Genomic DNA, 288358 nt, shown 5'->3' with positions numbered 1-288358 from the left:
TAATTTGCAGGGTCCCTCCGGGCACGGATACAACAGATTTATCCAGGGAAAATAAAACCGATTTATCCCAGTTAATTACAAAACCCGAGAATGTACCAAAAGTTTGTATGAGATTCATCAGGGCAGTTAAAGATTTATCTGTATCTCCAAGAAACAGCAAAGCATCATCCGCATACAGAGAAATGTTGTCGTTCCTTGCTCCCCTGATAAAACCGCAAATGTTATTAGACCTCCGCACTGTTTCAGCCAATGGCTCAATGCCCAACGCAAACAATCATGTTGACAAGGGGCATCCCTGTCTGGTGCCTCTAGATAACAAGAAAAAGTCCGACACCATACCATTTATCTGCATGCAGGCCCTTGGAGCAGAATATAATAACTTAATCCATCGTATAAATTTATCACCAATACCAAATTGATCCAAAACTTCCCATAAATATGTCCATTTGACGCTGTTGAATGCTTTTGCAGCGTCGAGTGACAAAATTGCTCTCTTTCCCGAATTATCTGATGGTAGCTGAATGTTTAAAAAAAAAATCTCAGATTAGTCGAGGTACATCTCCCGCAAATAAAGCAAGACTGGTCTGGATGAACCAAATTCTCCATGACCTTGCTCAATCTTGAAGCCAAGACTCTAGCCAGAATCGTAACGTCCTAGTTCAAATATGAGGTGGTACCATTCTGGAAACAACAGGTCTTTTCCCGCTTTCGGTATCACTATTATACGGGCATCATTCATAGATTCCGGTAATTTAAAAGATTCCAAAGCCAGATTTGGCAGCTTCAACAATTCTGGCAGCAAAACCTCACCATATTGTTCATACACTTCTAATGGCAATCCGCCCAAACCTGGAACCTTAGCATTTGGAGATTCTGCCACTGCCTTGGCCAGATCTTCTAGAGTCAATGGGGCATCAAGCTTCTCTCTAGCTATTTCAGAAAGAGAGGGCAGGCTTAGAGGGTCCAGAAATTCCCTAAGGTCTGTCATAGGAAAATCAGCTCTACTCTGATAAAGGTTGCTATAATATAATCTCAACAAATTAACAATTTCCTCTTGGTCATGGGAAACAGTATCTCTCATAGTACAAATAGATGCGATAAAATTAGGGCTTTCTTAGGACTTTGATATCACCGCTAACATATGGCCTGGTCTCTCACCCTCCTCAAAACCACGACACCTTGAAAGAAAATAAGACCAATCGGCCTTATCCAAAATCATACGTCTGTACCACCATTGTGCTTCCTTCCAGACGGAGTGGTTAGAGGGGGTGGGATCCTAGATATACTGAGTTTCTTTTTGCTGAACCTCCTCTGCCAGCCTTAAAACCTATTTTTGATTAGATTTTTTTATGGGTGTTAATAGCTTTCAGCAAAATCCCCCTTCATTGTGTCTCCTATACCAGTGGTCCTCAACCCTGGCCTACAGGGCCCACTAACAGGCCAGATTTTAGGTATTACCTTGGGGAGATGCAGACTAGAGTACTGCAATCACTGAGCAGCAAATGATATCACCTGGGATGTATTTCAGTTATCTTGAAAATCTGGCCTGTTAGTGGGCCCTGTAGGCTAGGATTGAGGACCACTGTCCTATACCACCTGGGGTGTCGCAGAATTGTTAATAATGTGAAAAAATTCTACCAAGGCCTGATTCAATAATCCTAGCTGTGGTAATGCCTTTATCCAGAAGGCAGAAGCTCAGGCAGTTAGGCATGATCCTTGGTTTAATTCTTTCAAGAGTAATTAAAATAGGGGAGTGATCTGATAAACCCCTAGGCATATAGTTTACTTCAGAAACCCATGGGAGAACTGAATCTGTACCCAATACTAAATCTATCCTAGATAGAGTCTGATAAGTACTGGAGCAATAAGAGTAAGCTTTCAACAATGGATTATTTAAGTGCCATATGACGAGTAGACCCAATTCCCTACAATATCTCTAAAAAGGGGTGTCCGTCTGTAAACCTACTAGATATCTATCCATACTGGGACTGGATACACTAAAAAAAATCCCCCATAAACAGCAATGGTGTCCCTTGATTATCTGCAAGAAATGAACCTATCTGACATATTACTTTGCTATTATATGGGGGAGGTATGTACACTGAACCCAAAATACATTTTGTTGTGAACAGAGTACATACCAATAGCACGAATCTTCCCTGTGGATCCGTCAAGGCCTGCCCACAAGAAAATTGAATTTTTGGTGATATTAATATACTAGTACCTCTGGCATAAGAGGAATAAACCGCATGATACTGAATAGGGTACATTTTATTCTGCAGTAAGTCAACTGTATCACGAGTTAAATGCGTTTCCTGCAGGCAAACAATCGACTGAGCTTTTCGAGACATAATATCAAACATAGCCTGTTTCTTAATAGGATCCTTAATTCCTCTAATGTTCCAAGACAATATTACAATTTCAGTACACATCTTTTACTTGTAAATATATAATCAAATGCTAATAATAATGTAATGACCCCTATAATTTGACTAGTGAGCCAAAAATAAATAAATAAATAAATAAAAAAACATAGCACACTGTGTAAGAAACATGTCGCAGAGCAATATATAACCATAGAAAGAAAGAAAAAAAAAAAAAACAGAACAAAAATAAACCTGTTCAGCTGTCTGCAATCAGACGTGTGGAGACGGCGTGAAGTGGTGGATCAGCTGTTCCATCTCGCGAGGCAGTAGGACTATTGATTTTATATTTTATCCATGGTGTTTTCCACATGAGCCAGCTACAGTTCTGGCTGTCTCCACCTGCTGGATTTTCAGGCATTTTTTGCCTACAACTAATTTTAATTCATATCTTGGATCCTGAGGAAACCCCCAGTTCTGGGTGAAACGCGTAGTGATGGAATTACCCACATGTGCTCCAACTACTACTTTTTTGCCCAGCGAGGCACACCATGTATTCCTTTTGCACTTATATATGTTAATGACTTTTAATGATGACATATTAATAAATTGTATTGTTTTTTTAATTATTGTCTACATGTGTATTTATGCCGGGGCACCTCTTAAATTCCTCTTAGTGTTTCCATCCCTCTTTCTCCCCAAAGGGAGAGAAAAGGGGTTGGAATCTCCTCCCCTTTTTCCAAAAAAACACACCACCAGAGACAAACCCCAATCGCGCATCCCAAAACCTAGAATGCCGAACAGATTCCCGCAGGTGTTTTCCACATGAGCCAGCTACAGTTCTGGCTGTCTCCACCTGCTGGATTTTCAGGCATTTTTTGCCTACAACTGATTTTTTTTTTTCCAAAACATTTTATTAAGGAATAAAGCATACATAGCACAAAAGAACAAAGCAGTAACGGGCAGGTTACAAAGCCCATAAAAAAAAAAAGTACAAAAGTGATACACATATACTCAGTACAATGCATGAAAGGAGCAACAAGAGATCACAGGCAAACCCACAGAGTGTCACGTAGCATCATGGTGCAAAAACAGAGGGCCAGTGGGAGTACCAAGTGGAAGTAGGGCCATTGGAGGGGTTCGCTGGGTAGAGCGCCCACCCACCTGGTGAGAACCGAAGCAAGAGAGTTACCTATGATAAAGCATAGTGGTTCCCCCAAACCCGACACCCCTTAAAGGGAACTATCTGTGTCAAGGAGTGGGGGACCCACCGCATAAAAGTGGGGGGTCCGGTATGCACATCTCTGAACGTGGGCGCCATAGCTGTTGTCGGCGGAGGCCAAGCCACCACCGAGTGTGAAATAGAGAACCCTGAGTAATTTGTCGAAAGGCATAAAAGGGAGGGAATGAGGAAGGGGGGGGGGGTAAGGGAGGAGGATGGGGAAGGAGACGGGTAGGGTAAATAAGGGAAACACAAAAGGAAGAAGGGAAGGATGACGCGTGGAAAGGGGCAGTACACTCTGGCACAATACAAGCGTCAGAAAAGGCAGAACGAACTGAACATCCAGGAAAGCACCCCAGAACAAGGGGTTCATCCTCAGTACAAGATCCAAAGAGCCACAGAGTAGCCTACGAGTTTCAGGTGCTCAATCGTTGAAAATCTGGCAAGGATTGAAAGTGGGTCCAGGGTGCCCAAGTTGTACGATACTGGTGGTGAGTGTCCTTGGCCTGAGCTTACGATGTCCTCCATCTCCGCCACCTGCCGAACCCTGCGAAGCCAGTCAGTAACCAACGGGGGTGTGGTGGACAGCCAATGGCACGGTACGCGCATCCGGGCTGCATTGATCAGATGCAAGGCCAGGGACTTTTTGTAGCTGGCGTAGGAGAGGGAGGTGTGGTGTAAAAGGTATTGCGCCGGTGAATAGTCAGGTGTGTACGTGGTAATACGACAGATTAAGGTGTGAACCTCTTTCCAGAACGGTTGCAGAACTGGGCAATCCCACCATATATGCAGCAGAGTCCCCTTATGTTGCAGACATCTCCAACACTGTGGGGAATTCGAGGCGGAAAATTTGTGCATAAGGTCTGGAGTCCTATACCACCTAGAGTAAAGCTTATAACCGGTTTCTTGGGTCAACACGTCTAAGGAACCCTTGTGCATGTGAAAAAGCACCCGAGACCAGTCCTCCTCCGTGAGGTCCACACCCAACTCCCGCACCCATCGTGCTCGAAGAGCTTCCGTGGGGGCGTGAGAGGGGGGGAACAGCATGGAATATAAAATCGAAACCATGTGCCGGTGCGGGCCAGGGGCATCACAAATACGTTCCAGAGAGGTCAGGGGACGGCCCCATTCCGGCAGTGGCTGCGTGTGAGTCAGGAAATGGCGAATTTGGAGATAGCAATAGAAGGGAATAGAAGCCTTCGGAAACCGCTGACAGAGATCCTGGTAGGAGAGTAGTCTAGAGCCGTCAAGAAAGTGACGAGCCTGAAAGGGTACATCCGAGGAAGGGCCCTCGGCAGGCACAAATGGGAGGCCAGAGGAGAAATCGGGGGAGGAATGTAAGGGAGTTAAAGGGCTGCGCTGCGGCGAGAGATCCAACTGCTCACGAAGGGCATGAAATACCCTTACAGTAGCTCCAGTCAGGGGATTGGCTAAGGTGGGGCGTGGAATCTTGGAAAGAGCCGACCAAGGCAAGTGGTGGGCTGGGAACGATGCCAAGGCCCCCTCAAGAGACACCCAATCCTTAGACATCAAGTGGGCATGCCAATCCACCACTCTGGATAGATGGCATGCCTGGTAGTATTTGAGTAAATGTGGGAATCCTAATCCGCCCTCCTGTTTAGGACGGGTAAGCAAATCCCAACTAAGCCTGGGTTTCCTAGAGGACCACAGAAATCTAGAGCACATAAGCCTGAAAGATTTAAAAAAGGCGGGCGGTATACGTATGGGCAGAGCTTGAAGGATGTAGAGCAAGCGAGGTAGGACATTCATTTTGACAATGGCGACCCTGCCAAACCAGGAAAAACGACCCTGCATCCAGGAGTGCAAGTCTCTTTCCACTGTGTTCAAGATCGCCAAGTGATTCTTGGAATGAAGGTCGGACAGAGAACTGGGTAACTGAACGCCGAGATACGTGATGGAGTGGGGGTCCCATTCAAATGGAAAATTGGATTGGCAGAGTTGCAAGAGAGAGGAAGGGAGGGAAATGTTGAGGGCCCGAGATTTGGAGTAATTGATTTTTAAATTGGAGAGATCTTGGAAACGTGCAAGAACGGATAAAAGGTTGGGGACTGAGAGCAGAGGATCGGTGAGGAAGAGCAATATATCATCAGCGTATGCCGCCAATTTATATGTTTTGCCTTTCAAAGACACCCCCTTGATATCTGAACTAGCTTGGATCTGACGCAGGAGGGGTTCCAAAGTGAGGATATAAATCAGGGGGGACAGCGGGCAACCCTGCCTGGTACCGTTCGATACGGAGAAGGCGTCCGACAGGGACCCATTCACCTTGACCCTGGCAGAGCCTACAACTGATTTTAATTCATATCTCGGATCCTGAGGAAGCCCCTAGTTCTGGGTGAAACGCGTAGATAAGGAATTACCCACATGTGCTCCAACTAATACTTTTTTCCCAGCGAGGCACACCATGTATTGCTATTGCACTTATATATGTTTATGACTTTTAATGATGACATATTAATAAATTGTATTGTTTTTATAATTAATGTCTACATGTGTATTTATGCTGGGCACCTCTTAAATCCCTCTTAGTGTTTCCATTCCTCTTTCTCTCCAAAGGGAGAGAAAGGGGGTTGGAATCTCCTCCCCTTTTTCCAAAAAAGCCCACCACCAGAGACAAACCCCAACCGCGCATCCCAAAACGTAGGATGCCGAACAGATTCCCGCAGGAAGTTGTTTTGGGGAGGGGGAGAAAAAAAAGAAAAGGAAAACAAGTTCCATCCAGGCCTGCACTTGGGCAGGAAAAAAAAAAGTCCCGCCGTGAGAGTGTTCCATATTACACATTTTATACTTTGAGCCCCCTTCAACACCGCCTTTAGCTATATAAACTGGGAAAGAAAAAAAAAATAGAAAAAATGTTTAGAAACCACAAAACAATTGCAAAGCTAGCACCCCTCTTCCTCATCCCTATCTCCACATTAAGTCTTGCTGCTCTGTGGAGAAATTCGCAGATGTTGCTCATTTTTATCTAGCCAGTTTACAGCAGCTTTTGGATTATCAAAAAACACAGTTTCTTCTCTAGCGACAATCCGAAGCTTGGCCAAGTAAAGTATAACATAGCTAATTTGAAGATTGCGGAGACACTTTTTAACTTCTGTCCATTGTGCTCTCAGTTTTTGAACCTCCCCAGAATAGTCCAGAAAAAAAATGAAACCTTAGAGCCATTGGCATCAATATTGCTCTTTGTACGTGACAAGAAAATAATTTTGTCTCTTTCGCTATAATGTAGCAATTTTAGAATCAATAGGCAGGGAAAGTTACCCAGGGGTAAAGATCTCACTGGGATCCGATGCACCGGTTCCACTGAAAAAAAAGGAGTAACATTTTGCTTTCCAAAAACTTCCAGCAGCCAACGTTCGATAAACTCTATTGGGTTGGACCCTTCCATATGCTCTGGTAGGCCGAGAATGCGTATGTTATTCCGTCTTAGTCTATTTTCCAGTTTATCAATGCGGCTCGCATGATGACAAGATAGCAGCCCCATTGCTTTAATATCTTGCAGCGTAGGGCACATTACATCCTCTATAATAGATACCCGCTTTTCTACGGCAGATGTGCACTCTTGTACTTTCTGTATATCTTTGCGAATTAAAGTGGCATCCTCCCTGAGATGATAAAAATAGGTACTCAGAGAGGCTAAGGTTGAGTTGCAATTTTTTACAGCCATAAAAAACACCTTTAACAGTTGGTTCCCCCATTGAAGCAGGTATACAGCTTTGAGAATTTTGAGCAGTATACTGAACAGTAGCACCTAGAGTCTCCCCCAGGAATACGCTAATTTCTCTCTCTTCTTCACCAGTCACCAACCTCCCTGCCTGCACCCCTCCATCTCCAACCTCTCCAGAAGCAGCTGTTCTCTGTACCCACTGTGTCCTTGGTTTTTCCCAGCTTCTCGTGCCCATCCAAATCCCATGCTACTGAAGGTGTAGCAGAGGCATCTGAAGCTGCTCCCCAGGCAAAGTGCTCCAGCCTCGCCACTGCTTCTCTCCCCTCGTCCTTAGTTGGACTTGCAGTGAGTCCTCTCCGTCCTGGGAACTAGGCTCCTTCCCCCCTCCTCCTCTTCCAACACCCGCTCCAGTGTCTATTAGCCGCCTCACCATAACTCCACTGGCGGGCTAGATCGTGTGGAGGTCCGAGTGATCACCAGTAATCCCTCCAGCCCCACAGCAGAGTACAGTGATCCCTCTGATCGCACAGCAGTGTAGCAATGTGCAGCGAAAGGCCTGCCTTTGTGCTTCACATTGGCACCTAAAGCACTTTGCCACTTCTCTTCCCCCACCTTTTTGTTTGTGTGTGTTTTCTTTGGCGTGTGTCACTTCACTATCACCTTTTTTTTCCATGCATGACAAGTACGGTGTGGGTCCTCTGGCCTGCCTTGAACGTCTTGGGAGGGGGTGGATATGGCCTTCTGGTTTAGTTCGCCCTCTCTCATGGGGTCTCCCTTCGGGGGAGCCCCACCTAGTACTTAGGGTGGGATGCTTCAGCAGTCCCCCTGGAGAACGGGGTTTGCCCGGTTTCGGCCAGGCAAACCATTGGAAGTATCTCAGTCCCTATCAGGAGTCTTGCGCCTCGGGGGATTAAGGTCAGGGTCCAACCTCTTCGGAGGTAGGACCCTTTCGCACACCCTGTGCATTTTTTGTGTTTCCCACGTTTGCGTGTGTGCACTTTTTTATGCACCTGGTGTTAGTCTTTGAGTGTGTTCACACACCACGGGCTTTAAAAAAAAAAAAGCAGTGTAGCAATGTGTAGTGATGTAGAAGTGTAGCAATAACGTAGCAATAAAGGAGCAGTATTGGAGCTGGGGCTATTCCGGGCTGTATCAAAAAAGTCAGATGGAAATTATCAATGAAGCAGCAATAGAAGAAGCGAGGCGGCAGGAGATGTAAAAAAATCACAGTCCTCCCTCCCTGTTTCAACAGCTGATCATTAGCAGATCCTTGGCAGGAACACGGGAATCAACTTCCTCTCACATGCAGCACCTAGATCCTCCCTCCTCTCACATGCAGCACCTGTTATCAAATCTTGCTAATCCTAAATCATTTGTGGGAAATTCTGTTGGGTACAGGGTAGCGAGAGGGACAAATCTTGACACAGGGAAATGTTTCACAGAAGTTAGGGGCACAAGCAACTGTAACGCTAACTTTGAAAGGGCAGCTGTGTTTGTCCCAGGTTCTTTCCCACTAGTGTGATGGAAGCCAGGCACACGGCAGCATTCACTCTTTTGGCTCAGTAAGCAGTGTAGGGGTTGCCTTTTTTTTTTCTCAGCGTAGCTTTTGATGGGGTTAAGGGAAGCTGTATAAAACACTGAACAAGAATGTGAGGACACTTCTCTTTGCAGCTACTTTTTATAACAGCTCCTTAAGCAGTAGGACGTGATGTAAACAGCTGTAAGGAAGGGCATTGCAATAGACCAGATGGCTTCCCAAGATGAACTTCTGTGCACAGGCTAATACATATGCCTTTTTTGCTTACAGAAATTAGGCACTTGCTAATGCACGCATTTGTGCCAGCATGCGCATACCTGTGCGTTCTGGCGCTCACGTGCAATTGTGACAGATGTTGGTGCAAAACAGGCTATTTAAACTGGACCAGTGCTCAGGATCAGTACTGCTTTGTCTTCAGCCTACTGTATATCCTGTGTTTCTGTGATTCTATATCCAGATTCCAGTTGGTGACCCGGCTTGTCTTGACTACTCTCTGAACTCTGCCTGCACTGAGCTTGGCTGTCCCCTGACCTCCACTTCTGTCTGCTCCATTGGCTCCTGGTTTACTGATTGGTTCCAGACCTGGCATGTTTCCTGACTACACTCCTGCCTGTGCCCTGTGCCTGATCCATCCTGTCTGTGTATGACCCAGCCTGCCTGACTCCCCTACTCTGCCTGATGTCACTGGTACCCACCTACCACTCAGCTGTTCCAGCTGACCTACAGTCTGCTTCCAGCAACTGTCACACCTGCCCGCTGTCACCAGTTGCCAGCTTACTGGAGCCTTCTGACAACTTCACCTGCCCTGCGTTGACACTTGTTCTGCTGCTAGCAAGACTTACAGGCACTCGTGCCACTCTGTACCCCTGCTCCTCCATTTTACATCAGTCAGAGGTGTAAGAGAGATCTCATCGTATTAGGCTCTGCTACCAGGTATGTGATAACAGTACTGGGATTCTACAAGTAATGTTCCAGGTGTTCCAGGCCAAGCATGCACTAGGGGTTAGCAGTAACAGTCACTAGGATCCCTCTATCAGGTCTGTACTTACAGAGTCCCTGGGTACTTGGATGCCTTCCTCCAGACTCAGGGAGACAGTCTACTTGATGAAACTTCCAGCCTGGATTTCCAGTGAGACTCCTCTCTTAGATTCAAAAGAATTTACAGAGGGATACCCCCCCCCTTCCCCCCCAGCTAGGCCCAGCTTGGACCTCAATAATACTAACAGAATCTTCAGCTGCACTGCCTGGAAGGGCAGCAGTTCCTCTGGCTGGAAATCTTTGCTCCTGGGGAAGAACACTGCTCCCTGAGGTTCCAAACTATTTATGCATTCCCCCAGCCACCATCTGGGCACACCTCCCCAGGGATTGGCTGCTGCCACATAAATATTCAGGCTGTTCATTTGACACTCCCACCCACTACATTCTGGAAGCCTCCAGAAGACGGGGGGAAAGCAATCAAATATGCCGACTGCAGAGCTCGGAGCAGCTCAAAGCAATCACATGCTGGTCTGCTAATTACAGAAGAAGAGCCACAGAAAAAACAAAATTTATCTAATCATACTAGTATGGAAGGGTACTACAGAACTATAAGGCAAACATGTAAGAAATCCATATCCATAACGTCATCCACATAATGGTCAAATTTCATACTTTGGCCACTGTCTTCTAAAACCCCAAAATGCTCATACCTTTAAAAAAAAAAAAGTTACCATTCAGCTTGAGCCTCTAAATAATTATTTGACATTTCATGTACAGGAATTAGCATAAACATTTTAAAAATAAATTGGGCTTTTAGGTTAAAGGAGTTTGGGACATCACCAGAACAGCAGCAGGAAGGAGTCTTCTAAAAAAAAGTTTGTGAAATGTACCCCGAGAGGAAGGGTGTGTGTTTAAAACAAAGTTGGAGGTTGACTTTAAGGAAGCAGAAGAGTTCTCATCATCTGCGGAGACCTAGAACCTCTGAGGAAACCTACAACAACAAGCTATGAGGTTTTTTGGTCAATGCTTCCCGAAATCCTTCATCTCAAATTCACCCACACAAAGTTGATAGCGTATTTACGTCCGGCTAAGATAAAACTAAAAAAAAAAGGCCACATTTCTCCAACTTGGTTTGGCGCGAATAACAAAAGGTGTTGTCATGAACTAAGTTGTGGCCAACATCTTCTCAGTGCTGCTTGGCGTCTTATCATACTCTGTTCTGGTTTAAATTTAGACCTCGAACAGACTACCCCGGGGTCTAGTAAGGCTTTCCTGTAAAGTGAGGTTGGGCAGCCTATCAAACTGAGTCTGCTGCAGAGAGCGGATGGGGCTGGTTCGAATCCCAACAACACCATATAGAACGCTGAGAAAACATTGATCTTATTTTTCAGTGGTCTGGACATGCTGATGTGTTTAAACTATTAAGAAATCTGTTTATTATTTATAAACCCCTCGAGCTCAGAAACGTAACCTCGAAAAGACACTTTTACGACTCAAAGACTTTCCGTTAGATAAATGCGGTGGAGAATTTTGGCTTTAATCTTACAGAAATGAAAAGGGAAATAAATTTAGCTTTGGCTACAATAAATAGATCATTAAGCAAACTATAGCTATTGTAAAACATCGACAGGAAAATTTATGTAGTACTGTGCAATGGCAGCGAAATACTGTAGTATTACTTCTATTAAAACACTAATTTCTAATGATAGGCAAATCTGCCAAAGTTGGCTTTGCCAAGGGTTCAACGAATCTTGTTCAAAGATTGGCTAACCGGAACTTAGAGGCAAATCTCACTGGCATCTATGGGTGGCAGGAGGAATCTTGTTACACTGAACAGTGGGGAGAATTCCTTTTTTCTTTTCAAGGAAATCCTTGCAACAAAATAAACAGTTTAAACTAAAATAAAGCCCCTAACAACATGAAGTAAACTATGTACCCCCAAAATAAATGAAAATCCCCAAAATACCACCCCCTGATGTCCCACAATGTTATCAGTTGAAAGTGGTTGTAAAGGCAGAAGTTTTTTTTATCTTAACCACTTGCCAACCGCCGCACGACTATTTACTGCGGCGGTCAGCCCCCTCACAGGTAGAGTGACGTAGGTCTACGTCGCTAGCCTGTGAGGGTCTAGGGAGCGAGCGCGCGCCCCCGGAGGCGCGCTCCCAAATGGTCACGGACCCCCCCCCGCGCGTGTGACCGGCGGACCCGATCGTCCGCCGGTCACTCGCGATCGTCGGTGGAGAGGGAGAAAGGCAGGCGGCTATTGTAAACAAGCCGCCTGTCATTCTCCCTGATGTATGAATGATGATCATACGGTTCTACTATGTAGAACCGTTGATCACTGTTCATACATCTGAAGCCACAGCCAATCACAGTTAGAATCACGCCCCTAGGAACACACATAGCCCCTCCCTCTCAAAAAAAGTTAACCCCTTCACTGCCAGTGTAATTTTACAGTAACAGTGTATATACAGTATATAGCACTGATTAATGTAGAAATTTCACTGGTAACCCCAAAAGTGTCAAAAATGTCAGTCAAGGGTCCGATCTGTCCGCCGCAATGTCGCAGTACCTCAAAAAAAATCGCAGATCGCCGCCATTACGCGTTAAAAAAAAAACAGCAAAAATGACAAAAATCTTTCCCTTTGTTAGTAAACGCGATAACTTTTGCGCAAACCAATCAAAATACGCTTTTTGCGATTTTTTTTTACCAAACATATGTAGCATAAAACAAATTGGCCGAAAATGTTAAAAAACTTTTTGATTTTTACATTTTTTTGGGGGGGAATTTCATATAAAAAAATTTGAAAAATATTGTTATTTTTGCAAAATTGTCGCTCTTTTTTTGTTTATAGCGCATGATCAAAAAATCGCACAGGTGATCAAATACCACCAAAAGAAAGCTCTGTTTGTGGGAAAAAAAAGACGTCAAAGTTGTTTGGGTACAGCGTCGCACGTCCGCGCAATTGTCCGTTAAAGTCACGCAGTGCCGAATCGCAAAATACCCCCTGGTCAGGAAGGGGGTAAAATCTTCCGGGGCTTAAGTGGTTAATGCATTCTATTAATTAGGATCAAAAGCCTTATGTGTGCAGAAGCCCCCCTCAGCCCCCCTAATACTTACCTAAGGTCCATCTAGATCCAGCGATTCTGCAAGAGTGTCTCAGCTTCCCGGGACTCCCCTCCTCATTGGTTGAGATAGCAGCGTGGTGCCATTGGCTCCCACTGCCATCAATCAAAGTCAGTCAGCCAATCAGTAGAGAAAGGAGGCAGGGCCGGGCTGCGGCTCCGTGTCTGAATGGACACAGGGAGCTGCGGCTCAGCTGCTTGCTGTGGGGGCACTCAACAGGAGGGAGGGGCCAGGAGCACCGAAGAGAGACCAGAGAAGAGGAAGATCTGGGCTGCTCTGTGCAAAACCACTGCACAGAGCAGGTAAGTATAACATGTTTGTTATTTTTAACTAAAAAAAATGAGACTTTATTATCACTATAAGGCTAATGTCTTGTGGGCCATTGAGAGGTTTTCACCTTTCTGCTCTCATGGGAGAAAAAAAAAAAACAGGCAGTCATGTTCAAGGAGCCCATCAAAGGCCGCAAGTAAATAGGGAGAGGTTTGGGACTTTAAATGAGGTGAGGAATCACCTCCATCCCGGTTCAATAGACAAAGGGGAAGAAGAGTTGAGACTTTAAATGAGACGTGTGACAAGGCCATTGGAGTGAAACCATAATAATGAATTTATTATATGAATGCAAATACATGGCAAACGTTGAAATATAAAAAAAAATAAAAAAAATTGGGGTATATAATGGAACAGTATGAACATGATAAACATCAAAGCTGTGTAATGGAACACATAGCATTGGACAAGTATGATACACAGCAGTAACCCATGGTAACAATGATGATCGACATGAAAAAGCTTGACGCGTTTCCGTGGACTCTGTTCCACTTCATCAAGAGCAAAAGTACACTGTGAATCTGCAAAAAAAAGTATGTAAGGAAATATCCCAAAATATATATATATATATATATATATATATATATATATATATATATATATATATATATATATATATAAAATTATAAAATGGTAAGAGAAAAAGAAAAAAATAGGGAAGACCAGTAAAGGTCTACTCACAATATAGCCAATATACAATTTGGGCAATGTTGGGACTTTAGATGAGACACTGGTGAGCATTGCTCAGCGTCTCCATCCCTGTGTATAACAAATGTGAAGAGAAAAGGGGGATTATAGAAGGTGTGTGTGTGTGTGGAAACCAACCGGCCCCTAGTTTGCTATACTTACCCACCAGTCTGCTAACAAGCCAAATGTACCTGTATAACATAATAGGTAAAAACAGGGGTTTAAGTTAACACACATTTGCAAACGCATGTATAAGCTGCAGGCCACTCCACGGCACCCTGTGTATCCTGCAGTCCTAACACTTCCTAACACTACTTGGCCTGAGTATCTCCAACATGGAAGTACATGAATGTTGATGGATGGATGGGAGACAGCTGAGCATGGAGATGGCCCAATCCTCCCCCAACCTGCTCCCATCCATGACTGGTATTGAAAAACGAATGGCCATGTGATGGCCATAGGGTACAAACTAAAAATTGGCCAGCTGGAAAACACTCACTCCCATCCCAGTAGTAAAGCCAAATTGGGACTTTATATGAGACACCAGTGTTTTCCAGCTGGTCAATTTTTAGTTTGCACGGATGTGCCACTCAACTGAAGATGTTCTTTGTTTGCAACTACATCCACAGGTCTTTGATTGGTTGGACAATTGACTCTGGTTGCAACTTTAGGTTCTGTTTTTTCCTCCTGCCTCTTTGGAGAAACCTTGGATGGGACAAAAGAGACAGTTCCATAACTGGGATACTCCTTGGTTTAGGGTCTGGAAAGAGTTAAGCCCAAATTGTGGAAACCAAAGACTGCCTACAAGATTTCCGTTCTGGACCTAGCTTCAACAATTTGCAATGTTGTCTGGAGACCCAGCAAGAGGCACAAAGATGGCCAGTGAAGAAAACGGCCGTGGGCAGAAGTGAAGGAAAATAATTCTGAAAGGACTGTAGCAAGGATATGGGTTAAAGGAGACTGTTCAGGCTGTACAGTATGCCTTTATAAAGAAGGATCACAGATAGCGAGAGAAGTCTCTCTCTCTCTCTCCAGTCCCCCTCTCTCTCACACCCCCACTCTCTCTTTCCCCCTCTCTTTATCTCTCATTACCCTTCTCTCACCCCCTCCCTTTCTCACTCCCCTCTCTCTCACCCCCCATCTCTCTCTCACCCCCCCCTCTCTCTCCTAACCCCTCTCTCTCACCCCTCTCTCTCTCTTAACCCCCATCTCTATCACCATTGTTGGGGGGAGGGCGACACCATGTTTTACCGCACCAGGTGACACCAACCTGAGCGACGCCACTGGCAATAATGAGTCATGAACTGTGGTAGGCAGATGTTGAACTTGCAAAGTTTCAAAATAATAATAGAAAACTCATAAAGAAGTGATTAAAGTTAAAGTTGAGTTTGCTTTTTTTGGCTGTTTAGGGCATGCACAAAAATAAGTTGTGATATTTGCCACTAATCTCTTGGTGGTATAGAGTTTCATGTTAGGAACAATTTCACAAATGCAAACTGTTTTTCCTGATAAAATTCTTGTGCTTACTGGATGCACATAGTACAGTGCCCAATAATACGTAAACACGTTATCCAATTCAGGGGATACACATTGTATGTGATTTTTAAAATATAATAAAATAGCAAAATATTCTGCCACAAAAAAAACACATTTGATCAATTTCTATGGTGGAATCAGCGAGTTATGGGGATCGCTTTGTTAAATTTTAATGCGGCTTTGAAGAAATGAGCAAAGACAATCATGTTAAGTGTCTACACAAAGGCCTTAGACTTTTGGAACTGAAAACAAGTCTTCCGTTAAAAGAACGGCTATTCCCTGAGCAGAAAGTAACCAAGCAAGAAGTTAAGCTGAAGGAAACAATAAAACCTTGCAGGAGAAGATAGAAGAAGCTGCTTCTTAAGCTGGTATACACAGATATTTGTTCCAATGTTCATAGACAAATCATCTGTCTGAACATTATTTTTTGCCATTAATTTAATTGAAAAGCCCTTCAAATTGTGGGCTCCCAGATGTACAATATTAAACAGTCTCAATATATGTAGGATAATTCCTGAATAAAAAAAACACATTCACAGTTAGAAATTAGTTTGTTCCAAAAAAAAAAATTCCATCTTGTGCCTTCAAATTTTTTTTTTTATACTTAGATTGCCTTCAAATTTTCTCATCAATGCAGTCAAAAAACGAATCTTGTATGACCCCCAATAACCATTACGCCCCTGACGACGTCAATACGTGTGACGAAACACATTGGGTGGATCCCATAGACGGACGGTCTGACGCATGCGCGATTGAGGAGGACGGCGGCCATCTTCTTGTTTGGAAATGGAACCACGCCAGTGACATTATTCACAAACATGCTGCTGCCACTCTGATAAAATTTGAGTCTCTCTCTTTTACCTCAATAAACGATTGTTTAAATATTACACTATGAGAGGCATTTCTTGTTTTGTTTTCTGTGAGATCACTAAGGCAGACCAGTGGCTTGAGATGGAATGCAGGATGTGAAGGAAATGGTGCTTCAGATCGATGCTTTACAGATATACAGTATATCATCTGCTGTTTATGACCTTTGGGTCTATTGATCCGGTAAGGATCTATCTTATATGGACTTTATTTGTTTATTTTCCTGATTAGCGCTACATCCCCTATTACATTAAAAAGTCAAACAAAACTTCCAAAAACTACAATTTTTGCATTAAATTGTACTGGTCTATGGCTTAATTCCAAAATTTCCTCTCAACTTCAAGAACAGCTCTAGCAATGCCCCTGTTTTAGAAGAACATTTTGAGGATCCAAAGTCTTCCTGGCCTGTCCCTTTATATAAGGTACCATCGCACAGCTAGGAAAGGCTGTCTCCGCTCTACTGATGCTTTCTTCATTGAAACCTACAATATAAATTATGTAATGCTGCTTCTATCACTGGGATCTATATGAAATCTAGATTAAGCAAATTAGACCCAAAATCACATGTATTGTCTACACCAGTGGACTTTGTTTGCCTTTATCTGTCCCTTGGTGCACTTTTCCTCCCACTGACACCCATTGTTGGTGGGCATAATTCTTGCTACCGACATCAACAGCGGGGCACTATTTCTCTCAATTACAAGAACAATGGGGCACTATTCAACCCACTGATGCCAATGTTTGGGCATTATTTCTCCCACTGATACTAATGATGGGGAATTATTTCTCCCACCGATACCAATAATGGGGCATTTATCCTCCCACTGGCACCAATGATGGGGCACTATTCCTCCCACTGAAACCAATCATAGGGCACTGTTCCTCCCACTGACACCAATGATAGGGCACTATTCCTCCCACTGATACCAATGATGGGGCACTATTACTCCCACTGATACCAATGATGGGGCACTATTCTTCCCACTGGCACTAATGATGGGGCACTATTTCTCCCACTGAAACCAATCATAGGGCACTGTTCCTCCCACTGACACCAATGATAGGGCACTATTCCTCCCACTGATACCAATGATGGGGCACTATTCCTCCCACTGATACCAATGATGGAGCACTATTCTTTCTACTGATACCAAAGAAGCATTGTTTACTCACACTGATGCAGGGACAATTTCTACTCCCAATGGCCACAGTCTGGCCCCCCTAAAGTCTGATGGACAGTAAACTGGCCCTTTGTTTAGAAAGTTTGGAAACCCACGGTGTACACAAAGGCCTTAGAACTTTGTAAATTAACACAAGCCTTTCATAAATTGGTTGTTAAAAAAAGGCCATTCTCTGAGCAGAAAGCAACCTTATAAGAAAAAGGTAACCTCAAGAAATCAAAAAAACCTTATAGATGAGAATAGTAGAAGTTGCTTCCTATTCTCAGATATAAGAGTCGGTTTACACTGAGGCGGCACGACTCCTTACTACTTCGGGGGCGACTTGTGCATTACATTGCACCACGACTTTGGAGCGACTTGCAGGGACTTCACATAATGGAAGTCTATGCAAGTCGCTCCAAGGTCGCCCCAAAATAGTACAGGACCCTTTTTCTAAGTCGGAGCGTCTTGTGTCACTCCTATTAGAACGGGTCCTGTAGCGGTCAATGGACCGCGAGGGAGCGCGACTTGTCAGGCTGACAAGTCGCCTGACAAGTCGCGCTAATGTGAACCGGCTCTAAACCTAACTATGGCGATATCTCTAGAGAGGACCTTGCTCTAGAAGGGTATTTTGAGGAACCAGATCCTTCCTGTCCTATCCTTCCACATAAGGTGTCATTGCATAGCCAGGAAAGTGTGACTCTACTTTACTGATGTTTGCTTCATAGAAACCTTAACTATAAATAGTGTAATGCTGCTTCTATCACTGAGATCTATATTAGATCTTAAATAAGGAAAATAGACCTGAAATAACATTTATTATCTACACAAAGACCTTAGAACAGGGTTCCTCAATCAGGGTTCCATGGAACCCTAAGGTTCCTCCAGAGGTTGCTAGGGGTTCTTTGAACAATGAGCAATGTCTGCCTCTCAGATAAGTTCCCACTGACACCATTGATATTTTTAACTATCTGTGAGTGGGAATTCTTCCCAATGGCCACAAGTGTAAGGAGCATCCTTACCACTGACCATCACACTAATGTATCGTGAGTTGTAGATATAGTAATTTTTAGCTGGGGTTCCCTGAGACTGGAAAGTTATTTCAAAGGTGTTGAAAAGGTTGAGAAAGACTGCCTTAGAACTTTGTAAGTGAAAACAAGACTTCTGTAAGAAGCAAGAATAAAGTGAATCCTATGGAAACAATAAAACCTTACCAGAAAAGAGAGATGGAGCTGCTTCCTATTCTCAGATATGATATCCTCCCATCTATGAGAACAGCCCTAGGAATGCCCAAGTTCTAGAAGGGTATCCTGAGGAACCAAATCCTTCCTGCCCCATCCTTCTATACAAGGTGGCATCGCATAGCCAGAAAAGTGGGATTCTGCTCTACTGATGCCAGGGGCTGACTGGCAACTTTCGGCCCAAGGGGCAAGTACAAACCGGAGGCCCATGGTGTAGCAATTTGGCCCCTCTTCCACTCTCCCTTTTCCTGACCCCCATTCCAGGCTGAAGCTCTCCTCCAGGTACTCTACTCACCGGCCGAATCTGGGTTTCCTACCTGGCCAGCAGGGGGCGGTTGGGGGAGCTGGGACAGCTCGGTTGGGGCTGGAGGAAAGTCTCCAGTGGGGCATGGAACTGGCCTCTGCTCAGACAGTTTTCATCATCCATGCTGGAGGGTGGGAGAGGCCTGTGCTCTGTCCTTGTCTTCAACCCCCCACTCAGTAGGTCAGCAGGGATTTTTTACTTATTTTCACCAGAAAACTTTAAGCATGTCTAGCAGAAGTGGTGCAGCCTTTTTATGGGGCATCAGAGCGGCCAAGGGGGAAATTGCTCCCCTTCCCCCTGGCCCAGTCCTCCCCTGGCTGATGCTTGCTTTATTGAAACCTGCAATATAGAGTAATGCTGCTTCTATCACTGAGATCTATGTTAGATCTATAATAAGGGAAATAGACCTGAAATCTCATTTACTGTCTACACAAAGGCCTTAGAACTTTGTAACTGCAAACAAGCCTTCCATCAAGTGGTTGTTAAAAAAAGAATAGCTATTTCCTGAGCAGAGAATAACAAAGCAAGAAAAAATTAATTTTAAGGAAACAATAAAACCTTACAGAAGATTATAGAAAAGGCTGCCTCTTATTCTCAGATATCCTCCCATCTATAAGAACAGCCCTAGAGATGCCCCAGTTCTAGAAGGGTATCCTGAGGAACCAAAGCTTTCCTGCCCCATCCTTCTACATAGGGTGCCATTGCATAGCCAGGAAAGTGTGACTTTGTTCTGCTGATGCTTGCTTCATTGAAACTTGCAATATCAATAGTGTAATGCTGCTTCCATCACTGAGATCTATGTTAAATATATAATAAGGAAAAGAGAGCTGAAATAACATTTATTCTCTATACAAAGGTCTTAGAACTTTGTAACTGCAAGCAAGTCCTCCATAAAGCGGTTGTTAAAAAGAGTAGCTGTTCCCTGAGCAGACAGTAACTAAGCAAGAAAAACATCATCTTAAAGCGGAGTTCCACCTCCCCTTCCACCCCCTCCACCCACTCCAAAAATTAAAAGTCAGCAGCTACATATACTATAGCTGCTGACTATTAATATTAGGACACTTACCTGTCCTGGAGTCCAGCGATGTCGGCACCACAGCCGATGTTTCCATTGGCTATTGGGTGCTGCCGCCACCACTGCCAGTAAGGGAACCCAGCAGTGAAGTCTTGCGGCTTCACAGGCGGGTCCTTACTGCGCATGCGCAAAGCACACTGCGCATTCCTATTGCCTCAGCGGCAGGGGGAAGGAGGAGGGGGCCAAACTTCTGAAGGACGGCGCCACAGTGCCGTATCCTGGAAGTGGGGAAGGGTACCTGTCAAAAACAGGTACCCGTTCCCCCCTCCCCCCTGAAAGGTGCCAATTGTGGCACCGGAGGGGGGGGAGAAAGCAAAAGCGCAGAAGTTCCACTTTTGGGTGGAACTCCGCTTTAAAGAGTATGTAAACCCCACATATTAAACAAGCAATATATGATAAGAGTACAGGTGTGTGTGGGGGGTGGGGTTAGAGAGGCTGGATTCACCCCTTTTTTATGGATAGTGTAGGACCCACTGATAATGGGGTACTTTGACGCAGTGGTGGGCTTGAGCACGATATGGCCATATGGTGGGACTAAATCCCCATTTTTATTCATGGATTGTCTCCATATTTGATAGTCATTTCTTTTGCATGTGTGCGCTATTCTTTTTTAATAAACCCCACATATTCCTGATCTGTGCCTGCTGTACCATGTACTTGTATGAAAAAGTACCATCTTCTCTTTGTATTGCTTCCTTTGTGTTTAATCCCTGGTGTTCCTGTCAGTTTCTCTGCTTTCCCAATATAAACTGACCACGCTTAGCATGGGAGCACAGCGTGGCTAGTTCTCGAGCTATGCTGGGAACTCAGTGTGCTCTTCTCTAATGCAGCCTTTTCAACCAGGGTGCCCAGGCACACTGGGGTGCCTCGAGGTTTCTTCAGGGGTGCCTTGGCAAAATGCCTCAAAATTACCCCAAAATTGTAAACAAGCCAGTGTGTGGCTAAAGCTGCCTTTTAGTAACACAAAGCCAAAGGTTTCTATTGGGCACCATTTCAAACTTCTTAAGAGCACTTTAGCTGAGTGATAGAGAACAATTGAGGGAGAAGAGGAATAGAAGTGGAATACTAGGCAGAAGGGATCGACCGATTATTGGCAATGCCGATATATCGGGGGCCAACATGCACTTTCCTCGATATATCGGAATCGGCCCCTGAGGTTACTGATATTGCCGATATTCCAGGAAAGTGCTGTACTGGAGTGATGCCTGCAGCTAGAGGCATCACCCCGGTACCGGCGTCCATAGCCGACAGTCGGCTGTCTTGTAATGACAACCGATGCGTTCGGCTGTCATTACAAGGAGCGGGAGGGGACGTTCCCCCCCTCCCGCCGCCTTCCGCGGCTCGCCCGGGGCTCCCATCCCACCGGGAGAGCCGAGCATCCTAACTCCACTGCCGCCGAAGCATTCGGCTCTGATTGGGTCTCCATGTAAAAACCCGAAGTGATGTCATGACATCACTTCCGGGTATTCGGCGCCAGATTAAAAAAAAATGACAGCATTTAATACAGCCAAACTTGGCTGTTTTGAATGCTTTTAAGTGCAGAAGAGGGGTTTGGGGTCTCCCTCCACAACTGTACCTGTGGAAAAAAAAAAAATTATTTTTAAATGTCCGAAAATACCAGCCAGTATCGGCTGATACCGATATCCGATGATCAAAATATCGGTATCGGTACTAAAAAAACAATATCGGTCGATCACTACTAGGCAGTACCAGTTTGCAAAAGTGTATTTGCTATGGAAGAATTACTGTATTTATCGGCCTATAACACGCGCCGGCGTATAACACGCACCTCAATATTAGGAATGAAATTTCAGGAAAAAAGCTTACATTTAAAATAAACAGCTTTGAACATTTTTTTTTTAAATCAAATTACATCTCACCAGTGTCCAGCAATGTAGCCTCATCAGCAGTGTCCAACAATGCAACCTCATCAGCAGTGTCCAGCAATGCAACCTCATCAGCAGTGTCCAGCAATGCAACCTCATCAGCAGTGTCCAGCAATGCAGTCTCCAGCAATGCAGCCTCTAGCAATGCAGCCTTTAGTAATGCCGCCTTTAGCAATGCAGCCTGTGCAATGCAGCCTCTAGCAATGCAGCCTTTAGTAATGCCGCCTTTAGCAATGCAGCCTTGCCAGCGCAGTCTCCACTAATGCAGCCTCGCAAGCGCAATTGACACAATCAGTTTTTAAAAAGGCCGGGAAGCAGCGCTGAGAGAAGAAGGGGGCGGGCTGGGCCAAGGAGAAGGGAGAACGAGCGCTCGTCATCGGAAGTCCCGCCTATGATAGACGTCACACGTCTCGGCAGAGGAGGTGGGACTTCCTATCACAGCTCGTCCTTCCTTCTCCTCTGCGCAGCCCGCCCCCTTCTGCTCTCGGCGCTGCTTCCTGGTCTTTTTTTTAAATATCGGCGTATAACACGCACTATTGCTTTTTCCTCCATTTTTAGGAGGAAAAAGTGCGTGTTATACGCCAATAAATACGGTAATTATCTCTACCGTGGGGTTTCCTACTTGTGTGGATGTTGCTGTGTTATGCAAAACTATTAATATTTTTTACATTTTAGAATGGGGTGCCTCAAGTCTGTCCATCGTTTTTAAGACTGCCTTGAGACTGTCCATAATTTTTTAAGGGTGCCTCGAGGCTGTCCATAATTTTTTAAGGGTGCCTTGACTGGAAAAAAAGGTTGAGAAACACTGCTTTAATGAAGAGACTTCTGCTCACATGCCACATTCCCCCCATGCACAGCTTATCACGTGGAAGACCAGCATGCTGCTGTTTCTTCTCCCTCATTTCTTTGTGCTGCTGAGAACAGAGGGAATGTGATCACTTATAAAAATTGGAAAAAAGGTATTTAAACTGTTTTTAATATCTATAAAACCAATGTTTATTGAGGCCTTTAGGAGAGAATAGATGAAAGGGTGGCATGACTAGGGGAGGAACAGGGGAACAGGGTCAAGGAAGGGTCAGCTAGGTCAGTGTAGTGTGAAGGGGAGTAGGCCTTACCTGATTGGAGGCAGAAGTTGTGTGGGCAGGGTTCAGATGTGTAGGGGTCTGCGTAGGTAGGTCCATCCAGTCAATCTGAAGATTTTCAGGAGAAGAGGTGACTTCCCACCCTTGGGTTAGCGGTTATTGAAGTATATGGGTGGTGGTAATGTTTTTTCTTTTGTTTGGTGTCAGGAACGTGGATGTTGTTTAAAAAAAAAAAAAAAAAAACGAGAAAAATTGAATAAATCAATTACTAAATAAAAAATAAATAAATAAATAAAAATAAAATAAAATATATAAAATAAAATGGAATAAGTAAATCCATAATGAAAAAAAAAAAAAAATTTACAGCTGATAAGATATTGTTATCTTATTTTGCCTTATAATGCTTTAATCTCTATTTTTAAATTATTGTTTACTTACCATCTGTATACAAGATACTGTTGTTCTTTTTGTCAATCTCTGTACTTTATTGTTGATTGATTGATATTTTTTTTTTTATTGTTATATGCTTGAACTTCATTAATAAAGCACCTTTTTGTGAAAAAAAAAAAACATTTATTTGTTGGATTTGTTTGATTAAATGATGCCGTTTTTTACACACTTTGTCACAGCAGCGGCAGCTCAAGGGGTCTTTGGGGGTTCAGTAAGCAAATACATTGTTAAAAGAATTGTGGGGCCCATCCAAGGTATGGTGCTTTCATTTGGTTAGTGGTGGTCCTCCCAGGAGCTAGGTCCCCTGGGGGGGAAAAATGGAAGTATGTGTGGTGTCGTAACGTCTTCGAGCCAGTTAGGGTGCATCTGAGGACATGGACGATTACAGTTACATTCATGTCTAAGGACACCCAAAGACCCCTTCTGGTTTAAGCATTGTTAGAATTATATTGTTGAGTTTGCACTTATTGGTATGTTTTATTGTTATGTTATTTATTCTTTGGTTAATAAAAATGGCTGCTGTGGGCATATTAAAGCCATGTCACGCAGTCTGTGTCGTTATTTTGTAGTATTAAGGACCCAGGTTGACGAATCCTTTAGTCATGCCTTTCATTTCTATTTTAAACAGAATGGCTTGTTTTACAAAGTGGGGGTTTACATACAGTATGCTTCAGCGAAACAATAAAACCTTACAGGAGAAGATAGAAGAAGCTGCTTCTTTTTTTCAGATATCCTCCCATCTACGACAACAGCCCTAGAGATGCCCCAGTTCTAGAATGATATCCTGAGAAACCAAAGCTTTCCTTCCCTTTTCTTCTATACAAGGTGCCATCGCATAGCCAGGAAAGCGTGACCCTACTCTACTGACGTGTGCTTTATTGAAACCTGCAATATAAATAGAGTAATGCTGCTTTTATCACTGAGATCTATATTAGATCTATAATAAGAGAAAAAGACTTGAAATCACATTTATTGTCTACACAAAGGCCTTAGAACTTTGTAACTGCAAACAAGTCTTCCATCAAGCGGTTGTTAAAAAAGAATGGCTTTTCGCTGAGCAGAGAGTAACAAAGCAAGAAAAAATTAATCTTAAGGAAACAATAAAACCTTACAGGAGATTATAGAAAAAGCTGCTTCTTATTCTCAGATATCCACCCAGCAGAGAATAGCTCTAAAGATACTCCTGCTCTGAAAGAGCATCTTGAGGGACCAAAGCCTTTCTGCCTTGTCCCTCCATTCAAGGTGCCATCACACAGCCAGGAAAGTTTTACTCTGCTCCACTAATGCTTGCTTCATTGGAACCTGAAATATATGTAATGGTCTAATGCTGCTTCTATCACTGAGATCTCTATGAGATCTGGAATGAGGGAAATAGCCCTGAAATCATGTTTATTGTCTACACAAAGGTCTTAGAACTTTGTAACTGAAAGATAGTCTTCTGTAAAGTGGTTGTTAAAACAATGACTATTTCCTGAGAAGTAACCACCAAGGAAAAGGTTAGCTTCAAAGAAACAAGAAAACCTTACATGAGAGGATAGAAGAAGCTGCTTCTTATTCTTAGATATCATCCTAGCTACAAGAACAGCTCTAGAGATGCTCTTGTTCTACAGTTATAGAATGGCATTGTCACTTACCTGGTTATAGAGTCTGACGCGAAGATGAAGACCTCTCTTACAGCTCTGGCTCAGGGACCACTGGGAGTGGAATTGTGGCCGTGAGCGTATGATGAGTGCCTGTAGTAAGTCCAACAGATTGCATGGGTAGGTAGCTGGGGTTTCACCCGGGATGAGCCAGTTGACAGAGACAGTTGGCAGCGGAGTGATGCAGCAGACCAGTACTGGCAGGCAGCAGACTGGCAGATACTTGGCTGGCAGATGACATGTTACAGGGCAGGCTGACTGGAACCAGGCGAGTAGCAGACTGGTCAGGAAGCAAGGTCAGGCACTAAAGGTCGGTAACAGACGGTCAGATCAGGCACAAACGGCAGGCAGAAGAATAGTCAGGTCACAGATCGAGGTCAGCAATCGTGAAGAAGATCAGGCAAAACCGAAGGCAAAAGGCGGATACCAGGTACAAGCCAAGGTCAGGGCAGGTAGCTTTCAGGCATGAACAAAGACAAACAGAGGCGCCTCTAAATGTAGACTTTATGCAACAGGTTTAATTAATAAAATTATGCACTCACGTTAGTAAGCATATATTCATGCCCATAAAACAAGGTTCCAGTGTGGAGAAGTGTACATCATCCGGTGATGGACATCTGTCCTGCTGGAGCCGAAATCCTTTCGCCGTGGCCAGCTTGTACGGCAAGGTTAGAACCAGGAAGTAGGCTCGGTGCATTTGCTTGACAGCGAAGCTTGGTGGATAGTCGAACCTGGATGATGTCATCTGCATGCGACGCGTTTTCGAGCGTGCTTGCTGCCTGGGGGAGGGCAGCTGCGCTCCTTCTTCACTGCAAGTATCTCCCCCCAGGCAGCAAGCACGCTCGGAAACGCGCCGCATGCAGATGACATCATCCAGGTTCGACTATCCACCAAGCCTCGCGATCAAGCAAATACACCGCGCCTACTTCCTGGTTCTAACCTTGCCGTACAAGCCGGCCAAGGCGAAAGGATTTCGGCTCCAGCAGGACGGATGTCCATGACCGGATGATGTACACTTCTCCACACTGGAACCTTGTTTTATGGGCATGAATATATGCTTACTAACGTGAGTGCATGATTTTATTCATTAAACCTGTTGCATAAAGTCTACACTTAGAGGCGCCTCTGTTTGTCTTTGTTTTAGCCCTGTGGAACCCCTGGCTTTGGTTTCTGGATGGCTGCCCTACATGGTGGACTTTTCTCCCCCTGTGCCATTAATGACTTTTAACTCTATGGACTTTTGGTTCGATATGTGATCAAGCGCCTGTTAACATTGTGCAGCTTTCAGGCATGGTCAGAAGCAAGGTCGGTAACAGGAGTCAAGCATGGGAACAGGTAGCAAAATACACGGAACACTGTAGATCAAACAGCAGTGAGCCAGTGCAACAGTCCTTTTTAACTAGTCCATTTGGCACCAGCATTAGCCACAGGCATGCACACCTAAGCGTGGTGCACTCCTGTGCACACGTATGCGCACTTCCCAGTCTGCATTTGCGCATACTTGCGCACCTAGGAACATTAACTGAACTATGAGCAAGCCTTTCCTGACATGCACCTTGAGATACCAAGGCCTTCCTGCCCTATTCTTCCATACAAGGTGCCATCACACAGCCAGGAAGGTGGGACTCTACTCACTGGCGTATCATCCATGCACCTTCACCTGTGTATAGGGATACCCTGCACACCAGACCAACGGCAACAGCACAGCGAGCAGGGGGGAGGCTAGTCCCAGAGAGACATGTGAAGTGAAATCACATGTCTCTCGAGTGGGGGGGTCACCAGGGTGAAAGAAAATCTAGCTTTGCCATTTAAAGCTGCAATATAGATATATTGCAATAAGGAAAACAGACCTGAAATAACATTTATTGTCTGACATGGGCCTTAGACCTTTAATCTGAAAAAGTATTCCCTGATCAGAAAGTAACCAAGCTAGAAAAGGTTAAGACCAAGAAAACCATAAAAGCATACAAGATAAGAAGCTCCTATATGGCTTTATCTATATCTACCTATGATCACAGCTCTAGAAAGGCTTTTGCTTTAGAAGGACATCTTGAGGAACAAGCCCCATCCTTTCATACAAGACAATATTCCCAATGCATATGTTCCGGAAAATGGCTAAAGTGTCAATGGGTGCTGTAATGACCACTGGCTGCAGACTGGGAGGACTTTAAAATAAGGGTGGGCTCGGGGCGCAGTGCTCTGTTGTGTGACAATAGCAAATGAATATTCGCTATTGTCACACGGATCCTCCTCCTGGTAAATCAGGAAGCGGGTCCTGAGACCCGTTTCCCGATTGGCCAAAAAGAGAAGCCATGCCATTGGCCAAGGAGGAGGAGGGAGGAGATGCAGAAGACTGAGGGGGAAGCCGCCGCATATGTTCCGGAAAATGGTTAAAGTATCAATGGGTGCTGTAATGACCACTGGCTGCAGACTGGAGGAACTTTAAAAAAAAGGGTGGGCTCGGGGCACAGTGCTCTGTTGTGTGACAATAGCGAATGAATATTCACTATTTTCACGCGGATCATCCTCCTGGCCAATCAGGAAGCGGTTCCTGAGACCCGTTTCCCAATTGGCCAAAAAGAGAAGCCGTGCCATTGGCCAAGGAGGAGGAGGGAGGAGACGCAGAAGACTGAGGGGGAAGCCGCCACCGACGGGTGTGCGGGCTGGTGTGGTCCGGAGGGGGTATGGTGTGTGGGCTGGTGTGATCCGGGGGTTGGGGGGTATGGTGTGCAGCCTGGTGTGGTCCGGGGGGTATGGTGTGGTCCGTCTGCGGCCCCCCCCCCGGCCCATAGTGCACCAGCTGCCACTGTTTGAAATCCTTCCATACGAGGTGCCATGGCACAGGCAGGAAAGTGTGAGACCGCTTCTACTGAAGCTTCATTGTAATCGGCATAATAAATGGTGCGATGCTGCTTTTATCCCTGGGATCTATAAAATAATCCCATTTCTAATAACAGCTATTACCATCTTTGAATAGACAGCGTTCCCATTGCCGTCCATCGAGGACAGATCTAGCAGCGGTGAGCCCCCGGCACGCGGTGCAGATTGTGGCCCCTTTTCAGAGCTCATTGTCTCATTGTCATTGTAGCAGCTGAAAATACCTTTTATCTCATTCCTGCCAAAAGTGCCTTTCAAGTGCCAAGCTCTCTGGCTCCTCCACTTCCACTGCAGGCTTTCAGGCTGAGAGCCATTCAATTAGCACTTGTTATTTAATTATACATGTTTCAATATGCGGTCACATTTTTTTTTCCTGATGAAAAGCGCAAATTGCAGCAATGGAACGGCTTCTGGGAAATTTAAACCTCACCTCATTTTTCCCCCCTTATTTTTTGACAATTGCTTTTATTTTCGAAATTCATAGTTCTGCAAAAGGCACCATTAAACTGCCCACGCAATAAAAACGAAAATGACTTAGATTATTGCGATATTGTTTAGATAAGGAGAAAATGCATTTAACATTGCCGTAAAAGCAAAGAAGAATTCTGAAAATTGGGAAAAACAAATAAAACATGTATTTTATGGCATCGTGAGTCTTTGTGCTCGAGAGCAGCAGGTGCTGCAGCCACTAAATACAGCAAATAAAGAGAGAAGGCAGCCAATTAGCTGGCAGGAGGAACCTCTGGAACTTATTAAAGGAGCCCCATGTGGAATATGTACACCAACCAATCCAATGCGTGGAGCACAGCCGTTAAAGGGGACCTGCTTCAAAATAAGATGCCCAACTTCCCTGCCTACCATGCTTCCTGGATGAAGAACGCAAAAGCTTTATTGATCTCTAGATTAGGATGAGGTATGAAATTACCTGCACCATACGCTCCCAATTTTGCAATGGCAGCCCGTCCATTGGGGGCGCAGGGGTGCCACCCCCCCTATCCATGCATCTGGCCCCCTAATCTACATGCAGGGCCCTAGGCGCATGGATTCCAATGTTTTTTTTTTTTAAGCATGTGATTAGAGCCAGAGGCTCTAATTGGCTTCAAAAAAGGGTGGGCTCGGGCGCAGAGCACTACGCCCTGAGCTCATCCAGATGTGTGACAATAGCGAATGAATATTTTCGCTATTGTCACACTGATTCTCCACCTGGCCAATCAGGAAGCGGGTCCTGAGACCCGTTTCCCAATTGGCCGAAAGGAGAAACCATGCAATTGGCCAAGGAGGAGGAGGAGGTAGGAGACAGACGCAGGGGAAGCCCAACCCGCGCAGGAGACTGAGAGGAAAGCGGCTGCCACTGAAAGAAAAACACATAATGAGCTAGTATGCATCGCACACTAGCTCATTATGAAATACTTACCTAAGAACGAAGCCCCGCAGTGCCGACCGCTTACCTGTCTCGTGGGGGACATGTTCTGTCGCCCGCCTTCCGGGTTTTCGGCATCCGGCCATCTGATTGGCTGGAGCAGCGTTGACGTCACTCCCGCGCGTGCGCGCTGGAGCCGACGGTAACGGCACGGGGCTCTGAAGGAACGGCACGAGCGGCCGTTCCTTCAGAGCGCATGCGCCAGTGATGTCACTGGCTGCATGTAAGGTAAATATCTCCTAAACGGTACATGTTTAGGAGATATTTACAGTACCTATAGGTAAGCCTAAGGCTCCATGTACACGGGACGTTAGAAAAAACGTGCTGCAAAGCTATTTCTGACGCTGGGAAAAAGCAGCTGTTAAACGTGCTTTCAGTAGCTTTTTCCATGTGCGTTAGTGCACGTTTGGCCAGGTTGCCTGGGACCTGGGGGGGGGGGGGGGCACGCAGTTTTTTTCTCATTTTTGGCGTGGAGTTCCTCCTCAAGATTCTCACAGCGCAAGTCGGATCATCCTGATCCGACTTGCGGTGCGACTTCCATTCAAATCAATAGACTCCCATAGGGAACCATTGATTTTGAATGGAATAAAAAAAACTTATAACGTGGCTGAACGTACGTTCATCATGTTCGGTCACGTTTGGTCACGTTCGACCGCGTTTCTGCGTTTGAAACCCCGTGAAACACACGTTCGAACGCAAATAATTGCGTTCCAAAAAACGTCCCTGAACTCAACTGCCTGCAAATGACTGTAAACGACCCTGTGTACATGGACAGATAAGATAACATGTAGGTGGGTTCAGGGGCTTCTGAAAAAAACACCCAACTGCTCCTAAACGGCCATTTACAACGTCCCGTGTACATGGAGCCTTAATATAGGCTTACCTATAGGTACAAGTTGTAGAGGAGGGTTTACTTCCTCTTTAATGTCCAGACCATTGTTTGCAATTCTGCACTGCATTACTTTAATGGAAAATTGCATGGTCGTGCGATGCTGTACCGAATTGTCCTTTATGTCCTTCCCCCCCCCCCATAAATAGAGCTTTCTTGTGGTGGTATTTGATCACCTCTGCGATTTTTTTTTTTTTTGCGCTATAAACAAAAAAAGAGCAACAATTCTGCAACAAAAAAAAAAAAAAAAATATTTTTCACATTCTGCTACAGTATCTCAGTTTAAAAATGATGGGGTAGATACAGTATCTCACAAAAGTGAGTACACCCTTCACATTTTTGTAAATATTTTATTCTATCTTTCCATGTGACAACACTGAAGAAATGACACTTTGCTACAATGTAAAGTAGTGAGTGTACAGCTTGTATAACAGTGTAAATTTGCTGTCCCCTTAAAATAACTCAACACACAGCCATTAATGTCTAAACCGCTGGCAACAAAAGTGAGTACACCCCTAAGTGAAAATGTCCAAACTTTGCCCAATTAGCCATTTTCCCTCCCCGGTGTCATGTGACTCGTTAGTGTTACAAGTTCTCAGGTGTGAATGAGGAGCGAGTGTGTTAAATTTGGTGTTATCGCTCTCACTCTCTCATACTGGTCACTGGAAGTTCAACATGTCATTTAATGGCAAAGAACTCTCTGAAGATCTGAAAAAAAAGAATTGTTGCTCTACATAAAGATGGCCCAGGCTACAAGAAGATTGCCAAGACCCTGAAACTGAACTGGAGCACGGTGGCCAAGACCATACAGCAGTTTAACAGGACAGGTTCCACTCAGAATAGGCCTCGCTATGGTCAACCAAGGAAGTTGAGTGAACATGCTCGGCGTCATATCCAGAGGTTGTCTTTGGGAAATAGATGTATGAGTGCTGCCAGCATTGCTGCAGAGGTTGAAGGGGTGGGGGGTCAGCCTGTCAGTGCTCAGTCCATACGCCGCACACTGCATCAAATTGGTCTGCATGGCTGGCAGAAAGCCTCTTCTAAAGATAATGCACAAGAAAGTCCACAAACAGTTGGCTGAAGATAAGCAGACTAAGGACATGGATTACTGGAACCAAGTCCTGTGGTCTGATGAGACCAAGATAAACTTATTTGGTTTAGATGGTGTCAACCATGTGTGGCGGCAACCAGGTGAGGAGTGCAAAGACAAGTGTGTCTTTCCTAGAGTCAAGCATGGTGTTGGAAGTGTCATGGTCTGGGGCTGCATGAGTGCTGCCGGCACTGGGTACAGTTCATTAAAGGGAACCATGAATGCCAGCAGGTCTGGTAAGCGGGTAAAATGACCGAGAAGCAGAGGGGGGCACCTCTCCTGCCGCCCATAAGGATGATCCTGCGGCAAATTCGCCACTTGGACCACCCTTATCTTACAGCGTACCACCCCCAGTTTAAAAAATGACTGGGAATATGGCAGCTATATCCATCCATAACCCCAGTATTTAACGTCAAAGTACCAACTTAAAACTGCTGCAGACGGTCCGGGAGTGGGTAATACATTTTTAATTAAAATTTTTTTTTTTTCTCTCTGACTCAACAGGAGATGTTCTGGACTTCTGCAGAGAGTTGACTGCTTCCCCTATAGAGAGAAAGGATTCCTATATGCGGCTGCTGGCAAGGGACAGGCTTCTCCAAAACTTTACAATCAGCAAAGCAGCTATTGATTGGAGAAGGCTGCCTCTAACTCAACAGGAGGAGTGCTGGACCTTTGTAGAGAGCCACCTGCTTCCACCATAGAGAGAAAGGATCCCTCCAATGTGCTACTGGCAAAGGATAGGCTTTTCTATGTAGACTGTGGATACTTTAGAAGGGAAAATAGCTGTAAAACAGTCAATTCTTGAAGTTACTTTTCTTGCTAAGTCAGCCCCAGCCCGAGTAGAAAAACCTACCCCTTGCCAGCAACTGCAGAGCAGGACCTTGCTCTCTCAGTGGGGAAGCAGAGATCTCTCTGCAGAGGTCCAAACGCACCCTAGAGAGTCCAACCAAAACTCTGAAACCAGCAAAGCCCATGCTGCCCGTTGATTGGAGAGGTCTAGCTTTAACTTAACAGGTGTGAGAGAAGGATCCCTCCAATGTGTTGCTTGCAAAGGACAGACTTTTCTATTTAGATTATGGATACTTGAGAAAGAAAACTAGCTGTAAGATGTTAAAAATCTTATTTTGATGCTCCTGGAATGTATTTAGTTGAAGTAGTTAGGTATTAAGAAAACTGGATACAGTAAGGCATGATACCAAACATACCGCAAAATAGATGTAGCACCCTCCTTGGTAGGTGCTAGTGAGAGAGTATAGTTTTTGGCTCTGTCTGCCTATCAGAGGAGCTGCATCTTTGTTGCTCTCTGCCCACTAGAGAGCAGGATCTGTTGATGAGGTCTGCTCATTGTGCTCAGTTTGTGATTCATTATGTCTAGAGACACATAGGGAGGCATGTTGGTTAGTGGGAGGAAACCTGACCAATGGATGCATAGGCTTTGATACAGTCCTGGTGATTGGCAGAGGGCAAGTCGCCTCGGTGCATTCTGGGATACTGTATAAAAGCCAGGAGCACATGTGCTGCGGGGACTTTGGCTGGAGAGCAGAGTCCCGGAGGGAAGGTGGCGGCTACCTCCTTCTCTGTAGCAGTGGCACGTGGGCTCAGGAGGTCGTCCTGAGGGCCAGAGGAATGGAGCTGAACCCAGAGGTCCAGGAGAGCTGACTGAGGGGGAGACCCTAGAAAAACAGTATAGTGAGTACAGGGGCTCGTGTCTAGGGGCCTGACCCGAGGGGGCCATCCCAAGAGTAGGATAGTCAGCGAAGGGGTTTCAGCAGTCAAGAAAGAGGATACTGAGTAGAGTGTCCTGAAGATAACCTTTATTTTTAACAATCAAGGAGTGCTTTATTGAAAAGAAAAACAAATGGTACAGAATCACAGGAACAAAGGGTAAAATCGATCATCAGGTACACAAAAAAAAGTAATGTAACAACATATAAACATTAATCAACTCAGAGTACAGAGCATAAAGAAGGTACAACAGTGAGACATCTTCATCCATAAACCCCAACTGCAGAGCCAGGTCCAGCTCCCATCCAATAAGGAAGGGATACAGCCCAGCGCCACAACAGACCTTAGAAGACATGGGGAGAAAAAAAAAAAGATAAAAAGGGGGGAGAGAAGAAGAAGAAGGGGGGAGAAACTGGAGCGGAGGAGGGAGGGGGGGGGGAGAGGAGAAGATAGATGGAAAGAACAAGAAGATAAGAGAAGAAGGCAGTTGTAGTATGGTAAGCAACGGGTTAAGTTGCTGTCTGCAAAATGTTACAATTATGTATATGTCTGGGAGCTGGGTGTGGCTGAAGTTAGTTGCATGCTGATGTGCAGTGAATAAAGAAGCAACCTGTACAGCTTGTCTGTGTTAATACACTACATTTTGGCAACGAGGATGGCTAGCTTTCTGGATTTACCGGCTATCGGACTGTTTGATGTGTCTGGAGACCACACTAGTCTCTCACAGCGCTGGGACAAGTGGAAGAAGGGATTTCAGCTCTATGTTATAGCCACAGGAGTGACTGCACCTGCTCAGAAGAGAGCCATGCTGCTGCATCTAGCTGGACCTCAAGTTCAGGACATTTTTGAAACCCTGGGAGCAACAGGGGAAGATTCAGACTATGAGACAGCCATGAATAGACTGAGTGAGTACTTTGAGCCAAAGAAAAATATTCCCTATGAAAGATATAAGTTTAGACAGGCTGTGCAAGAACTGGGAGAAACCACAGACAGTTATGTGACTAGGCTGAAATACCTGGCAAAGTCTTGTGATTTTGGGACTGTAACTGAGGAGATAATCAGAGATCAGGTCATAGAGAAATGCACATCTGTGCACCTCAGGAGGAGATTATTGAGAGAACCTAGTCTCACACTTACTAGTCTGCAGGAGATTGCAAGAGCCATTGAACTGTCTGAGCTCCAGGCTCTGCATATTGAAACCAAGAACACTGCATCTGTCAATACAGTCTCCAAACCTACCTATAATAATAGGAATATCTGGAGTAGGAAAGAGAGTTTTCCAAAGAGGACTTTACATATCACCTGCAATAAATGTGGCAGGGCGGGACACACAAGTCAGGACTGCACTGTGGTACAGAATAAAATGTGCTATGCTTGTGGAAAGACAGGTCATTTTGCAGCTGTGTGTAGAAGTACAACCAGAGATAACAAAACCAAAGGACAATCTGCACAAGTAAATGTTATAGCTGAGGATAAAGAGAGTGCTCCTGACTGTGAATTTATATTCTCCCTGTGTTCTCTGCAAGCTGGGACATTACCCATTAAGATTGGAAATACAGATGTTTCAGTGTTGATTGACTCTGGAGCTACATGCAATGTTATGGACTTGGCTTCTTGGCACAGTCTTAATGGCAGAGAAAATCACCTTAAATTGTGGAACACCACCAAACAGATTTATACTTATGGCTCCAGTACACCACTGCAACTTAAAGGAAAATTTTATACCTCTGTTCAAACACATGAGACTGGTCCTCCATTGCAGACCGAATTCTATGTTGTAGATGGCACAGGGTCGCCTCTGCTTGGTCGTCAAACCGCAATGGCACTAGGGGTGTTACAGATTGGCCATGATGTAGGCAGCGCAAGAGTGAATATGGTGTCTCCTGCTATTTCTGCATTGAAAGAGGAATTTAAAGATTGCTTCTCTGGGTTTGGAAAATTAAAGGATTTTCAGTTGGAGCTTCACATTGATCCACATGTAAAGCCTATTGCACAGCCAGTACGCAGACTTCCTTATAGCCTGAGATCACCTGTTGAGCACAAACTGGCAGAGCTGCTAGACCTTGACATTATTGAACCTGTGGAAGGGCCCACTCCGTGGGTATCGCCGTTAGTTGTTGTACCAAAGGGCACAGATATTCGGATTTGTGTGGACATGAGATGTGCTAACCAAGCTGTGCAGAGAGAGAGACATCCAATTCCCACTATTGAAGATGTTCTGCATGCAATGAATGGGGCAAGTGTCTTCAGTAAACTGGATTTGAAATGGGGTTATCATCAGATTGAATTGACCCCAGCATCTAGAGTCATCACTACATTTGCAAGCCATAAAGGTCTTTTTTAGATACAAGAGGTTGATGTTTGGCGTATCGTCCGCACCGGAGGCCTATCAACATGTGATTCAGCAAGTGCTACATGGTTGTGAAGGCACGCATAACATTTCTGATGATATAATTGTGTGGGGAACAAACACACAGGAGCACGACGAACGTCTCCGTGCAGTGCTAAATCGCTTGAAGGAGAAAGGGTTAACATTAAATGAGAAGAAATGCACATTTCAAATGAATAAAATGACTTTTATGGGCCATGTGCTGTCTGACAGGGGCATTGGTCCGGAGGACTGTAAAATTAAAGCTGTGTCTGATGCCAGAAATCCTGAAAACCCTGCAGAAGTACGCAGTTTTCTTGGGCTAGTGAATTACTGTGCCAAGTTTATTCCAGATATGGCGACTGTCAGTGAACCTTTGAGAGTGTTGACTCGCAAAGCAGTCCCGTGGAAGTGGGGCTTTTTGGAACAAGGTGCATTTGATGAACTTAAGAGACAGCTGACTTGCGCCACAACTTTGGCTTATTTCAATCCTACTGCACACACCCAAGTTATTGTCGATGCTAGCCCTGTGGGGTTAGGCGCCATCTTGGTTCAGAGACAATGCACAGGCGATTACAGGCCTATTCAGTATGCAAGCAGATCCCTCACTGATGTAGAGAGACGTTATTCTCAGACCGAGAAAGAAGCTTTGGCTGTTGTTTGGGGATGTGAAAGGTTTCACACCTGTCTCTACGGCCTTGATTTTGAAATCATCACAGACCACAAGCCTCTGGAAGTGATATATTCGCCACGCTCAAAACCATCCGCCAGAATTGAGAGATGGGTTCTCAGATTGTTACCATATCGCTTTACAGTGCGGTACAGACCTGGACCGTCTAATGCGGCAGATGCACTTTCCAGATTGCCTCAGTCTTCTGCACCTGTTCATAACCTGGCAGAAGAGTACATTAGTTTTGTGGCTACTAACGCCATGCCTCAGGCATTGACACCGCGGGAGGTTGAAGAATTGTCATCCGTGGATCCGGAAATTGCTTGGTTGAGAAAATGTGTAAGACAAGGGGTTTGGGTGGATTGTGACCCAAGCTATCACAGAATCAAACAAGAGCTGAGTATTGCAGGACAACTAGTTCTACGTGGCAATCGTATTGTGATGCCTAAAGATTTACGGAAACGTACATTACATTTAGCCCATGAGGGCCATCAAGGCATTGTACGCACCAAACAAAGATTACGTGAGAAAGTCTGGTGGCCAGGAATTGACAAGGATGTGGAACGTTTGGTTTCTTCATGTCGAGCATGTCAGTTGGTGGGCAGCAAACCTAAACCAGAACCAGTAACTCACACTGTTCTACCTGAGGGACCATGGGAAGATTTAGCCATTGATCTGTGCGACATTCCATCTGGACACCATCTTTTAGTTGTTGTGGACTATTATTCAAGGTGGCAAGAGGTGGTAGTTCTCACTAAAGCTACATCATCAACTGTAATTGAGGGGTTGGAGAGCATTTTTGCATCTCATGGGTTGCCTAAACGGATTGTGAGTGATAATGGTGCCCAATTTACTTCTCAGGAATTTCAGGATTATCTGAAATCAAATGCTATTGAACATCATCGTACAACTCCATACTGGCCACAGGCTAACGGGGAAGTGGAACGCCAGAATCGAACCTTGCTGAAAGCTTTGCGGATTGCTCATTTAGAGAGAAGAGACTGGAAAAAGGAACTGTGGCGTTTTCTTTTGGCTTATCGCACAACTCCGCATACTGTCACTGGCGTTAGTCCTGCGGAACTTCTTTGTGGTCGCAAATTCAGGACAAAATTGCCAGACATTGGGGGTCCTCCTACAAGTCAGAAACCTTTTCGGCATATTGATGAGGAAAGGAAGATCCGGGCTGAACAGTATGCAAACCACCGCCGCCATTGTCAACCTAGTGGCCTTCAACAGGGTGATAAGGTGTTGCTTCAAAGTGATCGGTTTAACAAACTGGCTCCGTCCTTTGAACCTGAGCCTTATGTTGTAAAGGAGAAAAGAGGTACTCAAGTGGTTTTAGAGGATTTAGATGGACACACAAAAGTGCGTAATTCCTCATTTGTGAAGAAATTTATTGAGTCAGAAGGTCAAGTATCGGAAGATGGCGAACAGGCAAAGAGTAGTGATGATACTGCCAGTGATCCAGACTTCAATCCACAACCATCCACATCGGAATGGCCAAGAGAAAAACGAGCAACAAATCCACCAGCCTACCTTAAGGACTATGTGTATAGTCAGGAGTTTATAGGTTAAATTTTTAGTTGTTCATCCATGCATTTTGTTAATCTTATTAATACGTTGTGCATGTTATGTTTTATTCAAAGAGAGGAGGGAATGTAGTATGGTAAGCAACGGGTTAAGTTGCTGTCTGCAAAATGTTACAATTATGTATATGTCTGGGAGCTGGGTGTGGCTGAAGTTAGTTGCATGCTGATGTGCAGTGAATAAAGAAGCAACCTGTACAGCTTGTCTGTGTTAATACACTACAGCAGTGCATGGTATTAGTCAGCTGTCCAGGGGGACCAGACCTTATCATACTTCCAGGGACAGCCCCGAGTCATATATGTAAATTTATACATGGGTAGATCCGCATCAATCAGCCTCACCCAAGAAGACTCGGAGGGGAGGGTGAAGACCATTTTAGCAGAATCTCCTTCTTGGCGTAATTAAATATAACAAACAGGAGATCAATAATTTCGAGTGGTGGGATCGTTGTTCGTCATCATGTATACCTAGTAGTGCCAAGGTAGGGGAGACCGGGAGAGAAAGCTGCAGATGGGCATTGATTTCCGCAAAATCTCCAGCCCAATAACTGCCAATTATCAAACAGTCCCAAAACATATGCAGGTATGTACCCTTTTGCATATGACAGCGAGGACAGCTAGGGTCACGGGCATGATATATATGGTGCAGCCGTACAGGGGTGTAGTATGCCCTATGCGGAAATTTGACTTGTATCAGTTTGTTTAGGACTAAGTTTGAGATAGCCCTCCCAATCCTCCCTGTCCAAGGATGGAAGATCCGCCTTCCATAAGCTCCATAAGTGTTCGATCCTGATGGAGTCAGTCCCCAGGAGCCACACATAGAGGGATGACAGTGGCTTCCTCAAGTCCCCTGGGGCCAGGAGTTCCTCTATTGGATCAGGTTGGAGGAGAGGGGGCTGAGGGAATTGGGCCCTAATGGCATGTCATAATTGAAAATATCTAAATTGCGTCCAAGTGGGTAAATGGAATTTACTCAGGAGCTGTGAGAATGGCAACAGTGCACCCGAAGGCATCTGAAGATGAAGACTCTTGGACGTACATCTCAAGGATCAAAACATTCAGGGGTATGGGAAATGAATACGTCCACTCCACATACACCTACACAGGTTTAACTGGATGGACTATTGTCTTTATTCAACCTCAACTACTATGTAACTATACTGTATGTAAGACAACCTTAGTTCATCAAGTCATTCTAGGGAAGAAACTTAAAGCTAATTTCACCTCAGTGGCAAGGTGGATCAATAGCCTGGCTGTACCAAGAGATAGAAGTCCCCCAATATTGTGCATAGTTAATTCGGGGGGAATGCCAGTATTTCCTTCTCCCAACCCTAATTTATAATAAAACCCAAAAACAACTACATACCCCTGGACTGATTATTGGACGAGCCAAAAGAGATAAAGTGAGAGACTGTGCATGTCAAGGTTGCTAATGGTAACTCAGGGGGACCCATAAGTGGGAAATCCGGCAGTCCTCAAGGGGGCAGTGCTACATAGATTTGAGGGTTAGATACACTATAATTGTATGGGAGGGTGGGGATTAGCATGTACTAAGCACATAGTGGGTGATGAAGCCTTCCTGCACCCCTCTAGACAAAGCCCTCCTCTCCATTACTCTCCATTTGGGTGATGTGACAGGCTACATGGTGGGGTGAAGAGCTGGAGCAGAGGTGACGTGGCCAGACATGAACATTTTGCCAGTTGAGTAGAGATGACACGATAACAAACAGGACCTTCGGAATATTTAGGCCGAACAGACACAGCCGCGACGTTCACTGCCGGAGCTTTCCATACTTTTCCGGGGGAACAACAAGTTAAACCTGACAGGGAACTAATTACATTCCCCTATCTGCCATTGATCTTCCGCGCAGCAATTAAATCATCTGTCGTTTTCGCAGTCTGGGAGAAGAAATATGTTTATTGAAATGTTTGCAGAGACATACGTCTCCGTTTGCCTCTGCCGCAATATATATACGGCCAGCGGATGCGTGACTATGGATTATTTACTGACAAATTTTCTTTCTGTCTATCTCTTTATTTGGCTTTTTTTATTTCACTTCTCATATTTATCGCGGTATAACTTTCAGTCTCGTTAAATCTCCCTCTGCTTTACGCCGTCACTTTCTTGTAAAAACAAAAAATAATAAATAAAATAAAAAAAAGTTTAGAGCACTGAGAACTAAATTCAACAAATGCCACTTGGATGGAAGATGTAAAATAAATAAATAAATAAATAAATAAATAATAATTTTATTCACTTTACAGATGAAAGTCTCAGAAAACAAATATTAAGAACTCAGCAAAATAATACTAAACATAAAACAAATGAAATTACTAATGCGCTTTTTTTTTTTTCAAGCAAGGAATACAAGTGTAGTGCTCACCCCTAAAAGGGCCAGCTGATTTGCCACAGGTTCCTCTCCCAGGACAGTGCAGTGGCAGCCAGGCACACAGTAGCAGTCACTCTTTATGGCTCAATGAACAGTCTAGGGCACATGTGTCAAACACAAGGCCGTGGGCTGAATCAGGCCCTCCAGGCCATTTCATGTGATCCTCGCACCTCTCCTGCAGCTGCGGCAACACCCTAGTTTCTGCTCCCTCCTTGTCTCCGAATTAGGTAGCAGAGAGGAGGATAGCACTCCTCCGCCAGATCCTGCTCTCCATGTAGCTGTAGAGGCTCATCTCTGTCCTGCCCCCCCTTCTTAGATTCAGCAGTCAGCAACAGAGTGGAGAACAGAACTCCTCCTACAAATCCTGCTCCTCTCTGTGTAACCACAGCAACTCCCCTGGTCTCAGCATTCAGCAGAGTCCAGCAGCTGACTCCAGGCCTCCTCTGATCCTCATACAGACTCTTCACTTTCTTCTTTGCACCTCCACCCCAGCTTCTGCTTGACAGCAGCACAAGTTAAGAGGAGTACACTGTGATGTAAAGGAGGGTGGGGGGCTCTTGACTTCTGATGGTGGGGGGGGGCTCTTTACATCTGATGTAAGGGGGTGGGGTGCTCTGGACATCTAGTCATTTAAGTCATGCCTTTGCACTTCCTGTTTGCCAGATTATTGTGCTCTCTCCAGTCAGTATTTTGCTTTTGTCACTCCTGCTGCAGTCCTATCTCTGCTACCACTTGTTACTAACCTTTGACTTGTTCCTTGACTACGCCTCTGCTTGATCCTAACCTGCAACCACATGTTTCCGACCTTTGGCTTGTTTACTGACTACGCTTCTGCTTGATCTCAAACTGCTATATCTGCTATTGGACCTTAGCTGCCTCCCCTCCTGGTGGTGCAATCCTGAGGACAGTGACCTGGTACTAACACACAGCAAAACCCATCTTCACCATCAGGAGCTCTGGTGAACACCGGTTAGTGCTTAGACCCCGCACCTCAGATGAGCCCACCTCATCAACCAGGGTGACCTGCTTGTTTACTTATCCAGTTGGTTGGTGGGAGCCTCCCTACTGCTATACTTACTGGTCCCCGAGCCTGACCCCTGACTGTGACACTGTAACTTGGCGGCATAGGTTTAGTGCCGATAGTTTTGTCTACCAGTTTCTTTAGCCTTCTGGGTCCCAGAAGGCTAAAATAACCCAGGGGAGATGTCCTATCACTTCCAGTCCTGGAGATACAACAGGAAGTAAGAGTAAGTCTTAGTAAATGCAACATGTATACCTGGTGTGCCCAGTGCCATCTTAAGAGCCTTATAGGCCCCTGGGCAATGCAGTGCACTGGGGCCCCGCCTACACAATCACCCACGAAAGGGGACCTCATATCTGTTTTTGATTCCTAAACTACAGGTGGAAAAAAACCCTGAAAAATAAATAGTGTGACACCACAAAGTGCCAGTATATGCCGAAACAGTTCCACAACTGCCTTCATGATTTCCCTGTGAGCCTCCAAATTCGATTACCCATAGGGACTTACCTCATAATACTTACCTCAAAGGGAGTCAAATTAGGCTATCCTGAAGGGATGCAGGCTTCAGCAGTACTCGGGGACTTCAATCATGCAGTGATCTGGGTCCCAGGGAGATGCCCAGGGAGATCAGCTCTTCAAGAATCAAGCTCTTGTGATCCCTGCGGGTGGGGGTGATTCAGCTGGTGGTCAGCAGAATCTGGAATCTAAGAGTTGGGATCTGTGTATTCCTGGTTGGTGTCTAGATCTAAAAACTGTCAACTGCCCTACTAACACCAACCACTGCCCTGCCACTGCCCTACAGAACCAGTCAACTGCCTTACTGACACCTGCCACTGCCCCACTGACACAGTCAACTGCCCTACTGACACCAGCCACTGCCCTACTGACACAGTCCACTGCCCTACTGATACCAGCCACTGCCCTATGGACACCAGCTACTGCCCTACTGACACTGTCAACTGCCTTACTGACACCAGCCACTGCCCTATTGACACTGTCAACCACCCTACTGACACCGTCCACTGCCCTCCTGATACCAGCCACTGCCCTACTGACACCAGATACTGCTCTACTGACACCAGCTACTGCCCTACTGACACTGTCAACTGCTTGACTGACACCGTTCACTGCTCTATTGACACTGTCCACTGGTCTCCTGACACCTTCCACTGGCCCATTGACAATCTCTGCCCTACTGACACCATCCACTGCCCTACTGACACCATCCACTGCCCTACTGACACCTTCCACTGGCACATTGACACTGTCCACTACTCTACTGCCATCGTGTGGGGGGGGGGGGGGGGGGTGGTGAACTGAATCTTTGCCCCTGGTGAAAGAATGTCTAGCATCGCCACTGCTGGAGGCGATAGTATTACTTCTTGTAAACCGGTTGTCAACTGCGGTCTACCATTGTGGTAAAGTTCGCTGAATGTGTGAATGGAGCCTAACAGTGGGCAGTTCAGACCAAGAGTCTGAGACTCCCGGGTCTGCCTACTACGGCGAACAGGGACATAATTGTGTCACCACTCACTAAACACAGAGCTACAGCGGGGAAGTTACAAGACCGGTAGCCGGGGGGAAGTGAGCATAGCGGGCACCAGTCTTAAAGGGACAGATGCCCCTCCATGAGGAAACAAAGTATGGATTTTTCAATGCATTTAAAGATAAATATATAAAAAAAATTAAAATGTTTTTTTTTTCCAATAAATGTTTTTAATATATTTTCTTTTACTGTATATAATTATTTTTTTTAAATATGTAAATGTATTTATAATATATTAAATACAACTTAAATTTGAAATGTAATTACAAATTTAAACAAGTAAGAAAGAAACTTTATTTAACTAAATGAAAATAAAATTCTGCCCTGGAGTTCAACTTTAAAGCATTAGAGCTATGAAGAGCGCGGTGCAATCATGAGTGTAAAGGGAATGACAGAGTGGACTAGGGACACCGGTATTAGGAGTGATGGCGGAAGAGATATAATTTGTTCTTTAACGCACAGTAAAACATACAGAACTAGGCATCTAATCATAGCGATATCAAGATTAACTCAACTTGACAGTAACAAGTACATTTCCCCCCTGAACTCAGCAATTTTTTTAAAAACCTGTCACCGGTGTACTATCAAAAGGGTAAACAACTCAGGAAAGAATTAGCAGATTAGCAAACAAAACGCAGCACAGCAAATCGCTGAAACAGGTTCCCGGAAAGGTTTTTGCAGATAGTGTTTTACATTTTTTTTTATTTATACTGGTATTTTTTAAGTATATATTTTATGCAACTTATTATGAAAGTAATGGAGAAAAAAATTATAGAACATATTCTGTACAATTGCTATAAAGTAGGGATCGACCGATATCGGTTTTTCGTTCCTGATACCGATACCGATATTTTAGTCATTGCATATCGGTATCGGCCGATATGGGCCAATATTTTGAACATTTAAAGTTTTGCAAAATAAACACAATTTTCGACACAAATCTGTTACTGAACATGTTTGTTCGGTGGGTGGCTGGCTGGCTGGCACCCTTTGGTGGATGGATGGCTGGCTAGCTGGCTGGCTGGCACCCTGTGGTGGGTGGCTGGCTGGCACCCATTGGTGGGTGACTGGCTGTCTGGCACCCTGTGGTGGGTGGCTGGCTGGCACCCTATGGTGAGTGGCTGGCTGGCACCCTTTGGTGGGTGACTGGCTGGCTGGCACCCTGTGGTGGGTGGCTGGCTGGCAACCTTTGGTGGGTGGCTGGCACCCTGTGGTGGGTGGCTGGCACCCTGTGGTGGGTGGCTGGTTGGCACCCTTTGGGGGGCGGATGGCTGGCACCCTGTGTGGTGGGTGGCTGGCTGGTACCGGCCCAGGGCCTGTGGGTGGCTGGCTGGTACCGACCCAGGGCCTGTGGCTGGCTAGCTGGTACATCCAGGGCCTGTGGCTGGCTGGTACAGGCCTGTGGGTGTGTGGGTGGCTGGCTGGCACCGGGCAGCTGTGGGTGGGTGTATGTATGCGGCGGCTGTGTTAAACACACTGTGTGCACTGTATTCTCTATCCCGAGACTCCCCGACTCCAGACGAGGCTGAGGGAAGCGGCCTAAGAAGGCAGAAGCTGTCCCAGTGTGTGGAGGCGCAATGGCGCAACATACGCAATGACGTCATGACAATATCGGCAATATCGGTAACCTCCGGGCCGATTGCGATATATCGGGGAAAGTGCATATCGGCCCTTGATTTATCGCCCTTGAATGTTATTAAATTAGATGGTAAGCTCCTTGAGGGCAGGGACTGATGTGAATGTGCAATATACATTATGTAACAAAAGTATTGGGATGCCTGCCTTTACACACCAATGAACTTTAATGGCATCCCAGTCTTAGTCCGTAGGGTTCAATATTGAGTTGACCCACCCTTTGCAGCTATAACAGCTTCAACTCTTCTGGGAAGGCTGTCCAGAAGGTTTAGGAGTGTGTCTATGGGAGTGTTTGACCATTCTTCCATAAGCGCAGGTGGGGCGACTGCCCTGGGGTATCACGTGAGTTGGGGAGGGGACTCTTTGGGAATTTTGGGGATGGAAGAGGGTAAGTATTGTTCTAAGAGGGGCAATTTGGGGGGAGGGTGCTAAGTGTGATGATTTAGGGGAATTCCTGTTGGGAGGTGAGATGGGGGGAAGAAGATTTGTGCTAGGAGGGGGGATTTGTGGGGAATTTGTGCTGGGAGGGGGGATTTGACATGGGGGACAGAAGATGTGTACTAGGGGAGGAAATTTTAGGGATAGAAGATTTGTGCTAGGCGGGGTACCTTTCTTTTGAGTGGGGGTGTTTGAGCCAGGGGGGATTTGGGGATGAGGGGGCAAAGATTTGTATTGGGAGGAGGGGGGATTTATGCTCAGTAGGTAAGAATGCAGATTAGTGCTCAGTGTTTTTGTGGGGGTATTTTTGCTCGTACATCTTGCGGGGGGAGTTCACAGTTTGGCATGTTCATCCTGGGCTCTAGGTGACCTTCTCCCGTCACTGAGGGCTGTCTTTAACACAAGGCAAAAGGGCAAAACTCTGGGCTGCCCCAGTCCCAGTCATTTCTGTGGGGCCCAAAGTAGTTGCCTCTTGAGCCTACACTGCCCGCAAACAGTTGATATGTGGATTTGGGAGGGCCCAAGAAAATGTTTGCCCAGGGTCCAATTGATATTAAAGATGGTCCTGCCATCAATGGCAGCAGTTACTGGTTGCTAAGCAGTCACTGACTATGGGGCTACTGGCTAAAGTTCTCCTTTAAGGTAGTCTGTCTACAGAAAATCATATTTAATGGAAGCACAATTTTACCAAACCCACAACCCACATGCTGCCTAATTATAATCTGCATGCCCAAGGTTAAACCTACACCAGGAAAAAAATTATCTGCTTGCACACATTATGGAGACATCTGTTTGGATGTGGAACTTCACCTGTTATGGAGACATCTGTTTGAATGTGGACTTGTACCCATTCTAGTGAGCTCTGTTGGGTTATTGACTTGCACCCATTATAGTGACCGCTGTTAGGGTGTGGACTTGCCCATACAAATGCCAGGGTGAGAGGAGCCTAGAGAGTTGGGGCATGGGAGCCAAACACCCCAGAGCTATTTGGATGTAGTCAGCTACTGCCAAAAGGCTGAAGCCATGGGTGATCTAGTACAACACCCAGAAGAACCAGCTGTAGTCACTGACTCATTTACAGTTGTTGGTGGACCATGATCAGGATGCAAAAGGCCTTTAAGGCCAGGCCAGTGTACTCTGACATGAGTACTAGTATGTCTGGGAACAAGCATGACACCTGGGAGTGTTGCCAGCTATGCAGAGCTATAGAATGGGACATACAGAGAAAGAGATGGGTATATTAAGGAGAAGCACCTTGATAGTGGCAGAAGCTGCATGCTATGGACTTAGTATACATGGGGAAATTGTCCCATCTCTGTGGTGCTCGGAAATGGTCCCATCTCTGTGGTGCTCCCAAGGATAAAGGAGGTTCAAAGGGAAGATGGCTTACAAATTATGTTCTGGCATTCTGCACCCAAATGACAGCTACAGAATGGTTGTTCCTGTGTATGGCTTTCTGCCCCGAAGATTTCTGTCAGTATGTTATTGTCAGAAGTGTCGTTAGAAGTCTCGCCCATCTTTGAAAGCAACACATATCATGCCCTGACATTTTTTATTTCTATCTTTTGTTTTTAAATATTAAGGCATATGGCTAGGGATGTCCTGAGCGGGCTTATGGCCAAGAGTTCGACATGATATGGTAAAGGAATACAACTACCAGCAGGTGGAAGCAGTGCTGTATTTTGGCCTAGGCCAACAAGGCCCAGGCCTAGGGCAGCATTTTGCAGGGGGGCAGCAAAATAAGTGCCCCCACCTCCACCTGAGAGTCTATTGGCCACTGTTTGCTAGCAACCAGTGACGTCACGGCCGTGACTCCCTGGCTCTGGCCATGATTCAAAGTGGAGGAGGATTTAACTTCCTCCTCCTCCGCACCTAGTGTTCGTGGGGCCCAAAGAGTCCTGTCGGTCCGGTGACAGTGTGGTGCAGTGCAACAAAGCAAAACCGCCGACAGCAGCTGCTGCTGAGCTGCGAGATCTTCACCCAGCGAGCGGGCAGCCCTGGAAGCTGGCTAAAACTGTGAGCCTGCGAGGGAGAAGACCTCCACTGACACGGCGTCACCCTGTCCTAAGCAGCAGCGGGTGGAGCATCCCTGGCGCCTCCCAGAGCCCATTCCTTCTCAAACCTCCTCTCTGCTCTCAGCTGGGACATCAACAGGCTGACTGAGGGCCCAAAAGACTAGGATGGGCGGGAGGTAGGTGCATCACACACACCTACCCACAGACAGGGGGAACAGGAGGGACTGCCACCCCCTCTATGTCTCACTCCCCCCACTCTTTCTCACCCCCTCTCTGTCTCTCTCCCCTGTCTCTCTCTCTCCCCCGCTCTCTCTCACCCCCCCCCCTCTCTCCCCCCCTCTTTCTCACCCCCCCTCTCTCTCTCTCATCCCTCCTCTCTCACATCCTCCCTCACCCATCCCCCCTCTCTCCCACCCTCTCTCTCTCTCTTTCTCTCTCTCACCCCCCCTTTCATGAGATCTCAGTGGTTCTTTCTGGGACTTGTAGTCCTTCAATTTTGGAGGGCGTCGCATTCATTAAACAGGAAGGGGTGGGCAAATTTAAATAGAAGGGGGGCGCCCAATTTTAGTCTTGCCTAAGGCAGCACAATACCAAAATACACCACTGGGTGGAAGCTGGCCTATCCAAGAAGAAGCGGGGTGGGGAATAGGGCAGTTTGGCACCAACACACAGCCAATCATAGTCCCCTATACAGATCTCTGGGTGTGGACCTGTACCCATTTTGGAGACTTTTTTGCTGTGTATTTGCACTTATTATGGAGATTCTTGTTTGGGTGCAAACCTGCACCTATTATGAAGAAATGTTTTTAGATGTGGAGCTGCACCTATTATGGAGACATCTGTTTGGATGTGGACCTGTACCCATTCTGAGGAGCCATCTTTGGACCCATTCCGGTGACCACTGTTAGATGACCATTGTTGAGGTACTGACCTGCATGCGCTCCATTTACCCCTGGTTTGCTGTGGATCTGCACCTACTTTAGTGACCTACTTTTGGATGGGTATCTACAATTGGGAAGGGAGCCTCCAGAACTAAGCTCAAGCTGTAGGAGGAAACTGAGAATTTTTTTATTACTTGAAGTCAGTTACCCTATTTTTTTTTTTACCTCTACTGCGTCCTTTAGCCCCGGTTCACACTTATGCGATGCGGGAAGGCTGCGAATCCGCAGCCTGTTCCCGCATCGCAAACGCACCCCCGGCAGTTCACACTGACATATGCGATACGCTGGGGGTGTCAATGTAATCTTAACGACACCCCCAGTTTGATCGCATATCGCAGTGCGATCTTGCAGTTCGCACAGGATCGGATCGCACAAGTGTGAACCGCTGTGCAATCCGATCCTGATGCGGCTGCAAAAAAGGGTCCTGTGCGTGTTTGCTGCGGGTGCGGTGCGAATTTAGCCATACAAAGTGTATGGCTAAACTCCGCACCGCACAGCCGATCGCATGTAATGAAGGAGCAGTGCGCTCCGACTTTAGATGCAAACGCCGCAGCCGCACAAATGTGAACCGGCTCTAAGAGGTTATACATGATAGACATCAGTCTTTTTCGACCTTATTAACTGTGCAACTACAGTAATAGGTTTGCGGAAGATATTGAGACCTATAAATTGGATTACAGGTTTGGATTAGCCAGATCACAAGTGCAACAAAGTAGAGAAGACAAAAAAAGAAAAAAGAGGGGCGCACCGACCTAGTGCATTACCATAAAAACTTTTATTAAAATATTAAAAGGTGTACAATATACTCACAAGACTGGTGTGGTACAACACACATCAAGAATAGCATATACAGTCTCCAAGGTAGCCAGGTCCCAATAGTGACAAATGGGCATACAGATAGTCGCATGGGGCTGCTGTGGCTAGGCTGACGCGTTTCAGGGGCGAGCCCCCTTCCTCAGAGCCAGAAAAGATGCTCCTAGCAGCATCTTTTCTGGCTCTGAGGAAGGGGGCTCGCCCCTGAAACGCGTCAGCCTAGCCACAGCAGCCCCATGCGACTATCTGTATGCCCATTTGTCACTATTGGGACCTGGCTACCTTGGAGACTGTATATGCTATTCTTGATGTGTGTTGTACCACACCAGTCTTGTGAGTATATTGTACACCTTTTAATATTTTAATAAAAGTGTTTATGGTAATGCACTAGGTCGGTGCGCCCCTCTTTTTTCTTTTTTTGTCTTCTCTACCAGTGGTTCTGGATACCCTTGATCCTGAAGGGGGCAGCAAGACCAAACAGCTCTCTTTACATCTGAGTTTGTAGTGCACCTCTTTCTACTCCATCAGACAGCACTTAAGCGCAGGAGGTTTTGTTTTTTCACAAGTGCAACAAAGCCAGGCGGAGTCCCATATCACCGAACACCATTATTAAAGATCTGCTTTGTGACCTAACTGATCTTTGTTTCCCCTATCTCAAAAATGAAAAGCACTTACAATTTGATCTACCAAAGATTAACCCCAAAGAGTTGATTTTTCTCAGTGGAGGAATGCTCAATGGTTGTTTCCGGTTTCAAATGGTCTTTTCTTCTGTTTTACAGGAAAACGTAAAAATATTTAACCACTTAAGGACCAGGCCTATTCTTTTTTTTTTTTTTTTTTGGACCAGGGCTATTCTGACATTTTTTTTTTTAAAGTAAAAATCTGTATTTTGTTGCTAGAAAATTTCTTAGAACCTCAAAACATTGTATATATTTTTTTTTTTTTTTAGCAGAGCCCCTACAGAATAAAATGGCGGTCGTTGCAATTTTTATGTCACGCGGTATTTGCACAGCGGTTTTTCAAAGGCAATCTTTTTGGAAGAAACACAATATATAACCCAATTTCTTTGTAAAATATGAAAGATGATGTTGCGCATGCTCGTGGAATGAGCCAATTACGAAATGCCAATGGGGCTTCCCAGGCTGGGGGGAAGGATGGGTTGTGCAGAAATGAAAGCAGGGGGTTGTGGGGGGATTGGAGCTGAAACTTAAATTTAAGGGTATCCCAAAGACGCAGGGAATGACATAGGATAGGATTCGAAACAGACCGACGGTCCGACGGTGTCAGCCACAATAAATTAGCAACAGAGAGGGGATCGCATTCGACCGCTTCGAGGGGCACCCAAAGGGGGATTTCATGAGCAGCATGCCACTTGGTCAGCTGGGCTAATTGGGCCGCCTGATAGTACTTGGCGTATTGTGGGAGACCCAAACCACCTTGGAGTTTGTGAAGATGGAGGATTTGGTGTGTAACTCTGGGTCTGGTCTTACCCCAGACATAGGAGAAAGTTCTTCGTTGGAGTTGACGGAGGTAGTAAGGGGGGACACAAATAGATAGCACTCGAAATAGATACAAGATTTTAGGCAGGATAGCCATTTTGGTAACGGTGATGCGTCCCATCTAGGCAAGAGGCAGGGAAGACCAGGTGTTCATCAGTTTCGTTAGGTGAAGTAGCATGGGTGGATAGTTGGCTGTAAAAAGCTCCCGGGGGTCTGCTGTCAACTTAATTCCTAGATAGGGCAGATAGCTGGTCGCCCAGGAAAAGGGGAGTACCGTTCGTAAGTGGGAGAGGAGAGGGGGGGGGGGGAAGGAGACATTGAGCGCTTTCGATTTTGTGGGGTTAACAACTAGGCCTGAGATTTTCACGAACTGTGTCAGGGTAAGAAGAAGATTAGGGGCAGAGGTGAAAGAGGTCGTGAGGAACAAGAGGATATCATCTGCGAACAGACATAGTTTGTGGTGATGACCACCCAGTTCAAAGCCTTTGATATCAGGATTGGCGCGGATTTTGAGGGCTAGTGGTTCAATTGCGAGTGCAAAGAGGAGAGGGGATAGGGGGCAGCCTTGCCTGGTACCAGATTTGATAGAGAAAGTAGAAGATTGAAAACCAGCATAACGGACAAATGCTGACGGGGAAGAATACACCGAGGAGATCCAGGAAAGAAAGTGAGGACCAAAACCCCATCTGTGCAGTACAGTTTGTAAGTAAGACCAAGACAGAATGTCAAATGCCTTTCTGATATCGAGGGAGACAAAGCAAGCAGGGATGTGACGACGACGGGCAAGATAGGTAAGATGTATGGCCCTGCGCACATTGTCTCCAGCTTGCCGGCAAGGGATGAAGCCTGTTTGGTCTTTATGGATCAGCGATCCTATGATCAGGTTAAGGCGTGTAGACAGTATTTTGGTCATCACTTTTATGTCAATGTTGAGAAGAGAGATTGGGCGGTAATTGGACCAGGAGGAGTCATCAGCTTGTGGTTTAGGTATCATGGAGATGGCTGCTGTGAGGGAATCCAGGCCGAAGGAGTGGCCTTTAAGTATAGAATTCTAAGCCTTAGAGAGCATGGGGGTTAGGAGGTCAGAAAAATGTTTGTAGTAGGATGCGGTGAAACCATCACGATGCAGAGCGTCTGCGCTGCTGAAGGGGTGCAGGAGTGGATAGTGGTGATGGTGAAAGCAGGTGCATCTCCTGAAGAAGACACCGTAGCTCAGCAGTAGTTTTGCAGGTATGCTTGCGATCCTGATGGGTAACTCGTACCGAGAACGGAAAACCCCAAGAATATATGATGCAATTCTGCTGAAGGATTTGTAGCAGGGGTTTAAATTCTCTGCGTTTAGAGATCGTGGCTTTGCAGAGATCCGTGAAAAGTTGGTAGTCATAGCCTTGAAATTAAAGGGCGCCCTTGTGTCTGGCGGCCTGCATGAGCTGCTCCTTGGTTCTATAGAAGTGTAATTTTGCTATAATGTCCCTGGGTGGACCCTCGGGTTTGCGTGGGGCCAGGGCTCGGTGAACACGATCCATTTCCAGGAGTTCAATGGGGATAGAGGGTGAGAGCTCCTGGAAGAGTGCTGTGATGGTGGACTGCAGATCCACCACGGTTTCGGATATCCCCCGGATCCTGATGTTGGAGCGTCTGGCCCTATTTTCTTGATCCTCCAATTGGGCCTGCAGGGCCTGATTTTCCTCTCTTAGGGCTTCCAGGTCTTCAGAGTGATTAGAGATGCATACTTCAAGTTTGTCGGCTTTAATTTCTAGATCTAAGGTGCGTTGGCCTAGCTCCCTGATCTCCCTCGTGAGCTAATCTGTGATCTGTTCTGAGGTGTGCTTCAGTGCCTTCTGAAGAATGTGCTCAAAGTGTTGGAGGAGTTCAGACTGTGGGGGACCATAGGTACTGACCCCCCTGGTGTTGTGGTGGTCACAAGAGCAATTCAGGATGGCCGAGGGCCGGATGGGACCCCCGCCCGCCAGATGCGGCCTACGAGAGCCTGGGGATCCAGGGGCGGCGGTTCGTGGGTAGGCCGCGGGTCCCGCCGGTCGGCAATCCGGCCTGTCTTCCCTGCCTAAGGTCAACGGGCAGTTGAAAGGGCTGCAGGAGACCCGGAGGGGGTAGCCCTGGGAAGGATGGGTAGCTTTTGTACCGGGGCTCCGATGCGCGGATCGCGGCCTCCCGCAGGAAAGACCGAGGCTTTACCTGGCGGGTAGGCCGCAGTGTATCAGAGGTAGGCAGCGGGCCCCCCGGGTTTCAATATTAGGCTGGGCAGGTGAGGACAAGTACAGGAAGCCACCTCAGTATGTTCAGAGCCGGATGTGAGGTGTTAAATAGCCGGATGGAGTTTGATAGAGGGCTCTGTCACGGAGCTCTCTATTCCTGCGTCCTCCTCGCTTGGCTGCCGGACACCTCTCAAGGACATCAATTTTATTTAGGTACAGCGTCGCACGACCGCGCAATTGTCAGTTAGAGTAATGCAGTGCCAAATTGCAAAAAATGGCCTGGTCTCTAAGGGGGCAAATCCTTCCGGTCCAGAAGTGGTTAAGCATTTAGCTTAAATGTATTGGATGATATACAATAGAAAGCCTGAAAAGTAAAAAACAAAACAAAACAAAAAATAAAAAACCTCTAGGGCCAGTTCAATAAGTCAGTAAGTCGTTTCATTAATTAAGAAGTGGACAGGTCCGTGCGCCCGTGCGGTGATTAGTGATCTGTTAGCGGTGTTGCGTTATTGTCAAGCGAGCGGCAAAATGAAACAATTTGTGGAGATGATCTGAAGAGAATTAAAAATCTTGTCAAGTGGAGCCGAAGAGAAATGACCCGCATGAATCACGCCTGCCTGAGATTTACGACCTGCCCATGCAAACAGTGTCGCAGCAGCCCCAGCCGCCCCAGCCGCGGTTCGGCCCGACGGCCCGCACATATCATCTATAACAATTCTGACGCAGGCTTTGCGGAAAAATAAAACCAAAAAAAAAAAAACCGTGGTTGGTTTATGAATTACGGCCACTAAATTACGCCCGGTTTGGCACTCCCCACAATTTACTGGAGGCATAAATTTTCCCGCTAAATGAAAGTTCGGGGAAAGTGGCTACTGAAGTGTGAAAGACAGACGCGATGGATGGATATTTTTACTGTGGAAATAAACTCTAATTCTACTGTTCCTATGGAGGCAACGGGAACGGCGGGCCGGGGTGGACTTTATCTACGCCCTGGATGGAGCCCAAAACCAACAGGAATGGTTTTCACAGCTTTTAACTGTTTTGTTGCCATCACTAAACTAGCATGAGCCAGGTTTATAAGGGGTCCGTTTACACTTCTCAAGGCGTCAATGCGCTCTACATGCATTAGCGCATTGGAGCGCATTTTTTTGATTGGCACCCCATTATGAATCACACCTAAATTAACCTTTGATGGACATGCTTTGCAGTAGTGATCGACCGATATCGGTTTTTCGTTGCCGATACCGATATTTTGGCCAATGCATATCGGTATCGGCCGATATTGGCCAATATTTTTGTACATTTAGAGTCGGTTCACACTGGGGCGACACGACTCTGTACTACTTTGGGGGCCACTTGTGCATTCCCATGCACCATGACTTCGGAGCGACTTGCAGGGACTTTACATAATGGAAGTCTATGCAAGTCGCTCCGAGGTCGCCCCGAAGTAGTACAGGACCCTTTTTCTAAGTCGGAGCGACTTGTGTCGCTCCTATTAGAACGGGTCCTGTAGCAGTCAATGGACCGCGAGGGAGCGCGACTTGCCAGGCTGACAAGTCGCCTGACAAGTCGCGCTAGTGTGAATCGAAACTTAACCAGTTGACGACTGTACTGTGGCAGGCAGCCTCTCCCAGGCAAATCGGCGTATATGTACGGCGCTCGCTCTTGGGAGTCTAGGGGGCGATGCGCTCCCACCCCCGATCGTTAACAGGGAAGCTGATGCGTGTGTCAGGTGGTTCCGATTAAAACCGGGCACCCTGCGATCGCTCCCCGCTGAGAGGGAAGGACGGTCGACTGTTGTAAACACAGCTGACCGTTCTTCTCCCTGGGATGATCACAGAGCATCTGTGATCCTTCTATATAGGATCACAGGTCTCTATGATCATCTCAGAAGCCACGCCCCACCACAGTTAGAATCACTCCCCTAGGCTTACATTTAACCCCTTGATCACACACAGGGTTAACCCCTTCCCTGCCAATGTAATTTTTACAGTAACAGTGCACATTGTTAGCACTGATTACTGTAGTTATGTCACTGGTCCCCCCAAAAGTGTCAAAAATGTCAGTTAGGGGTCCAATCTGTCTGCCGCAATGTCGCAGTCCCGCGAAAAATCACAGATCGCCGCCATTACTAGTAAAGGTTTATATTGTCATTATGATTTAACCTCTTAAGCCCCGGAAGATTTGGCTGCTCAAAGACCAGGCCATATTTCCTGTAGTTAGTAGATGCGATAACGTTTGTGCAAACCAATCAAAATACGCTTATTGTGATTTTTTTTTACCAAAAATATGTAGCAGAAAACAAATTTGCCTAAAATGTAAAATTTGATTTTACATTTTTTTTTTTGGGAATGTTATATAGCAGAATGTGAAAAATAATGTTTTTTTTTTTTTTTTTTTAATTGTCACTTTTTTTTGTTTATAGCGCAAAAAAATAAAAATCTCACAGGTGATGAAATGCCACCAAAAGAAAGCTCTATTTGTGGGGAAAAAAGGAAGTAAATTTAGTTTGGGTACAGAGTCGCACGACCGCGCAATTGTCCGTTAAATTGACGCAGTGCCGAATCGCAAAATAGGGCCTGGTCAGGAAGGGGCAAAGCCTTCCGGTCTTAAAGTGGTTAATAATTTTATTTATTTTTTTACAGGTACTCTTGAGGAGGGATCTGGGGGTCTAAAAGACCCCAAACCCCTCCGTTGCACTTAAAAGCATTCAAAATGCCCAGTTTGGCTGTTTTGAATGCTGTCATTTTTTTTCAATCTGGTGCCATACTGTACCCAGAAGTGATGTCACTCATGACAAGGGGGGACACTGATGTAAGGTGGGGCATTGATGTAGGATGGGGCATAGATGTAAGGGGGACACTGATGTAAGGTGGGGCATTGATGTAAGGGGGACACTGATGTAAGGTGGGGCATAGATGTAAGGGGGATACTGATGTAAGGTGGGGCATAGGTGTAAGGGGGATACTGATGTAAGGTGAGGCATAGATGTAAGGGGGGACACTGATGTAAGGTGGGGCATAGATGTAAGGGGAACACTGATGTAAGGTGGGGCATAGATGTAAGTGGGACACTGATGTAAGGTGGGGCATAGACGTAAGGGGACACTGGTGTAAGGTGAGGCATAGATGTAGGGGGGGGGGGCGCTTATGTAAGGTGGGGCATAGATATAAGGGGGACACTGATGTAAGGTGAGGCATAGATGTAAGAGGGATACTGATGTAAGGTGGGGCATAGATGTAAGAGGGATACTGATGTAAGGTGGGGCATAGATGTAAGAGGGATACTGATGTAAGGTGGGGCATAGATGTAAGGGGGACACTGATGTAAGGTGAGGCATAGATGTAAGAGGAATACTGATGTAAGGTGGGGCATAGATGTAAGAGGGATACTGATGTAAGGTGAGGCATAGATGTAGGGGGGACGCTTATGTAAGGTGGGGCATTGATGTAAAGGGGACACTGATGTAAGGTAGGGCATAGATGTAAGGGGACACTGATGTAAGGTAGGGCATTAATATAAGGGGACACTGATGTAAGGTAGGGCATAGATATAAGGGGACACTGATGTAAGGTAGGGCATAGATATAAGGGGACACTGATGTAAGGTGGGGCATATATGTAAGGGGACACTGATGTAAGGTAGGGCATTAATGTAAGGGAACACTGATGTAAGGTAGGGCATAGATGTAAGGGGACACTGATGTAAGGTGGGGCATAAATGTAAGGGGGACAGTGATGTAAGGTTGGGCATTGATGTAAGGGGGATACTGATGTAAGGTGGGGCATAGATGTAAGGGGGGCACTGATGTAAGGTGGGCCATTGATGTAAGGGGGATACCGATGTGATGTAAGGTGGGGCATAGATGTAAGGGGGGCATTGATGTAAGGTGGAGCATAGATGTAAGGGGGGCATTGATGTAAGGTGGGACATAGATGTAAGTGAGACGCTTATGTAAGATGGGACATAGATGTAAGGGGGACAATAATGTAAGATGGGGCATAGATGTAAGGAGAACACTGATGTAAGCTGGGATATTGATGTAAGGGGGATACTGATGTAAGGTGGGGCATAGATGTAGGTGGGACGCTTATGTAAGGTGGGGCATATATGTAAGTGAGACACGTATGTAAGGTGGAGCATAGATGTAAGAGGGGCACTAATGTAAGGTTGGGAAGGTTGGGCGTTGATGTAAGGGGGATGCTGATGTAAGGTGGGGTGTTGATGTAAGGGGGGCACTGATGTAAGGTGGGGCATAGATGTAAGGGGAAAACTAATGTAAGGTGGGGCATAGATGTAAGGGGGGACACTGATGTAAGGTGGGGCATAGATGTAAGGGGGACACTGATGTAAGGTGGGGCATAGATGTAAGGGGGGCACTGATGTAAGGTGGGGCATAGATGTAAGGGGGACACTGATGTAAGGTGGGACATAGATATAAGGGGCACACTGATGTAAGAGGGACTGAGTCATTACCCAATGAACGGGGCGGCACAGTGGTGTAGTGGTTAGCACATTCACCTAGCAGCAAGAGGGTCGCTGGTTCAAATCCCAACCACAACACTACCTGCCTGGAGTTTGCATGTTCTCCCTGTGCATGTGTGGGTTTCCTCCGGGTACTCCGGTTTCCTCCCACACTCCAAAGGCATGCTGGTAGGTTAATTGGATCCTGTATAAAAAATTGACCCTACTGTGTATGTATGTGAGTTAGGGACCTTAGATTGTAAGTTCCTTGAGGGCAGGGACTGATGTGAATGTGCAATGTATATGTAAAAGCGCTGCGTAAATTGGCAGCGCTATATAAGTACCTGAAATAAATAAATGTTTAGCTTCACCACTGCATCTGGGTAAGGAACACATAGACCACTGTATGCAGGAATGCTGGGGGTCGCACAGTAAGTGCCAAAGTGCCACAAGTTGGGCACCAAGAGAAGAAAATTCAGCATCTAAATTTATGACCTCACAGAAATACACCTCAATCAGAAAAGTCTCAAATTTTCATAGCAACTGATGCTCTTGTATTCTGTCCATAAATCCTCAATGTTATACCTAGTACAAGAGACTGCAAGGAAAAAAAAAATAATTTACATTATGACAAAGTGCAATTTAATCCCTTATTTCTGGCACGTCTGAGAGGGTCATTCTCTTGGAAGCCCTTTTAAATATGAGATGGCTGCGCTCTACAAGGGGGACGTATTAATTCAGCTATTCTGGCAGACTCAAATGACACCGCAGAGTTTGTGCTGTTTTTTAATTTATAAAGAAATAAAATAACTGTTTGTACACTGGAGGAAGTTTGAAGCGGGCATTCATCTAGGATTTATTTTTCCAGATTAATTGTAACATATGAATGTAATCTGCACCTTCCCTGAGGGGGTGCCGGTCCGCAGACCGCGTCCGTCTTTAGGCATTAGGATTTTGCTAAACGTCTGACTGTAATCCTCCAGTGGAATCTGTCACACACAAAGCAATAATGCAGTAATGTGGAGAAGGTTGTGACAAACACAGAATTTCCTTAACCACTTAAGCCCCGGAAAGATTTTACCCCCTTCCTGACCAGGGGGTATTTTGCGATTCGGCACTGCGTGACTTTAACGGACAATTGCGCGGTCGTGCGACGCTGTACCCAAACGAATTTGGCATCCTTTTTTTCCCACAAACAGAGCTTTCTTTTGGTGGTATTTGATCACCTGTGCGATTTTTTGATCATGCGCTATAAACAAAAAAAGAGCGGCAATTTTGCAAAAATAACAATATTTTTCACATTTTTTTATATGAAATTCCCCCCCCAAAAAAATGTAAAAATCAATTTTTTTTTTACATTTTTGGCCAATTTGTTTTCTGCTACCTATGTTTGGTAAAAAAAATCACAATAAGCGTATTTTGATTGGTTTGTGCAAAAGTTATTGCGTTTACTAACTAAGGGAAAGATTTATGTCATTTTTGTTGTTTTTTTTTAACGCGTAATGGCGGCGATCTGCGATTTTTTTTGCGGTACTGCGACATTGCGGCGGACAGATCGGACCCTTGGCTGACATTTTTGACACTTTTGAGGGTACCAGTGACATTACTGCAGTAATCAGTGCTATACATATGCACTGTTACTGTAAAAATGACACTGGGAGGGAAGGGGTTAACTTTATTGGAGAGGGAGGGGTTAAGTGTGTCCCTAGGGGCGTGTTTCTAAGTGTCATTGGATGTGGCTTGTGATGTAAAAGCACAGATCAACGGTCCTACATAGCAAGACCGAGTGATCTGTGCTTTTACACAGGGGAGAATGACAGGCGGCTTTGTTTACATTAGCCGCCTGCCTTTCTCCCTCTCTACCCGACGATCGCGAGTGACCGGCGGACATTGGTTTCGCCGGTCACACGCGCCGGCTTCGTCGGGTACGAGCGGGGGCGGGAGTGCGCCTCCGGCGGCGCGCGCTCGCCCCCTATTCGCTCCCAGGCTAGTGACGTAACGGTACGTCACTTTGCCTGGGAGGGGCTGACCACCGCCATGTATAGTCGGGCAGGGGTCGGCAAGTGGTTAACGTGGACCTAAAAGCTATTTTTTTTTTTTTTGCTTCTCAATCAGCACACCGATAGTGACATTGACACTGGATTACCTGAAGGAACAACAGGTAATTTCTGTACTTGCAGAAAATGTTCTTATCCTGAAAAAAGACAACAAATGCAGCCGTCACATCTAAGTACTGGTAATCTACAATATATTACATTTTTGTTCTTTCATTTAGGTATCTCCTAATTGTTCCTAATCTCCTATTGTTGCATTTTTGTTTTATTGCCAAATAGGGATGAGGTTAAGCATAGTCCAATTTCGAGAAAGCCTGCCTGGAAGCCGTCACCTGTACCGGGCCGATCATCCGCAGCCAGGACATTCGCCGCCATGCAGCCGAACAAATACAAAGGGCGTGTATACACACATGAGCTCATTCCCACTGCCGAGTAACAAACCATAAAATATAGTTTGCTACTTCTTTAGTGAAACTAAGATAAAAAATATTTTTTTCATATTTTTTTACTTTCATTTTTTATTTTATTTTATTTTAGATGTATTAATTTTGAATTATTTATTTTATTTAATTTTTTTTTTGTAATTTTTTTTTTTTTTCATTTGTCAATATGAACATAGGGGTTTGGTAGCTGCATGTCATCTCATTCTGGTTGATTTACTAAAGGCAAATAGACTGTGCACTTTCCAAAGTGCAGTTGCACCAGAGCTTAGTAAATGAGATGAAGAATAGGGATGATCGAATGGTTCGGGTTGACCATCGGCTCAACCCGAACATTGACTGTTCGAGGTTCGGCCGATTTCCGAACTTTTTGCTGAAAAAGTTCGGAATTCGTCAACCAGAACCAACCAAAATGCAATGGGACAGGAACTGGGCTTTAAAAGCCAGTGATTGGACCAGAACCATCAGTAAAAGCCAATTGAGGGGGCAGGAGAATACTAGGAATGTGATTGGAGTGACTAGGGGGTCCAGAGGCCAATCATTAGTGAATACGCCCCCCAGTATATAAGATAGCCCTGCCAAATCTCTACCATTTTAATACAGGGCTGTGGAAGAGAGTGGAAGCAGTTCTGTTACTTCTGCTTCAAAGTGTCATTTAGCAATTATTAGTGTGAGGAAAGGGATATCTAGTGTAGTTAGGGTACTATTTTCCACTATAGTTAGATTTAATAATCTAGTTTCTGTAGGGAAAGTGTTAAGTGTAAGGGGACCGTAGTGTAGTGTAGGGTTAACTGACTCTGACTGCTATGGCAGGGTGACAAAACCCTTCCATGTCAGGGTGACCGCTATAGAGAAAAGATTGTTTCTCTTAGAACACTTATAGAACCGGATAGTGGCTTCGCCCCTGTCACCCTGCTTTTTGCTGCAGGCATTTATAGGGCTTTTTTGAGGACATGTTTGGAGTCAGGCATGACATCTGAACTTCTGTGTAGGGGTATATATACACACACACATGTATGTATATATACACTTACACATATATAGGTGTGAAAGTAGCAGAAACCTATGCTTGCGCTAATGAAATAATTAACACCCATATGGCTTCTCTGCTATAACACCTATATGTGTGTATGTGTATAAATACATATAAGTGTGTGTGTGTATATATACCCCTATACAGAATTTCAGATGTTTTGCCTGCCTCCAAAGACCCCCAAAAAATGCCCCAAAAAAACGCCTGCTGCAAAAACACACCTGGGCGTTTTTGTAGCTAGCGTTTTTTTGGGCATTTTTTGGGCGTCTTTGGAGGCAGGCATTACATCTGTACTTCTGTGTAGGGGTATATATACACACACACACATGTATGTATGTATACACATACACATATATAGGTGTGAAAGTAGCAGAAACCTATGCTTGCGCTAATGAAATAATTAACACCCATATGGCTTCTCTGCTATAACACCTATATGTGTGTATGTGTATAAATACATATAAGTGTGTGTGTATATATACCCCTATACAGAAATTCAGATGTTTTGCCTGCCTCCAAAGACCCCCAAAAAATGCCCCAAAAAAAACGCCTGCAACAACACACCTGGGCATTTTTTTTTTGGCGCAGGCGTTTTTTTGGGCATTTTTTGGGGGTCTTTGGAGGCAGGCAAAACATCTGAAATTCTGTATAGGGATATATATATATACACACACACTTATATGTATTTATACACATACACACATATAGGTGTTATAACAGAGAAGCCATATGGGTGTTAATTATTTCATTAGCGCAAGCATAGGTTTCTGCTACTTTCACACCTATATATGTGTATGTGTATATATACATACATGTGTATGTATATATATACCCCTACACAGAAGTTCTGACGTTATGCCTGCCTCCAAAGACCCCCAAAAAATGCCCAAAAAAACGCCTGCTACAAAACCGGCAAGGTGTGAAAATAGCGGAGCCACTATCCTGTTCTATATTAATTCTAATACAAACAAACTTTTTTTTTTCTGGTTCTGGACATGCTACAGAGCTGAAACTTCACAGGTACACTTTTTAGACCCCCCCAGACACTAAATCCAAAGAAATCTAATTTTATTTTTCAATAATTGGCTCTCTATCAAAAATGACAATTTTTAAGAACTTTTTTTTGTGTGATTAATAGTCCCTGGGGCATGACCCAGAACCCTAGGCACTTTTTAGGGGCATTTATTGGGTTTTAGGGCTTCAAAATGGTGTTTTTTGATTACCGAAGTTCGGGTCCCATTGATTTCAATGGGGTTCTGAAATCCGGGCCGAACTTTCGGGAAGTTCGGGTGTTCTGGTCGAACTGAACTTTTGAAAAGTTTGATCATCCCTAATGAAGAACACCTAATCATGTGCAAGCAAAATTTAAAAAAAAAAAAAAAAACAGCATTTTTGATGGCACATGATTGTATGATGATTGGATGGTTGAAGTCAGTAGAAGTCCACCTTGTTTGCTAAGCCCTGGAGCAACTGTACTTGCAAAATGCACAATAAATTTTCCTTAAGTGAATGAACCCCATTATGTTTTAGAAACTGTAAGGTGTGTGCATAGCATACATTCATTCCCAGTTACAGACAAATCAGTGAAGGGAGGGAAAAGAAGTAGGTATGGAGCACCGAGAGACTGGGGGTTGATGGTAAGATACTCAGAGCCAAGAAAAAGTGATGTGAAATCTCTACAAAAGGGAGGCAGATGGTGGTGAAACCCAGATGAGGTCCCAACCCTTCCATAACTTGTTCAGCAAAATTGTTGTTCCACTTGAACAGAATTTCTTGTTCTGATCTTTGGAGTTATGATGGGCATCAGTGGAGCAGAAAGATGGAGGGAGATCATTGTTACTCCTCTCGTAGCCAACATCTCCAACTCCCTTCGTTGCATCTCCATTTTTTACTTTGATTGCCTGCCAAGGATTAGGCCATCCAGTTCTCTACCAAACGAACCCCTGGAACGAGGTTATGTACCACCAACCTGTCCAGAGGATGTTACTGTACATGTAAAATATCGGCACAGGCACAAAACGGTCATTGGGGTGTGAGATCGCATCGGCAGTGATTTACTACAGCTCCTTAATACCTCATCACTTATGAAGAGATACAGACCTCTGGAAAGATAGTTTATTAAACAGATGCTGCAGCCAAAATAAATATACAGAGACCTTTCTTAAAATTGCATTATGGTTTGTTTTTCTACAACGTCAGTTGTAATGTCAGACAGTTAATGTGTTCGTCTGAGACCTCTGTTTTAATTATGGTGTTAGGCTGAGCTCACACTTGAGTATCTCTTTTTTGAGTATTTTTTCATGCGTTTTTGCACAATTTTTACAGTGTTTTTAAAGCGTTTTTGAACTTTGACATTCAAAAAGGGGGGAATGGCGGGACTTTAAATGAGGCGCCTGGTAGGATTTGCCGTGTGCCTCCATCCCTAAATTCAATTGAGAAATAGAAAGAGTTTGGGACTTTGAATGAGAGACATGACATGACAAGGCTGATAAAGTAAAAAATATCACATTTATTGATACATGCAAACAAAGGAATGTACATGATATAAAATACAAACATATTGCATAGATGGTATACAATGGAATGGTAAAAAAGACATATGACATTTATTTATTAGCCAATAGAGAAAAATATATCCTGTCATCATTTGTTTCTATGTTTTTCAGCTTTTTTTCCCCCTCTTTTATTTTTTATTTATTAATTATTATTATTATTATTGTTTTTTTTTTTTTTTTGCCAGGGTTAGGGGTTACTTTTATTATTAATACTATTATTATTATTTTCTATTAATTTATTATTATTATTTTTATTTTTATTATTACTATTTTTTATTTTCCTTTTATTATTTTTTTTTCATTTGTTAGAATTAGGGTTAGGGGTTAGAGATAGGGTTAGGGGTTAATTTATGTATTCTATTTATTTGTTTTTATTTATTATTATTATTATTATTAATAATATTATTATTATTACTATTATTTATTTTCCTTTTATTATTTTTTTTTCATTTGTTAGGGTTAGGGGTTAGAATTAGGGTTAGGGGTTTGGGCTAGGGTTAGGGGTTAATTTATTTATTCTATTTATTTGTTATTATTAATTATTATTATTATTATTATTACTATTATTTATTTTCCTTTTGTTATTATTTTTTTTCATTTGTTAGGGTTAGGGGTTAGAATTAGGGTTAGGGGTTGGAGATAGGGTTGGGGGTTAATTTATGTATTCTATTCATTTGTTTTTATTTATTATTATTATTATTATTATTATTATTCGTTTTCTTTATAATTTATGGGTATTGTTTACTTATTTTTTTTTATTATTTTGTTTTATTTAATCATTGCCTTTGAGCATAAAATCACTTAAAAATGTGCAACATAACACACAAAAATGTGCAAATCCTGTGTTTCAATGCATTTCTATGGAGGAAAAAATGCACCAATCTGCCCAAATCAAGCTACAAAAGAAGCTTCAAAAATTTTTTTGAGCGTCGGGCGTTTGGCTTCAGGTGACTTGGAGGGGAGCTGTGAACCATCCCCATAGAGAGAACAAATTTTTTCTCCTCCGGCGTTTTGAAGTTTTGAGCTTCGAACTACAAAGCCAACTTGTAAGGCCCAATGGTGGCCTTACAAGTAGGCTACAATCAGGCCACAATTGCTGGCTGAAATGAACTGAACGTTATATAACGTTTTGACGGCTCACAGAGATCACAGTACTGCCTCTGACAATGTCTCCGTGTTTCTCTTCAGAAAAATAACACCAACTTTATTCAGGCATCACCCAGAGCCATGATCTACATCCCATCTCTGGAACAGTGAGGAGTCTTGGCAGTCACTTCTTCTCCGATCCAGTGCCAGGTCTCCTGTACAAAAGGTGCCAGGACTTCCAGATTTCAACAAAAATATTGGCACTGTGGCAAATCAAGAGGCAGATCCCCTGATCAATGCTACCACTAATCAGGAGACAGCTCTCCTGACTGGAAAGGCTTTGAATTTTGAGGTGATGTATGGCTCTGAGTTCTCTGCCAAGTCTACTTACCTGAACCCGTTGTGCCTCCTCTTTCCTCTATGCCAACCTTCCAGTCTTTGGTTACCCAGTGATGTTAGAAGCATCATGTGACATCCAATGATTCCTGAGCTTCCCATGTTATCTAGTGCCCCCTGTGACGTCATAGACCGGGACATGCTGGGCTGATGACGTCACATGGGCCGGGGTCACCCAATGATGTCATCGGGTGACTTTGGGCCTTAGTTATTTAAGAAATGCAAGACGGTGGAGCAGGAAGATCGCGGGAGCCTATGACGAGACCGGAGATTTTCCTTTTTATTTTTTCAGGAATGGCAGTGCGGCGGGCACCGTGCTTGACGATAGATCTAAACCGGTGGGACATTTTATTTAAAATAATGTATTTTTTAATGAAGGACTTGTCAAAAACTCGTGTTGTGTCTTTACTCACTTTTTACACTTTTTTGGTGAATCGGTAGTGGTACTATGAACCTCATACTCATTCACATGGTGGCGGCGGGATCTGGGGGTGCTTGCCGGGTGAAAATCCCCTAAAAGGTGCATGTTTAGGAGAAAATAATTTTACCTACAGTTAAGCCTTATCATAGGCTTACCTGTAGGTAAAAATAACAAAGCCGGCTTTACTGCCGCTTTAAAGTGTTACTAAACCCACAACAGTAAAACAAGTGTGTATATGCAGTAAAGCACGCTTGTTATACTCACTGTGGAACCTAAGAGTTAATCCTCTGCATTATGTAAACAGGCTGTTTTATCCTGTCTCCTCTGATCCTCCCCTTCTTCCACAGTCCCCAATCCATCTCCTGAGACAGAGCTTTCGGAGTCACTCTGCACACAGGGCCGGCGCTACCTCTAAAGCACAACTTAGCAGGGGGGCTGGCATCCTGCACCCGGAATCAGTAATGGACCGCCAGCTGGTGCGGCACTCCTCATGCTGTGCCGCCTGAGCGCTACTGCAAGCTACGTTATGTGAGGGCTCCAGCGTTGCCGAAATCCCCATAGGAAAGCATTGAAAAATGTGGAGGTCTAATGCGCGTGCGCGGCCATTGCTGCACATGCCCATTAGGTCTACCCTGCCAACATCAGCCAGTGGGGGAGATCTAATGCGTGGCAAAGGACCTGACCCAGTGCCGAGGAAAGTCACTGAAGGGGTTTTAACCCCTTCAGCAACTTGGAATGGGGGGGTGGAAGGGAGAGAGGGGCACTTAATTAAACGTACAATTTGAACTATGTTTTATCAGGTTCATTTAGAAAAGTGTGAATTTTTGGAAATCAAAGTGAACGTCACAATAGCCAAATGGGGGAAAAAACGCATATGGGGGAGGCAGCAATTTTTTTTTTTTGACTAGGGTGGCAAAAATCTTTGCACCGGCCCTGTCTGCTCATGCTCAGTTTGGTGTGCATTGCTAGAGAATTTTTTTTTTTCTTGGGAGGGTGCATGTGATCAACACAGGGCCAATCAGCACTGTCCATACAGAGGGTCGGGGTCCTGCAGCCTCACAGGACAGTCAGAGGAGAATGAAAATTCCTCCTACAAGCTTTAACCAGACACTGATAGAAGTCACAAGACTGCAATATACTGCTGATGAGAAAAGGTATTTATCAGTTTATATTTACTAAAATAATTGCATTTCCATGCTCTGTGCACTGTGGGAGACCAGATATAGTGACTGCAGACTCCTGGGGAGACCAGATATAGTGAATGCAAGCTCCTGGGGAGACCAGATATAGTGAGTGCAGGCTTCTGGGGATACCAAATATAGTGAATGCAGGCTTCGGGGGAGACCACATATAGTAAGTTCAGGCTCCTGTGGAGACCACATATAGTGAATGCAGGCTCCTAGGGAGACCACATATAGTGAATGCAGGCTCCTGGGGATACCAGATATAGTGAGTGCAGGCTCCTGGGGAGACCAGATATAGTGAATGCAGGCTCCTGGGGAGACCAGATATAGTGAGTGCAGGCTCCTGGGGAGACCAGATATAGTGAATGCAGGCTCCTGGGGAGACCAGATATAGTGAATGCAGGCTTCTGGGGAGACCAGATATAGTGAGTGCAGGCTCCTGGGGAGACCAGATATAGTGACTGCAGGCTCTTGGGTTTAGAAACACATTAAGACAAGCAGAATTAGTTGTATACAATTAACAATCGCAGACAGCCAGAGATGGAGGGGGGTGACGAAACTGTAAATGGAACGGCACTGCAGACTGAACAGATATTTCCGGGTTCAGGTTTCCATCTATGATCCATACTTCTCACCCGCAGCCAGATTGTATCACGTCTGCTCAGCTCATTTGACCTCCTTGTAAACCCAGAAATGTAATAAGTTTTGAGTTTTGAGCCTTTGTTTCGATTTTAAACAATGTGACAACTGACAGATCTTTGTTTTCCTCGCTGTCGGTTTTGGGATATCGCAGTTGTGTTGGCCGGAGACTTTCTTCCTCTGGTTACTCATATAACAAATCAGTCTAAAATGACCTGATTAGGTTATACGGCAAAATAATTTTCCATGGATCCCGATGTCTGAGCTGTTTGGCTGATGGCTCAGAGTGCTTCTTGTCAGGGGCAGCAGGGAAGAAATGTGTAGAAATGGTTCTTTGTTGCTACAAGGCAGCAAACCATTCGACACCAGGGCCAGGGCAAAGGGGAGGGCAAGAGGGACACAGCCGCCCCGTGAAGTGCTGTCACTGCATGCTCCAGATCAGTGACTGGCAACCAGCAGGCCACGGCTTCATGTCTGCTTTGATAGCTACACCTGCCACTCTGTGTTCCAACATGCCCATTCACAGCCCCAGCCTCCCACAGCCAATACAGAAAGTACACCGCACATCCATACAGTGGCGGCTGGTGCTCCATGGGGGGGGGGGGGGGCTGCAGCTGGACCACACCATACCCTCCCCCCCCCCCCCTGACCACACCAGCTTGACACAATACCCCCAAACCCCCCAAAAGCCCCCCCCCGGTCGCTGACACTAAACAAGCAGCCTGATGAGTCCTCCATGTTCACTCTGGTTTTCAACACCATCCAACAAGTTGCCATCATAAGTTCTGCTCAGCCACTTCTCCCCTGGTGGGAGTCATGACATCAGGTCAATAGTAATAACCACTGGCTGTGGTGGCAGTATAGTTTCGTCATCCTTGCAGTAGAGAACCACAGGGGCATTAAAACAAATGTTGGCCTACACCAGTGGTCTCCAAACTGTAGCCTGTTGCTTTTGTTTGCCTTTATCTGGCCCTTGGGACACTATTCCTCCCTCTAACACTAACAATGGCAGGGCCGCTGATAGGGGGGGGGACCACCAGCCCTCTTGTAGGGCCCCCGAGCACACAGGGGGGCCCACACAGAGAGGGGGATTAGTGATGGACAACAAATACAGAAATCTTCCTCCAGCACCTGAATCTGATCTGTCCCTCTCCCTGCGATCAGCTTTTATCTGTTGAGAAAGAGACAGTCGTCCCTCACTAATCCCCCTCCCTGTGTGACCCCCCCCTCCCAGCACTTATCTCTGCTCAGGAGTTTATTTGTAAATTGTAACTTTGTTTCTCTCTCTCTGTCTCTCTGATCACTGAGCTCCAACTGCCCAGCCTGTATATTTTTCTCATCTCATCTTTTTTATTTAACATAGTTTTTTTTTTTTAGATTTAGCAGGAATTATGTGAGTTATGTTATGTTTGTGTTTGCTAATAGTGATTTTGTTGTAATTTTAGCTAAATCTTTAATATATTCTTGGGGGGGGGGGGGCCTGCCAGGTAGTCTGTACGGGGCCCCGCGATTTCTAACAGCAGCCCTGAAAAATGGGGTATTATTCCTCCTACTAACATCAATGATAGAGCATTAGTTCTTCCTCTGACACCATCGATGGGACACTTTATCTTCCGCTGACACCAAAGATTACTAAACAAACACATACATAGAAAAGTAGGACTTTGAAGGCCACAAAGGAGGGATGATCACAATTGTATAAAAAGATTCCAATTTATTACAGCCATATAGTTAAAAACTGATTACACAAAGCATAATTAGACATATAAAATATTTCTATTGGGAATATTATAGATACAGAATACAGAAATGTCCCTGATAGCAGAATGTGCAGGTCCTCCGAGCCGACACGTTTTGCCACAAGCTTCTTCAGGGCCACAGAGACCTTATAAACATTCTCCAATCACCAGATGCACCGGACAAATATATCCTTCGGGACAGGCACCGGGACTATGTGAGCAGGAACCACCATTCGTGTTCTTAAGGGAGTGTTCCTTCCCGAGGGAACAACAATTACTGCATATGGGTGGATGTGTTTGGGCACCCACACACGAACTGTACAGTGACCATCTCCTCAATCCACTTGTTCACATCCACCCATATGCAGGAATTGTTGTTTCCTCGGTAAGGAGGGCCCCCTCATTCAGGAACACTCCCCTAAGAACACCAATGGTCGTTCCTGCTTACATAGTCCCAGCGCCTGTCCCGGAGGATATATTTGTCCAGTGCATCTGGTGATTGGAGAATGTTTGTAAGGTCTCTGTGGCCTTGAAGAAGCTTGTGGAAAAACGCATTGGATCTGAGGACCTGCACATTCTGCTATCAGGGACCATAGGTGTGCACAGCCTATTGCTTTAGGGTGTGCACCTCAAATCTTAAACACACATGCATGTGTGTGTCTACATGTATATGGCCCCGGTGCATTCATCTCCCTGCTGGCACAATTAAAGAGAAGTGCTTTAGCACCTCTCTTATGGCTGAGCTGGTAAGACTGAGATCTTTCCCATCTACTTGCCCGCACACAGAGCGATAATGCTAATGTGCACTAGGTGATTAGGGTGTGCCCAGGCACACCCAGCACACCCTGTGCGCACGCCTATGTCAGGGACATTTCTGTATTCTGTATCTATGATATTCCCAATAGGAATATTTTGTATGTCTAATTATGCTTTGTGTAATCAGTTTTTAACTATAAACTATGTAATAAATTGGAATCGTTTTATACAATTGGGATCATCCCTCCTTTGTGGCCTTCAAAGTCCTACTTTCTATGTATGTGTTTGTTTAGTACTCAATTTGGATGATGGCCAAAAGTCCACGGTATCTTGTATGACTATGACACAAAAGATGGGGCACTATTTCTCCCACTGACACCACCGATGGGGTACTATTCCTCCCACTGACTTCATTGATGGGGCACTACCCACTGATGTCAATGATGGGGCACTATTCCTCCCACTAATACCAATGGTGGGGCACTATTTCTCCCGCTGATACCAACAATGGGGCACTTTTCTCCCTACTGTCAACAACAATGAGGGAATTGTTCTTCTCACTGACACCCATGATGGGTAACTATTTCTCCCTACTGACACCAACAATGGGGCACTATTCTCCCCACTGACACTAAATATGGGGCACTGTTTCCCCCCAATGACACCAACGACAGGACACTAATCCTCCCACTTACACAACAATGGACTCTATTCTCCCCGCTGTTAACAATGAGGGAATTATTCTTCTCACTGACAACCATGATGGGGCACTATTTCTCCCACTGACACCAACAATGGGGCACTATTTCTCCCACTGACACCAATGATGGGGCACGATTTCTCCCACTTACACCAACAATGGGGCACTATTTCTCCCACTTACACCAACAATGGGGCACTATTTCTCCCACTGACACCAACAATGGGGCACGATTTCTCCCACTTACACCAACAATGGGGCACTATTTCTCCCACTGACACCAACAATGGGGCACGATTTCTCCCACTTACACCAACAATGGGGCACTATTTCTCCCACTTACACCAATGATGGGTCACTAGTCTCCCCACTGACACCAACAAAGAGGGCATTGTTCTTCCCACTATAACCAATGATGGGGCACTATTCCTCCTCCTAACCACAAACAGAAGGCTGTGTATTTTTTTTTTACTCCCACTAACCACCCAGCCTGAGGCATTATCCACTCCCACTGACCACAGTCTGGCCCCTCTGAAGTCAGCAGGAGAGTAAATTGGCTCTTTGTTTAGAAAGTTTGAAAAACCCTGACCTGGATGGTAAGGGGCTGCTGGGGCTTAATGTTGCACAACTGGAAGCTTCCACAATGGTACATAAAGTGCCCCTGCATGCAGAACATGGAGCTGTAATGGAGTTCTCCTTTAAGGATCATCCACTAACCAAGGCTGTAATGAACAAGCGCATGACTGATTCAGAAGACCTATCACAGATGTGATTTGTAGACACCTGAGAGATGAATTCTAGGGAGGAGCAGGTTTCCTACACAGATTAGAATTTTAATTATCTCAAACAGCCTTTCCACCCCATTGGACATGCAGGGAAAATAGCCATGCAAAACGCAACAAATCTGCTTTTGTCTTGACTTGGCAAGCTCGGTACAAGCTTGTCCCGTGTTCCGATATCCTCTGGGAAGAGGGGAAAAGGGCAACCCAGTCATTTTCCCAGAACTAATCTAGTGTGTCCATGACAATGGATGTGCATGGAGGTGAGCCTCACCTAATCTATGGAACCATCATCTACATCAGCACAATGTCTCCACCTGACCTGAGATGGACTAGAAGAAGATTCATTGGTCTTTCATTGCTTTCCTCATGTGCCCCCGTCTCCACAACAAACAATAGACAGACACAACAAAGTAGACAATTAGAACCGTCCTCCAGAAAAATATTTACTGCTCTGATATCAGCAGACCAGGCTGGGTCATCCGAGCCAGAACAATGGAGAAGCTTTGATAGGCTGAAAGCCGTGGGAGTTTGGCAGAACAAATTGCTAGATTGCATTGATCAGTTACTTTGGCTTAAGCATTAAAATTTTCACATGACGCACAGCTGTAGAGAATTGTTTTTTTTTTATATTTTGCAGTGAAACCAAGAAACACACAAGGAGAAAAATAAAATAATTCAGCTGGTATTTTTCGTCCATTAAAGCAGGGGTCTCCAAACTTCCTAAACAAAGGGCCAGTTTAGGGTCCTTCAGATTTTAGGGGGTCCGGACTGTGGTCAGCGGAAGTAGAAATGTCCTAGCATCAGTGGGAGTAAAAAGTGCACCTTTGGCATTAGGGGGAAGAATAGTGCCCCATTGTTGGTGTCAGTGGGAGGAATAGTGCCCCATCATTGGTGTCAATGGGAAAAATAGTGCTCCATTGTTGGTGTCAGTGGGAGGAATAGTGCCCCATCATTGGTTTCAATGGGAGAAATAGTGCTCCGTTGTTGGTGTCAGTGGAAGGAACAGTGCCCCAATATTGGTGTCATTGGAGGAATAGTGCCTCATCATTGGTGTCAGTTGGAAGAAACAGTGCCCCGTAGTTAGTGTCAGTGGGAGGAGAAATAGTGCCTAGTTGTTGGTGTCAGTGGGAGGAATAGTGCTCCATTGTTGGTGTCAGTGGGAGGAATAGTGCCCCATTATTGGTGTCAATAGAAGAAATAGTGCCCCATTGATGAGGTCTGTAACAGGAATTTTGTCACATTGATTGGTTGTCAGAATGTGGAAACCTTACAAGCGGACCTGAACAAAATAATGGGGTGGGGCAACTACATGGCAGATGAGGTTTAATGTTGAAAAATGTAAAGTAATGCACTTGGGGGCCAGAAACCAGAAAGCAAACTACTCACTAGGGGGGGAACCTCTGGGTGAGTCTAGGATGGAAAAGGACCCGGGGGTACTGGTGGACAACAGGCTTGGCAGTGGCATTCAATGCCAAGCCGCTGCAAGCAAAGCCAACAGAATACTGGGATGTATAAAAAAGGGGATTCACTCCAGAAATAAAGAGATTATTCTCCCACTCTACAAGACTCTGGTCCAGCCACATCTGGAGTATGCTGTCCAGTTCTGGGCACCGGTCCTCAGGAAGGATGTGCTGGAACTGGAGAAAGTCCAGAGAAGGGCAACAAAAATAATTAGGGGAATGGAGGACATCAGCTATGAGGAAAGACTACAAGCACTGAACTTATTCTCTCTGGAAAATAGACGATTGAGGGGGGATATGATATCAATGTACGAATACTGTACTGGTGACCCTAGCATAAGGAACAAACTATTCAGAGAAAGGGAATACAATAAGACACATGGCCACTCACTAAAACTAGAGGAAAGGCGGTTTAACCTTAAAGTACGTAGGGGGTTCTTCACTGTCAGAGCAGTAAGGATGTGGAATTCTCTTCCGCAAACAGTGGTATCAGCGGGGAGCATTGATAGTTTCAAAAAAATATTAGATGGGCACCTTAAAGACCACAACATAGAGGGGTATACAATGTGCGGTTAACAGCAAACACACGCACACATCATAGGTTGAACTGGATGGACTGATGTCTTTTTTCAACCTCACTAACTATGTAACTATGTCAGTGGGAGAAAAGTGCCCCAAGGGTCGGATAAAGGCAAGCAAAGGGCCACATCCAAACCATGGGCCAAAGTTTGGAGATCACTTCATTAAAGCATATCTAAACTCGAAAACTAAAATGTAGTATACTGGCGATTATCAGTCCTTAGATGAGGTGGCTGCATTACTTTTCTTTTTTCCCCTTTATTTTCACCCTTCATTTTAAACCTGTGAATAACACACATTTTGGCCTCTCCAAAAAGGGGTAATTTGGGGGAATTAGTACTGTCCTGGAATTTTAGGGGCTCAAGAAATGAGATAGGCAGTCAGTTTTGATCGATTTTCAGATATACTATATATATATATAAAAGAAATGTAGGAGCATACATTTTGGCTTAAATTTACAGAGAAAGATTATTTATTTGCAAAATTCTATAACAGAAATTTAAAAAACGCACGTTTTTTTTTGCGCAAAACTTTTTGTCTTTTTTGTTTGTTTTGCAAAACATTTAAAAAAAAAAAAAAAAAAACAGCAGTGAAAAAATACCACCAAAAGAAAGCTCTATTTGTGTGAAAAAAAAATGATAAAAATGTAATATGGGTACAGTGTTGCATGACCGCGTATTTGTCATTCAAAGTGTGACAGCACTGAAAGCTGAAAATTGGTCTAGGCAGGAAGGGGGTGAAAGTGTCTGGTATTGAAGTGGTTAAATACCACCAAAAGAAAGCTTTGTCTGTTTAGAAAAAAATTTCATTTGTGTACAGTGTAATTGGTATTCAACGCGCGACAGCACTGAAAATTGGCAGTGCACCAATGGGATGGAGGCAGTGACTATTTAGCTCTATGGAAAAATGGTGGCAACTGGATTTCCTAACGGCAAAATGCATTGAGGTCTGGTTGCTGCTTCTTAGAAGTGTTATACATCAGTGGATCAAAAGCATTGTGGTCCCTCAGGAGTGCATTGTGTTTGCACATGGTGGAGCACTGGATCTATTTACAGGGACCACAAACACTTATAATAATAAGGAGGTGTGGAGGTGTTTGGACTATATATTCATTCAAGGTCCACCGGATCTTCAGAGCGCTTGCGCCGCTAGCGTCAGCGGCTGCATGCAGAGCAAATAACTCCTAAACCGTGCAGGTTTAGGAGGTATTAATTGTACCTACAGGTAAGCCTTATTATAGGCTTACCTGTAGGTAAAAGAAAAAAAAAAGGAGTATACTACCGCTTTAAGGATTCACAATATATGGTTTGTGCTGTTTTTAATACTCATGGGACTGCATGCATATGCATGTGTGGATTAGAGTGTGGAACCCCATATAATTATTACCAATGGTTTTTTATCACTATGTATTGGTTTACATGTCATTTTATATTTTAATCATTTTTGGCACCGTTTTTAGTTTTTCCGGGCATACTAGTAGACACAGACAGGGCCAGATTAACGTAGGGGCTATTGGAGCTGCAGCTCCAGGCCCCTACCTTTATATAGGCCCCGGGTTGGCCATATTCACTGTTACCGCTCTTCTGTCACTTGTAAACACAGAAGTCTGGCTTCTATGCTCGCTTCCCCAGGCAGCTCCCTCAGAACCTCCCCACACAGCACGAAGGCCGGACAAGGAGGGACAGTTGGCGATGCATGGATGTGTATATGGGCTTCAGAGACAGCATCCCATGTTGAATTAGGCATGCATGGCTGCACCCTTCCTCCTCTGGGTGCATGCCAAGGCACGGCCCTTAAAGCCCTTCAAAATCCTCAGCACCAAGACCATGATGCTCTTAATCCGGCCCTGGACACAGAGATTATATCTTACCTATTGTAATTGGATAGGGATAATTATCCCCCATCCCCATAGGTGTGACAGCTCCTTCTCCCTAACATTTACACATATTTATTCTGGCCCGCCAGAGGGCTAGAGGCTGCAGTCACTAGAATAGATTTGGAGGGGCTGGCGCTGTCTAAAAGTTCTTAGCGCTGAAAACTGACCTGGGCCTGGGCTGGAAGGGGGTGAAATTGTCCGGAAGTGGTTAAGCAATGGCAAAAAAAAAAAATGTTTTTTTATATACAGGTGTTTATCACACACATATATACACATATATACACACATATATATATATATATATATATATATATATATATATATATATATATATATATATATATATATATATATATATATATATATATATTTATGTTATATATATATATAAATATTTATATTATATATATATATATATATAGATATATATATATATATATATATATAGATATATAGATAGATAGATAGATAGATAGATAGATAGATAGATAGATAGATAGATAGATAGATAGATAGATAGATAGATAGATAGATAGATATAAAAATATGTGATAAATAATATCTGTATATATATCTGTATACCTGTATATATAAAAAAAAAATAGTAAACTTTATACACAATAATAACACAATACACACACTAATGCCCCGTACACACGTGCAGATTGTCTGAAGACTTTTGTCTTCAGATTTACCTTTTCTATGTAGTGCAAGGACCTGCCGGATTACATACAAATTGAAAGTGTTTAGGTTTGACCTCATATTAAATGGTTTTGGTAAGTCTGCAGACAAAAGTTTTCAGATAATCTGCACGTGTGTACGGGGCATAATCCAAAAAATCAAAGTATGGTATAACATACATAAGAAAGAAAAAAAAAAAAATATATATATATATATATATATATATATATATATATATATATTTTTTTTTTTTTTTTTTCCCTTATATATGTTATAACATACTTTGATTCTTTGAACTATTGTGTGTGTTTGGATATTTTGGTGTGTTATTTAATACACAAATATGGATCTATTCTATTCTAAAGTATTTTTACATATATCCTTTTTTACAACTTCTCCAATTATTTTTTTTTTATTTATATGTTTTTATTAAATTTTTTTCGACAATACATGAAATGAAAAAAAAAAAAAAAGAAACAACAAATAACAAGTAAAATTAGGTTTATACCTCTATACATCTGTGTCAAATACCAGCTTTACTGCACCTTAATAGTTCCTAAACCAAAGGGAAGAAAAAAAAAAAAAAAAAGAAAAAAGGGGGTAAGGAGGTCTCTCATTGTGGTATTAATATCAAAACATGCACTTCTCCAATTATTGGTTTCATGCATATATTTACGTTTATATATATTTTTCTATTTCATTATTGTGCTATCGTTCTTTTTCCTATTTTTTTCTTGTTTTCCCACCCTGTGTTTGCGCTAGGAGTGTAGACAACCCGATTGGTCGAATTTGTCTTTCAGGTGTCTATACATCTCCACATACGTTATTGTGGTCATTATACAAGTATCTAATTCTCTTAACTTTATAATTTATTTTCCGTATTGTGTGTAAATGTTTGAATATATTTAGTATTTATTGTGCTTATTTGTATGTTCTGTCTTGATTTGATACTTTGTATTATGTCTTGCATTGGGGCAAATTTTTTTAGTGCTTGATAGTTCGCATCTGATCTTAGGCTATTTAAGAGTCAAACACTTCAAGCAACTATAGGTTATGACTAAGCGATTGCGTTTATGAAACCCGTCAATCTTGCTCCTTTCCATGCGTGTCATGAAGTTAATATGATTTCATTACTCAATGTTGGATGATTTTATGAAATAAAGATTCCCTTGCATCTTGAAGTGCGGTCACCTTTTTCTTTGGTTGCAGATTCCTACCTTTTGTTATTCTGAAGAAATCATTGTTTATTCCTCTGTGCTGAGTGGGTCTAATGGGAGCGGTTTCATAATTATCTATCAGCTGTGGCAGCTGCAGGGCTCTAATGAGTTAATCTGCTGGGCCTGCATCCCTTTAGACGTGTTCCTATTGGGAGTATCTCACCAAAAATGACATTTTTGTTGCAGGGGATTCCAGAAATCTGACTTGTATCTTAGTGCAGACATCTGGGAAAATCAGTGAGCCAATCACACAAGCAGAAAATGATGTTTCTGGGGGTGTGGTCAGTATACATTCTGTGTACAGAACAGATCCATATTGAATTGCATTTTCAGACCATTACAATAGCTGCAGATTGAAAAGGAAAGGTCATTTTCTAAAGTGGTTGTAAACCCACTTTAATGACTTTTACCTATAGGTAAGCCTATAATAAGGCTTACCTATAGGTGTTGTAAATCTCTTTTAAACTTGCACCGTTTAGGAGATATTTACAGTGCATGCAGCCGATGACGCCATCATGCGCTCTGAAGAAACGGCCGCCCGTGCCATTTCTTCAGAGCCCTGTGCTGTGACTGGCGGCTCCTGCGTGCATGCACGGGAGTGACGTCACGTGGCTCCGGCCAGTAAAACAGCCAGAGTCCGCAGACCCGGAAGGAAGACGGGTGAAGATGGATGCGGCTGGCAGCAGGGACAACGCGGGCTGCGTTGCAGGTAAGTGTCACATAATGTGCTAGTATGCGATGCACACTAGCACATTATGCATTTACTTTGCAGGGGGGGAAAAAAGCTAAGAGTTTACTTCCTCTTTAATAACATTCGATGACAACATGATTTGTATTGCAATTGTATACACTATATTGTTTTTTCTTTATTTCCTATTTTTTTTCCCCACGAAAGTGGAGTTACCCTTCAAGGCACCTATCAGCTTTACTGTATATTTCTTTGTTGTTAATTGAATCTTTTTTATTCCTTTTTTTTTTTTTTTTTTTTAGAAATTTCTATGATGAAAATGTAATTAAAAATATACATATATAAAAAAAAAAAAAAAAATTAACTACCCACTTGCCGACCACCGCAAGTACATTTACTGCGGCGGTCAGCCCCTCCTGGGCAAAGTGACGTAGTACTACGTCGCTCGCCCAGGAGCCTTTAGGGGGCGAGCGCGCACCGCCGGAGGCGCGCTCCCGCCCCCGCTTGTTCCCTGGCATGAGTGACCGGCGGCTCCGATGTCCACCGGTCACTCGCGATCTCCCGCAGGAGAGGGAGAAAGGCAGGCGGCTGATGTAAACAAAGCCGCCTGTCATTCTCCCTGATGTAAAGGCAGAGACTGTACGATCCTGCTATGTAGGATCGTTTGTCTCTGTGGTTACATCACAAGCCACGCCCCCCACAGTTAGAATCACGCCCCTAGGGATACATTTAACCCACTGATCACCAATAAAGTTAACCTCTTCCCTGCCAGTGTCATTTTTACAGTAACAGTGCATATTTATAGCACTGAATACTGTAGTAATGTCACTGGTACCCCCAAAAGTGTCAAAAATGTCAGTCAGGGGTCCGATCTTTCCGCCGCAATGTCGCAGTCCTGCAAAAAAAAAAAATCGCAGATCACCGCCATTACTCGTTAAAAAAAATAAATAAAAATAACAAATCTTTCCCGTAGTTATTAATTGCAATAACTTTTGCGTAAACCAATCAAAATACGCTTATTGCGATTTTTTTTTTTTTACCAAAAATATGTAGCAGAAAACAAATTGGCCTAAAATTTAATTTTTACCTTTTTTTTTTTAGAATTTCATATTAAAAAAATGTGAAAAATATTATTTTTTCAAAATTGTCGCTCTTTTTTGGTTTATAGCACAAAAAATAAAAATCGCACAGGTGATCAAATACCACCAAAAGAAAGCTCTGTTTGTGGGAAAAAAAGGACATCAATTTTCGTTTGGGTACAGCGTCGCACGAGTCCGTTAAAGTTACGCAGTGCCGAATCGCAAAATAGCGCCTGGTCAGGAAGGGGGTAAAATCTTCCAGGGCTTAATGGTTAATCTCATTTATTCCTTTTTTATTTATTTATTTATTTATTTTAAATTTCTTTGATGAAAATTTTAATAAAAATATATATATATATAAAAAAAAAAAATAATTAAAAAATTGCCAAATAAACATGCACACAGCGTAAATGTAAAAATTGCTCCGGTCTATACGGGGTATACCGGTACAAGAGCTGAAGTGGTTAAGAAGCAGAGGTGCTGTCCAGAATACCCCTACTATGTGTCTTGGATGCTTTAGCCGTGTCTCTGATGCATTTATTAATTTCTGGTGTCAGATTTATCTTTAAACACGGAATTCTATTAGAAAGGGAAAAGGGATCCGTGCAACGTGTCCATACAAGATTCAAGAGTTTTACTTTAGGGAAGAACAAGCCGGTCCTTTCTTAGAATCCAGCCACTGTGACTTGCCATTCCCTCTGAACGCCTGAGGAATGCGGAGGGTGAATGTTAACATCCCGACCAAAGACAACTTTGCAGCACAAGCCCCGCCATTCATGCAGAGTGCGAGTTTTGTCGCGGACCAGCCGCAGAGCCCCCCGTGTCCGAAAACAGACGGGCCATTCACACAGCACTTGGCTGGGACTCGGAAACATAATATTGACGACTCGCGTGCAACCCTATACGGCTGATTAGGTGAACATATTTCCCCGTCACCCAATCACCTTTGCCGAGCGAAGCTCTGGCTGTTCTTGAAGTCGGAATTATATAAGCTGAGAGACCATTAACCTGACTGTAGTTTAATAATGTACGAGTGACTCCTCTCAGTATGAGTATTTACACTTTGCAAAGAGACCCGGGACGATTCTGTGCCGAACGAAACGCAGGAGCGCGGGAAACTGAGTGCACCTTCCATGGACGCACACACCCTTCTCTGCACTCATCCTCCTTCCCAATGGCTTAGTTTACATTTAGAATAAAAATTAAATACTTTTAACAAACAGTGTCATTATTTTTTGCATTAACCTCCCTGGTGGTATGATTCTTTCCGATTTTAGGTGCTGAAAGCGGTACCATTATTTTACATGTAATTCTTAAGAATGAGCAGCCCAAACCAACTGTTTACATATGATTTTTCTTTTACTGTGCGTTCTTCTTTATAACATCCCGGGTATGATAAAGTTTGAAACACAAAATCATAAATTATAATATAATAAATAACTATAAATAAGTTAAAGTATGTATGTATATATACTATATATATATATATATATATATATATACATACATATACATACATACATATACACACATATATACATGTACACATATATATATATATATATATATATATATATATATATATATAATTTCATACATACATATACACACATATATATATATATATATATATATATATATATATACACACATATATATATGTACAGTGGGTACGGAAAGTATTCAGACCCCCTTAAATTTTTCACTCTTTGTTATATTGCAGCCATTTGCTAAAATCATTTAGGTTCATTCTTCTTCCTCATGAATGTACACATAGCACCCCATACTGACAGAAAAACACAGAATTGTTGACATTGTTGCAGATTTATTAAAAAAGAAAAACTGAAATATCACATGGTCCAAAGTATTCAGACCCTTTGCTGTGACACTCATATATTTAACTCAGGTGCTTTCCATTTCTTCTGATCATCCTTGAGATGGTTCTACACCTTCATTTGAGTCCAGCTGTGTTTGATTATACTGATTGGACTTGATTAGGAAAGCCACACACCTGTCTATATAAGACCTTCCAGATCACAATGCATGTCAGAGCAAATGAGAATCATGAGGTCAAAGGAACTGCCTGAAGAGCTCAGAGACAGAATTGTGGCAAGGCACAGATCTGGCCAAGGTTACAAAAAGATTTCTGCTGCACTTAAGGTTCCTAAGAGCACAGTGGCCTCCATAATCCTCAAATGGAAGACGTTTGGGACGACCAGAACCCTTCCTAGAGCTGGCCGTCCGGCCAAACTGAGCTATCGGGGGAGAAGAGCCTTGGTGAGAGAGGTAAAGAAGAACCCAAAGATCACTGTGGCTGAGCTCCAGAGATGCAGTCAGGAGATGGGAGAAAGTTGTAGAAAGTCAACCATCACTGCAGCCCTCCACCAGTCGGGGCTTTATGGCAGAGTGGCCCGACGGAAGCCTCTCCTCAGGGTAAGACACATGAAAGCCCGCATGGAGTTTGCTAAAAAACACCTGAAGGACTCCAAGATGGTGAGAAATAAGATTCTCTGGGCTGATGAGACCAAAATAGAACTTTTTGGCCTTAATTCTAAGCGGTATGTGTGGAGAAAACCAGGCACTGCTCATCACCTGTCCAATACAGTCCCAACAGTGAAGCATGGTGGTGGCAGCATCATGCTGTGGGGGTGTTTTTCAGCTGCAGGGACAGAACGACTGGTTGCAATCCAGGGAAAGATGAATGCGGCCAAGTACAGGGATATCCTGGACAAAAACCTTCTCCAGAGTGCTCTGGACCTCAGATTGGGCCGAAGGTTTACCTTCCAACAAGACAGTGACCCTAAGCACACAGCTAAAATAACGAAGGAGTGGCTTCACAACGTCTCCGTGACTGTTCTTGAATGGCCCAGCCAGAGCCCTGACTTAAACCCAATTGAGCATCTCTGGAGAGACCTAAAAATGGCTGTCCACCAACGTTTACCATCCAACCTGACAGAACTGGAGAGGATCTGCAAGGAGGAATGGCAGAGGATCCCCAAATCCAGGTGTGAAAGACTTGTTGCATCTTTCCCAAAAAGACTCCTGGCTGTATTAGATCAAAAGGGGGCTTCTACTAAATACTGAGCAAAGGGTCTGAATACTTAGGACCATGTGATATTTCAGTTTTTCTTTTTTAATAAATCTGCAACAATGTCAACAATTCTGTGTTTTTCTGTCAGTATGGGGTGCTATGTGTACATTCATGAGGAAGAAGAATGAACCTAAATGATTTTAGCAAATGGCTGCAATATAACAAAGAGTGAAAAATTTAAGGGGGTCTGAATACTTTCCGTACCCACTGTATATATACACACCAGTCACATCAGTCTCTGCACCAGAGGAGCTTACACTCTAACATGCCTTCCAACTTTTTGAGATGGAAATGATGGACACCTAGTAGAAAAAGTATGTAGGCATGAGACACGCCTCCTGCCCCACCCCCTTTAGAATTGTACAAAATTGTTTTTTTTTATTATTTATTTTATTTTTTTTTTTACCACTACTATTTCTTTATACTGGCTTTTGAAATTTACAAATGCAACAAGTTATAAATTGGGCAAAAGATTTAGCACTGAATTTTTTTTTTTTCATTTAATAATTTTTTATTGCTATTTCATGTATTATATATCAAAGCTCATAAATAAGATAAAAATAAACCATTAAATCACATCTTCCTATTGCTAGATAAATTATTCTTTGCATCAAATGGGGTTAACTCAGATTGTCTTTAAACGCAAACCTTTAATATTTAATTGCCACCCTTTTTGCTTCAAGGAAAAATAAAGGAAGGAGCCTCCCTCCTTCCTTTATTTTTCCTTGAAGCAAAAAGGGTGGCAATTAAATATTTAAAAAAATAAAAATTAAAAAAAAAATAACAAAAAAAAAAAAAAGTTCAAATAAGAAGAAAGGAAAGAAAAAAAAAAGGAAAATGGGGGGGGGGGGTGAGAAAAACCTATGACAAATAATGATTTACGTTAACTGGTATGTCATATTCTGACTCACTTTACTCAGAAGTCTGAGATTATTTCTTTTTTTTTTTTTTTTCTCCAGAAGTGAGAATATTTTTATAGTATAACATAGTAGTCTTAACTTCAAACCAACATGTCCATGTCTTATGATATCAAAAGATAAATTTTATATACAACTATATAGATCAGACCACAATGAGGGACAAATAAAGACGAAAGAGGTACAGAGGGACTTTGTTCCAAATCAGGGACAGTTGAGAGCTATGCTCTAATGTTCCACCACAATTAAATACTATTATTATTATAATACATTTATATAGCTCTAACATATACCATAGTGCTGTAAAGAGAACACTGAGCCAGTTACATCAGTCTCTGCACCAAAGGAGCTTACACTCTAATGTCTAACCACACTCAAACAATATTATTATACATTTATATACAGCAGCTGTGAAATTATTTACAGTGCCGTACAGAGGAAAATTAAACTGCCCCAGCTTTTCTAAAGGCCCTATATGCTTGGCGCATGTAAACTGTTCTACACGCATTTAGGCGCTTCAAGCACTTGGGCGTTAATTTATTTCATTGGTCAGAATAATAATTTTTTCTGGCCAATAAAATGAATTAACACTCAAGCACTTGATGCGCCTAGCATTAACCACTTGCCGACCGCCGCAAGTACATATGCTGCGGCGGTCAGCCCCAGCCAGGCAAAGTGACGTACCGGTACGTCACTAGCCTGTCACCGGCTTGTGAGCCAATAGCAGGCGAGCGTGCGCCTGCTGAGGCGCGCGCCCGCCCCGGCTCGTTCTCTAACAGGTCAGTGCGTGTGACCGGCGTGTCACTCGGCGATCGTCGGTGCAGAGGGAGAAAGGCAGGCGGCTAATGTAAACAAGCCGCCTGTCATTCTCCCCTGTGTAAGAATGGAGATCAGACGGTTCTACTATGTAGGACCGTTGATCTCTGTTTTTACACCAGTAGCCATGTCCCATCACAGTTAGAAACACGCCCCTAGGACACACTTAACCCCTCCCTCTCCAATACAGTTAACCCTTTCCCTGCCAGTGTCATTTTTACAGTAACAGTGCATATGTATAGCACTGATTACTGCAGTAATGTCACTGGTAACCCCAAAAGTGTCAAAAATGTCAGTCAAGGGTCCGATCTGCCCGCCGCAAAAAAGTGTATTAGTCGCAATAACTAAAACATATGAACCACTGGGGGCTGCAAGAGGAGCAACAATTCTGCTCACAGGATCCTAAAGCAGAACTCCATCCATTAATGAACCCACACCCTGCTTGCCTACTTATAGATTATAGATTATATATTTATTTTATATTATAGATTTATTATAGTTCTTTATAATACAGCTTACAACTATTTTATAGAATCTACCCAAAATCTATTTCACAGCAGAAATCAAAGGCAGGAGGTTCTGCACTGTGAGCCAATAAGGCACTATTGCATGGCACGGTGCCATCATTTGACATGCTTTCAGGCACAAGGGGCCAAAGGGGGAAGTTCCAAGTGAGTTTTAGGATGGAATGATGCACTGCACCACTGTAATGATTTTCTTTCATACTACAACTGGCATTCTTTTTGTGGTTTAGGAGTGTTGAACCTTGTGGTGACCTGTTGTAACATTATGGGGTTGATTTACTAAATGCAAATAGATTGGGCACTCTTTGCAAAGTGAAGCTTTATCTCATTTACTAAGCTCTGGAGCAACTGCACATGCAAAGTGCACAGTTTATTTGCCTTTAGTAAATCCACCCCTATATGTACTTTGCAGGCCTGGAGGCTCCTCACAAAACCACTGTGGGGGTCCTGTGGAACCTTTAGATGAAATAACTAAAAGTTGGAGAGATGGGGGCACCACACTAGTTTGTACAGTTCATAAAAAAAAATATTTTATTCTGTAACAAAACCAACGCGTTTCAGGGGCTCAACACTGATGAAGGGGGAGTGTTAAGCCCCTGAACTGCATTGGATTTTGTTACAGATTTGAATTGCAGAATTGTGTTACAGTACCTCAAGGTCCTGTGTCTGAGCAGCCATGGGTATGGCCCTTCATGTCCATCTGCCACAAGTCACACATGTGCACTGGTGTGCATTTGGGCAAGTGTTACATAGTTACATAGTTTGTGAGGTCGAAAAAAGATATGAGTCCATCCAGTTCAACCTATGATGTGTGTGTGTTTGCTGTAAACCGTACATTGTATACCCCTCTATGTTGTGGTATTTAAAGTGCCCATCTAATCGTTTTTTGAAAGTGTGTTAGTGTGTGTCAAAGCATTTGCATTAGCATGCATTGGTATGCTTTCCTGAGGGTACGCTTGTGGGCTAGGTGCAGCATGGCGCGGTGGGCAGTGAGCACACAGAGTCCAAGCTCAGTGATAGTATTATATTGTAGCAAGTTAAGCAAATACATACAGGCTTGGGGGCCGCCCGGAGCCACTTATAACGGTAACAGCAGTGTGCCATCAGTTCAAAGACCTGAAGATGCAGACAGTGTCTGCCATGAGGAGCAGAATTTGGCCTGGCCGATCCGAACCCAAAAGGGGAGGCTTCCTGTAGACGCTGCCATGTCCCTGCACTTTTCCTGCTTCTCTGGAACCTTTCCCTATCTCTAGTACTGCCCCTGACATATAGGGAACCTGTCCCTTTGCTAGCCACTCGCAAAATGTGCGCCAAGCTCGGGTGCCAGAGTCTTAAATAGGCTTTGCCTGCCCAAGATGGCCATCAAAGTCACATGACCGAGGAAATCATAGAGGAACCAAGCTTCTCTCAACTTCCCCCCTCCCTCTGCATTGCTAGGGTTGAGCTCCACCTGCAGTGGAGAATATAGACGGCATGCTCCTTTGCCTGGAGGGTATTTAAGCATCTTCCATTCTGGTGGCTGGTGCTGTGACTTCTCATCAGTCACCTTATGTGCTTAGCTTGTTCTACCTGTTGCCACCCCAGATTGCCTTATTCTGCTTTTGCCTCCCTGTTTCTGACTCTGCCCATACCTGTTACTCTTTTACCTGCCTCGATCTCTGGCTGGACTTTCTACTGCACTACCTGCTGCCTTCCCTGACCTCTGCCTGGACACTGACTACTCTCTTGCCTGCCACCAGCCTTAATCTCAATTGAGACTCTAGCCCTCTCTTTTTTCACATCGCTGTCTGCACAGAGAAGAAGACTTCCTGTTCCTAAGTCCCCTTGGTGGGGTGATCCTGAGGGCTGCAACCTGGTGTCAGTTTGCAGTAAAGTAGTCAGGTACCACTAGGTTCAGAGGCCCAGCACTTCTTGTAGGGTGCTCTAGTGAAGACCAAGCTGTCACTTATGCCTCGTTTCCACTGAGCAGAACGGTTCAGGTCGGTACAGTTTGGAAGGGTTAGAATGGTCCGGCCTATTCAGGTGAGCGTTTCCACTGCAAGTCGGACCGCCAGGGGCCATGTGCGGTTTACACCAAATGCCTTTTGACGTGAGCATTGAGGTTTATCTGTCTGCCAATCAGTGGAAAGTATCCTGTGACGCCAGTAGCTCCGCCCTAACCATACCGTACCATTTCCTATGAACCTACATCTGAAGGAGGACCAGGAATGGTGTAGTTTGGTTCGGTTATATGGGCCACTTTCATAATGGAAACACTCAAAATAGCGTACCGTACCGAACCGACCCGAACCGATCCACTCAGTGGAAACTAGGCATTAGAATCCCCACAATGGCCCCATCTGCCAGGGGAGTCAACTCTAACAATTGATTGGCTGGATTTAATTTTCTTTATTGATTGATATTCTTTATTTATTTCTATTGTTCCTTTGGGATAAAATTAGAGTTTGTCGCTTCAGGTATGTTTGACCTTTTAATAACATGGTTATGATTGGATTGTAAAAATTAAAAGCCATTGTTTGGTGGTTGGACCACAAAATAATGTAATTGGGCTGATTTACTTTATGGTCTAGGTACCACATGCCCAATTACAACCTATTCAGTGCATTCCTGTTTACAATAAACTTTTATTAAAATCACATATAAGAAGGCTGTTTACGATAAGAGAAGAAGCAAGGAGCAATTTTGTTTGTTTGGTATAGTGATGTCCATTTCCTTGTCCTTGTTTTAGTCCCTAATGATGAGTGGTGACCTTCCTCCTATGGCCCCATCTGTAAGCAAAATCATAGTTTCTTGGCTGTCAGTTGACAAAAACTTCTGCCTCGACCTTACTGTTTCTCTGGCTGGCACATGGACTCGGTGGACTTCCATGAGTTTTAGCAGGAGAAAACTGTTTGATGGTTTGTAAAATCATGTGTGTAGTGTACTGATTGTAGGCTAAATACTTGCTAGAAACTTGCATTACCTCTATGATTACAAAAGATGCTGAACATTAAGGCTCCGTTCACATGTCAGCGTATGGATCGCGGGCAGAACCGCCGCGGTTCCGCCCGCGATCTGGAGATTATTGCAAATCGCGGGACGCCTGTGCGTTGCCCGTTGATTTGCAATAGCCCCCCAAACGCTGAGCGATGTTGCGGCGATTTCCGCCTGCCGAATCGCGGTAACATCGCGCAAAAAAAATCGCGGGACGCAATACGCTCCAAAGAAGCTCTTGTACTTTTTTGGGCGTAATGCGTCCCGCGATTTTTTTTTGCGCGATGTTACCGCGATTCGGCAGGCGGAAATCGCGGCAACATCGCTCAGCGTTTGGGGGGCTATTGCAAATAAACGGGCAACGCACAGGCGTCCCGCAATTTGCAATAATCTCCGGATCGCGGGCGGAACCGCGGCGGTTCTGCCCGCGATCCATACGCTGACATGTGAACGGAGCCTTACAGTGAAGGGAAAAAAATATTTGATCCCCTGCTGATTTTTTTACGTTTGACCCCTAACAAGGAAATGATCAGTCTATAATCTTATTGGTAGGTTTATTTTAACAGTGAGAGACAGAATAACAATAGAAAAATCCAGAAAAATGCATTCCAAAAAAATTATAAATTGATTTGCATTTTAATGGGAGAAATAAGTATTTGATCACCTATCAATCAGCAAGATTTATGGCAACCAGATGACTTCTATATACAGTGGGTACGGAAAGTATTCAGACCCCCTTAAATTTTTCACTCTTTGTTATATTGCAGCCATTTGCTAAAATCATTTAAGTTCATTCTTCTGCCTCGTGAATGTACACATAGCACCCCATACTGACAGAAAAACACAGAATTGTTGACATTGTTGCAGATTTATTAAAAAAGAAAAACTGAAATATCACATGGTCCTAAGTATTCAGACCCTTTGCTGTGACACTCATATATTTAACTCAGGTGCTTTCCCAAAAATGACGAAAAATTAAAAGCAAAGTAATGACTATCTCTGTCCAACAAGGCAAGCATTGGGTTCACATGCTGACTTTTGTGGAGTTCTTCAAATGGCCTTCAAAATCTTCTGCAAAGGTTCCCAGATATCCTCAGAGCACACCGAAACAGGAAATTGTGATTTACAAAATGATTAAAAAATGAAATTCCTTGGTGAGAGAGGTAAAGAAGAACCCAAAGATCACTGTGGCTGAGCTCCAGAGATGCAGTCAGGAGATGGGAGAAAGTTGTACAAAGTCAACCATCACTGCAGCCCTCCACCAGTCGGGGCTTTTATGGCAGAGTGGCCCGACGGAAGCCTCTCCTTAGTGTAAGACACATGAAAGCCCGCATGGAGTTTGCTAAAAAACACCTGAAGGACTCCAAAATGGTGAGAAATAAGATTCTCTGGTCTGATGAAACCAAAATAGAACTTTTTGGCCTTAATTCTAAGCGGTATGTGTGGAGAAAACCAGGCACTGCTCATCACCTGTCCAATACAGTCCCAACAGTGAAGCATGGTGGTGGCAGCATCATGCTGTGGGGGTGTTTTTCAGCTGCAGGGACAGGACGACTGGTTGCAATCGAGGGAAAGATGAATGCGGCCAAGTACAGGGATATCCTGGACAAAAACCTTCTCCAGAGTGCTCTGGACCTCAGACTGGGCCGAAGGTTTACCTTCCAACAAGGCAATGACCCTAAGCACACAGCTAAAATAATGAAGGAGTGGCTTCACAACAACTCCGTGACTGTTCTTGAATGGCCCAGCCAGAGCCCTGACTTAAACCCAATTGAGCATCTCTGGAGAGACCTAAAAATGGCTGTCCACCAATGTTTACCATCCAACCTGACAGAACTGGAGAGGATCTGCAAGGAGGAATGGCAGAGGATCCCCAAATCCAGGTGTGAAAGACTTGTTGCATCTTTCCCAAAAAGACTCCTGGCTGTATTAGATCAAAAGGGGGCTTCTACTAAATACTGAGCAAAGGGTCTGAATACTTAGGACCATGTGATATTTCAGTTTTTCTTTTTTAATAAATCTGCAACAATGTCAACAATTCTGTGTTTTTCTGTCAGTATGGGGTGCTATGTGTACATTCATGATTTTAGCAAATGGATGCAATATAACAAAGAGTGAAAAATTTAAGGGGGTCTGAATACTTTCCGTACCCACTGTAGGTAACAAGCAGAGATTAGGAGCACTCTCTTAAAGGGAGTGCTCCTAATTTCAACTTGTTACCTGTATAAAATACACCTGTCCACAGAGTCAATCAATCAGATTCTAATCTCTCCACCATGGCCAAGACCAAATAGCTGTCCAAGATGTCAGGGACAATATTGTAGACCTACACAAAGTTGTAATGGGCTACAAGACCATCGCTAAGCTGTTTGGTGAGAGGGTGACAACAGTTGGTGCGATTATTCACAAATGGAAGAATCACAAAATAATTGTCAATCTCTCTCGATCTGGAGCTCCGTGCAAGATCTCACCTCATGGAGTTTCAATGATCATGAGAACGGTGAGGAATCAGCCTAGAACTACATGGGAGAGTCTTGTCATTTAACTCAAGGCAACTGGGACCATAGTCACCAAGAAAACAATTGGTAACACGCTATGCCGTGAAGAACTGAAATCCTGCAGGGCCTGCAAAGTCAACTCAAGTAAGCACATGTACAGGCCCATCTGAAGTTTGCTAATGAACATCTGAATGATTCAGAGGAGAACTGGGTGACAATGTTGTGGTCAGATGAGACCAAAATCAAGCTCTTTGGCATCAACCCAACTCGCCGTGTTTGGAGGAGGAGCAATGCTGCCTATGACCCCAAAAACACCATCCCCATTGTCAAACATGCAGGTGGAAACATTATGCTTTGGGGGCATTTTTCTGCTAAGGGGACAGGACAACTTCACTGCATCAAAGGGACGATGGACGGGGCCATGTACAGTCAAGTCTTCGGTGAGAACCTCTTTCCTTCAGCCAGGGCATTGAATGGGTATTCCAGCAGGACAATAACCCAAAACACATGGCCAAGGCAACAAAAGAGTGTCTCAAAAAAGAAGCACATTTAGGTCCTGGAGTGGCCTAGCCAGTCTCCAGACCTCAATCCCATAGAAAATATGTGGAGGGAGCTGAAGGTTTGAGTTACCAAACGTCAGCCTCAAAACCTTAATGACTTGGAGAGGATCTGCAAAGAGGAGTGGGACAAAATCCCTCCTGAGATGTGTGCAAACCTGGTGGCCAACTACAAGAAACGTCTGACCTCTGTGATTGCCAACAAGAGTTTTGCCACCAAGTACTAAGTCATGTTTTGGGAAGGGTTCAAATACTTATTTCACTCATTAAAATGCAAATCAATTTATCATTTTTTTGAAGTGCGTTTTTCTGGATATTTTTGTTGTCATTTTGTCTCTCATTGTTAAAATTATAGACTGATCATTTTTTTGTCAGTGGGCAAATGTATAAAATCAGCAGGGGATCAAATACTTTTTTCTCACTGTATACATGGCAGAGTCAGATCGTTATTGTGATCAATACTAGTTTGTAGAAAGAACAATTTATTGAAAAAATGTGTGTTTAAAGTGTAGCACATTTCTTCAGTTACTTCCTGGATTATTGCCTAGGCAAATTGTTATACCTGAAGGGTTTCACATGTACTGTTTCTTTAAGGCTGGCTCCACCCAGGAGTGATGACAAGGGTCAAGGGGCAGAGTGGCCATCTTAGAGACATGTAAGAGATGCATTGATATACAGAGCTGTCCTGTACTGCATGTTGGAGTGTACAGTGAGTACTGAATAAACATCCATTGTTCCAGACCAGAGTCCTGTGTCTCTCACAACACAGAGAATATAACAGTGGTGATGAGGATGGGATTTACAAGGTTACTATCCGTGTGAGAAAAGAAAGAAAGAAAAAAAAAAAAACTCTGGATTGTCAGCTGGATACAGACACCCACAGAACCCAGCAGGAAAATGTCATTGATCGGGACATTAAGTGAATTTGATGGAGAACAGACAACCTGGAGTTCCTGGGTTGAGAGACTGGAACAGTATTTCTGGGCAAATGCCATCCCAGGCGACAGGCAAGTAGCAGTATTTCTGACAGTGGTTGGTGCTAGGACATATGACACTCTTAGGGATCTCCTTTTCCCTGAAAAACCAGCAACTGGAGTCTTCACAGGGGTTTTCTCAGCTAAGCACACTTTCCTGCATGCATGCTTGAGCTAGGGGCAGATGAATTCCAGGAAGTAAATGCTACATTAATCATTCGCCCTTACTCAAGATGACCACGGCAGGAAATGCTAGGGGGGTGTTTTTCAAAGTGATTTCCCAACAAAATAAAACACGGAGACATGGATGGATGGGGGAGTTTGCTATGAATATTAAAAATTAATTAAATAGTGTTTTTGATTTGTGGTGCTCAGATGTAGTGAAGATCTGCTTTAAAGTCAGTCCTTGTACTGTCTGCTTGGATCTTCAACCTCCAGTTGTTGTTCAGCTGTTTGATTCCTCACTTCGTTTCTGCTATTCTTGCAGTCAAAAAATCTCCCTAAAAATGAATAGTGTGTCAGCACACTCATAGGAGCATTGTCCACTTTACAGGAGCCTTACAAACTATAGGCATTGTCTATTATAAATGTAACTGCTTGGAAAGTTGCTTTTTGATCTTTCTAAAGGTCCATTCAGAGGTTGGGTCAAGACCCTGCTTGAATTTCTTTATAAGAATTCTTTACCTGGAATTTTGGTGCATGTGTTAACCACTTGCCGACTGCTCACTGAGCTGGTACTGCGGCAAAGTGGCACGTTATCGTCCGGCGACGTAGACCTACGTCACCAAACACTCCACTCTCTCGGCGGCACACGCGCGCCGCCGGAGGCTCGCTCCCGCTGTATTCAGACACAGCGGGAGTCGGGCCAGGGGAGGAGAGGCGGTGATCACCGCCGCTCTTCCCCGATTGTCGGGGATCGAGTGATCACTGGTGTTTTGTGTTTAACACTGATTGTTGGCAGCCTTGTGCGTGCATTTATATACATTTTTTGTTTATGGTTTGTGCTGATTATATCACTATTAATACTTGAGTGAGGAAATCCGCCCGCTTGTGTAAACAAAGAGGGCGGATCCTCTATGTGACAGACAGGGACAGATTACAGGATTCAGCATAGCTGAACCTGCGATCTGTGTCTGTGTCACACAGTCCCCTCCCCACACACACGTCAGTAAGCATGAGGCACACATTTAACCCCTTGATCACCAACAGTGTTAACCCCTTCCCTGCCAGTGTCATTATTACAGTAACAGTGCATATTTATAGCACTGATTACTGTAGTAATGTCACTGGTACCCCCAAAAGTGTCAAAAATGTCAGTCAGGGGTCCGATCTGTCCGTCGCAGTCCCGCAAAAAAAAATCGCAGATCGCCGCCATTACTAGTAAAAAAAAAAATTAATAATAAAAATGACAAATCTTTCCCGTAGTTAGTAAATGCGATTACTTTTGCGCACACCAATCAAAATACGCTTATTGCGATTTTTTTTACCAAAAATATGTAGCAGAAAATAAATTGGCCTAAAATGTTAAAATAATTTGATTTATAAATTTTTTTTGGGGAATGTTATATATCAGAATGTAAAAAATATTGTTTTTTTTTTTTTTTTAAATTGTCGCTCTTTTTTTCAAAAATTTTAAATGGCACAGGTGATCAAATACCACCAAAAGAAAGCTCTATTTGTGGGGAAAAAAAGGACATAAATTTAATTTGGGTACAGCGGCGCACGACAGAGCAATTGTCCGTTAAAGTAACGCAGTGCCGAATCACAAAATATAGCCTGGTCAGGAATGGGGTAAAATCTTCCGGTCTTAAAGCACTTAAAAATACGCTCATTGAGAATTTTTTTGTCAAAGACATGTAGCTAAATAAAGTTTGGCCTAAATATATGACAAAAATTTAATATACTGGATATTTTTTAACTGTAAAAGTAGAAAATGTCAATTTTTTCGCAAAATTTTCGCTATTTTTTATTAATATCGCAAAAAAATGAAAAGCGCAGAGGTGATCAAATACCACCAAAAGAAAGCTCTGTTTGTGGGGAAAAAAAGGACGTAAATTTCGTTTGGGTACAGGGTTGCATGAAAACGCAATTGTCAGTTAAATTTGCGCAGTGCCAAGTTGCAAAAAGTGGCCTGGACGTAAAGCAGAAAAATCCTCCGGTGGTAAAGTGGTTAAAGCGGAGTTCCAACCTGGGAACGTTTCTTTTAATAAAAATACCCCCGGGACAGTCAGGGCTAGTGCATTCCACAATGGATAGCCTCTGATCTGTCCCGGGTTGCACTTACCTTTTAGAAGAAATACTTACCTTGAAAATGTATTGTCCAGCGCTGCCATCTCAGGTGTGGGCAGCTTGAAGCCAGCACGTCCTCTTCTGCGTCCTCTTCTGCGTCCTCTTCTGTCTTCTTCGGTCCCACGATGCACTGCACCGGCCCCGCCGTCACTTCCGGTGCCGCAGCGTCATCTCTGCACAGCTTCTGGGCATGCCCAGAAGCTGTTTAGCAAGGTATGACGGCGCCCGCACCGGAACTGACGTCGGGGCCGGTGCAGGCGCATTGATTCCTGGGAGCGATGACGTTCAGCTCCCAGGAATCATTGCAAAGCCAGGAAGTGACGAATCGCCGTGGCCGCCGAGGGGAGGAAGAGGAAGTAAGGTGAGTATATTTTCTTCTAAACAAGGTAAGTAAAAAAAATAAAAAATTGTGATTATCCATTTGTTTTTCAGATGACCCGGAGCAAGAAGATGGAGGTAAGTATAATTTTAGGGTGGAACTCCGCTTTAAGGACTGACAAGTTCTTCTTTCCTAAAAATGAAGAAAAATTAAAAGCAAAGTAGTGACTATCTCTGTCCAACAAGGCAAGCATTGGGTTCACATGCTGACTTTTGTGGAGTTCTTCAAATGGCCTTCAAAATCTTCTGCAAAGGTTCCCAGATATCCTCAGAGCACACCGAAACAGGAAATTGTGATTTGCAAAATGATTAAAAAATGAAATTCCTCTAAGCCTGCTAATGAATAAACTGCTAAATACATTTAAGTAAAAGTTGCTCGTTGATGCCAAATTTTAGCATCTGGCAAAATATGATGGAAGGAGCTGTTAGGGAGGGAGGATCAAATTTACAATCCCCCCACTCGCTCCCCACTAGCTGTTAACTTTGTATTATTTTGCACACAACATGTGTGCTCACTAATGGATTTAACACTATTTGTTCTCATTTGCCAATGTCTCTTCCAATTCCGACACGATACATTTCATGGTGTAAACATAACACTTTCTTTTCTACTCTTCTAGAGTTCGGTCTCTTAAGAGGGGCAATGTGTTCACGCTCTTTTTTGTTGTGATAGCGGGGTGGAACTTGAGTATGTTTTAGACCATTTTCCGTTTCCCTGGAGAGCTGCAAAGTATATTACCCCGATATTAATGTAATCTCAATAACCTGGCTGAATTATAGTGCCGCTTCCAAATTTTTTTCCTGCTGAGATGATTTTGTAGGACGTTCAGGCTCTGGTTTCTCCTATGTAATTTAGGTATAATTGTGTTTTGTCCTCACATGACTGTGTGAAAATGTGTGTACTGAGCTAATGTCTAATATCCCAAGGAGGCACATTGGAGTCATTTGTCTCATTTGTCCAATTGCTTTTATTCTGATGGATATAGTCATATTGTAAGAATGCTCCTCATATTTACAGCCACACCAATTCATGCTTATATTTATACCTGGGAACCCTTAACAATGACTCAATAATATCTGCCTGCTGTCTTAGAATAGTGGCTCACTGACATTGGGGGTCCTAGTGATACAATGACATTGGTACTTGAGGATTCCAGAACAATGAGACCCCTAAACCTGAGGGTCATAGAAAATGATATTGATGCCTGGACATCCTAGAATGATGACAGTGACACTTGCAGGTTACAGAGCAATGATAGTGACACTTAGACATTATAGAATGATGACAGTGACACTTGAGGGTTGTATAGCAATGATAGTGACACTTAGATGTCCTAGAATGATGACAGTGATGCTTGAGGGTTGTATAGCAATGCTAGTGACACTTAGATGTCCTAGAATGATGACAGTGATGCTTAAAGGTCATATAAAAATGAGAGAAACACATGGATGTCTTAGAATGATGACATTGACACTTAAGGGTCATAGAACAGTGACACTTTTATGTCCTAGAATGATGACAGTGACACTTGTGGGTCATAGAACAAGGACAGTGACATCTGGATGTCCTAGAATGGTAACAGTGACACTTAAAGGTCATAGAACAATGACAGTGAAACTTTGATGTCCTAGAATGATGACATTGACACTTGAGGGTCATAGAACAATGACATCTGGATGTCCTGGAACGATGACACTGACACTTGAGGGTAATAATGCAATGATAGTAAAATTGGGATGTCCAAGCATGATGACAGTGACACTTGAAGGTCATGGAACAATGACAGTGAAACATTGGTGTCCTAGAGTTAGGACAATGACACCTGAGGGTCAAAGAACAATGACAGTGACACTTTGATGTCCTAGAACGATGACATTGAAACTTGAAGGTCATAGAACAATGACAGTGACCTCTGAATATCCTAGAACAATGACATTGACACTTGAGGGTCATATTACAATGATACTGATATCTAGATGTTCTAGAATAATGACAGTGACACTTAAGGGTCATAGAACAAAGATAGTGACATCTGGATGTCCTAGAATGATGACAGTGACACTTGAGGGTTAAAGAGCAATGATAGTGACACTTGGACATTATAGAATGATGACAGTGACACTTGAGGTTTGTATAGCAATGCTAGTGACACTTAGATGTCCTAGAATGATGACAGTGATGCTTGAAGGTCATAAAGAAATGAGAGAAACACATGGATGTCTTAGAATGATGACATTGACACTTGAGGGTCATAGAACAATGGGAGTGACACTTTTATGTCCTAGAATGATGACAGTGACACTCGTGGGTCATAGAACAAAGATAGTGACATCTGGATGCTCTAGAATGATAATAGTGACACTTAAAGGTCATAGAACAATGACAGTGACATCTGGATGTCCCAGAATGATGACATTGACACTTGAGGGTCAGAATGCAATGATAGTAAAATTGGGATGTCCCAGCATGATAACATTGACAATTGAAGGATATAGATCACTTACAGTGAAACATTGGAGTCCTAGAATTATGACAGTGACACCTGACGGCAATAGAACAATGACAGTGACAATTTGATGTCCTAGAAGGATGACATTAAAACTTGAAGGTCATAGAACAATGACAGTGACCTCTGGATATCCTAGAACGATGACACTGACACTTGAGACTCATATTACAATGATAATGATATCTGGATGTTCTAGAATGATGACAGCAGTGACACTTAAGGGTAATAGGACAAAGATAGTGGCAGCTGGATGTCCTAGAATGATGACAGTGACACTTGAAGGTTACAGAGCAATGATAGTGACACTTGGACATTTTAGGATGATGACAGTGACACAGTGAGGGTTGTAAAGCAATGCTAGTGACACTAGTATGTCCTAGAATGATGACAGTGATGTTTGAAGGTCATAAAGAAATGAGAGAAACACCTGGATGTCTTAGAATGATGACATTGACACTTGAGGGTCATAGAACAATGGGAGTGACACTTTTATGTCCTAGAATGATGACAGTTACACTTGTGGGCCATAGAACAAAAATAGTGACATCTGGATGTCCTAGAATGATACCAGTGACACCTAAAGGTCATAGAACAATGACAGTGACACCTTTATGTCCTAGAATATGACATTGACACTTGAGGGTCATAGAACAATGAAATCTGGATGTCCTAGAATGATGACATTGACACTTGAGGGTCATAAAAAAAAATTATAGTAAAATTGGAATGTCCTAGCATGATGATAGTGAAACTTGAAGGTCATAGAACAATGATAGTGAAACATTGGTGTCCTAGAATTATGATATTGACACTTGAGGGTCATAGAACAATGACAGTAACACTTTGATGTCCTAAAATGATGACACATTGGGGTTGATTTAGTAAAACTGGAAAGTGCAAATCTGGTACAGCTCTGCTTAGAAACCAAACAGCTTCCAGGTTTTTGTCAAAGTTGAATAGAAAAATGAAGACTGACACTTGGGGGACCCATAACATTGACACACTGGCACTTGGGGTGGGTTCCAGAATAATGATACAGGATTGGGAGTAACTTGGTCTGAGAGCGCTTTGCAAGACAAGCAAATTTTTTTTATAAAGTTTGACTTGCTAAACAAGCGATGCCTTGATATACAAGTAGCGTCATGTCACAACTGAGTATAAAAGAGAAGAGAGGACCCTCTAAGTGTAGCAATATGGTTACATTTAATAAAGGTACAATATTTAACATCTCACATGGTTGATGATTAAAAGAGGCACATGTAAGTATGCAGGCATCCGGGGTAAAGCTGTCTACATAGACCGTCCTCCTCACCGCCATCAATGTCATCCCCTCCACACTGCGATCCACCTGCGCTTCAAGCCTCATTTCCAGATCGCTCGACTGAAAGGTAGTCTTCCTGGTCACGACTGCAGACTGACTGCGGTGAGAGCTGACGGTGAGGAGGATGGTCTCTGTGGACAGCTTTACCCCGGATGCCTGAATACTTAGATGTGCCTGTTTTATTCTTCAACCATGTGAGTTGCTAAATGTTAAACCTCCATTAAATGTAACCATATTGCTACACTTAGAGGCGCCTCTCTTCTCTTTTATACGCTGTAGCTCCTGCTGGATTTTGCTTCTAATCCCCTTGTGGAGGCGCCATTTGTGGATGGACATTTCATGTGTAGCACCCTCCTAGGTAGGTGCTAGGTTGGTAAAAGCTTAGCAGCTCTATCTGCTTATCAGGGGAGCCTGATTGTTAGTTCTGCCTGTTGCATGTGTCCAGGGTGTGATTCATCTGGGCTGAGGGAGTGTCCCCACTGTATCCAATGGGAGAGCCTATTGGACAGTGGAGGAAACCCAGCCAGTGACGCAGGCTTTTGTGGCTGTCCCAGTGGGTTGGCACAACAGTGGTGCATTCTGGGATAGGTCATAAAAGCCGGAGGCACATGTGATAGGGGGTCTTTGGGTGGGAAGCCAGGTCCCAGGAGGAGGGTGAGGGCTGTCTCTCCTCCTGTCAGCAAGGAAGGTGGTCACAGGTGGTCGGCCTAGTGGACCAAGTGTGTGATGCTGAGCCAGGAGGTCCAGGATACTGACAAGTGGAGCTGAAGGCAGAGCAACCCAGGGAAAAACAGCGTCAGTGAGTACCGGGAAGCTTGCCAGGGATCTGCCCAGGAAGGGGACCACTCCAGTGGAGAGTCAGTGGACAAGGGCTAGCATGCATGGGAAGTGAGAGAGGGGGTGCAGGTTAGGATCCTGAAGAGGTATTCATTCAGGAACATATCTGCTAATTCAGGAACATATCTTTTACTTCACTTCAGTGGCATAGTTCAAGTTGGAGTATCCCACTCATCCCTTCTCCCATCCAAGTTCTAAAATAAAACACAAAAACCAAATCCCCTGGACTGTTCATTGTCTGAGCCAAGTCTTAAAGTGATACGTTTTACAGACTGTTGCTATGGGTAACCCAGGGGAATCCACACTCAGCAGCTCCTTAGGGGGCAGTGCTACATATGGTTACACAACTTATCACATTGCTATAATCTTTTTATTTGGACTATAAACTGAAGGACTTATGAATAGAGTTGAGCGAACACCTGGATGTCCGGGATCGGAGGGTTCGGCCGAACTTGAAAAAAAAAGTCCGGGTTCGTAACCCGAACTTAACCTGTACTTTACCCCGATCCCGAACCCCATTGAAGTCAATGGTGACCCGTCCTTTGTAGCACAAAAATGGCTCTAAAAAAACATGGAAAGGGCTAGAGGGCTGCAAATGGCAGCAAAATCTTCTTAAGAGCAGTAAAGTATAAATGAAAAACTGAAAAATAATATTCCCCTTAAATTGGTGCTTTTTGATAGCAGATTAGAACAGCAGTGTCTAAACACTGTATGTCACAGAAAAATATGAAGGAAAAAACATTTTTTCTTTTAAATCCAGATTAAGCAGACACATATGCACTGAGCTTGCATTACATGGCCGCTACACGCCGCACACCTAACAGAATGATAAAAGTTTTTTTTTTCTCCCTCACTGGGTTCAGGTCAGGGCAAAAAGATCGTGCACTGCACCCCCATACAATAAATTTGATGTAGATCGTTGTCTGATTAAAGAAGATTCTTCCTATTCTTTCCCTGAAAGCAATCTCCAGCCTGTCCCTACAATAATCTCCTATCTCTCCCTCAGCAGGAGCAGGAACCTCTCCCTACAGTAGTTAGAGCAGAGTGACGTGCGGCGCTACGTGACTCCAGCGTATATAGAGTCTGGGTCACATGCTGCACTGGCCAATCACAGCCATGCCATTAGTAGGCATGGCTGTGATGGCTTCTAAGGGCACATTAGTTAAACGCTTGTCTTATATGGAATATCGCTTTGGTATTCGAGTGCTTTGGATTACAAGCATGTTTTCGGAACAAATTATGCTCACAATCCAAGGTTTTTCTGTACACTGACACTTGGGGGCCCAGAACAGTGATACACTGACTTTTTGGAGGTTCAGTACAATGGCGCACTGACATCTGAAGACCCAGAACAATGACACACTGACACATGTTGGTCCAGAACAATGACACCCAAGATTTTTGGAGGTTCACAACAATGACACACTGACTTCTGAAGAACCAGAACAAGGATACACTGACACTTGTGGGTCCAGAACACTGACACAACCGCACCTGGGGACCCAGAATAAGGACACACTGCCACTTGGGGGTTCTAGAACACTGACGCACCCACACCTGGGGACCTTGAGCAAGGACTCACTGACACTTGTGGGTCCAGAATACTGACACACCCACACTTGGGGACCCAGAATAAGGACACTCTGCCACTTGGGGGTTCCAGAACACTGACACACCCACACCTGGGGACCTTGAACAAGGACACACTGACACATTGGGGTTCCAGAACACTGACACACCCACACCTGGGGACCTTGAACAAGGACACACTGACACATTGGGGTTCCAGAACACTGACACACCCACACATGGGGACCCAGAACAAGGACACACTGACACTTGTCGGTCCAGAACACTGACACAACCGCACCTGGGGACCCAGAACAATGACACACTGACATTTGAAGAACCAGAACAAGGACACACTGACACTTGTGGGTCCAGAACACTGACACAACCGCACCTGGGGACCCAGAATAAGGACACACTGCCACTTGGGGGTTCTAGAACACTGACGCACCCACACCCGGGGACCTTGAACAAGGACTCACTGACACTTGTGGGTCCAGAACACTGACACACCCCCCCTGGGGACCCAGAATAAGGACACTCTGCCACTTGGTGGTTCCAGAACACTGACACACCCGCACCTGGGGACCTTGAACAAGGACACACTGACACATTGGGGTTCCAGAACACTGACACACCCACACCTGGAGACCTTGAACAAGGACACACTGACACATTGGGGTTCCAGAACACTGACACACCCACACCTGGGGACCCAGAACAAGGACACACTGACACTTGTGGGTCCAGAACACTGACACAACCGCACCTGGGGACCCAGAATAAGGACACACTGCCACTTGGGGGTTCTAGAACACTGACGCACCCACACCTGAGGACCTTGAACATGGACACACTGACACTTGTGGGTCCAGAACACTGACACAACCGCACTTGGGGACCCAGAATAAGGACACTCTGACACTTGGGGGTTCCAGAACACTGACACACCCGCACCTGGGGACCTTGAACAAGGACACACTGACACATTGGGGTTCCAGAACACTGACACACCCACACCTGGGGACCCATAACAAGGACACACTGACACTTGTGGGTCCAGAACACTGACACACCCGCACCTGGGGACCCAGAACAATGACACACTGACATCTGAAGAACCAGAACAAGGACACACTGACACTTGTGGGTCCAGAACACTGGCACAACCGCACCTGGGGACCCAGAACAAGGACACACTGACACTTGTGGGTCCAGAACACTGACACAACCGCACCTGGGGACCCAGAATAAGGACACACTGCCATTTGGGGGTTCTAGAACAATGACACACCCGCACCTGGGGACCTTGAACAAGGACACACTGACACATTGGAGTTCCAGAACACTGACACACCCACACCTGGGGACCCATAACAAGGACACACTGACACTTGTGGGTCCAGAACACTGACACACCCGCACCTGGGGACCCAGAATAAGGACACACTGACATCTGAAGAACCAGAACAAGGACACACTGACACTTGTGGGTCCAGAACACTGACACAACCGCACCTGGGGACCCAGAATAAGGACACACTGCCACTTGGGGGTTCTAGAACACTGACGCACCCACACCCGGGGACCTTGAACAAGGACTCACTGACACTTGTGGGTCCAGAACACTGACACACCCCCCCTGGGGACCCAGAATAAGGACACTCTGCCACTTGGGGGTTCCAGAACACTGACACACCCACACCTGGGGACCTTGAACAAGGACACACTGACACATTGGGGTTCCAGAACACTGACACACCCGCACCTGGAGACCTTGAACAAGGACACACTGACACATTGGGGTTCCAGAACACTGACACACCCACACCTGGGGACCCAGAACAAGGACACACTGACACTTGTGGGTCCAGAACACTGACACAACCGCACCTGGGGACCCAGAATAAGGACACACTGCCACTTGGGGGTTCTAGAACACTGACGCACCCACACCCGGGGACTTTGAACAAGGACTCACTGACACTTGTGGGTCCAGAACACTGATACCCCCCCCCCCCCCCTGGGGACCCAGAATAAGGACACTCTGCCACTTGGGGGTTCCAGAACACTGACACACCCACACCTGGGGACCTTGAAAAAGGACACACTGACACATTGGGGTTCCAGAACACTGACACACCCACACCTGGGGACCCAGAACAAGGACACACTGACACTTGTGGGTCCAGAACACTGACACAACCGCACCTGGGGACCCAGAACAATGACACACTGACATCTGAAGAACCAGAACAAGGACACACTGACACTTGTGGGTCCAGAACACTGACACAACCGCACCTGGGGACCCAGAATAAGGACACACTGCCACTTGGGGGTTCTAGAACACTGACGCACCCACACCTGAGGACCTTGAACATGGACACACTGACACTTGTGGGTCCAGAACACTGACACAACCGCACTTGGGGACCCAGAATAAGGACACTCTGCCACTTGGGGGTTACAGAACGCTGACACACCCGCACCTGAGGACCTTGAACAAGGACACACTAAAACATTGGGGATCCGGAACACTGACACCCCCGCACCTGGGGACCCAGAACATGGACAAACTGACACTTTTGGGTCCAGAACACTGACACACCCGCTCCTGGGGACCCAGAACAAGGACACACTGACACAGGGATGGTGCCTCAGTAAGCACCACTTATATACTCAAAACAATGGCAGAGTCAGACTTGAGATAAAGGGGTCACTAATATTTGGGGCTTCTAAGAACACAGTTGAGCACTAGTGTGTTACAAACTACTCAACACTGAAAGACTAAAGCAGAAAGTTGCCGTAGAAAAACCTCATTACCCTTCCCGCTACAGTTCTGACCAGGTTGCTTTAAACTTCATTTTGAAGGCCAAATGGAATGTCAAGGATAAACAGAACCTGCGTCTAATTCAGCACTGAACTTTCTTCATATGTTTTCTCTAAATTGTCCCGATGGGTCAGATGTATGTAAGATTAGGAGAGCCGGGGAAATGTCTGCCTAATCTGGTTATCTTGTGTAAACGCGGTGATCGCACTCAGGCATCCATTCAAGAACAACTTAAACAACCCTTATCAGATCCATCTCACGTCTAGGATTTGATAGAAATGAAAGCTGAAAGTTTGGGCTTTCTATCAACATCTTTAATAAACGGTACTGTGTCATTTATTGACATTTGGCAAATGCGGCTTGTTTTTCCTGTCTGGGTGGGGGAGGGGGCGATGTCTGCTGCGATATGTCTGAGACAGCGCCGAGACCCCGGCATTTTATAATCATTGGTGGCAAGTTTAATTTCCCACCGATACATCTGATCCCCCAAATCACCTTGACGGCTCAAGACAAATTACTGCGCATTCTTGTGTTTCCTTTATTGTATCATTTGTTGGGCGGTTTCCGAAATTTGTCTGTATTTGGCCTGAAGAATTGTGTAATGACATATAAAAAGCAGAAGTGGAAGATAAGACGGGATAAATACCGCTCATTTAGAAAAGATTCTGAAAGCAAAACTGGTTGTATTGCCCGACATCCAGACTTTAACTCTTCTTCTAAAGGTTCGATACTGAAAAGGCAGAATGTGATGATCATCTTGGAATTCCAATATGGTGGCCAATGCCCATTGCCAAACATGGTTAACCGCTTGTGGACCGCCCACTGTACATTTACAGTGGCAGGACGGGCGCTCTGTGCCAGATCACGTACCTAGCACGTGATCTGAAACCTCCGAGTCTGGGGCGCGCATGCCCTCCACTGATTATACAGAGCGGAGCCCAGTGGCGGGTACCGTGGATTAGATCTCCGCCCACCCCCCCAATTAACCACTTGCCGACTGCTCACAGTATATTTACTGCGGCAGTCAGCCCCTCACAGGCAGAGCGACGTAGGTCTACGTCGCTAGCCTGTGAGGCTCTGGGGAGCGAGCGAGCGAGCGTGCGCCGCCGGAGGCGCGCTCCCGCGCGGTCACGAACCCCCCCACGTGTGTGACCGGCGGACCCGATGTCCGCCGGTCACTCAGCGATCGTCGGGGGAGAGGGAGAAAGTCAGGCGGCTAATGTAAACAAGCCGCCTGTCATTCTCCCCTGTGTAGAAACACTGATCACACGGTTCTACTATGTAGGACCGTTGATCAGTGTTCCTACACTTCAAGCCACAGCCAATCACAGTAAGAATCCCGCCCCTAGGGACACACACAGCCCCTCCCTCTCAAATAAAGTTAACCCCTTCACTACCAGTGTATTTTTACAGTAACAATGCATATGTATAGCACTGATTACTGTAGAAATGTCACTGGTAACCCCAAAAGTGTCAAAAATGTCAGTCAAGGGTCCGATCTGTCCGCCACAATGTCGCAGTACCGCAAAAAAAAAATCGCAGATCGCCGCCATTACGTGTTAAAAAAAAAACAACAAAAATGACAAAAATCTTTCCCTTTGTTAGTAAACGCGATAACTTTTGCGCAAACCAATCAAAATACGCTTTTTGCGATTTTTTTTTACCAAACATATGTAGCATAAAACAAATTGGCCGAAAATGTTAAAAAATTTTGCAAAATTGACGCTCTTTTTTTGTTTATAGCGCATGATCAAAAATCGCACAGGTGATCAAATACCACCAAAAGAAAGCTCTGTTTGTGGGAAAAAAAGGACGTCAAATTCATTTAGGTACAGCGTCGCACGACTGCGCAATTGTCCGTTAAATTCACGCAGTGCCGAATCGCAAAATATGGTCTTTTAGCAGCAAAATCCTCCGGTGGTAAAGTGGTTAAACAGTACAGAGGCAGAACAATGCTCTGCCTATGTAAACAAGGCAGATCGCCATTCTGTCAGAAGGAAAGGTATGGATCCTGTGTTTCTGCTAAGCAGGACTTTAGAACTTGGATGGGAAAAGGGATGAGTGGGATACTCTAACTTGAACTATGCACAGTTTCTGAGGACAACTGACTGTAGTGTGTGCGGCAAGGCCGCTGCTTCACCTTGCCACTGAAGTGAAGTAAAAGATATGTTCCTGAATTAATTCCTCTTCAGGGTCCTAACCTGGCACCCCCTTTCTCACTTCCCGTGCATGCTAGCTCTTGTCCATTGACCCTCACTGGAGTGGTCCCCTTCCTGGGCAGACCCCTGGCAAGCTTCCCGGTACTCATGGATGCTGTTTTTCCCTGGGTTGCTCTGCCTTCAGCTCCACTCGTCAGTATCCTGGACCTCCTGGCTCAGCATCACCCACTTGGTCCACTAGGCCGGCTGCCTGTGACCACCTTCCTTGCTGACAGATGCCCCTCCCGCTCCTCCTGGGACCTGGTTTCCCGCCCAAAGACGCCCTGTCACATGTGCCCTCGACTTTTATGACCTATCCCAGGATGCACCACTGTTGTGCCCTCCCACTGGGACAGCCACAAAAGCCTGTGTGTCATTGGGTGGGTTTCCTCCACTGTCCAACAGGCTCCCCTATTGGATACAGTGGGGACCAAGTAAATCACACATGGACACAGGCAAAACTACTGATCAGGCTCCCCTGATAAGCAGATGGAGCAAACAATCTTCTACCTAGCACCTACCTAGGAGGGTGCTACACAGGAATATGGCTCTTTGTCTTCCCCTAGTTAAATCACTGTGAATAAGCACAACCTAAGAGCACATTTAACCCTTTTATCTCACCTGATGTTAACCCCTTCCCAGTCAGTGTCATTAGTACAGTGACAGTGCATATTTTTTTAGCACTGATCACTGTACTGGTGTCACCGGTCCTCAAAAAGTGTCCAAGTGTCAGTTAGGTGTCTGGTTTGTCTGCCGCAATATCGCAGTCCCATTATAAGTCGCTGATTGCCACCATTACTAGTAAAAAAATTAATAAATTTGTCCCATAGTTTGTAGACGCGATAACTTTTGCATAAACTGATCAATATACACTTATTGGGATTATTTTAACCAAAAATATGTAGCAGAATACATATTGGCCTAAATTGATGAAGAAATTAGATTTTTTTAATATTTTTATTGGATTTGTTTCATAGCAGAAAGTACAAATGATTGTTGAGGTGTTTTTTTGTTTAAAGCGCAAAAAATGCAAATCGCAGAGGCGATCAAATACCACCAAAAGAAAGCTCTATTTTTGGGGAAAAAAAGGATTTTATTTGGGTACAGCGTCGCACAACTGCACAATTGCCAGTTAAAGTAATGCAGTGCAGTATTGCAAAAAATGGCCTGGTCATAAAAGGGGGTAAACCTTCTGAAGTGGTTAAAGCCCAACTCTGGGCCATGTGGTCCCACCTCAAGTGACATCCCTGTTCCACAGACACTGGGCATCCTTCAACCGGGAAGATTGAGGACATCTTGTGGAGGAAAAGCAGTACTGCAAAGGAACAGGACCTGATCTAAAGTAGAAATATGGCTTCCCCTTAAAAATGATGAGCTGCAGCACTTAAAGAGGACCTTTCCCCTCTTTCACTAGTAATCTCTTAATGCTGATGTGAAATCATCTGTAGCACACAGACCCCTGATGGGTTCCCCTATTTCTCCCGAGTTCAATTCCCTAGTGGTTGCAATCATCCAGGCACACGGTAACTTCCCTTCTTAGGATTGAAGAAATTGGATATGGTATAGGGTGACCCCTGGGATACTCCAGAAATAGTGCAAACTTTAACAGAGGACATTCCCTAGTAGTCAATAAACTCTTCAAGGTGTAAGAAAAAAAATGTAATTGTGGAGCAGGGATAGCGATAACTAGGTGCATATATATCAGTCCAAAGAAAAAAGTCTATCAGAGTCCATAAAAGTCCAAAATCCTATTGAAAATCACGCTTCAGGCAGCTTGTTCTTATAGAGCAGAAGCAATAGCTATGCTAATAAAAGCAAGAAGACAGGAATAGTGCCCCCTCAATGGTGTTAGTGGAAGAAATGGTGCCCCATCATTGGTGTCAGTGGGAGGAATAATGCCCCATCATTGGTGTCAGTGAGAGGAATAGTGCCCCATCATTGGTGTCAGTGGGTGGAATATTGCCCCATCATTGGTTGTCAGTGGGAGGAATAGTGTCCCATCATTGGTGTCAGTGGGAAGAATACTGCCCCATCATTGGTGTCAGTGGGGGGAATAGCGCCCCATCATTGGTGTCAGTTTGAGGAATAATGCCCCATCATTTGTGTCATTGGGAGGAATAGTGCCCCATCAATGGTGGTGTTAGTGGAAGAAATATTGCCCCATCATTGGTGTCTTTGGGATGAATATTGCCCCATCATTGGTGTCAGTTTGAGGAATAATGCCCCATCATTGGTGTCAGTGGGAGGAATAGTGCCCCATCATTGGTGTCAGTAGGGGGAATAGTGCCCCATTATTTTTTGGTGTGTGTACCCAGCGCTGTCTAACCATGAAGTGTCTAATACAGTATGTATCCTTATTCATTATTTTTACAAAAACATATAAAACGTTATAAAAACATTATTTTTTTAATTTTCTATAATAATACTGTATTGTGGTTTAAACATTATGGTATATGTTTTTGTATAAATAATGAATAAGGATACATATTAGGCACTTCATGGTTAGACAGCGCTGGGTACACACACCAAAATATCTGAGAGCAACATACACCTTTTACCCCAACAGCAGTCTTGTAAGCATATTCCACATATAACATAGCGCAGGGATCACAATATTATAACAGTGCCCCATCATTGGTGTCAGTGGGAGGAAAAGTTCTCTGTAATTGGTGTTAGCGGGAGGATTAGTGCCCCTTCATTGATGTCAGTGGAAGGAATAGCTCCCCATCATTGATGTTAGCGGGAGGAATAGTGTCCCATCATTGGGGTCAGTGGGAGGAATAGTGTCCCATCATTAGTGTCAGTGGGAGGAATAGTGCCCCATCATTGGTGTCAGTGGGAGAAATAGTGCCTCATCATTGGTGTCAGTGGGAGGAATAATGCCCCATCATTGGTGTCAGTGGGAGGAATAGTGCCCCATCATTGGTGTCAGTGGGAGGAATAGTGCCCCATCATTGATGTCAGTGGAAGGAATAACGCCCCATCATTGGTGTTAGCGGGAGGAATAATGTCCCATTATTGGGGTCAGTGGGAGGAATAGCGCCCCATCATTGGGGTCAGCGGGAGGAATAGTGTCCCATTATTGGGGTCAGTGGGAGGAATAGCGCCCCATCATTGGTGTCAGCGGGAGGAATAGTGTCCCATTATTGGGGTCAGTGGGAGGAATAGTGCCCCATCATTGGTCTCAGCAGGAGGAATAGTTCCCTGTAATTGGTGTCAAAGGGAGGATTAGTGCCCCTTCATTGATGTCAGAGCAAGGAATAGCGCCCCGTCATTGGGGTCAGTGGGAAGAATAGTCCCTCATTGTTGTTATCAGTGGGAGGAACGGTGCTCCAAGGGCTGAGTAAAGATAGGCAAAGTTTGGAGACCACTGCTTTAGAGCAGTGGTTCTTAACCATGTTGAGGCACAGACCTCTTTAAGAAACTGATGAAAGCTATGGACCCCCACAATGATGCAAATTTAAATGGTAAACATGGGCCAACAATGAGTCAAGAGGTGCTTAGTAGTTAGGGCTATAAGCAGTGTCAGGGTTCATTTTCTTTCATTCCTTTCAATGGGACACCCTTTGACCGAAACAAAGGGAAGGGCTGTCTGGGGAATGTAAATGTTATATTTTTATCTGACCCTCATGGACCCCCTTAAACCCATCCATGGACCACTTAAGGATTCGTGGACTCCATGTTTAGAACCCCTGCTTTAGAAGCTCAACCATGATTCAAGTCAGAAAGTTCTATGAAAAGGAAGTCCTTAAAAAAATATTTTTTAATCATATAAAAAATATTAAAGAAAATTCTAAATTTGGCCGAAACTCGTTGATGGCCAATTGATGAGTAAGAGAAAGGTCTTTTCAGCATGCACATACAAGAGACAACTCATAAAATATGGAGGTGTAAGAATCTTTGAAGTGGTCCAGTGCAGCTCCAGGGAGCGGACTTGGATTAACATTGGCTACCCGCTGCTTTCCGCGGTACAAATAGCCGATGTACAGTGCTCCCTTTCATCTCCAGGTGGTCACACAACTTGGCTGGTCAACAAACGCAAATTTCTCCTCCACGATCATCTTAGGAGGTCTGGCTGGATTAACTAGTAAAGTCATCTCTCTTAATAGAGCTGTATTATTTCCAGAAACACATATCCCCTGCATAAGTGTGTGACTTCCAGCTGAGCCTGACCCTTGCTACCGTTAACACAAACTCCTCCTGAATTAATTCTGGTGTTTTCTTGGTGGAGGTCCAGAAGATGCCAGCGTGTTCTCCATAACTCTGCTTTCCTCTGCAATTCATCTCTCCTGCTGCACAGCCTACATGAAGTTTGCTTATTATTTTGAAATGGATGAGACAAGCCTGCAGGATTAGAACTCATTTGTTTTTTCATAATGTTCACACAAGTGATGAGAGGAACAGCAAAGCCTCAGATTACATCCTTATTAATTCAAGATGGAAAACCATTTGTCAAGCAGCCAGTTTAACGTCTTGGGAGTGTGGAGGAGTCCCAGCATTCTGTGATGTCTCTGGGGGGGGTTATAATAAGGCACTTTCTTTGGTTCTGGAATCGAGCCGACGGACAGAGCAAATGTTCCAGGCTGTGTGTACTTGTCTGCAGCGCTGCAAATGCTAAATTGGGGGAACTAGCTGGGGGGTGGCATGGGGAATCTGGACTAACTACAACATCATGGACCATCTGATATATCTTGGGATAACTGCTTCATCATGGGCTAAGTGCTGTCTCATGGGCTTACTATGTTATCATGGTCTAATTTGTTTATCACTGGCTACTTTTTCATGGGCTTAGTGCTTAGTGCTGTATCATGGGCTAACTATATTATTATGGCCTAGCTGCTTTATCTGGGCCCAACTGCTTTATCATGACCTAGCTGCTATATCATGGACTAACTTATTTTTCATGGGCTTACTGCTTCATGTTGACTTAAAGCGGAGTTCCGGCCACAAAATCAACATAATCGATTTTGTGGCCATCCGCTAGCTTTTTTTCACCTTAAAAATAAATGGATAATGACGATTCTTACCTTGTTATAGAAGAAAATATACTTACCTTTCTTCAACTTCCTCCCTTTGCGGCCGCGGCCCGCGCCATCACTTCCTGCTTGCACCGGCACCTGCACCGGCCCCGCTCGTAAGTTCCGGGCAGGCGCGTCATTCCCTGCTAAACAGCTTCTGGGCATGCCGTGCAGCTGTGCAGGAATGACGCGCCTGCACCGGACATGATGAGCGGGGCCGCTGCAGGGCATTCTGGGACGAAGAGGACATGGAAGAGGATGCAGAAGAGGACGCGCTTGCTTCAGCTGCCCACACCTGAGATGGCAGCGCTGGACAAGACATTTTCAAGGTAAATATTTCTTCTAAAAGGTAAGTGCAACCTGGGACAGTTTAGAGGCTATCCATTGTGGAATGTACTAGCCCTGACTGTCCCGGAGGTATTTTTATTGAAAAATGGTTTCCAAGGTCGGAACTCTGCTTTAATGTCAGGTTTCAGTGGTAGTGAGCTAGGGTTGCCACCCGTCCGAGATTCACCCAGACAGACCGGGTTTTGAATTGTGTGTCCGGGTTCAGACTGCTTGAAACCCAGACACAAAATTCAGAATGGACAGTGACTCCCCAAGTAACCAAGTACCACAACCACCAAATGCATAGGTGTGCGCATGGGCCCCAACCCCATACACAGACTTGGCTTGTTCTGCTCCTCCTCCTCCTGCCCCTACCCCTCTATCCACCCACACTCCAATCTGCTGCATTCTGTACCTCAGGAAAGGGATGCGTGGGCTGGAATTTTGAAGCTCAGTAACCAGCAGATACATAGTGGATGAAAGCTGTTGATGTCTGTGCCTCCATCGTGGAGTGAGTGAGCTCACCATCCAATGTCTGTGACTGAAATCTCCTCCCTCCCACCCTTCTCTTTCCTGCCTCCAAGTGAGTGAGTACACTAAGGTAAGGGGGACTCAGATGTAAGGGGTGCCCTGTGGACTCTGATGTGAGGGGGGCTTTGGGAACCCTAATTTAAGGGGGAATGCTGGGAACTCTGATGTAAGTGGGAGCTTTGGTGAGCAGAAACCCCCGTACATCAAGGTTCCCCAATACACCCGGGTCCACAGCTTTCACCTTGGAGTTTGCTAATGCCGTTAGCCCCAGTTGTCTACCTCCACGGGTCTGGACATTCTCAGCACCCCTCCAGCCCACCCTGTCTACCATCTTGGATTACCACACATGATACCACAGGACTTCTACATGTAGTCTACAAGTTATTCAGATGTAAGTACACATTGGATTAACCACTTAAGCCCCCGGAAGATTTTACCCCCTTCCTGACCAGGGGGTATTTTGCGATTCGGCACTGCGTGACTTTAACAGACAATTGCGCGGTCGTGCGACGCTGTATCTAAACGAATTTGGCGTCTTTTTTTTCCCACAAACAGAGCTTTCTTTTGGTGGTATTTGATCACCTGTGCGATTTTTTGATCATGCGCTATAAACAAAAAAAGAGCGTAAATTTTGCAAAAATAGCAATATTTTTCACATTTTTTTATATGAAATTCCCCCCCCCCCCCAAAAAATGTAAAAATCTAAATTTTTTAACATTTTTGGCCAATTTGTTTTATGCTACCTATGTTTGGTAAAAAAAATCGCAAAAAGCGTATTTTGATTGGTTTGCGCAAAAGTTATCGCGTTTACTAACAAAGGGAAAGATTTTTGTCATTTTTGTTGGTTTTTTTTTTTAACGCGTAATGGCGGCGATCTGCGATTTTTTTGCGGTACTGCGACATTGCGGCGGACAGATCGGACCCTTGACTGACATTTTTGACACTTTTGGGGTTACCAGTGACATTTCTACAGTAATCAGTGCTATACATATGCACTGTTACTGTAAAAATACACTGGCAGTGAAGGGGTTAACTTTTTTTTAAAGGGCGGGGCTATGTGTGTCCCTAGGGGCGTGCTTTCTACTGTGATTGGCTGTGACTACTAGTGTATGACCAGTGATCAACGGTTCTACATAGTAGAACCGTATGATCATTTGTCATACACAGGGGAGAATGACAAGCAGCTTGTTTACACAAGCTGCCTGCCTTTCTCCCTCTCCCCCGACGATCGCCGAGTGACCGGCGGACATCGGGTCCGCCGGTCACACGCGCGGGGGGGTTCGTGACCGCGCGGGAGCGGGAGCGTGCCTCCGGGGGCGCGCGCTCGCTCCCTAAACCCTCACAGGCTAGAGACGTAGACCTACATCACTTTGCCTGTGAGGGGCTGACTGCCGACGTAGATCGGCGTTAGGCAGTGGGCAAGTGGTTAAAGTGTTGTTGTTTTTACTCGCAACTGACCTGGCACCCTGTTTTCTCCTATCTTTTCCCATCAACTTGGTACCATCAGCCTGCCCATTATCAGTTGAAATCTCGGCCGGCTCCTGCTGAACTGTGAATGACCAGCCTATGCCCCAGCCTGCTTCTTCACCAGGGAACTGATGGTGGGGATGAACTTGCAGCAAGCTGGAACCAGGTAGTGGCTCTCAGGCACGTCCAGCCGAGGATGTGCGGAGTGCAAAGGCAGGAGACAGAAGAAGATAGGGGAAACAAACCGAGGTCAGCGTGGGTGGCAGGAAAATATAAACGGTAGACAAAGCTGGGGTCCATAGACGGGAAGCCAGACAATGAATACTCATTACTCTAGGAAAACAGGAGCTTAGAGAAGCAGGAAGTTGCCCAGGCAACTCCTGCACTGAGCATGCCTATATATATGGGAAGTGGACTGGAAGGCTGGCCAGGAAGTGATAGAAAGGAAAAGGATATAAATCTACAGTAAAGAATGCAACACCCATAGGTGAACAGAGAAACCAGCAATTCATGTGAATGGAATCATGGATCTAGCAGAACCACAGGGGCAAAAAGGTAATAACTTCACAAACAGAAATCTGCAGGCTGGACTGCGACACCTACTTTATCAGGTGGTGACTACTTACTGGAGACTGCTGGCTGCTGGGAGATACTCGCTGGTAGACACTGGAACTGCAACCTCCCACTCTAGGAAGCACGGGGCCAGCAGGAAAACCAGGTCCTGACAGGGACTGTGGCTATGATACAGTGGATGGTCAGACATGGTGGACATGGTACAAGAGACGGTCAGAGACTATGCATATATTACAGAGAATGGTCAGAGACGGTGGACATGGTACAAAAATTGGTCAGAGACTGTGGATATAATACTGTGGATAGTCAGAGACAGATGGACTTGGTACAGACAGTGCCAGGACAAGGTCATCCAGTGCCCAGGGCCAAGATTCCAAACTGCGCCCCACTCCCCTGCTCACGATGTTCAAACTTAGAGGATCCTACACCCAGCAGTCACTTCCTAGTCAAAATCCCTGCCAATGTCACTACTTCTGTCGGCCTTGAAACAGAAGCAAGGCGCCCGGAGTAAACCATTGCGCCCAGGGAAGCTGCCGCTTCTGCTTACCCCTTGTCCCGGCCCTGGGTACAGAAGATGTTCAAAGACTGCAGACATAATAGAAAAGGTGGTCAGAGACTGCAAACATGATACAAGAGATGGTCAGAACTGGGCACATTCTGTAGGAGATGGTCAAAGACTGAAAAAATGCTATAGGAGTTTTTGGAGACTGGGGACATGCTTCAAGAGACAGTCATAGACTGGAGGCATATCCCTCGAGGCTGCTTGAAATTACTGCTATAAAAGGAAAATGTGAAAGAATGGATTAGTGTCTGCAGGGGCTGCACAAAAAGTGCCAAAAGACCCCCAAGGCTGCAGGTTGGGCACCAGGGGTCTACCTGCTTCATCATGATCTTACAGCTATATCATGGGCTAACTGCTTTTTCTTGACCTAAATGGTTTATTTTAGCCTAACTGCTACATCATGGTATCCTTACTTTTTCATGGGCTAAGTGCTGCATCATAGGCTGTTTTATCTTGGCATAACTGCTTTATCATGATTCATAACATGGACCACCTACTTTTTAAAAGCCTAGCACAGTGATGGCAAACCTTGGCACCCCAGATGTTTTGGAACTACATTTCCCATGATGCTCATGCACTCTGCAGTGTATTGGAGCATCATGGGAAATGTAGTTCCAAAACATCTGGGGTGCCAAGGTTCGCCATCACTGCAGCAGCTTTATCATGGCCTAAATGCTTCATTGTGAGCTATCTTCTTCCTCACAGGCTAATTGCTATAACACAGGCTAACTACTTGATCACAACAACCCACCTTCTCATTGGCTTGGGCCAAATGCTAAAAGGATGTGCACAAGAGAAAAATAAATTTCCCTGATTTTGTTTAAAAAAAAAAATAATAAATTGCTTAATCGGCATGATGGCTTTTTGGCATAACTCTTTTATCTTGGACTAACTGCTTCATTTTGAGCTTACTGTTATATCATGGTCTAATTATTTTTTCATGAGCTAAATGACACATCATAGGCTAACTGCTTTATCATAGCCTAACTGCTTCTTCATGAGCTAACTGCTATATCTTGGACACTGACCCCTTGATGACGTCACTTGTGACGAAAAGCGTCGGATGGAGCCTTAGCTCTGATGTCACCACGCCCACCCGGAGGTGCTGTTAGATGCAAATCTCTGCTATACCTTTGTGAATACTTCTCTATTACCCAATAAATTGGCGGTTTTATTACATACTTCACTATGCAGTATTTCTTAATTTCTCCTCCTGGCGCTGAATATTTTTTCATGTTGTAGCTGAGATCTATGGGAGAATAGGCTGCATCCTAAGTTGCTTGTTATCTCATTGAAAAAGCACTGATGACCTCACACCAAGGAGATCAATATATCTGGTAAGAAGATGGTGTGAACACAGGTGGTGCGACACTGAAGTGATCATGTTTGAATAAGAAATTGCTGCACATTCTTCTTATCATTTGTTTTTGTTTAGTTTCAGATCATTAGGTTGATATTTTGTTTCTTTGTATTCTTTTAATCTCTTTCGGATTTGTTTCATGTATTCGTTATTCCGGGTAACACAAAAAATGTGTTATTCTATTTTAAGACAGATCCAAATTACTTGTGAATATTAGCTTGCTGTTAAGGAGTAGGCAGCCACCGCGTCCTTAAAGTTGACTTCCACCCATTTTAGTCACTTTAGATGTATGTAATCCCCTTTAAAACTACTTTTACCAATGGAAAGTTTTTTTTTTTTTTTTTGCTAGTAAATACCTTATTTTGTGCTTTATTTATCCTCTTCTCACTTCCGGGTCCGGTCGGCGATTACGTCATTCGGCGATTCGCAGTGTGTGCTGGGATGTATTTCAGGGCATGAAATCTTGCATTATTACACAGGATATGAGCTGTACTGCGTGTTCTGCCCCGCCTCCGCCCCGCCTCCTCTCAGTGAGCTGTATGTATGTAGTGTATTGAGGCTGTGCTCCACCCCGCCTCCTCTCAGTGAGCTGTATGTATGTAGTGTATTGAGGCTGTGCTCCACCCCGCCTCCTCTCAGTGAGCTGTATGTATGTAGTGTATTGAGGCTGTGCTCTGCCCCGCCTCCTCTCAGTGAGCTGTATGTATGTAGTGTATTGAGGCTGTGCTCCGCCCCGCCTCCGCCCTGCCTCCTCTCAGTGAGCTGTATGTATGTAGTGTATTGAGGCTGTGCTCCACCCGCCTCCTCTCAGTGAGCTGTATGTATGTAGTGTATTGAGGCTGGGCTCCGCCCCGCCTCCGCCCCGCCTCCTCTCAGTGAGCTGTATGTATGTAGTGTATTGAGGCTGGGCTCCGCCCTGCCTCCGCCCCGCCTCCTCTCAGTGAGCTGTGTGTATGTAGTGTATTGAGGCTGTGCTCCGCCCCGCCGTCTCTCAGTGAGCTGTATGTATGTAGTGTATTAAGGCTGTGCTCTGCCCCGCCTCCGCCCCCTCTCAGTGAGCTGTATGTATGTAGTGTATTGAGGCTGTGCTCCGCCCTGCCTCCTCTCAGTGAGCTGTATGTATGTAGTGTATTGAGGCTGTGCTCCGCCCCGCCTCCGCCCCGCCTCCTCTCAGTGAGCTGTATGTATGTAGTGTATTGAGGCTGTGCTCCGCCCAGCCTCCTCTCAGTGAGCTGTATGTATGTAGTGTATTGAGGCTGTGCTCCGCCCAGCCTCCTCTCAGTGAGCTGTATGTATGTAGTGTATTGAGGCTGTGCTCCGCCCAGCCTCCTCTCAGTGAGCTGTATGTATGTAGTGTATTGAGGCTGTGCTCCGCCCCGTCTCCTCTCAGTGAGCTGTATGTATGTAGTGTATTGAGGCTGTGCTCCGCCCCGCCTCCTCTCAGTGAGCTGTATGTATGTAGTGTATTGAGGCTGTGCTCCGCCCAGCCTCCTCTCAGTGAGCTGTATGTATGTAGTGTATTGAGGCTGTGCTCCGCCCAGCCTCCTCTCAGTGAGCTGTATGTATGTAGTGTATTGAGGCTGTGCTCCGCCCCGTCTCCTCTCAGTGAGCTGTATGTATGTAGTGTATTGAGGCTGTGCTCCGCCCCGCCTCCTCTCAGTGAGCTGTATGTATGTAGTGTATTGAGGCTGTGCTCCGCCCCGCCTCCTCTCAGTGAGCTGTATGTATGTAGTGTATTGAGGCTGTGCTTCGCCCAGCCTCCTCTCAGTGAGCTGTATGTATGTAGTGTATTGAGGCTGTGCTCCGCCCAGCCTCCTCTCAGTGAGCGAGGACTGAAAGCATTATATCCTCACTGAGCTCACTGAGAGGAGGCGGGGCGGAGGCGGGGCAGAGCATGCAGTGCAGCTCATCTGCTGTGTAATAATGCGAGATTTCATGCCATCCCAGCACACACAGCGAATCGCCGAATGACGTAATCGCCGACCGGACCCGGAAGTGAGAAGAGAATAAATAAAGCACAAAATAAGGTATTTACTAGCAAGAAAAAAAAAAAAAAAACACTTTCCATTGGTAAACTAGAAAAGGCAGAAGTTGGGACCATCCCTGGTTACATGAATAAAGTAAAGGTTTGGGACTTTGAGTGAGGTGGAGACCAGAACGCTGGGAAACATGGGTAATAAAAACATTTTACTACTGTATTACCATCAATAGACAAAGTACAACATGTAAAATAGCAATTCATGTATAAACAGCATATTACAAACATATCGGTCAGTCTGATGCATTTGCAGGTACATAAAATATGCATAATGAGTATAGGGGACTATGGCACTTCGTATTGACCACACAGTCCAAAGTTGCTACATTATTGATTTTGATTCAACATTCATTACCATGGTGCACCCTGCAGACCGCCTACAGTATGTCAATAATGTAGCAACTTTGGACTGTGTGGCCAATACGAAGTGCCATAGTCCCCTATACTCTTTATGCATATTTTGTGTACCTGCAAATGCATCAGACTGACCGATATGTTTGTAATATGCTGTTTATACATGAATTGCTATTTTACATGTTGTACTGTGTCTATTGATGGTAATACAGTAATAAAATGTTTTTATTACCCATGTCTCCCAGCGTTCTGGTCTCCACCTCACTCAAAGTCCCAAACCTTTCCTTTATTCCATTGGTAAAAGTCGTTTTAAAGGGGATTACATAAATCTATGTAATCCAATTTATTAAAAATGGGTGGAACTCCACTTTAACAACCATGGCTCATCTGCTGTCAGCGGGATTCCCCAATGACACCAGAATGTAAACAAAACAAGTGTTGGTTAAAAAAAATGTTACAAAAACACCGCGGGGGTCCCTCCTCAATCCTTCAGGTCTGGTATGGACTTTTAGGGATACCCCATGCCAAAATTAAAAAAGGGGCACAGGGACCTCCCCAAAATCCATACCAGTATCCATACCAGTATTAAAGTGGAGTTCCGGCCTATTTTGCAATTTTAGTGATTCCTGGAGTGCTCGCTATGCTGATCAACAATTGGGCATTTTCATTTTTTTTCGGGGGTCCCTTACCTTATTTTCAGGGCATTTTTGATTGTACTTCCTTCTCCCCCCCTCTGTGGCCGCGGCCACCGACATCACTTCCGCCTTTGCATTGCATCCTGGGAGCTGTTTGTCATCACTCCCAGGAGGCTGGAATCAGGAAGAACTCCCAGAACACTCCCTGGAATCAGGAAGAAGGACACAGCAGATTACACTGCGGCTTCAGATGCCCAAATCCAAGATGGCCACGCCCAGACAGTGTTTTTAAAAGTAAGATTTTGACTAAAATCCAATACCGTACACCTTGTAAGTAGGAGAATAGCGGTCCTGTAAAGGGAGATGGATTAGTATTATAGGGGTATTTTTAATTAAAAAAGGTATTTGAGGCCGGAACTCCGCTTTAAGTATCAATTTTAAGAGGATTGATACGCCAAAATTGTTTTAAAAATGGCCTTTGGTCCTCCCCAAAATTTATACCAGGCCAGAAAAGGGGGAGGTGGATGAGCTTTACTATTGCAGTGTTCATTCCATCTACTTGAGTCCTACTGATGCGTTTTGCTCACAAAATGCACTTGTTAGCAAAACACATCAGAGAGATGGTCCCCAGGCCAGTGGTGTGGACACTGAAATAATAAAGGACAAGGGTGGTGCGATTGTGGCGCGTGCCCTCTATTTGATCAGAATAATGAAAAAGATACATTATGAGATGGGATGAGGATCCTTATGGCCACCCAAAGTCAACGCAAGGGGACAGCCTTCAGCAGAGCACAACTTGTTGACTTTAGACACTTTCACCACTGCAAGTATGACCACGTGGCTGGCTCGCCAATATTAAATTGTTACTTCAGTCTATATATGCAGTAAAGCATGCTTGTTATATTCACTGGGAAACCTAATGGGGTTAACCCTCTGCATTGTATAAAAAGGCTGTTTGATTCGGTCTTCTCTGATCCTCCCCTTCTTCCACTGTCCCCAATCAATCTCCTGATAGTTCAGAGCCTTGGGGGCACTCTGCACATGCTCAGTTTGGTGTGTATTGCTAGAAAGGTTTTTTTTTTTTGGGGGGGAGGGTGCATGTGATCAGCACAGGGCCAATCTGCAATGTCCAGACAGAAAGTCAGGGGTCCTGCTGCCTCACAGGACAGTCAGATGAGTATGAAACTCCTCCCACAAGCTTTAACCAGTGCTCAGCCGGACACTGATAGAAGTCACAAGACTGCTATATACTGCTGATGAGAAAAGAAATTTAGCAGTTTATATTTACAAAAATAATTGCATTTCCATGTTCTGTGTACTGTGGGAGACCAGATATAGTGACTGCAGGGTCCTGGGTTTGGTAACACTTTAATGCATGTATAGACCAGGTCAGTAATGGAACAACCATCTATGCTGCATGTAACAGAACCGCGACCCACACTGTGTTTGTGGGCTTCTGTCATTATACGGCTTCCTTCAGTCTTGAACATAGATATCAGATATCCTAGCTGCCCCATACAAAGCTAGTCAACAACTTAGCTTGTACAAGTTTTGGAACCTTCTCCTTTATTGAACAACTCACACAAAATATATACAGCTTGGACATCCCCCTCCTGATCAGATTACCCCATCGGGTCAGGGGTTGCCTGATTACATTATGATATGCAGATGAAAATGTATACAGAAATATAATTAACCTGAACGAATTATCTAGCCATCTGGACAGAAATAATGTGTGAGTTCATTAACAATTAACAATGGGACAGACAGGCTTAACTGAATACACATCACGCCTTAACCACTTAAGGACCGCCCGCCGCAGTTATACTGCAGCAGGCAGCCCCTCCTGCGCAAACCGATGTAGGTATACGTCGGTCGCGCGCCTGCAGCTAGGGGGCGAGCATGCGCCACCGCCCCCACTCGGCAGCGGGAACTCCAATGCATGGGACAGGCGGCTCCGATTGCCGCCTGACACCTGCGATCGTTCCCCCGCTGAGAGAGAAGAAAGGTCAGCTGATGTAAACACAGCTGACCATTCTTCTCCCTGGAATGATCACTTCTATATAGGATCAAAGGTCTCAAAGTGCGCAAAGTCGCAGTCCCGTTAAAAATCGCAGGTCGCTGCCATTACTAGTAAAAATAAAAAAAAAACAATAAAAATGACATAAATCTTTCCTGTAGCTAGTAGACGCAATAACTTTTGCGCAAACCAATCAAAATACGCTTATTGTGATTTTTTTTTTTACCAAAAATATGTAGCAGAAAACAAATTGTTAAAAAATTTTGATTTTTTAATTTTTGGGGGGGAATATTATATAGCAGAAAGTGAAAAATATTGTATTTTTTTTTTCGGAATTGTCGCTATTTTTTTGTTTATAGCGCAAAAAAAAAAGTTGCAGAGGTGATCAAATGCCACCAAAAGAAAGCTCTATTTGTGGAAAAAAAGGACATCAATTTTATTTGGGTACAGCGTCGCGTGACCACGCAATTGTCTGTTAAACTAACGCAGTGCCAAATCGCGAAATAGGGCCTGGTCAGGAAGGGGGCAAATCCTTCCGGGGCTGAAGGGGTTAACCTGATCTAAGTATCTAGCCATATGGACAGAAACAATATGTGAGTTCATTAACAATTAACAATGGGACAGACAGGCTTAACAGAATACACATCACACCTTAATACATAGACAATAGGAAGAGACCACCAGTGACAGACTGTCCGTCTCTGACATTGAAGTACAATACACATTATCATAAGTGTAAACACAGAACCCATTGTAGATAACAGGTGAGTATATCAGCATATCAGCAAATCCTTCCGGGGCTGAAGTGGTTAACCTGAACTAAGTATCTAGCCATCTGGACAGAAACAATATGTGAGTTCATTAAAGAGGAAGTAAACCCTACTCTGCAAGTTGTACCTATAGGTAAGCCTATGATAAGGCTTACCTATAGGTACTGTAAATATCTCCTAAACTTGTACCGTTTAGGAGATATTTACCTTCGATGCATCCAGTGACGTCACTGGCGCATGCGCTATGAAGGAACGGCCGCTCGTGCCGTTCCTTCAGAGCCCCGTGCCGTGACTGTCGGCTCCCGTGCGCGGGAGTGGCGTCACCGCGGCTCCGGCCAATCAGATGGCCGGATGCCACGATCCTGGAAGACGGGCGACTAGACATGTCGCCCATCATAGAGGAGAGCGGACGGCACGGCGGGGGCTCGTTCTAAGGTAAGTATTTCATAATGAGCTAGTATGTATTTCTCTTTCAGGTTGTAAAAAAAAAAAAATGTTTTACCGAGTTTACAACCTCTTTAACAATTAACAATGGGACAGACAGGCCTAACAGAATACACATCACACCTGAATACACAGACAATAGGAAGAGACCATCAGTAACAGACTGTCCGTCTCTGACATTGAAGTACAATACACATTATCATAAGTGTAAACACAGAACCCATTGTAGATAACAGGTGAGTATATCAGCATATTCAATGATGTGTGGAAGACAGGTGGTTGAGATGATGATATTAGCATCTGCCCCGAGTCTGAGTGTCTTGGGGAGACATAGACTTGAATCTAAAGTCAAATTACTCCAAGGGCCCCACATATAGTGTCTGTTTTTCATTCCCAGTGACGGTGATTACCATCACACTGCACATAAAACTATTAATTAGAACTCTTGCAGAGCAACATCAAAAATGCAAAAGACCCTTACGCATTTCTTACCATCCAGAGCTTTTTCATATCGTATCTTAGTATGTATCTGATTTTCTTATATAAATATTATAGAAAACCCTTTATCAGTTCTCACAGCAATTAATCATCCTTCAGGTTCCATTTTCCGAAACTAAGCATTTTCTATGGGTAGCCTTAGCTATCAGCACAGACCGGCACACTATATCAGAGCAGGGTACCTGTAGCTGCCAATAAAACAAATACTTTTCCATATCAAAACCTGATTTCACCCCCCCCCCCCCAGGAAACGCGTTCTAATTAATTACGATGAATGTCTATTTGGAACGGCAGCCAGGTCTCCATTAATTCGCACACGTCGAACAGAAGCCCTAATTGAAGGCCGCCCATTCTGCAGACCGCTCCGAAGTTTGGAAAGTAATTATAAGATTAAAAGAAATTAGGGAGGGAATGTAATGAAGGAAGAAAATCCGATTCATTGCAGAACCGTGTTACCAGCTCCTGCCGCTCAAATGGGACTTGAAAAGACATTTCTAAAGCTTTAGGGAAAACAAAAACAAAAAACTGACAAAAAGCAATCATGTTTTATTCTTTACTGTGGGGACGCAATTAGGAATTTTTAAATACATTTTTTCTTTTTTTTTTTTTACAAAAAAAGCAAATTTGTGGCCTGAATAAAAATTCCTTTACATAGTGGGGTATTTTAAAGGAAAATGCATAGTTCTTCATCCACTTAAACTGCAAGTAAATTGGTTCTGTAGGAATTAGGCAAAATCAAATTGTTTCTCCTTACCACTTTCCCGTAAGGCAGAGGTCTCCATAATTTTCAGTATGAGCCACGTATTATATTTTACATAAATTTGTTAGCTGAAAAAAAAAATCTGTTTTAAAATTAAACTAGTCCCCCTTTACATCAGGGTCCCCATTGGAGTTCCCCCTTACATCAGGGCTCCTCATCAGAGTCCCTTTACATCAGGGTCCCCATTGGAGTTCCCTCTTACACCAGGGCTCCTCATCAGAGTCCCTATACATCAGTGTCCCCTTCAGAGCCCCCCTTACATCAGGGTCCCCACCAGTGTCCCTTTACATCAGGGTCCCCATCAGAGCCCCCCTTACATCAGGGTCCCCATCAGTGTCCCTTTTATATCAGGGTCCCCACTGGAGTTCCCCCCTTACATCAAGGCTCCTCATCAGAGTCCCTTTACATCAGGGTCCCCATTGGAGTTCCCTCTTACACCAGGGCTCCTCATCAGAGTCCCTATACATCAGTGTCCCCTTCAGAGCCCCCCTTACATCAGGGTCCCCACCAGTGTCCCTTTTATATCAGGGTCCCCATCAGAGCCCCCCTTACTCTAGGGTCCCCATCAGTGTTCCCCTTATATCAAGGCCCTTATCAGAATCCTCCTTAATTCAAAGTCTGCCCTTACATCAGGGTCCCCATCAGAGTCTCTGCTTATATCAGGGTCCCCATCAGAGCCCCCCTTACATCAGGGTCCCCATCAGTGTACCTTTTATATCAGGGTCCCCATCAGAGCCCCCCTTACTTCAGGGTCCTCATCAATGTTCCCCTTATATCAAGGCCCTTATCAGAATCCTCCTAAATTTAAAGTCTGCCCTTACATCAGGGTCCCCATCAGAGCCCCCCTTACATTAGAATCCCCATCAGAATCTTCCTTTTACATCAGGGTTCCCATCAGCGCCCCCCCCCCCCGCCTTCATCAAGGCCCCCATCTAAGTCCCCCTTACATTAGGGTTCCCATCAGAGCCCCCCTTAATTCAAGGTCCCCATCAGTGTTCCCTTTATATCAAGGCCCTTATCAGTAGCCTCCTTAATTCAAAGTCTGCCCTTACATCAGGGTCCCCATCAGAGCCCCCCTTACATTAGAGTCCCCATCAGAATCTTCCTTTTACATCAGGGTTCCCATCAGCGCCCCCCCCCTTCATGAAGGCCCCCCCCATCAATGTCCCCCTTACATTAGGGTTCCCACCAGAGTCCCCCCTTACTTCAGGGTCCCAATCAGAATCCCCCCTTACATTATAATCCCCCCTTACATCAGGGTTCCCATCAGTGCCCCCCATAAACACAGCCGACCGTCCTTCTCCCTGGGATGATCACAGAGCTCCTGTGATCCTTCTATATAGGATCACAGGTCTCTGGGATCATTTCACAAGCCATGCCCCCATACAGTTAGAATCACTACCCTAGGCTCACATTTAACCCCTTGATCACCCACAGTGTTAACCCCTTCCCTGCCAGTGTCATTATTACAGTAACAGTGCATATTTTTAGCACTGATTACTGTAGTAAAGTCACTGGTCCCCCCAAAAGTGTCAAAAATGTCAGTCAGGGGTCCCATCTGTCCCCCGCAATTGCTGCCATTACTAGTAAAAAAAAAAAACAATAAAAATGACATATGTCTTTCCCGTAGTTAGTAGATGCAATAACTTTTGCAAAATACGCTTATTGCGACTTTTTTTTTACCAAAAATATGTAGCAGAAAATAAATTGGCTTAAAATGTGAAAATGTGGGAATGTTTTATAGCAGAATATGAAAAATATATATATTTTTTTCTGAATTGTCGCTCTTTTTTTGTTTATAGTGCAAAAAATAAAAGCCGCACAGGTGATCAAATACCACCAAAAGAAAGCTCTATTTGTGGGAAAAAAAGGACGCCAAATGTCATTAGGTATAGTGTCGCAAGACCGCGCAATTGTCAGTTAAAGTAATGCAGTGCCGAATCGCAAAGTATGGCCTGGTTATTAAGGGGGGCAAATCCTTCCGATCCAGAAGTGGTTAAAGCAACGCAGCGTTGTATCGCAAAAAGTGGCCTGGTCATGAAGGGGGTAAAAACTTCCGGAAGTGGTTAGGATTTTGTTTAGGTGGCATTTATAAAATAGGCAAAGTTTACATTATAAGACCATACCTCCCAACAGTCCCGGATTGGGCGGGACTTTCCCGCATTCAGACCTGTGTCCCGCTGTACAGGTGTGTTGTCCCGCTTTAATCCTGTTGATTATAACTTTTTTATTACCTCAATAGGACCTGCAGCAGTGTGAACATCCAGCATAGGGTGGGATTGGCGGACAAGCCAGCTGGGTGTGCGCTGTGCAGCCACGATAACAGACTTCAGCTGTCAAATCCAAGCTGTAATGTCGGGTATGGGCGGGACTGCTACCCAGACCCGCCCCCTTTTTCAGGCAACCAGTGTATAAGAAAAGAGCGCTGGGACAAAGTTGCAAAGGATCAGGATCAGTTAAAGACACAATATTTATTCGTTTTGGGAGGTTTATGCAGAAGGATTCAAAGAATCATAGGCAGCCTCTGATGACCGGAATCCTCAGTCAGTGCACAGGGATCCTCAAACTACGGCCCTCAAGCTGTTGCAGAACTACACATCCCATGAGGCATTGCAAAACTCTGACATTCTCAGACATGACTAGGCATGATGGGAATTGTAGTTCCCGAACAACTGGAGGGCCATAGTTTGAAGACCCCCTGATATACACTGACCCCAACTGCAGGCCATATGAAATCTTGTAGCGGGCTTGTTGGGGCCATAGATTGGAGACCCTTGCTCTAAGCAATGTAGCAGATTTAATCAATGTTTGTGATCATTAGTAGAATGTTGGGATCCATGAGAGGTATAAGATGCAGGTTTGTCATCCCACCTGCCAGCGACCACACAAAGCCGCAAAAAGAGTCTTGAATTTATCCGGCCCATGATACGGAGGAGATGACACATAGCTATGGTTTATGTCTTGTATGGGGGTCACCGAGGAGTTCAGCTGTATCTTCGTTCACCCTCTTTTAATATTTCGAATCGCTGTCTGACAAACGGACAAAGGACGAGGGGAGCGCAGGGGTAACGAGCGTCTGTCCGCACAATGAAATAAAGAAGGAATGTGACAGCCGATCTATCTCCCCTCCACGTCGATGTGACGGATAATTTCCAGGAAGACTCTTCATAATAATACCGCAGAGGAGACAGCTACAGCGGAGATATGACACTCCGTCAGATCCACATATTAGATAAGGCTGGAGCCGGGGAGCCATCACCGCGTCCTCTGACTAATGACTTCTTGTAAAATGAACAGACACATCTGATTAGATGACATCAAATGGCCGCCTGCGGATGGTTGGAGCGCGCTGTGCGGGCGCCATTGCTACGTGCGTGGTGCAGGTTTTTGAGGCAAAAGTTGGAAAGTCACGCAGAACATTATTCCTCACAATTCCAATGCTTCCATCTTCATTTAGTAAGTTAAGATGTCAAGTTACAATGACATCATGCACTTGCACCCCAGTCCCTATGTTTTTGTGCATAGGTACAGTGATGGCAAACCTTGGCACCCCAGATGTTTTGGAACTACATTTCTACAACTACACTGCAGCGTGCATGAGCATCATGGGAAATGTAGTTCCAAAACATCTGGGGTGCCAAGGTTCGCCACCACTGGCATAGGACATGGAAATAAGGCTAAGTGACTCAACTATGCAGGAAAACATAGGAACTGGGGTGCAGAAAAATGGCAGCAGGTGCTCTGGACTGATGAGTCAAAATGTGAAATATTTGGTTGTAGCAGGAGGCAGTTTGTTTGCGATGGGCTGGAGAGCACAGGGGGGTTGCTAGGTGGGGAAAAGACCAGGGGCTTCAGCCCAATGGTAAATTTGATAACCCCTTCCATATTTGAAAGTAAGTCTAGCCCAAGCTCCACCCAATGCCCCCCACCCCCATCCCTGCCCAATGCCCCACCATGTACAATGCCCAGTGCCCATCAATGCAGCCTCACCAGTGCCCATCAGCTCAGCCTCATCAGTGCTCATCAGTGCAGCCTCATCAGTGCAGCCTCACCTGTGCCCATAAATGCAGCCTAATCAGTGCCCATCAGCTCAGCCTCACCAATGCCCATCAATGCAGCCTCACCAGTGCCCATCAATGCAGCCTCACCAGTGCCCATCAATGCAGCCTCACCAGTGCCCATCAATGCAGCCTGATCAGTGCCCATCAGTGCAGCCTCACCAGTGCCTATCAGCTTAGCCTCACCAATGCCTACTCACCTGTGCCCATCAATGCAGCCTTACCTGTGCCTATCAATGCAGCCTTACCTGAGCCCATCCTGATCAGTGCCCATCAACTTAGCTTCACCAGTGCCCATCAACTCAGTCTTACCAATGTCCATCAATGCAGAGTCATCAGTGTCCATCAGCTCAGTCTCATCAGTGCCCATCAGCTTAGCCTCACCAGTGCCCTATCAACGCAGCGTCATCAGTGCCCATCAGTTCACTCTCACCAATGCCCATCAATGCAGCCTCACCAGTGCCCATTAATGCAGCCTCAGCAGTGCCCATCAACTCATCAATGCAGCCTGATCATTGCCCATCAATGCAGCCTGATCAGTGTCCATTAATGTAGTCTGCTCAGTGTCCATCAATGCAGCCTGATCAGTGCCCCTCAGCTCAGCCTTACCTGTGACCAATAATGCAGCCTGATGTAAAAAAGAGGGTTTGGTGAGGTAAATGGGCATTTCAATATATTTATTAACCAACAATTTATCATTCACATCATAATACAGCACCTTTGCTGCACTACTGGCACTTTTTATTTATTCATATGCACTGTTTGCAATCATTGTGGTGTAGAAAAAGTCAATACGTTTACATGCAATTTGGAATACTGTGCGTTGAAATATCCCACCTTTAACGTTTACATATAGTGCCCCCTAATACCTACTGAAAGGCAGCGCCATTTACCTCACCAAACCCTCTTTTTTACATTATTGAATACAATCCTTTGGATTGTATTTTGAGGTAGGCTTCAGCCCTTAGCCATTCCATAGCGCGGAATTTCTAAACCCCTTGATTAATGCAGCCTGATCAGACAGTGCCCATTAGATCAGCCTCACCAGTGCCCATCAGTGCAGCCTTGCCAGTGCCCATTAGCTCAGCCTCACCCATGCCCATGAGCGCAGCCTTGCCAGTGTCTATTAGAGCAGCCTTGCCAGTGTCCATCAGGGCAGCCTTGCCAGCGCCCAACAGCGCTGCCTTGCCAGTGCCCATCAGTTCAGCCTTACCTGTGCCTATTAATACAGCCTGATCAGTGCCCATCAGCTCGGCCTTACCTGTGCCCATCACTGCAGCCTGATCTGATAGTGCTCATCAGCTCAGCCTCACCCATGCCCATCAGCATAGCCTTGCCAGTGGCCATCAGCACAGCCTTGCTAGTGCCTATCAGCGCAGCCTTGCCACTGACCATCAGCTCAGCCTTACCTGTGCCCATCAATGCAGCCTGATCAGACAGTGCCCATCAGCTTAGCCTCACCCATGCCCATCAGCGCAGGCTTGCCAGTGCCCATCAACGCAGCCTTGCCAGTGCATGGGGAGAGGAGAGAAGCCAGTTTACACAGAGCAGGGATCTTCTGCTTACTCGGCGCCACACAGCTGTTGTCACACTAAGTCCTGCCTCCTGGACCGGCTCCTATGATGGACGTCACATGTCCTGGCATTGGACCAGTGTGACGTCCATCAAAGGAGCCGGTCCAGGAGGCAGGACTTAGCATGAAACTTGGCCACGCCAGGTAAGCCGGAGATCCCCGCTCTGTGTAAACCGGCGGTGCCTCCCTTCCCTTCAGAGGCAGCCCAGCGTGCACCCACCCAGGATCGGCCTTGCAAATTGGTTCCAGGGCAGGCAGCCAATCCCTGAGTTCCCAGCCAACCCCAGGCCTTAAGACTTGGGGCTAATAATTGTCATTAAGTATTAGAAGACCCAGGGATTTTTGGGGGCCCACTCGGGGCTACAGCTGCATTTCTGCAAATGGAGTTGGAGATTTGGTTAGGATCAATGGTGTCCTCAATGCTGAGAAATACAGGCAGATACTTCTCCATCATGTCATACCATCAAGGAGGCGTGTGATTGGCCCCAAATTTATTCTGCAGTAATAATAAAAAAAAAAAACATACAGCCAATGTCATTAAGAACTATCTGCAGTGTAAAGAAGAAGAAGGAGTCCTTGAAATGATGGTTTGGCCTCCACAGAGCCCTGATCCCAACATTATAGTCTGTCTGGGATTACATGAAGAGACAGAAGGGTATGAGGCAGCCGACATCCACAGTTAGTTCTCCAGGATGTTTGGAACAACCTACCTGCCAAGTTCCTTAAAAAACTGTGTGCAAGGTACCTAGAAGAATTGATGGCAAAGGGTGATCACAACAAATATTGATTGAATTCTCTTCTGTTCATTTACTTTCCATTTTGGTAATTGATAACATTTCTGTCTGAAAGCATTCCTATGTTACAGGATTTTTTTTTACACCTGCCTAAAGCTTTTACACAGTACTGTATATGTGTATATATATATATATATATATATATATATATATATACACACACACTATATTACCAAAAGTATTGGGACTCCTGCCTTTACACGCACATGAACTTTAATGGCATCCCAGTCTTAGTCCGTAGGGTTCAATATTGAGTTGGCCCACCCTTTGCAGCTATAACAGCTTCAACTCTTCTGGGAAGGCTGTCCACAAGATTTACGTGTGTGTCAATGGGAAAGTTTGACCATTCTTCCAGAAGAAAATTTGTGAGGTCAGGCACTGATGTTGGAGAGAAGACCTGGCTCACAGTCTGCACTCTAATTCATCCCAAAGGTGTTCTATCGGGTCGAGGCCAGTCAAGTTCCTCCACCCAAAAATTTGCTCATCCATATCTTTACGGACCTTGCTTTGTGCACTGGTCCAAATCATTTGGTGGAGGGGGGATTATGGTGCGGGGTTGTTTTTCAGGGGTTGGGCTTGGTCCCTTATTTCTAGTAAAGGGAACTCCTAAGGCGTCAGCATACCAAGAAATTTTGCACAATTTCATGCCCCCAACTTTGTGGGAACAGTTTGGGGATGGCCCCTTCCTGTTCTAACATGACTGCGCACCAGTTGGTTGAGAGAGTTTGGGGTGGAGGAACTTGACTGGCCTGCACAGAGTCCTGACCTCAACCCAAACACCTTTGGGATGAATTAGAGCAGAGACTGCGAGCCAGGCCTTCTCGTCCAACATTAGAGCCTGACCTCACAAATGCGCTTCTGGAAGAATGGTCAAACACTCCCATAGACACACTCCTAAACCTTGTGGAAATCCTTCCCAGAAGAGTTGAAGCTGTTATAGCTGCAAAGTGTGGACCATTTTAATATTGAACCCTATGGACTAAGACTGGGATGCCATCAAAGTTCATATGCATGTAAATATTTTTGGTAACAAAGTGTGTATATATATATATATATATATATATATATATATATATATATAACCTAGAGAGCCTGAGACCATCAGCTAGCCCGTTGTAAAAGTGAACAGACTTTGTTGTACTTTTAAACTCAGGAATATAAACAGCTGTTCTTCAAAGTACGTAACATAAACAGTCCACCATCCAGGTACAAACAAAACAAGAGAATAGCTCTCCGCCAATATACTAGTCCCACACTAGGGTTTAGAGTTCCTTTCTGCTTCAAGGGTACCACAAAGATATTGGAAGGAGGTGTCCAATACCCAAGGATATTAGTGAGGACGGAGTGGAGTGAGAGATCCTTAAGCAGGGCTGTCTTTAACACAGGGCAAAAGGGGCAGCTGCCCCGGGTCCTGTCATTGTTGTGGGGCCCAAAGCAGATGCCCCTTGAGCCCCCAAATAGTTGATAAGTGGATTTAGGAGGGCCCAAGAAAATTTTTGCCCAGGGTCCAATCAATGTTAAAGACGGCCCTGTCCTTAAGACTGTGTGTAGCTGCTATCCCTCGGGAGCAAGAGTCACCATTACTCAAAGAGGACATTGTGCCCGGTGTCCTGGTATAGCTCAGTCCACTAATTTCTTGTGCAAGAACTCTGCTCAGAATAATAGGAGGAGGATTAGTGCTCTCAAGACGCTACCAAAGTTACTGGAGTATCCCACAGTTACCCTACTCCTATCCAACGAGCACTGATAGGCGGTACTGATGGGCACTGAGAGGTGGCACTGATGGGCACTGAGAGGCGGCACTGACAGGCACTGATGAGGTGGCACTGATGAGAAGGTACTAATATGCTGCACTGATGGGCACTGATAGGCAGCACTGACGAGCACTGATAGGCGACACTGATGGGCACTGAGAGAGGTGGCACTGATGGGCACTAAGAGGCGGCACTGATGGGCAGCACTAATGGGCACTGACGGGTGGCACTGATGAGCACTGACGGGCCATCAGTGCCCACAATCAGTGCCCATAGTGCTGCCAGTCAGTGCCCACCAGTGCCTAGATGAGCACGCACTGATGGGTACTGACTGGCAGCACTATGGGCACTGATTGTGGGTACTGATGGTGGGCAATGATTGGCACTCTATTTCACTTTTCTGTAATCATGGCACTGATGATCTGTGCTCTGATTACCTGTGCTGGTCTCCCCTGTGAGGAGGAGCCGCTGATCTGCTCTCCTTGCCACACACTCTGACAGTGAGAGGCATGGAGAGCCGATAAACGGCACTTCCTCATTTACATGTGACCGGCTGTGATTGGACACAGCCAATCACATGGGTAAAGAGTCATGTCATTGACTCTTTACTATTGATCGATCGATATCATTTTTTTTACCGCTGATACCAATATTTTGGTCATCGGATATCGATATTGGCCAATATTTTTCAGACATTACTACAAGACCCCCAAACCCCTCCTCTACACTTAAAAGCATTAAAAATGCCAAGTTTGGCTGTTTTGAATGCTGTAAGTTTTTTTTAATTCGGCGACGCCAGTACCCGGAAGTGATGTCATGACACTGCCAAATTCAAAGAAATGGAGACCCAGTCAGACGGCGGCGATGCAGATGGAGACCTGGTCAAACGGTGGTGAAGGTAGGATGCCCGGGTCTCCCGGTGGGACAGGAGACCCAAGCGAGCCGCGGAAGGAGGCGGGAGGGGGGGACGTCCCCTCCCACTCCATGGAATGACAGCCAAACGGCTTCTCAGCCGCATCGGTTGTCATTACAAGACAGCCTACTGCCGGCTATAGACACCGGTACCGGGTGATGCCTCTAGCTGCAGGCATCACTCTGGTACAAAAACGTTCCTGAAATATCGGCAATATCGGTAAATGAAAAGGCTGATTCCGATATATCGGGCAAAGTGCATATCGGCCCTTGATATACATCGGCTTTGCCGATAATCGGTCAATCACTACTCTTTACCAAGATCGGGGTCGCACCGTGTTCTCAGCAACACGGCGTGGCCACGATCGCCGCTCTACGCGCTCCCGCGGGTGCGCAAGAGAAGCCGTTCTGGTGCGCCATCATATGACGGTGTCCCAGAACAATAGATGCACCGCTCCGCCGTCATTTGACGGTGGGTGGGTAGCAAGTGGTTAAAGTGGTAGTAAACTCAATTACACCACTTATACCTACAGGAAAGTCTATAATAAGGCTTATCTGTAGGTACTGTGAATATCTCCTAAACCTGCACTGTTTAGGAGATATTCATAGTGCATGCCACTGGTGACATCACCAGAGCATGCTCTCTGAAGGTCTGACATACAGTGCCGGACCTTCAGAGCCGTAAATGGCGGCTCCTGTGTGCATGCACGAGAATGAGGTTATTGCGCCCCCGGCCACCGATGTAGCCGGAGGCTGTGAACCCGGAAAGAAGACCAGGGGAAGATGTCAGCCCTCTCAGCAGTGACAGCGCTGTGCTGGAGGGCTTCGCTCTAAGGTAAGTTTCTCATAATGTGCTAGAATGGGATGCATACTAGCTCATTATGACATTGGCTTGCAGGGAATTTTTTTTTTTTTTCAGCAACTGCGGTTTACAGCTTTAAAGCGTAACTCCTCTTTTGTTTAAAAAAAACCCATTCCCCTCTGGGTGATCTCTGCACATTACAAAGTTTTTAACAAACTTTTTGGCAGAGTCGTACCTTTGATTATTCTGAAGAAATCATTGTTTGTGCCTCTGTGCTGAGTGGGTCTAATGGGAGTGGTTTCATAATTATCTATCAGCTGTGGCAGCTGCTGGGCTCTAATGAGGAAATCTACTGGGTCTGCATCCCTTTAGACGTGTTCCTATTGGGTGTATCTCACCAAAAAAGACATTGTTGTTGCAGGGGATGCCAGAAATCTGACTTGTATCTTAATGCAGACTTCTGGGAAAATTGGTGAGCCAATCACACAAGCAGGAAATGATGTTTCTGGGGGTGTGGTCAGTATACATTCTGTGTACAGAACACCTCCAGGCGGCCATATTGCATTGCAAATTCAGAAAATTACAACAGCTGCAAATTGAAACGGAAAGGTCATTTTTAATAACATTCAATTACAATATGATTTGTGTCACAATTGTATACGCTATATTGTTTTTTCTTTATTTGCTATTTTTTTTCCCCCACAAAAGTAGAGTTACCCTTTAAACTGCTGGCTTCTGTGGGAATGAGTGACACATATTTACGCTTGCCGACCGCCGCACGACTATTTACTGCGGTGGTCAGCCCCTCACAGGCAAAGTGACGTAGTACTACGTCGCTAGCCTGTGAGGCTCTAGGGAGCGAGCGAGCGTGCGCCCCGCCGGTGGCACGCTCTCGCTCCCGCTCGCTCACGCCCCCCCCCCCCCACGCGAGTGACCAGCGGACCCGATGTCCCCCGGTCACTCGCGATCGTCGGTTACACCAGGAGAAAGGCAGGCGGCTAATGTAAACAAAGCCGCCTGTCAATCTCCCCTGTGTAACAGCACAGATCATACGGTCCTGCTATGTAGGACCGTTGATCTGTGCTGTTACACACACAGCCACATCCAATCACAGTTAGAATCACGCCCCTAGGGACACACTTAACCCCTCCCTCTCCAATAAAGTTAATCCCTTCACTGCCAGTGTCATTTTTACAGTAACAGTGCATATGTATAGCACTGATTACTGTAGAAATGTCACTGGTACCCCCAAAAGTGTCAAAAATGGCAGTCAAGGGTCCGATCTGTCCGCCGCAATGCTGCAGTCCTGCAAAAAAAAAAAATCGCAGATCGCCGCCATTACTCGTTAAAAAAAAAAAACAATAAAAATGACAAAAATCGTTCCCTTAGTTAGTAAACGCAATAACTTTTGCGCAAACCAATCAAAATACGCTTTTTGCAGTTTTTTTTTTTACCAAACATATGTAGCAGAAAACAAATTGGCCTAAAATGTTAAAAAATTTAGATTTTTACATTTTTTGGGGGGAATTTCATATAAAAAAAATGTGAAAAATATTGTTATTTTTGCAAAATTTACGCTCTTTTTTTGTTTATAGCGCATGATCAAAAAATCGCACAGGTGATCAAATACCACCAAAAGAAAGCTCTGTTTGTGGGAAAAAAAGGACGTCAAATTCGTTTGGGTACAGCGTCGCACGGCTGCGCAATTGTCCCTTAAAGTCATGCAGTGCCGAATCGCAAAATAGGCCCTGGTCAGGAAGGGGGTAAAATCTTCCGGGGCTTAAGTGGTTAGGTTAAAGGGGTTTTACATTCATTATCCAGTGCACTGTCATGGCCGCAAAAAGTGGGAGGAGCTGGGAACACATAGGAGGCAATAAAGGCAATGGGTGAGTAAACCCACCTATGTCTGAAACAGATTCAAATATTTTGCTGAACACCGTCATGACAATGCTTTGCTGTTTGATTTATTACAAAATTTGCTGTAATTTTCTTTACTCATTTATTACATTTTTTTTTGTTTTATAAACCTTTCATAGGGAACCGAGCTTCTGAAAAGTCCACCTCATACTGTTAGATTAAACATCTGCTCTGCACTTCAAGGTATGTTCGATAGATTAATAGACTTACTAAAGAAATTAAAAATGATGCCTTGTACTGCTTCCAAATGTGCTGGGATTTTGGCTGTAATAAAGGAACTTCATTTCCTGGTGATGACCTTGTTTAATGTAGCAGATATAAATAATCCGCAGCTTTTTAATTAACTGGAGAGTTGATAAAAATGAGGGAGAGAATTTGCAGTGACTTGTTGACAGGACGCGGCGAGGTATACAAGAATTACGCAGTGGATTATTGGAAGAATGGATGAATATCGTGTCGGAATCACGGTTCTTATGTACGGTAGGTCATATTTTCTCAGGTCTACGGCGTGCAAAATTTATGCGGGCGTTTGCTGCCAAGTTTTTTGGAGTGTTCTCAGTATCTGGGAGAGTGCGGCTCGTCCATTCGCTCCGAATTGGTGGCACCGCTAAGATAAAAGATGAGGGCTGTAATAAGCGGGACAATGATGTTCTCCGAGGAAATTGCTAATAATTGATATCTCAGGCAGAACTTCGGTCCGAGGCTTTTGAAGGTTGGGTGTGAAGTTTGTTGTAAACGAGACGTCCAACTTTCTAGGTCACTCACCATTCTGAGAATAGGCCATCCAATATTTTCCTCTTACTATCCAAGATCAGGTTAAAAAAAATATCAATAAATTATATTATTAATAACTGGAGTCCATCTGTAGTTTTCATTGGATACGTAGAGGATCTAATGTGATCAGCAAATTGGTTTGAAAACCAGCCAAAGTAAATTTTAGAAGTTCTGTATCTGAATGTGCAATTTTGTGAAAAGATTCATACATTTTTTGGGGGGCAATAGAGTGTCAGCTCCTCTGGTGCAGAGACTGATGTGACTGGCTCAGTGTTCTCTGTACAGCACTGCGGTATATGTCAGAGTTATATAAATGCAGAATAGTGTGTGACTGTTGTGGGACATTAGAGTGTAAGCTCCTCTGGTGCAGAGACTGATGTGATTGAGGTGGGACATTAGAGTGTAAGCTCCTCTGGTACAGAGACTGATTTGACTGTGGTGGGACATTAGAGTGTAAGCTCCTCTGGTGCAGAGACTGATGTGACTGGCTCAGTGTTTTCTGTACAATACTACGGAATATGTCAGAGCTATATAAATGTAGAATAGTGTGTGACAGTTGTGGGACATTAGAGTGTAAGCTCCTCTGGTGCAGAGACTGATGTGACTGTGGGGGGACATTAGAGTGTAAGCTCCTTTGGTGCAGAGACTGATGTGACTGTGGGGGGACATTAGAGTGTAAGCTCCTCTGGTGCAGAGACTGATGTGACTGTGGGGGGACATTAGAGTGTAAGCTCCTCTGGTGCAGGGACTGATGTGACTGTGGGTGGACATTAGAGTGTAAGCTCCTCTGGTGCAGAGACTGATGTGACTGGCTCAGTGTTTTCTGTACAACACTATGGAATATGTCAGAGCTATATAAATGTAGAATAGTGTGTGACAGTTGTGGGACATTCGAGTGTAAGCTCCTCTGGTGCAGAGACTGTTGTGACTGTGGGGGGGGCATTAGAGTGTAAGCTCCTCTGGTGCAGAGGCTGATGAGACTGGCTCAGTGCTTTCTGTACAGCACTGCAGTATATGTCAGAGCTATATAAATTCAGAATAGTGTGTGACTGTTGTGGGACATTAGAGTGTAAGCTCCTCTGGTGCAGAGACTGATGTGATTGAGGTGGGACATTAGAGTGTAAGCTCCTCTGGTGCAGAGACTGATGTGACTGGCTCAGTGTTTTCTGTACAATACTACGGAATATGTCAGAGCTATATAAATGTAGAATAGTGTGTGACAGTTGTGGGACATTAGAGTGTAAGCTCCTCTGGTGCAGAGACTGATGTGACTGTGGGGAGACATTAGAGTGTAAGCTCCTCTGGTGCAGAGACTGATGTGACTGTGGGGGGACATTAGAGTGTAAGCTCCTCTGGTGCAGAGACTGATGTGACTGTGGGGGGACATTAGAGTGTAAGCTCCTCTGGTGCAGGGACTGATGTGACTGTGGGTGGACATTAGAGTGTAAGCTCCTCTGGTGCAGAGACTGATGTGACTGTGGGGGGACATTAGAGTGTAAGCTCCTCTGGTGCAGGGACTGATGTGACTGTGGGGGGACATTAGAGTGTAAGCTCCTCTGGTGCAGAGACTGATGTGACTGAGGTGGGACATTAGAGTGTAAGCTCCTCTGGTGCAGAGACTGATGTGACTGAAGTGGGGCATTAGAGTGTAAGCTCCTCTGGTGCAGAGACTGATGTGATTGAGGTGGGACATTAGAGTGTAAGCTCCTCTGGTGCAGAGACTGATGTGACTGGCTCAGTGTTCTCTGTACAGCACTGCGGTATATGTCAGAGCTATATAAATGTAGAATAGTTTGTGACAGTTGTGGGATATTAGAATGTAAGCTCCTCTGGTGCAGAGACTGGTGTGATTGAGGTGGGACATTAGAGTGTAAGCTCCTCTGGTGCAGAGACTGATGTGACTGTCTTAGTGTTTTCTGTACAACACTATGGAATATGTCAGAGCTATATAAATGTAGAATAGTGTGTGAGAGTTGTGGGACATTAGAGTGTAAGCTCCTCTGGTGCAGAGACTGATGTGACTGGCTCAGTGTTTTCTGTACAGCACTATGGAATATGTCAGAGCTATATAAATGCAGAATAGTGTGTGACTGTGGTGGGACATTAGAGTGTAAGCTCCTCTGGTGCTGAGACTGATGTGGCTTGCTCAGTGTTCTCTGTACTGCACTATGGAATGTATCAGAGCCAGGGCTTTTTTTCAGCGGGAACGTGGGGGAACACACCTCCAGCACTGAATGTATGTAATGGGAAGGGGTTTAGGGTCTATTGATGCTAACTGCTGGGGGATCTATTGTTGCTTGAGGGCAGTGGTGGGATTCAGCCGGTTCGCACCGGTTCCATAGAACCGGTTGCTAACTTTCTGCAAGTTCGCAGAACCGGCTGAATCCCTCTGCGCGTCTGAGGAAGCGCAGGACAATTGAATGTCCTGCGCTCGGACAGACGTGGTGGCCGGGGGGCGGGCAGTGCGCTCCTCCCCGCCCATTCTGTGACAATAGCGAATGAGAATTAGCTATTGTCACATGATCCTCCTCCTGGCCAATCAGGGAGCGGGTCCTCCCGCTTCCTGATTGGCCGAAAGGCAAACACCGTGCCATTGGACGAGGAGGAGGCGCCGCGGGAGGCAATTGGGGGCAATGTTGTGGCTGGCACTCTGCAATTGGGGGCAATGCTGTGGCTGGCGCTCTGCAATTGGGGGCAATGTTGTGGCTGGCGCTCTGCAATTGGGGGCAATGCTGTGGCTGGCGCTCTGCAATTGGGGGCAATGCTGTGGCTGGCGCTCTGCAATTGGGGGCAATACTCTGGCTGGCACTCTGCAATTGGGGGCAATGTTGTGGCTGGCACTCTGCAATTGGGGGCAATGTTGTGGCTGGCACTCTGCAATTTGGGGCAATGCTGTGGCTGGCACTCTGCAATTTGGGGCAATGCTGTGGCTGGCACTCTGCAATTGGGGGCAATGTTGTGGCTGACGCTCTGCAATTGGGGGCAATGCTGTGGCTGGCGCTCTGCAATTGGGGGCAATGTTGTGGCTGGCGCTCTGCAATTGGGGGCAATGCTGTGGCTGGCGCTCTGCAATTGGGGGCAATGCTGTGGCTGGCACTCTGCAATTTGGAGCAATGCTGTGGCTGGCGCTCTGCAATTGGGGGCAATGTTGTGGCTGGCGCTCTGCAATTGGGGGCAATGTTGTGGCTGGCGCTCTGCAATTGGGGGCAATGTTGTGGCTGGCGCTCTGCAATTGGGGGCAATGCTGTGGCTGGCACTCTGCAATTTGGGGCAATGCTGTGGCTGGCACTCTGCAATCATTGGGGGCAATGATGTGGCTGGCACTCTGCAATCATTGGGGGCAATGCTGTGGTCACTGTGCATTGAAAGGGGGCACGCTGGTCACTGTGCATTGAAAGGGGGCATGCTGGTCACTGGTCATTGAAAGGGGGCACGCTGGTCTCTCTGAATTGAAAGGGGGGCACGCTAGTCACTGTGCATTAAAGGGGGCATGTACACTGGTCACTGCATTGAAAGGGGGCACGCTGGTCTCTCTGCATTGAAAGGGGGCACTCTGGTCACTGTGCATTGAAGGGGGCATGTACACTAGTCACTGTGCATTGAAAGGGGGCATGTACACTGGTCACTGCATTGAAAGGGGGCACGCTGGTCTCTCTGCATTGAAAGGGGGCACTCTGGTCACTGTGCATTGAAGGGGGCACGCTGGTCTCTCTGCATTGAAAGGGGGGCACGCTGGTCTCTCTGCATTGAAAGGGGGGCACGCTGGTCTCTCTGCATTGAAAGGGGGGCACGCTGGTCACTGTGCATTAAAGGGGGCATGTACACTGGTCACTGCATTGAAAGGGGGCACGCTGGTCTCTCTGCATTGAAAGGGGGCACTCTGGTCACTGTGCATTGAAGGGGGCATGTACACTGGTCACTGTGCATTGAAAGGGGGCATGTACACTGGTCACTGCATTGAAAGGGGGCACGCTGGTCTCTCTGCATTGAAAGGGGGCACTCTGGTCACTGTGCATTGAAGGGGGCACGCTGGTCACTGTGCATTGAAAGGGGGCACGCTGGTCTCTCTGCATTGAAAGGGGGCACGCTGGTCATTCTGCTGGGAAAGTCGGAACTGGTTACTAAATTTTTTGAATCCCACCACTGCTTGAGGGGATGTATTTTTTAGGGGTGGGGTGGGGGTATTGTTGCTGGTGGGGGACATACTGGTGCTGGGGGTGGGGCTTATGTTTCTGGGGGTCAGTTGTTGCTGGGAGGGACCTAGTGATGCTGGCTGCAGGGAAATCTGTTGTTGCTGATGGGGTGTCTATTTTTGCTGGCAGGGAAGGGTATTTTGTTGGGGGGTGGTCCATTGTTGCTGGGGGGGATCTATTGTTGCTGGGAGGATCTAGTTTACTGCTTTTCTTGTTATCATTAACAAATTCCATACAAATTACTTAGTACCACAAATGTTACTTGGTTCTGTATTCTCTAAATGGGCCGGTACTGGGAGGAGGGTAGGGGGTGGAACCAAAAAATGGTGCAGGGGTGGGTAGGGGTAGGAGACAAGGGGTGACTCGGAAAGGGGGAGTTCCTGCACCTATTGTCCGAGGAAAAAAAACCCTGATCAGAGCTATTTAAATGTAATGATAGAGTATGACTGTGGTGGGACATTAGAGTGTAAGTTCCTCTGGTGCAGAGACTGATGTGACTGGCTCAGTGTTCTCTGTACAACACTACTGAGTACTGTATGTCAGAGAAATATAATATACAGTAAAAATTATTATTATTATTATTAATAAAAATAATATTAGTGGGTGAGTGCTGTAGTATGTTAGAGTGTGAGCTCCTTTTATGCAGAGACTGATGTTCTCCATATACAGCACTGCTTGTATATGTCTGAGATATAGAAATTTATAATAATAGTATGTGACTGTCCTAGGACATTAGAGTGTAAGCTCCTCTGGTGCAGAGACTGATGTTACTGGCTCAGTGCTTTCTTGCATGGGCGTCCGCAGAACTTTTTACGGGGGGGGGGGGGGCATCATTTTAAGGTCAGCCATGCTCCGCCCCTTTTCAACAATGTCATGAAGGGGAGGGGCTTAGTTATTATCACATAAAGCGCCGGCATTCAAAGGTTTGAGAAACCTGATGCAAAAGCAAAGCTGACTCTCTCTGTTTTGGGTTAGTGCAGGCGGCGCATGTATACACGTGACGTCAGTACGTGCTGTGAAATCACTTGCGTGCACGTGGCCACAAATCTCCTAAATTTCCTTGCCCCGGGCTCCCCCTCTCCTGGAATGATAGCACCGGGGGCCTAAGGCTGAGGACATTGGTCCGCGCGGCAGCTGATGCCTTTCACCGTGCAAGCCTCGGCTCACAAGTATTTCTTTTTGAAGGGGAAAAAAGACGCTCTTTACCTGTTTTCAGAGCGTTGTCCGCCGCTCACGTGACCCGCCGCCTCTCTCCTCCTTTTGGCCTCTCCTCTTCCCCTCCTGACTGACGTCAGCAGGGAAACCTCGGCCCCACCTGCTGCAGGCAGCTGTCAGACAGGGAGAGGATAAAGCTGGCGGGTCACGTGAGCAGAGTTCAGCGCTCTGAAAACTGGTAAAGAATGACTTACTTTTTTAAAACACAGACACAGGGGCACGGGCACACAGGATTATTAAGTACACCAGACAGGATAGTATAAAGTGGCTTAACAACCACTTTAAAGGGGAAGTTGAGATTCCGGGGGGGTACTTGCACCCCTCATGCCCCCCCCCCATGCGGACACCCATGCTTTCTTGTACAGCATTGCAGTATATGTCAGAGCGATAGAATTGTATATTAACGGTGTGTGATTGTGGGGGAACACATTGGAGTGTAAGCTTCTCTGGTACAGAGACGATGTGAGTGGGTCAGTATTCTTTGTACAGCACTGTGGTATATGTCAGAGCTATATAAATGTATAATAATAATAATAATAATAACTGTGGTAAAGATATTAGAATGTAAGTTCCTCTGATGCAAAGACTAATGTAAAGGGTTCAGTGTTCTCTGCACAACATTACGGAACTGTACGGGGGGGGGGGGTATAAGAGTGTAAGCTCCTGTGGTCTAGAAATAGATCTGGCTTAGTGTTCTCTGTACAGCACTCTGGAATACGTCAGGGATTTATAAATGTATATATGTAATAAAAGTGGGTGAATGTGTAGGATATTAAAGTGTAAGCTTCTCTGTTGCAGAAACCAATGTGATTGGTTTACATCAGATGAAGAAAATAACTGACATAAAATGACAAGGGGTTTAGATGCCATTGTTAGATTTTTTTGTCATGACAGGTTCCCTTTATCGCTCCTCTATTAACCCTATCATAGACTGGTTGCATCATTATAAAATACCAAGCCTGTGCCCCAGCCTGGCTTTGTCCGGGTGATACAGACTCCTCTTGAATAAACAGGAATGACTTCCTGGGTGCTGTGCATACTAATCACGTCTATACGATCCTCCTGGTGTATGTTTTATGGGCCAGTCTGGATCCGTGCACTCCCTCTGTAATTAATCGCTTGCTGCAAAGGTCACCATTAATAAAAATGAACTTACAGCTTATTAAGACCCTGGCAGAAGTCATTAGAGCTTCTTTGTCGTGCTGGTGATGTACAATATTCGGGAGGGAGAACCTTCCCCGTCTCCTTGTCGGGAAGAAGGACCTTCATAACTTACAGCCATTTATCGCTGAGCGTCAGCCGTACAGGACTGAGAGGCGCGTATTGTCCTGGAGTTCCAGAGGACGAGGTGCTCATTCTGGGGGGGGGGGGGGTGATTCTGGGAAGATGAGCTGCCTTCATTTTTTAATGCTGGAAGCCCAATATGGTGCTTTTCAATGTAAAACACAAATGTCTCTAAGATTGTAAGATCTCATGAGCAGGCCCCTCCTAAGCCTTTTGTATTGTAACTGCTCGGTCTCCCTTTATATTGCAAAGCGCTGCTCAAGCTGTTGGCGCTAAATAAATCATGTACAATACTAATAAAATATGTCCAGGCTGGTTGGACAACAGTTGGAGGATCCCCTCATAACCGCTGATCTTGTCTTGGGGTCTCCATCACAAAGATAGATGCCACATCATGCTCAGGGGCCCCTGCAACTTGCTGACTCTGGGTTCCAGTGCCACACCACAGTTCCTGCCGGTGAGAAGCTCTGTTCCAGGCTGGTTGGACAACAGGTGCAGGATATCCCCATTACTACTGATCTTGACTCGCACAACAGGGCCAATCGCCAACCTCACATTAACACCCCAGGGTGGATTTACTAAAGGCAAATAGACTGGGTACTCTGCAAGTGCAGTTGCACTCCTTTTTCCCCAGAGCTTAGTGAATGTGGTAGAGCTTTACTTTCTAATAAATACCCAATCAGGGGCAAGGTGGAAGAGTGGGTTGGATAATAAAGTTGGCAGTGCCTCCACGCAGGACAGGGTCTCTGTGAACAGATGAGACTCCCTTCCTGGGAAAGTAGTCTAATCAAACGAATTGGGAGCAGAAGAACTACTGCAACCAGCATTTACCATTAACCATAAGTATATAGATGTACACCGGTATAAAAATAATTCAAGCATTACATAAGAAAAAATGAATAACAGTACATACATCCAATGTACAAACCGGTATTTTCAGCAAAGGGCCCAATAGGGGTCCTGGTGGAATTGTGCACATATACCTGGGTATATATAGGTATTACTAGTAGGGAAGTTGAAAAAAAATCGCTGAATCGATGCAGAGAACGGCTGCATTGTGATTGCATTAATGACGTCATCCCGGCGCACCATACCTCTCCTGAAAGAGCCTTGCTAGCGTACTCTAAATTTATAAAAAAAAATCACTGCAAGCCCCTCTGTTTCATGAATCCATTTTACACTGTGTAAGTGTTAGTGTACACCAATGCCAGTAAATATCTTATCGCCGATCTTTTATAGCCGGTCACATGACCTCCAGCTGCTCTCCTCCTTTGATCTAAAGGCTACAGCAGGAGAAGGAGAGGGGCCGGAGGTCACGTGACCAGCCATAAAAGATCGAAGACAGTAAGGTATTTACCGGCATTGGTTTACACTTACAATTAGACAGTGTAGGATAGATTCATGAAACAGAGGGGCTGGCAGTGATCTTTTTTTTTTACTTTAAAGTACATTGGCAGGGTTTTCCCAGGAGACTAGTGGTCTCCTGGGAGTGCAGGTGAAGTGGTGTAATGTAAAGGGGGGCCATGGACTGTAAAGGGGGCTGTGGAATGTGCAGGGGTGTGTGGAATGTGCAGGGGGGCTGTGTAATGTAAAGGGGGCTATGTAAAGTAAAGAGGGCTGTGGAATGGAAAGGGGTCTGTTTAATGTGCAGTGGGGCTATGGAATGTAAAGGGAATGGGTAATGTAAAGGGGGCTGTTTGATGTGCAGGGGGACTGTGTAATATAAAGTGGGGCTGTGGAATGTAAAGAGTGGCTGTTTAATGTGCAGGGGGGGCTGTGTAATGTAAAGAGGGCTGTGGAATGTAAAGAGGACTGTGGAATGTAAAGGGGGCTGTTTAATGTGCAGTGGGGCTATTGAATGTAAAGGGAATGGGTAATGTAAAGGGGGCTGTTTAATGTGCAGGGGGACTGTGTAATGTAAAGGGGCTGTATAATATAAAGTGGGGCTGTGGAATGTAAAGAGTGGCTGTGGAATGTAAAGGGGTTGTTTAATGTGCAGGGGGGCTGTGAAATGTAAAGGGGGGCTATGGAATGTAACAGGGGATGTTTAATGTGCTGGCAGGCTGTGGAATGTAAAGGGGGGCTGTGTAATGTTAAGGGGCTGTTTGAAGTGCAGGGGGGCTGTGTAATGTAAAGAGGGCTGTTTAATGTGCAGTGGGGCTGTGAAATATAAAGGGGGATGTGCCGTTCAGTATTTACTGTTCTAAATAAATACTGTTGCTGTTTGCTGTGTTTAGACTTTGGTACATGTAGGGAGTGTCCTTTTTTTTTAGATGAAATAAAAAAAAATTTAGTTCTTCTGACTGCTTGAATTTTTTGATGAAAACCATGGGCAGTAATCATAATGCATCGCAGAATCTAATAATTGAAAAGATAATCGGAATCAAATCGAATAGTGGGACCAGTGAAGATGCACACCTTTTAGTGATGATGCACTCCTCTTACCTCTCACATTAATAGAGATACCTCGAGATGAATGTTGCAGAAAAGTATAACCTGGCGTCTGTCTTTGTGTTCGAAACCTGAAGACAAGATCAGTGATCATGGTGGTATCCTCCCACTGTTGTCCAACTAGCCTGGATTGGAGCTTCTCACCATCAGGTACTGTGGTATGGCACTGAAACCCAGAGTCAGCCAGTTTCAGGGACCCCCGAGGAGGACATGGTGTCTGTTTTTGTGTTGGAGACCTGAAGAACAGTGGTCATGGGGGTATGCTCAACTTGTTGTCCAACCAGCCTGGAAGGGAGCATTTCACCGACAGGATCTTTGGTGTGGCACTGGAACCCAGAGTAAGTCAGCTGCAGGGGCACCCTGTATATTATGTTGGAGACCTGAAGACAAGTTTAGAGGTCATGGGGCATCCTCTACCTATTGTCCAACATGACTGGAAAGGAGCTTCTCAACAGCAGGAACTGTGGTGTGGCACTGGGACCAAAAATCACCCAGTTAAAGGGGCCCCTGAGATTGTTTTTTGTCCTTGTGTTGGAGAATTAAAGACAAAATCAGTGGTCATGGGACTATCCTTCAACTATTGTCCAACCAGCCTGAAACAGAGCTTCTCACTGGCAGGGACTGTGGTGGGGCACTGGAACTCAGAGTTACCCTATGTACTTTGCACTTTAGCCCTTCCATAGTAGTTTATAATAGTCTCCTCTGGCATGTAATATTGACAGGACATGTGGCTGAGACTTTCTCACTCGCCCTCCATTTCCTCCTTCTGGGGTTTCAAAGCCAACAAATCAGGGACAGGAAGTGCCTACATAATATATTTACAGGCATTCACAAATTCAGAGAGTAGTGAGCTGCAGATCCCTACACATGTAACCTAATATTACCCCTGTTAGGTACCTATGAGGTAAAGTCCGAAGTAGAGTTTGAGTGCTGAGGATTCAGGCGAAAACGTAGTCAGAGATCAGGCCGGCAACAGATCGGGCAAAGCAGTATCCAAACGTAATCCAAAGAATGGTCAGGCAGGCAGAAGTCATACACAAGCTGGCGGTGAAGTACAGATTTGGCAGGCTGAAGAGGGTTCAAGAATACAGGCAAAAGTTCATACAGGAAAGTCTATCAAAGAGCAAGCAACACACCCAGGAAGATATTCCAAACAAACGGGCACTCAGCAAAAGGAAGTGCTGCTATTTAACTGCTGGTCAAATTGCACATTGTTCACAGCTGGGTAAATTGCACATCGTTCGCAGCTGACAGCAGGTGGGGCTAGCGAGTCCAAGGCAAGCATCAGGCAGGAAAAATCACTACCAAACTCCAGAGCTTCTCTGTGGCACAACAGGTAAGGCTGCAAGCTACAAAACAAGGAACCTTCCGGTTCAAGGACATCCAGGTACATGACAACCCCTTTAATGACCAGAGTTCAACGAGTCATTGATACCCAGGCCAAATTTATCAGCAGCAGTTAAAGAATGAGTAAACCAAACATTTCATATCCCTGATATGTGCCTGCTGTACCATGGACTTGTATGAGAAAGTTTCCTGTTCTCTTTGCATTGCTTCTTGTGTGAAATCCCTGGTGTTCCTGCCAGCCCCTCTGCTTTCCTATCAACAACTGACCACACTAGGCATGAGAGTGCAGAATGGTCAGTTCTCAAGCTGTGCTGGGAACTCAGTGTGCTCTCTCTCATCCAATGATTAGACTTGTGATAACACCCCCCCCCCCTTCCTATTTCCCCCTGCATAGCCATTCACTGGGAAGATCAGTGCACTGCTCTGTCTCCTCCCTGAGCTCCTTGTACAACTGAAATCAGACGGGATATAAGCATTTATATAAAAGGGGAAAAAAATATATTTATAATGTTTTTAATTCGTTTATCTATATGTAAATGTGTTGCCTTTCATTTCTATTTTAAACCGAATGGGTTGTTGTACAAGGTAAGGATTTACATATACTTTATCAATAACTCCCCTGCATGGTGTCGTCACTAATAAGGCATGCGATTCTGCTGGAGGCACAGCAGGGTGGTTAAGATGCATTTAATGATAAATGTGCTATAATAGCCTACTTTTCAATTTATGGTCCCTATTTTATGATCATTTTATGATAATGCTCAGAAATGATATACTTCTTGTTTTATTCATAATCCTTCAATCGGTTGATGATTATTAATACATGATCATTTCTGTAAATGTATTGTTTACTTATATAATTAGATAAAAGGACAATCTTTATATTGATAACTTTTATACCATGCCATGTTTGTGTGTGTATATGTGATCTGGGCAAAAAGTTGAAAAGAGTACCTGTGAAAACCAGACACCCATTCCTCCCCCCTCTCCACCCTCAAAAAAAAAAAAAAAAAAAAATGTTTCAAAATTTGAAGAGTGTAGGGGGAGAGAGAAGGCAGAAAAGCAGAACATCCCTTAAGGGGGAAGTTGCGCTTTAATTGACCACTAAAATTCAGTTAATTTCAGATCAATTTCAGATGAATTTTAAAGATCAACTCAAAACCGTTTAACAAAAAAAAAAAAAATAGCAATTTTGCTGAAAGCAATCAGACTTTCTGGTTCAGTTTGGGCAATTTCAGTTCCATCTCCTTATTACTTTTCCATTTTGTTTAAAAAAAAAAAACTTGATGGATTATATAAAGTAAAATAAAATACAAGTATTATAGTATTATATACTTATATAGTTATTATTATATTACCTAAAATTTAAATATATTTATGTTACATTATAAAATAAAATATATTTAATTATATGCGTATATACAGTAATTGTAATTATACTGCTTAAAATGAAAATATATTTGCATTATAACATAAAATAAAATACATTTATTACATACTTATATAAATATAATATATTACTTAAAATTAAAATATAGTTGTATTATTTTAAAAAATAAAATACATTTATTATGTACGTATATAATTATATTGCTTAAAATTAAAATATATTTACATTACTTTATAAAAATAAATACATTTATTACATACTTATATAATTGTTATTAGTAAATATAATATTACTGCTTAAAATGAAAATATATTTACATTACATTTATAAAATAAAATAAAATACATTTATTACATGCTTCTATAAATATAATATATTACTTAAAACTAAATTATATTTGTATTATTTTCAAAAACAAAATACATTTACAGTATTGTATCCGTATATAATTATACTGCTTAAAATTTTAATATATTTACATTACTTTATAAAAAATAAACACATTTTTTTTTTTTTTACATTTTCTTTTTTTTTTACATTTTTACATTTTACATTTTTTTTTTTACATTTACATTTTTTACATACTTATATAATTATTATTAAATTTAAAATATATTTATATTATATTATAATAAAAAATAAAAAGAAAATACATTTATTATATACTAATATAATTATAATTATACTGCTTAAAATTAAAATATATGTACATTACATTATAAAAATAAATCAATAAATAAATGTATTACATACTTATAAAATTATAATTATTTTACTTAAAATTAAATACATTATAAAATAAAAAAAAATACATTTATTATATACTTCGATAATTATAATTATACTGCTTAAAATTAAAATATATTTACATTACTTTATAAAAAAGAAATGTTTATTACATACTTATATAATTATAATTAAATTACTCAAAATTAAAATATATTTATATTACATTATAAAATAAATATATTTATTATATACTTATACAGTACCTCGAAAGAGTATTTATAACCCTTGAAGTTTTCCACATTTTCTCATGTTACAGCCAAAAACGTAAATGTATTTTATTGGGATTTTATGTGATAGGCCGACACAAAGTGGCACATAATTGTGTAGTGGAAGGAAAATGATAAATGTTTTTCAAAATTTATTGAGTACCGTAGTTTGTCGGCATTTCATGAGCGCGCGCAATTTTTCGTTTACAAACTTTTTATTGAAAACGCAAGGGCTTGTTCCCACTTGGCTAAATTTCTAACGCTTAACAAATGCTCCTATAGCTTCAGTGTGGGGCTTTAGACTCGCGTTAATGAGCTTTAGTAAGGACATTTTACAAGCGTTAATGATGAGTTAAAAATGGCCCCCAAATGCCCTATGGGGAGTTTTGAAGCATTTGATGAGCATTAAGGAGCGTTAAAACCGTTCCACAATTGCCTTATCTATTACAGAAAATAAACTAATCTTAACGCCCTGCAAACGTACCGCAATTGCCTGCCAGTGTTTGCGAAGCGTTACCATAGACTTGAATGGGAGGCGTTAAAAGGCTTCGAACGCCTCTTGACTCGACATGAGGCTTTCATTGAAGCGGTGCAGTGCTAACTCTTCATGTTTTAATGTGAACAGCACCGTGTTCTGTCCATTGTTTCATTTGCATAGGCATTTGAGGGGCATTTTAACACCTCTTTAATGCCAGTGTGAATTTAGCCTTTAACCCCTTCATGCCCGCACTATAGCCAAATGGCAGCACTGATGATGGGGCACTGATTGGCACTGGCTTTGAATATTTATGTACATGGGATTTTTTTTTTGTTTTTTATTTTTAATTTTTAAAAAATTTGAAAAGATTTCAAACAAACTTTTTTCATGTTGTCATTATGGGATATTATTTGTGGAATTTTGAGGAAAATAATGAATTTATTCCATTTTGGAATAAGACTGTAACATAACAAAATGTGGAAAAAGTGAAGGGTCATAAATACTTTCGGGATGCACTGTATATCCCTGTGTGTCAGCGGGGTTCTCTATAGTTTGTAGAATTTTGAGGAAAATAATGAATTTAATCAATTTTGGAATAAGGCTGTGACATAACAAAATGTGGAAAAAGTGAAGCGCTGGGAATACTTTCCTGGATGCCCTGTATTTCATAGCTAATCAGGGAAAATCTGTCAATGACATTGGCTTATGAATAAGGAAACACAGCCCAAAGAGGGGTGACAGACAAGTGACGTTGAGTCCCGGTTCACATTCGGGAACCCTACGAATCCACTGCGGGTTCCCGCATCGCATTCAACTCGCAGGCAGTTCACACTGCCATATGCGAATCACTGGGGGTGTCAATACAAAGTAGGGATCGAACGATTATTGGTAAAGCCGATTATCGTAGGGCCGATATTCACTTTTACCGATATATCGGTATCGGCCCCGGAACTGGCCGATATTACTGTATGTAATATTAGTGTATGTAAAATCCTAGCATCCACTTTATTAGTGTTTTATATAATGTTCAGTGTGTGTTTTTGTAATCAAATAGAGTGAAATACCTTCATTACATCGCCGCTCGGCCCTTCCATGACCCCCAGCTGTCAGTGGGGGAGGAGAGAAAGACAGCAGAGTGGGAGATTAGCTGAGCCCGGAGCATCGATGTAACAAAGGTATTTCACACTATTCTAATCTAATACCTGGCACTTCTGTGTACACTGCAAAGGGGGGGGGGCTGAGAGCCTCCTCTGACAGCTATGAGAGGAGAAAACAGCAGAGCGGGAGATTAGCTGAGCCCGGAGCAGCGATGTAACAAAGGACTTTCCCACTAATCTAATCTAATACCCGACGCTTCTGTGTACACTGCAGAGGGGAGGGGCTGAGATCCTCGTCTGACAGCTATGAGAGGAGAAAACAGCAGAGTGGGAGATTAGCTGAGCCCGGAGCAGCGATGTAACAAAGGTATTTCCCACTATTCTAATCTAATACCCGGCGCTTCTGTGTACACTGCAGAGGGGGGGGGCTGAGAGCCTCCTCTGACAGTGATGAGAGGAGAAAACAGCAGAGTGGGAGATTAGCTGAGCCCGGAGCAGCGATGTAATGAAGGTATTTCCCACTATTCTAATGTACTACCCGGCACTTCTGTGTACACTGCAGAGGGGAGGGGCTGAGATCCTCCTCTGACAGCTATGAGAGGAGAAAACAGCAGAGTGGGAGATTAGCTGAGCCCGGAGCAGCGATGTAACAAAGGTATTTCACACTATTCTAATCTAATACCTGGCACTTCTGTGTACACTGCGGGGGGGGGGGGCTGAGAGCCTCCTCTGACAGCTATGAGAGGAGAAAACAGCAGAGCGGGAGATTAGCTGAGCCCGGAGCAGCGATGTAACAAAGGACTTTCCCACTATTCTAATCTAATACCCGACGCTTCTGTGTACACTGCAGAGGGGAGGGGCTGAGATCCTCCTCTGACAGCTATGAGAGGAGAAAACAGCAGAGTGGGAGATTAGCTGAGCCCGGAGCAACAATGTAACAAAGGTATTTCCCACTATTCTAATCTAATATCCGGCGCTTCTGTGTACACTGCAGAGGGGGGGCTGAGAGCCTCCTCTGACAGTGATGAGAGGAGAAAACAGCAGAGTGGGAGATTAGCTGAGCCCCGGAGCAGCGATGTAACAAAGGTATTTCACACTATTCTAATCTAATTTCCGGCACTTCTGTGTACACTGCAGAGGGGAGGGGCTGAGATCCTCCTCTGACAGCTATGAGAGGAGAAAACAGCAGAGTGGGAGATTAGCTGAGCCCGGAGCAGTGATGTAACAAAGGTCTTTCCCGCTATTCTATTACAAAAACACACACTGGACATTATATAAAACACTAATAAAGTGGATTCTAGGATTTCAATGACACTAAACTAGGCTCACATGGGATTCCTGGCAGGCAGGGAGGGAAGGGAAGACCGCACATTACAGCTAAGAGACCTACCCCACATGTTTAGCACCAGATTTGTGTAAAAAATGTACAAATGTACAAAATATCGGGGCATATCGGACGATACCGATACTTACTGACCAAAATATCGGTATCGGCCCTGAAAAAATATACCGATCTATCGCTAATACAAAGTTAACGACACCCCCAGGTCAGTTCACATATTGCAGTGCGAACTGTCAGTTCGGACATGAATCGGATCGCATAGGTGTAAACACCCATGCGATCCGATTCTGGGGCAGACCAAATAAAGGGTCCTGTGCGACTTTGGTCCGAATGCGATGCGAATTCAGCCATACAATCTGTATGGCTGAATTTGCATTGCACCGACATCGCATGTGATTTGCAGAGCAGTGCGGTGAAAATCACATGCGATATCTGTCATCGCACATATGTGAATCCGGCTCAGTAAACTTTTTTTTCCATCTTACTAATTAGTCACCCCCATCAGCCGCCAATACATGGCTCCGCCCGCAGAGCTGATTTTCGAGGATGGAAAACGGGTTCATAACACTTCACATTCTGATGTTGGAGGTCTCGGTCCCGAAAGGTTTCCTCTCTTTAATCCACCTGTCAAAACAACAGTTTAATTAGGTTTAGGCTGTCTGGCTTTGTGAGACGGTTTATCGGCCTTCTTGTTCCTGACACCAAATTATTAGTCTGACCGGCTCTTAAGACAAGTTTATTTTTTTTTTAAATTTAAGTTATGACATTTTTTTTTTTTTTTCATCTCAATTAAAAAGATTTTAAGAAGTGAAAGTCGGAGGCACTCATAAACCTTTGTGTGTAGGTGCGGAGATTCGGCATTGTCTTGAGATTTTCTACTTCTACTTACAAGGCGGAAAACATAAACTTTTGTAAAGTGCCGCGTCCCCGGGGACAGGCCCACTTATGCTGCTCGGCTCAGAGTAAGATCTCTGGGACATGTTTGTTAGGAAAGAAAGCAAGCAATTATTTTACAATCTAACCCAGAGCAATGTTCTTGGTGACCAAAAAAAGAAAAAGCGTGGTGGATTTAATGAGCGTCGTCATTTTTAACCATTTCAGTGTATTTAATTTAATTTACCCAGTTCTGGACCGGAAGGATTTGCCCCCTTAATGACCAGGCCATATTTTGCAATTCAGCACTGCGTTACTTTGACAGAAATTGAACGGTCGTGCGACACTGTACCAAACCTCGTATTGAATATCTGAGTCCTTGTACCTAAATCCATGCCAGTGCACCTTTGAAGCTCAGGTTCCTACTTTACCCAGTTCTGGACCGGAAGGATTTGCCCCCTTAATGTTCCCTTCTTAATGACCATGCCATTTTTTGAAATTCGGCACTGCGTTACTTTAACAGATATTGCACGGTCATGCGACACTGTACCGAACGTCGTATCGAACATTTGAGTCCTTGTCCCTAAATCCATGCCAGTGCACCTTTGAAGCTCAGGTTCCTACTTTAACCAGTTCTGGCCCGGAAGGGTTTGCCCCCTTAATGACCAGGCCATTTTTTGCAATTCAGCACTGCGTTACTTTAACAGAAATTGCACGGCCGTGCGACACTGTCCCGAACGTTGCATCGAACATCTGAGTCCTTGTCCCTAAATCCATGCCAGTGCACCTTTGAAGCTCAGGTTCCTACTTTAACCAGTTCTGGACCAGAAGGATTTGCCCCCTTAATGTTCCCTTCTTAATGACCATGCCATTTTTTGCAATTCGGCACTGCGTTACTTTAACAGATATTGCACGGTCGTGCGACATTGTACCGAACGTCTTATCAAACATCTGAGTCCTTGTCCCTAAATCCATGCTAGTGCACCTTTGAAGCTCAGGTTCCTACTTTAACCAGTTCTGGACCTGGAAGGGTTTGCCCTCTTAAGGACCAGGCCATTTTTTGCGATTCGGCACTGCGTTACTTTAACAGAAATTGCGCGGTCGTGCGACACTGTACCGAACGTCGTATATAACATCTGAGTCCTTGTCCCTAAATCCATGCCAGTGCACCTTTGAAGCTCAGGTTCCTACTTTAACCATTTCTGGACCTGGAAGGATTTGCCCTCTTAATGACCAGGCCATTTTTTGCGATTCGGCACTGCTTTACTTTAACGGACAATTGCGCGATCGTGCGATGCTGTACCCAAATAAAATTGATGTCCTTTTTTTCCCCACAAATCAAGCTTTCTTTTGGTGGTATTTGATCACCTGTGCGATTTTTATTTTTTGCGCTATAAACTAAAAAACTAAAAAAGAGCAACAATTCTGGAAAAAAAAATAAAAATTTTTCACATTCTACTATATGACATTCTCAAAAAAAAAAAAATTTAAAAACCAAAATTTTTTAACATTTTAGGCCAATTTGTTTTCTGCTACATATTTTTGGTAAAAATTGAAATAAGCGTATTTTGATTGGTTTGCGCAAAAGTTATCGTGTCTACAAACTACATGAAAGATTTATGTAATTTTTATTGTTTTTTTTTTTTTACTAGTAATGGCAGCGATCTGCAATTTTTAGCGGGACTGCGACATTGGGGCGGACAGATCGGACCCCTAACTGACATTTTTGACACTTTTGGGGGGAGCAGTGACATTACTACAGTAATCAGTGCTAAAAATATGCACTGTTACTGTAATAATGATACTGGCAGGGAAACACTGTGGGTGATCAAGGGGTTAAATGTGAGCCTAGGGGAGTGATTCTAACTATGGGGGGTGTGGCTTGTGAAATGACTATAGAGACATGTGATCCTATATAGAAGGATCACAGGAGCTCTGTGATCATTCGGGGGACGGCGGGGAACGATTGTCAGATGGCAATCGGAGTCCCCGCTGACGAGTGAGGGCGGGAGCGCCCCTAGCTGCAGGCGCGCGACCGACATATACCTACTTCAGTTCGCGCAGGAGGGGCTGCCTGCCGCAGTATAATCCAACACTAGATTTACCTAACAGCCTAGCTATGGGGATGCTACTTAGAGTGAAAGTGAGTATAAATTGGTAAGTATGTCTGGACCGCATCTTCAAAAGGTTAAATTTTTCTTTAACTTAAAGGGTACCTTCCCCCCTTTTCACCCCCCCCCCCTTACCTATTTTGTTGGGTTCTCTTAGTAAAACAGACTCACCTGCCCAGAGAATCCAGCATTGTCCCACAGTGATCCGCTGTTTGGAAGTCAAACCCTCTGTCCCATACCACCATCTTGGTCCTCTTTAGCTGGCTAGCCCTTCTTGGTCACTGATGACTTGGCAGCTCAGCCTCTGGCCACTCTGTGAATGAGCTTCCACAGCCTTCTTGGAAATGTGACAAGGTTATCCCAAGGGGCTGCTGGAGCATGGTATGTCTTTTTGGCCTAGGCCAGCATGGCAGCAAGAGACAGTGGATGTCATATGGACGAAACATATTGGATGGATCTACACTCGTGCCGTCATGTCCAGTGACATCACTTCTACTGCAGTGGAACGCATTGCCAGGAAGTGGTGCTGCCAATGAAAAACTTAAAGGCTGATCTCCATATAAATTGATGTACGTGTGCAAATGATGTTTTTAAAATTAAAGTTAATAAAGCTTTATTACACTATTGGTGGTCTTCTTTTCTGGATTCATCCTCTGGAGTTAGTGGAATATCTTTTGGATGTATACCCCAGTAAGCAGCATAAGGAGGAGACCTGGAGGAGTGGGAGTATGTACAAAAGCACTTGTGATCTTATTATTGTAACACCTTGGCGCCGGCCGTATGCATATTTGCGGCCCCTCGACAGGTGGGCGGTGGGCCATGTGTTTACAACTAACCGTGCTGAGAGCATGGTTGCATACTTGTGATTGGGAGCTTTCCAATTATGTGACTGCTGTGACAGCCAATCACAATGGTCACATGACCAGAATGCCTGTCTCTGCCTCCTGGCTTTTATAACTCTTAAAAGGCCAGGAGGCGGTCGGCGCAAAGAGGTTAGTAAGGAGTCACGCAGCATCTGATAAGTGTTACTCTGCTCCCCATTCTTTCTGTGAATAGGCTCCTGCAGCTTCCTTGTGTAGCACCACCCCCGCAGGAGCTGCTGATTAGATTATTGGGTCTACGTCCTGCCTAACAACCCACAGAATTGGCTCGAACCCTCCCTAGGCACAACTGACCCAGAATAGGACTGGAATACCAAATGGCTACACAGATTGGAATATAACACTTCAATAAATAATAATGACCTGTTACCTCTCTCCAGCTGCAGTCCTTCTGGGTAATACAAGGTGACCACACACAAGCTTGCTTTTAAACAGGAAAGTTATTTACTGTGAATCAAATAAACAGTTTCGATACAGTAAAATATGACTTTGTAAAAGGGTATACTAATTAATTAATCAAAGATAAGATAAATACTGTGATATCACTCCTCAAGGGCACATTAATTGTTTCAGGAAATGTCTCAGAGCCTATAGGACCGCCATCTTAATCACTATTATACTTTTGGATATAAGGCTCAGCATTCAGTTAGACACAGTATCAGAATGTCAGACCTATCTGAGTCCGCTGTTTCTTCTCTATATCTTCGCTAGCAACGTTGGTGCACTCGCAATTTGTAATCCACATTGAGGATGGGTGATCAATAGAGAGAATGGCAGCAAACAGTTAGTAATCACCGCGGGGTGTCTGTGCAGGATTGCCGGTAAAACTTCTGTGAGAGATGTACTGGGCCACCTGGTATATTGCCTTCTACTACTCTAAGGCTAATCCTGACTAAAGTTACTTCTTTGATAGATAGAGTCAGTTTTTGGGCAGGTGCCCTCTCACCAACAGGACTGTCTCCCAGGAAGCCTCCGCTGCTGTCTCAGTCTCCGGCCTCTGTCACCAGCCGCGCTAGGTATTTGGGGTGGATGAGTCTGGTCTCTGTAGAACATCGATGGGACCTCCAGGAGGGATCCTCTACTGGAGATGAAACACTGCAACTTAGTCACTTAAGGCCCAGGAGTTTCGGCCTAGCATACAGCATCAGCCCACAGCACTGGCATCCTGCTTGTCTCACTGTGTCTTTCCCAAAAAAGTGAGCCTGGCTCCTCCCTTCCTTTATAAAGCTTCCCCCAGAAGGCTGTGCGGTGCAGCAGTGCACCCTGGTATTCTCAAAGCACTATGGGCGATGAAGACTGCTCAACTTCCTGAAAGGAAAATAACATCAAAAGACATTCCATAGCCGCTGCAATGTGTCCTTTTGGCCACTAGATGGAGCCGAGTTCCTCTCAAATGTCAAGCAGCAGTCTTTTAGAACTTGTATAATGGAAGACCCCGCTACACACTCCCCCCACTTGAGAAACTTTGGTCCCCAAAGAGGACAACAGCATGTACTCCAGTGCATATGTTGGCAGTACACAAAAAAAAACATTAACATATGCATAACAGGGAATCATCTTCCTTTTCATAAGCAGAGTTCAAACTTAACAACTGCATATTACAACACAGGTTCGACATAGGAACCTCCCACCAATTGTCAGGGGAGGGAAGGTAATTCTGTTCACAGACCCCTGACACTTGAGTGGCTTGTACAGATGTGCCTGGGGGTGAGCTAGGGTTGTCCTCCACCAAATCTGCGGTGGAAGAACTAGGCTGATCAAGAGTTCGTTTGGAAGTAAAGATAGCCTCTTCTGAGCATTCACCCAATTGGTCATAGGTCAGTCTTTTGGGCGGGTGAATGACTCTTCTTTCCCTCTGTTCTTTGGGATGCACGATCTCAGAGGTACTAGGACCAGCCACTTCTGGGGATTCTTCAATGTCCTCCTCCTCATGTTCCAACACACAGGAATCTGATGCTTCAAGAGCGGTCAGTTCTTCTTCAGAGGAAGGTGCAACCTCCTCCTCAGGATCTTCATCATCAACTACTTCTTCTGGAAGCATGTGGAAAGGTATGAATTCGGGGGCTTCCGCCCGAAGGGTTCCTCTGTCAGCCAATTCGGATGAAGACAGGGAGGCAGGTGTGGGTTCTGGTAACTGAGACGACCACATCCAGTCAGGTACCTCCTCTTCATCTTCCAGATCTTCAGATGGAGAATTTCCCTCCCTCACATCTGGGAGTGTCGACTGAGATCTGGTGACTGGTCTGGACAGGCGAGAGGTCGAAGGGGTCTCTGGCGAATCTACGACAGGAGGCATGCGAACTGCTTCAGAGAGAGGCAGTAAATGGTTCCTATGCCAAGTCTTCAATGGACCCACACTTCCTTCAGGCCGAATTTGATACACAGGGAGGTTTGGTAGTTGCTTGCAGATAACATAAGGTTGGGACTTCCAGCGGTCTGCCAACTTGTGTTTTCCCGGGACACCCAAGTTCCTCAACAATACCCTGTCCCCTGGTTGCAAGTCTTGGATCCGAACTTTTAAGTCGAAATTCCTTTTATTCCTCAGTCCACGTTGATGAGATGTGGCCTGAGCTTTATCATAGGCCGATTTCAGACTCTTCCGCAGTCGGTCCACATATCCCTTGTGCGATGCTGAAGAGGTGTGATCGGGCGAGATGCCAAAGGCCAAATCCACTGGCAATCGAGCCTCTCGTCCAAACATTAGACGATAAGGGGAATATCCAGTAGCATCACTGACAGTACTGTTGTAGGCATGCACAATGGCAGCTACATGTTTGCCCCAATGCTGTTTCTTCTCTGAGCTTAAAGTCCCCAACATGTCCAAAAGAGTCCTGTTAAATCTTTCCGGCTGGGCATCCCCTTGTGGATGGTAGGGAGTAGTTCTAGTCTTTTGGATGCCTAACAGATCTAACAGTCTCTTGATCAGTCTGCTTTCAAAGTCTCTTCCCTGATCTGAATGGAGGCGTTGTGGTAACCCATAGTGTACAAAAAACTTTTCTACAAGAACTTTGGCTACTGTAGAGGCCTTCTGATCCCTTGTTGGGAATGCTTGGGCGTATCTGGTAAAATGGTCTGTTACCACAAGGACATTCCCTTGGCCACTCAGATCAGGCTCTAGGCAAAGGAAATCAATGCACACCAGTTCCATGGGTCCCTGGCTTTGCAGATGGCCCATTGGGGCTGCTTGACGTGGCAGAGTCTTCCTTTGTATACATCGGACACAAGAATGACAGTATCCTTCAACTTCGGCCCTCATACAGGGCCAGTAGAACCTGTCTCTGACAAGCTGAAAAGTTCTTTCAGGTCCCAGATGGCCATGATTATCATGAAGAGCAGCCAGAACTCTCTCCCTGTATTTAGCTGGTAAGAACAGTTGCCACTTCTCCTCCAGATCTTCAGATGGGCCTCTTCGGTAGGCCACCCCTTCTCGGATCTGTAACCGGGTCCACTCTCTATGCAACAGACGGGCCCCCTGAGGAGAGTCGGTGAGAAGCAACTCAGGGCGCTGGATCTCCAAGGCTTCCAAAAGAAGTTTTCCCAGAGGGTCTTCCAGCTGCTCCTTCCTCAAGTCCCTTTTGGACAGCCGGGGTAAATCTTCCCCTTCAACCTGGGTCACCCTGCAATAGTATTTGGGTACTCCGACAGCCGAAACCCCAATCTCTTCGGCTCTTGATCCTCCTCTGGATCGAAGTTCAGTTCCCTGATATAGGGCACGCACCCCTTCTGGAGCCAAATGGGTCCATTCTTCATCAGGTTCGTGTGGTGCATGCAACCTTCTGGATAGGGCATCTGCATCCCTGTTCCCGATTCCTGGCCGATACTTCAGGCTGAAGTTGAAGCTAGAGAGGGCAGCCAACCATCTGTGTCCTGTTGCATCCAGCTTAGCTGTAGTCAACAGATAGGTAAGGGGATTATTATCCGTCTTGACAATGAATTCAGCTCCGTACAGGTAATCTTTCAGTTTGTCGACCACTGCCCACTTTAAGGCCAGGAATTCAAGTTTGTGGGTAGGATAATTCCTTTCAGCAGGTAGTAGACTCCTGCTCACGTAGGCTACGGGTCGCAGGTGACCCCCATGTTCCTGGTAGAGTACCCCACCCAGCCCATCTCGGCTGGCATCGACATGTAGTTCATATGGTTTCGTGGGGTCTGCGTAGGCCAACACAGGGGCAGTGGTTAGATTCTTTTTCAACTGAATGAAAGCCCCTTCACATTCTGGGGTCCACTGATCCTGGATGGACTCCTTGGCCTTCCGGGGTCCCATGGTGGACTTCATTGGCTTGACCAGTTCAGGAACGTCATCTTCTTCGTTCTTTAGTAACTCATTGAGGGGTCGGGCAATCTTGGCGAACCCCTCTACAAACCTCCTGTAATAGGAGCAAAAACCCAGGAACGACCGAAGTTCGGTCACATTTGTAGGTCTCGGCCAGGAGGCGACAGCATCCAGCTTGTCCGGGTCGGTGGCCACCCCTTCTTCAGACACGATGTGGCCCAGGTAATGGACCGAGGACTGATAGAATTGGCACTTCTCAGGAGAAAGTTTCAGGCCTTCTTCATGTAGCCTCTTCAGGACCTTTTCCAACCTCTCCTCGTGTTCTTCCAAAGTTCTGCCAAACACGATAACATCATCCAAGTATACCAGTACCTCTATCAAATTCATATCTCCAACGGTCCTTTCCATCAGCCTTTGGAAGGTAGCAGGGGCCCCTGACAATCCCTGAGGCATGCGATTGAACTCAAAGAACCCCACAGGGGTGATGAAGGCTGTCTTCTCCCGATCTTCAGGGTGCATGGGGATCTGATAATACCCACTCTTTAAGTCCATCACACTGAACCACTTCGCCCCTGACAGGCTCTGTAGGGCGTCTTCGATTCGAGGAGTGGTATACTGGTCTGGGATGGTTCTTCTGTTCAGTGTTCGGTAGTCGATACAAAGCCTCAGAGATCCGTTTTTCTTCCGGACTACCACTATCGGAGAAGCATATGGGCTCCTGGATTCTCGAATAACCCCAGTCTTCTTGAGTTCCGCCAGCTGCTGACGTAGATCTTCTAAGTCACCTAAGGGAACTCGCCGGACTCTTTCTCGGAAAGGTTTGTCCTCACTCAGGCGGATCTTATGAGTGGCACTCCTGGCGCATCCCACGTCGAACTCAGCCCTAGAAAATATTCCTCGCCATCCAGCAAGTTGTGCCTTGGCCCTCTTCACCCATTCTGGTGGGAGGGCAGCGTTTCCAGAGCAGAGCTCTTCTATAACATCTTCACCCCTTCCCTCCTCTTTAAGATCAGATGGGACAACTGGGGTAGCCGGGTTAACTTGGCCCAACAGCACTCTGGCCGGTACCTTCACCGGTGTAGTAGAGGTGTTTCTGACACTCACTAAAACCCTTCCATGGTTTTTCTGTAACACCTTCAAAGGGATCACTTCAGGGATTACTTCTATCCCTCTCTCCTCTTCCTGTGGACCTGATTCAAAGATGATAAAAGGGCCCGGCTGTTTCCATGTGAGTTTAACGGAAGCTTTCAGACAAGCCACCTCTCCTGGCTGCAAGACCTTTTCCGTTCTGTCCAACTTCCAGAGTCTTCCAACTCCTTCTGCAGGAGTCTCTTGCTCCAATACTAATCGTTGATAGGCCTGCCGTAGCATGGGGTGAATCCTTGGCGCTGGAGCATCCTGTCCCTGGACCAGTTGTGTCAGGAGGCGCCTTACTAGGTCAGTGTTGGTCCCTACGATGAGAGAGCTTTTGTTGGCCCCTGGCGGACGAGGACAGACCACCGCTAGGGTGTCGAAGGTTTCAGCTTCACCAGCCACTGATGGGTCAAAGGTCAACTTGATTGGCAGATACCCGTCATAGGGAAAACTTTGAGTCCCGATACCCCATATCTCCAGATCTTCCAACTTCTGCAGAGGTAGATGGGTAAGGTGTTTATCATAGAAGTCTCTATACAGAAGAGTCACTTGGGCCCCAGTGTCAAGGAGGGCTCTTGTGTAAATTCCTTCTACCTGGACAGAGACTACAGGGGAAGGCCCGACCAAGTTAGTTGGGAATTCTCTTGAAGTGGCCTTGTTGTCTGATTCAGTTCTCTGCACCCAGGCTCTTTTCTTTTTTTTTCTTCTGGACTTCAGTCCCCTCTGGGCCCGGTGTGCATTGATTTTCCTTCTCTCAGTAGCCTGGAGTATAGAACTAGGGGCGTTGTACCTGGATCTGACTCCCTGACTCAGATTCCCTGAATCATTGAGTCTCTTGGATTCCCTTGAAACTGGCGGGCACCCGGTCGACTCCTTCACGGGTGCCCTCTGAAGTTTTTCCGCTGGCTTGCGAGGTTCTGAGGCGACATTTCCTGGGCTGGGACATACTCCTCTAACATGTCCTACTCCCCCACAGTTGAAACAAGTTAGCGATCTCCTAGGTCTCGGTTCCGGGTCTACTCTAAGGTTAGAAGGTTTATCCGGCTTCTCTGACACGTTCCCATCAGGTAGAGTAGATGCCTGACTAGTCAGGATGGACACCATTTCTATCAACTGGGACACCTGGGTCTTTAGGAGTTCAACTTGCGAGTCACTTTCTTTTGCACTTATCACTCTGACACGAGCAGTTGAGTCAAACTGCCGACTCTTCCTTTTGTTGTCTAACATGACCTCTTCTTCTCTGACCATTCGGATCAGGTCAGGGTATTCCAGAATGCCACCATCTTGGCGAGTTCGCAACAGTATGGCAATGGGATCTAAGGGTTGAGCCCCTCTCAGCACCTGCCGTGCACGAGTCTCATCTACCTTCCGGGGGTCTATCCCTTTCTTTATCAAGATCTGGTGGATGATCTTATCTAGGCGTCTAATAAATTCGGACAACTTCTCTTCCTCTTCTTGGTAACAGTGGTCTAACTGGTAAAGAAGTTCAGCCACGTTCTCCGTCCGACCAAATACATCTTGTAGAATGTCTAGATAATCCTGTGCAGTACAGTTCTTTTTGCTTAGCTTGAGATTACGTACGGCCTCTAGTGCAGGTCCCTTTAAACTTTCTGTGATTCTCTGTTTCTTGTGCTGTTCTGGTACCTCCCACTCTTCCAAAGCCTGAGTGGCGGTATCTAACCACTCTTCAAACCCATCTTCTGTCGAAGGCACAGGCTGTTTCCCAGAGAATGTCCTGAGCTTCCTATATTCAGTCATCAGATAGTTTGGGGAGTCCTTACTACATTTTGCTACGATTTCCCCGAGAACAGCACACAGTTCTGAGCTAAAGGTAGACAAAGGTGGTGACTCTGGACTCCCTTCTTGGACACCTTTTTCTTTGCTGGATCCCCCAGGAGTGGTGGATGAGGGACCTTCAGTAAGGACTTCTGGATGTATTAAGAAAAGTTCTGTTTGGTCAGTAGTCTTTACACTGGTTCCCTTAAAGTAATCAGGGACCCCCTTCCTCCACTCACACAATGCATACGTGTGTGGAACGGTGGTGTCTGTCTTTATGTCAGTCACCCAGAATTTCCTGTCTGTGGACAGTGCCCTTAAAACTGGGAGGAGTTTTTCCTCAGTCCAGACCTCTCCCTTGATTTCAACCACCAGGCCATTTTCCACTACGACATTCTCTTCCCTGCACCACTCGGCTGCAGCGGTAGGATCCATTTCTGCGTTGAGGGGGATTCTGTGGCTGAGAGGGTTGTGTTGCAGGACTGTAGATGATCCCGGACGAGCCCCCACGTGTAGCACCACCCCCGCAGGAGCTGCTGATTAGATTATTGGGTCTACGTCCTGCCTAACAACCCACAGAATTGGCTCGAACCCTCCCTAGGCACAACTGACCCAGAATAGGACTGGAATACCAAATGGCTACACAGATTGGAATATAACACTTCAATAAATAATAATGACCTGTTACCTCTCTCCAGCTGCAGTCCTTCTGGGTAATACAAGGTGACCACACACAAGCTTGCTTTTAAACAGGAAAGTTATTTACTGTGAATCAAATAAACAGTTTCGATACAGTAAAATATGACTTTGTAAAAGGGTATACTAATTAATTAATCAAAGATATGATAAATACTGTGATATCACTCCTCAAGGGCACATTAATTGTTTCAGGAAATGTCTCAGAGCCTATAGGACCGCCATCTTAATCACTATTATACTTTTGGATATAAGGCTCAGCATTCAGTTAGACACAGTATCAGAATGTCAGACCTATCTGAGTCCGCTGTTTCTTCTCTATATCTTCGCTAGCAACGTTGGTGCACTCGCAATTTGTAATCCACATTGAGGATGGGTGATCAATAGAGAGAATGGCAGCAAACAGTTAGTAATCACCGCGGGGTGTCTGTGCAGGATTGCCGGTAAAACTTCTGTGAGAGATGTACTGGGCCACCTGGTATATTGCCTTCTACTACTCTAAGGCTAATCCTGACTAAAGTTACTTCTTTGATAGATAGAGTCAGTTTTTGGGCAGGTGCCCTCTCACCAACAGGACTGTCTCCCAGGAAGCCTCCGCTGCTGTCTCAGTCTCCGGCCTCTGTCACCAGCCGCGCTAGGTATTTGGGGTGGATGAGTCTGGTCTCTGTAGAACATCGATGGGACCTCCAGGAGGGATCCTCTACTGGAGATGAAACACTGCAACTTAGTCACTTAAGGCCCAGGAGTTTCGGCCTAGCATACAGCATCAGCCCACAGCACTGGCATCCTGCTTGTCTCACTGTGTCTTTCCCAAAAAAGTGAGCCTGGCTCCTCCCTTCCTTTATAAAGCTTCCCCCAGAAGGCTGTGCGGTGCAGCAGTGCACCCTGGTATTCTCAAAGCACTATGGGCGATGAAGACTGCTCAACTTCCTGAAAGGAAAATAACATCAAAAGACATTCCATAGCCGCTGCAATGTGTCCTTTTGGCCACTAGATGGAGCCGAGTTCCTCTCAAATGTCAAGCAGCAGTCTTTTAGAACTTGTATAATGGAAGACCCCGCTACACATGGATATGTGACAAGGTTATGCCAGGGGGCTGATGGAGCATAGTATGTCTTTCTGGCCTGGGGCCAACATGGCAGCAGTGGTTCGGGGCCACTTTAATCACTTGCCGACCGGTCTGCGGCAAAGTGGCTCGTTCCCGTCCAGCGACGTAGACCTGCGTTGCTGGACTCCTCCCCTTGTGGGCGGCGCGCGCGCGCCGCCAGAGGCTCGCTCCCACTGTATTCAGTCACAGCGGGAGTCGGGCCAGGGGAGGAGCAGCGGTGATCGCCGCTGCTCTTCCCCGATCGTCGGGGAATCGAGTGTGGAGATCCGCCCGCTTGTGTAAACAAAGCGGGCGGATCTCCTCAGTGACAGGGAGTGACAGATCGGAGTGTTCAGCATAGCTGAACATGCGATCTGTCCCTGTCTCACACAGTCACCTCCCCCCCCCCACACGTCAGTAAGCACCAGGCATGCATTAACCCCTCCCTCTCCAATACAATTAACCCCTTCCCTGCCAGTGTCATTTTTACAGTAACAGTGCATATTTATAGCACTGATTACTGCAGTAATGTCACTGGTACCCCCAAAAGTGTCAAAAATGTCAGTCAAGGGTCCGATCTGTCCGCCGCAATGTTGCAGTCCCGCAAAAAAAAATCGCAGATCGCCGCCATTACTCGTTAAAAAAAAAACACCAAAAATGACATAAATCTTTCCCTTTGTTAGTAAACGCAATAACTTTTGCGCAAACCAATCAAAATACGCTTATTGCGATTTTTTTTTACCAAACATGGGTAGCAGAAAACAAATTGGCCAAAAATTAAAAAAAAAATTGGTTTTTACATCTTTTTTGGGGGGAATTTCATATAAAAAAATGTTAAAAATATTGTTATTTTTTCAAAATAAACGCTCTTTTTTTTGTTTATAGCGCAAAAAGTAAAAATCGCACAGGTGATCAAATACCACCAAAAGAAAGCTCTGTTTGTGAGAAAAAAAGGACGTAAATTTCGTTTGGGTAAGGCGTTGCACGACCGCGCAATTGTCAGTTAAATTCGCACAGCGACGAATCGCAAAAAGTGGCCCAGACGTAAGACAGCAAAATGCTCTAGTGGTAAAGTGGATAGCGCAAAAAGTAAAAATCGCACAGGTGATCAAATACCACCAAAATAAAGCTCTGTTTGTGGGGAAAAAAAGGATGTAAATTTCGTTTGGGTACGGTGTCGCACGACCGCACAATTGTCAGTTAAATTCACACAGTGCCGAATCGCAAAAAGTAGCCTGGACGTAAGACAGCAAAATCCTCCGGTGGTAAAGTGGTTAAAAACACTACAAAACTCAAGAAATAGTAACCCCCCAAAAAAACACTCCAAGTCCATTTGTAGAGTAACTAGACCTCTTCTCTTGTCTGTCTGTCTGTCTGTCTGTCTGTCTGTCTGTCTGTCTGTCTGTCTGTCTGTCTGTCTGTCTGTCTGTCTGTCTGTCTGTCTGTCTGTCTGTCTATCTATCTATCTCATGTTCAATATATCTTCTTAAGCACTAAACTAAAAGACAAGAAATGCAAAGTTGCAGTAAGCAGAAGAAATTGATTGTGTTGTCCAAATGAGTTTACAGTCTAAGTGATATAATGGAGAGCAGTGACAGCAATTCCAAATAAACCAAATAGCCTACAAGATATGCAATGCTAACAAACAGTGTATGCATTTCATCCCTTACATAAGCAGGACTTTGGGAAACTACAAATATTTTCTTTAAAGATCCGTTCCTGCTCAATTATCTATTTCCGTGAGGATTTGCAACAACGGGAGATGTGGCTGCAACCTTTCTATTTGCAGCAGCTTTAGACTTGTTTGAACAGAATTACAGACAGCTGGGATTATTGATGGTCTCGTTAGATGATCGATGTGGCTGAGGGAGGTGTCAGTGGACATCCTATTATCACCTTGACTGCGCTAAAAATCCCACAGTGCTCATCGCTGCCAGCCAGCCATCAAAAGGAGCCTCTGTGAGACCTTTTACTGATATTTTCACAAGACACAAGGTTGGGTGGCGGTTGGCCACCTCTTTATTAGTTGGTTGTCTGCCAGGCCACCTCTTTATTGGTTGGTTGTCTGCCAGGCCAGCCACATCTTTATTGATTGTTTGTTTGCTGGTCATCTCTTTATTGATTAATTGTTTGCTAGCCAAGGCTTTATTGGTTCAGTTGTCTGCTGGCCACCTCTTTATTGGTTAGTTGTCTGCTGGCCACACCTTTATTGGTTGGTGTCTGCTGGCCACCTCTTTATTGGTTGGTTATCTGCTTATTATCTCTTAATTGGTTGGTTGTCAGCTCCCCACCTCTTAATTGGTTGGTTGTCTGCACTCCAACCTCTCTTTTGGTTGGTTGTCTGCTGGCCTCCTCTTTATTAGTTGATTGTCTGCTAGCCACCTTTTTATTGCCTGGTCGTCTAAAAACCAACTCTTTATTGGTTGGTTGTCTGTTGGTTACATCCTTATTGATTGTTTTTTTGTTGGCCACCTCTTTATTGATTGCTCATTACCTCTTTGTTGGTTATTTGTCAGCTCCCCACCTCTTTATTGTTTGGTTGTCTGCTCTCCACCTCTCTTTTGGTTGGTTGCCTGCTGACCACCTCCTTATTGATTGGTTGTCTACTGGTTACCTCTTTATTAGTTGGTTGTCTGCTGGCAACCTCTTTATTGGTTAGTCGTCTAATGACCACCTCTTTATTGGGTGGTTGTCAGTTGGCTACATCCTTATTGTTTTTTTTTGTTTTTTTTTTGGCCAACTCTTTATTTTTTTTATTTTTTCCATTAAAGAATTTTTATTAAATATTGAGGCAATACAAGCAAAATAACATCCAGCATATAAATGGAAAATACAAAGAATTCAGAGTAGCGTGAACACAGACAACAATTGCATCATTATACACGGATGTACATTCACGACCTGGTACGCTGCAAGCATGAGATGATGAGTCAATTGACACAATCATAGTCTTCAAGGAAGGGGGGGGGGAGGAGATGGGAGGGGAGGAGGGGGGGAGGGTGGAGTAGGGAGGGGAAGGGGAGAGGGGAGGGAGGGGGGAAAGGGGTAAATAGGGGGGTAGAAATGGGAGAGGGGGAGGGGAGCATGCTCAGAGGAGAGGGACGAGACAGGGGGAGGGGGGGTAGGGGGGGGTTGAAGCAGAGGAAGAAGAAGAAGACATGAAGGGGGGGGGGAGGGAAGGAGGGGGGAGGGGGGGGGAGGGAAGGACAGGAGGGGGAGTAAGGGGGAGGGGAGAGGGGAAGGAAAGAATCCCTGAGTTGGGGTAACATGAAGGGGGGGAGGTAGGGCATAGTGTACGTGTTGGAGGGGGTGGGAAGCATGTCAATAGCCATATCCAGTATTACCAAAATGAAGAAGTAATGGAAATTGGAATAGAAGGTATAACAACTAACAACTTAACAACATAACAACAACTGGTCAGCAGAATTATCAACACATCAATTTCAAAGTATTCAGTATTGGAGTTACTCAATGTTAGATTTTACCCTTGAGCCAGGAGGACCATTTAGACCAATCCTTATCGAATCTGGCACCGCGACCAGCCTTATGGGCAAGTAGGCGTTCATACTCAAAAGTAACTTTGACTCTATCAATAACGTCTGAGACTTGGGGCACAATATTAGATTTCCACTTCTGAGCCACCAGGCTGCGAGCAGCCAAGAGAATGTGGGTAACTATTGTGCTGCTGTCGGAAGGGAACCTCTCGATCCCCACATTCAAGATCGCCAATGCTGGAGAGGGCGGGGTAGGGAGCCCAGAGATATCCGATATCATAGAGAAGAGTGCATTCCTTATATTAGTAAGGTGTCGGCAAGACCAGAAGACGTGTAGGAGGTGGGCCACCTCGCCACATCCCCTCCAGCATAGTGGCGAATGATCAGGAACAAATTTGGACCATCTATAGGGAGTAAGGTATCAACGCAAATTGATCTTCTGGGACAATTCCCAGTGGTTGGTGCAGGAGGAGGACTGTTTGATGGAGCGGAAGGCTATTTTCCACTGGGCGGCTGTAAACGATTCCCCTAGATCCGCCTCCCATTTCATGAAAGGAGCGGACGCGCTAAAATCCATTTTGGCTTGAAACAAGTTGTAGAATAGGGATGTGCCCTTGACCGAGCGTAGATTGCCCAACAGGAACAACCAACCCCTCGAGGGCAAGTGGATATGCGGGGACGTTAATGATCGGAAAAGATGTGCCACTTGTATGTATCTATAGTATTCAGAGGCCGGGAGTTCAAACTCCCTCTGCAAATCCTCAAAGGATTTGAGAGTGTCGCCTGACAGGATATGGTCAACATTGTTAATACCCTTGTTTCTCCACACCCCAAAGGACGAGTGGGGTATGGCCATTTCCAGCACCCCCAGCGGCACGGGAACCCGCGCCCTCAGGGGGGTCGGAATGCCCTGCTTTACGAACGCCCTCCATGCCAACAACGAGGCCCTGACCGAAATAGGCAGTCCCTCCAGTGGCATGGGGTTCCAGACATCCGCTAAGAGCATCGTCCGCAGAGGATGGGAAGGACAGACATCCGCCTCCATGGCACTCCAGATTGCATGGGATCCGGGATCCACCCATTGACGCATTTGGGTCAGATGAGAGGCAAGGAGATATCCCTGATGTCGGTCATACCCATCCCCCCCGCAGACCAGTGCTTGATAAGGAACGAGTGGGCGCTCCTAGGTCTCTTCCCCCTCCAAACCAACCCCCTTAGTGCCCTTTGCAGGGAGTTGAGAGTACCACGAGAAACTGGGACTACCAAGGACCGAAAGATGTAGAGAATTTGGGGCAGGAGAACCATCTTGAACGAGGCAAGGCGTCCAGACCAAGTGAGCTTGGTTTTTGCTATCCGTTGGCATTCCTGCGAGATCTTGGTAATCAAAGGGGGGTAGTTAGTTATAGCCAACTGATCCACTTTAGGGGTCAATAGGATACCCAGATAGGGTATATAGTCCCTTTTCCAGGTGTAGGGGTATCTCTGTTGCAATTTGCGACAAAGCGGCTGGGGAAGGCCCAAAGGTAGGATCAGGTACTTTGTAAAGTTCACCTTGTAATATGAAATCAGACTGAATCTCTGCAGCAGTGAGTGTGTGGCGGCCAGTGACCTCTCTGGGTCCGTCATGAAGATGATAACATCATCAGCAAAAAGATTAATTACGTGGGAGCCCGAGGCGGTCACAAGGCCTTTTATGTGGGGGGAAGATCTAACTGCCGCTGCCAGTGGCTCAATAAGTAAATTAAAGATAGATGGGGATAGTGGACAGCCCTGCCTCGTTCCGTTGGTTATCTCAAATGCTGTCGATAACATGTTAGAGGTGTAAACCCTCGCTGATGGATTAGAGTACAACGCTAGGATTGCATTCAAAATGGGACCATGAAAGCCAAACCGCCGTAGCACTGCCGCCATATAGGTCCAGTGAACCCGGTCGAATGCCTTCTCCGCATCCAACGAGAGCAGCAGAGAAGGCACCTGACCAGCCCCCGCCCTGTCTATAAGCCCTATGACCCTTCTAGTCGCGTCAGAAGTCTGGCGACCACGTACAAAGCTGGATTGGTCCGGATCAATAAGATCAGGCAAAATGGGATGAAGTCTGAGAGCCAAGACCTTGGCATACAACTTTGCATCAGTATTCAACAAGGATATTGGTCTAAAGTTGGGAGGGGATACTGGCTCTTTCCCTGGTTTGGGCAGCGTTACTACATGTGCCTGAAGAATTTCCCTAGGCAGAGAGGCAGAGGACACCGCAGCCGCATACATCGAGGCTAAATGGGGGCTGAGTATTTGTGCGAATCTCTTATAGTACAGATTGGGCAGACCATCTGGTCCAGGGGACTTGCCAGAGGGGAGTGTTTGTATAGCTCGTTCTACTTCAGCCTGTGTTATTGGGGCGTTCAAAGCTTGCAGCTGGGAAGGGGAGAGCGCAGGCAGGTCAATAGAAGCTAAGAAATCGGAGATAAGCTGGTCCGTCGGTTGGGGGATGGACGCGCCATCTTTCAAATTATACAAGGATTCGTAATAGCTAGCAAATGTGTTTGCTATATCTTGAGGGTTTAGAATTTTAGCCTTGGTCACTGGATCTAGGAGATAGGCTATCCTGTCCTTGACCCGCCTAGCCTTAAGCCTGGAGGCCAGTAGCTTCCCGGCCTTATTGCCCGCTGAGTAGTGGGAGAGTTTGAGGGCCCTAAAATATTTGTCCTGTTGCGCTATCAACATACTGCGCAGGTCAGATCTGAGTTTGGTCAATTGAAGGGACAAAGTAGGGTGTGGGGTGGTCTTATTTATAGATTCTAGTCTGCGAATCTCAGCCAGGATATGGTCCAGCTGCCGCGTCCTCTGCCTCTTAAGCCGTGCACACAATTTAATAAAAATTCCACGAATAAAGGCCTTATGGGCACACCATACTACCGTTGGGTCAGAAACTGAACCCGCATTATGGGAGAAATATTCCACAAGGTGCCTCTCCAGGTGAGAGGCACATTGAGGAGTGTCCAGGACCTGAGTGTTTGCTCTCCAAATGTAGGCCATGCCTGGAGAACGAGCCTCCTGTATTGTTATGGACACAGGGGCATGGTCCGACCAGGCAATGTCATGGATGGAAGATTTCCCAGTCATTTGCAGCAAGTGTTTGTCAACCAGGATCATGTCAATACGGGAATACATATTGTATCTGGAGGAGTGGAAAGAGTAGTCACGTTCCCCCGGGTGATGACATCTCCAGACATCAAACATCTCCACCTCGTGCAACATGGATTGAAGGGCAGGAGGGCGACGTTTAGGCGAGGAGGAGATGTCCAAGGACGGGTCAGCTGTCATATTAAAGTCCCCACACACAACCGTGGATCCATATCTATGATTGTCCAGCAAGCGGAACATTTTCCTCCAGAAACGCGGCTGGTGTGAGTTGGGGGCATAGGCGGACAAAATTGTAAAGGGGGCGTTATTGAGATCACATTGCAGCAAAAGGTAGCGACCGTTGGGGTCAGGAACTTCTTTACGTAGTGAAAAGGCCACTGTGTCTTTTACGGCTATGAGGACTCCTTTGCGTTTGCAATCAGCTGAAGCCTTGAATGTGTGCGGGAAACTCCTGTGAGACAGTGTAGGGGTTGCAGAGCAATGAAAGTGGGTTTCCTGTATGCAAAGGACATCACTTTTGAGGGTTAAGGCCTCACGCCACATTGACGCCCGCTTGGCGGGGTGATTCAGGCCATGCACGTTCAGGGATGTAACAGTCACAGTCATGGTGGGAAAGTAGAAGAGTAGAGAATGTTACCTGTATCACTACATCCAAAGGGCAGTGACAGGGACTCCCATTCGGTGAGCCACAGCAGACAGTCAAGGTTGCGGGCTCCGGCTGCAGATAGGGTATGTTGATGCATGTAGAACCAGGCATATTTCAGCTGACCAGAAAAACAAAATAACAAGGTGAAAACAAAGAACATTAAAACGAAAGAGCTCATTGGAGTAGCTCTAGTAACGGATGAGAAACTGAGACAAGTCTTGTGAGCAGGTATACTGCACAAAATCATGGGGGGAGAAAAGAATGTGAACTCCGTGACCAGACTCAGGGAGAGGAGTTATGCGAAGCAGCCTGGGTGGGCTGTCCCTTGGCCTTCTTCCCCTTTTTTCCTTGTGTGATCATGTGCCATTCCTCAGACAGTGGAGAGATGCGATCAGAGGGTTCCTGCGGGGCGGGGTCCTGATCAGGGAGGATACCCCATGTGCGGAGCAAATCCAGGCCCTCCTGCATGGAGGAGACATTGTGGGTTTTGTTGTTGTAGGTTACTGCGAGCTTAACAGGGAACCCCCACCTGTAAACTATAGAATGATTTCTGAAGATTTTTGTCAGCGGGTGCAGGGCTCTCCTCTTTTGTAATGTATATTGCGATAGGTCCGCAAACAATTGGATCCTGGAATATGTCTCCGGGATAGGGGTCTGCCTCCGGAACACTGACATAAGATTGTCTTTCACGTGGTAGAAATGCACCCTCATAATGACATCCCGGGGAATCTCGGCAGGGAGAAAGGATGGCTTAGGCAGGCGGTGGATCCTATCAATAACCAATTCAGATATAGGGTGTGCGGGAGGACCGCCAGGATAAAGGCACGTGCATAACTATCCAAGTCACCGGGGAGCACAGATTCCGGGACCCCCCTGATTTTAACATTGTTCCGCCTGGAACGGTCCTCCATATCCGCTATTTTAGCCTGGAGCTTTTCGATCTCATCCTCATGGGAGTAATGGGCATCTATCAGCTCGTTGTGGGATGCTGCAAATTCCCCCATCTTAGCCTCAACTCTGTCCATGCGACCCCCCAGGGCTCTGGCCTCCACTTTGAATGCGCTGACACATTCCATGACGTCTGCGTGCATGGATGCCCGCAGGGATGCCATCATGTCTTTAAGCCTAGCCTCAGAAACCGGTCTGTCACTAGCAGGAAAGGAGTCGAAGTTAGGGGGAAGCTCCCTGGTGGAGTCCATGGAGGACAGATCCCCCTGGCTTACCTCCGCCGGTGTCTCCCCCGACATTCTGGGCTTGCTCTTGACCGGGCTCCTGGACATCGGGGTCGATGCTGCTGGCGATCGAGGTTGGCCCGCTTTCTTTGCTGAGATCTGTGGAGGACTGAGCGAGGAATGGGACGTCCCGCTAGTCGAGGCCGGAGATCCGCCACCGCCGCCATCTTGGCCGCGCGGCCTGTCCTGGGGCATGAAAAAGTGCTGGAGCTGCCTCGGGTGGCCGGTCTCCTTCTTCTTTCTGGCCATCAGGCAGGAAGGCTGGGATGTGTAGCGGTCGATCGGGGATGGTCTGGTTGAGAAACGAAGCCGTAGGGCGCCGATGGATGCCGATATTCTCCCTGGTCCGGCGGAGCTACACACTCAGACGTCCATGCAGTCTCGCTGCGGCCACGCCCCCGGCCAACTCTTTATTGATTGGTTGCCTACTGGCCATCTCTTTATCGGTTGCTGGTCTGCTGGACACATCTTTATTGATTGTTTGTCTGGTGGCCACCTCTTTATCGATTTGTGTCTGCCAACTCTTTATTGGTTGGTTGTCTGTTCCTTACCTCTTTATTGGTTGGTTGTCAGCTCCCCATCTCTTTATTGGTTGGTTGTCTGCTCCCGACCTCTTTTTTGGTTGGTTGTCTTCTGGCCTCCTGCCTGTTTGCTAGTTGTCTACTGGTCACTTATCTTTTGGTTTGTTGTCCACTAGCTTACTGCCGGTTTATTTGCTGTCTGCTGTTCATCTCCTCTCTGGACAATCTCTTCTCAGCCATCCTCACATTCTGCCTATGCCTATGTATCTGCTAATTGGTCAGATCTCATTTAAAGGGGCTGCAGACACTAGAATTCGGTTGGTTGATGCACAGTACAGTTTAATCTCTGTAAGCATGCATATTTTTGATTTTTTGCCTAACTAGCTTGACTCAAAGCTCCACTTCTTCTTGTTCCATTGATAACTTGTCTGCCCTTGATCCCCGGCAGATCCAGGTCTACGCTCTATCCATCTCTTTTATCTGGCTACTGTCTGGTGCTCCCCTTATCCAGGTTGGACTTTTTTCAAGCTTCTAAAACTTGCAGTCAAGCTTTTCAAATGCGATAACCTGGAGTGTAAATTTTTACATTTCGAGTGCGCATTGTAGTCTGGCTCTCTATATCGAAAATTTGTAGTAGCCAAACATGGGTCATTGACCTCTAATTCATTCATAACTCACTTTGCACTGCATGATTACAAATTTACCATTTCATACTTACCAACATTTTAGTCCAGATATCCAGGACTCACTAACCCCGCCCACAGTCCGCCGCAGGCGTACTTAGAGGACCGGTGGTCCTGTCCAAACCCCGCCTCTTAATATGCGTGGACCACCCAGTTGTGGTCCCCGATCACCTTAATAAATGCCTAAGTAAAGCTGGATACACACTATACAACTTTTGTTGTTAGATTTTCTTTAGATTTACCTTCAAGTATGTAGTGGGAGGACCTGCCTGGCTGCATACAAATTGAAAGTGTTTACGTTTGACCTCATATTATGTGGTTTTGGTAAATCTAAAGGAAAAAATCTAAAGACAATTGTATAGTGTGTATGGCCCATTACTTACTGCATGTGCAGCAAGCCAAATAAGGGGAACACAGTGATTCCAGAACATCATTGGGATCAAGGTCTAAGATACAGTACTGTCCTGGAAAATCCCCAAATCTTTGACATTTAAATGCATAATTATTGTTTAATTATTTATTAATCATTACATGTATTTTGTTCATGCAAGAAGTTTAGGTACCTGAATTTGACTTGGAATCAGATACCTGTACAGCAGAGAGGGAGAAGCAGCACTGGTGGCTAATCAGTTGTGCTTCATTACTCATGTGCAAACAAGGAGCATGCTGATAGGAGGAGGGAGCAGACTGGCAGAGAGATGAGGCCATTAGTCTTCTGCTTCTCATTCTTAATCCAATCTTAGAACAGGCAGGAGACAAAAGGTCGAAGGGTTACTTAAAGTGGACTTTCACTCTAAAATAACATATATTTTCCCCTGACTTCTCCCCTTTCATCTTTGATTTTTGAATATTTTTTTCAGTATCTGTGCATCTCGCTTGGGCAAAAATGTTACCCCTCCTGGATTCTGGGTGTGCTGATGTGCTGCAGGGTTTTGGGTCCAACCATAGCCCTGTGGCACATGTGCGCACACGTGGATTCCCCATACATACAAAAAAAAAAGGCTGGTATGAGAATTCAAAGCTCTCTGCATCTGCACATGCATGGGACCCAAAGGCCTTCAGAGCCTTTTGGCACATCTGCACATGCATCAGGATAACAAATAAGGTGACCCCAAAATTAAAGGGGACTGAAGTTCCTTTTCAACTGCAGCAGGGAAAAGTCAGGTTTCCACCCTTGGCAGATAAAGCTGTGCTGTATGGCAGAGTTATATAAATATCAGGACTGGATAGACAGAAATACAAATGTAGCACTACCCCTGTAGGGGCTGCAAATGACAGAGTTCCCCACCGCTGCACAACCAGGCACATAGCATCTTCAACTTGCATCCAGACACAGAAAACAGTCCTTGAGCTTTGTTTTTTTTTAATGTTTTATTGAGGGGATAATAACTTGGATGGGGATAGGAATCATAAGATGCCCGATTTGACAGTAATACATGTAGCACTACTCCCGTGGGAGCTGCTTGATGTGGATTCCCCTGGGTTACCCATAGCAACAACTTAGTAATTCAAAGTACTTTGAGTGTTTGGCTCAGTCAGGAAACAGTTCAGGGGATTTTGTTTTTGTTGTTTTTATTTTAGAACTTGGATAGAAGAAGGGATGATTGGGATATTCCAACTGGATGAACTATGCACAACTTTGGGACTTCTAACTATGTTAAGTGCGGCAAGGCCGCTGCTTCACCTTGCCACTGAAGTGAAGTATTTGATAAGCGAGCTGTATAGTGAATTACTCTTCAGGGCCCCACTTGGCATCCCCTTTACACTTACACTTCAGGGTTCTACTTGGCACCCCCTTTACTCTTGCATACTGTGTGAGCTGACCTTCTATCCTCTGACTTCACTGGAGTGGTCCCCCTTCCTGGGCAGACCCCTTGGCAAGCCGCCTGGTACTCACGGACACTGTTTTTCCCAGGTGACTCTGCCCACAGCTCCACCGTCAGCTTTCCAGGATCCTTCAGGCTCAGCTCCACACCTGGCTCACCAGGCCAAGCTGTCAGTGACCACCTTCCTCAGACAGCAGGAGGAGAGACAGCCGTCACTCACCTCCTGGGACACTGTTTCCCGCCAAAGACGCCCTGTCACATGTCCCTCTGGCTTTTATGAGCAATCCCATAATGCACTGCGGTTGTGCCCTCCCACTGGGACTGTCACAAAAGCCTATGTGTCACTGGCTGGGTTTCCTCCACTGTCCAACAGGCTCCCCTATTGGATAAAGTGGGGACACTCCCTCAGATCCAGTAAATCACACATGGACACATGCAACAAGCAAAACTAACAGATCAAGCTCCCCTGATAAGCAGATGGAGCACAACAATGCTTTTAACCTAGCACCTATCTAGGAGGGTGCTACATACAAAACCCATGGACAACCTTCTCCCTATATACAGCTCCACTTGATTCTCTTGCACAACTTGACTTGATCCCCTGTACAAGTTCTGCTTGATTAAAGTGGAGTTCCACCCATTTTAGTAACTTTAGATGTATGTAATCCCTTTTAAAACAACTTTTACCAATGGAAACTTTTTTTTTTTTGCTAGTAAATACCTTATTTTCTTCTTTATTCATCCTCTCCTCACTTCCGGGTCCGATCGGTGATTACGTCATTCGGCGATTCGCAGGGGGTGCTGGGATGTATCTCATGGCATGAAATCTTGCATTATTAACAGGAGCTGAGCTGTACTGTATGTATTGAGGCCGTGATTTGCCCCGCCTCTGCCCCGCCTCCTCTCAGTGAGCTGTACTGTATGTATTGTATTGAGGCCGGGATCTTCTGAGAGGAGGCACACTGCTGTCTTCAAGATAGACCTGTTACACGAGGCAGTCTCTTTCATTGTCTGTCCTTGCACCATGCTGAAGTACTCACACTGTCCTTCTTGCTCCTGCTGCCTCTCAGGAAAGCCTCCTCCTACTTCTTCTGTGGTAGGATCCTTCTAGGCCAGCCACCTGAGCCCTGGATCAAGGTAAAACCCCTCCCTCGAGGGGCACTGACAGTCTCCCTTAGCACTGCATCACCATATTCCACCCACCTACCTGCCCAGCATAACTCATATCTATTTACGAGCTCACTTAGTCCCCTGCCAGGCCCACCTCCTGGGGATTGGCTAAGGGCTCCTAAATATACAAAACAGCCCCTCCTGGCCTCCGCCCTCTAGTTTCTAGAACATTCTCCAATATTCTAGAACCAGGGGAGGCCCTGGACGGCTGTCTGTATAAGTCATGCTGTCATGAACTCTAATAACCCGGACCTAATTACAGACTCACAGGATTATTCATGGGTCAGGATAAAGTTTGCCTACTCTCACACTAGTAGAACACACTAGAGCAGGGATCCTCAAACTACGGCCCTCCAGCTGTTGCGGAACTACACGTCCCATGAGGCATTGTAAAACTCTGATATTCACAGACATGACTAGGCATGATGGGAATTGTAGTTCCTGAACAACTGGAGGGCCATAGTTTGAAGACCCCTGCACTAGAGGGTGCTACACAAATCTTTTGACCAATCAATCAGCTTCTCTATGTATTTCTGTGTATTTATCTGTTTACTTGGAGTTCACTTTTACTGTTGCTGCTTACAAAATTGATCTACTTAGACACAAAAGCCAGAAATGAAATCTCGAGGTCTTTGAGAATTAAATATCTAGATGTTTGTGACTCCTTTAATGCGGGGTTACAGAACCTTCTACAATGCATACACAAGAGACAAGATGTTTGCAGCAAGACAGATAAAGCAGCAATGTTTTATTTAGATGACGGATCTGTGCGTTGGAGATACCGCGATACACACTGATACAGATCTTCCATTTTACCGTGACGGAGCCGAGCGATACGGCTCACTATTTTAGGAGATGTATATTTTATAAAGGTTATGCATGTATTAAATATGCTCAAACTCCGACTGGGTTTCTGAAATGAAGAGCGAAAAGATTCTGAATTTCTAGCGGGAGGCAAAAAGAAAAAAAAAATAGTAAAATTTTGATAAAAGTTCTTGTGCGGGAATATAATAGTCATTCCTGAGCTTTGCATTTTATATCACATTATGACGGTATCTTTACGACCTTCTCTACAGACACACAAGGTCAACATTAAATACATTGCAGTAATGACTTTGCAGTAAAATGTTGGCTGCTGGTTGAGAATGACTTTCCCGAGTAAAAAAAAAAAAAAGAAAAGAAACATTTTACTTGGGCTAATGTATACAAGTGTGAGATTTATCCAGAAAATTCAGTGTATTAGTGATGTGAACTCAGATCCTGACTGTGACATTGTAATCCTTCAAATCAAATTATTATTATCATACAGGATTTATATAGCGCCAACAGTTTGCGCAGCGCTTTACAATGTGGGGGAAGACAATACAGTTACAATCCATACAGGAGGAATCAGAGGGCCCTGCTCGTTAGAGCTTACAATCTACAAGGGTGGGTCAAGTGATACAAAAAGGTAATAACTGTGGGGGATGAGATGATGGAAAAAATCAAAGTACAGTTGTTCGTTGGAGGCCGGATCGGCTTCTCTGATGAGGATGGCTTTTAGGGATCGTCTAAAAGCAGAGTAGGAGATAATTGGACAGATTGGGTTAGGGAGGTCCATAGGGGCCCTTCCCTTCAAGCCTGGGGCTTTTACCACTGATCCTGGGGCCCTTTACTCTTGTTGCGGGGCCCTTTATTACGGTCCCACAGCGGGACCCTTTCACAAGTTCTGCAGTGGGCAGCCTTCCTGCCATCGGTGGTGGAATGCCACGGCCCGGTCGCAAGTGTGACCTTTGCGATCCTGGAAGTTCACCCACTGGTGTCAGTAGTTTTTATTTTTTTGGTATTTTGATTGTATTATTTTTTATCATTTTATTTTATTATTTTTTTACAATGTCACTGACTATGACTCTGTCCATTCAGAAAAAGAAGGAGCCGGTAAATTACATATTTACCGACCCCTTCCTGGTTCTCTATTGTGACACATCCCCTGCAGCAGCCCGCAGGAGAGGGAAGGGAGCGCAGTTGGGGGGGCAGCACAGTGATGGGGGGGGACCAGGGGAGAACACAGGGGCCCAGAGACAGCAGAACACAAGTGAACTGGATAGGAGGGGCGGCTGGGCAGCATACAGAGGAACCAATCTCCTCCATTTTCCTCCTGCAGCTACAGGAGGAAAAAGGAGGACATTGGTTTCTCTACATGCTGCCTCCCCCCTCACCTCCTATCCAGATGTACGGGGGAGCCGCACAGAGCCTGGAGCATGGGGCCCGGTTGTAATTGCAACCCCTGTAGTTACGCCCCTGGCTGGATGTGCCGGAACTGCTTTCCCTCACGTTCCTGCTGAAAAAAAGGCCTGATTTTAGTAGATGTAAACTGATAAATACCTTTTCTCATCAGCAGCATATAGCAATCTTGTGACATATATCAGTGTCTGGTTAAAGCTTGCTGAAGGAGTTTTCATTCTCCCCTGACCCTCTGTCTGAACAGAGCTGATTGGCCCTGTGCTGATCACATGCACTCTCCCAAGAATAAAAAAAAAAACTCTCTAGCAATACACACCAAACTGAGCATGTGCAGCTGTCTCCTGGCTCTGTAAATATCAGGTTACTTTTTTTGGACAGTGGAAGTAGAGGAGGATCAGAGAAGACAGGATCAAACAGCCTTTATACACAATGCAAAGGATTAACCCCTTAGGTTCCGCAGTGAGTATAACAAGCATGCTTTACTGCATATACAGACTGATTTTACTGTTGTGGGTTTAGTAACACTTTAATGCACTTTTATCAGATGATATATGTCAAGCTGGTCTCTTTTAAATCTCTATTCTCCATGTGTATCCAAAAAAAAAATAAAAAGTCTTCACATTCCCTGTAAGTTTAATGGGGTTGGCATATAGAAAATGGAGGAAATTGCTCCCCCCCCCCCCCCACCCATACCAGCCAATCAAATTTTTCTTGGCCGCGTAGCACAATGAATAATGATGTGGGTTTCATCTAACTGCCGTTCCTAGCGCAGAACAAACCTTCAGAGAGATAATATGGCTGCAAAGTGCAGATTGACTTCCTTTTGAAGAAATATTGTCTTGCCACTTTCGGACAAACCCCCCCCCCCCCCCGACTTTCCCGTCTCTCGAATCTGCTTTCAACTCTTCCACTTTGATCTGACAGATAGATTACTTTCAGCAGCCGAATGCAGCAAAAAGTCGCCTTTTTAATATTGGCCACTGGAAACTGATACAAAGCATAACTTCTACTGAATGGAAGGAGAAAGAGGAGCAACGAGGAAGAAAAGCTTAACCACCTCAGCCCCGGAAGGTTTCACCCCCTTCCTGACCAGGTCATTTTTGGCGATTCGGCACTGCATTGCTTTAACTCAAAATTGCGCAGTCATGCGTCGCTGTACCCAAATACAATTAATGTCCTTTTTTTCCCCACAAATAAAGTTTTCTTTTGGTGGTATTTGATCACCTCTGCATTTTTTTAGTTTATGCGCTGTAAACAAAAAAAAAAAGCGTCAATTTTGAAAAAAACACCAATATTTTCTAATTTCTGCTATAAAACATTCACAATAAAAAAAAAAAATTAAAAATCTATTTTTTTTATCAGTTTAGGCCAATTTGTAATTCTGCTACATATTTTTGGTAAAAAAAAATCTCAAAAAGCGTATAATAATTGGTTTGCGAAAAAGTTATTGCGTTTACAAACTATGGGATAGATTTATGGACTTTTTTATTTTTTAACCACTTAGGCCCCGGAAGATTTTACCCCCTTCCTGACCAGGGGGTTTTTTGCGATTTTTTACTGCGTGACTTTAACGGACAATTGCGCGGTCGTGCGACGCTGTACCTAAACTAATTTCACGTCCTTTTTTTCCCACAAACAGAGCTTTCTTTTGGTGGTATTTGATCACCTGTGCGATTTTTTGATCATGCGCTATAAACAAAAAAAGAGCGTAAATTTTGCAAAAATAACAATATCTTTCACATTTTTTTATATGAAAAAATGTAAAAAATCTAAATTTTTTAACATTTTTGGCCAATTTGTTTTATGCTACATATGTTTGGTAAAAAAAAAAAAAAACGCAAAAAGCGTATTTTGATTGGTTTGCGCAAAAGTTATCGCGTTTACTAACAAAGGGAAAGATTTTTGTCATTTTTGGTGTTTTTTTTTTTAACGAGTAATGGCGGCGATCTGCGATTTTTTTTGCGGTACTGCGACATTGCGGCGGACAGATCGGACCCTTGACTGACATTTTTGACACTTTTGGGGGTACCAGTGACATTACTGCAGTAATCAGTGCTATACATATGTCTGATCTCCATTTTTACACAGGGGAGAATGACAGGCGACTTGTTTACATAAGCCGCCTGACTTTCTCCCTCTCTACCAACGATCGTAGTGAGACCGGCGGACATCGGGTCCGCCGGTCACACGCCCGGACTCCTCCGTGAACGAGCAGTAAATATACTGTGCGCAGTCGGAAACCGGTTAATAGCAATGGCAGCCATCAGCGAATTTTATCGGGATTGCGACATTACGGAGGACAAATCTGACACTAAGTGACACTTTTTGGGGACCGGTGACATTAATACAGTAATCAGTGCTAAATATTTTATGCACTGTTACTGTATAAATGACACTGGCAGGGAAGGGGTTAACACTGGGGGTGATCAAGGGGTTAAATGTGTTCCCTAGATGTGCTTACTAACTGTGTGGGGGGATGGATTAAACAGAGGCAGAGCAAGATCGGTGATTGTGCTTAGCTGAATCACACAATCTTTCCCTGCCTCGCTGACAGGAGAGCCGACTTTCATTGTTTACATTCCAGGCGGCTCTCCTGTTAGTCTAGCCGAAGATCGCGGTAGGCCGGCGATGATCGAGCCCGCTCCTCCCGTGGTCTGCCTCCCGCTGTGCCTAATCACAGCGGGAGCATGGCCCCGGCGGCGTGCTTGCGCCGCCAAAACCGCAAGCACATAATCACACAGTTCTACGTGATTATGCGCAGCCTAGCCGCCCTACCGCAGTGAATAAGTGGTTAAAGCTGATGTTTGACCTGCCTATATTTGCCTCTCTTGGTTCCACCACCACCCCCCTTCCCCCATCAATATGCTAATGACATTTTAAAATGAGACCTTTTCACTTTCATCACATACCTTGTTTTAGACACAGTGATGTCATAGTTGGGTCTCTGTTCTTCTTTATGCAATGCAGGCAGAACATGGCTGGTGGGAGCAGGGCCGTCTTTAATATTGATTGGACCCTGGGCAAATATTTTCATGGGGCCCTCCCAAATCCCTTTATCAGCTATTTGCAGACAGTGCGGGCTCAAGAAGCAGCTGCTTTGGGCCCCACAACAATGACTGGGCCCGGGGCAGCTGCCCCTTTTGCCCTGTGTTAAAGTTGGCTCTGGGTGGGAGGGGCCAGAAGGGTGCTGTACATAGCTTCCTGATAACATCACAGCACCCTGCCTCAGTACTCCTCTCGAGAGCCCTCAGATCTGATGTAATGGGACACATGCACAAAAAAAAAAAGTACTAGTTTTGCATTTAGCTCTACTTTAACTGGATGACATTTAGCTGGAAATCCTGCAAAATCTTCATAATATTTGTTGCTATCCAATACGCCATTATAGCTCCTCCTCCCGCCATCTATTTCATAATTACCCATTACTGTTGTCACGAACCGGCAGGACTGATAGTGGATCCTCTGGACCAGAGAGGTGATGGCGTGGGTTGTACTAGAGGACCGGTTCTAAGCAGTTACTGGTCTTCACCAGAGCCCGCCGCAAGGCGGGATGGATTTGCTGCGGTGGTAACTACCAGGTCGTGTCCCCTAGTAACAACTCGATCTCTCTGGCAGCTGATATGGCGTGGTACACAGGGAGTAGGCAAGAGAGTAGTCGGACGTAGCAGAGGTCAGGGCAGGCGGCAGAGATTCAAAGGCGAGTAGTCGGTAGCAGCGGGTTCGGCAACAGGCAAAGCAAACAAACTCAGTAGGGAATGCTTTCTCAGAGGCACAAGGCACAATGATCCGGCAGGAAGTTGTGGGAGGAGAAGGTATTAATGGGCAGTGCACAGGTGAAACCTAATTAAGTCAGCACTGCCTCTTACAACCCTTAACCCTTAATAACCAGTTTGGACCAGGCACCAATCACCTGTGCACTGGTCCTTTAGATCTAAGAGTCCTGGTGCATGCGCGCCCTAGAGAGCGGGGATGCACACGCCGAGACGCAGGAGCGCCGCCAGGGGACACACGCTGTGAGCGCTCCGAGGCCAGCAGGGGGCCCGGAGTGCTGAGCGTAACAACTGCAAACAGAACATACTGAAATGAACATAAAAATAAAAAAAGAAAAAAAGAAAGGACAGGCCTTTCTTTTAGGCTTCTTTCACACGGTCCGCCTCCGCAGGCGGATTCGTGTTGCTCAGCGGGGATCGATCCGCGATCCACGCTGAGCTGGGCGGATGACAGCTCCGTCTCCGCTTGCAGAGGGAGGTGTCTCAGCACCCGCTGCCCTCTATGGGGGATCGGAGGAGAGCGGACCGCTTGTCCGCTCTCATCAGATCCGATCCGATTACTGAACGGATGGAAAAATAGGGTTTCCATCCATCCAGATTTCAGCACAGGATCGGATGCGGATGGCAGCGGGTGTCAGCGGAGGTGACCTCCGCTGATACCCGCTGCCCCATAGAGCTGCATGGAGGATCCGATCAGATCCGCCTAAAAAACTGACAGGCGGATCTGATCGGACCGCCCGTGTGAAAGAGCCCAAATCTTTGTAGAATTTTTTTTATAACCATGAAAAGTTGTTTGCAATATAAAGAGTTGGACTGTACTGGAGGAAAAGGTGAAAAGGCCCAGCCTAGAAAATTCTGAATGAACCTCTTACACACAGTATACTATCCTTATATCACAGTATACAGTATCCTTGCATATTTCTAGGAGACTTAAGCAAATAAACAGGGTTTCTGGGTTCACATATACATGTTCAAAATGACCAACTTTGTCAAACTTATTCCTCTCTGGCCAATCGCGTCAAAGTGATTAGTTTCTGGCCAGATGTGTCAAAGTGATCCCTCTGGGGCCAACTATGTCAGAGTAATCCCTATGTCGTCAACTGTGTCAAAGTGATCCCTCTGCATACCTTCCAAATTTTTGAGATGGGGAGGAGGGACACCTATTACTAAAAGTATGCAGGCATAGGACACACCCCCTGCCACGCCCCCTTAACGGAGAATTATAAAAAATAAAAATGATTAGGTAAACACACCAGTGCTTTTTTTTTACCACTACCATTCCTTTTTAGTACTAGCACTGGGAAATACTTTTTGAAAATAAAAAGTGCATTTTATATACAACTAAATAGATAAAAGCAAAATGAGGGACAAATGAGGAGGAAAGAGGGACAGAGGGACTTTGTTCCAAATCAGGGACGGTCCCTCCAAATCAGGGACAGTTGGGAGCTATGCCTCTGTGGCCAGCTGTATCAAAGTGATCCCTCTCTGGCCAACTGTAACAAAGTGATCCCTCTCTGGCCAACTGTAACAAAGTGATCCCTCTCTGGCCAACTGTAACAAAGTGATCCCTCTCTGGCCAACTATCAAAGTGATCCCTCTCTGGCCAACTGTAACAAAGTGATCCCTCTCTGGCCAACTGTATCAAAGTGATCCCTCTCTGGCCAACTGTATCAATGTCATCCCTCACTGGCCAACTGTATAAAAAGTGATCCCTCTCTGGCCAACTGTATCAAAGTGATCCCTCTTTGGTCAACTGAATCAAAGTGATCAATCTCTGGCCAACTGTATCAAAGTCATCCCTTTTTGGCCAACTGTATCAAAGTGATCCCTCTTTGGTCAACTGTATCAAAGTCATCCCTTTTTGGCCAACTGTATCAATGTCATCACTCACTGGCCAACTGTATAAAAAGTGATCCCTCTCTGGCCAACTGTATCAAAGTGATCCCTTTTTGGCCAACTTTACCAATGTCATCCCTTACTGGCCAAAGCTGCACGATTCTGGCCAAAATGAGAATCACGATTTTTTAGCTTGGAATAAAGATCACGATTCTCTCACGATTCTCTGTGTAACAAAAACAAATTGGGATAACTTTACTGTTACGTTTTTTTTTTTTATTCATTAAAGTCTATTAATTGCGTTTGAAAGACTGCTGCGCAAATACAGTGTGACATAAAATATTACAACAATCGCCATTTTATTCTGTAGGGTCTCTGCTAAAAAAATATATAAAATGTTTGGGGGTTCTAAGTACTTTTCTAGCAAAAAAAAACGATTTTAACTTGCAAGCAGCAAGTGTCAGAAAAAGGTCTAGTCTTTAAGAGGTTAAACTTCCTTTCTCCCTGGCAGAGGGAAGGAAAAGATACAATGTAATCATTTTGTTTATAGTTACTGGGAGACTAATGCTGATAGGCGTTTGTTTGCAGGAGGCTTTTTTCTTTTTTTTTCCACAGCTGCAGCTATGCAAAGAATCGAGCATATGTCAGGTTTAGATCGTCAGGGGGGGTGAATCGAGATCGCGATTTTCATACGATTAATCGTGCAGCTCTACTGGCCAACTGTGTCAAAGTGATCCCTCTCTGGCCAACTGCATCAATGCCATCCGTCTCTGGCCAGCTGTATCAAAGTGATCCCTCTCTGGCCAACTGTATCAATGTGATCAATTTCTGGCCAACTGTATCAAAGTCATCCCTTTTTGGCCAACTGTATCAATGTCATCCCGCACTGACCAACTGTATCAAAGTGATCCCTTTTTGGCTAACTGTATCAATGCCATCCCTCTCTGGCCAACTGTATTAAAGTCATCCCTCTGTTGCCAGCTGTATTAAAGTCATCTCTCTGTAGCCAACTGCGTGAACCTGATCACTTACTGGCCAGCTGTGTGAATGTGATCTCTCTAACTGTGTAAAAATGATCTCTCTCTGGCCAACTGTGTCAAAGTCATCCCTCTCTGGCCAACTGCACCAGTGATCTATTTTTGGCTAACTACATCAGAGTCAATCCTCTCTGGCCAACAGTGTCAAATGCATCCCTCCCTGACTAATTGCATCAAAGCCATCCCTTTCTGGCCAGCTGTATCAAAGTGATCCCTCTCTGGCCAACTATATCAAAGTCATCCCTTTTTGGCCAACTGTATCAATGTCCTCCCATTTTGGCCAACTGTATCAATGTCATCCCTCACTGGCCAACTTTATCAAAGTGATCCCTCTCTGGTCAAATGTATCAAAGTGATTCCTCTCTGGCCAACTGTATCAAAGTGATCCCTCTCTGGCCAACTGTATCAATGCCATCCCTTTCTGGCCAACTGTATCGATGCTATCCCTCTCTGGCCAGCTGTATCAATGTGGTCCCTCTCTGGTCAACTGTATCAAAGTGATCCCTTTCTGGCCAACTGTATCAAAGTGATCTCTCTCTGGCCAACTGTATCAATGCCATACCTCTCTGGCCAGCTGCATCAATGTGGTCTCTCTCTGGTCAACTGTATCAAAGTGATCCCTTTCTGGCCAACTGTATCAAAGTGATCCCTCTCTGGCCAACTGTATCAAAGTGATCCCTCTCTGGCCAACTGAATCAAAGTGATCCCTTTTTGGCCAACTATATAAAAGTCATCCCTTTCTGGCCAACTGTATCAAAGTGATCCCTTTTTGGCCAACCGTATCAGTGCCATCCCTCTGTGGCCAACTGTAGTAAAGTCATCCCTCTGTGGCCAACTGTACTAAAGTCATCCCTATGTGGCCAGCTGTATTAAAGTCATCCCTCTGTGGCCCACTGCGTGAACCTGTTTGCTTACTGGCCAGCTGTGTGAATGTGATCCCTCTAACTGTGTAAAAATTATATCTCTCTGGCCAACTGTGTCAAAGTCATCCCTCTTTGGCCAGCTGTGTCAAAGTTATCCCTCTCTGGCCAACTGCACCAGTGATCTATTTGTGGCTAACTACATTAGAGTCAATCCTCTCTGACCAACTGTGCCAAATTCATCCCTCCCTGGCCGATTGCATCAATGTCACCCATCTCTGGCCAATTGCATAAACGTCATCCCTCTCTGACTAGTCCGTACTCCACTGTGCAAAATGCCAAATACTTTCTTGCTCATAGCATACAGTTGGCCAATATGGGCAGACAGACACAGTTGGAGGAAAGCTATAGGTCTGGCTACTGACCTGCACTATGCAATGGACATGGCCCCAACCTAGGGCAACAGCTACTAAAAGAGAAGGTAGTTTAGGAGGGGCTTGAGAAATATACTTTCTGCATATATTGATGAATTTACATGTCATAGACAGAAAATAAATCATTATATTTGAAAAGATTTCTTTCTAAGCTGCTCTCTATATTTGGATATATGGTTTCCTATCACTGCTTAAGACCATCTGCTCCCAGCTCTCAGGACTCCTCCAGGCAGTGACGATTCTCTGAATGACCCAAATCACGAGTGCTGCTGGCAATGAAGAAACATTTGATGGCTGCTTGGACTGGAGGCTGCCAGTGGGGAACTCCACACTGATGCCAAACTGTAGATAGGCACTAAGGGGGAGTGATGCTCTAAACATTCTGAGTGCTTACCCCATCCCCCAATATTGGAAAGCTCTCAGCAGCCCCTACCTCCTTCCGTGCAGATTTCCTCATCTCACGACAGAGCTGGCGACTTTTTAAATTATTTATTTCAACAACTCTGAATGCCCAACAAATGTTGGGTGTTAACGAGTGTTGCATTAAAGCGTAAGTTTACCTTTACAAAAAGCACACTCATGCTGTGCCATATGGTTATAGCAGTCTGGCGTGCTAAACCTACCTTCCAGCCAGGGCTACCTTTCTGTTTAAAGAATTTAATCCAAAACTGCATTCAAATAAAACCCTCTGCAGGCTTTGATGGCCCTGTCCTGATTTATTGTATGGATAGAGCAGCGCCCCCTGGTGCCACAGGGTGGTGCGGGCCTGTTTTTTTTTTTTTTTTTGGACCACACATGCGCAGTGTGCACTCTCTCTTGTCACCTATGAAGAGCTCAGTGGCTTTTGATAGGAGAGAGTGCCGCCTAGAAGAATAGGGAGGCATTCTCTCTTAGTGCACTAGGGGGAGCTGGTCTCAATGGCTGCTCTATCCCTACATTAACTAAGGATGGAGCCATCACAGGCTGCAGAGGAAGCTACAATACCATCCACAAAGTCTCTTGTGTTATTGACAAAAAAATCTTCTGTGCTTCTTGTGTCATCAATTTTTTGTGTTCCCAGTCCACACTTCCTTCACCAGCAGTCCTCTAAAATTTAAGATGTGCTCTTGCTTTAAACATACAACTGTCACGCCTTGGCTGGGAAGTGACTTCATGGTCTGGTGTGTTCTGGATTCCTGCTGACTGAGCCACTGGGTGATTCCTATTCTGGGCTTGATTCTCACTATCTCCTACCTTTTGGTATGAGACTCTTGCTCCACCCAGTGGCCAGCTGTAGTCAGCTACCTTGTCTCCTGACCTATATATACCCTCTTCCACTTCCTGCTAGTGCCTTAGTATAGGTTTTGCTTCCTGTTTGTCTGCTGTGTATGTTCTACTCTTGTTGCTGACCTTGGCTTACCTTGATCTCTCTTCGGATCACCCCTTTTGGACTGTACCGGCTCTGGCTATCGATCTCGTCTCGCTCTTGACCTCTCTTCGGATCTCCCCTTTTGGACTGTACCGGCTCTGGCTATCAATCTCGTCTCGCTCTCTTGACCTCTCTTCGGATCTCCCCTTTTGGACTGTACCGGCTCTGGCTAACGATCTCGTCTCGCTCTTGACCTCTCTTCGGATCTCCCCTTTTGGACTGTACCGGCTCTGGCTATCAATCTCGTCTCGCTCTCTTGACCTCTCTTCGGATCTCCCCTTTTGGACTGTACCCGCTCTGGCTATCAAACTTGGCTTGCTCTTGACTACTCTTCTGGACTTCGCTCCCTCGGGGTCTGGCTCCCGACCTTCTCCAAACCAGGAGTAATTTTCTTATTATTTATTCCCTAAGTTTGCTGGTTGCACTTTCATTTGTGGTCCTGATATTTCAGCTGCAGGACCCTATCCGCTCCTCCACCTGATACCGGGATAACAAGACTACTGGTCAGCAAACCGGAGGAGCAGTTGGGGTCTCTGGCAGGCCTAACAACAACCTGTATATTAGAGGTTATAAACAGCATTTTCCCCTTCTGGACCCTGAGGTATCAGGTAATTGCCACTTGTCTCCACCGTCACTCAAAGCAAATTAAAAACACTACATAGTGCTCACTGTATAATATCACATTTAATAAAACCAATTTCACATAAAATACACACACACTGCTTTGTGCATTTATTCTCAGTGCACACAGCGTAGTTGTGTCATCTATGACTGATATATTACATACAACCACCGATTACTTCCTGGTTAGTGTGTGGGTGTGATGATGTCATCCAGACTGCATTCAACGCGTTTCGTCATGCGAACCTGACAGAGGTTCTAATCTCTGATAGGGGTTCTAATCTCTCTCCATGTCCTCCAAAACTTAAAAAATAAGGTTTGCCTTTAGTTATAAGGTTTACATCTACTTAAAGGTGTGGTGTGGGAACGAATGCAAAAGCGTGTGTTTTCCCTCACAGCACGGAAACATGGTGCCTTCTTTAGACACGTGTGGGTTCCATTAACCGCTTGCCGACTGCTCACAGTATATTTACTGCGGCAGTCAGCCCCTCACAGGCAGAGTGACGTTAATTAACGTCACTAGCCTGGGAGGGTCTGGGGAGCGAGCGCGCGCCCCCGGAGGCGCGCTCCCGCGCGGTCACGGACCCCCCCGCGCATGTGACCGGCGGACCCGATGTCCGCCGGTCACTCGGCGATCGTCGGGGGAGAGGGAGAAAGTCAGGCGGCTTGTGTAAACAAGCCGCCTGTCATTCTCCTCGCTGTAAAAACACTGATCACACGGTTCTACTATGTAGAACCGTTGATCAGTGTCCTTACACCTCAAGTCACAGCCAATCACAGTAAGAATCACGCCCCTAGGGACACACACAGCCCCTCCCTCTCAAATAAAGTTAACCCCTTCACTACCAGTGTATTTTTACAGTAACAGTGCATATGTATAGCACTGATTACTGTAGAAATGTCACTGGTAACCCCAAAAGTGTAAAAAATGTCAGTCAAGGGTCCGATCTCTCCGCCCCAATGTCGCAGTACCGCAAAAAAAATCGCAGATCGCCGCCATTACGCGTTAAAAAAAAAACAACAAAAATGCGATAACTTTTGCGCAAACCAATAAAAATACGCTTTTTGCAATTTTTTTTACCAAACATATGTAGCATAAAACAAATTGGCCGAAAATGTTAAAAAATTTTGATTTTTACATTTTTTGGGGGGGGAATTTCATATAAAAAAATGTGAAAAATATTGTTATTTTTGCAAAATTTACGCTCTTTTTTTGTTTTTAGCGCAAAAAGTAAAAAGCGCACAGGTGATCAAATACCACCAAAAGTAAGCTCTGTTTGTGGGAAAAAAAGGACGTCAAATTCGTTTGGGTACAGCGTCGCACGACCGCGCAATTGTCCGTTAAAGTCACGCAGTGCCGAATCGCAAAATACCCCCTGGTCATTTAGCAGCCAAATCCTCCGGGGCTTAAGTGGTTAATTCTTTATGGCACTCCCACTGTAAAAGCATGGTACTGCAGTACCATACGGTTTGGTGTGCCATGATTTAAAGAAATGTGCCTGAACTACTCTTTGAGCAGGGCTGACCAAAATGCACAGAGCATGAATGCACAAATACAATGCACACTCAGACGCACCTTATGATGTAAAGACTTGTTCCCACCTGGTGCAGGATCACATGTGAAGGTGTGCATTTTCACTCCCCGCATGGAAACACGCTGCCTTTTAGAGATTAGTTCTTAATGGCACCCCATGCATCTAGCAAATGCAGGTGTGTATGCGACTGTCAAAATGCATGATACTGCAATAACAAGCGGTTTGGTGCTGCGACTGCAGACCTGCACTACTTTCTGTGGGTTTTCATGCATTGGGCAGCAAATTGAGATAAAATGCATGGAAATGCATTAAAAAAAGTGCACACTCAGGCACACCCTATGGTATGAACCAGTTTTAAAGCTTAACTCCTGTCATTAAAAATAAAATATTTAAAATATATATTTACATATATATATATATTTTTTTTTTTTTTTTTTTTTTTTTAATTTAGGTACATACCTCAATAGCCACAAATGGATATAAATCCATTTTTTTTTTTTTTTTTTTATGTGAGCCACATGTAATTGCAAACCACAGATATGACCTTGTAAAAGTAGCAGTGACATCATCACTGTGCTGTACGTAGCCTGTGCAGAGAGCAGAGCTGTGGGAGGGACCCACCTGGCTCCACCCACTACTGAAAGCTACAGGAGGGGGCGGAGGCAAGACCAGTCCCCCTGCACAAGGAGAGAGAGCAGCAGTGAGCGGTCTTTATTAAAGGGAGTCTCACACTGGATTACTGCACAGATCTGGAAGAAATACACAAAGCACACAAAATTCAAGAAGAATACACAGGATCATAGGCATGCACAGGGGGTGTGCCTGGGCTTCCCCTGTGTTGCCCCCTCCCCCTCGCAATGCTACTGGCTTCCCTCCTCTGCTCTAACCCCCCCAGCTGCCGCAGGGGATGTATTTAAGTTAATATGTCATTTACCAGTGCCTTCCTTTTCTAAGTGAACACGCTCATTCACTGTATTCATTCATAAATGAACTAGTGATCAGCCGATATCGGTTTCTCGTTGCCGATGCCGACACCGATATTTTGGTCAATGCATATCAGTATCGGCTGATATGGGCCGATATTTTTGTACATTCAAAAAAAAATATTTTCTTTACAGGTACTCTTGTGGAGGCATCTGGGGTCCTAAAAGACCCCAACCCCCTCCTCTCCACTTAAAAGCATTCAAAACGCCAAGTTTGGCTGTCATTTTTTTAAATCTGGCGCCGAGTACCGGGAAGTGATGTCATGACATCACTTCCGGGTTTTTGCATAGACACCCGACCAGAGCCGAATGTGGCTTTGATCGGGTCTTCGGCGGCCGTGCAGGCTGGTTGCCCTGGTCTCCCGGTGGGACAGGAGACCCGGCCGAGCCGTGGAAGGCGGCGGGAGGTGACAGGAGGGGGGGGGGAACGTCCCCTCCCGCTCCTTGTAATGACAGCTGAGCGACTTCTCAGCCGCATCAGTTGTCATTACAAGACAGCCGACCGTCGGCTATGGACGCCGGTACCGGCGTGATGCCTCTAGCTGCAGGCATCACTCCGGTACAAGCACTTTCCCGAAATATCGGCAATATCGGTAAACTCAGGGGCCGATTCCAATATATCGGGGAGAGTGCATATCGGCCCTCGATATATTGGCTTTGCCGATAATCGGTCGATCCCTAAAATGAAGCATAGTGCACTGTGTTTACTATGCTTTAGTTTGTGAATGAACAGGAAGCCACTCAGCACAGAGCACTTCCCATTCATTCACTGTCCCATGCACAGTCCTGGGACAAGGTCATCCAGTGCCCATGGCAAAGATACCAAACTGCGTCCCCCCCCCCCCCCTACCCTTAGGGTTAGCAGTGATATCACTGCCACTACTCCTATCAGCCTTGTAACAGAACCATCTGGCTCAGGGCACCCCCATACCTGCAACCAACCATTGTGCCCAGGGCAGCCGCCCCTCATGCCCATGTCCTTGTTTCAGCCCTTCCCATGTAGCTGAGGCTGCAGAGAAAGTCATGTGTCTTTGAGCTTTGGTGTGCACACCCGAAGAAAGGGATCCTCAAACTACGGCCCTCCAGCTGTTGCGGAACTACACATCCTATGAGGCATTGTAAAACTCTGACATTCACAGACATGACTAGGCATGATGGGAATTGTAGTTCCTGAACAACCGGAGGGCCATAGTTTGAAGACCCCTGTAGGCAATAGGCTGCACACCAATGCATGTGATGAATGGACTTAGATGGTATTTACGTATCTAGCTCTTGTTTCCGTGTTCATTTATTCTTCGCTCTTTCAGGATTCAGCACATAGGACCAGTCTATGTTTTGGATGTAAAGGGAACAGTTAATTTTAGTTTATGAACAGATGGTTGGTGCCCCCCCCTCCTCGCCCAGCAGCCGGGATACCAGGGGGAGCCAGACAAATTCCACAAGCCGGGTTATAGCTCTAACGAGCGTCGTAAATGACGCCCAATAAATGTAACGTTTTGTTTTTTCCTGCTGATGCAAGCAGCGACTGCGCCCGAGAACGCCTGCCCGGGGGTGTTATGTGAAGGTAGCAGCGGGTTTCTGGTACCTGTAAATGCAGCCCTTGTGCCACCAGAAAATAAAAAAAGAGGAAATTTTGCCTGGTAGTAAAATGAATCAGCTAATTAAAGAGCTGTTTATTTCAGGTAGCCGACTACCGGCTCTGCTTTTAAAGCAGAGCAACTTTTGAAGGATTAAAGAACATATAGAGAAACACCTTCATGTATGGATTCCTTCAAAAGTCCTGGAATTATTTCTACACATAAATCACATACTGTACCTGCTGAGAGATGAGATCAGGCTTGCAGTGGGCGTGGCTGCTCTGTAAAATGTCATGACTGCAAGTTTGTTGTAACTATTGCCCATCTCCTATAAGAGAAAGAAAAGAGAAGAAAAGAAAAGAAAGAGAAGAAAAGAAAAAAGGACAGAAAGAAGGATAGAAAAGAAAATATGAGAGAAAGAGAAGGAAAGAAAAAAAGAGAGAAAGAAAACAAAGAGAGAAATAGAAGGGAAAAAAAAGAAAGAAAGAAAGAGAGAGAGAGAGGGCAAGAAATGAATGAAGGAGGAAAGAAAGAAGAGAAAAGAAAAGATAGAGGGAAAGAAGAAAAGAAAAAAGAGAGAAAGAAAAGAGAGAAATAGAAGGAAAAAAGAAAGAAAGAAAGAGAGAGGGGGGAAGAAAGGAATGAAGGAAGAAAGAAAGAAGAGAAGAGAAAAGAAAGAGAGAGCGAGAAAGAAAGAAAGAAAGAAAGAAAGAAAGAGAAAGAAAGAAAGAGAAAGAAAGAAAGAAAGAAAGAAAGAAAGAAAGAAAGAAAGAAAGAAAGAAAGAAAGAAAGAAAGAAAGAAAGAAAGAAAGAAAGAGAAAAAGAATAGAAAGAGAAAAAGAAAGAGAGAGATAGAGAAAGAGAAATAATTGAAAGAAGAAAGAAAGAAGAGAAAAGAAAGAAAAAAAGAGAAGCAAAGAAAGAAAGAGAGAGAGAGAGAAATACAAGAAAGAAAGAAAGAAAGAAAGAAAGAAAGAAAGAAAGAAAGAAAGAAAGAAAGAAGAGAAAAGATAGAAAGAAAAAAGAGAAAAGAGAGAGAGAGAGAGAGAGAGAGAGAGAGAGAGAGAGAGAGAGAGAGAGAGAGAAAGATAGAAAGAAAGAAAGAAAAAGGAGAGAAAGAAAGAAAGAGAAAAAGAAAAGAAAGAGAAGCAAAGAAAGAAAGAAAGAGAGAGAGAGAGAAAGAGAGAGAGAGAGAAATAATTGAAAGAAGAACGAAAAAAGAGAAAAGAAAAGATAGAGAGAAAGAGAAGGAAAAAAAAGAGAGAAAGAAAGAAAGAAAAGAAAGAGAAGCAAAGAAAGAAAGAGAGAGAGAAATAAATGAAGGAAGGAACAAAGAAAGAAGAGAAAAGAAAAGATAGAGAGAAAGAGAAGAAAATAAAAAAGAAAGAGAGAGAGAGAAAGAAAGAAAAAGGAGAGAAAGAAAGAAAGAGAAGCAAAGAAAGAAAGAAAGAAAGGAAGAGAGAGAGAGAGAGAGAGAGAGAGAGAGAGAGAGAGAAAGAGAAATAATTGAAAGAAGAAAGAAAGAAGAGAAAAGAAAAGATAGAGAGAAAGAGAAGGAAAGAAAAAAGAGAGAAAGAAAGAAAGAAAGAAAACAAAGAGAAGCAAAGAAAGAAAGAGAGAGAGAAATAAATGAAGGAAGGAAGAAAGAATGAAGAGAAAAGAAAAGAGAGAGAAAGAGAAGAAAAGAAAAAAAAAGGAGAGAAAGAAAGAGAAAGAAAGAAAAGGAATAAAGGAAGGAAGAAAGATGAGAAAAGAAAAGATAGAGAGAAAGAGAAGAAAAGAGAAAAGAGAGAAAGAAAAGAGAGAAAGAAAAGAAAAGAAAGAGGGAAATAGAAGGAAAGAAAGAAAGAAAGAAAGAAAGAAAGAAAGAAAGAAAGAAAGAAAGAAAGAAAGAGAAGCAGCTCCACACCCCACCCCCCTTTTTTTTTACATGTCAAACAAGCTTTATAAATTCTGGACTTTGAATGGATGCAGAGAAGAGAAGACTGCAGACAAAAGGATACAACTTATGTAGGAGGATTTATTTAATCTCTGTGTATCACCTGAGATCAGTTGCCTCACTGGGTGTATGGAAGGGTTTACAACCACTATAAATATATTACCAAAGAGCCAAAGGGTTAAAAGTCCACTTTGTTTGCACCAAATGCCTTTGCAAACCAATATATTACCTGGTAAAAGTAGTAGTGACATCATCTTTGTGCTGTGCATACCCTGCACAGGTAGCAGGGCTGTTGGAGGGGCCCAGCAGGCTCCACCCACTACAGCAGAAAACTACAGGAGGGGGCAGAGACAAGACTGGTCCCCCTAGCAGCAGTGAGTGGTCTTTATTACAGGGAACTCCTGCACAGGAGCAAAGTACAGAAGTTGCTTCATGCGGCATAAAATAAATACACAAAGCACTCCAAGGGGTCTATTATAAAAATAAATAAAAAAATCTGAAGCATTCTCATTCTTGAATAATTCCTGTAATTTGTCTAATAAGATCATTTCTTAAGATCATTAGTGCCACCTAGTGGTCATAATACATTATATTCCTTATTGGGGTTATTTTAGGAAGGTACAATATGGCCACCAGATGGAGCTGATGATCATAGGAAATATATATACACTATATTGTCAAAAGTATTGGGACGCCTGCCTTTACACACACATGAACTTTAATGGTATCCCAGTCTTAGTCCGTAGGGTTAAATATTGATTTCTCGCACCCTTTGCAGCCATAACAGCTTCAGCATTTCTGGGAAGGCTGTCCACAAGGTTTAGGAGTGTGTCTATGGGAATGTTTGACCATTCTTCTATAAGCACATTTGTGAGGTCAGGCACTGATGTTGGACGAGAAGACCTGGCTCACAGTCTCCGCTCTAATTCATCCCAAAGGTGTTCTATCAGATTGAGGTCGGGACTCTGTGCAGGCCAGTCAAGTTCCTCCACCCCAAACTCGCTCATCCATGTCTTTATGGACCTTGCTTTGTGCACTGGTGGGCAGTGATGTTGGAACAGGAAGGGGCCATCCCCAAACTCTTCCCACAAAGTTGGGAGCATGAAATTGTCCAAAATGTCTTGGTATGCTGATTCCTTAGGACTTCCTTTCACTGGAACTAAGGGACTAAGCCCAACCCCTGAAAAGTAACCCCACACCATAATCCCCTTTCCTTCAAATGATTTGGACCAGTGCAAAAAGCAAGGTCCATAAAGACATGCATGAGCGAGTTTGGAGTGGAGAAATTTTTGAGGTCAGGCACTGATGTTGGACGAGAAGGCCTGGCTCACAATCTCTACTCTAATTTATCCCAAAGGTGTTCTGTCGTGTTGAGGTCAGGACTCTGTGCAGGCCAGTCAAGTTCCTCCACCCCAATCTTCCTTATCCATGTCTTTATGGACCTTGCTTTGTACACTGGTCCAATTATTTTGGTGGAGGGGGGATTATGGTGTGGGGGTTGTTTTTCAGGGGTTGGACGTGGCCCCTTAGTTGCAGTGAAGGGAACTCTTAAGGTGTCAGCATACCAAGACATTTTGGACAATTTTATGCACCCAACTTTGTGGGAACAGTTTGGGGATGACCCCTTCCTGTTCCAACGTGACTGCGCACCATTGCACAAAGCAAGGTCCATATAGACATGGATGAGCGAGTTTGGGGTGGAGGAACTTGACTGGCCTGCACAGAGTCCTGACCTCAACCCGATAGAACACACACCATAGTAGACACACTCCTAAACCTTGTGGACGGCCTTCCCAGAAGAGTTGAAGCTGTTATAGCTGCAAAGGGTGGGCCAACTCAATATTGAACCCTACGGACTAAGACTGGGATGCCATTAAAGTTCAGGAGCGTGTAAAGGCAGGCGTCCCAATAACTTTTATGGAGACATTCATGAAGCACATTCTTTATAAATGCATCCACACGTGTCAGGTAACACACACCTGTAATGAACATTTAACCCTGATTTTAGCTTTAGGACCTCGGTGTTGATAAGAGACCTTTTAGTGCAGTGTGACCCGTTTACTTTAAATTGAGTTTTGTTCCTGCTATACTTTACTTTTGATAAGCTGCCAATTGAGGCAGGCTCCGGAGACGCAGGGGGTCCAGATGGCATCCGTTTTTCCATTAAAATAAAAACATTTAACGAACCTGGAGGCTGGGAATAATTCTGAGCTCAGATTCTAAAAGCCAAAGCGGTTCTTCACCAAACAAGTGCCGTGTGCAGCGCCGAGCTCCCGATCCCGAATATTCCTGCGGAGGAAGTAAAATGGGGCGCAGCAGTGAAATCGGCCTCATTCACCTCATTCTGTACCATTGAGGATTGTTACAACCAGTCCAGTGCCAGGGTGAAATTGTGAAATAGAAACAATGTGTCATATTAAGAACCTGCCAACCAGTCGCCGTAGTTCTACGGCGGCAGGTTGGCTCAATAACGCGAAACAACGTACCTGCACGTCGCTTTGTGTAATAGACAGTGGGAGTGCGGGCGCGCTGCTGGAGGCACGCACATATCCTGATTGGCCAAAGGGGGAGCCAATCAGCGGGTACCATGGTTTGTGTAATAGACATTGTGGGCGCGGGTGCACCGCTGGAGGCGCGCACACGTGCCAATTGGCCAGAGGGGGAGCCAATCAGCGGGTACCTTGCTTCGTGTAATAGACAGTGGGAGTGTGGGCGCGCTGCTGGAGGCGCGCACATATCCTGATTGGCCAAAGGGGGAGCCAATCAGCGGGTACCTTGCTTCGTGTAATAGACATTGGGGGCGCTCTCCTGTATCCTCCTCCCCCCTCCCCCTTCTATCTCATACTTACCCTGCCCTATATCTTGCCTTCCCTGCCCTGAACTACTCTTCTCTCCCCCGTTGCCGATGGATCCCGTGTGGGTGACCTACCTGAATGCCAGGGGGCTAAATGTGCCCGAGAAAAGGCACATGTTACTGGGCGAGTTGCGCCGCCTACACTCGGACGTCGCCTTCATCCAAGAAACCCACTTTAGAGATGGCAGTTTGCCCTTGCTCCAAAATAGATTCTTCCCGTGTGCATATCATGCTGCCAATCCGGAGTCCAAATCCAAAGGGGTGTCTATTCTGCTCTCGAACCGCCTCCCATGGACCCTCCTAGACCGTAGAACGGATCCTGGGGGCAGGTTCCTGTTCCTTAAGGGCCGACTGGGGGAGGTCAGGGTCACACTCGCTACTGTGTTTGCCCCGAATGCAGGCCAGGAGACATTCCTCCGGAAGACTCTGACGGCTCTGCTGGACTTCTCGGAGGGTAGGCTTCTCTTGGGCGGAGACTTTAACTTTCCGCTGAACCCAGAGCTAGACACCTCCGCGGGTACCTCGTCAGTATCCCGGGGCCGTTGCCGGCAAGTACAATCCCTGCTCCATGATCTCCAGCTCGTTGACGCGTGGCGCCTCCTCCATTCGGGGGAGCGCGATTATACGTACTTTTCGGTCCCCCACCAGACTTACTCCCGTATTGATCTTTTCTTACTACCTCACCGCCTTCTGCAAAACGTAATTGATGTGACGATAGGCACCATCACGTGGTCGGACCATGCCCCCGTGACGCTATCGGTCAACCTCAGCGGGACCCCTAGGGAATCCGACTGGCACTGGCGACTGAACGAGGGTCTTCTACAGGAACCCGAGGTCATAGCCAATGTCACCCAACAGCTGCAGTCCTTTTTTAATCTTAATACCACCCAGGACAGTGATCCGGCCGTGATATGGGAGGCGCACAAGGCGGTGGTCCGGGGGGTCCTCATGAAACGTGGAGGGCGACTGAAGAAAGCACGAGAGGCTCAGTGTGAGGGCCTCCTTGCCGAAGTGCATTCTCTTGAGTGTCGTCACAAGAGAGATCCAGGTCGGGGTGGGGGACAGGAGCTGGCCCGACTCCGGGAGCAGATTGCGGATCTGCTGCGTTACAGGGCTAAGGCGGCCCTGCAGAAGTGCAGACAGTTCTCGTACGAGTCTGGGGACAAGTGTGGGAGAATGTTGGCGCGCTCTCTCCGGGACCAACAGACGGCATCCTACGTTCCATGGTTGCGAGATCAGGACGGCTCCAAGATATATCTCCCGAAGAATATCTCCCGCAGCTTTGGTGATTTCTACTCCAGATTATATGGCCTGCCCCAAAGGCAGTCCCATCTGGCGGCGGTCTCATCCTACCTGGATTCGGTTAACTTACCACGTTTTGCTTCCCCAGATCGCGGGGAACTGGACACCCCCTTTACCTAGAGCACCTTTGCTGCCTCGAGACGTGCCAACACTGCTCTGGCAGCACCCTACGATTGGACCAACGGTAAGGGTGTGCTCCTCGATCACGTGTGGGAGGAGGCTCGTGGATGCTCGGGGCCCCCTTTTCCCGGTTCTGGGGAATCCTCGCTTCCCTCCGGGATGCGGGAGGGACCGGTTTGCCGAACTATCCCAGGGGGGAACCTTTCAGGCCTCGCACTTTCTCCGAGATAACCAATGGCCGTCATTGATCCAACTCACTTCGCCGGGTGGTGCATTTCGTCTGTCCAGATGGCAGGCCTTGCAGTTGCTTCATTTTCTTCGGGGGTTGGGACAAGCGTCACTCTACACGAGAGAACTTCTGCCCTTTGAACACTTCCTGATGTCGCAGGGTCACATGCCTCATGCACTTTCCCAAGTGTACTCGCTTCTTTCGCAACCCCCGGAGGACTTCGTCCTGCCGGGCATCCTTAAGTGTGAGGGGGAGCTCAATCGAAGTTTCAATGAACCCCAAAGACGTAACATGGTCCTCAGCGGGACCCCTAGGGAATCCGACTGGCACTGGCGACTGAACGAGGGTCTTCTACAGGAACCCGAGGTCATAGCCGATGTCACCCAACAGCTGCAGTCCTTTTTTCATCTTAATACCACCCAGGACAGTGATCCGGCCGTGATATGGGAGGCGCACAAGGCGGTGGTCCGGGGGGTCCTCATGAAATGTGGAGGGCGACTGAAGAAAGCACGAGAGGCTCAGTGTGAGGGCCTCCTTGCCGAAGTGCATTCTCTTGAGTGTCGTCACAAGAGAGATCCAGGTCGGGGTGGGGGACAGGAGCTGGCCCGACTCCGGGAGCAGATTGTGGATCTGCTGCGTTACAGGGCTAAGGCGGCCCTGCAGAAGTGCAGACAGTTCTCGTACAAGAACAAGACAAGTGTGGGAGAATGTTGGCGCGCTCTCTCCGGGACCAACAGACGGCATCCTACGTTCCATGGTTGCGAGATCAGGACGGCTCCAAGATCTATCTCCCGAAGAATATCTCCCGCAGCTTTGGTGATTTCTACTCCAGATTATATGGCCTGCCCCAAAGGCAGTCCCATCTTGCGGCGGTCTCATCCTACCTGGATTTGGTTAACTTACCACGTTTTGCTTCCCCGGATCGCGGGGAACTGGACACCCCCTTTACCCTGGAGGAGCTGTCTGTGGTCATCGCCTCCGCGAAGCGGGGGAAGGCTCCCGGCCCGGACGGCTACACAGTGGCCTACTATCAACAGTTCCGCGATATCCTGGCCCCCCCACTGCTGCAATTGTTCAATTCGGTGGGCGATTCGGTCTCGTTTCGAGAAGAATCCTTGGGTGCACATATTTCCGTGATACCCAAGGAGGGGAAGGACCCATCGGTCTGCGGGAGTTACAGGCCGATTTCACTGCTTAATGCGGACCTTAAATTCTTTACTAAACTTTTGGCTGTTCGGCTACAATCCCATCTGCCCGCTCTGGTTCACCTGGACCAGGTAGGGTTTGTCCCGACACGCGAAGCTAGGGACAATACGATCAAGGTGGTCAATCTAGTCCATCAGGCCCGCCGCTCCCGCGTCCCCACGATATTTTTAAGCACCGATGCTGAGAAAGCATTCAATCGGGTCAACTGGTCGTATATGTTTGCGGCCCTCCGCCACTTTGGCCTGGGAGATCGGATGCTGTCTTGGATACAGGGGGTGTACACCAACCCTAGTGCTAGGGTGAAGGCGAATGGGGTCCTGTCGGATCCGATTCGCATCCATAACGGCACGCGTCAGGGATGTCCCCTGTCGCCGCTGCTGTTCGCACTCTCATTGGAACCGTTCCTGGCTAAGGTACGGCTGAATGCGGACATCTCGGGTATCGGTGGGGACGGTGGTGCATAAGGTCTCAGCATACGCGGATGACCTACTTTTCTCCCTGTCCCAACCCCTAATCTCGCTTCCGTGCCTCATGAAGGAATTTGAACTTTTTGGGACGGTCTCCAACTTGAAGATTAATTTTTCAAAGTCCGAGGTCATGGGGATTGCGTTACCGCAGTCGTTGCGGGTCCTCTTGGCCCAGGACTTCCCCTTTCGGTGGGCAGCGGGGGGTCTCCGGTATCTGGGCACTTTGATCTCCCCTGATCCGGCGGACCTGTTCCGCCTGAACTTCCCCCTCTCCTGGTGACTATTCGCGCACTCCTCGTGCGGTGGTCCACGGGGCTTCATTCGTGGTTTGGGAGGTGCAATATCCTCAAGATGTCAATACTCTCCAAATTGTTATATCTGATGCAAGCACTCCCGATCTCCATTCCGACGGCCTTTTTTCAGAAGGTCGATTCAGTATTCACTAACTTCATGTGGACTGGGCGGAGGCCGCGCATCGCTCGGCGACTACTGGTACTACCCAAGCGACATGGTGGGATAGCCTTACCCGACATCAGACGCTACTACCAAGCAGTCATGCTGACGAGGTGGATCGATTGGGCCCGCCACGCTAGCCTGAAACAGTGGGTTCCCTTGGAGGCCTCATTGTTTCCGGTCTGCTTGCCTAGAGCACCTTTGCTGCCTCGAGACGTGCCAACACTGCTCCGGCAGCACCCTACGATTGGACCAACGGTAAGGGTGTGCTCCTCTACACGAGAGAACTTCTGCCCTTTGAACACTTCCTGATGTCACAGGGTCACATGCCTCATGCACTTTCCCAAGTGTACTCGCTTCTTTCGCAACCCCCGGAGGACTTCGTCCTGCCGGGCATCCTTAAGTGTGAGGGGGAGCTCAATCGAAGTTTCACTGAACCCCAAAGACGTAACATGGTCCGCTTTTCCCTGAAATCCTCTATTTGCACGCGCATCCAGGAGTCCAACTATAAAATTCTTACCCAGTGGTACTACTCTCCTGATAGACTTAGCCGCATCTTTCCTGGTACCTCGGATAGGTGTTGGAGGTACCAGTCAGAAAAGGGGACTATTACCCATATCTTCTGGAGCTGCCCAATGCTGCGGGACTTCTGGTCTGAAGTTCGCCGTATCTCCCAGCTGATGACGGAGAGAGCCATACTGGACGACCCGGCATTCTTTTTACTTCACTGCTCAGGCATGGCCCTGAAAAGGTATAAACGCTCGGTGTTACGACACCTTATGGATGCAGCAAAATCGTGCATTAGCTTACGCTGGAAGAGCTCGACACCCCCGACGGTCTCCCTCTGGCTGCAGAGGGTGAAATGGATTAATGATCTGGAGGACCTGGTACTGACTGCGCGCGGCAGGAAGGAGCAATACAATAAAACGTGGGCATGTTGGAACTAATTCTTGCTTTCGGATGAAGGTCGGACCTTGCGTGAGTCTCCCCAGCTGTAATAGTCTGGCTGGGGTGGGGGTCGCCCGTGCGGGAAGACCATTGGTGCCTACCCCTCTCTCTGCCCATCCCCCCCCCCCCGCTCCTCCACCCTCTCGCTCCTCCTAGTCGTCTCCCCCTTCTTCTGGCTACTCTTTTATGTTCTGACTTGGTACCTTCACCGGTTCCCCCTCCCCTACCTGTTCTGACCCCCTCCCCCCCACCTCCCCTTTTCCTTTCCTGTTTCTCACCCCAATCCGTTTGTTACACCACTGACCGATTGGCCGTTAGACGTATATGTGGATCTAAACTTGACTCAATAAGTCTGTTGGTTGGGCCTTCCTTGCAGGGCCTACTCCCGGTAGTCCGTCGGGCAGCCCTGCAATCGGTCATACCTTTAAAGTGTGAACAACTTACATGCACATTATTTCCCTGATTGCTCTTGATAGTGAAACTATGCCTCTTGCACTTTCCGGTGATCTCACCGATCAACCTGTACTACTCTTTTGTTTGCTGGTGTTGTATTGCACTTTATACACTGTTATGTTTTCTGACTAATAAAATAAAATAAAGAATTTGAAAAAAAAAAAAGACATTGGGGGCGCTGGTGCACCGCTGGAGGCACGCACACGTGCCGATTGGCCAGAGGGGGAGCCAATCAACGGGTATGTCGCTTCGTGTAATAGACAGTGGGGGCGTGGGCGCAGCACTGGAGGCACACGCACGTGCTGATTGACCAGTGGGGGAGCCAATCAGCGTGTCTGGTGGACGCCATGTCCACCAGCCACCTGCAATCGCTCCCCAGGGAGACAGAACGGCGGTCGTGTGACGCAGTATTCAAATAAACTATGATGTCCTTTTTTTCCCACAAATAGAGCTTTCTCTTGGTGGTATTTGATCACCTGTGCAATATTTTATTTTTTGAGTTTTGAACAAAAAAAAAGAGCGACAATTTTGAAATTCTGCTATATAACATTCCCAATAAGAAAAGATTAAAATCAAACTTTTTTTTATCATTTTAGGCCATGTATTCTGCTACATAATTTTTGTAAACAAAATCCCAATAAGTGTATATTGATTGGTTTGCACAAAAGTTATCACATCTACAAACTAGGGGAAAGATGTATGTAATTTTTATTGTTTTGTTTTTTTACTAGTAATGACGGCGATCAGCGCTTTTTAGCGGGACTGCGACATTGCAGCGGACAGATCGGACCCCTAACTGACATTTTTGACACTTTTGGGGAGGCCAGTGACAATACTACAGTAATCAGTGCTAAAAATATGCTCTGTAACTGTAATAATCACACTGGCAGGGAAGGGGTTAACACCAGGGGCGATCAAAGGGTTAAATGAGAGCCTAGGGGGTGTTTTCTAACTGTGTGGAGGATGGGCTTGCTGGATGAGCTCATAGAGACCTGTGTTCCTAAATAGGAGGAACACAGGATCCTTGTGTTCATTACTGACAGAATAACGGTCTGCCGTATTTACATTGGCAGACCGCCGTTTTGTCTCCACTGGAAGTAGCCGTGGGTGACCGGCGACTATTGTGGCTGCCGGACCCCTGTGGCCCCGCAATTCATCCCTACGGCCAATCGGCACGCATGCACTCACTAGCTGTCCTGCGAAACGATGTACAGGTACGTTGTTTTGTGGGACAGAGCCGACCTGCCGCAGTATAAGTACGACGTCTGGTCGGAAAGTGGTTAAACTATGAAATTGATCATTAGCACCTGCTTGGGATAATTAGTTAATCATACACCTGATTCTAATCCTACAAAATCCCTGACTTTGTGCAAGTGTGAAAAGTGTGCAAGTGTAAGAAATGATGCTGGTTTGAAGCCAAAGGGTAGTCACACCAAATATGTATTTGATTTAGATTTTTCTTCTGTTCACTCACTTTGCACTTGATGAAATAATAATTAATAATCAATTAAAAAATATATTTTTTGAGAGCTTTCTTACTTTACAACGTTACACCCAGGGCCGGATCAAGGGTGGGCGGGGGCAACTGGGCAATTGCCCCCTCCGATGAAATATTATAAAATATTACTGACTCCGGGACATAGCCACCCTTCTAAAGTAGATTGCCGACACTGGATGCTAGGGCTCGCTCAGAGTGAGGCCGAGCAGAGAGAGGCCCGCGCCTAGTGCTGCACTGCACAGCTTTATCCACCCACCTCCTTCTACTCTGGTGTGTAGCAGCATGAGAGGGAGTGACTTGGCAGTAGGGAGGGACTGGTCAGTGTTCATGTGATCTTCTTCATGCCAGTGTCTCCACTGCTCTGCTTCATCTCCAGCGCCCACATCCCACCACCGCCCACTGCCCACTGCCTGCAGCCCGCAGAGAGAGTGTCTTGCAGCAACTGGCCCAAGTTGTATTGCCCTAGTTCTCCTCCTCCTGTCTGTGGACCACCCCAGCGACTGTTTGAGGGACCAGAGTGGACTACTCATCAGAGTGCACCCCCCCCCCCCCCCCCAGAGAGGAAATAAAGTGAGGATTGGATTGAATAGTAGTATACAGTAATGAAGGAGAAGGTGAGTGACACAAGTGGGGGAGGGGGACAGTAATGAAGGAGAAGGTGACGCAAGTGGAGGGACAGTAATGAAGAAGAAGGTGAAACAGGTGAGGGAGGGGGACAGTAATGAAAGATAAGTTTACACAAGTGGGGGATAGTAATGAAGAAGGAGGTGCCACAAGTGGGGGACAGTAACAAAGAAGAAGAAGGTGGCACAAGTGGACAGTAATGAAAAAGAAGTTACACAAGTGGGGAACAGTAAAGAAAAAGAAGAAGGTGACACAAGTGGGGAATAGTAATGAAGAATAAGGTGACACAAGTGGGGGACAGTAATGAAGAAGAAGAAGGTGACACAAGTGGGGGACAGTAATGAAGAAGAAGGTGACAAGTGGGGGACAGTAATGGAGAAGAAGGTGACACAAGTGGGGGACAGTAATGAAAAAGAAGGTGACAAGTGGGGAACAATAAAGAAGAAGAAGGTGACACAAGTGGGGACAGTAATGAAGAAGAAGAAGAAGAAGATGACACAAGTGGGGAATAGTAATGAAGAAGAAGAAGGTGACACAAGTGAGGGACAGTAATGAAGAAGAAGGTGACACAAGTGGGGGACAGTAATGAAAAGGAAGGTAAGGTGACAAGTGGGGAACAGTAAAGAAGAAGAAGGTGATACAAGTGGGGGACAGTAATGAAGAAGAAGAATAAGGTGACACAAGTGGGGGACAGTAATGAAGAAGAAGAAGGTGACACACGTGAGGGACAGTAATGAAGAAGATGACACAAGTGGGGGAATAGTAATGAAGAAGAAGAAGGTGACACAGGTGGGGGACAGTAATGAAGAAGATGACACAAGTGGGGGACAGTAATGAAGAAGAAGAAGAAGGTGACACAGGTGGGGGGCAGTAAAGAAGAAGAAGAAGGGTGACACAAGTGGGGGACAGTAATGAAGAAGAAGAATGTGACACAAGTGGGGGGCAGTAATGAAGAAGAAGAATGTGACACAAGTGGGGGACAGTAATGAAGAAGAAGGTGACACAAGTGGGAGACAGTAATGAAGAAGAAGAAGAATGTGACACAAGTGGGGGCAGTAATGAAGAAGAAGGTGACACAAGTGGGGGAGGGGGACAGTAATGAAAGATAAGTTTACACAAGTGGGGGATAGTAATGAAGAAGGAGGTGCCACAAGTGGGGGACAGTAACAAAGAAGAAGAAGGTGGCACAAGTGGACAGTAATGAAAAAGAAGTTACACAAGTGGGGAACAGTAAAGAAAAAGAAGAAGGTGACACAAGTGGGGAATAGTAATGAAGAATAATAAGAAGAAGAAGGTGACACAAGTGGGGGACAGTAATGAAGAAGAAGAAGAAGGTGACACAAGTGGGGGACAGTAATGAAGAAGAAGGTGACAAGTGGGGGACAGTAATGGAGAAGAAGGTGACACAAGTGGGGGACAGTAATGAAAAAGAAGGTGACAAGTGGGGAACAATAAAGAAGAAGAAGGTGACACAAGTGGGGACAGTAATGAAGAAGAAGAAGAAGAAGAAGAAGGTGACACAAGTGGGGAATAGTAATGAAGAAGAAGAAGGTGACACAAGTGAGGGACAGTAATGAAGAAGAAGGTGACACAAGTGGGGGACAGTAATGAAAAGGAAGGTAAGGTGACAAGTGGGGAACAGTAAAGAAGAAGAAGGTGATACAAGTGGGGGACAGTAATGAAGAAGAAGAATAAGGTGACACAAGTGGGGGACAGTAATGAAGAAGAAGAAGAAGGTGACACAAGTGAGGGACAGTAATGAAGAAGATGACACAAGTGGGGAATAGTAATGAAGAAGAAGAAGGTGACCCAGGTGGGGGGCAGTAAAGAAGAAGAAGAAGGGTGACACAAGTGGGGGACAGTAATGAAGAAGAAGAATGTGACACAAGTGGGGGGCAGTAATGAAGAAGAAGAATGTGACACAAGTGGGGGACAGTAATGAAGAAGAAGGTGACACAAGTGGGGGACAGTAATGAAGAAGAAGAAGAATGTGACACAAGTGGGGGCAGTAATGAAGAAGAATGTGACACAAGTGGGGGGCAGTAATGAAGAAGAAGAATGTGACACAAGTGGGGGACAGTAATGAAGAAGAAGGTGACACAAGTGGGGGACAGTAATGAAGAAGAAGAAGAATGTGACACAAGTGGGGGCAGTAATGAAGAAGAAGGTGACACAAGTGGGGGACAGTAAAGAAGGTGACATAAGTGAGGGACAGTAATGAAGAAGAAGGTGACACAAGTGGGGGACCGTAATGAAGAAGAAGAAGGTGATACAAGTGGGGGACAGTAAAGAAGAAGAAGAAGGTGACACAAGTGGGGGACAGTAATGAAGAAGAAGAAGAAGGTGACACAAGTGTGGATTAGGAAGAAGAAGGTGACACAAGTGGGGGGGGGGCAGTAATGAAGAAGAAGAAGGTGACACAAGTGGGGAATAGTAATGAAGAAGAAAAAGGTGACACAAGTGGGGGACAGTAATGAATAAGGTGACACAAGTGGGGAACAGTCATGAAAAAGAAAGGTGACACAAGTGGGGGGACAGTAATCAAGCTGACAAGTGAGGGGATATGAAGGTGACACAGAATAACAGCTGAAGGAATAGTATAAAAGAAGAAGGTGACACAAGACCTCATCATTATCACCATTTTTTGGGTGGGTGATAATATCTAATGTGTAATGATTAATATCTAATATTTAATAATATAATCTAGAATGATAAACGTGCCACTGTTTTAAACCAGGGTTAGGACTGTATGATACATTAAATACAGTTCTGTAAGCAACACCCAATATTCTGGCAGTGCCCCTCCCTGCCCCTGGTTACACTTGCCTAAACATTTTCACAGTACTGTATATATATATATACTGTACATACTCCACGTGTCAGCAATACATCTTTGCAACCCAGAAACACGAGAAAATGCTCGGTGGCGCTTTGCAGTAATTATGTGAGATCCGTCCAGAAGCCGCCTGTTTTCCTGGCTCTCCATTACCAGGCGAGGGGTTTTCTGTCCTCTCCCGGGGAATTAGATGTCTGATCTCTCCTCCCATACAGCTCTGAGTTATGTTCAGTGGGATTCGGCTTTCTCTGTAGCCAGCGAGAGGATAATTGGATACCAACTCACAAGGGCTGTTGGCTACCGAAGTACGTTATTACCAGAGAAAAAGAGACTGCTCATTCTTTAGAGTGCGTTTGGCGGCCAGGGACTGCCTACAGCCAATCAGAAAGTCATTCCTCTGCATGTTGGAAAACTCTGAATTTCATTTAATCCATTCACCTCATCTGGACAGCAAATGGCTTTTTAGTTGGTTTAGCTTTTGTAGCTTAACCATTTCAGCCCCGGAGGGTTTCACCCCCCTTAATGACCAGGCCATATTTTGCGATACAACGATGCATTAATTTAACTGACAATTGTGCGGTCGTACGACGTTGCAGCCAAAAAACATTGATGTCCTTTTTTCCCACAAATAGAGCTTTATTTTAGTGGTAATGGATCACCTCTGTGGTTTTTAGTTTTTGTGCTATAAACAAGAAAAAAGCCACAATTTTTTTTTTTTTTTTAAACAATATTTTTTACTTTATGCTATAAAACATATCCAATAAAAAATTTGAAAAAATCGAATTTCTTCATAAATTTTGACCAATTTGTTTTCTGCTACATATTTTTGCTAAAAAAAATCCCAATAAGCGTATATTCATTGGTTTGCGCAAAAGTTATAGCGTCTACATTTTATTTATGGAATTTTAATTTTTTTATTTTTTTTTTAGTGATGCGGTGTGACAGAATTCACCGTCACTGGCGGTGAGGAGCAGATACTTAATGGTTTGAATTGCTTCAAATGGGACAGTAATATTTGTAAACCATATCTTCATATAGAAATATGAAGATTTAATACCACCTTACACAGTGTATTCCATTTGCTTGTCTGTGAGAGAGACACACAGACTGTCATTGGCAGACTTCCCTATTGTTTGGGTATTGGGAGGGAATGTGGATTGTGCCTGTCTCATTTTTAAATGTTAATGACCTCACATTGTTCTGTCTGCCTTAAGAGAAGCTTATTATGGGATGTATATGTGTATGTGGATTGGCTGCTTAGGGGGAGGGGGGATTGTTCCACAGTGTATATCTTTGTGTACACTGTATGGGAGTGTAAAATTGGATAATTGAATGTCAGGGCCTGCTTTCAACAGGGTCCACCTGGGTGGTAACCTTGTGGGGGAAAACTGTATAAAAGTCTGGTTCTTGTTCAATCTAGAGTCCCGTCTCTCATTGGGGGAATATGCTACAAGGGATTGCTATGTCCTTCATACTCACTTGGATAATCACTAAGCTCCTGTAAGAGCTTGTGTAAGAGTTTGTTACTGCTTCACTCTCTGGGGAAAGAGAGGGTCACCCATGGGAACTTAGAGCCTTGTCAAAGGTCCAGGGTGGGTAGGAGGCGGCGAGACCCCAAACAAGCTGTGGCGGTTCGTGGGGTCTGAGGTGGTTGTGGTGTCTGGTGGAGTGCTTGAAGCCCTCGGGAAGCACTGGGAGCGTCCGTCAACGGAGGTACCAGGTCAGGGAGCCGGTTGATCCGTTACAGGCAGCGTTTAGCAGTTTTTAGCTGGACTGCGAAATTGCAGCGGACACATCGGACACCTGACACATTTGACACTTTTTTGGGGTTCAGTGACACTAATACAGTGATCAGTGCTAAAAAAAATATGTACTGTTACTGTACTAATGACACTAGCAGGGAAGGGGTTAACATCAGGGGAGATCAAAGGGTTAAATGTGTCCCTAGGGGGTGTTTGCTAACTGTGGGGGTTGCTCTGACTGGGGTAAGACAGAGATCTGTGTTCCCGCTTACCAGGAACACAAAATCACCATCTTCTCCCCCATCATAATGACAAACTTCCTTGTTTACTTAGGCAGATTGCCGTTCTGCCTCTCCTGGGAACGGTCACAAGAGGCCCGTCAAACATCAGGACCTCCGGACCCACTGGTTGGCATCCCCTGTATCCAATCAGTGCACAATCGTGCCTCTGGTGGCATGCGCACGCCTCCAGTGACTATTGCTCAAAATGATCTACAGGTAAGTGATTTTGCGCAATAAAGCTGACCTGCCGCAGTAAATATGTGGTAGGTGGTTGGCCAGTGGTTGTTATTTTTATTGTTATTGCATAGGATTTAGGGTTTACTGTATAAAGCGCAAACAGTTTGCTCAGCGCATTATAAAATAATTGGAGACAGTACAGAGCTTTACAATCCATGATAAGAGGGTTAGGAGGGCCCTGCTTTTAAGAGCTTACAATCTAAAAGAGAAGAACAGATAATAAAGGTAATAACTGTGGGGGATGAGTTGATGGAGAAAGTAAAGTTCAGATGTTAGACGGAGGTGGGATTGGCTTCCCTTAAAACAATGAGTTTTCAAGGATTTGCCAAAGATGAACAGAGTAGGGGATAGCCGGACAGATTGGGTTAAGGAGCTCCAGAGGAAGGAAGAGGCTCTAGAGAAGTCCTGGAGGTTAGCAGAGGAGATAAGGGAGCTAGAGGGCAGGGTGTTTTGGGATAGAAGTTGGCGTAGGAAGTGTCAGAGAATGGGAGATACTCTGAAGAAGTTCTGGAAGAAATGATAAGGGAGTTAGAGAGCAGGGGGTCTCAAGACAGAAATTGGGATAGGGAGTTCAAGAGGTTAGAAGAGGCTCTGCAGAAATATCGAAAGTGAGTATGGGAAGAGGTGATGAAGTAGATTGAAAACAGGAGGTCTTGTGACCAGTGGTGGCTGGTGCTCAAAAATTTTGGGGGGGGCGCAAAAAGAAAAATGTAATAGGTATTGCTTCGCTGCAAAAAAACACGGTAAAAAAATTGCGTGACTTTGAGGTCATGGTACAGGCATTGCCCAGGCATGGCACAGATGATGGTATAAGCATGGTACAGGTCAATGTACAGGCATGGCACAGGTAATGTACAGGCATGGCACAGGTCAATGTACAGGCATGGCACAGGTAATGTACAGGCATTGCACAGGTCAATGTACAGGCATGGCACAGGTAATGTACAGGCATGGCACAGGTCAATGTACAGGCATGGCACAGGTGATGGTATAGGCATGGCACAGGTCAATGTACAGGCATGGAACAGGTAATGTACAGGCATGGCACAGGTCAATGTACAGGCATGGCACAGGTCAATGTACAGGCATGGCACAGGTAATGTACAGGCATGGCACAGGTCAATGTACAGGCATGGCACAGGTCAATGTACAGGCATGGCACAGGTAACGTACAGGCATGGCACAGGTCAATGTACAGGCATGGCACAGGTCAATGTACAGGCATGGCACAGGTAATGTACAGGCATGACACAGGTCAATGTACAGGCATGGCACAGGTAATGTACAGGCATGGCACAGGTCAATGTACAGGCATGGCACAGGTCAATGTACAGGCATGGCACAGGTAATGTACAGGCATGGCACAGGTCAATGTACAGGCATGGCACAGGTCAATGTACAGGCAGGCAGCTTCACAAAAACCACACAGTGCACCACCACCCCCCTATCCCCCCCCCCCTCCCAAGCCATGTTCCCTCATCCTGTCCAGAGTTCCGCAGGGCTTCTGTGCCCACTTCTATGCTTACACTCCCCTCTCCGTCATACCAGGTGAGCAGCCAGAATGAAAGAAGAAAGCGGACACAGTACCTGTGCGCCAGGTTTTCTGTCACTTCACCTCCTCGCTCATACTGCGCTCTGCGCTCTGCGCTCTGCTCTCTGCTACTGTTCTGGGCTGGCCTCAGTCCTTTCGGCTCCCGGCTCCCGCCTCCGTCCTCCCCAGAGTCCCCAGCCAATGGCATGGAGTTTGCCTTTCGGCCAATCAGGAAGCGCGTATCGGACACGCTTCCTGATTGGCCAGGAGGAGGATCGGTGTGACAATAGCGAATTTTCATTCGCTATTGTCACACAATGGGTGGGCTCGGGACGCACTGCTCTGCGCCCCAGGTCCACCCTTTTTTTTTTTAGCCTGTGAGAGCCTCTGGCTCTAATCACATGGCTAAAAAAAAAAAAATCCCATTGTACTCCATGCGTCCATGTAGATTAGGGGGACAGACACATGGATAGGGGGGGGGGGGCGGCCGCCACTGCTTGTGACAGAAGTTGGGGCACATCATTTGAGAGTATGGAAGAGACTCTGAAAATGAAGGCGACCTTAGGAGGAGGTGACGAGGGAGTAAAAAAGCAGGAGGTGTTCTGAAAGAAAAGAGATTAGGGGGTTCAAGGGGATGGGGGAGGTTCTGGAGAAGTCCTGGAGGTGAGCATGAGGAGGTGATGAGAGTATTAGATAAGAGGAACTCTTGGGACAGGAATTAGGGTAGGGAGTTCTGGAGGATGGGAGGAAATTCTATGGGCTCAGTTTTGGAAAGATTGAGTTTTAGGGAGTGTGCATTGCTTACCTGCGGAATAGATGGCACCAGGATGCAGTATGGGAAGAAGACAGGCCAGTGGAGGCAGTGTGATGCTTTGGGCAATGTTCTGCTGGGAAGGCTTGGCTCCTGCCATTCATTTGGATGTTACTTGACACATCCCACATACCTAAACATTGTTGGTGCCCAATCAACAAAGGAAACAGTTTTCCCTGATAGAAGTGGCCTCTTTCAGCAGGATAATGCGCCTTTCCACATTGCAAAAAGAGTTCAAGAATGGTTTGAGGAACACCATGAGTTTGAGGTCTTGACTTGGCCTCCAAATTCTCCAGATCTTAATCATGCATCTATGGGATCTCCTGGAAAAACAAGATGGATCCATGGGGGCCCCACCTCACAACTTACAGGATTCAACTAAACCACTGCTGATGGCTTGGTGCCAGAAACCACAGCATACCTTCAGAGGTCTAGTGGAGTCCATGCCTAGATGGGTCAGGGATGTTTTGACAGCAAAATGGAGACCTACTCAATATTAGATGGGTGGGCATAAAGTCAGTGCTGTATTTTGGCCTAGGCCGACAAGGCCCAGACCTAGGGCAGCACTTTGCAGGGGGGCGTCAAAAAAGCCCCCCCTCCACCTTAGACTCTATTGGCCACTAATTGCTAGAGCTGCCTCTCTCACCTCTCTCTCTCATTCGCCCTCTCTCTCTCTCATTCGCCCCCTCTCTCTCTTTCTCTCTCATCCCCCCTCTTTCTCATCCCCCCTCTCTCTCATCCCCCCTCTTTCTCATCCCCCCCTCTCTCTCATCCCCCCCTCTCTCTCTCTCTCATCCCCTCTCTCTCTCTCTCTCTATCTCTCTCATCCACCCTCTCATCCCCTCTCTCTCTCACCCCCTTCTCTCTCTCATTCCCCCTCTCTCCCTCTCTCTTTCTCATCCCCCCTCTCTCTCTCATCCCCTTCATTCTCTCTCTCATCCCCCTCTCTCTGTCTCTAATCCCATCTGTCATCTCCCCCTCTCTCTCACTCCCTCTCTCTTTCTCATCCCCCTCTCTCTCATCCCCCCTCTCTCTCTCTCATCCCCCTCTCTCTCTCCCTCCTTCACCCACCCCCCTCTCTCTCTCTCACCCCCCCTCTCGTGAGATCTCAGGGGTTCATGCTGGGACTTGTAGTCCTTCAATTTTGGAGGGAGTCACATCCATTAAAAAGGAAGGAGTGGGGCACATTTACATAGGAGGGGAATGGGGGTGCCCAATTTTAGTCTTTCCTAGGGCAGCACAAAACTAAAATACACCACTGCATAAAGTTATGGCTGATTGGCGTATATGCTCATCGAAAATCTCACTTTCCCCGCAACATTGCAAGCTGAATAGACTTAGGTTCACTCTGCTGGCTATCATTTTTTGTACTGTTTGGGCTCTGGTATGATGACAGGTCCTCTGGCCATTCAGGGACATGTCTACAACCGATCTATTGATCAGTGCGGATTGTTCTGACAGATTCAAGGGCGAGTGACACCCTACAGTAATCAGAAAACATCAAAGCCTCCTGCCCCCCTCTCCCGCCACATTCTCTAAACTATATTTCAATCATTTCCTACATGTGAACAAACGTTCCCTTGCTGTTTGTGATTGAGGCCAGATTTGCGGTAGCTTTTGATTATGTATTTTGTACTACAGATATTTCCAGATGTTTCACATGTTCCAGCTTTCTGGAGTAACATCAGAACAAAACAACCTCGTCACATATTCAGAGGACGTCCAGAGGATGATTTTGGCGTTGCATCCAACTGCAACAGAATTGCAATGTGCTTCTAAATTCAGTTTTACGTCTTCTGTGTGATGACTATGTGGAGCAAATAGCCTAAAACCGAACCCCATGTAGATACAGTGGCGGAAATAATTATTTGATCCCCTGCAAATTTTGTAAGTTTGCCCGCTTACAAAGAAAGGAAGGCTCTATATTTGTTATCTGTAGCACTACTCCCATGGGAGCTGCTGAAGACGGTTTGCCCTGGGTTACCATTAGCAACAGTAGAACATTCAGACGTGTTTCAAAGTGTTTTTACCTGAGGCAAGGACCAGTCCAGTTTCTTTGGTTTTTATGTTTTATTAGGAACTTGGATAGGAGAAGGGATGAGTGGGATACTCCAATTAAACTGAACTATGCACAATAGGCTGGGACGATATAGAAAAATTCTGATTGACGCTGGTTAACACTGACTGGCGCTGGTTAACACTGACTGGCGCTGGTTAACGCTGACTGGCGCTGGTTAACGCTGACTGGCGCTGGTTAACGCTGACTGGCGCTGGTTAACACTGACTGGCGCTGGTTAACACTGACTGGCGCTGGTTAACACTGACTGGCGCTGGTTAACGCTGACTGGCGCTGGTTAACGCTGTTTGAGCTGGTCACGGCTAGGCTGCTTACTTTACTTTGCCTTTGACTGTGAAAGAGTCCTTTAGCTTCCTCCGGGTTAGCTGACTTCTGGTACCCCTTGACCCCTCTGGAGTGGTCCCCTTTCTTAGGCAGACCCCCTGGGCAGATTCTTAGGTACATACGATACTGTTTTCCAGAAGTATTCTGCCCAAGTGTTCTGCCCGGCAGCTCCACTTGGTCCACTTGGCGCAGGACGTTTCAGAGGTTCCCCTCTGGGATGACGCTCTCAAAAAAAAAAAACACTTTCTGGGATCTACAAGTCACTACTTCCCTCCGTTCATGTGGAACTAGATGCCCTGCTAACTGCGTGGCGTTAGGAGGAGCTGGACTTGGACAATGAAGACCGGGAAGATCTCTGGGACAGCCCATTTCAAGCACTAATATTGACTAAAGACCGGCTGATCCAAATTAAAATAGTGCACAGAATTTATTTTACACCACAACGACTACATCGTATATACCCTAATTCTCTTCTTGCTGTTGGGGATGGTCTAATGACCCTGCTGGATTTGCCCATGTCTTTTGGGAGTGCCCTCAGATTAGTAGATACTGGCGGGAAGTAACCCAGTTTATATCTCCCTAACTACTATACATGGCCCTGTAAAAGTTGGTGTTTGCCTCCTGCGGTTAGTTAACTCTCTGGCTGTTAATAGGGCGATGCGTACTCTATTGGGTCTCTTATTATTTTATGCCAAGGAAGGGGATAGTGCTCAAGTTGAAATCAGACATAGCCCCTAACCTGCCCTTCTGGAAGCGTTTATTCAATAAGGTTATACCCAGTGCTGTATCTTGGCCTAGGCCAACAAGGCCCAGGCCTAGGGCAGCACTTTGCAGGGGGGCAGCAAAAAAGCTGCACTCCACATGAAAAAAAACAGCCTCCTCCTGGCTCTCACACGAAAAGGGCCCCCACCGGTTTGCGCTTCACTTTTAGTATAGTGCCAGTCCTATGGGGCAAATCAGTCTGGCACCCCCATAAAGCAGTCACACTGCTACCTGCCAGTACTGATGGGCACTAATAGGCTTCACTGATGGCCACTGATGAGGCTGCACTAATGGGCACTGATAAGCTGCACTGAAATGATGCACTGATCAGGCTGCACTTGTGGCCACTGATGAGGCTGCACTGATATGTTGCACTGATGAGTCTGAACTTATGGGAACTGATGAGTCTGGACTGATGGGCACTGATAGACTGGTTGTGGTCTGTGGTTTAACGGGTGTCAGGGCGGGTCATAAACAGGAAGGGGTGTGGCCTTTACAGGAAAAGGTGGGTCATAATTAAATTAGGGGCTGCACAAGTTTAGTCAGGCCTAGGGCAGCACCAAACCTAAATACACCACTGGTTGTACCCCTATACAAAGCTACTTATTTATCCCGGGGTCTCCCTAGGAAATTTGAGAAGGTCTGGCACTTGTGGACAGATTCGGAGTATACGACAGATGATCAGGAGTCCACAGACTGAATTCATTCCCCTCTGATAAGGTTTAGTTTATGATATGAACACATTTATTCCTCTGCAGGGACTCGCATTACATTTGTTCAGGTAGGATTCTAAACACGAGTTAATATTCTTCCAATACATTATCCTGATGGCTGAGAGGGAACAGGAATCTCATTATAATTCATCAACCCTTGAAGAGATTTTATAAGAGAATGACAGAACAAGGTGTATGGAAGGTGTGTTGTTTCTTTACCCCCCCCCCCTTTTTTTGTGTTCTATAATAGGAGGTATCATTAGTAGTTCTATGTTTTGGGAATGCCCAAAGGCTATGTTTTGTACTTATACATCTCAATTTTTCAATAAAATGAAATTTAAAAAAAAATTGTGACAAAATGTTTTTTTTTTTTTTTTTAATTTCTTCATTTTCAAAAAAATTGTAACAATAAATTACAATTTAAAAAAAATTTGCAATGCTTTTTACTAAACACCTTGGACTTTCTACTTTCCAAATGTGGGTAATTTGGGGGGTATTTGTACTGTCCTGGCATTTTCGGGCCTCAGGAATTTAGTCAGCACATCGGGATTAGTCAATTTTCAGATATATATATATATATATATATATCATAGTTTGAGGACTCTATAACTTTCCTACAGACTAAATAAAAAACACCGATTTGGGTTATTTTCAATAGAGTAGCACAATACATTTTGGCCTAAATTTATGAAGAAAGATTATTTATTTGCAAAATGTTATTACAGAAACAAAGAAAAATGTGGGTTTCTTTTCAAAAGTTTTTGTTTATTAAGCAAAAAAAAAAGAAAAAAAAAAACACTGAAAGAAAGCTTTGTGTGAAAAAAAATGATGAGCATTTCAAAGGTACAGTGTTGCATGACCACACAATTGGCATTCAAAGTGTGACAGCACTGAAGGCTGAAAATTGTCCTAGGCAGGAAGTTGATGAAAGTGTCCAGTATTGAACTGGTTAAAGATAAATATTGCAGCAAAAACTAATGTATATATATACAGTATATATATATATATATATATATATATATATATATATATATAATTATTATTTTTTTTTTATTGGTTTCAATTGTATTACTTTTCCTATTTTTGGCTGAGGTTATGCTTTAAATCCTTTTCACAATGCACCAATTCTCCAAATTGGTGCTGAAATGATGAGGGAATTACCATCAGGTATGGTGGAAGACTGGGGACCATTGGCCTAGGAAGGGGAAGGAGGGGGGGGGCAAAATATAAAAAAATAAAAAAAGGGCAGACTTATTGGACCACTGGGACTTTCTCTGCCATCACTCTTCTATGTTAAACATTCATTGTATAGAACTACATGGTACACAAGGAACATAAGTATTTCACCAGCCAAAGAGAGCCTGGACTATCATCACGCACATTTCCCTATGGTGGAGCTTAAAGAGTTGAGAAGTACCATAATTAAAAGCAGAGAGATGACTGAGAGCAGATAGATGACTGAGAGCAGAGAGATGACTGAGAGCAGTGAGATGACTGAGAGCAGAAGGATCAATAAGAACAGAAGGATCAATAAGAGCAGAAGGATCAATAAGAGCAGAGAGATGACCAAGAGCTGAGAGATGACCGAGAGATGACTGAGAGCAGAAGGATCAATAAGAGCAGAGAGATGACCGAGAGATGACTGAGAGCAGAGAGCTGAGAGCAGACTGAGAGCAGACTGATAGATGACTGAGAGATGACTGGGAGCAGAGAGATGACTGGGAGAAGATAGATGACTGGGAACAGAGAGATGACTGGGAGAAGATAGATGACTGGGAACAGAGAGATGACTGGGAGCAGAGAGATGACTGGGAGAAGATAGATGACTGGGGACAGAGAGATGACTGGGAGAAGATAGATGACTGGGGACAGAGAGATGACTGGGAGAAGATAGATGACTGGGGACAGAGAGATGACTGGGGACAGAGAGATGACTGGGGACAGAGAGATGACTGGGAGCAGAGAGATGACTGGGAACAGAGAGATGACTGGGAGCAGAGAGATGACTGGGAGAAGATAGATGACTGGGAACAGAGAGATGGCTGGGAATAGAGAGATGCCTGGGGACAGAGAGATGCCTGGGGACAGAGAGATGACTGGGGACAGAGAGATGACTGGGGACAGAGAGATGCCTGGGGACAGAGAGATGACTGGGAGCAGAGAGATGACTGGGGACAGAGAGATGACTGGGGACAGAGAGATGACTGGGAACAGAGAGGTGCCTGGTAGCAGAGGGATGACTTGGAGCAGAGAGATGACTGGGAACAGAGAGATGACTGGGAACAGAGAGATGCCTGGGGACAGAGAGATGACTGGGAACAGAGAGATGCCTGGGGACAGAGAGATGACTGGGAGAAGATAGATGACTGGGGACAGAGAGATGCCTGGTAGCAGAGAGATGCCTGGTAGCAGAGAGATGACTGGGAACAGAGAGATGACTGGGAGCAGAGAGATGACTGGGAACAGAGAGATGCCTGGTAGCAGAGAGATGCCTTGGAGCAGAGAGATGACTGGGAACAGAGAGATGACTGGGAGCAGAGAGATGACTGAGAGCAGAGAGATGCCTGGGAGCAGAGAGATGACTGAGAGCAGAGAGATGACTGAGAGCAGAGAGATGACTGGGGACAGAGAGATGACTGGGAGCAGAGAGATGACTGGGGACAGAGAGATAACTGGGAGCAGAGAGATGACTGGGAGCAGAGAGATGACTGGGGACAGAGAGATGACTGGGAGCAGAGAGATGACTGGGGACAGAGAGATGACTTGGAGCACAGAGATGCCTGGGAGCAGAGAGATGACTGGGGACAGAGAGATGACCGAGAGCAGAGAGATGACTGAGAGCAGAGAGATGACTGGGGACAGAGAGATGACTGGGAACAGAGAGATGACTGGGAACAGAGAGATGACTGGGAGCAGAGAGATCACTGGGTACAGAGAGATCACTGGGGGCAGAGAGATCACTGGTAGCAGAAGGATCACCGAGAGCAGAGCAGAGATCCCTTAAATCAGACCATTTCACTTATTGTATGATTTCGATATCTCTGCTCTGGTTTCTTCAGTGTCTCACCCTCGCCATGTTTTGTTTCGCACACCCTCTATGCGTCAGCGCCCACGTTGTAATGGCGCTGTGTACAGAACTTTTTTCTCTTCTCTCACCCAATGAAAAGGAAGTTGAGGCAATAGTCAGTATTTATTTCAGAAGTCCTTCCTATAAAACAAAATTACATTTTTTTTTCTTTCTTTCTTTTTTTTTTTTTCGAGTTCTATTTTCTCTGCACGTCTCACCCTCTGATTTTTCAAACAACAGACGCAGCCTCTAATTTTCTCTGTTCTTTCTTCTCATGTTCCTGCCGCCCTCCGATCACCCCCCCCCCCCTTCCCATCTCCACAAATTCGCATAAAATGTCAGCGTTTGATGGAATTCTGGCTGCCATCTTCCAGTCTTGTTCTGGAGGACGGTAAGATTAATGGGCGCCTTGTGTTCGCGCTCACGTTTCCGTCCCCCGTGGGGTTCCTCTGCTTACAAAAAGTTAATGGCAAACATAACATATTAATTACGGAGTGTGACTCTCTGCTATGAACATGTAATTAAACCCCAATTTGGGCTCAAGATCTTCCACTTGCGAGGCTCCGAGAGGATGCCCTCCAATCCCCGGCGACATTGCCTTACCTTTCTCAGGCACAGCCATAATAATCTGTCATTTCCCGAACGCAGACTAATTAAATAGCTGCAGATACTTGGTAACAAATATTTTGCGGTGGAGTCTCTCAGGAGTACACTGATTACACTGATACACTATAAAATATTATTTTAAAGGGAACCTGTCTTGGGTCACCATGTTCTGCAGATGCTGGATGCCCAGTAGCTGGTAATCTTGGAATTCAGTTGATCTAAAGTATTAACCCGGTGTTCTATCAGAATACTGCTACCTATCAGATTCTGCAACCAGAAGTGAGGTTCGGATGAGAACAACTTATTGTGCATGCGCCATGCGTTCCAACATGGCCGCTACTTCCTGAAACCACAGTGGAACGCACGCCGGCAGCGTATGCGGAAGTAGGATGACTTGATGTGATCGCTTATTCCAATGCTGATTACTAACAAACTTTTGTGAGTAGTTTTTGTATATTTTATGAAATAAAAACACCTCCGGGCTTCACTATGTTTGGCTCCTTCCCCTTCTTTTAATACATGGCTGTGGAGAAAGTGGAGAGGAGCTGATACAAAGATATTTTGAAGGCTGTGCAGGATCCATCCAGGGGATATTGTCTCAGTTAAGGCTTGTCTTTATCCTAGATCTGGTGAGTGCATCCCCATAGGGCAGGGGTATTGAATTAAAATTTACAAAGGTCCAGTCAGTAAAATATTCTTCCAGCAGAGGTCCGAATCGCATGTTTGTGCAATGACCGCCCTGTATCCTCGCAACCAATCACCTGCTTGTTAACTTGGATAGCCCCCGTCCTCTGTCTATAGCTTTACTGCCTCCAGCTGTTGGCTCTGTGAGACTGGCAGTGGTGATGGCTGTGGGCAGAACGACTCTAAAGGGTGGGACCGCAGGGGTCCGGATGAGACATTAACTGGGTCCGGATCCGGACCGCGGTCCGCCATTTAGTGATGCCTGCCATAGGGGTTTCTTTCCTGAGAGCACTTTGGCACCTATGTGGATTACTTTGAGCACCTTTCCAGCACCTTAGTTCTAGTCAAGGGAACCACTCATTTTGGACTGCACTTTAAATCAAAAATGTTTTTTGCACTACTGCATTGTTTGCACTATAGACATTATTTGATTGCACTTTATTATATGCACTTTAATATGTATGAATTTTGTATTTATTGATCATACTATGCACTTTATTATAATATATGAATTTTGTATTTATTGATCATATCATACACGGATTTATTTAATAATATTCACCAATCATTTTATACCTGTTAGCGCTGCTTTTAGATTGATTTTAGTAATTCTTGGTTTTTAACCTAAGTGAGTAGCAGCTTCAGGTACACATACTTATTTATTTATATTCATATATGTTCACTTAGCGCGGGTTTTAACAAATTTTAGTTTTACATAGTAAAAGAATGAAATCGTTACCTAACATGGTGTTGGATCGCCTTTGGCACCAAGACAGCCTTAATTCTCCTGGGAATTGTGGATATATATATATATATAGTCGGAGCCCTCCAACTGAGATAGACGTGGAACCACATAAAGACGCCACAAGATTCATAACATAACATAGACCTGAGGTGTGCCCTGGTCAGCTGGTCGGTACACCAAAAAGAGGGCAAACCCCAAGATAAGTAATGGTTAATTGAAAAAGAGGGATGTGAAGGAAGTGCCCTGTAAAGGGGATGGGAGGGAGGACATCGTGCACTGGAATCAACAAGGAACACAGGTGAGTGAACTGCTTAAACAGCCCCCCTCCCCCGGGCTCCTCCTATAAATTCAGGCCACCATACTGGCCTTTTAATTTATGGTTGGAGCCCTCCAACTGAGATAGATGTGAAACCACATAAAGACGCCACAAGACTCACAACATAACATAGACCTGAGGTGTGCCCTGGTCAGCTGGTCGGTACACCAAAAAGGAGGCAAAAATACCAGGATAGGCAAAGCTGTTTTATTGGTATACATGCCATTTATTGGGCAAGCTTGGGGAAAGCTTGCGACTTCTCAACCTGGGAGATCAAAATGTCCTGGGTAAAGCAGGCAGATTTCCATCTGCCTAATCTTCTGATGAGATGACCCAGCACCCCGTGCCAGGAGACGGCCGAGGCCGCTCCGGTCCGGAAGAAGTGCCCGGAAAACTGGTTAGGATCGAGGATGCCCTGGTTAGGGTTGAGGATGTGAACATGTCTGATGAACTGACTAGCTGTTAGTGGGCTTGAAGGAAAAGGCAACAATCGGCAGGTGTGATAACAACTGGTCCAGATTCGCTACTGGACCCATTTGTTGTGGGTCTGGAAGAATTTGATATTGATCCTGGTGCCGGACTGATGAATTTTGGACTCTGCCAGATGTAGGACAAATGGTCTTGAGAGCGGGCCAGATGGCACCTGCGTAGCCCCTGGCAACCGGGGCCAGTGTAAGTGAACTCACTGGGCTATAGAAAGCCGTAGAAGGCCAGGTAGATAGCTGCTTGGATGACCAGGCAGGGGAGCAACCCAAAAGGGGACTGTGACAGGATGGCTGACATATCCCGGAACGTGGAACTTGATATGGGCAAGCTCTTGCAACTGGCTATGAGCTGATGTTTCTGCATGCCACGCAGCAAGGCTTTGACAGCACGGGTTGCGAATGAGGGTTTCCCAGGGGCTTGTAGGGAGAGGAAATGCTGGATGCCAGCTAGGTGACTTACTCAATCCTATATAAACACCCTAATGAACAGGGTACCCTAGCCAAGTCTTCTGCAATTTTGAGCTGAGGGGGTGGGGAGACAGGCCAGGAACCCTCTGAAGAAGACTGGCTAGATATGGTTTCCAACATGCATTATTGCACAAGCTCGATTGCTATAAAGGAGTAAAAGAGACAGTGGTTAAGTTCCATACCCGATGTTACTATACCCCAGGCAAATTGCATAAATTCTACCCCTTAATGTCCAAAACATGCTTCCGGGGTTGCCAGGACAGGGCCATGCACCTTCATACTTTTTGGAGTTGTAGAGCTCTCCAGTCACTATGGCAGCAGGCCACTACCAAGGTGTTTCAGATTATTGGCATGCAAATACCTCTAACGTATCAGATGTGTATCCTTTGCAGTGAACTTACCGAGGTTCCACCCCCTCACTGCTGTATGGAAGCTACAAAACTGATGGAGAGGATACACCACACCATTATGGATACTATGCATATTTTCAACCATAAATGGGAATATTGGTCAGCCTATAAATCAATGAATTCTCTGTTTAATATGGGTTGTTAAAACGGTACAGCTCTATCAAGATACACTATAATGTCAAAAATATTGGGACGCCTGCCTTTACACGCACATGAACTTTAATGGCATCCCAGTCTTAGTCCGTAGGGTTCAATATTGAGTTGGCCCACCCTTTTCAGCTTTAACAGCTTCAACTGTTCTGGGAAGGCTGTTCACAAGGTTTAGGAGTGTGTCTATGGGAATGTTTTACCATTCTTCCAGAAGCACATTTATGAGGTCAGGCACTGATATTGGACGAGAAGGCCTGGCTCGCAGTCTCCACTCTAATTCATCCCAACGGTGTTCTGTTCTGTTGGGTTTAAGTCAGGACTCTGTGCACTGGTCCAAATCATTTGATGGAGGAGGATTTATGGTGTGGGGTTGTTTTTCAGGGGTTGGCCTTGGCCCCTTAGTACCAGTGAAGGGAACTCTTAAGGGGTCAGCATACCAAGACATTTTGGACAATGTCATGCTCCCAACTTTGTGGGAACAGTTTGGGGCTGGCCTTTCCTGTTCCAACATGACCAGTGCACAAAGCAGGGTCCATAAAGAGATGGATGAACGAGTTTGGGGTAAAGGAACTTGACTGGCCTGCAAAAGAGTCCTGACCTCAACCTGATAGAACACCTTTGGGGTCAACTAGAGCGGAGACTGCGAGCCAGGCCTTCTTGTCCAACATTAGTGCCTGACCTCACACATGCGCTTCTGGAAGAATAGTAAAACATTCTCATTTACACACTCCTAAACCTTGTGGACAGCCTTCCCAGAAGAGTTGAATCTGTTATAGCTCCAAAGGGTGGGCAAACTCAATATTGTGCCAACTCAATATTGAACCCTACGGACTAAGACTGGGATGTCATTAAAGTTACATGTAAAGCAGGGGCCTTCAAACTATGGTCCTCCGGTTGTTGAGAAACTACAATTCCCATCATGCCTAGTCATGTCTGTGAATGTCAGAGTTTTACAATGCCTCATGGGACGTGTAGTTCCACAACAGCTAGAGGGCCGTAGGATCCCTGGTGTAAAGGCAGGCGTCCCAATATTTTTGACAAGAGGGAAGACAGCGCAGCGCCTTCTAAGTGCAGCAAGACATTTATTGAAGTATGTGCAGCAGTATCATACTCACATTTAGTTGGTGAATAAGATGCAGTTAGTCAAGCATCACTGGAGCGGTGTTTGGCTACTAGGTGGGGTGTGTGGGTACACAAACTGATGTGGTTAAATGCACGGGGAGGGGAATAATAAACCATGTGGGAAACTATAGTGTAATATGACCGTAGTTGAAAATTGAAAAGGGGGGGCAGTTGTTTTGGGGGGGTTTTACACTGGGAGGGATGGAGATGACAAGGGACGGTCATATTACACTATAGTTTTCCACATGGTTTATTATTCCCTTCCCCGTGCATTTAACCACATCAGTTTGTGTACCCACACACCCCACCTAGTGGCCAAACACCGATATTCCACCTATTGCAGACTTTCACGCCATGTCTTTTGCCTCCCCTGAGCCACCGTCCTTATCACTGCATAAATGCCCTGTCCAAACATGGCGCATCCACGGCCTGAAGAAGGAGCGCATGCTCCGATAACGCGTCGCCGTATCGTCCCGCATCACCGCCAGGAGTGACGTTAGGATCCCAGGACCCCCGAGTGCCAGCGTTCCACCAGCTGACGGGGAGCCCGCGGACACCACCGAGGCCATCCCTGTACACGCGGAGGAACCCCCCCTGCCGCTCTCACCGGGATCCACTGCCTCCACCACCAGGACCCGCTCCAGTGATGCTCCTGATGATCAACATTACTTGACTAACTGCATCTTATTCAACGACTAAATGTGAGTGTGATACTGCTGCACATACTTCAATAAATGTCTTGCTGCACTTAGAAGGCGCTGCGCTGTCTTCCCTCTAGTCTCCCCCCAGAGATATCTTCTGTCTCTTCCGCCGGCAGCCGCTACAGTGGACAGCTACCCCCTGAACTGTTTGGGGGTCCCCCCACCCCTGGTGTTTCCCTTCCCCCTCCCCCTGGTCTCCAGGACCAGACTTTTTTGAGACCTCTTCTTGCACCAATTCACCACTAAACCATTGTCCCAATATTTTTAACAATCTAGTGTATATTCGGTTCCAGCAGTCTATGTATGTGTTTTTTTTTTTTTGGGCTAGCAAATTATATGTATGCTGTAATCTTTTTTGTAGTTATGATTCTAATTTTTGCTAGCCATATGTTTCATTCTTTTTTTTATTTTTATGTTTTTGTCCAACAGATGTAGTTTGACTATATGTATTCTGATTTTCAGATCTAATGTAAGATTTCTCTGTCCTCTTTCTCTTGTATATGTTGGTATAACTTTAATAAAGAAAAAACGTTGGTAAACGAAAAAAAAAAAAGGGAAATATTGCTCTACACGAGACTCACTGAAACACGTGGAACTGCACGCGTGCTACGGTGGTGTGAGCGAAGCCTTATTCACGCTGACTTGTAACCTTTCTGGCTAGTCCTCAATTATTTGAAGCCGATGAGTGGTCATAATGCAGAAAATGCCGCAACGAAATCGCTCAAACACCACTATGTAAAGAAATGTAAAACAAAGGCGCTGTAAATTTGAGGGCGAGCATCAAAACCTGAATATTACAAGAATCAGAATTAACCAAAAACTGTTAAATCTATCGAAAAAAAAGAATTTTCAACAACTGCAACAAATATCAACTGGGCTTGACTTATGCACAATGCTGAGAGTAATGGTAACAATGTATACAGAAGAGACCTCAAAGTGTTACAACGTCTCTATTCAGCAGACACAATTATTTATATTGGATCTGCAATTTCCCTGGAAGGTGAGATGCCCCTTTAACAGTCTCCCCCACCCAACGTGCCATCCGAAGGAGGACATTCCAAGGCAGAACACAACATTGTACTTGTAAACCGCATAATAGCTTTTTTTCTAATTGAATAAAGCCAGGAGGAAAAAACACACTCAACAGTACAAGATGTTGATGTTTATGTCTCCGGAGAAAGCCGGCAATATTTTTCTCTCATTTTCCATCCCGACGCCATTTTCCAATCTGCAACGAATTAGCAACTTTCTAAATGTGGAACTCAGCGAGCTTAATGATGTTGTTGCCTCTTTACCAATTTAGGACAATTCATTATCCCGGAATGAAACAATAAACAGCTATGACATCATTTGAAGTGAAAGCACATTGACTGCAAATTCTTCCCCCGGCTTTGATATGAAATAATTGTCACCAGGATTTGTGCCACATGGGAATCCTTGGCTGGTTCTGTACCTACAATGGGAGTTGGGCAAGTGACTTTGGGGATCTCCAGGGGGCTCAAAAAAAATCTGATGGCAAATGACAAAAAACAATAATAATAATAATTCATTGTACATTATTTATCTATTAAATATCACTATTAATGACTATTATTATTATTATTATTATTAGGCATGGGAATCCTTGGCCGGTCCTGTACCATCAATGGGACTTGGGCAAGAGACTTTGGGGATCTCCAGGGGGCTCAAAAAAGATCTGATGGCAAATGACAAAAAACAATATTAATAATTCATTGTACATTATATATTAAAAATAATTATTAATGACTATTATTATTATTATTAGGCATGGGAATCCTTGGCTGGTTCTGTACCATCAATGGGACTTGGGCAAGTGACTTTGGGGATCTCCAGGGGGCTAAAAAAAAATCTGATGGCAAGTGAAAAAAAAAAACAATAATAATAATAATTCATTGTACATTATTTATACATTAAATATAACTATTAATGACAATTATTATTATTGTTATTATTAGGCATGGGAATCCTTGGCCGGTTCTGTACCATCAATGGGACTTGGGCAAGTGACTTTGGGGATAGTGATGTCGCGAACCTAAAATTCGCGGTTCGCGAACGGCGAACGCGAACATCGGCAAATGTTCGCGAACCGGCGAACCGGGCGAACCGCCATAGACTTCAATAGGCAGGCGAATTTTAAAACACACAGGGACTCTTTCTGGCCACAATAGTGATGGAAAAGTTGTTTCAAGGGGACTAACACCTGGACTGTGGCATGCCGGAGAGGGATCACGCAAAAAAAAGTTCTTAAAAATTATAATTTTTTGATAGAGAGCCAATTATTGGAAAAATTAAAAAAAAATAAAAATAAAAAATTTCTTTGGATTTAGCATCTGGGGGGTCTAAAAAGTGTACCTGTGAAGTTTCAGCTCTGTAGCATGTCCAGAACCCCTAAAAAACAGCATTTTTCTTATATTTTCAGGAATATGGCTTCTCTGCGGCTGGCTTTTTCTCTTGCAGGCATTTATCGGGCATTTTTTTAGGCAGGCATGTCATTTTTTGTATTTAGTGTCTGGGGGGTCACAAAAGTGTACCTGTCAAGTTTCAGCTCTGTAGCATGTCCAGAACCCCTAAAAAACAGCATTTTTCTTATATTTTCAGGAATACGGCTTCTCTGCGGCTGGCTTTTTCTCTTGCAGGCATTTATCGGGCATTTTTTTAGGCAGGCATGTCATTTTTTGTATTTAGTGTCTGGGGGGTCACAAAAGTGTACCTGTCAAGTTTCAGCTCTGTAGCATGTCCAGAACCCCTAAAAAACAGCATTTTTCTTATATTTTCAGGAATACGGCTTCTCTGCGGCTGGCTTTTTCTCTTGCAGGCATTTATCGGGCATTTTTATAGGCAGGCATGTCATTTTTTGTATTTAGTGTCTGGGGGGTCACAAAAGTGTACCTGTCAAGTTTCAGCTCTGTAGCATGTCCAGAACCCCTAAAAAACAGCATTTTTCTTATATTTTCAGGAATACGGCTTCTCTGCGGCTGGCTTTTTCTCTTGCAGGCATTTATCGGGCATTTTTTTAGGCAGGCATGTCATTTTTTGTATTTAGTGTCTGGGGGGTCTAAAAAGTGTACCTGTCAAGTTTCAGCTCTGTAGCATGTCCAGAACCCCTAAAAAACAGCATTTTTCTTATATTTTCAGGAATACGGCTTCTCTGCGGCTGGCTTTTTCTCTTGCAGGCATTTATCGGGCATTTTTTTAGGCAGGCATGTCATTTTTTGTATTTAGTGTCTGGGGGGTCACAAAAGTGTACCTGTCAAGTTTCAGCTCTGTAGCATGTCCAGAACCCCTAAAAAACAGCATTTTTCTTATATTTTCAGGAATACGGCTTCTCTGCGGCTGGCTTTTTCTCTTGCAGGCATTTATCGGGCATTTTTTTAGGCAGGCATGTCATTTTTTGTATTTAGTGTCTGGGGGGTCACAAAAGTGTACCTGTCAAGTTTCAGCTCTGTAGCATGTCCAGAACCCCTAAAAAACAGCATTTTTCTTATATTTTCAGGAATACGGCTTCTCTGCGGCTGGCTTTTTCTCTTGCAGGCATTTATCGGGCATTTTTTTAGGCAGGCATGTCATTTTTTGTATTTAGTGTCTGGGGGGTCACAAAAGTGTACCTGTCAAGTTTCAGCTCTGTAGCATGTCCAGAACCCCTAAAAAACAGCATTTTTCTTATATTTTCAGGAATACGGCTTCTCTGCGGCTGTCTTTTTCTCTTGCAGGCATTTATCGGGCATTTTTTTAGGCAGGCATGTCATTTTTTGTATTTAGTGTCTGGGGGGTCACAAAAGTGTACCTGTCAAGTTTCAGATCTGTAGCATGTCCAGAACCCCTAAAAAACAGCATTTTTCTTATATTTTCAGGAATACGGCTTCTCTGCGGCTGTCTTTTTCTCTTGCAGGCATTTATCGGGCATTTTTTTAGGCAGGCATGTCATTTTTTGTATTTAGTGTCTGGGGGGTCACAAAAGTGTACCTGTCAAGTTTCAGATCTGTAGCATGTCCAGAACCCCTAAAAAACAGCATTTTTCTTATATTTTCAGGAATACGGCTTCTCTGCGGCTGTCTTTTTCTCTTGCAGGCATTTATCGGGCATTTTTTTAGGCAGGCATGTCATTTTTTGTATTTAGTGTCTGGGGGGTCACGAAAGTGTACCTGTCAAGTTTCAGATCTGTAGCATGTCCAGAACCCCTAAAAAACAGCATTTTTCTTATATTTTCAGGAATACGGCTTCTCTGCGGCTGGCTTTTTCTCTTGCAGGCATTTATCGGGCATTTTTTTAGGCAGGCATGTCATTTTTTGTATTTAGTGTCTGGGGGGTCACAAAAGTGTACCTGTCAAGTTTCAGATCTGTAGCATGTCCAGAACCCCTAAAAAACAGCATTTTTCTTATATTTTCAGGAATACGGCTTCTCTGCGGCTGTCTTTTTCTCTTGCAGGCATTTATCGGGCATTTTTTTAGGCAGGCATGTCATTTTTTGTATTTAGTGTCTGGGGGGTCTAAAAAGTGTACCTGTCAAGTTTCAGCTCTGTAGTATGTCCACAACCCAAAAAAAACAGCATTTTTCTTATGATTTTTAGTAGAAAACTAATGCAGTGTCTTTCCAGCTGTCTTTTTTTCTTTCTGGCAAGCTGAAATATGATATGCCAAGGCAAACATGCCTATCAGTTGAGCTATGACACAGACAACACTGCACACATGGGGAAATATGTAAAACAAAAAACAGGAAAAGGAAATTAGGTGACGGTAACAAAACATGATATTGTGATTGGCCAAATAAAAAGTCACCTCGCGATGAGGTCGCGCCAAAGTCGCGCTAAGTCGCGCCAAAGTCGCACTGGAAGCGACGCTACTTTAGTGGTAGCGGCAGTGTAAACCAGCACTAAAACATCCAGTGTGTGAATACGATCAGGTATGATGTTTTATCGGTCAAGTAGTGTAAGGGTTACGCCCGTTGCCCGCTTCACAGTGACAGAACAAACTCTGACAGACCAAACTCCCCGTTTAACAGTCAGTCAGTCCATTTGCACAACCGCAAACTCCCAATTTGCACAAGGTTGGATACCAAGCTAGCCATGTCCCGTTCCTTGTCCTCACTGACATCATTGAAGGTCTCTTCCTCCACCCAGCCACATACAACACCAAGGGTCCCCGAAAGGTGAGAACAAGCCCCCTGGGACGCCTGCTGTGGCTGGTATTCCACCTCCTCAAAGCCACCTTCCTCCTCTGACTTCTCTTCTTCAGACTCCTCTCTCTGCGTTGCCACAGGTCCAGCAATTGACAACGACAAGGCTGCTTCTGGTGGTGATGAGGACCACAACTCTTCCTCTTCATGCTCATCTACAGCCTGATCCAGTACTCTTCGCAGGGCACGCTCCAGAAAAAACGCATATGGGATGAGGTCGATGATGTTGCCTTGGGTTCGACTGACCACCAGGGTTGTCATCTCCGCAAAAGGACGCATGAGCCTACAGCCATTGTTCATGAGCATTCAGTAACGCGGCCAAAAAATACCCAGCTCCGCAGAAAGAATGAAAGAAAATGAATGTTTTTTTTTATGAAAAATTATCCTGCGGATCGCTTTTGGTCTGTACACAATGAAGCAACGACCTTATCATCTGGGGTGTGCCAACACAATCCTAGAGGTGATCGCTTCATTGTGATACGCAAGCCCCTTCACCACGACAAGGTAACGATCACGAAGGGGAATTGACACATGTATGTGCCTTTTTTTTTGTTTTTTGTTTTTTTGCAGCCACAGTGTAGCACCAGAGGCCAGAAAAATTAGGCATGTACACATGCATGAAAAAGTAGGTATTGTTGCAGCCGCTGCTGTAGCAGCGGCCTGAAAAATTGAGGTTTTAAGGCAGAAAGTGCACTAAAACATTGCTGCTTGAACCGTAGTTGGTGGCGGAGACGTCACGTAAGTCATCCGGCATGCAGAGAATGATTATATACAGCAGCGTGTGGACCATTTTTAGGCCAAGGCATCTCAGTCATCACCAGGCCTTTTTTAGTCAAATGCATCCCCCACTGTCAGTCCCTTCGGGATCCATGCCTCATTCATCTTAATAAACGTGAGGTAATCAAGACTTTTTTGACCTAGGCGACTTCTCTTCTCAGTGACAATACCTCCTGCTGCGCTGAAGGTCCTTTCTGACAGCACACTTGAAGCGGGGCAGGCCAGAAGTTCAATGGCAAACTGGGATAGCTCAGGCCACAGGTCAAGCCTGCACACCCAGTAGTCAAGGGGTTCATCGCTCCTCAGAGTGTCGATATCTGCAGTTAAGGCAAGGTAGTCTGCTACCTGTCGGTCGAGTCGTTCTCTGAGGGTGGACCCCGAAGGGCTGTGGCGATGCATAGGACTAAAAAAGCTCCGCATGTCCTCCATCAACAAGACGTCTGTAAAGCGTCCTGTCCTTGCCGGCGTGGTTGTGGTGGTAGGAGGAGGATTACTTTCACCTCTTCCCCTGTTGGATTCCCGTTGTGCTGTGACATCACCCTTATACGCTGTGTAGAGCATAGTTTTTAACTTATTTTGTAGCTGCTGCATCCTTTGCGACTGCCGGTAATTGGGTAACATGTCACAGACTTTCTGCTTATACCGGGGGTCTAGTAGCGTGGCCACCCAGTACAGGTCGTTCTCCTTCAGCCTTTTTATACGAGGGTCTCTCAACAGGCATGACAGCATGAAAGACCCCATTTGGACAAGGTTGGATGCCGAGCTACTCATGTCCAATTCCTCGTCCTCACTGATGTCATTGAAGGTGTGTTCTTCCCCCCAGCCACGTACAACACCACGGGTACCAGATAGGTGACAACGAGCACCCTGGGATGCCTGCTGTGGTTGGTGTTCCTCCTCCTCAAAGCCACATTCCTCCTCTGACTCCTCTTCCTCACACTCCTCTTCCAGTGTTGCCGCAGGTCCAGCAATCGATGGTAAGGCTGTTTCTGGTGGTGGTGATGGTGACCACAACTCTTCCTCTTCCTCTTCACGCTCATCTACGGCCTGATCCAGCACTCTTCGCAGGGCACGCTCCAGGAAAAAAACATATGGGATGATGTCGCTGATGGTGCCTTCAGTGCGACTCACTAGGTTTGTCACCTCCTCAAAAGGACGCATGAGCCTACAGGCATTGCGCATGAGCGTCCAGTAGCGTGGCAAAAAAATACCCAGCTCCGCAGAGGCTGTCCTAGCACCCCGGTCATACAAATACTCGTTGACCGCTTTTTCTTGTTGGAGCAGGCGGTCGAACATTAGCAGTGTTGAATTCCAACGTGTCGGGCTGTCGCAAATCAAGCGCCTCACTGGCATGTTGTTTCGCCGCTGAATATCTGCAAAGTGCGCCATGGCCGTGTAGGAACGCCTGAAATGGCCACACACCTTCCTGGCCTGCTTGAGGACGTCCTGTAAGCCTGGGTACTTCTGCACAAAACGTTGCACAATCAGATTCAACACATGTGCCATGCACGGCACATGTGTCAACTTGCCCAAATTCAATGCCGCCAACAAATTGCTCCCGTTGTCACACACCACTTTGCCGATCTCCAGTTGGTGCGGGGTCAGCCACTGATCCACCTGTGCATTCAGGGCGGACAGTAGTGCTGGTCCGGTGTGACTCTCTGCTTTCAGGCAAGTCAACCCCAAGACAGCGTGACACTGTCGTATCCGGCATGTGGAATAGCCCCTGGGGAGCTGGGGGGGTGCAGTTGGTGTGGAGCAAGACGCAACAGCAGAAGAGGACTCAGCCGAGGAGGTTAGCATAGAGGATGGAGTAGGAGGAGTAGAGGAGGTGGCAGCAGGCCTGCCTGCAAGTCGTGGCGGTGTCACCAACTCCTCTGCAGCAGAGCCACGCATTCCATGCTTGGCAGCCGCCAGCAGGTTTACCCAATGCGCAGTGTACGTTATATACCTGCCCTGACCATGCTTTGCAGACCAGCTATCAGTGGTCAGATGGACCCTTGCCCCAACACTGTGTGCCAGACGTGACATGATTTCTTTTTCCACAATAGAGTACAGGTTGGGGATTGCCTTTTGTGAAAAATAATTTCGGCCGGGTACCTTCCACTGCGGTGTCCCAATAGCGACAAATTTTTTGAAGGCCTCAGACTCCACCAGCTTGTATGGTAAAAGCTGGCGGGCTAAGAGTTCCGACAAGCCAGCTGTCAGACGCCGGGCAAGGGGGTGACTCTGCGAGATTGGCTTTTTGCGCTCAAACATTTCCTTCACAGACACCTGACTGTGGGCAGGTGACGAGCAGGAACTGCTGAAGGTGAGAGGCGGAGGGGCGGGTTGTTGATAGGGGGCATGGAGGACAGCAGTGGTTGACGTGGCTGAAGATGCTGGACCAGGAGGAGGATGGTGGCTTTCAGTTTGTGTGCTGCTTTTACTCATGTGTTGATCCCATAGGCGTTTGTGATGTGAGATCATGTGCCTTCGCAAAGCAGTTGTACCTAGGTGGGTGTTGGACTTCCCACGACTCAGTTTCTTTTGGCACAGGTTACAAATGGCATCGCTGATATCAGAGGCAGACACACAAAAAAAATGCCACACTGCTGAGCTTTGCAAGGACGGCATTCTGGTGGTGGCAACAGCTTGCGTTGATTGGCGTGCTGTCTGGCTGACCCCGGGTGCCGAATCTACATGCTGTCTGACTGCGCCACTAGCTCCTTGCGATGACCTCCTCCCCCTGCTTCCAACTCGTCTCCTCCTCCTCTCTGTCTCCCCATCTGAACTTTCCCCCTCTTCTTCTGCTCTTCGAGCAGGCACCCAGGTGACATCCACAGACACATCGTCATCATCAGCCGCTTCACTTGACAACTCAGCAAAGGCAGCAGCAGCAGGTACAACATCATCATCATCACAATGTACGTCCATGTGTATAATGCTGCCTGACTGAGACATATCCCCGTTATCTACATCCTCTGGCACTAATAGTTGCGCATCACTTATTTCTTCAAACTGATGTGAAAATAACTCCTCTGACGGATCAAGTGAAGCGGCTGTGGTGCTAGTGTTGGTGGTGGTGCCGGCGGGCTGGCGAGTGGTAAATTGAGAGGTGCCCGAAGCTGAGCTGGAGGAGGATGGTGCATTAAGCTTCCAAGCGGAAGCTGTAGACGATTGGGTGTCCTGTGTAAGCCAGTCAACTATGGCCTCAGAATTTTTTGAGTTCAGGGGCTGTGGTGGCCTCTGAACACTGGGCATTATTCTAGAGCCTAAGGAAATCACAGCACCACGACCACGACGGCCCTTGCGGGGTGGCCTGCCTCTGCCTGTCATTTTTTTTTTAATGTGTTGTTACTGTTGTACTATGAGTGCAAGCTGCTGTGCCACCTTATATATCAGTGGTGGGTGGGCAGTGGCACAGTACACTCTCTGTGGACCTGACAGCAGTCACTGGCACCCAGGCAACTGCAATTTAAAAAATATATATATTTTTTTTTACTTTGCAAGCTGCTGTGCCACCTTATATATCAGTGGTGGGTGGGCAGTGGCACAGTACACTCTCTGTGGACCTGACAGCAGTCACTGGCACCCAGACAACTGCAATTTAAAAAATATATATATATTTTTTTACTTTGCAAGCTGCTGTGCCACCTTATATATCAGTGGTGGGTGGGCAGTGGCACAGTACACTCTCTGTGGACCTGACAGCAGTCACTGGCACCCAGGCAACTGCAATTTAAAAAAATATATATATATTTTTTACTTTGCAAGCTGCTGTGCCACCTTATATATCAGTGGTGGGTGGGTGGGCAGTGGCACAGTACACTCTCTGTGGACCTGACAGCAGTCACTGGCACCCAGGCAACTGCAATTTAAAAAAATATATATATTTTTTTTACTTTGCAAGCTGCTGTGCCACCTTATATATCAGTGGTGGGTGGGCAGTGGCACAGTACACTCTCTGTGGACCTGACAGCAGTCACTGGCACCCAGGCAACTGCAATTTAAAAAAATATATTTTTTTTTTTTACTTTGCAAGCTGCTGTGCCACCTTATATATCAGTGGTGGGTGGGCACACAGTGGCACTGCAGTGGGCACAGTACACTCTGTGGACCTGACAGTCACTGGCAGCCCAGGCAACTGCAATAATAAAAAATATTTTTTTTTTCAATTTATTGCAACAAGATGCTGTGCCAACGTATATATATCAGTGGTGGGCAGTGCACTGCAGTGGGTACAGTGCACTCTGTGGACCTGACACAGCACTCACTGCAATTATGACAGAGAAAAAAAAAATATTTTTTAAAATGCCAGGTACTGTGCCTGTGCCACCCGAAATGAGTGTGGTGTGCACACAGTACAGTCTGTGGTAGGTCTGTGGCCTCTCACACACAGCGGGCAGGCAACTGCAGTGTACAATAGATATATATATATATATATATATAAAGAAAAAAATCTATTACCTTACCAGCCCTTGAAAGGGCTTTTGGGGACACTATATATATATATATATGTATATATATAAAAATAAAAAAATCCTCAATTACCAGCCCTTAAAAGGGCTTTTGGGGACACTAGATAGATATAGATATATATATATATGAAGAAACAACTCAATTACCAGCCCTTAAAAGGGCTTTTGGGGACGCTAGGTATATATATATATATATATATAAAAAAAAAAAAAACCACAAATACCAGCCCTTAGAAGGGCTTTTTGGGGTGCTGATATTACAGCAGTAGTGGACCAAGAACACTGCAAGACCAGGAACACTGACTAACTGTCCCTAGCTTAACAGCAGCAGCAGCAGCAGCAGCTCTCTCCCTATTCTCACTACACACACTGCTTCAGAATGATCTAAGATGGATGCTGCCCTTGCTTATTTATAGGAGGTGGGAGGGTGTGGGAGGGAGGTACGCTGATTGGCTGGAAATGTGTCTGCTGACTGTAAAGTTCAGGGTCAAAGTTTGCCTCAATGATGTCTTATGGGGGGCGGACCGAACATCGCATATGTTCGCCGGCAGCGGCGAACGCGAACATGCTAAGTTCGCCGGGAACTGTTCGCCGGCGAACAGTTCTATACATCTCTATTTGGGGATCTCCAGGGGGCTCAAAAAAGATCTGATGGCAAATGACAAAAAAACAATAATAATAATAATTCATTGTACATTTATTTATATATTAAATATAACTAATAATGACAATTATTATTATTATTATTGTTATTATTAGGCATGGGAATCCTTGGCTGGTTCTGTACCATCAATGGCACTTGGGCAAGAGACTGTGGGGATCTCCAGGGGGCTCAAAAAAGATCTGTTGGCAAATGACAAAAAACAATAATAATAATAATTAATTGTACATTATTTATATATTAAATATAACTATTAATGACAATTATTATTGTTAATATTAGGCATGGGAATCCTTGGCTGGTTCTGTACCATCAATGGGACTTGGGCAAGAGACTGTGGGGATCTCCAGGGGGCTCAAAAAAGATCTGATGGCAAATGACAAATAATAATAATAATATTTCATTGTACATTATATATTAAATAATATTATTAATGATAATTATTATTAATATTATTGTTATTATTAGGCATGGGAATCCTTGGCCGATTCTGTACCATTAGCGGGACTTGGGCAAGAGATTTGGGGCTCTCCAGGGGGCTCACAACTTCACAAGCAATCTGACAGCAAATAACATCAAATAACACAAGCCCATCTATTTTAACCCACAGAGAAAAAAATTGAATAAATAATAGAAAATAGCTATTATTATTAATATTTGTATTATTATTATTATTATTACATAGTCTGGTTGAAAAAAGACAAAAGTCCATCCAGTTCAACCCACAAAGAAAAAATGTATAAATAATATTAATAATAAGAATTATTATTATTATTTTTATTATTACGCATGGGAATACTTTGCCGGTTCTGTACCATTAGCGGCACTTGCACAAGAAACTTTGGGAATCTCCAGGGGGCTCACAAAAGATCTGACAGCAAATAACATAAAACAATAATAATAAGAATTAATTGTAAACTATTTATATATTAAATATAATTAATAATAGTAATAATAATAATAATAGTAATAATAATTATTATTATAAATATTATTACATAGTCTGATTGAAAAAAGACACAAGTCCATCCATTTTAACCCACAGAGAAATTACTTCCATAAATTATAATATTATTATTATTATTATTATTATTATTATTATTACATACTGTAGTCTGGTTGAAAAAAGACAAAAGTCCATTCAGTTCAACCCACAGTGCAAAAAAAAAAAGAATAAATAATAATAATAAGTAATATTATTATTAGTATTACATATGGAAATCCTTGGCCGGTTCTGTTCATCTCTGGGACTTGGGCAAGAGACTTTGGGGATCTTCAGGGGGCTCACAAGAGATCTGATGGCAAATGATAAAAATTAAACAATATTAATAATAATAATTAATTGCAAATTATTTATATATTCAATATAATTAATATTAATAATAACAATAATAATAATTATTATTATTATTCATATTACATAGATAGGCTGGTTGAAAAGTCCATCCAGTTAAAACCACTGAGAAAAGAAAATATTATTATTATTATTATTATTATTAATATTATTATTCTCATTATAAGGCATGGGAATCCTTGGATGGTTCTGTAGAATCAGCGGGACTTGGTCAAAAGATTTTAGGGATCTCCAGGAGGCTCACAAGAGATCTGATGGCAAATGGTAAAAAAACAATCATAATAATAATTAATTATTATTATTAATAGGAAAGAGCGAAACTAACAAATTTTCCCTTTGCCCAAATTTTATCGATTATTGGGACATTTTGTCAAAATTTCACTGAAATGTATTGGGTATTTAAAATGGTATTAAACCCAAAAGGAAACATTTATTATATTGCAGCTTACCAATAATGGTTGCATTATTTTTCTTTTTTAGACTTTCTTTCTTTCATTATAATTTAGTGATTCAGCTAGTTTTTTTAACCAGTTCTGGACCGGAAGGATCTGCCCCAGGCCATTTTTTGCGATTCCGGCACTGCGTTATTATAACGGACAATTGCGCGGTCCTGGGATGCTGTACCCAAATAAAATTGATGTCCTTTTTTCCCACAAATAGAGCTTTCTTTTGGTGATATTTGATCACCTCTGCGATCTTCATTTTTTGCACTATAAACAAAAAAAGAGCGACAATTCTAGATAAAAAAAAACAATAATTTTCACTTTCTACTATATAACACCCCCCCCCCCCCCCCAATTTGTTTTCTGCTACATATTTTTGGTAAAAAAAAATCACAATAAGTGTATTTTGATTGGTTTGCGCAAAAGTTATCGCGTCTACTAACTACGGGAATGATTTATGTAATTTTTTTTTTTAACTAGTAATGGTGGCAATCTGCATTTTTTTTCGGGACTCCAACATTGCGGTGGACAGATCGGACCCCTAACTTACATTTTTGACACTTTTGGGGGGACCAGTGACATTACTACAGTAATCAGTGTTAAAAATATGCACTGTCACTGTAATAAAGACACTGGAAGGGAAGGAGTTAATACTGTGGGTGATCAAGGGGTTAAATGTGAGCCTAGGGGAGTGATTCTAACTGTGGGGGGGCTTGTGAAATGACCATAGAGACCTATGATCCTATATAGAAGGATCACAGGGGCTCTGTGATCATTCCAGGGAGAAGAACGGTTGGCTGTGTTTACAACAGCCGACCGTTCTTCTCTCTCAGTGGGGAGCGATCGCGGGTGTCAGGCAGCAATCAGAGCCACCTGATAGAGACATACCCCAAGCGACTTACAGCTGTAATCGCAGCAAAAGGTGGCGCTACAAAGTATTAACTTAAGGGGGCTGAATAATTTTGCACGCCCAATTTTTCAGTTTTTTATTTGTTAAAAAAGTTTGAAATATCCAAGAAATTTCGTTCCACTTCATGATTGTGTCCCACTTGTTGTTGAGTCTTCACAAAAAATTACAGTTTTATATCTTTATGTTTGAAGCCTGAAATGTGGCAAAATGTTGCAAAGTTCAAGGGGGCCGAATACTTTCGCAAGGCACTGTAATATATCTCAATGGTGTGCACCCCAAAGCTTAAACACATGTGTTTGTGCATGTGTATATATACTGATGGTGTCAGTAGAGCAGTGGACAGTGTCATTAAGGCAGAGACTGGTATTAGTAGGGCAGTGGACGGTGTAAGTAGTTTTTATTTTTTTTATTTTATTTTTTACACTTGTATTTTTACATATTTTTTTTTTTTTTTTTAGAAGCCATCTTAGGGGGCTTTGGTGAAATTTTAGGGATCTAAACAGGGGTAATTTGTGCCACACAGGGTGATTAGGGTGTGCCCAGGCACACCTGGCACACCCTGTGCGCACACCTATGATATAGCTAAAGATAATGAAATCAGTGACCATGTTGGGTGCCCTCATTTTTTTTTTCATTGTTTTGCTATTAATTTCACTTTAACCGGTTGCCGACCGCCGCACGACTATATACTGCGGCAGTCAGCCCCGGCCAGGCAGAGTGACGTATCGGTACGTCACTGGCCTGTCACTGACTTGCGAGCCTATCGCGGGCGGGCGCGCGCCCGCCGAGGCGCGCGCCCGCCGCGGCTCGTTCACAGACAAGTCAGTGCGTGTGACCGGTGGACTCGATGTCCGCCAGTCACACTGCGATCGCTCCTGTGAAGGGAGAAAGACAGAGCGGCTTGTGTAAACAAGCTGCCTGTCAGTTCTCCCTGTGTAAAAGTGAAGATCTGTCCGTTCTACTATGTAGAACGGTTGATCTTTGCTTTTACACCAATAGGAATGTCCCTACACAGTTAGAATCACGCCCCTAGGACACACTTAACCCCTCCCTGTCCAATAAAGTTAACCCCTTCCCTGCCAGTGTCATTTTTGCAGTAACAGTGCATATGTATAGCACTGATTACTGCAGTAATGTCACTGGTACCCCCAAAAGTGTCAAAAATGTCAGTCAAGGGTCCGATCTGTCCGCCGCAATGTCGCAGTACCGAAAAAAAAATCGCAGATCGCCGCCATTACGCGTTAAAAAAAAAAACACCAAAAATGACAAAAATCTTTCCCTTTGTTAGTAAACGCGATAACTTTTGCGCAGACCAATCAAAATACGCTTTTTGCGATTTTTTTTACCAAACATAGGTAGCATAAAACAAATTGGCCGAAAAATGTTAAAAAATTTTGATTTTTACTTTTTTTTTTGGGGAATTTCATATAAAAAAATGTGAAAAATATTGTTATTTTTGCAAAATTTACGCTCTTTTTTTGTTTATAGCGCGTGATCAAAAAATCGCACAGGTGATCAAATACCACCAAAAGAAAGCTCTGTTTGTGAGAAAAAAAGGACGTCAAATTCGTTTAGGTACAGCGTCGCACGACCGCGCAATTGTCCGTTAAAGTCACGCAGTAAAAAATCGCAAAAAAAACCCTGGTCCTTTAGCAGCCAAATCCTCCGGGGCTTAAGTGGTTAATAAGTGTTATCCTTCTCCTCCTCCTGCTTTATTTCTGGTCGTTGGAGGAAATTATCAGTGTTTTTGGAAATTTCCATTATCTGCCGCTGCTATGGAAATCAATCTCTTCTTAAGGATTAATAATATTGTTTTCTGCATGCACAAGCATGATATGAGATCCCCAGACATTGGCGCTATCCTCCCAGGGAATGGCGGGACGGGAGACCCCAATTTATCGGGAGGAATATACAGCACATTGTAATAGGAATGCAAGACCGATCGTGCAGGAAACAGAAAACGTCATTCGCCTTCTCCTGTATGTTCTGTAATGAAGGTCCAGGCTTCTGCCGGCTGTTTGCTCCCCCGGGAGGAGGCTGAGTTGTCTCATCGTAGCTGCAAATATTTCAAAATTATTTTGTTAAAGCCATTGTGCCGCTCGGTGTATAACAAAGCCGCGGACTGTCAGACTTATTCATCTGGACCTAAACTAGATGTAAATCCTAGCTGGATGACATTTAGGGGGGGGGACCACTTCTGGACCGGAAGATTTCCCCCCTTAATGACCAGGCCATATTTTGCGATTTGGCACTGCGATACTTTAACGGATAATTGCGCTGTCATGCGACGCTGTACCTTGATAAAATTGATGTCCTTTTTTTCCCACAAACAGAGCTTTCTTTTGTTGGTAATTGATCACCTGTGCGATTTTTTTTTTTTTTTTGCGCTATAAACAAAAAAAGAGCAACAATTCTGAAAAAAAAAAAAATATATATATTTTTCACATTCTGTTATATAACATTCCCAACAAAAAAAAAAAATGAAAATCTAATTTTTTCATCCTTTTAGGCCAATTTGTTTTCTGCTACATATTTTTGGTAAAAAAAAAAAACACAATAAGCGCATTTTGATTGGTTTGCGCAAAAGTGAACGCCTCTAGAAACTAGGGGAAAGATTTATGTAATTTTTATTTATTTATTTTTACTAGTAATGGGGCTGATCAACGATTTTTAGCGGGACTGCGACATTGCGGCGGACAGATCGGACCCCTAACTGACATTTTTGACACTTATGGGGGGACCAGTGACATTACTACAGTAATCGGTGCTAAAAAATATTCACTGTTACTGTACTAATGACACTGGTAGGGAAGGGGTTAACCTAGTGGGTGATCAAGGGGTTAAATGTGACCCTAGGGGAGTGTTTACTAACTGTGGGGGGGGGGTGTGGCTTGTGAAATGACCATAGAGACCTGTAATCCTATATAGAAGGATCACAGGCGCTCCGTGATGATTTCAGAGAGAACAACGGTCTGCTGTGTTTACAAAAGCCGACCGTCCTTCTCTCTCAGTGGGGAGCAGTCTCTTCCTTTTCTGAATGAACACAGTGAGTGATCAGTACTGTCCACTGCCCTACTGACACCATCTACCCTACTGACACCATCTGTCCTACTGACACCATCTGCCTTACTGACACCATCTGCCCTACTGACACCATCTGCCCTACTGACACCATCTGCCCTACTGACACCATCTGCCTTACTGACACCATCTGCCCTACTGACACCATCTGCCTTACTGACACCATCTGCCCTACTGACACCATCTGCCCTACTGACACCATCTGCCCTACTGACACCATCTGCCCTACTGACACCATCTGCCTTACTGACACCATCTGCCCTACTGACACCATCTGCCCTACTGACACCATCTGCCCTAATGACACAATCTGCCTTACTGACACTGTCCATGTTTTAATACATTTGAAAATATTTGTATATATTTATTTATAAGAGTGTGGGTGTGGCTGTGTGTGTATGTGTATATATAGTATATAAATACACATACAAAGGGCTCTATACAGAGAGCCACATCACTTCTCTCTGTATAGAGCCCTTTGTTGTTAGTGAACACAGAGCTCTGTACTGTGATTCACTAAGCTGATCAGCAAGTCCTGGCCATAAATCATTGGCTGGGATCTGCTGTTCGGCTTGTGCTGTAAGCATGCACGCGCCCCCTACCCAGAAATGCCAGATCCCGTACATGTAGGTGATCCGTCCTCCTGACTCTGTCCATGTATAAATGCATTTGAAAAAATAGAGTAGATTTGGCCATGGCCAAATCTAGGCAATGATGGAAGGCTGCATTCTCTTTCCACTTGCTTACCTGGCCGGCGATTCCGGGCTGGCCCAATGTGACTATGCAAGAATATCAATACCAAAATTTCAGATTTAACCCCTGGCTCCACCACATTGCTTCTGTGTACACTGTGGACTTAACTTTTGCCTAGAGTAGGAATAAAACAATTATTGCTGAACCTCTCAATAAAGAACCTCCCTGTGCCAAGGGTCTGGTACCACTTTTGATACCCTTGAGTGTTCTCTTCAGCCAACACCCCCATAACATTGACAAATGACAATTGTCTCACCTGTTCCTTGGGCTCCTCCCTAATCAGAAACAGAATATCAAACAACCCAACAATATGGTTTATGAATATGAATTGAGCATGCGTTAATTGGAATTGACTTGAAAGCCAGACTGGAGGTCTGAGCGCCAAAATGCAGCATGGTGGACTTGTTTGCCTTGGTGAGAAAAGACACTTGAAGAAAACTATAGATGTAATCATACATTCGTTCGATTGATTGACTTGGGTACAGTCAGCCTGCTCATACATATAGTCCCTGCTCAACCAGCCGAGATTCAAACCATCTATGGTCGGCTTAAATGATAAAAAAGGGATCCAGTAGAAAGATGTCCTCCAGATGTTGGTTTTTGTGGTTTTATTGAGAACTTGGATAGGGATTAGTGGGATACTCCAACTAGTAACTATTTACAATCTGAGGGACAGCTTACTGTAGAATGCGGCAAGGCCGCTGCTTCACTTTGCCACTGAAGTGAAGATAGTTTGAAAGGTTCCTGTTTTAGCTATTCTCTTCAGGGTTCTGAAACTGGCACCCCGTTTCCTCTCAATACCCATCTGCTGACCTTAGCTTCTGGAGTGGTCCTCTTCCTGGCAGACCCCTGGACAAGTTCCTCTGTACTCACGGACACTGTTTTTCCAGAGTCACCGTTGCCTCCAACTCCACTTGTCAGCATCCACTGGACCTCTGCGTTCAGCAACACCTTCAGGTTCACCAGGCCGACTGCCTGTGACCACCTTTCCCAGCTGCAGAAGGAGAAACAGCCGTACTCTCCTTCTGGGACTTGGCTTCCCGCCCAAAGACATCCTGCCACATGTGCCCTTGGCTTTTATAGCCTATCTCAAGATGCACCTCTGTCTGTGCCAACCCACTGGGACAGCCACAAAGCCTGTGTGTCACTGGCTGGGTTTCCTCCACTGTCCAACAGGCCTTCCCGTTGGGCACAGTGGGGACACTCCCTCAGACCAAGTAAATCACACATGAACACATGCAACAGGCATAACTAACAATCAGGCTCCCCTGATAAGCAGATGGAGATACTAGGCACACATACCTAGGAGGGTGCTACATGTATGAGCTGTACTGCAGTAAAAGGAGTGATAGGTAGTGATGGACGAACATCGGATGGGGCGGTTCGCGAACGCCATCCACAAACTTTCTCAATTGTTCGCAACAGCAAGTTCACAGCGGACTTTAATGGCAGGCAAACATTAAAAACCTCCAGGTCATATTTGCAGCCACAAAAGACTTACTAGCTGTGCACACATAGTCTCACAACATGGACACTGACATACCAGAAGTATTGCTATTGGAAAAGTTGCCATAACATTTTTATTTATTTTTTTTTCAGCCAAAAAATGTATTTTTTTTTTCTAAGTGCTGGTTCACACTACCACTACCAGAAAGTCGCCCCGTGACTTGAAGAGACTTGTTTAGAGACTTGGAAGAGACTTGTGCACTACTTTGAAGAGACAGGCGACTTTGTCTGTGGGTAATGCCTGGCTAATCTCTTTCTTCTTCCTGGAAAGTCTGATAACAAGTCGTGTCAATTAAGATAAGGAGGCGACTCCCATTGAAGTATATGGGACAGTCGGATCACAGGTCGCCTCAAAGTAGTACAGGACCCTTTTCTGAAGTCGGAGCAACTTCAGTAGTACCAATTAAGACGGCACTGATTGATTAACATTGCTTTTGTTATGTCAAGCTACCTGGGGCGACACAAGTTGCCTCACAAGTCGCGCTAGTGTGAATGGGCTCTAAATCAGCCAGAACTGACAGCAGCCGGTAAATATATGTCAAATACATATAGGTTCCATTCACACGTCTGTAAAACGGGTCTGCATCCGTTCCACAATGTAGAGGAACGTTTACAGACCCATTAATTTTCAATGCTAGTCTAAAAAAATTAGGCATTCACAGGATAAAGAAGTAAGTGTCGGCCAGTACAGGCCCCAAAAATTAGCCAACAGGCGTTCACCTGACAGCAAAGAACTTTGTATTCTGTGGCTGGAGGTACATTAGGCATACACTGGATACAGAAGTAAGTGTCGGCCAGTACAGGCCCCAAAAATTAGCCAACAGGCATTCACCTGACAGCAAAGAACTTTGTATTCTGTGGCAGGAGGTACATTAGGCATTCACAGGATAAAGAAGCAAGTGTCAGCCAGTACAGGCCCCAAAAATTATCCCACAGGCGTTCCCCTGACAGCAAAGAACTTGGTTTTCTGTGGCTGGAGGTACATTAGGCATACACAGGATACAGAAGTAAGTGTCGGCCAGTACAGGCTCCAAAAATTAGCCCACAGGTGTTCAACTGACAGCAAAGAACTTTGTGTTCTGTGGCTGGAGGTACATTAGGCATACACAGGATACAGAAGTAAGTGTCGGCCAGTACAGGCTCCAAAAATTAGCCCACAGGTGTTCAACTGACAGCAAAGAACTTTGTGTTCTGTGGCTGGAGGTACATTAGGCATACACAGGATACAGAAGTAAGTGTTGGCCAGTACAGGCCTCAAAAATTAGCCCACAGGAGTTTACCTGACAGCAAAGAACTTTGTATTCTGTGGTTGGAGGTTGCTGTGTGGAGCAGGGACAGACTGTATAGTGACACAAGTCGCTAGCTAATAGGTCCACAAAAGTCTTTTGTCAGTGTAGGGGGAGGTTGCTGTGTGGAGCTGGGATAAACTGTAGCAATTAGGCATTCAATGGACATAAAAGGCCTTTTATGCCGCTGTATTTACCTAAGACAGGGACCATGAATTGTTATTGGTGGTGGCGGATATTTGTGGCCTGTCATGAGGAATTTGAATCAAACATGGTCTACTGGTCACATGTGTTGAATTCCTCAGAGATCCATGCCTCATTCATTTTTAGAAATGTGAGGTAGTCAACACTGTCATGAGCTAGGTGAGTGTGCTTATCGGTCACGATCCCCCCTGCTGCGCTGAAGGTCCTTTTGGACAGGTCACTAGACGAGGGCCAAGCCAACAGTTCCATTGCAAATTGTGCAAGCTCTGGCCAGAGGTCAAGCCTGCCCACCCAGTAGTCCAGGGGTTCATCACTTCTCAGAGCATCCACATCGGCTGGACCATAAAAAGGGTTCTGTGCGTGTTCACTGCGATTGCGGTGCGAATTCAGCCATACAAACAGAGATTGCATGTAATTCGGAGCGCATTGCTCCTAAAATTACATGCGATATCTGTGCGGTGCAAATTCAGCCATACAGTTTGTATGACTGAATTCGCACCGCAATCGCAGTGAACACGCACAGGACCCTTTTTTTTGGTCTGCAGCAGAATCGGATCGCATGGTGGTTCACAGCAGTGCGATCCGATTCTGTGCGAACTGTCAGATCGGACTGCGATAAGCGATCTGAGCTGGGGGGTGTCATTAACTTGAATTGACACCCCCAGTGTATCGCATATGGGAATGTGAACTGCCTGTGCTGAGGATGCGATGCGGGAACACGCAGATATATTCGCAGTGTTCCCGCATTGCATCAGTGTGAACTGGCACTGACAGTTTGTCCCTGCTCCCCACAGCAACCTCTCCCTACACTGACAAAAGACAGAATATAAATAGTACACCTATACCAAATACCAGTCCTTAAAAGGACTTTTGTGGACCTATAACTGAGCGATCTGTGTCACTGACAATCTGTCCTTGCTGCACACAGCAACCTCTCCCTACATTGACAAAAGACAGAATATAGATAGAGTACACCTATACCAAATACCAGTCCTTAAAAGGACCTTTGTGGACCTATAACAGAGCGATTTGTGTCACTGACAATCTGTCCCTGCTCCCCACAGCAACCTCTCCCTATACTGACAAAAGACAGAATATAGATAGTACACCTATACCAAATACCAGTCCTTAAAAGGAATTTTGTGGACCTATAACAGAGCGATCTCTGTCACTGACAATCTGTCCCTGCTGCACACTAGGGAAGATCGAATGGTTCGGGTCGACCATCGGTTCGACCCCAACATTGGGTGTTCGAAATTCGGCCGAATTCCGAACTTTTTGCGGTAAAAGTTTGGAATTTGGGTCACCCGAACTGCCCAAAATGCAATGGGACAGGAAGTGGACTTTAAAAGCCAGTGATTGGCCCAGAAACGTCAGTAAAAGCCAATGAGGGGGCAGGAGTTTGCTAGGAACGTGATTGGAGTGACTACGGGGACCAGAGGCCAATCAGGAGTGAATACGCCCCCCAGTATATAACATAGCCCCGCCTAACCTCTAGCACTGTAATACAAAGGCTTTGGAAGAGACTGGAAGCATTTGTGTTTCTCCTGCTGTGTTAAACAACGTTTGCTGCATAGCCGATTGCTTGTAAAGCTCCAGATCAGCAGAAGAGCAGTCAGCTTACAGAAAGATTATCAGTGTAGTTAGAAATACAGCGATTGTGCTGTTTGAGTTAGAATAAAATAAAATAAATGTAAAGGGACAGTGTCAGTTAGAAATTATCTTTTGCTGTATGGAGCTGTTCTTTTAGTGTGAGGAAAGGGATATGCAGTGTAGTTAGGGTACTATATACAACTATAGTTAGATTCAATAATCTAGTTTTTGTAGGGATACTTTTAAGTGTCGCGATCCGACCGCCAGGTGAACCGCAAGGCCATCTCTAGTGATAGGAGAACATCCTTTGTGAGGTCATGAGGTCCTAGTTTCGCACTACCCTTCCAATAAATGGAGCCTCACCTTAGAAAGGCTCAAAAACTGGAGCAGAGCTCTTCTTCAAAACTATAGAGAGTCGTAAGCTTTGATCATTTGCGGAGAATCTTTTGCATATTTTATTTTTCCTGCAGAGAAGAGGAAATTCGGAACATCTGGGTAAAAATCTCATTAGGAATCATTAAAGATGCATCAGTTTGCTGATTTGCCGGTATTCTTAATGTATGAAAACCATAAATCACACAAACAAGGACGCGTCGGGAATGAGATACGTAGGATAAACAGCAACATTGTACGGAACGAGTACACCAAATCCTGATGATCTAAAGTTTCACAAAATGTGTTTTTACAGTAAACAATGGGGATAAGCGAACCGAGCAAAGATCGACAAACCTGAGAAGAACCAAGACGATGGCAAGCTTAGCACTAAACCCCATGAAAGTCTATGGGGGCCGGATCTTGTTATTCTTTTCTGGCCTTCTTCAAGACTAGAATGCAAGCTATTATTAAAAAAGGACACATATACCTGGTGGGAAATTCACCAATGACAAAAAATGCTTAAAGGGCATAATTAAAAATACACAACAGCCCCTAAAGAATATGTAAACCCAACATTTTATAACCCTGATATGTGTCTGCTGTGTATGAAAATGTATCCCCCCTGCACAGCCTTTCACTGGGAAGATTAGTGTGCTGCTGCTTCTCCTCCTCCAGCTCTTATGCAGCTGAGAACGGATGGATCACTTATTTTAAAAAAGGGGGGTATTTATATATTTTTCTTTTTCTCTATACACACATTTTTTGCCTTTTATTCCTATTTTAAATGGAATGGATTGTTTTACAAAGTGATAAACTCACTTTACAATCACTTTAAATAATGGTTTTGGGACATGCCTTATAAATGTATGTGACGTTAGGGAGCAATACAATGTACACCTTTACCACTTCCCGACTGCCCGCCGCAGTTATACTGCGGCAGGGTGGCCCTCCTGAGTGAACCGACATAGGTATATATCGGTCGCACACCTGCAGCTAGGGGGCGAGCACGCGCCGCCCCCACTTGGCAGCAGGGATGCCGATGCACGGGGCAGGTGGCTCTGATTGCCACCTGACACCTGCGATCGCTCCCCGCTGAGAGAGAAGAACGGTCAGCTATTGTAAACACAGCCAACCGTTCTTCTCTCTGGAATGATCACAGAGCGCCTGTGATCCTTCTATATAGGAACACATGTCTCTATGATCATTTCACAAGCCACGCCCCCCAACAGTTAGAATCACTGCCCTAGGATCACATTTAACCCCTTGATCACCCACAGGGTTAGCCCCTTCCCTGCCAGTGTCATTATTACACTAACAGTGCATATTTTTTAGTATCACTGACCACCAATGTAAGAAGACACTTTACTGACCATCAATGTAAGAAGACACTTTACTGACCACCAATGTAAGAAGACACTTTACTGACCACCAATGGAAGAAGACACTTTACTGACCACCAATGTAAGGAGACACTTTACTGACCACCAATGTAAGAAGACACTTTACTGACCACCAATGTAAGGAGACACTTTACTGACCACCAATGTAAGAAGACACTTTACTGACCACCAATGTAAGGAGACACTTCACGGACCACAAGTGGAAGATGACCATTTGTTTATTATCAATGGAAGGGGACCTTTTACTGATTATTGGTGGAAGGGGACTATTCCCTGATAACCAATAGAAGGAGACTCTTTACTGATGACCAATGTAAGTGGACTCTTCACTGATGACCAATGGAAGGGGACTCTTCACTGATGACCAATGGAAGGGGACTCTTCACTGAACACCAATGGAAGGTGACCCCTCACTAACCACCAATGGAAGAAGTAATTTCTCCACTGACCGCCAATGTAAGTGTTAGGAACGCTCCCTGAGCACACTTATGTGCTGTCTGCCATCTAAAGGGTTAAGATAGTGCAAACTAATTGTAGTAATTGGCAACAGGCTGCCTTATTTAAAACACCTCAGCAGCACTGTGTCTTTGCTGTCTTGTCTTCAGCTTCTCCATGTTCCTGAACCGGCGCCCTGTTGATCCCTGCCTGATTCCTGTTGACCTTTGGCTCGTCCCTGACTTTGTTTGCTTGCTGCCCATCCTGACCCCGGCTTGTTTGACTATTCTCTTGGATCCTCCTTGTCTGCTCATCTGCCTTGGGACCTTGACCGGTCCTCCCCTGGTGGGGCGACCCTGGGGACCGCGACCTGGTATTCACCCGCAGCAAATCCATCCTCACCATCAGAGGCTCTGATGAAGACCGGTGGATACTTAGACTCCGCACCTCAGGTTAGCCTGTGCTACTCACCTCGGGGGATCCCATCCAAGCTCCGCCCACTGGCAATCGGTGGGCCTTCCTCTACACGACAGACTCCTACTAGTATATAACAGTAAGTGAGTCTGCATGTATTTCTTTTCTGGAGATCATTATTTCTCATTTTACTGTAGTTTTTGCTATTGTTCATGAAAATTATTTTATCATGTAGACCAGGAGGTGTTAAAAAATAACCCACCTTCCATATCAAATAATAAAGATTTAACAAATTCTTAATTGTTATATTTATTATTGCATCTACTGTATAACATACAGATATTTGATAATTTACCATGAGCTATAGATACATTTTTTTGTAGAGGTCTCTTAAAAAAAAAAGAAAAACTATTTAAAATATTCCTCTCTAGTAAAAAGGCTGAGAAAGGCTCTTGGAGCAGAGAGACCAACCGAGATCTGACACTGTCCTTGTTATAATAAAACATACTGCGTTTCAGGCTCCTGAGTGTGCACAATATCATCAAATAAATGAACCCTGTAGATGTTTAGTAACAAAACGTGAGCCGCACACCAATTACATCACTTCTTCATAAAAACTTTATTGAGCCATAAACAGAATACAGCATGTCCCCGCCCAAAAACCGCACCTTCTCCTATGTGTTTCACCCCCCAATGGGCTTACTTGTAGAGACTAAGGCTATGAAATGAGTCAGCAGGGGGCGCTGCCCAGATCATCACACTAATGTACCATGAGCTGTAGATATAGTAATTATCAGTAGGGGTTCCTGTAGCCTGTAGATCGCCTTTCTCAATCTTTTCAACACAGAGGAACCCTTAAAATAAATTTCTAGTCTCGGGGAACCCCTGCTAAAAATGTAACATCTACAACTCATTAGTGTGACAGTCAGTGGGAAGAAAGCTCCTTACTCTGGTCATTATTGGGAAGAATTACCCCCTTACAGAGAGCTAAGAGGAACCATGGTGACATTGGGAACTTATCTGAGAGGCAGAAATTGCCCATTGCTCAAGGAACCCCTAGCAAACCTCAGGAGGAACCCTAGTTGAGAAACCCTGCTGTAGATGTTTAGGTTTCTCTTAAAGTGAACCGTAGGCTTTATGTACCTTTTAACCACTTAAGCCCCGGAGGATTTGGCTGCTCAAAGACCAGGGCCTATTTTGTGATTCGGCACTGCGTGACTTTAACGGACAATTGCGCGGTCATGCGACGCTGTAGCCAAATGAAATTGACGTCCTTTTATTTCCCCACAAACAGAGCTTTCTTTTGGTGGTATTTGATCACCTCTGCGATTTTTACTCTTTGTGCTATAAACAAAAAAAGAGAGACAATTTTGAAAAAATAACAATATTTTTCACATTTTTTTATATGAAAAAAATGTAAAAATCTAAATTTTTTAACATTTTAGGCCAATTTGTTTTCTGCTGCATATTTTTGGTGAAAAAAATCGCAATAAGCATATCTTGATTGGTTTGCGCAAAAGTTATTGTGTTTATTAACTACGGGAAAGATTTATGTCATTTTTATTTATTTTTTTTTAACTAGTAATGGCGGCGATATGCGATTTTTTTTGCGGGACTGCGACATTGCGGCAAACAGATCGGACCCTTGACTGACATTTTTGACACTTTTGGGGGGACCAGTGACATTACTATAGTAATCAGTGCTATAAATATGCACTGTTACTGTAAAAATGACACTGGCAGGGAAGGGGTTAACTTTATTAGTGATCAAGGGGTTAAGTGTGTCCCTAGGGGCGTGATTCTAACTATCAAGGGGTGTGGCTTGTGATGTAACCACAGAGACACACGATCCTACATAGCAGGATCGTATGATCTCTGCAGTTACATCAGGGAGAATGACAGACGGCTTTGTTTGCCTTTCTCCCTCTCCAGCTGGAGATCGTGAGTGACCGGCGGACATCGGAGCCGCCGGTCACTTGCGCGGACATGTTAGGGAATGAGTGGGGGCGGGAGCGCGCCTCCGGCGGCGCGCGCTCGCTCCCTAGAGGCTCGGGGGCGAGTGACGTACCCCTACATCGCTTTGCCCAGTAGGGGCTGACCACCGCAGTTAATAGTCGTGCGGCGGTCGGCAAGTGGTTAACGTGACACCAGGGCCATTGAAGAGACCCCTCCAAGGTCCTGTTTTCACCTTCCATTTATCTTCAGAGTGTAGCTTTATGGACCTGTGAATACCTTAGAATTTAATGTGAGTATACAGTGCTGTGAAAAAGTATTTCCCCTTCCTGTTTTTTTTTTTTTTTTTGCATATTTTTGACCCCCAAATGATTCAGATCATCAAACCAATTTTAATATTACACAAAGATAACCCGAGTAAGTACAAAATGCAGTTTTCAAATGATGATTTCATTTATTAAAGGAAAAAAGCTGACCAGACCTGCCTGGCCCTATGTAAAAAAGTAATTGCACCCCCCTTGCTAAATTATGAAAGACCTGTGATTAACCACTTGCCGACAGCTTACTGTGTATAAACGAGTGGCACCTACAGGCAGAATCACGTATATACAGTGCCTTGCGAAAGTATTCGGCCCCCTTGAACTTTGCGAACTTTTGCCACATTTCAGGCTTCAAACATAAAGATATAAAACTGTAATTTTTTGTGAAGAATCAACAACAAGTGGGACACAATCATGAAGTGGAACGAAATTTATTGGATATTTCAAACTTTGTTAACAAATAAAAAACTGAAAAATTGGGCGTGCAAAATTATTCAGCCCCTTTACTTTCAGTGCAGCAAACTCTCTCCAGAAGTTCAGTGAGGATCTCTGAATGATCCAATGTTGACCTAAATGACTAATGATGATAAATAGAATCCACCTGTGTGTAATCAAGTCTCCGTATAAATGCACCTGCACTGTGATAGTCTCAGAGGTCCGTTTAAAGCACAGAGAGCATCATGAAGAACAAGGAACACACCAGGCAGGTCTGAGATACTGTTGTGGAGAAGTTTAAAGCCGGATTTGGATACAAAAAGATTTTCCAAGCTTTAAACATCCCAAGGAGCACTGTGCAAGCGATAATATTGAATTGGAAGGAGTATCAGACCACTGCAAATCTATGAAGACCTGGCCGTCCCTCTAAACTTTCAGCTCATACAAGGAGAAGACTGATCAGAGATGCAGCCAAGAGGCCCATGATCACTCTGGATGAACTGCAGAGATCTGAGGTGGGAGACTCTGTCCATAGGACAACAATCAGTCGTATACTGCACAAATCTGGCCTTTATGGAAGAGTGGCAAGAAGAAAGCCATTTCTTAAAGATATCCATAAAAAGTGTCATTTAAAGTTTGCCACAAGCCGCCTGGGAGACACCAAACATGTGGAAGAAGGTGCTCTGGTCAGATGAAACCTAAATCAAACTTTTTGGCAACAATGCAAAATGTTATGTTTGGCGTAAAAGCAACACAGCTCATCACCCTGAACACACCATCCCCACTGTCAAACATGGTGGTGGCAGCATCATGGTTTGGGCCTGCTTTTCTTCAGCAGGGACAGGGAAGATGGTTAAAATTGATAGGAAGATGGATGGAGCCAAATACAGGACCATTCTGGAAGAAAACCTGATGGAGTCTGCAAAAGACCTGAGACTGGGGTGGAGATTTCTCTTCCAACAAGACAATGATTCAAAACATAAAGCAAAATCTCCAATGGAATGGTTCACAAATAAACATATCCAGGTGTTAGAATGGCCAAGTCAAAGTCCAGACCTGAATCCAATCGAGAATCTGTGGAAAGAACTGAAAACTGCTGTTCACAAATGCTCTCCATCCAACCTCACTTAGCTCAAGCTGTTTTGCAAGGAGGAATGGGCAAAAATTTCAGTCTCTCGATGTGCAAAACTGATAGAGACATACCCCAAGCGACTTACAGCTGTAATCGCAGCAAAAGGTGGCGCTACAAAGTATTAACTTAAGGGGGCTGAATAATTTTGCACGCCCAATTTTTCCGTTTTTTATTTGTTAAAAAAGTTTGAAATATCCAATAAATTTCGTTCCACTTCATGATTGTGTCCCACTTGTTGTTGATTCTTCACAAAAAATTACAGTTTTATATCTTTATGTTTGAAGCCTGAAATGTGGCAAAAGGTCGCAAAGTTCAAGGGGGCCGAATACTTTCGCAAGGCACTGTATACGTCATTTGCCTGGGAGGAGCTAGGGGGCGAGCGCGTGCCACCGGCGGCGCGCTCCCGCCCCCATCGTTAGCGGGGAAGAAGTGCGCGTGTGTCAGGTGGCTCCAATTGCCGCCTGACACCGGCGATCTCTCCCGCTGAGGGAGAAGGACAGTCGGCTGATGTAAACACAGCCGTCTGTCCTTCTCCCTGCAATGATCACAGAGACTATATGATCCTGCTATATAGGATCGCATGTCTCTGTGATCATCTCACAAGCCCAACCCCCCCACAGTTACAATCATTCCCCTATTTAACCCCTTGATCACAACAGTATTAACCCCTTCCCTGCCAATGGCATTATTACAGTAATAGTGCATATTTATGGCACTGATTACTGTAGTAATGTCACTGGTACCCCCAAAAGTGTCAAAAATTTAATTTAGGGGTCCGATCTGTCCGCCGCAATGTCGCAGTCCCGCTAAAAATCGCAGATGACCGCCATTACTAGTGAAAAAAATAAATAAATAAAAATGAAATAAATCCTTCCAGTAGTTAGTAGACGCAATAACTTTTGTGCAAACCAATCAAAATACGCTTATTGTGATCTTTTTTTTTACCAAAAATATGTAGCAGAAAACAAATTGGCCTAAAATGTTAAAAAAATTTGATTTTTAATTTTTTTTTTTTTTTTTTAGAAGAATCTCATATAGCAGAATGTGAAAAATATAGAATTTGTTTTTTCAAAAATTTCGTTCTTTTTTTGTGTATAGCGCAAAAAATATCGCACAGGTGATCAAATACCACCAAAAGAAAGCTCTATTTGTTTTATTTGGATACAGTGCTGTACGACCGCGCAATTGTCTGGTAAAGTAACACAGTGCCGAATCGCAAAATAGGGCCTGGTCATTAAGGGGGAAAATCTTCCGTCCAGAAGTGGTTAACCCCATTTCTTGGAAAGTTAAATTTCACTTGCCACACCCAGGCCAGATTACTGCCAGACCTGTTGAACCAAGAAATTACTTCAATAGAAGCTGTCTGACAAAGTGAAGCAAGCTAAAAGATCTCAAAAAGCAACATCTAAAGAAATTCAAGCACAGATGAGAAACAAAGCAAGAATTCCAAGGCGAAAGGCACTGCTGACCAAAAAGAACACCAAGGCTCATCTCACATTTGCCGAAAAAAATATTTTGATTATCCCCAAGACTTTTGAGCAAATATTCTGTGGACTGATGGAAGGTGTGCATTCCGTTACATCTGGCATAAAACTAACACAGCATTTCATAAAAAGAACATCATACAAAAAGTCCCACATGGTGGTGGTAATGTGATGGTCTGGGGCTGCTTTGCAGCTTCATGATCTGGTCAACTTGCCATATTTGATAGATGGAAAAATTTTGAGCTCTACCAGAAAATCCTGAAGGAAAACGTCCATTTGTGACCTCCAGCTCAAGCGCACTTGGGTTTTGCATTAGGACAATGATCCAAAACACACCAGCAAGGCCACCTCTGGCTCAAAAAAACAAAACAAAATTAAGGTTTTGGAGTGGCCTAGTCAAAGTCCAGACTTAAATCCGATTGAGATGCTGTGGCATGACCTTAAACAGACCGTTAATGCTGGAAAACCCTCCAATGTGGCTGAAGGCAGGTAAAGGCAGGAGGTTTTTTTTTTTTTTAATCTTAACCATTTGCCGACCAGTCGCCACACTTCTACTGCGGCAGGTCGGCTCTATTATGTGAAATGTTGAACCTGTACGTCGTTTCGTGTAATAGCCAGTGGAGGCGTACACGTGCTGATTGGCCAGAGGTGGAGCCAATCAGAGGGTCCGGTGGACGTGATGTCCACCGGCCACCCACAATTGCTCCCCATAGAGACAGAATGGCAGTCTGCCTATGTACACAAGACAGACTGCCGTTCTGTCACAGATGAACACAGGGATTCTGTGTTCCTGCTATTTAGGAACACAGATCTCTATGTTCATCTAGTGAGTCCATCCCCCCACAGTTAGAAAGCACCCCCTAGGGACACACTTAACCCTTTCATCGCCCCTGGTGTTAACCCATTCCCAGCCTGTGTCATTAGTACAGTAACAGTGCATATTTTTAGCACTGATTACTGTAGTAATGTCACTGGTCCCCTCAAAAGTGTCAGTTAGGGGTCCGATTTGTCTGCCACAATGTTGCAGTCCCGCTAAAAATCGCTGATCGCCGCCATTACTAATAAAAAAAGAAATAATTAAAAAGGCCATAAATCTATCCCCTAGTTTGTAGACGCAATAACTTTTGCACAAACCAATCAATATACTTTTATTGATTTTTTTCTTTTTTTACCAAAAATATGTAGCAGAATATAAATTGGCCTAAATTGATGAAAACAAATTAGATTTTTTAGTTTTTTTTTTATTGGCTGTGTTTTATAGCAGAAAGTAAAAAATATTGCTTTTTGTTTTAGAATTGTCGCTCTATTTTTTGTTTATAGCGCAAATAAAAACCGCAGAGGTGATCAAATACCACCAAAAGAAAGCTCCATTTGTGGGGAAAAAAGGACATTTTGGGTACAGCGTCGCACGACTGCGCAATTGTCAGTTTAAATAACACAGTGCCATATCGTAAAAAATGGCCTGGTCATAAGGGGGGTAAAACCTTCCGGTCCAGAAGTGGTTAATGCATTCTATGCATTACCATAAAAAAGCCTTCTGGGTGCAGCAGCCCCCCTAATACTTACCTGAGCCCATCTTTATCCAGCGATGTTGCAAGAGTGTCTCAGCTTCCCCGGACTCCCCTCCTCATTAGCTGAGACAGCAGCACAGTGCGATTGGCTCCCGCTGCTGTTAGTCAAAGTCAGTCAGCAAATCAAAAGAAAGAGGGGGTGGGGCCAGGTCATGGCTCCATGTCTGAATGGACACAGAGAGCTGTGACTCGGTTCGGGTGCCCCCATAGCAAGCTTCTTGCTGCAGGGGCACTCAACTGGAGGGAGGGGCCAGGATCACCGAAGAGGGACCCGAGAAGAGGAGGATCCGGGCCACACTGTGCAAAGCAGTGGCAGCTGGTGCTCCCTTTTTTACGGGGTGGCAAACAAGCCACCCCCCCGTCCGCTCACCCACCCGCTCATCCGCCAGCCAGCCCACAGTATATACAGTATGTAGTGCCCGTTGGGAGGTATAGGCAAAGGTTCCTCGGATGCAGATGGCAGTGGCCGGCACAGATAGAAGTAGTAGGCAGTGCCTGCCAGCCCCGCACATACCGCATCCAGGTCGCGAGCGGCTTCCCCGGCTTCTTTTCCCTGCCCAATCCGGTCACTTCTCCTCCCAGCCAATCCAGTCTTAGGACCTGCTTCCTGTCCTTATTGGCCAGGAGGAGAAGCAGGAAGACAACAGCGAATCAACATTTGCTAATGTCACAAGCAGGTGGGCTCGGGGCGCAGTGCTCTGCGCCCCGAGCACAACTTTTTTAAGCCAATTAGAGCTTCAGGCTCATGTGCTTCTAAAAAAAAAAAAAAGAAGAAACTACTAGAGGTCAGGACTTTAGGTCAGGACTCTGTGGGTTGAGGTCAGGACACTCCTAAACCTTGTGGACAGTCTTCCCAGAAGAGTTGAAGCTGTTATAGCTTCAAAGGGTGGGCCAACTCAATATTGAACCTTACTAAGACTGGGATGCCAACAAAGTTCATATGCGTGTAAAGGCAGGCGTCCCAATACTTTTGGCAATATAGTTTACCTTGATCTCAAAGGACAATATTCATATGGGACACCAGTTTTGAAAAGCTTTAACACCCTAGATATAAAAGAGAAAAGCAAACCTTTATTAGTGCTCACAAAAGTAGATTCGGCTTGTAGCCTAAAAAGACCACGTTATTAAAAAGCATTTAAAAAAAAACAACACCCACAACACAAAATATTCCTCTTATAAAGATCAAACTACTCCATGTAGTTTTCAGATGGAATATAACATTGGAGGTTGTCTTCAACATTTTAATTTATGGGTGCCTGAAATCAAATAAAATAGAGGTAAGTAAATATCAAGGTACTTGTTTGAAAAAGAACTTCAAAAGCTTGTTCCGAAGCAGTAAAAAAAAAAAAAAAAAGATCTAAACAGCTCAAAGGGGATCAATATATCTTTATACATAACATTCAATAGAGTAAAGTAGCCAAAGCATAATCTTTGTGCCTGATTTGTTTGATATCCACAATTATTTGTAATCCACAGAAGTATAAAAAGTCATAGAGATCTTTTGTAGACCAAGTCTGCTTTGACAAAGTTTTTTTTTCCTTTCTATAACGTAGAACCTGCCTATTAAGGCTCCTTTCACACTATCTGTCCGTCGGACGGATTCCGTTTTTCTCTGCGGTGGATCGAGCTGAGCAGGAGGATGACAGCTGTGTCTCTGCGCTGTGTGCGGAGACACAGCTGTCGGTTCCCCATGCATCTCTATGGGGGAAATCGGATGGGTCCGTCGGTCCGTTCTCATCCGCTCCGATCCGCTGGACGGATGGAAAATAGGGTTTCCATCCGTCCAGATTTGATGGATCGGATCGGATGTCAGCGGACATGTCTCCGCTGACATCCGATCCCCCATAGGAGTGCATGGGGGGACCGTTCAGATCCGCCAAAAAAACGGACAGGCGGATCTGAACGGTCCGCATGTGTGAAAGGGGCCTAAAGATCTTTCAGACACTTATGCTTCTGTGGATTACAAATTTGTACTCCTCCCATGTGGGCAGTGTAGCGTGACCCCTGAAGTAGTGCATCAAGCTAACATTTTACATCTTAAGTTAGGTCCTTGGCTCTTTGTAGGGTAAAAACAAACATTCGGGCATCAATCACTTTAGTCTTTTCTATAGTTAATTATTCAACAACTCTGGAGTAGCTTTCTAACATTAAATTGGCCTTTTTACCCTATGCAAGCAGTCACATGTACCAAATATTGAACAGTGAGGTCGCCATGCAATGTCCCCTTGCAGCAGCTTCTCAAAAGCTCTCCAGAATATTTTTCAACATAGCAGACTTTTCTGGAAATTTTCCATTTCTGTAGTCATGTTCCTAATTTTTTTTATTTTTAAATACTTCATATAGGTAACTAGGCAACCCCTTTCTTGTTCTAGTTTTCCTAAAGGATACACCATACTGCAACTACCTCCCTGTTTTAGTTTCAATGAAGTTGCCCCATACCGGTAACCACCTCCCTGTTCTAGTTTCTCTGAAGATATTCTATTTATACAGCTATCTCCCTGTTCCTCTGGTTTCTCTGAAGATGTTCCATATAGATGGCCACATTTCTGTTCTTGTTTCAATCCCCAGAAGGTGCTCCATATAGATGTCCACATTTCAGTTCTTCTAGTTCTTTTGAAGATGTTCCATACAGGTGAACACATTTCTGTTCTTGTTCCTCTGAAAATGCTTCATATAGGTGGCTTCATTTCTGTTCTTGTTCCTCAGTAGATGCTCCATACAGGTGCCAAGAGTTATGTTATAGGTCCTCTGAAGGTGTACCATACAGGTGCCAACATTCCTTTTCTGGTTCGCCATCAGAAGATGCTCCATACAGGTGCCCATATTTCTGTTCTTGTTCCTCTAAAGATGCCCCATACAGGTGTCCACATTTCTGTTCTAGGTCCTCTGAAGGTGCTCCATACAGGTGGCAACATTTCTGTTCTTTTTCCTCTAGAGATGCCCAATACAGGTGGCCATATTTCTGTTCTAGGTCCATTTAAGATGCTATCTATACAGGTAGCCACATTTTTGTTCTAGGTCCTCTGAAAATACTCCATATAGGTAGCCACATTTCTATTCTAGTTCTTCTGTAGATGCTCCATACAGGTGGCCACATTTCTGCTCTTGCTCCTCTGAAGATGCCCAATACAGGTGGCCAAATTTCTATTCTTGTTCCTCTAAAGATACTCCATACAGGTGGCCACATTTCTGTTCTTGTTCGTCTGAAGGTGTTCCTTACAGGTGGCCATATTTCTGTTCTTTTTCTTTAGAAGATGCTCCATACAGGTGATAACATTTCTGTTCTAGGTCCACTGAAGGTGCTTCATATAGGTGGCCACATTTCTGTTCTAGTTCCTCAGAAGAGGTGGCTCCATACAGGTGGGCACATTTCTGTGCTTGTTCTTCAGAAGATGCTTCATACAGGTACCCACCTTCCTGTTTTAGTTTCTCTTTTCTGGAGGTACCCTCCTGTAAAAAAAAAAAAAAAAAACTTGGATTCCTTAGACCTTCAACACCTACCCCAAGCTGAGACAAGACCCAAGAAGAACATGATCTCCTGGCAGTGGCCTCATCACCCAGACAGGAGGATCCTTCTAAAAAGTTGCCAAAAATGTAACCTTTCCCTTAGCTCACGTTACTGGCTCAACCCTTCACTGACTGGCTGAGACAGAAACAATTTTTAACCTATAAAAACATATAGAACAATACTGCGCTCCTGAAAAAACTATTACCAAAAGGACAGCTGCAACATTGATGTGAGATATGTTTTACAAAAATTACTTCAATAATACAATGTGTGCTGCGCTATATAAAGCAATAAAAGTGAATCATAAAAAGATCCAGTGTTCAAACATAAGAAAAATTGTGAACAACAAAAATAACGTGAAGTCCAATGATGTGACAACCAATCAATGAAAAAACAGAGAGCAGAATCTTGCGCTCGCTTTTTTAGAAGTGGAATGCCTTCACCAGGTGTAAACACAACCACCTTAGGTAAAGATGTATTCTTACCACAGAGTATGGACCCTCTAATATGAAAGGTCACATGTGCCTTGGTATATCCTCCATTAGTGGTGAACCATAAGAGACAAATAGCAACGGTATTCAATCACCCATGGGACACTTCCGGTCAACTAGCCTCAGGCCGTCCATAATGATATTATTGAACCAAGGAAATAAAAAGGATCTAATAGTGTAAAACCCTCTTATGAGTGGTAGTTTATTTGCAATATGTTGCACTTACATTACTCCAGCAGGATAAAAGCATGTACAGAATAAACAACAGTGATCAGTTGGACATCCAGGTAACGCCATGACAGGTGTATAACACTCAGCACGACCAGTTTCGTCGCAAAGAGGACTTCTTCCAGGACACGAGTGTTACATCCTGTCACCGCTCTAAATAGGACCCAATAAACTAAGCTTCGCTTTCACTTCGGTAACCTTGCAGTTCAAGCGGCAACCAAGCCTCATTCTCATAATGAGAAAGGCATTCAAACCTCACTTCCAATTGCGGAGCCGTGGTATATGAAGCATTCACACCATATAGCTCCATCTGTGCTGCACATGAACTCAAAAATGCAAAAACAGAAATAGAAAAAGATATATCCATGCAGGCAGCGGTTACAAAAAAGAAGTGAGAGTTAGACATATACAAATTAGAATACAATTCTACGCCATCACATATATATATATATATATAGGTTAGATTGATATTCTATAGAGCAAAATACAAAATGTATATTACCTAAGAAAGCATATTAAAAGCAAAATACAGAGAATAAAAATAAAATAAATGATAAAAAGCAGGTTCAGGAATTATTATTAAAACAATTAACGTCCCACTCTACATTTAAACCATGTGGAGTATAACTCTTAAGAAGATAAATCCACTTAGTTTCCTTTTTGGATAATTCTCTTATTTTGAGACTTCCTCTCCAATAGGAAGTGTAATGATCAATTCCCATAAAGAGGGACACCGCTGGTTCTCTACTGTGTACAAGTGTAGTGTCGTGAGACGCTGTGATTTTTGTATTCCTTAAGGATATTGGCAATATGTTCATTGAGTCTAACACTCACTGCCCAATTGGTACGAGTCGACCCACATATTGTAACCCACAGGGGCACTGGAGTAACTAAACCACATGGGTAATGCTTCAAGTGATAAATGGTTTCACTGTATATGTCCTAGAGGTGGTATTAGAGGAGAGTTCAAGCATCTTTTTAGTTTTGCAGCTATTAAGGCTACATATTTGGCATCTCCCACATTTGTGGTAACCGACAAGGTTATAAAAGAAAGAGGGTCTAGTGGGGGGATCGAGAAAATTATGAACAACCCTATCTTTAAGAGAAGGGATACCCCTGTAAATAACTTGGGGTTTAGGCGGAAGTAAAGGGGCCAGGATCCTGTCATTTTGAAATATATGCCAGTACTTCTGTAGGAAGTGTTTAATGACATAATGTTGTGAAGAATATGATGTAATTAAAGAGGGACCAAACATATCATTATCAACAGTCTCCTTTGGTCTGTCTTTTAACAGAGTGTCTCTATTAACACTTCTTATTTGTTCCTAGATACTGCCTAAGGAAAAAGGGTCATAACCTCTCTCTATAAACCTCTGGGTTAAGACAGAGGCCTGTCTATCAAAATCCTCTAGATTAGTGCAATTGTGTCTAATCTGTAGGAGCTCTCCCTTCCACCCTAATATCAAGATCCAAAAAATGAATTTGTTTCCGACTCATCTCATAGTTGAGTTTGATTCCTCTGTCATTAAGGTTCAGATGTTCCAAAAATTTGACCAAAGCGGCGGAGTTGTCCTTCCATAGGAGGAGGATGTCATCTATATACCTAGCCCACAGAGCCAATTCCGGCCTCTGTTGGGCATAGATATCATCCTCCTCTCATTTGGCCATAAATAAATTGGCCACACTGGGGGCATATTTAGCCCCCATTGCAACACCTCTGTTCTGCAAATAAAAATTCCCCCCAAACCAAAAGTAGCTATGGGTTGCTGCAAACTTTAGGAGGTCCATGATAAAAAACCCCTCTGAATGGGTAACAAATCAGACCCCTTATCCAAATAATGGGACACCGCTGACAGTCCGAGACTATGAGGAACTATGAGGAACAAATGGTATACAGTGACCTAACGTCCGCCGTCACTAATCACCACCCCCTGGAGGGGACAATTCTCAATCAAGTTGATGACCAATTTGGTATCCCTGATGTAAGACGGCATGTTTTTAATTAGGAGTTGAAGGTACGTATCAATACATTTGCCCACCCGGGACCTCACAGAGTCAATACCACTAACTATAGGACATCCTGGGGGGCAAACCGGGTCTTTATTAACCTTGGGTAGATAATATATAATGGGTGTCCTAGGGAATGATGGAACCCAAAATAGTTTCACTTTTTTATTAATCACTTCCTGTTTATACCCCCAATAATTATTTTCTCTAGTTCTTGTTTATAAATTAACCCAGGCAGGATCTCTTCTCAGAAGAACATAGGTGTCTTGATTGATTAAAATGTTAGTCATTTCCATTTTCCATGTAGGCATGTTTATCCAACACGACGGTCTAATCACAAGATCTTTCCCATCACATAACTGCTGTAACCCTGTTTCCAGATGAGACAGCATTCTCACATTCTTTACCTTTAACCTTATCCAGGTCCCTCAAAGCAACATCCCTAAAAACCCTCACAGAGGAAGCGATCCCCCTGGGGGATCAAACAGTGACACATTAGAGAGTTTTGATGGTTGTATACCTGAAGAAATTAACCTCCCTTCTTTAACGGGATGTAGCTTTTGATATTAATTTTGTGTATGTATTTGTGTACATCCATAAATGTCTGAAATGTATCGAGTTTTTTGGGAGGGGCGAACTTGAGACCCTTGTCCCTGGTTGGAGTTATGTAAGTGCAATATATTGCAAATAAACTACCACTCGTAAGAGGGTTTTACACTGTTAGATCCTTTTTATTTATTAAGTTGTATACCAGTGATGGCGAACCTTGGCACCCCAGATGTTTTGGAACTACATTTCCCATAATGCTCATGCACTCTGCAGTGAAGCTGAGCATCATGGGAAATGTAGTTCCAAAACATCTGGGGTGCCAAGATTCGCCATGACTGTTCTATACCATCATTACAGATTGCCTGAGGCTAGTTGACCGGAAGTGTCCTGTGGCTGATTGAGTACTGTTGCTGTTTGTCTCCTATGGTTGAATACTAATGGAGGATATACCAAGGCACATGTGACCTTCCATAATAGAGGGCCATACTCTGTGGTAGGAGTACACCTTTACCTACAGTGGTGGTGTTTTCACATGGTGAAGGGGTTTCCACTTCTAGCGAACGCAAGATTCTTCTCTCTGTTTTTCATCGATTGGTTGTCACATCATTGGACTTTACGTTTTTTGTTGTTCACAATTTTTCTTATGTTTGAACACTGGAACTTTTTAGGATTCACTTTTATTGCTTTATATAGCACAGCACACATTGTATTATTGTAGTACTTTTTAACTTATACATTATCACCTCTCATTCCAACTACTGGAGAACCCTCAACAGTGGCAGGCAGAAATAATCAATGTCTTGAGCTTAGGAGAAACCCAACAAGCATAGAAAATATAAAGCAGGCTCAGGCTAATTACTTGTACATCATAGCTGCAAACAACACACTAAATTTAGCTATAGAGGCAAAGAGTATGATTGAGCTACTTTATGACGTTGGATGTTATATATAAAGAGATATCGATCCTATTTACACTCTTGTTTAGATCTTGGGGCCTTTTTTTTTTGTTACCAATGTGTTGCTTTGTAGCAAGCTAGTTCTTTTTCAAACAAGTAGGGAAAAAATGGCGGTCTTTGCAATTTTTTATGTCACAAGGTATTTGCGCAGCAATTTTTCAAACGCGTTCCTTTTGGGAAAAAAAAAAACACTTTCATTAATTAAAAAAAATAAAAATAAAGTTAGCCCAATTTTTTTTGTATAATGTTAAAGATGATGTTACGCCGAGTAGTAAATAGATACCTAACATGTCATGCTTTAAAATTGCACTCACTCGTGGAACGGCACCAAACTTCGGTACTTAAAAATCTCCATAGGCTACACTTTAAATTTTTTTACAGGTTACCAGTTTAGAGTTACAGAGGAGGTCTTGTGCTACAATTATTTCCTTTGCTCTAACGTTCGTGGAGATACTGCACATGTGTGGTTTGAACATCGTTTACATATGCTGATGCGACCTACGTATGCGTTCACTTCTGTGTACAAGCACGAGGGGACAGGGGCACTTTAAGTTTTTTTTTTTTTTTATTGTTTATTTTATTTAAATTTTTTTTATTGGTACCGTTTCCTTTAAATATATATATATATATATTTTTTCTGATCACTTTCATTCCTATTACAAGGAATTTAAACATCCCTTGTAATAGGAATAGGGCATGACAGGTCCTCTTTATGGAGAGATCTGGGGTCTATAAGACTGTTCCTGAACGAATTCCCCTTCAGGGTCCTAACCTGGCATCACTTTTCTCACTTCCCGTGCATGCTAGCTCCATGTCCACTGACTCTCCACTGGAGTGGTCCCCTTCCTGGGCAGACCCCTGGCAATCTTCCCGGTACTCATGGACACTGTTTTTCCCTGGGTTGCTCTGCCTTCAGCTCCACTCGTCAGTATCATGGACCTCCTGGCTCAACATCACACACTTGGTCCACTAGGCTGACCGCCTGTGACCACCTTCCTTGCTGACAGGAGGAGAGACAGCCGTCACCCTCCTCCTAGGACCTGGCTTCCCGCCCAAAGACCCCTGTCACATGTGCCCCCCGGCTTTTATTATCTATTCCAGAATGCACCACTGCTGTGCCAACCCACTGGGACACCCACAAAAGCCTGTGTGTCACTGGCTGGGTTTCCTCCACTGTCCAACTGGCTCTCCTATTGGATACAGTGGGGACACTCCCTCAGCCCAGATAAATCACACCCTGGACACATGCAACAGGCCGAACTAACAATCAGGCTCCCCTGATAAGCAGATAGAGCTGTTAAGCTTTTAAAGCGGAGTTCCACCCTGGAATACTTTTTTTTAATAAAAATACCCCCGGGACAGTCAGGGCTAGTACATTCCACAATGGCTAGCCTCTGATCTGTCCCGGGTTGCACTTACCTTTTAGGACAAATACTTACCTTGAAAAAGTATTGTCCAGCGCTGCCATCTCGGGTGTGGGCAGCTTGAAGCCAGCGCGATCCTCTTCTGCGTCCTCTTCCGTCTTCTTCGGTCCCACGATGCACTGCACCGGCCCCGCCGTCACTTCCGGTGCGTGCGCGTCATCCCTCCACAGCTTGCCCAAAAGCTGTTTAGAAGGGAATGACGCGCGCGCCCCGGCACTGACGTCAGGGCCGGTGCAGGCGCAATTATTCCTGGGAGCGATGACGTTCAGCTCCCAGGAATCATTGCAAAGCCAGGAAGTGACGACGGGCCGTGGCCGCCGAGGGGAGGAAGAGGGAAGTAAGGTAAGTATATTTTCTTCTCTACGAGGTAAGTAAAAAAAAAAATTTGATTATCCATTTGTTTTTCAGGTGACCCGGAGCGAGAAGATGGAGGTAAGTATCATTTTAGGGTGGAACTCCACTTTAACAACCTAACACCTACCTAGGAGGGTGCTACATGTACATAGTTACATTGGTTCAAGCTAAATCAATGTAACTATACAAAAATATCCATACCTGGCATTGTTTAATCTCCTGTGTTACAGTAAAACTCTAGTTTTCTTAGGAATAAAAGCTCAAGGTCCTTTACCGTTCATTGCAAGGATTTTAATAAACTGATCCTTACCTACTTCTGACCGGCAGATACCGACACAGCAATGCAGCTGCTTTTAAAACCCAATCAAAAACATACAAACTGTCAGGTGGGAGGAGCTGGGTAAAAAAATCTCACCGTACAGAGGCAATAAAAAATCTATAGGAAACCATATGGTCATTTCAATTGCCTGTATCCCTTCAAAACTGATAAACCAGTCTTACATCAGCTAATCCTTAAAGGCAATTAGCTGGGAGGTGCAGAAGACTCTTTAGTCTATGTGACGCCTCGTAGAAATCTCATCCCTGAGCTCTTACATTTTATACAGGCAATTCGAACAGCTCAGGCGTGTGGGGAATTGTACTCCCCGGCACTGTATAGCCTGCAGATCAATGTGAAACTTATAAACATTCCGGTTTCATCTGCCAGATGGTATATTACCCGATTGTATGTGCACGGCGTAGAGACGACGCATAATTGTCCAGGAATTAAAACAATAGATTTTAGCGCAGCTGTTTCTCCGGGACTCTGGCGGAGTGATAGACGGAGAGAAACATGATGGATGATTTAGAGGGATGCGCCAGATCAATGCCATTATTTTTGCCGCACGGCCGAACGCGATGAGGGGGCGGGCCATTACGGAAGTTTTCACAAACAATTTTGCGGCGGTTCGTCTTGCGAAACGCTGACAGCGGAGCACATGAAACCTGCATTGCATTAATTATTTAGGCTATCGCTTTTTAATTAGTAATGCGGGTAAACTTCATCTGAGCGGCAATGTTTTGGGATAAACAAACGCCCCGCTCTTAGGAGCATGGTTATAATATGGTAAATGATCCTTTGGATGATTATTCTTTTTGCAGCCAGGCACTAATTGGAAGACAAGCCAGTAAGAATTAGGACCCATTTACACATTCTCTGTGCATGTAACACGTGCTGCCGAACTTCAGGGCCATCCATTCTGAATGATTTCCCAATGCACTAACAGTAGAAAAAAGTGTGAAGTCATGTTCAGTTTTAAGCATGTTAGGATGCGTCAGCAGCACATTCATTTTGAACATACGGCCTTAACACAATGCATGTTAATACCCTGCAACAAATGTAAATGGGCCCTAAAAAAGCATACTTTGAGCTTGTGTCAATTACATCAGTTTGACATGCTTCTGAGATGATTGAGTTCATGGATAGATACAGGTGACCTGCAGTTGACCTCATTCTAACCTGGATTTGACCTTCTAACTTGCGGTGGATTTGCTTCTGACCTGTAGATGACCTCTATCTAAATTGCAGTTGACCTTCTTTCAACCTGCATTTAACCTCCTGACTTGCAGATGATCTGCTTCTAACTTGCAGTTGACCTCCTTCTATCCTGCATTAACCTCCTGACCTGCGGTAGATCTGTTCTGACCTTGACCGGCAGTTGACTTCATTCTAACCTGTAGTTGACCTCCTCCTAACATTTATTTGAAAACCTGGCAGTTGATCTGTTTCTGACTTGCAGTTGACCTCCTGAGCTTCAATTGACCTCCATTTGACCTCCTTCTGACTTGCAATTGATCTCCTTATATCCTGCAATTTATCTTCTGACTTTCAGTGGACTTCCTTCTAACCTGACCTGCGATCGATCTGTTTCTGTTGACTTTCTTCTAACCTCCAGTCGATCTCCTTCTAACTTGCATATGACCTCCTGATCTGGGGTTGATCTGTTTTTGTCCTGCAGTTGACCTCCCGAGCTTAAGTAGACCTCCTTCTGGCCTGCAGTTGACCTCCTCCTAACCTGAATTTAAACTCCTGACCTGCATTTGACCTCCTTCTAACTTGCATTTGACCTCCTGATCTGAGGTTGATCTATTTCTGTTCTGCAGTTGACCTCCTGACCTTAAGTAGACCTCCTTCTGGCCTGCAGTTGACACCTTCTAACCTACATTTAACCTCCTGACCTGCAGTTGATCTGCTTATACCCGGCAGTTGACTTCATTCTGACTTGCATTTGACCTTCTTCTAACATGTATTTAACCTCCTGACCTGTGATTGATCTGTTTCTGACCTGCAGTTGACCTCCTGAACTACTGTTTATCTCCTTCTAACCCGTATTTGACCTTCTGACCTGCAGTTGATCTGTTTCTGAACTGCAGTTGATTTCCTGTGCTTCAGTAGACCTACTTCCGAGTTGCAGTTGACCTCCTTCTGACTTACAGTTGACACCCTTCTAACCTGAATTTAACCCCCTGACATACAGTTACATATTTAGTCAGGTTGACAAGAGACAAGTCCATCTGGCTCAACCAATAAAAAACAAAATAAAAAATAAACCAGTAAAGAAAACCCAACCATACAATCCCATATACACAATACTTTACCCTCAGTTGATCCAGAGGAAGGCGAAAAAAACCCAGTAAAGCATGATCCAATTTGCTACAGCAGGGGAAAAATTCCTCCCTGATCCCCCGAGAGGCAAATCGGATATTCCCTGGAATAACTTTATCTATAAATATTAGTACCCATTTATATTATGTACACCCAGGAAAGAATCCAGGCCTTTTTTAAAGCAATCTAGTGAGCTGGCCAGAACCACCTCTGGAGGGAGTCTATTCCACATTTTCGCAGCTCTTACGGTGAAGAAACCTTTCTGTATTTGGAGATGAAATCTGTTTTCCTCTAGACGTAGAGTGCCCCCTTGTCCTCTGTGATGACCCTAAAGTGAATAACTCAACACCAAGTTCACTATATGGACCCCTTATGTATTTATACATGGTGATCATATCCCTCCTTAATCTCTTCTCAAGAGAGATTAAATCCAGTTCCTCTATGCCTCTTATCAGTTTGGTTGCCCTTCTCTGCACTTTCTCCATTTCCCTGATATCCTTTTTAAGAAATGGTGCCCAAAACTGAACTGCATATTCCAGATGAGGTCTTACTAATGATTTATACAGGGCAAAATGATATCTTTCTCTCTCTGGAGTCCATGCCTCTGTTAATACAAGAAAAGACTTTGCTTGCTTTGGAAACCGCAGCTTGGCATTGCATGCTATTATTAAGCTTAGGATCTACCAGAACACCCAGATCCTTCTCCGCTATGGATTCCCCCAGTTCTACTCCCCCTAGTATGTATGATGCATGCATATTTTTATCCCCCAAGTGCATAACTTTACATTTATCAACGTTAAACCTAATTTGCCACATAGTTGCCCAATGAAACAGTGCATTGAGGTCAGCTTGTAAGTTGGAGACATCCTGAAGAGAAGATATTCATCTGCAAAGACTTAAATGGTACTTTTAATCCCAGACCCAATATCATTTATAAAGATATTAATAAGTAAGGGTCCCAATACTGAAACTTGGGGTACACCACTGATAACCTTAGACCAGGGGTGTCAAACTCGATTTCATCGCAGGCCGTATCGGTATTATGGTTGCCCACAAAGGGCCGGTTATATCTGTAAGATTAGATGTCCAGAGCACCCCACGCCCCCTTACATGAGATGTCAAGAGTCCCCCAACATCATAAATCAAGAGTCACCCACCCTTCTTTACATCACAATGCACCCATTTACCTTGTGCTACTGTCAGGAAGAAGATGCGGGTGGATCTGGGAAGAAGAAAGTGAAAGGTCTGGAGGAGGACCAGAGGAGGGCTGAAGTCAGCTTACAGAGTCTGCTGAATGCTGAGACCAGGAGAGGCAGAGACAAGGTGGTGTTGTGGCTGCACAGAGGGGTGCAGGATCTGTAGGAGGAGTTCTGCCCTCCTCTCTACTGCAGACTGCTGAGAAGGGGGTTGGGCAAAGATGAGCCTTTCTGCAGCAGCACAGAGAAGCACAAGATCTGGCAAAGGAGTTCTGTCCTCTCTGCTGCCGACTACTGAGACAAGGTGGGGGCAGAGACAAGGGGGGTGGCGCAGCTGCAGGAGAGGTACGAGGGCCTCATGAAATGGCCTGGGGGGCCGCATTCGGCCCGTGGGCCTTGTGTTTGACACCTGTGCCTTAGACCATTCAGAGTAAGAATCATTAACCACTACTCTCTGAATTCTATCTTTTAGCTAATTTTCTATCCATTTACAAACGGACCTTTCCAAGCCAGTAGACTTTACCTTACACATTAGCCGTGTGTGGGGAACTGCGTCAAACGCTTTTGCAAAATCCAAGTATACCACGTTCACAGCCACCCCTCTGTCCAAGGTTTTACTTACCTCCTCATAAAAAGAAATCAGATTTATTTGACAACTTCTGTCTTTCATGAATCCATGCTGTCTGTTGCTTAAAATATTTTTTTCCAGCAAGAACTCATCTATGTGGTCTTTCATTAAACTCTCCAGTATCTTCCTGTCTATAGAAGTTAAACTAACAGCAGGTCTATAGTTACTTGGCAAAGACTTTGATCCCTTTTTTAAATATAGGCGCCTACATCAATCCAGTGGTACTATTCCAGTCCTTAACGAGTCCCTAGAAATTAGAAACAAAGGCTTTGAAATTACAGCGCTCAATTCTTTTAGGATGCGTGGCTTACGGTTGATCTTCTACTAACCGCAGTTGACCTTCTGACCAGCAGTTGGCTTCTTTCTTACCTGCTGTTGACCTCTTTACCTGACCAGCAGTTAACCTCCTTCTTACCTGCAGTTAGCCTTCTTTTAACTCAATTTTTTAACTGCATTTAACCTCCTGGACTGCAGTTGATCTGTCTATGACCTTGACCTGCATTGACCTCCTGATGACTAGCAATTGACCTACTAACCTGTATTTGACCTCCTGGCCTACCATTGATCTGTTAGTGACCTGCAGTTGACCTCCTGAACTTTAGTAGGCCTCCCTCTGACCTACATTTGACCTGCTTCAAGCAGGTTTTGCATTTCAATAGATATGTATGGAAAAGCCAAACTCATTTAAGGTGAACAAAAACCCTTCAACATAGACCCTGGGCAATGCAGTTTCATGACTGAGGCACTTTCTTAGATGGTTATCCAACATCTCAATCTTCCAGCCTTCAAATCCAGGCTACAGGAAAGTATTTTGTTTTTAATGATGTTCATTTTGTGTGCACTACTACCTGCCACTTTTAAACATTTGCTATTTTTCAATGCGACATTGCAGCCTTTTAACCACTTAAGCCCCGGAAAATTTTACCCCCTTCCTGACCAGGGGGTATTTTGCGATTCGGCACTGCGTGACTTTAACGGACAATTGCGCGGTCATGCGACGCTGTACCTAAACGAATTTGATGTCCTTTTCTTCCCACAATAAGAGCTTTCTTTTGGTGGTATTTGATCACCTGTGCGATTTTTTGATCACGCGCTATAAACAAAAAAAGAGCGTCAATTTTGCAAAAATAACAATATTTTTCACATTCTTTTATATGAAATTCCCAAAAAAAATGTAAAAATCAAAATTTTTTAACATTTTCGGCCAATTTGTTTTATGCTACATATGTTTGGTAAAAAAAATCGCAAAAAGTGTATTTTGAGTGGTTTGCGCAAAAGTTATCGCGTTTACTAACAAAGGGAAAGATTTTTGTCATTTTTGTTGTTTTTTTTTTAACGCGTAATGGCGGCGATCTGCGATTTTTTTTGCGGGGCTGCGACATTGGGGCGGACAGATCGGACCCTTGACTGACATTTTTGACACTTTTGGGGTTACCAGTGACATTACTACAGTAATCAGTGCTATACATATGCACTGTTACTGTAAAATGACACTGGTAGTGAAGGGGTTAATTTTTTTTGAGAGGGAGGGGTTATGTGTGTCCCTAGGGGCGTGATTCTAACTGTGATTGGCTGTGGCTTGAGGTGTAGGAACAATGATCAACGGTCCTACATAGTAGAACCGTATGATCACCATTCATACACAGGGAAGAATGACAGGCGGCTTGTTTACACTAGCCGCCTGCCTTTCTCCCGCTGTCGCGGACGATCGTGAGTGAGCGGCGGACATCGGGTCCGCCACTCACACGCACGGGGGGGGTCCGTGACCGCGCGAGAGTGGGAGCGCGCCTCCGGCAGCGCGCTCGCACCCCAGAGCCTCACGGGCTAGTGATGTACCGGTACGTCACTTTGCCTGTGAGGGGCTGACCGCCGCAGTATATGTACTTGCGGCGGTCGGCAAGTGGTTAAGGAATCACCCAAAAAGTAAGATACTTCTACTTCCTTGTAAATCTAAAATACACTATATGGCCAAAGCTTGTGTAAACATGAACATCACACATATGTGAGCCTATGGTCAACCCATTACGAATCCAGAAGCATAAAATCAAAAATATAGTAGTCAACAGTTTGCAGAAGACCATTTTCTGTTCCGACATGACAGTACCCCTGTATACAAAGCCAGCTCCACAAAGACATGGTTGAGCAGTTTGATGTGGAGGAACTCAAATGGTCTGCAAAGAACCCTTAATTTAACCCTACTGAACACCTTTGGAATGTTAAATGTGGGTCAGATTTTCTCCTTTGACATAATACCTGATCTCACAAAAGGTAACAAATTCCCACAGACACTCCAAAATTTTGTGGAAAGCCTTTCAAGAAGAACAGAGGCTGTCATGTTCACAAAGGGGAGGTGGAGGGGGCTTCGTATTTGTTTTTTAAATGGAATGACCAACAAGATCATATCATATAGGTGTGAAGGTCAGGTGTCCAGGTGTTTGGCCATATATGGGGCTTTTCCACTGCATGGAACCGAACGGTTCGGCACGCTTTTGTGCTTTTCCACTGCTGGTACCGCATGGTATAGTGTCGGAACGGTTCGGTACGGTACGGTACGGCGGCGCTTTTCCACTGCATGGAACCAAACGGTACGGTACGGCTCTGAAAAAACAGTACCTACTCGATTGTGGTTCCAACAGGTACCATAACTGGTACCATATCCCACAATCCTTTGCATGCAGTCACTTCTAGCCACTGATTGGTCAGAGAATCCCACCCATCCCGTTGTTATCCCACCCACTTATGTTTAGTACTACTTTAGTGGAAAAGCAAACCTATACCGTACCGTACCGTACCGAACCGTTCCAACACCATACCATGCGGTACCAGCAGTGGAAAAGCAAACCGGGCCAAGCAGGGCCAAGTAGAGCCGAGCCGGTACTTGCAGTGGAAAAGTGCCATTAGTGTATCGATTTGGGCTGCAACTATGAACTGTCACAATGGATATTAAAAAACAATCATTTTGATTCCAAGAATTTGATCCTGTGATGGTTATCCACCTCAGTGCAAGCCAAAAAAACCCCCATTCCTAACTCTCAAGTCCAGTTGAAATACCAGTCCCCTTGACATTATTTTTTTAACACTTCCATAAATAACAAGACGATGGACAAGTACACAAGACCTTTTATTCTGTTCATTAAATTGACCCTGTCATTAATTACATTGAAGCTGAAAATTGGTCTAGCTTTGCACAATATAAGTATATGCATATCTCATTCCTGATGGGCTGCTGGGGAAGATGGAAATCACGGTAGTTGTTGGTGTTACCACAGTGATAGCCACAATCTGTAGTGATAGCCACACTCAGCAGCATTTCTCTGGCTCTGAGGAAGGGGGTTCGCCCCTGAAACGCGTCAGCCTAGCCACAGCAGCCCCATGCGACCATCTGCATGCTTATTCGCTACATTTGAGACCTTGGCTACCTTGGAGATTGTACATGATATGTTGATGTGTGGTTTATCACACCAGTTTTGTGAGTATTCTGTACACTTTTTTAACATTTTAATAAATGGTTTTTACGGTAATGCACTAGGTCGGTGCGCCCTCTTTTCTTTTTTCTGAGCTCATCCCATGGTCAGTGTACAGAGGGGAATCCCAGCAGAACCCAAAAGAATGCGGCTATCACTATAGTATAATTGACTGCCACAGAGATTTCCAGCTTCCCCAGGAGCCCCTCAGGTGTATGGAAACTTACATTGTGCCAAGCTGAAACAATGTATATTTGCAACACACATAATTCCTGGAGCTGAACTACCTCCTATCCTATCCTTGCGAGCAAGCCAGCAGGGGTGAAACGCATCAAGAAAGGTCAGTTTCTGGTGGAAACATTGTATGCAGTCTTTTTTGACAATTATGAAACACAGAAAGCAGGACTGTTGGACTGTTGGATTCTCTATTTATTATTGAGGAGTCATCAGAGAAGGGTCACACCATCATTCAACTCTAATGGTTTGCGGAAGTTGAGGGAACTGCAACTTCTTGTTACTGACACCAAAAATATTTGTGAACAGGATTAAGATAGATACAATTTGATAGACACCAAATATGATATCAATCGTATGCTTATTTTAGGAGATGTAATGCATTTTATTAGCCTTCTGCTCCTCATACTATAGGCGTTCTTGGTATCTATCTGACTGTTATATTTTTATACATCAGTGTCATCACCTTCTTCTCCTCGTAGTATAGGTGTGGTTGGTGTCTACCTGATTGTTATATTTTTACATATCAATGTAATCATCTATATGTCAATATATGCCACCACCCTTAGTCTTGTATTTCTCAGCTCTCCTCCAGACTATTTATGACAAGACATTTATGGCATAACTTCATTAGGAGGCTTTCTAGACCCGTTCCACAAAGCCTACAGGACCACAAGCTGACCTGGTGCATTTTGCACAGTTACGGTCACCTTTCGGGACTCGCTAATTGTTTATTATGGAGAAGTCATCAGAGTAGGGTAACACATTCATTCAGCTCTGTAATGGTTTGGGGAAGTTGAGGGAACTGCCATTTCTTTTTACTGACAACCAATATATTATTGAACAGGATTAAGCTACAATTTGATAGACACCAAATATGATAAGAGTCGTATGCATATTTTAGGAGATCGAATGTATTTTATTAGCCTTCGGCTCCGCTTACTATAGCCGCACTTGGTGTCTATCCGACTGTTATATTTTTATCCATCAGTGTTATCACCTTCTGATCCTCGTAGTATAGGCGTGTTTGGTGTCTACCTGATTGTTATACTTTTACACATCAATGTAATCATCTGTATGTCAATATATGCCACTAACCCGAGTCCGGCAGCAGGAGTATACTTCTCCAGCTCTCCTTCAGAATATTTATGACAGCGCATTTATTGCATGACTTCATTGAGAGGCTTTCTGGACCTGTTCCACAAAGTCTACTAGACCACAAGCTGCCCCGGAGTCCTCTGCAAAGTTTTTTTGTCACCTTGCTGGGCGCTCTAATTATTTATTATGAAAGAGTGATCAGAGGAAGGTCACACCATCATTTAACTCTGTAATGGATTGCAGAAGTTGAGGGAACCTGAAAATGTTGTTGCTGGCAACCATCATATTGTGGAACAGTACGTAGATACATTTTTATAGACACCAAATATGATATCAATCCTATGCATATTTTAGATCTAATGTATTTTATTAGCCTTCTGCTCCTCGCAGTATAGGTATAGTGCATTTCTCCAACTCTCCTCAAAACTATTTATGACAAGGCATTCATGGCATGACTTCATTAAGAGGCTTTGCGGACTCTTTACACAAAGCCTACAGGACCTCAAGTTGCTTTAGTGTTTTCTGCACATTTATAGTCACTTTACTGGATTCTCTATATTTTTTATTATTGAGGAGTCATCAGAGAAGGGTCACACCATCATTCAACTCTGTAATGGTTTGCGGAAGTTGAGGGAACTGAAAAATGTTGTTACTGACAACCAACATATCATTGAATAGAATGAAGACATCAAAAGGGATATGAATTATTTGCATATTTTAGGAGAACTAATGCATTTTATTAGCCTTCTGCTCCTCGAAGTATAGACTTGTTTGGTGTCTACCTGATTGTTATACTTTTACACATCAATGTAATCATCTGTATCTCAATATAGGCCACTAACCCGAGTCTGGCAGATGTGTATTTCTCCAGCTCTCCTCCAGAATATTTATGATAGCGCATTTATTGCATGACTTCATTGAGAGACTTTCCGTTCCACAAAGTCTACAGGACCACAAGCCGCCCTGGTGTCTTTTGCACAGTTTTTGTCACCTTTCTGGCGCTCTAATTATTTATTATGAAAAAAAGAGTGATCAGAGGAAGGTCACACCATCATTTAACTCTGTTGAGGGAACCTGAAAATGTTGTTGCTGGCAACCATCATATTGTGGAACAGTACGTAGATACATTTTTATAGACACCATATTTGATATCAATCCTATGCATATTTTAGGAGATCTAGTGTATTTTATTTGCCTCCTGCTCCTCGCAGTATAGGTGTGGTTGGTGTCTACCTGATTTTTATGCAGTACATCAATGTAATCATCTGTATGTTGATATAGATCACTAACCTGAGTGTGGAAAATATGTATTCCTCCAACTCTCATCAAAACTATTTATGACAAGGCATTCATGGCATGATTTCATTAAGAGGCTTTCCGGACTCGTTACACAAAGTCTACAGGACCTCGAGTTGCCTTAGTGTTTTCTGCACATTTATAGTTACTTTACTGTATTCTCTATATTTTTATTATTGAGGAGTCATCAGAGAAGGGTCACACCATCATTCAACTCTGTAATGGTTTGCGGATGTTGAGGGAACTGAAAAATCTTGTTACTGACAACCAACATATCATTGAATAGAATGAAGACATCTAAAGGGATATGAATTGTATATATATTTTAGGAGAACTAATGCATTTTATTAGCCTTCTGCTCCTCGAAGTATAGGCTTGTTTGGTGTCTACCTGATGATTATTATATTTTTATACATCAATGTAATTTACCATTTTATATCAAAATAAGACCAATAACCCATGTTTGGCAGATGTGTTCCTTCAGCTCTTCTCCAGACGAATTATGACATGGCATTTATGGAGAGACTTTATTAAGGCCTTCCAGACTCGTTACACAAAGTCTACAAGACCCTAAGCTGCCCTGATGTCTTCTGCACAGTTATAGTCACCTTGCTGGATTCTCTATTTATTATTGAGGCGTCATCAGAGGAAGGCCACACCATCATTCAACTCTACAATGGTTTTCAGAAGTTGAGGGCAACGCAACATCTTGTTATTGACAACCAACATATTATGGAACAGAATGAAGATACAATTTGATAGACACCAAACATTATATAATTCTTATGCATATTTTAGGAGATCTAATGTGTTTTTTTAGGCTTCAGCTCCTCATACTATAGGTATGCTTGGTGTCTACCTGACTGTTATATTTTTATACATCAGTGTCATCATCTGTATGTCGACATAAATCACTAACCCAAGCCTAGCAGATGTGTATTTCTCCAACTATTCTCCAGACTATTTACAACAGGTCCTTTGTGGCATGACTTCATTAAGAGGCTTTCCAGACTCTGCTTATTACAGTTTATGATACTGCTACATGTTAGGATCCCCTGCCAGGCATATAACATTGTATGCTTTCCATCTAATTTGGGGCTGTTTTATTTGAATTGTGCTTTAAACTGCAATGTTTAATTTTGTCAATGAATGCCGAGCACAGACTTGAGATTTGATAATGATAATTCTGACCATTTTCATCGCTGATTTGCATTTTTATTTTTTTGGAGAATAAAAAGCTGTCATTGTACCTAGTATGACTTCCACATTCTCCTCACTCAGTGTGTGGTTCATCATACCCCAATATCATCACAAAAGGTGCCAACAGCGTGCTGTGCATAGTCCCCTGAAGACAGCATTGCTTCATGCGTGAATCATTCTCCCAAAAATGACCGCATGTAGTGTTATTGGAAGCAGATCGGTCTCCTGCCACATCAATGGGGGACCAGCAATCCCTGCTCACTTGTCAAATGAGCTGACGCCCCATAGTGCAGGAGAGACACATATACATCAGAACGATTCTGTACCCTAAAAGCTGGGATAAGAAAATATCGCCCAATTACAAGAGGTGTGTGTATTTCAAGAAGAGGCTTAAAGCCCTGTACACACGCACAGATTGTTGGCCAACTGATCGGCCAACTTTTGTCCAGTGTTGTTTGTTGGTTGAAATGTGCTCTAGACTTGCACTGGACTTTTGTTGGCCAACAAAAACCAACTTCAGAAGTGATGTCATGTGATGGTTGAATTTCAGTGTGTTTTTTCTTCTCTGAGCATGCCCAGTCTTGCTCATCTGATTTTTGTCTGCCGAAATCTGTACTGACTGAGGAACAATCCGCCGTTCTGTTGTTGACCAAACAAAATTTTATAGCATGCACACCAGATTTTTTTCGGCTGAAAATTGGCAGTTGGTTGTCGGAAGCATCATACTAACAAGCCTACAATTGGCCGATCGGACTTTGGCCAACAATTTACAGCCAACAATCTGTGCGTGTGTACGGGGCTTTAATCTCAGGAGTGTATTTATAACAAAAAAAAAATCTGCATAGTTATTCCTCCATCAAAACAATATGTAAATTTGTGCTGTGCAAATTGAATGCTCTCAGGCTATATTCTCTACAGATTGAATGTTATTCATTGAGGGGTAAAAAAAAGAGTGAATGGAGAAAACACAGCAGTTATTTTTTTATGAACTCTGCAATTACAAATCTGCAAATGTAGTTTTGTAGATTCACCTGAGTTTAGCTTTAGAGAAATAGAAACATGTAATTATGGTGAATGGGTTTTGTTTCTCATGTTACCATTACATTTTTAAACAGTTTAATTGTTAAAATAGGGGGAGATTTACTAAAACACGAGCACACATAAACTGGTGCAGCTGTGCATAGTAGTAACTAATCAGCTTCCAGGTTTTATTGTCAAAGCCTAATTGAACAAGCTGAAGTTAGAAGCTGATTGGTTACTATGCACAGCTGCACCAGATTATGTGTGCGCACGTTTTAGTAAATCTTTACCATTGTGTCCTTTTAAATATCTCAAGTACCTTTACAGTATGAGAACCTTTGACTTCATTTATCTTGTGAGGTCATTAACCTTGAAACCCAAGTCAGCCTATGATTTAGGCCAGCTTTACACCTTTGCATTGCCATTCATTTTTAGTTGGCACTGCAATGCATTTGCATTGCCATAATGAGTATTCTGTTTGTTGTAGTGCGCTGCAAAATAAAGTACCAAGTCCAGTTCTTGGACATTGTGACCTTTTTTCAAGAAAACTTGTCATAAAGAATTCAGGAGATGACATCCCCATCCTATGTCTTCAATGCTTTCTGAGTTACTTATCCACAAAGAACAAGGATGCAGATAAGGACAGACATGCTGAGTCATTCAAAGTGTTAAAGCTTCACTCCAGGGAAAAAAATAAAATACCCTTGTAGTGCATGAGAGCCCCATCAACAGGAAAGCAGGGTACTATTACAGCAGTGGTCTCCAACCTGCAGCCCATGGACCAGATGTGGCACTTTGCTTGACTTTATCTGGCACTTGGTATACTATTCCTACCACTGATACAAGGCGCTATTCCTACCACTGACACCAATGATCGGACATCGTTCTTTCCACTGACACCAACAGCGGAGCACTATTCCTCCCACTGACACTAATGATGGGGCACTATTCCTCCTACTGACATTAATGATAGGGGACTATTCCTCCCAGTGTCACAAACCCAATGATGGGGCACTATTCCTCCCACTGACACTAATGATGGGGCACTATTCCTCTCACTGACACAAACCCAATGATGGGGCTCAATCTCTCCCATTGACACCAATGATGGGGCACTATTCCTCCTACTGACATTAATGATAGGGCACTATTCCTATTCCTTCCACTGTCACAAACCCAATGATGGGGCACTATTCCTCCCACTGTCACGAACCCAATGATTGGGCACTATTCCCCCCACTGTCACGAACCCAATGATTGGGCACTATTCCTCCCATTGATACCAATGATGTGCAACTATTCCTCCCCTTTAAACACCAATGATGGGGCACTATTCCTCACACTGATACCAATGATGGGGCACTATCCCTCCCATTGACACCAATGATGGGTCACTATCCCTCCCACTGTCATAAATCCAATGATGGGGCACTATTCCTCCCACTGACACTGATGATGGGACACTATTCCTCCTACTGACACCAATGATGGGTCACTATCCCTCCCACTGTCATAAATCCAATGATGGGGCACTATTCCTCCCACTGACACTGATGATGGGACACTATTCCTCCCACTGACATCAATGATGGGCACATTCCTCTCACTGACATCAATGAAGAGGCACTATTCTCCCCACCTTCACAAACCCAAAGACAGGGTACTATCCCTCCCATTGACACCAATGATAGGACACCATTCCTCCCACTGTCACAAACCCAACGATGGGACACTATTCCTTCTATTGACACCTATGATGGGGTACTGTTCCTCCTGCTGACCACGGGCGCTATGTCATTTATTTATTCCCATTGACCACCAAGACTGAAACCCTGTCTACTCGCACTGATGTTGGGGCATTTACTACTCCCAGTGGCCTCAGTCCGGCCCTTCTAAAGTCTGAAGGACAGTAAACTAGCCCTTTGTTTAGAACATTTGGAGACCCCTGTACTAGAGTATCCCTTGCACCTGCCCCTCACTTGTTCCCTCCGGCTATAGGGCGAGCTGAGGGCATCCTCACTCACAGTGCAGGATAGTTGGCCCTGCATTGTAGTTGATGACATCAGAGCTGTGACCGGCTTTTGGAGCGCCAATTGGGGGAACGGTTGCATGGGAGGAGGAACTTGCAGGAGTGAAGTTGTAAGGTAGGTAGAAGTCCTTTTACCTGATATCCTTGGCAAAAAAATAAGCATTTAAACCTTGCAATACAGGTGGGGAAGGAGGGAGAATTATGGGTATATTTTAATTTTCCCCAAAGATCTGCTTTATGCTGCGTTCACACCTAGTGTTTTGTGTTTTTGCTCACTTTGTTTGTGCGCATTTTTGCATTCTAGGGATAGGGCAGCCTATTCATTTCAATGGGCTGCCCTATACACGACAAATGCTCCAAAGCAACTCATGTACCTTTTTGGGCATTGCGCTATATATGTGTTTTGATGCGCACAAAAATATGTGTGTGCCTGGCACGTTTGGGGTGCTATTAACAACGAATTGCACAGCAAGCACAACATGTGTTTTTTTTTTGCGCATTTTGTGAACCCGTGCAACAATGTGCGCTTTTGAATGCGTTCATTAAACACTCAGCTGTGATTGCAATCTTAAGGCTAAATTCACAACCAGCATTTTGTGTTTTCATGCTACATACACAGGGCAGCCCATTCATTTCAATTGGATGCCATACGTCCAATACGTGTGCCAAAGTAGCTTATGTACCTTTTTGGGCCTTGAGCTTTATGTGTTTTTCCCTTCTACTTACAATGAATTTATGTGATGCTACAACCCATTAAACTTTTATTTGAATTTGCAGGAGCAACACATGTGCCAGACTTACAGCCAACCAACTGTCAGAGAAACACCCAAAATGAATAGATCGGCATCATCATATACAAGCTGTAAAAAATATTCTTTATCAGGCCTCTTTCACGCGGGCGCACCGCCCGGCGGAGTCCGTTCTGCTCAGCTGATCCCCGCTAAGCAGTCGGATGACAGCTCCGTCTCCGATCTGTGTGCAGAGACAGAGCTGTCAGATCCCCGCTGTCCTCTATGGGGAGATCGGATGAGAACGGACCGCCTGTCCATTCTCATCCAATCCCATCCGATCCAGATGGATGAAAAATAGGGTTTCCATCCATCCAGATTTCACGGACAGGATCGGATCGGAGAGCAGCGGGTGTCAGTGGACATGTCACCGCTGACATTTGCTGCCCCATAGGGATGCATGGAGCATCCAATCTGGTCCGCCTGAAAAACTGACAGGCGGATCGGATCGCCTGTGGAAAAGGACCCTTAAGGATCCAACAGGAGTATAAATTCCTACACTCAGAGAAAAGTGAGCGCATTTCATCATAACTAACGCTCACCGGGCTGAAACGTGTTAACTTTTCTTTGTGTAAGATTTTATACTCCTGTTGGATCCTAAACCATTTCCCACCTAGCCTTTTGTCGAATTACAGATGGTCGGGACCTTTGTCGTTTGGGGTGGTTGTCATATGACATAGCCGATAACTGGTCAGTGTACCGGCCCACTGTCGGTACCATGTGAACACTGTGACTAATCACAGCAGATCACATAACAATTGTGAACAATGATTGGCTTTCATTCATGCTATTCATTGCTTACAGCTGTGTTGCTGGCCGCGATTGGTCACAGTGATTACATGGTACAGACAGGGTCAATCACAGTCCCTCTGTGCCGTGTGATTAGCTGTGACCAATCACAGCTAATCACAACAACACAGTGAACCAATTTCTTTCAGAAAAAATGGTTGCTTATACCAATTAAATTCACTAGTATAAGCAATCATAATATGTAAAAAATAAAAGAAAAAATAAATGAAAAAAATCATGATCACTTCCCCCGAGTAGTACAATGACATTGTATTGCCGTGGTCAGTGTGTTAAAAAAAAATTGTAAAAAAAAAAAAAAACAAAAAGGAAATTAAAAAGAAAAAAAATGTAAAATAAAAAGTAATTTTTTTTTTTCTTTTTACATACTATCACCAGTAAGTGTCCCTGATCCCTGCCACACCAGTTATATGATGATGCTGTACTTCACTGGTGACAGAATGTTAAAAAAAAAAAAAAATGTGAAAAAAACTAATTGTTTTTTAATTCCTTTAATTTCCAAGAAAATTGTAACAAAAAATTACATTACAGTCTATACCTTGGACTGTCTACTTTCCAAAAAGGGGTAATTTGGGGGTTATTTGTAGTGGCATAATGTAATTGTCCTGGCGTTTTTTGGGCATCAAGAAATTAAATTGACCGTCAGTATACCAGGATTGATCAATTTTTAGATATATCCCATAGTTTGTGGATTCTATAACTTTCCTACAGACAAAATAATATACACTGATTTGGGCTATTTTCACCAAAAAAATGTAGCAGAACACAGTTTGCCCAAAATGTATAAAGAAAAATGATTCACAGCCTGTTTCCCTTACTTATGATGTCAGCGCCTGCACCCATAGCTGATTAAAGAAAGGGTGTCGGGTGAGGACATCGCTGGATCCCTGGCAGGTAAGTGTCCTTATATTATAAGTCAGCAGCTACAGTATTTGTAGCTGCTGACTCTTCCTTTTTTGGGTGGAGCCGGGAGCTCCTCTTTTCATTTTTTAGAGCTTGTACACAGTGATGCAGATCTATTCATTTTGGATGATTTTACCTGTGCGTTTGGAACGGTTGTTGTCTGTTGTGATGTGCACAAATATGGGCATCTGCTTTCCACGTTTGGGGTGCCATGAACAATAATTGGCATCGCAAGTGTGTTTTTCTTGCATTTCAAAATATGCGCAAAACTGCATACTTTTGCACACTTACACAGAATCAGGGCTGCTGTTAGAAAACATGGGGCCCAATACAGCCTACCTGATACCTTACAGTGTATTGACTCTGGTGTAAGTGGAAATGCTGTAGGCTCTGATGTAAAGGAGGACTCAGATGTGAGGGGGACACTGTGAAATTTTGTAGGGGCTCATTCACAAATGCTTTATTTTCTAAAGAGCGATTCATAAACAGATCGCTCTTCAGAGAGCATTTAAGAGGTGGTGAGGAGGCATTGTATCACCTAAACACCACCTGCTTTAACCCATTGAACACTGCACATGGTTGTGGGGCGCTTGTAGATTGCCACCATTCACTTGAATGGGTCACAGTCGGTGGGTGCCACACCTGCTGAAAGCAAAAGGGGGGTATAATTGCAGCTGCTGCGTGTGAACATGCCCAGCTATTGCCTCTACAGCTAAAAGGTAATAGGAATTGAGGGGCAGTAAAAGAACAGTTTAACCGCAGAGTTTTACTACCCCTCAACCACTAGTGTAAACAATTAAATGTTTAATTTAAAAAAATAAAGTGTTTTATTTAGAGCCCATTCACATTAGCGCGACTTCCCATATGGAAGAAAAATATATTTCCAATATATTTAGGGGAAAAAAAAATAGAAATATATTGAATATGGCCAAAATTGTAGCATTTCAAATATATTTCCCATATATTTGGGAATTTTTTTTAGAAATATATTGAATATGGCCAAAATTGTAGCATTTCAAATATATTTCCAATATATTTGGGAAAAATGTTTTAGAAATATATTGAATATGGCCAAAATTGTAGCATTTATTATATTTCCAATATATTTGGGAATTTTTTTTTAGAAATATATTGAATATGGCCAAAATTGTAGCATTTCAAATATATTTCCAATATATTTAGGGAAATTTTTTTTAGAAATATATTGAATATGACCAAAATTGTAGCATTTCAAATATATTTCCAATATATTTAGGGAAATTTTTTTTAGAAATATATTGAATATGGCCAAAATTGTAGCATTTCAAAAATATTTCCAATATATTTGGGAAATTTTTTTTAGAAATATATTGAATATGGCCAAAATTGTAGCATTTCAAATATATTTCCAATATATTTGGGAAAAATAAAACATGTTTTTTTAAAATATATTTAAAATATATTTTTCTTCCATGTGGGTTGTCAGGCGACTTTTCAGCATAACAAGTCGCGGTCGGTCGCGGTCCATTGATTAGCACAGGACCCGTTCTAATAGGAGCGACACAAGTCGCTCCGACTTAGAAAAAGGGTCCTGTACTACTTTGGGGCGACCTCGGAGCGACTTGCATAGACTTCCATTGTGTGAAGTCTCTGCAAGTCACGCCAAAGTCGCGGTGCACGCAACTTCACAGGTCGCCCCCCAAAGTCGTGTCGCGCTAGTCTGAATGGGCTCTTAATATTTTTTTTAACATTGTGTTAAAAAATGTTTTAATACATTTTGAAATGTTTGTTCATATTTATTTATAAGGGTGTGTGTGTGTGTATATATATATATATATAGTATATTCACATACACGCCCGCATGTGTGTTTGAGCTTTGGGGTGCACACCCTAATGCAAAAGGCTGCGCACACCTGTGATACCTGTGAATTAAAAATAAAAATAAAAAGAAGACAAAGAATAAAGTAACATCGGCTTTCGTTATCATGGCAAACTGGTTATTATTGTACAACCCTGTACAATACTTCAGCAATTTTTAAATATTTAAAAAGCAAAGAGTTACAAAACTGTTTGCAATGAACTGGAAATAGAAAAGATAGCACTTTTTTTTTTGTTTTTGTTTAAATTCCACTATATAGTACACCGTATAAATTACAGAGTATCCGATGCACAAACGCATCTGCCTAATATCAAATGTAAATTCTTTTTTTTTCGTGTTTTTGTATTCATTTCGAGTCTCTTTAGTCCCGTATTTGTTTCAGCAGAGTCAGTCCTTTGTGTGGCTGCCTTGGCTCGGGTCCCCAGAGTCCCTATCACGTGTGACAGTGCTCCAAGTCTGGAACACTGCTATTGTTGCAGTACCTCAAGTTATTGGGGATGTGACAGTCTGTATAAGTGAGGCCCCCATTCGGGGTGTATATGGGCTGCAGTCTGAAACCTCCTTTAAGGAGCTGGTCATTGTTTAAGGAGACGATCTGGAAGCTGGTCTCCGTCATCTCCAGGATGGAGTTGTCCTTCTTGGTGCCCGCTTCGCAGTAGTCGTCTTTCCGGCGGCCGCGGTTGTATTTCCACTTCTGGGACGTGTAGCGGCCCTTTTTGTGCATGTGCCAGCAGAAGATGCTTAGAAGGACTACAAGTACTATAATGACGGCACCCCCAATTAACCCTGCCAGCAGAAAAGGGGAGCCCAGGCTTGGCGTCGTGGCCTGCTCGTGGCTAGAGGGGCTGTTGCTGCCATTGTTAGGGGATGAGGGCTTTGTGATGGCCTCGGCACACACAGTCTCCTCACCTGCCTGGTAGTTGTTAAAAGAATCCAAAGGAACCAAGCAGATCCTATAGGTGGACTTAGGTTCCAGATTCAACAGGTTCCAGTGGTGCTTCTCACCATTGACTATTTGTTCATTCACAATCCCTTCCACCAGGCTGTGGCCCATCTTAACCCAAGTCAGCTTGTAGGACACAACCGTAACAAAGGTTAACCAGCTGAGGTGGATGGCGGTGTCGTTCACAAAGCGAATAGATAGCTGGAGTCGTTCTCGGATGGGTGTGGTTACTTTCTCTATGACTATGATCTCCTGATCGGGCTCGGTAATGGGAGCAAGCGATGGGGTGGGTGTTGGGACTGCAGGGGTTTCAGTTGGAGTAGGGATAAAAACTGTTGTGGGAGGGGTCGTTGGGGCAGTGGTTGGAGGAGGCTGGGTAACAGGCGGTAAGGCGGGTGTGGTGGTTGGGCAGGGCAGCAGGTTTACATTGAGCTCTCTAACCGCCATACCCCGGAAAAGCTCTGGTCCCTGACACATAAATGCACGAACATTGATGGCGGCCGGAAGAGACTTGAGCCACTCAGTAACCCACCTAATGCCGCAATCGCAAAGCCAAGGGTTGTTCCGAGCAGTCAACTGTTTTAGGTTCGTTAGGTTATCAAAAACTCCCCTGACCAATCTCTGGAGTCGGTTGTTTGATATATCCAATCTCTCGAGCTTGTGCAGTTTAGCAAAGGCTGACACCGGTATGTGATTAATTTGGTTGTCCTGGAGGTTCAGCTTTACCAAGTAGGTGCCCTGGAGATCATTCGGAGGACTAGTGAGAGAGTTACGTACCATAGAAAACTCCTTCAGCTTGGGTAGATGGCTAAAGGTGCCATCTGCGATTCCTTTGTTGGATAGCAGATTGCCATCCAGTATCAAACGTTCCAAGCCGGTCAGGTTTTGGAAGGCTTGGTCTGAAATGACAGCAATTCGGTTTTCATCCAGCCTCAACTCTTGCAATACAAAAGGGAGGCCAACCGGCACACTGCTCAAATGGTTCTTTGATAGAAAAAGCAGCTTTAGGCTAACCGCTTCGCGGAAAGCTCCGTCCTCCACCCCTACCGTTGAGATGGAGTTATCGTCTAAGTGCAGCTCTTCCAGTTTTAAAAGCTGTGCTAGTGCCACCCTTGAAATGGTCTGTATGTTGTTTTCTTGGAGGTGAAGCACTCTGACATTCTTGGGAAGGTTCATCGGAAATTCGTCCAATTGGTTGCCGTACAAGTAAACCGTGTGCACCGATTGGACGTTGTGCAGTTCCGCAGGGAATCCAGCATTGTTAATTTGGTTATTGTGGAGGTAGAGCACGGTTACACCCTCCGGAATTCCAAGAGGCACTGAGGTCAAACTCCGCTCGTTACAGTATACATAGTTCCGGTCACAGCGGCACACCTTTGGACACGCCAATGTTTGGCTCACCTGCATGGAAAGCCCAAGCGAGAACAGAATCCAGGACTTCAAGAAGGACACCCAGTCCTTGGGCCACAAAACTGTCCGAAGGCCCATTTCTGGTTTCTAAAAAATAAAAGGCCCTTGCTAAAACGAGAGGTGCAAAAGCAAACACGAAGTGCAAATCTCAGCATTTAATGTGCTTTTTGTCCGGCCATCTGGCAAGAATAAATCTCATCACAGCCAAAGGTGCTGTAATCCTTTGATGAGCGCACCTCCTGCCATGGATGGTGATACAACAAGTCTCATTAGCCAGGATTGCACACCGCCCCGCAGAAACCCAAGCGCTCATTAATCACTTTTGTAGATTCCGTCTTTGTTTCCACCAGGAAAGGATAAAGTTCAGGAAACTGAGCAGGCTTTTGGCACAGTGCTTGTTGGGAGGGCGAGCCGTCGTCTTGTCAGAGGAGAGTGCTTTCAGCTTGCGAGAACTCCTTCACCTCTTCTCCTTTAACTTCCAGCTGCATGACCTGCCGAGGAAAAAAAGAAAGAGCGTGTCAGTAAAAGAGAGCCCAGAAGAGAGAAACTAATGCATGTCAGTAAATATGAAAAAAAAAATATGTGTCAGGAAACACAACCTCACAGAGCAGAATACTTCACAGAAGGAAAGTGTTAATAAGAAGGGCTCTTCACTCCTAACCACCTTCTGTAGATTCTACCCAACTAGGAACTGAAATACGGCATGTACCCAGGGCTGCTGTTAGAAATCGCGGGGCCCCGTACAGACTACCTGGCAGGGCCCCCCCCCAAGAAAATATTAAAGATATATTTAGCTAAAATTATAACAAAATCACTATTAGCAGACACAAATATAACATAACTCGCATAATTCCTCCTTAGACTCCATTCACACTTGCGCGACTTGTCAGGCGACTTGGTCGCCTGACAAGTCGCAGTCGGTCGCCCGCCATTGAATAGTACAGGACCCATTCTAATAGGAGCGACACAAGTCGCTCCGACTTAGAAAAAGGGTCCTGTACTACTTTGGGGCGACCTGGAGGCGACTTGCATAGACTTCCATTATGTGAAGTCCGTTCAAGTCGCGCCGAGGTCGCGGTGCGCGCTGTGCACCGCGACTTTACAGGTCGCCCCAGCAAGTCGTGTCGCCCCTGTCTGAAATCTAAAAAAAAAACTATGTTAAATAAAAAAGATGAGATGAGAAAAATATACAGGCTGGGCAGTTGGAGCTCAGTGATCAGAGAGACAGAGAGAGAGAAACAAAGTTACAATTTACAAATAAACTCCTGAGCAGAGATAAGTGCTGGGAGGGGGGTCACACAGGGAGGGGGATTAGTGAGGGACGACTGTCTCTTTCTCAACAGATAAAAGCTGATAGCAGGGAGAGGGACAGATCAGATTCAGGTGCTGGAGGAAGATTTCTGTATTTGTTGTCCATCACTAATCCCCCTCTATATGTGGGCC

The 288358-nt window shown here is 44.8% G+C and overlaps 1 protein-coding gene across 1 annotated transcript in view; it reads right to left on the bottom strand.

Moving 5' to 3' along the window:
* Positions 1-284658: 284658 nt before the first annotated feature.
* FLRT2 (fibronectin leucine rich transmembrane protein 2) overlaps positions 284659-288358 on the bottom strand; it is a 117202-nt gene continuing 113502 nt past the window's right edge. The window contains exon 2 of the mRNA XM_082242926.1: positions 284659-287406. Within this exon, the coding sequence (XP_082099052.1) occupies positions 284996-286993 (1998 nt within the window). The 5' untranslated portion in view covers positions 286994-287406 and the 3' untranslated portion in view covers positions 284659-284995. The remainder of the gene's footprint in view (positions 287407-288358) is intronic.

Source organism: Pelophylax lessonae (genome assembly GCF_965119305.1).
Source record: "Pelophylax lessonae genome assembly, chromosome: 13".
NCBI classification, from domain to species: Eukaryota; Metazoa; Chordata; class Amphibia; order Anura; family Ranidae; genus Pelophylax; species Pelophylax lessonae.
This window is presented reverse-complemented; position numbering and strand designations above follow the sequence as displayed.